Raw genomic sequence first — 287056 nt, forward strand, 5'->3', positions numbered from 1 at the left:
TCTATACTCTGAAGACCTAGTCTGATCTTTTTATTTGGTCTTTCTTTTGCCGTTTCATCAGATCTCTCTCCTTCAACTTCTAAAATACACCTCGACGTCGGCCTTTTTGTACCTCTCTTTCCTTCCGACCCGACGATTTCTATAAGTGGAAGATCAGGTCTGTGTTTTTGACGCAGCCTGTTATACTCCGCAATGGCTCGTCCATCTGCCGTAATTTTATTCGGGTCTAATTGCAAGAGATGGAGACCGGCCAAGGAAGTCACTCGCGATAAAGCGACGTATGCCATGCCAGTTCCAAATAAATTTGATCCCAAATCCATAATTGCGCATTTTAAACTCATTCCCTGGCTTTTGTGTATAGTAATGGCATATGCCAAGATTACCGGAAATTGCGTTCGTTTGACGTATAAATTGGTCATTAGCAAGAACTTGACGCTCATTTTCTCGACTAAAAAGTCGGGCTTATTGTTCTCGTCGCTTGGTTCCCGATCTACTCTGATACGGATACCAGTGATGTTCCCACTGTCGTTCTTTTGGAATCCCGTTATAATGGCCATGGTGCCGTTAATAACACCTTCTTCAAAATTGATGTTTCTCCTAACCATTATTCGAGATCCAACGCAGAGATACAGCTTGCTCTCTAGACCTCCAGTTTTTGACGGCTCATTGTCTAACATTTTCAATCTCCTGACAATGTTTTTGGTAATTTTTTTGTCGTAATCAACGAGTTTGTCTTCGCATTGAACGCATTCAACTTTCTGTCGGCTTTCCTCTAGCATTTTTATGTTGAATTTATCGCACATGGCCAATTTCGGCATCAAACAGATGGGATGAAATCCTTCTTTAACCAGCTTAAGGTAAAGATTCATAGCCACCTGAATTTTGTTCCCTCCCGTAACTAGTCTACTTTCTAAGGTTGAAACGTCATCTTTCGTAACAGTTCCGACTCTAATTCGGTTAAGAAGGTCGCCATAAACTCGGTCGTCCGCCTGACGAACGTTTTGCGTTAGTTCATCGTATCCGAAATACTTCCAAAGATCAGTGCCTCCAATGCTATTAAATCTTAGTCTAGCTTCCTGGGAAGTGACTTTTAAAAACGCAGGATTACCCTGTACAGGCGGCAATTGGAAGAAATCTCCAAAAACAAGAACGCAAACCACACCGCCGAAAGGCTTGTTCATTTCCCAAAATTCATTTAGCCTCAAATGAACGTAAGTTAGTAGTACCGAAGACACCATAGAAATCTCATCGACAATCAAGAGTTTCAAATTTCCCAGAGTTTGTTTCATAATGGAAATATTTTCGGAATTGAGGGAATGGTATTCCGCGGTACGCCCATGTTCTACTGGCAACATAAGTAATCTGTGCAACGTTACGCCGTTGACATTTAGGGCAGCCAAGCCCGTAGGAGCGGCTATCGCGACGCTACCGGCATTTTTAAAGTGACGTCTAACGGCGTTGGCGATAGTAGCAATAAGAAAGGACTTTCCAGTGCCGCCCGGACCAGATACAAAGTGGCAGAAATTCTCAAATTTTCCTCCCTCTTGAGTGAAGTGATCCATGACTTTGTCATAAACCCTTTTTTGATCATTGTTGAGTAACGCAACTTGGTCTAGTGCCGTGCCCTCGAAATCAATTTCCATAGCGGCTTCGACATCATGCATCGCATTTTCTGTTTCAACGACGATTTCTTTCCCTTGAAGGGCATTTTCATCGTCATAGCTTTCTGCATCCGAAATCGCGGCAATCTCTTTAGCCTTTTCGGAGGCTTTGCGCTTCTTTAGAACTTCTTTGGATACCGAGAATTTCTCGTGGTATTCTCTCATGGGTTTTAGCGTTGATAATGTGCTTTCGAAAGCTTCAGCGAAGGTTGCAAACTCGCCCAATAACTCAGTCTCGTTTCGCCATGGTTTGAACAGAATTAGTAGAGCGTGGCAGTACTTTTCTGGTTCCTCTATTGGGTCGTGAACGTAATGTTCTATTATGTAGGGCTTAATCCTCTTTCTCATCAAACCGAGATTATTTTTCAACTCGATTACATTTTCAGATTTTTTCGCTCCCTCCGAGTACTTTACGTAATCGTAAAACCGTCCGAACTCTCGCAAGCTTAAATCTTCCAAACTATCGGGTCTGTTGGGATACTTGTCGTCCACAAACCCTTTTAGGCAAATGTCTTCGCTGTCAGGATCAATTTCCCTCAAGCGTGCAAGATCCTTGTAACATTTCAAAACTTTGCATCGGTTTTCTTTCACGTTAGTGTTAATAAACTTGGTGCTGTCAGACTTTTGAAACAATTTCTGACCCAACATCATGTCCAAAGCTTCGTAAATTCCGACCGACTTATTTGTGAAAGATTTCAGTCCATAAGCGAACAATCTTTTTGACAAGCTTTCGTGTGCCAACTCAGCGAAACACTGATCCATTTCAGCCCGATCTCCCTTTGTCACGTACGACGTGACGTATATCGCCACTTGTTCCGAGGAATCGGCGACAAACTGCAAATCCATATTGGCTTTCAAAGCCAAAAGTAATGCCGGATTGTAGTCATTGATAAAAACTTCGTTTTCATTTCTGGGCAAATCGTACAAACGTTTTTGGCCTCGTTTCAATTTACGATGACGCGTAACTGATTCAACAGAGTTCAAAGTCGCAACGTTTGTTACGTTTCGAGGAAAACCGTAGCGACACACTTTCAGCTCCTTATTTCCTCTCTTAACCTTTCGGTAGCAACTGCTGCAACATTTATGTGTTTGAAATTTTTTTATTAGCCGGTAAAGTTCTGGACTTTCAGCAGCTTTTGGGATTGAACACGTGACATACTTCTGCACGTACTCCAAAATAGCTATTGCCGAACAGGAACCAATCATGGGAGCTTCCTCAGCCCACAACAAGCAATGATAATGCGCCAAGCCGCGAGATTGGTACTCGACGCGCACAAAATGATGCGCTATCGGTCCAAGAACCGGATTTTCTTTACATAGCACAAAGTTGTTTAGTAGCGACCTCACTTTGTTGTGAAAATGCAAACTGACGCTAAGTGGATCTAAATTTAATAGTTCAGCCACCGACATAGATTCGATCCCTGGCACGTCAGCATTCACCCGTCGTAGGTGGTCGTGAAGTTCAATGTCATCGTATTCGGCCGGATTAAAGGTTAAAAGCCAAGTAGGTGGGCCATACTCTCTAATCATGGCCAAAACACATTTGAGAACTTTATACCAATAATCCTTAGTTCCTCGAATGTGGCCCATGAAAGTCGCTAAATTACTCTCGAGCTCGGAGTCTCGAGATTCAACTTGATTCACGAGATTATTGACAGATACGTTCATGGGTTTTTTCACTCGTAGAACGTAATTCAAACTACTGTTAATGGATTTCATTTCGGCCTCTTGGTATAAATGGAACATGAACGCATAATCTCGTCTAAACATTGGATTCGCGTTCAAAAGACGAGAAAGTCGGTATTCAGTTTCCGTCATTTTCCCAAACGGTCTTTCGTCGTGCTTGCCATAGCGAGCCATTGGGAACAAGTGCACGAATGACATGTATTCTAGATTTTTGTCCCAATTACTGATAGGCTCGGCTTCGACACGCTTCATTTGGTAAGAAGCCAACAAATCTTTTGACGGCTGAACATTCACCGGGTGAATTGTATAGTGATCGTACAGCTCATTCACTTCATCTTTTGAGAGTTTTCGCAACAGTGCCTCAGGTTGAGTTAAAATTTTATAACGGTCGTCTTGCGAAAGATTTGATTCGATCACACCATCGTTGATAACATCGATATCGATTTGGTGCGATTCCGCTTGCGGATTTTTTTCAACTGTAGTGAAGCCGATTTTATTGACCTCGTCGAGGTTGTTTAACAGCGCCAGCGGATCCGTTTTTACCATTAATTCATCGGGAGTTAATGAATTTTCATGTTCAATAGTTCCGTTAATCTCTTCGGTGCCATAAATATAATCCTCATTGATCTGAGTAATATCTATGTCTTTGTACAGGGGATTAATTTTTTTCAGCTCAGTGACGGCCCTTTTCAAAGCATCAAGGCGAACAATTTTTTGCCAAACCTTTTTGTCACTAGTGGGCAGACCATTAACCAAGACGTGCAATTCGTGATCTTTAGGCAGTGCTGTTGGTATCATATCCAAATTTTTTTGGACTGGAATTGGCAAGTATATGATTCTACCTTTCAAAGCTTTCACCGCACCAAACTGCATATTGGAATTAGTTTTGGTACCTAACCGGACCACAGTGTGAAATGCTTTCACAAGCTGAATTAAGGCCTTTTCAAACATGTTCAAACTCGTGACTTCTGTCGGAGGGACGTCAACTCCCAAGCCGTTGAGGAAACATCTAATTGGAATTTTTCCCTTTCGCAACTCTTTAGAACAATAAGGGCATAAAAGCATGTCCATTTCTCTAAAGTCAGGATTTTTCAATAGCAAACCAGCTCTTAAAATGAGAAAGGCGTGGTTGTCAAAAACTGAAGTGCATCCCAGTTTTTCCACTGTCCTCAAATCTGAATTTTTTAATAATCTAGCGCAACAATCGCAAGATGTGTCGTGAAATTCATTAATATCACGCTCAGCTCTAGCAAATTGTTTATTGTAGAAAGCCAAGATTTCACTCTCATCGAGACAAGGCCTTATATCACTTTCATCGCCTTTCGCCGCCTCGTTTTCCGCATTCGACATTTTCAAGCCACGTGCCTCAACAATTTTTCTCATTTTGGGTATAACATTTTGAAGAGATTCGAAATCACCATGATCTATCTCATCAGTCAATGTTGATAAAGCGCTAAGCAACGCTCGAACAGAGTAGAGTTTACTCAAAATTGTTCTGATCCCCGAGTAATGCGAAGCCAATTCTCTGAAGGCTCTCAAGTAACTTTGGCATTCCTCGCTTTCAGAGCAATATAAGAAATGACCAAGATACGGAAGAACTTGCACTTCAAAATCTGAATCGTCCGATGGCAATTTGACAATGGATTTCTGGCAAAACTTATTTTTGTAGGAGCAAACGTCAAAATCAGAACTCAAAAGTTCATTTAAGACGCTATCACTGGCCTTTGCCGCCTGATTAATGAAAGCTATGACTTTAAAAATAGTCCGCTCTCTAACGTTGCAAATGTCACTGCATTCCCAATAAGAAGCTTTTTCTTTGGTTTCAATAAACCCAGATTCGTTAATTACGATATTCGCTTTGGGATTTTTGTCCTTTGAAACGTTTTCTACTGCATTGAATAGATTCGTGACAACACCGAAATCATTAACTTGCAAGCAGCGTTCAATGCCTCTGTTCAGTCTTTTCTGGTCAATAAAATTACCAGTTTCATCAACCCATAATTCATTAACATTTTCGCCGCTACGAGAGCTTTCTCGTAGCACCTTTATTAGAAGACCATTTTCGTCGAACTGCAAAATCTTTTCAAAACGTGTTTCGTGGTCCTCGTTTTTTAAAATTCTGCCATCATTCCCCAAAGTAAAATATGTTGTCTCGTGATAAAAAGCTTCTTCAAGACTATTGTGAAGCCTTTTTCCTCCAATGACTTTGATAAAATTGTCACTATCTACCAATCCAATTTCTTGCACTTTCTTGGCAAAACTTTTGAAATCTTCAATAAGTAACGAACGTCTTGCCTGGAAGGCCGAATATATTTGCCTTTTTAAGTGAAATGTTTTTCCAGATAGCAACTGGCATTGGAGTTTGTGGGATGTAAATTTGGAACTTTGCTTTTTACATGAATTTGCAGAAGTTTTTGTCGTCATCAACCGTTCCGTAAGTCGCGTGATCAAAAACCGCTTGAAACTTTCGGCAATCATCTTTTTATTTTTTGTTTTAAAAATTCCTTTGTTGAAGGAGATTTTTTTAACATAATAATTGGTAGGGTTCGTACCACCTTTTCTTTGTCGCGAAGCGCCACCTATTTTAGGGGCCTGCAAAACCTTTTGTATTTTTGTTGAACTTGTCAATAATGACTTGCGATTGAGGCCATCACTCGATTTTTTACTCTGAGAGAGGTGTTTTTTTTTTAAATAGTACCTTTTACACCTAACTCGGTTTGTTGCAGATTTTTCCAAAATCTTTTTCATCCTAGCCTGAGCTTGGTCTTTCAACGCCATTCGCTTTATATGTTTTAGGCGTTCTTTTTGTTTCTTAGCACGTTGAGAAACCATTTTAGTTCTCTTTCAAAGCCAGAAAAGCTTCTTTTAGAGCAAGAAAGGACCCCCTCTCTGTTGAGCCACGAAAAAAGGTCTCTCTGTTGAGCCACGAAAAAAGGCCTCTCTGTTGAGCCACGAAAAAAGGTCTCTCTGTTGAGCCACGAAAAAAGGTCTCTCTGTTGAGCCACGAAAAAAGGTCTCTCTGTTGAGCCACGAAAAAAGGTCTCTCTGTTGAGCCACGAAAAAAGGTCTCTTTGTTGAGCCACGAAAAAAGGTCTCTCTGTTGAGCCACGAAAAAAGGTCTCATAAAACACAAATTGAAACAATACACAGACAATGAAGTAAGAAAATTTTCCTTACCTTTAAAAAGACGCTAAGAAACAGCAATGTACAGCTTAGTCCGCTTTTAGAAAAGCGTCAAACCCAAGTGAACTGAAATGCTGCTTAGCAAATTCCACAACTGAAAAAATTAAAACTTAAACTCTTGAAAATGTAATTAGGCTTACCTATAACCTTTCACGAGTAAAGTGAATGTCTTTGCCTGAAGCGCTTCAACCAGCAGAACGTGACCGGACGAACTTAATATTCAGTTCAGTTTAGTTCACATGTAGATCAAAAAATCTATTTCTTGCAGTCACTGTCCCACTGGGCCTATTTAGCCAACTCGATCACGCGCTCAACGACGAAACCTGCAGCAGGCTTGGAAATAAGGTTTATTTCTGAACTAGTCATCCGGACCAGTGACCCCTATGTCTTAAATATGAAACTGGTCCCGGGACCAGTGACCCTTCCCCTATTTATTTTTCTACTGGTCCCAGGACTTCTAAAAAAATCTCTCTCGGCTTAGGGTTGTATACACAACTGGACTCATGGAGTCGAAATTTATGTTAAAATGAAAATAATTAAAGAGGTCCCCATATCAATTTTTAATAAAAGTAGGAATTAATAAACTAGTGATTGGGACCAGTGACCCTCACGTTTTGAATAAAAAAAGTGGTCCAAGCTATTAATAAACTGGTTTTTGACTTGTAAACCTGTCTTATTTCCTAGCCTGACCTGCAGAGCCTGCTCCTGTAAGTGTAAGCCCATCATCATTGCTCGATAGAAAGTTTCTACTGAAACTTCTCCAAGCTAGTATTTATACTCTATGGCAGGTCTAGGGAACATTTTGTATGCCATTTACAATGGTTTTTTCTATGGAGTAATTATCTTGGATTGAGATTTGAGAACGAAACCAAATTTCGAATTGCATTAAAGGGAGGGTGAAGAGGAAAATCAAGTGATTTTTTTATCGATTCTTCTACTAATTATAAGACCAGCCTGCATAGTGAAACATTCAGGAAATACTTCCGAATGATTTTAAAATTCAAATTAGGTTCAGATTTTGACTTAAATAAATAAATAAATTATTTCTTTGTTTTTCAATAGTTCTTTTATTGGTAAAAAAATAATAATAATACTTATAATAGTTAAAATGAAAAGAAATAAATTATAAAATTTTTTAACAGAAAAAAAAAGTTTTTGTTACAAAAAAAATAATAATAATAATGGGGAAAAAAATGACAATATGGAAAAAAAGTAATAATGAGAAAATGGTTTGTTTTCTTTAAAAAAAAAATATTATCAAAATTAAAAAAAGTTATCATTAAAAAAAAATTATTTATTGATTCCCACCCTGCAGTAAAATCAATATATATTATTAAAAATTGGCATAGTCTAAAGGAAAATTATCAAACAATTATGCGCAAGTTTCAAAATTAAGAAGACTAGCTGTTAAAAGATTGTTAAAGGGAGTATGAACTGGCCATAGAACAATTTTTTATCAAATTTATATTTTTAAAATAACATGAAAATCATTGATAAAATTTACAGCAAATTCTACTGTCAAATTACTTTTTAATTATTTTTCAAGGTATCAAAAGTCGATTCTCTAAGCCTAAGAATGGTCTAAGTAAATTGCATAATATAATTGTAATTTTCTTAACAAAATTTGAATATCTCTAATCTAACCTCTTATTTTAGAGAAAACATTACTGTATTGTTTTGAAAACCTATTTTCCCACGATTAAAAGTGCACGCTGTTGCTAAGCAAAGGCAAACTCTAAGCACCCCTTTTTGATTACTAATTGCTTTTCATAAAAGTACAGTTAGCGTTTCTCCAAAATTAGAATTATGCTTAGAGAGCACACTTTTGAAATTTTTAAAATGGCAATCAATTAATTGGTATAAGTCTTATCAATGATTTCAAAGTTATTTTTGGTTGTCTGACCATTGTATTCTCCCTTTTAAAGATGTAAAATCAATGTTTTGTCTACTAATGGAAAGCTTTCGTCTTTTAAAATCAGACACAGCAGAAAAAGTATTGATGAAATAAGCTTTTTGGTAAAATTTCCCTGTAGACCATTCCATTAAATATTTGCCGGGAAACCAACTCACAGGGGCGCTTGTGGTGCTTCTTATCGGGAGGGAAACTAGCCTAATATGGCGGGCTTGCCTATGTGCTGTTTACTTTCCTATGGCATTACAGGAATGGTCTATTGGTCATCTATCTCGAACCTTATATTTGTTTTGTGCCCAACACTTAATTTTTTAGGTTAATTTTATAATTTTAGATGTCCTTAGCTAATACTAGTCATAATAGTTTGATAGAATCCCTCTGGTAGAACCTGTAAAGCTACTTACGAATCCATCTGCTCCTTCAATTCCTGAAGGAGCTTTTCCACCGTAGCGGCGTCTTTAGGAGCGGCCGCCTCACCGACAGGCGCCACCTCTGACCCCGCCGCCTCCCCCAACTCCATCCCCACCTGGGACTCCTCCGCCCCCTCAGAATCCATCGGTAGGGGCACCTGGGTGCCCTCCGCCCCCGATGACACGGGCAACTGGGACCCCACTGCCCCCTCCGCCGGCTCCTGCGCCGCCCCCTCCACCGGCCCCTGCGCCGCCCCCTCCGCCGCGACTTGCGTGGCCACTTGTTGGCTTCGTGGGCCTGTTTTATTAATAATAAAATTTTAGAATACGTACAGCATTTTATATCGTTTAGCAATGAATGAATTACTATACCTTGTTGACCCCAGCAATCACGGCCTAGGTGGCCGTAGCGGTGACAATGATTGCATCGGCGTCTTCTACCGATGCCGCCGCTACGGCCAAAATTTTGTGCGCTGCCCGCGCCCGGCTGACCCCTTCCGGTTCCACGCCCTCTTCTGGGCCCACGCCCACGCCCACGCCCCCTTCCTCGCCCCCGCCCCGTATCACTGGCTAAGGCACCGTTAAAATTTACATTAACGGTGGAATGTGCACCACTCACGCTGAAGTATTTATCCATTTGAAACTAAATTTGGAAATAAATAGAGACTCTTGAAATGAGATTTCGTGGCAACTCTGGTGCGGAGGGAACAGAGGTTTTGCGCCAAACTACATGTTATAATTTTAGTGTGAAACACAACAACAGTTTATAAAACCAAGTACCATTTATTATACCATTTTTTGTATAATACCCTTTTCAGACGAGGATTAGAAACCCTGTATAATAAACCAAAGTTTGTTTCATAAATTATATAGTTATAGTGTCATATACCACTTAACCTTTTTCATGGAAAACACTTCTTACTGCGGTTTATGAAACAATCTTCGGTTTATTGTACCCGGTTTCTATTCCTCGTCTGAAGAGGGTATTATATAAAAACCCGGTGTAATAAAAGAAACTTTGTTTGACAATCTTTGATAAGTTCTAAATCACGCTTAATCTTTTCCGTGTGAAACACTGACCACGGTTTCATTATCCCACATTTTTTTTAATTATACCCGCTTCAGACGAAATGTAAAAACCTGGTAAAATAGACCGATGTTTGTTTCATAAACTGAGGTTAGCGCCAAATTAGTGTCAGACGCTAACCACAGTTTATGAAAATATCTTTGGTTGGTAACACACAAGGTTTTTACACATCATCCGACGAGGGCTTCACGTGGCATGATTCATGCACTCTTCAGATAGCTGCAATCGCGCAATTGAAACGAACAAAGTAAACAGCGCTCATTAGCCAAGGCTTAATATCTATATGGTCAAGAAAACGTTTTAAAATATTTATTAAACTATAGATATAAACTATGTGTCGCGGAGAGAGTGTAAAATAAGATATTCTAAGCTTAAAATTATATAATTTGTTACTAAATTTTGAGTTTAAGAACGTAAGGAAATAAAATTAGAAGCTCCGTATTAAAACCACTTACTTGTTTTTTCGCGTCTAAAAAGGAAATGACTGCGTTCAGCAACCAACATCAATGCACCGGTTTACTACGGCATCATTGTTCTCTTTATGGTACGGCTGACCAGCCATTTAACCACTTTTTTCGGTGGTTTAGCTGAACGCACTCAAATAAACCGCGAGAAACCTTTAAATGCTACAGATAATATTGTTTATTCACTATTAAAAGTTAGAGTCTGGTGTTTGAAGCACACACAAGGGAAAAAGTAGGCAACCGATATAATTTTATTGCTTTTCTTGAATTAGAATTTAGAAAAACCCACATAATGGTTTTAAAAGTGGCGGTATAACAGATTTGTCCGGTTTCAAGCGACTTCTCACGGGAAAAGTGATAAACATATATCATAATCTTTCACAGAACAAACAAAAATAAGATTTCTGCTGGATAATGGATTATAGTGTAAATTTTTTAAGTCAATTTTACCCTATGATTTCATTTACTGAATTGCAATTAAACGTTATTCGTGAACATAACTTAAAGGATATTTGGTGTCAGTATTTTCGCCTAAGGGAAATTATCATTTCTCAACAAAACCATATCACCAAGACCAACAGAAGGGGGCAATCCTCAGCTTGTAGATATAGTAAGCAGTATATAAAGCTAAAAACGTATCACCAAAGGTAAAGGTTTCCTAGATTATGTTACATTGACATATATCATAATCTTTCACAGAACAAACAAAAATAAGATTTCTGCTGGATAATGGATTATAGTGTAAATTTTTTAAGTCAATTTTACCCTATGATTTCATTTACTGAATTGCAATTAAACGTTATTCGTGAACATAACTTAAAGGATATTTGGTGTCAGTATTTTCGCCTAAGGGAAATTATCATTTCTCAACAAAACCATATCACCAAGACCAACAGAAGGGGGCAATCCTCAGCTTGTAGATATAGTAAGCAGTATATAAAGCTAAAAACGTATCACCAAAGGTAAAGGTTTCCTAGATTATGTTACATTGACTGGTAGAAGTGTTATCGTCACAAAGGATGCGGGGTTTCAACGGAATTAAGCTCTTTGGGAATTGTTGTCAGAAGCGAATATACTTGAGTCTGATCGGTGACGGACAATCTGAGTTGATGGTGTGACACCTTGGACTAATAATAGAAACTTCGCTTTACTTAGTCCAAGGTAACACGATTGGTGTTGAAGTTTAATCATATTCTGAAGACACTGGAGGGTTGCTGTGTATCGTATGGTCTTAGAAAAATGGAAAACGCTATTAGTGTTTGATAGGTAAGGAAGCTGGTTTTCACAGGGTTATAAGCCAGGGTATATTTGTACTAAATACCCCCAAGACAAAAGACCCTGGCCCCGGTCAAAATCCCTTCTCTCTCGAGACAAAATCTCCCAGTCTTTATTGGCTCATCCTAGGAAAGAATACAAAATCCCCCTACTGCCCTGTCATAATCCCCTGTCATAGTGGAAAAAAAAAGTCTGTAAAAAGTACAAAAACATCAAAATCCTTCACTTTCATTCATTTCTGGGTGAAAAATAGGTTGAGTTGTGAGCGTGAATAATGTCGAAAATTCGCCAATATGTAATCATTTTTGATTTGTAATTGTCAGATATTGGCGTCGCTGACATTCGCCGTTGCCTTACAGTATTTAAATTTTACTCTTGTTTAATTTAGGTTTCATTACGTTCAGTTACAGTTAGGAAAAGTTACAAATATTTGGAAACAGTGTTATGCCTTTTCCAAAATATTGTTTTATATCTTCATTTACAAATTACTTCCCAAAGAATATTATGACCTTTTCCAAAAAACTTATTGTTTACATTTATTAAGTTTGTCTAAAAATTTTATTTGAATAAAATATTACACCTTTTCCAAAATATGGTTCTTTATCTTCATCTACATAATAAATTAATAACATTACGTCTTTTTGCAAAATATTGTTTACTTTTAATCACTCCATAAAATTGGATCATTTTTAAATTATTTTCTATCCTGGTATGAAATTTGGAAATGTTTTAGTGGGTGTTTTTAAGTTTCATAACGTCATTTCCGTCATTGTTGTCAAGGTCCACAATTTCACGTTAATTATGGTTATTAAGTTCATTTACTATAGTTAATTTAGCTTATTAGACTGTGGCACCGGGTGAAAAATCTGGGAAGAAATCCTTCTGCGTAGAGTTCGCAAGTTCTCTCCCCGCTTGTTAAAGGAGTTTTCCTCCGCGGTCTAACCCGGTTTCTCCTTTCCATCAAAACTTGCAGAGGTTAACGGTAATAGTTAGTGTAGGGCGCTGTAGGTTAGCTGTGGCATAGGGGCTAGCCAATAAAAATTAGTGTGAAATAGAAAACATGGGGCTTCACCAATGCCGTAGGTAGTTTTAGTCTGAAGTAGTTTATTTAAAAGTTATGAGTTTTTACCCTACAACGAATAAACAATGTTGCAACCGATGTGTTTACAGCAGCTGTTGAGAGCTTTGGCGGGTCCCACCTAGTTGGCTTCAAGAGTAAAATCATACAGTGGTAACATTGAAGGTTGTTATGTGGTAGCCATTACTGGAGCTAACAACGTAACCCTCCGTTTCCAACGTGGTTACGTTGAGAGAATTTGTGCTGATGTAAACATGGAAATTCCTCTACATTGGTTTAGTTTAAGGAAATGTATCACACACCTTCACTGTTAGTAGCATTTTAGTGAGATTAACAAATAATGAAACCCTGTATACCTCATACGTAACCCTCCATTTCCAACGTGGTTACGTTGAGAGAATCTGTGCTGATGTAAACATGGAAATTCCTCTACATTGGTTGAGTTTCAGGAATTATATCACACACCTTCACAGTTAGTAGCATTTTAGTGAGATTAACAAATAATGAAACCCTGTATACCTCATACGTAACCCTCCGTTTCCAACGTGGTTACGTTGAGAGAATCTGTGCTGATGTAAACATGGAAATTCCTCTACATTGGTTTAGTTTAAGGAAATATATCACACACCTTCACAATTAGTAGCATTTTAGTGAGATTAACTAATAATGAAACCCTGTATACCTCATAGGCTCGTATATTTGTTTGTAGCAGGAAACGAAGCAGACTGCGTATTTTTGTAATAGAGCTGGAAATGAGCTTTTTTATCTTTAAAGGGGAAAGACAATATAAAGACTATATTACATAGACAAACTAAAATACAACTTAAGCCTTGGCCGTAAAGAACGTTCAAAAACTTACTTTAAATGATATAAAAACCTCTGTTAACTGTAATTATTTACCTGAATTACTTTTCTAGACGAAAATTCGACCTGATAACGAAGTATTTGTTATTAAGGGTGCTACAGTTAATTAGAAAAAACATATAAAGGTGTTTAAGCTCGGATGAAATAGTAAAGTAATTTGTCAGCGTCTACTGCTAGATAGTCTGCCAAAAGTAATTTTTTGACGTACTTTCAGAATTAACTAAAATTAACATACTTAGAGTTAATTGATTTAAATTAAACTAGCCGATAGCACACCTTGAATACTTAATTGTTAATTCAAGAGTATTCCGAAAAGTAACTTCGCTGTAGTTTTTCAGTTCGCGGTGGGGGTAAATCACGAAAAACCCCATGTTAATCTCCATAGGAAATGTAGTAAAAGCATGTGAATTTTGCTTTAACGTTACAAAAGGGTGTCAAGTCATATCTACAAGGGCCTACCGGCCCTGTAGAATTCGAATTTAAATTAAGTGAGACAAATTAACCTTCATCTTTTTCAAACAATAACAAAAAGAAAACCTGTTTGCTTTTTACATATCTATTAAAATTTAAAAGAGGAAAAAAAAGTGAAAAAGCCAACGGCACGCAGTGTTCCTAAGTGGTCTCCCTCCCAAGTAATGACTGCGCTCGACGCTGCTTAACTTCGGTTATCGGACGAGAACCGGTGTATTCAGCGTGATATGGCCGTTGCCGAGAGTGCTAGATAATAATTCGAATTTAAATTAAGTGAGACAAATTAACCTTCATCTTTTTCAAACAATAACAAAAAAGAAAATATGTTTGCTTTTTTCATATCTATTGGAATTTAAAAGAGGAAAAAAAAGTGAAAAAGTTAACGGCACGCAGTGTTCCTAAGTGGTCGCCCTCCCAAGTACTGACTGCGCTCGACGCGGCTTAACTTCGGTTATCGGACGAGAACCGGTGTATTCAGCGTGATATGGCCGTTGCCGAGAGTGCTAGTTAATAATTTGAATTTAATTAACTTTCATCTTTATAAAACAATAACAAAAAGAAGATATGTTTGCTTTTTTCATATCTGTTGGAATTTGAAAGAGGAAACAAAAGTGAAAAAGCAAACGGCACGCAGTATTCCCAAGTACTGACTGCGCTCGACGCTGCTAACGTCGGCGATCGGACGAGAACCGGTGTTCTCAGCGTGATATGGCCGTTGCCGAGAGTGCTATTTAATAATTCGGATTTAAATTAAGTGAGACAAATTAACCTTCATCATTTTAAAACAATAACAAAAAGAAAACCTGTTTGCTTTTTACATATCTATTAAAATTTAAAAGAGGAAAAAAAAGTTAAAAAGCCAACGGCACGCAGTGTTCCTAAGTGGTCTCCCTCCCAAGTAATGACTGCGCTGGACGCTTCTTAACTTCGGTTATCGGACGAGAACCGGTGTATTCAGCGTGATATGGCCGTTGCCGAGAGTGCTAGATAATAATTCGAATTTAAATTAAGTGAGACAAATTAACCTTCATCTTTTTCAAACAATAACAAAAAAGAAAATATATTTGCTTTTTTCATATCTATTAAAATTTAAAAGAGGAAAAAAAAGTGAAAAAGCCAACGGCACGCAGTGTTCCTAAGTGGTCTCCCTCCCAAGTAATGACTGCGCTCGACGCTGCTTAACTTCGGTTATCGGACGAGAACCGGTGTATTCAGCGTGATATGGCCGTTGCCGAGAGTGCTAGATAATAATTCGAATTTAAATTAAGTGAGACAAATTAACCTTCATCTTTTTCAAACAATAACAAAAAAGAAAATATGTTTGCTTTTTTCATATCTATTGGAATTTAAAAGAGGAAAAAAAAGTGAAAAAGTTAACGGCACGTAGTGTTCCTAAGTGGTCGCCCTCCCAAGTACTGACTGCGCTCGACGCGGCTTAACTTCGGTTATCGGACGAGAACCGGTGTATTCAGCGTGATATGGCCGTTGCCGAGAGAGCTAGTTAATAATTTGAATTTAATTAACCTTCATCTTTATAAAACAATAACAAAAAGAAGATATGTTTTTTTTTCATATCTGGTGGAATTTAAAAGAGGAAACAAAAGTGAAAAAGCAAACGGCACGCAGTATTCCCAAGTACTGTATGCGCTCGACGCTGCTTTATTTCGGTGATCGGACGTGAACCGGTGTTTTCAGCGTGATATGGCCGTTGCCGAGAGTGCTAGTTAATAATTCGAATTTAAATTAAGTGAGACAAATTAACCTTCATCATTTTAAAACAATAACAAAAAGAAAACGTGTTTGCTTTTTTCATATCTATTAAAATTTAAAAGAGGAAAAAAAGTGAAAAAAGCCAACGGCACGCAGTGTTCCTAAGTGGTCTCCCTCCCAAGTAATAACTGCGCTCGACGCTGCTTAACTTCGGTTATCGGACGAGAATCGGTGTATTCAGCGTGATATGGCCGTTGCCGAGAGTGCTAGTTAATAATTCGAATTTAAATTAAGTGAGACAAATTAACCTTCATCATTTTAAAACAATAACAAAAAGAAAACGTGTTTGCTTTTTTCATATCTATTAAAATTTAAAAGAGGAAAAAAAGTGAAAAAAGCCAACGGCACGCAGTGTTCCTAAGTGGTCTCCCTCCCAAGTAATAACTGCGCTCGACGCTGCTTAACTTCGGTTATCGGACGAGAATCGGTGTATTCAGCGTGATATGGCCGTTGCCGAGAGTGCTAGTTAATAATTGAATTTAATTAACTTTCATCTTTATAAAACAATAACAAAAAGAAGATATGTTTGCTTTTTTCATATCTGGTGGAATTTGAAAGAGGAAACAAAAGTGAAAAAGCAAACGGCACGCAGTATTCCCAAGTACTGACTGCGCTCGACGCTGCTAACGTCGGCGATCGGACGAGAACCGGTGTTCTCAGCGTGATATGGCCGTTGCCAAGAGTGCTAGATAATAATTCGAATTTAAATTAAGTGAGACAAATTAACCTTCATCTTTTTCAAACAATAATAAAAAGAAAATATGTTTGCTTTTTTCATATCTATAGGAATTTAAAAGAGAAAAAAAAAGTGAAAATGCTAACGGCACGCAGTGTTCCTAAATGGTAGCCCTCCCTAGTACTGACTGCGCTCGACGCTGCTTAACTTCGGTTATCGGACGAGAACCGGTGTATTCAGCGTGATATGGCCGTTGCCGAGAGTGCTAGTTAATAATTCGAATTTAAATTAAGTGAGACAAATTAACCTTCATCATTTTAAAACAATAACAAAAAGAAAACATGTTTGCTTTTTTCATATCTATTAAAATTTAAAAGAGGAAAAAAAAGTGAAAAAGCCAGCGGCACGCAGTGTTCCTAAGTGGTCTCCCTCCCAAGTAGTGACTGCGCTCGACGCTGCTTAACTTCGGTTATCTGACGAGAACCGGTGTATTCAGCGTGATATGGCCGTTGCCGAGAGTGCTAGTTAATAATTTGAATTTAATTAACTTTCATCTTTATAAAACAATAACTAAAAGAAGATTTGTTTGCTTTTTTCATATCTGGTGGAATTTGAAAGAGGAAACAAAAGTGAAAAAAGCAAACGGCACGCAGTATTCCCAAGTACTGACTGCGCTCGACGCTGCTAACGTCGGCGATCGGACGAGATCCGGTGTTCTCAGCGTGATATGGCCGTTGCCGAGAGTGCTAGATAATAATTCGAATTTAAATTAAGTGAGACAAATTAACCTTCATCTTTTTCAAACAATAACAAAAAGAAAATATGTTTGCTTTTTTCATATCTATTGGAATTTAAAAGAGGAAAAAAAAGTGAAAAAGCTAACGGCAAGCAGTGTTCCTAAGTGGTCACCCTCCCAAGTACTGACTGCGCTCGACGCTGCTTAACTTCGGTTATCGGACGAGAACCGGTGTATTTAGCGTGATATGGCCGTTGCCGAGAGTGTAAGTTAATAATTTGAATTTAATTAACCTTCATCTTTATAAAACAATAACAAAAAGAAGATAAGTTTGCTTTTTTCATATCTGGTGGAATTTTAAAGAGGAAACAAAAGTGAAAACGCCAACGGCACGCAGTATTCCCAAGTACTGTATGCGCTCGACGCTGCTTAACTTCGGTGATCGGACGTGAACCGGTGTTTTCAGCGTGATATGGCCGTTGCCGAGAGTGCTAGTTAATAATTCGAATTTAAATTAAGTGAGACAAATTAACCTTCATCATTTTAAAACAATAACAAAAAGAAAACCTGTTTGCTTTTTACATATCTATTAAAATTTAAAAGAGGAAAAAAAAGTGACAAAGCCATCGGCACGCAGTGTTCCTAAGTGGTCTCCCTCCCAAGTAATGACTGCGCTCGACGCTGCTTAACTTCGGTTATCGGACGAGAACCGGTGTATTCAACGTGATATGGCCGTTGTCGAGAGTGCTAGATAATAATTCGAATTTAAATTAAGTGAGACAAATTAACCTTCATCTTTTTCAAACAATAACAAAAAAGAAAATATATTTGCTTTTTTCATATCTATTAAAATTTAAAAGAGGAAAAAAAAGTGAAAAAGCCAACGGCACGCAGTGTTCCTAAATGGTCTCCCTCCCAAGTAATGACTGCGCTCGACGCTGCTTAACTTCGGTTATCGGACGAGAACCGGTGTATTCAGCGTGATATGGCCGTTGCCGAGAGTGCTAGATAATAATTCGAATTTAAATTAAGTGAGACAAATTAACCTTCATCTTTTTCAAACAATAACAAAAAAGAAAATATGTTTGCTTTTTTCATATCTATTGGAATTTAAAAGAGGAAAAAAAAGTGAAAAAGCCAACGGCACGCAGTGTTCCTAAGTGGTCGCCCTCCCAAGTACTGACTGCGCTCAACGCTGCTTAACTTCGGTTATCGGACGAGAACCGGTGTATTCAGCGTGATATGGCCGTTGCCGAGAGAGCTAGTTAATAATTTGAATTTAATTAACCTTCATCTTTATAAAACAATAACAAAAAGAAGATATGTTTGCTTTTTTCATATCTGGTGGAATTTAAAAGAGGAAACAAAAGTGAAAAAGCAAACGGCACGCAGTATTCCCAAGTACTGTATGCGCTCGACGCTGCTTTACTTCGGTGATCGGACGTAAACCGGTGTTTTCAGCGTGATATGGCCGTTGCCGAGAGTGCTAGTTAATAATTCGAATTTAAAGTAAGTGAGACAAATTAACCTTCATCATTTTAAAACAATAACAAAAAGAAAACGTGTTTGCTTTTTTCATATCTATTAAAATTTAAAAGAGGAAAAAAAGTGAAAAAGCCAACGGCACGCAATGTTCCTAAGTGGTCTCCCTCCCAAGTAATGACTGCGCTCGACGCTGCTTAACGTCGGTTATCGGACGAGAATCGGTGTATTCAGCGTGATATGGCCGTTGCCGAGAGTGCTAGTTAATAATTGAATTTAATTAACTTTCATCTTTATAAAACAATAACAAAAAGAAGATATGTTTGCTTTATTCATATCTGGTGGAATTTGAAAGAGGAAACAAAAGTGAAAAAGCAAACGGCACGCAGTATTCCCAAGTACTGACTGCGCTCGACGATGCTAACGTCGGCGATCGGACGAGAACCGGTGTTCTCAGCGTGATATGGCCGTTGCCGAGAGTGCTAGATAATAATTCGAATTTAAATTAAGTGAGACAAATTAACCTTCATCTTTTTCAAACAATAACAAAAAGAAAATATGTTTGCTTTTTTCATATCTATTGGAATTTAAAAGAAAAAAAAAGTGAAAAAGCTAACGGCACGCAGTGTTCCTAAGTGGTCGCCCTCCCAAGTACTGACTGCGCTCGACGCTGCTTAACTTCGGTTATCGGACGAGAACCGGTGTATTCAGCGTGATATGGCCGTTGCCGAGAGTGCTAGTTAATAATTCGAATTTAAATTAAGTGAGACAAATTAACCTTCATCATTTTAAAACAATAACAAAAAGAAAACATGTTTGCTTTTTTCATATCTATTAAAATTTAAAAGAGGAAAAAAAAGTGAAAAAGCCAACGGCACGCAGTGTTCCTAAGTGGTCGCCCTCCCAAGTAGTGACTGCGCTCGACGCTGCTTAACTTCGGTTATCTGACGAGAACCGGTGTATTCAGCGTGATATGGCCGTTGCCGAGAGTGCTAGTTAATAATTTGAATTTAATTAACTTTCATCTTTATAAAACAATAACTAAAAGAAGATTTGTTTGCTTTTTTCATATCTGGTGGAATTTGTAAGAGGAAACAAAAGTGAAAAAAGCAAACGGCACGCAGTATTCCCAAGTACTGACTGCGCTCGACGCTGCTAACGTCGGCGATCGGACGAGATCCGGTGTTCTCAGCGTGATATGGCCGTTGCCGAGAGTGCTAGATAATAATTCGAATTTAAATTAAGTGAGACAAATTAACCTTCATCATTTTAAAACAATAACAAAAAGAAAACATGTTTGCTTTTTTCATATCTATTAAAATTTAAAAGAGGAAAAAAAAGTGAAAAAGCCAACGGCACGCAGTGTTCCTAAGTGGTCGCCCTCCCAAGTAGTGACTGCGCTCGACGCTGCTTAACTTCGGTTATCTGACGAGAACCGGTGTATTCAGCGTGATATGGCCGTTGCCGAGAGTGCTAGTTAATAATTTGAATTTAATTAACTTTCATCTTTATAAAACAATAACTAAAAGAAGATTTGTTTGCTTTTTTCATATCTGGTGGAATTTGAAAGAGGAAACAAAAGTGAAAAAGCCAACGGCACGCAGTATTCCCAAGTACTCTATGCGCTCGACGCTGCTTAACTTCGGTGATCGGACGTGAACCGGTCTTTTCAGCGTGATATGGCCGTTGCCGAGAGTGCTAGTTAATAATTCGAATTTAAATTAAGTGAGACAAATTAACCTTCATCTTTTTCAAACAATAACAAAAAGAAAATATGTTTGCTTTTTTCATATCTATTGGAATTTAAAAGAGGAAAAAAAAGTGAAAAAGCTAACGGCAAGCAGTGTTCCTAAATGGTCGCCCTCCCAAGTACTGACTGCGCTCGACGCTGCTTAACTTCGGTTATCGGACGAGAACCGGTGTATTCAGCGTGATATGGCCGTTGCCGAGAGTGCTAGTTAATAATTTGAATTTAATTAACCTTCATCTTTATAAAACAATAACAAAAAGAAGATATGTTTGCTTTTTTCATATCTGGTGGAATTTAAAAGAGGAAACAAAAGTGAAAAAGCAAACGGCACGCAGTATTCCCAAGTACTGTATGCGCTCGACGCTGCTTTACTTCGGTGATCGGACGTGAACCGGTGTTTTCAGCGTTATATGGCCGTTGCCGAGAGTCCTAGTTAATAATTCGAATTTAAATTAAGTGAGACAAATTAACCTTCATCATTTTAAAACAATAACAAAAAGAAAACGTGTTTGCTTTTTTCATATCTATTAAAATTTAAAAGAGGAAAAAAAAGTGAAAAAGCCAACGGCACGCAGTGTTCCTAAGTGGTCTCCCTTCCAAGTAGTGACTGCGCTCGACGCTGCTTAACTTCGGTTTTCTGACGAGAACCGGTGTATTCAGCGTGATATGGCCGTTGCCGAGAGTGCTAGTTAATAATTTGAATTTAATTAACTTTCATCTTTATAAAACAATAAATAAAAGAAGATTTGTTTGCTTTTTTCATATCTGGTGGAATTTGAAAGAGGAAACAAAAGTGAAAAAGCCAACGGCACGCAGTATTCCCAAGTACTCTATGCGCTCGACGCTGCTTAACTTCGGTGATCGGACGTGAACCGGTCTTTTCAGCGTGATATGGCCGTTGCCGAGAGTGCTAGTTAATAATTCGAATTTAAATTAAGTGAGACAAATTAACCTTCATCATTTTAAAACAATAACAAAAAGAAAACGTGTTTGCTTTTTTCATATCTATTAAAATTTAAAAGAGGAAAAAAAAGTGAAAAAGCCAACGGCACGCAGTGTTCCTAAGTGGTCTCCCTTCCAAGTAGTGACTGCGCTCGACGCTGCTTAACTTCGGTTTTCTGACGAGAACCGGTGTATTCAGCATGATATGGCCGTTGCCGAGAGTGCTAGTTAATAATTTGAATTTAATTAACTTTCATCTTTATAAAACAATAACTAAAAGAAGATTTGTTTGCTTTTTTCATATCTGGTGGAATTTGAAAGAGGAAACAAAAGTGAAAAAGCCAACGGCACGCAGTATTCCCAAGTACTCTATGCGCTCGACGCTGCTTAACTTCGGTGATCGGACGTGAACCGGTCTTTTCAGCGTGATATGGCCGTTGCCGAGAGTGCTAGTTAATAATTCGAATTTAAATTAAGTGAGACAAATTAACCTTCATCATTTTAAAACAATAACAAAAAGAAAACATGTTTGCTTTTTTCTTATCTATTAAAATTTAAAAGAGGAAAAAAAAGTGAAAAAGCCAACGGCACGCAGTGTTCCTAAGTGGTCTCCCTCCCAAGTAGTGACTGCGCTCGACGCTGCTTAACTTCGGTATTCGGACGAGAATCGGTGTATACAGCGTGATATGGCCGTTGCCGAGAGTGCTAGTTAATAATTTGAATTTAATTAACTTTCATCTTTATAAAACAATTACAAAAAGAAGATATTTTTGCTCTTTTCATATCTGGTGGAATTTGAAAGAGGAAACAAAAGTGAAGAAGCAATCGGCACGCAGTATTCCCAAGTACTGACTGCGCTCGACGCTGCTAACGTCGGCGATCGTACGAGAACCGGTGTTCTCAGCGTGATATGGCCGTTGCCGAGAGTGCTAGATAATAATTCGAATTTAAATTAAGTGAGACAAAATAACCTTCATCTTTTTCAAACAATAACAAAAAGAAAATATGTTTGCTTTTTTCATATCTATTGGAATTTAAAAGAGGAAAAAAAGTGAAAAAGCTTACGGCACGCAGTGTTCCTAAGTGGTCGCCCTCCCAAGTACTGACTGCGCTCGACGCTGCTTAACTTCGGTTATCGGACGAGAAACGGTGTATTCAGCGTGATATGGCCGTTGCCGAGAGTGCTAGTTAATAATTTGAATTTAATTAACGTTCATCTTTATAAAACAATAACAAAAAGATGATATGTTTGCTTTTTTCATATCTGGTGGAATTTAAAAGAAGAAACAAAAGTGAAAAAACAAACGGCACGCAGTATTTCCAAGTACTGTATGCGCTCGACGCTGCTTATTTTCGGTGATCGGACGTGAACCGGTGTTTTCAGCGTGATATGGCCGTTGCCGAGAGTGCTAGTTAATAATTCGAATTTAAATTAAGTGAGACAAATTAACCTTCATCATTTTAAAACAATAACAAAAAGAAAACATGTTTGCTTTTTTCTTATCTATTAAAATTTAAAAGAGGAAAAAAAAGTGAAAAAGCCAACGGCACGCAGTGTTCCTAAGTGGTCTCCCTCCCAAGTAGTGACTGCGCTCGACGCTGCTTAACTTCGGTTATCGGACGAGAACCGGTGAATTCAGCGTGATATGGCCGTTGCCGAGAGTGCTAGTTAATAATTTGAATTTTATTAACCTTCATCTTTATAAAACAATAACAAAAAGAAGATATGTTTGCTTTTTTCATATCTGGTGGAATTTAAAAGAGGACACAAAAGTGAAAAAACAAACGGCACGCAGTATTCCCAAGTACTGTATGTGCTCGACGCTGCTTAACTTCGGTGATCGGACGTGAACCGGTGTTTTCAGCGTGATATGGCCGTTGCCGAGAGTGCTAGTTAATAATTCGAATTTAAATTAAGTGAGACAAATTAACCCTCATCATTTTAAAACAATATTAAAAAGAAAACATGTTTGCTTTTTTCATATCTATTAAAATTTAAATGGGGAAGAAAAATTGAAAAAGCCAACGGCACGCAGTGTTCCTAAGTGGTCTCCCTCCCAAGTAGTGACTGCGCTCGACGCTGCTTAACTTCGGTTATCGGACGAGAACCGGTGTATTCAGCGTGATATGGCCGTTGCCGAGAGTGCTAGTTAATAATTTGAATTTAATTAACTTTCATCATTATAAAACAATAACAAAAAGAAGATATGTTTGCTTTTTTCATATCTGGTAGAATTTGAAAGAGGAAACAAAAGTGAAAAAGCAAACGGCACGCAGTATTCCCAAGTACTGACTGCGCTCGACGCTGCTAACGTCGGCGATCGGACGAGAACCGGTGTTCTCAGCGTGATATGGCCGTTGCCGAGAGTGCTAGATAATAATTCGAATTTAAATTAAGTGAGACAAATTAACCTTCATCTTTTTCAAACAATAACAAAAAGAAAATATGTTTGCTTTTTTCATATCTATTGGAATTTAAAGGAGGAAAAAAAAGTGAAAAAGCTAACGGCACGCAGTGTTCCTAAGTGGTCGCCCTCCCAAGTACTGACTGCGCTCGACACTGCTTAACTTTGGTTATCGGACGAGAACTGGTGTATTCAGCGTGATATGGCCGTTGCCGAGAGTGCTAGTTAATAAGTTGAATTTAATTAACCTTCATCTTTATAAAACAATGACAAAAAGAAGATATGTTTGCTTTTTTCATATCTGGTGGAATTTAAAAGAGGAAACAAAAGTGAAAAAACAAACGGCACGCAGTATTCCCAAGTACTGTATGCGCTCGACGCTGCTTAACTTCGGTGATCGGACGTGAACCGGTCTTTTCAGCGTGATATGGCCGTTGCCGAGAGTGCTAGTTAATAATTCGAATTTAAATTAAATGAGACAAATTAACCTTCATCATTTTAAAACAATAACAAAAAGAAAACGTGTTTGCTTTTTTCATGTCTATTAAAATTTAAAAGAGGAAAAAAAAGTGAAAAAGCCAACGGCACGCAGTGTTCCTAAGTGGTCTCCCTCCCAAGTAGTGACCGCGCTCGACGCTGCTTAACTTCGGTTATCGGACGAGAACCGGTGAATTCAGCGTGATATGGCCGTTGCCGAGAGTGCTAGTTAATAATTTGAATTTTATTAACCTTCATCTTTATAAAACAATAACAAAAAGAAGATATGTTTGCTTTTTTCATATCTGGTGGAATTTAAAAGAGGACACAAAAGTGAAAAAACAAACGGCACGCAGTATTCCCAAGTACTGCATGTGCTCGACGCTGCTTAACTTCGGTGATCGGACGTGAACCGGTGTTTTCAGCGTGATATGGCCGTTGCCGAGAGTGCTAGTTAATAATTCGAATTTAAATTAAGTGAGACAAATTAACCTTCATCATTTTAAAACAATAACAAAAAGAAAACATGTTTGCTTTTTTCATATCTATTAAAATTTAAATGGGGAAGAAAAATTGAAAAAGCCAACGGCACGCAGTGTTCCTAAGTGGTCTCCCTCCCAAGTAGTGACTGCGCTCGACGCTGCTTAACTTCGGTTATCGGACGAGAACCGGTGTATTCAGCGTGATATGGCCGTTGCCGAGAGTGCTAGTTAATAATTTGAATTTAATTAACTTTCATCATTATAAAACAATAACAAAAAGAAGATATGTTTGCTTTTTTCATATCTGGTAGAATTTGAAAGAGGAAACAAAAGTGAAAAAGCAAACGGCACGCAGTATTCCCAAGTACTGACTGCGCTCGACGCTGCTAACGTCGGCGATCGGACGAGAACCGGTGTTCTCAGCGTGATATGGCCGTTGCCGAGAGTGCTAGATAATAATTCGAATTTAAATTAAGTGAGACAAATTAACCTTCATCTTTTTCAAACAATAACAAAAAGAAAATATGTTTGCTTTTTTCATATCTATTGGAATTTAAAGGAGGAAAAAAAAGTGAAAAAGCTAACGGCACGCAGTGTTCCTAAGTGGTCGCCCTCCCAAGTACTGACTGCGCTCGACGCTGCTTAACTTTGGTTATCGGACGAGAACTGGTGTATTCAGCGTGATATGGCCGTTGCCGAGAGTGCTAGTTAATAAGTTGAATTTAATTAACCTTCATCTTTATAAAACAATGACAAAAAGAAGATATGTTTGCTTTTTTCATATCTGGTGGAATTTAAAAGAGGAAACAAAAGTGAAAAAACAAACGGCACGCAGTATTCCCAAGTACTGACTGCGCTCGACGCTGCTTAACTTCGGTGATCGGACGTGAACCGGTCTTTTCAGCGTGATATGGCCGTTGCCGAGAGTGCTAGTTAATAATTCGAATTTAAATTAAGTGAGACAAATTAACCTTCATCATTTTAAAACAATAACAAAAAGAAAACATGTTTGGTTTTTTCATATCTATTAAAATTTAAAAGAGGAAAAAAAAGAGAAAAAGGCAACGGCACGCAGTGTTCCTAAGTGGTCTCCCTCCCAAGTAGTGACAGCGCTCGACGCTGCTTAACTTCGTTTATCGGACGAGAACCGGTGAATTCAGCGTGATATGGCCGTTGCCGAGAGTGCTAGTTAATAATTTGAATTTAAATTAAGTGAGACAAATTAACCTTCATCATTTTAAAACAATAACAAAAAGAAAACATGTTTGCTTTTTTCTTATCTATTAAAATTTAAATGGGGAAGAAAAATTAAAAAAGCCAACGGCACGCAGTGTTCCTAAGTGGTCTCCCTCCCAAGTAGTGACTGCGCTCGACGCTGCTTAACTTCGGTTATCGGACGAGAACCGGTGTATTCAGCGTGATATGGCCGTTGCCGAGAGTGCTAGTTAATAATTTGAATTTAATTAACTTTCATCATTATAAAACAATAACAAAAAGAAAATATGTTTGCTTTTTTCATATCTATTGGAATTTAAAGGAGGAAAAAAAAGTGAAAAAGCTAACGGCACGCAGTGTTCCTAAGTGGTCGCCCTCCCAAGTACTGACTGCGCTCGACGCTGCTTAACTTTGGTTATCGGACGAGAACTGGTGTATTCAGCGTGATATGGCCGTTGCCGATAGTGCTAGTTAATAATTTGAATTTAATTAACCTTCATCTTTATAAAACAACAAAAAGAAGATATGTTTGCTTTTTTCATATCTGGTGGAATTTAAAAGAGGAAACAAAAGTGAAAAAACAAACGGCACGCAGTATTCCCAAGTACTGTATGCGCTCGACGCTGCTTAACTTCGGTGATCGGACGTGAACCGGTCTTTTCAGCGTGATATGGCCGTTGCCGAGAGTGCTAGTTAATAATTCGAATTTAAATTAAATGAGACAAATTAACCTTCATCATTTTAAAACAATAACAAAAAGAAAACGTGTTTGCTTTTTTCATGTCTATTAAAATTTAAAAGAGGAAAAAAAAGTGAAAAAGCCAACGGCACGCAGTGTTCCTAAGTGGTCTCCCTCCCAAGTAGTGACTGCGCTCGACGCTGCTTAACTTCGGTTATCGGACGAGAACCGGTGTACTCAGCGTGATATGGCCGTTGCCGAGAGTGCTAGTTAATAATTTGAATTTAATTAACCTTCATCTTTATAAAACAATAACAAAAAGAAGATATGTTTGCTTTTTTCATATCTGGTGGAATTTAAAAGAGGAAACAAAAGTGAAAAAACAAACGGCACGCAGTATTCCCAAGTACTGTATGCGCTCGACGCTGCTTAACTTCGGTGATCGGACGTGAACCGGTGTTTTCTGCGTGATATGGCCGTTGTCGAGAGTGCTAGTTAATAATTCGAATTTAAATTAAGTGAGACAAATTAACCTTCATCATTTTAAAACAATAACAAAAAGAAAACATGTTTGCTTTTTTCTTATCTATTAAAATTTAAAAGAGGAAAAAAAAGTGAAAAAGCCAACGGCACGCAGTGTTCCTAAGTGGTCTCCCTCCCAAGTAGTGACTGCGCTCGACGCTGCTTAACTTCGGTTATCGGACGAGAACCGTTGTATTCAGCGTGATATGGCCGTTGCCGAGAGTGCTAGTTAATAATTTGAATTTAATTAACTTTCATCATTATAAAACAATAACAAAAAGAAGATATGTTTGCTTTTTTCATATCTGGTGGAATTTGAAAGAGGAAACAAAAGTGAAAAAGCAAACGGCACGCAGTATTCCCAAGTACTGACTGCGCTCGACGCTGCTAACGTCGGCGATCGGACGAGAACCGGTGTTCTCAGCGTGATATGGCCGTTGCCGAGAGTGCTAGTTAATAATTCGAATTTAAATTAAGTGAGACAAATTAACCTTCATCATTTTAAAACAATAACAAAAAGAAAACATGTTTGCTTTTTTCATATCTATTAAAATTTAAATGGGGAAGAAAAATTGAAAAAGCCAACGGCATGCAGTGTTCCTAAGTGGTCTCCCTCCCAAGTAGTGACTGCGCTCGACGCTGCTTAACTTCGGTTATCGGACGAGAACCGGTGTATTCAGCGTGATATGGCCGTTGCCGAGAGTGCTAGTTAATAATTTGAATTTAATTAACTTTCATCATTATAAAACAACACCGCTACCGAAAGGGCTCAAACCACCAGTCTTTTGAATAACAGCTGAACGCGCTAACCATTGCGCCCCGGAAGCCCAAAAATTAAATGGTCGTCAGGTATTGTGGAAAAACTTTGGCTTTGTACGTTACATTCGATATCCCACAACACCGCTCCCGGGTATGCTTGAAGCACCAACCTATTGGCTAACAGCCGAACGCGCTAACCATTGAGCCACGGAAGCTCAGAAATTAAATGGTTGTCAGGTATTGTGGAAAAACTTTGGCTTTCTACGTTACATTTGAGACCCCACAACCACCAACCTTTCGATTAACAGCTGAACGCGCTAACCATTGAGCCACGGAAGCTCAGAAATTAAATGGTCGTCAGGTATTGTGGAAAAACTTTGGCTTTCTACGTTACATTTGAGATCCCACAACACCGCTCCCGGGTGGGCTCGAACCACCAACCTATGGGTCAACAGCAGAACGCGCTAACCATTGCGCCACGGAAGCCCAAAAATTAAATGCTCGTCAGGTTTTGCGTAAAAACCTAGACTTTTTACGTCACATCTGAGACCTCACAACACCGCTCCCGGATGAGCTCGAACCACCAACCTATTGGTTAACAGCCGAACGCGCTAACCATTGAGCCACGGAAGCTCAGAAATTAAATGTTCGTCAGGTATTGTGAAAAACTCTGACATTTTACGTTACATCTGACACCTCACAACACCGCATCCCGGATGGGCTCGAACCACAAACCTATTGGTTAACAGCCGAACGCGATAACCATTGAGCCACGGAAGCTCGGAAATTAAATGGTTGTCAGGTATTGTGGATAAGTTATGACTTATTACGTTACATCTGATACCCTACAACACCTCTCCCGGTTGGGAACGAACCACCAACCTTTCGGTTAACAGCCGAACGCGCTAACCATTGCCCCAAGGAAGCCCAAAAATTAAATGTTCGTCAGGTATTGTGGAAAAACCTTGAATTTTTACGTTACATTTGAGATCCCACAACACCGCTCCCGGGTGGGCTCGAACCAACAACCTATTGGTTAACAGCCGAACGCGCTAATCATTGAGCCACGGAAGCCCAGAAATAAAATGGTTGTCACGTATTGTGGAAAAGTTTTGACTTTTTACGCTACATCTGAGACCCCACAACACCTCTCCCGGGTGGGCTCGTACCACCAACCTTTCGATTAACAGCTGAACGCGCTAACCATTGCGCCACGGAAGCCCAAAAATTCAATGTTCGACAGGTATTGTGGAAAAACTCTGACATTTTATGTTACATTTGAGACGTCACAACACCGCTCCCGGGAGACCTCAAACCACCAGTCTTTTGAATAGCAGCTGAACGCGCTAACCATTGCGCCACGGAAGCCCAAAAATTAAATGGTCGTCAGGTATTTTGGAAAAACCTTGACTTTTAACGTCACATTTGAGACGTCACAATACCGCTCCCGGATGGGCTCGAACCACCAACCTATTGGTTAACAGCCGAACGGGCTAACCATTGAGCCACGGAAGCCCAAAGTTAAATGCTCGTCAGGTATTGTGTAAAAACCTTGACTTTTTACGTCACATCTGAGACCTCACAACACCGCTCCCGGATGGGCTCGAACCACCAACCTATTGGTTAACAGCCGAACGCGCTAACCATTGAGCCACGGAAGCCCAAAGTTAATTGCTCGTCAGGTATTGTGTAAAAACCTTGACTTTTTACGTCACATCTGAGACCTCACAACACCGCTCCCGGATGGGCTCGAACCACCAACCTATTGGTTAACAGCCAAACGCGCTAACCATTGAGCCACGGAAGCTCAGAAATTAAATGGTTGTCACGTATTGTGGATAAGTTTTGACTTTTTACGCTACATCTGAGACCCCACAACACCTCTTCCGGGTGCGCTTGAACCACCAGCCTTTCGATTAACAGTTGAACGCGCTAATAATTGCGCCAAGGAAGCCCAAAAATTAAATGTTCGTCAGGTATTGTGGAAAAACTCTGACATTTTACGTTACATCTGAGACGTCACAACACCGCTCCCGGATGGGCTCGAACCACACACCTATTGGTTAACAGCCGAACGCGCTAACCTTTGAGCCACGGAAGCTCAGAAATTAAATGGTTGTCAGGTATTGTAGATAAGTTAAGACTTTTTACGTTACATCTGAGACCCTACAACACCTCTCCCGGGTGGGCTCGAACCTTCAACCTTTCGATTAACAGCTGAACGCGCTAATCATTGCGCCACGGAAGCCCAAAAATTAAATGTTCGTCAGGTATTGTGGAAAAACTCTGACATTTTACGTTACATCTGAGACCTCACAACACTGCTCCCGGATGGGCTCGAACCACCTACTTATTGGTTAACAGCCGAACGCGCTAACCATTGCGCCACGGAATCCCAAAATGTAAATGGTCGTCAGGTGTTGTGGAAAAAACCTTGACTTTTTACATCACATCTGAGACGTCACAACACCGCTCCCGGATGGGCTCGAACCACACACCTATTGGTTAACAGCCGAACGCGCTAACCTTTGAGCCACGGAAGCTCACAAATTAAATGGTTGTCAGGTATTGTAGATAAGTTATGACTTTTTACGTTACATCTGAGACCCTACAACACCTCTTCCGGTTGGGCACGAACCACCAACCTTTCGGTTAACAGCCGAACGCACTAATCATTGAGCCACGGAAGCCCAGAAATAAAATGGTTGTCACGTATTGTGGAAAAGTTTTGACTTTTTACGCTACATCTGAGACCCCACAACACCTCTCCCGGGTGGGCTCGTACCACCAACCTTTCGATTAACAGCTGAACGCGCTAACCATTGCGCCACGGAAGCCCAAAAATTCAATGTTCGACAGGTATTGTGGAAAAACTCTGACATTTTATGTTACATTTGAGACGTCACAACACCGCTCCCGGGAGAGCTCAAACCACCAGTCTTTTGAATAGCAGCTGAACGCGCTAACCATTGCGCCACGGAAGCCCAAAAATTAAATGGTCGTCAGGTATTTTGGAAAAACCTTGACTTTTAACGTCACATCTGAGACGTCACAATACCGCTCCCGGATGGGCTCGAACCACCAACCTATTGGTTAACAGCCGAACGCGCTAACCTTTGAGCCACGGAAGCTCACAAATTAAATGGTTGTCAGGTATTGTAGATAAGTTATGACTTTTTACGTTACATCTGAGACCCTACAACACCTCTTCCGGTTGGGCACGAACCACCAACCTTTCGGTTAACAGCCGAACGCACTAACAATTGCGCCAAGGAAGCCCAAAAATTTAATGGTCGTCAGGTATTGTGGCAAAACTTTGGCTTTCTACGTTACATTTGAGATCCCACACCACCGCTCCCGGGTGGGCTCGAACCACCAACCTATTGGTTAACAGCCGAACGCGCTAACCATTGAGCCACGGAATCTCAGAAATCAAATGGTTGTCACGTATTGTGGATAAGTTTTGACTTTTTACGCTACATCTGAGACCCCACAACACCTCTTCCGGGTGGGCTTGAACCACCAGCCTTTCGATTTCCAGTTGAACGCGCTAATAATTGCGCCAAGGAAGCCCAAAAATTAAATGTTCGTCAGGTATTGTGGAAAAACTCTGACATTTTACGTTACATCTGAGACGCCACAACACCGCTCCCGGATGGGCACGAACCACCAACCTTTAGGTTAAGAGCCGAACGCGCTAACCATTGAGCCACGGAAGCCCAAAAATTAAATGCTCGTCAGGTATTGTGTAAAAACCTTGACTTTTTGCGTCACATCTGAGACCTCACAACACCGCTCCCGGATGGGCTCGAACAACCAACCTATTGGTTAACAGCCGAACGCGCTAACCATTGCGCCACGGAAGCCCAAAAGTTAAATGCTCGTCAGGTATTGTGTAAAAACCTTGACTTTTTACGTCACATCTGAGACCTCACAACACCGCTCCCGGATGGGCTCGAACAACCAACCTATTGGTTAACAGCCGAACGCGCTAACCATTGCGCCACGGAAGCCCAAAAATTAAATGTTCGTCAGGTATTGTGGAAAAACTCTGACATTTTACGTTACATCTGAGACCTCACATCACCGCTCCCGGATGGGCTCGAACCACCAACCTATTGGTTAACAGCCGAACGCGCTAACCATTGAGCCACGGAAGCTCAGAGATTAAATTGTTGTCAGGTATTGTGGATAAGTTATGACTTATTACGTTACATCTGAGACCCTACAACACCTCTCACGGTTGGGCTCGAACCACCAACCTTTCGGTTAACAGCCGAACGCGCTAACCATTGCGCCAAGGAAGCCCAAAAAATAAATGGTCGTCAGGTATTGTGGAAAAACTTTGTCTTTCTACGTTACATTTGAGATCCCACAACACCGATCCCGGGTGGGCTCGAACCACCACCCTATTGGTTAAAAGCTGAACGCGCTAACCATTCAGCCACGGAAGCTCAGAAATTAAATGGTTGTCACGTATTGTGGAAAAGTTTTGACTTTTTACGCTACATCTGAGACCCCACAACACCGCTCCCGGATGGGCTCGAACCACCAACCTATTGGTTAACAGCCGAACGCGCTAACCATTGAGCCACGGAAGCTCAGAAATTAAATGGTCGTCACGTATTGTGGAAAAACTTTGGCTTTCTACGTTACATTTGAGATCCCACAACACCGCTCCCGGGTGGGCTCGAACCACAAACCTATTGGTTAACAGCCGAACGCGTTAACCATTGCGCCACGGAAGCCCAAAAATTAAATGGTCGTGAGGTATTGTGGAAAAACTTTGGCTTTCTACGTTACGTTTGAGATCCCACAACGCCGCTCCCGGGTGGGCTCGAACCACCAACCAATTGGTTAACAGCCGAACGCGCTAACCATTGAGCCACGGAAGCTCAGAGATTAAATGGTTGTCAGGTGTTGTGGATAAGTTATGACTTATTACGTTACATCTGAGACCCTACAACACCTCTCTCGGTTGGGCTCGAACCACCAACCTTTCGGTTAACAGCCGAACGCGCTAACCGTGGCGCCAAGGAAGCCCAAAAAATAAATGGTCGTCAGGTATTGTGGAAAAACTTTGTCTTTCTACGTTACATTTGAGATCCCACAACACCGCTCCCGGGTGGGCTCGAACCACCACCCTATTGGTTAAAAGCTGAACGCTCACCATTCAGCCACGGAAGCTCAGAAATTAAATGGTTGTCACGTATTGTGGAAAAACTTTGGCTTTCTACGTTACATTTGAGATCCCACAACACAGCTCCCGGGCGGGCTCGAACCACCAACCTATTTGTTAACACCCGAACGCGTTAACCATTGCGCCACGGAAGCCCAAAAATTAAATGGTCGTCAGGTATTGTGGAAAAACTTTGGCTTTCTACGTTACGTTTGAGATCCCACAACGCCGCTCCCGGGTGGGCTCGAACCACTAACCTATTTGTTAACTGCTGAACGCGCTAACCATTGCGCCACGGAAGCCCAAAAATTAAATGCTCGTCAGGTATTGTGTAAAAACCTTGACTTTTTACGTCACTTCTGAGACCTCACAACACCGCTCCCGGATGGGCTCGAACCACCAACCTATTGGTTAACAGCCGAACGCGCTAACCATTGCGCCACGGAAGCCCGAAAGTTCAATATTCGTCAGGTATTGTGGAAAAACTCTGACATTTTATGTTACATCTGAGACGTCACAACACCGCTCCCGGAAGGGCTCAAACCACCAGTCTTTTGAATAGCAGCTGAACGCGCTAACCATTGCGCCACGGAAGCCCAAAAATTAAATGGTCGTCCGGTATTGTGGAAAAACCTGGACTTTTTACGTAACATCTGAGACCTCATAGCACCGCTCCCGGGTGTGCTCGAACCACCAACCTTTCTGTTAACAGCCGAACGCGCTAACGATTGCGCCACGGAAGCCCCAAAATTAAATGGTCGTCCGGGTTTGGGGAAAAACCTGGACTTTTTACGTCACATCTGAGACGTCACAACACCGCTCCCGGATGGGCTCGAACCACCAACCTATTGGTTAACAGCCGAACGCGCTAACCATTGAGCCACGGAAGCTCAGAAATTAAATGGTTTTCACGTATTGCGGAAAGGTTTTGACTTTTTACGCTACATCTGAGACCCCACAACACCTCTCTCGGGTGGAATCGAACCTTCAACCTTTCGATTAACAGCTGAACGCGCTAATCATTGCGCCACGGAAGCCCAAAAATTAAATGGTCGTCAGGTATTGTGGAAAAACATTGGCTTTCTACGTTACGTTTGAGATCCCACAACACCGCGCCCGGGTGGGCTCGAACCACCAACCTTTTGGTTAACAGCCGAACGCCCTAACCATTGCGCCACGGAAGCCCAAAAATTAAATGATCGTCAGGTATTGTGGAAAAACTTTGGCTTTCTACGTTACATTTGAGATCCCACAACGCCGCTCCCGGGTGGGCTCGAACCACTAACCTATTGGTTAACAGCCGAACGCGCTAACCATTGAGCCACGGAGGCTCAGAAATTAAATGGTTGTCACGTATTGTGGAAACGTTTTGACTTTTAACGCTACATCGGAGACCCCACAACACCTCTCCCGGGTGGGCTCGAACCACCAACCTTTCGGTTAACAGCCGAACGCGCTAACGATTGCGCCACGGAAGCCCAAAAATTAAATGGTCGTCCGGTATTATGGAAAAACCTTGACTTTTTACGTCACATCTGAGACGTCACAACACCGCTCCCGGATGGGCTCGAACCACCAACTTATTGGTTAACAGGCGAACGCGCTAACCATTGAGCCACGGAAGCTCAGAATTTAAATGGTTGTCACGTATTGCGGAAAAGTTTTGACTTTTTACGCTACATCTGAGACCCCACAACACCTCTCTCGGGTGGGCTCGAACCTTCAACCTTTCGATTAACAGCTGAACGCGCTAATCATTGCGCCACGGAAGCCCAAAAATTGAATGGTCGTCAGGTGCTGTGGAAAAAACCTTGACTTTTTACGTCACATCTGAGACGTCACAACACCGCTCCCGGATGGGCTCGAACCACACACCTATTCGTTAACAGCCGAACGCGCTAACCTTTGAGCCAAGGAAGCCCAAAAATTTAATGGTCGTCAGGTATTGTGGCAAAACTTTGTCTTTCTACGTTACATTTGAGATCCCACACCACCGGTCCCGGGTGGGCTCGAACCACCAACCTATTGGTTAACAGCCGAACGCGCTAACCATTGAGCCACGGAAGCTCAGAAATTAAATGGTTGTCACGTATTGTGGATAAGTTTTGACTTTTTACGCTACATCTGAGACCCCACAACACCTCTTCCGGGTGCGCTTGAACCACCAGCCTTTCGATTAACAGTTGAACGCGCTAATAATTGCGCCAAGGAAGCCCAAAAATTAAATGTTCGTCAGGTATTGTGGAAAAACTCTGACATTTTACGTTACATCTGAGACGTCACAACACCGCTCCCGGATGGGCTCGAACCACACACCTATTGGTTAACAGCCGAACGCGCTAACCTTTGAGCCACGGAAGCTCAGAAATTAAATGGTTGTCAGGTATTGTAGATAAGTTAAGACTTTTTACGTTACATCTGAGACCCTACAACACCTCTCCCGGGTGGGCTCGAACCTTCAACCTTTCGATTAACAGCTGAACGCGCTAATCATTGCGCCACGGAAGCCCAAAAATTAAATGTTCGTCAGGTATTGTGGAAAAACTCTGACATTTTACGTTACATCTGAGACCTCACAACACTGCTCCCGGATGGGCTCGAACCACCTACTTATTGGTTAACAGCCGAACGCGCTAACCATTGCGCCACGGAATCCCAAAATTTAAATGGTCGTCAGGTGTTGTGGAAAAAACCTTGACTTTTTACATCACATCTGAGACGTCACAACACCGCTCCCGGATGGGCTCGAACCACACACCTATTGGTTAACAGCCGAACGCGCTAACCTTTGAGCCACGGAAGCTCACAAATTAAATGGTTGTCAGGTATTGTAGATAAGTTATGACTTTTTACGTTACATCTGAGACCCTACAACACCTCTTCCGGTTGGGCACGAACCACCAACCTTTCGGTTAACAGCCGAACGCACTAATCATTGAGCCACGGAAGCCCAGAAATAAAATGGTTGTCACGTATTGTGGAAAAGTTTTGACTTTTTACGCTACATCTGAGACCCCACAACACCTCTCCCGGGTGGGCTCGTACCACCAACCTTTCGATTAACAGCTGAACGCGCTAACCATTGCGCCACGGAAGCCCAAAAATTCACTGTTCGACAGGTATTGTGGAAAAACTCTGACATTTTATGTTACATTTGAGACGTCACAACACCGCTCCCGGGAGAGCTCAAACCACCAGTCTTTTGAATAGCAGCTGAACGCGCTAACCATTGCGCCACGGAAGCCCAAAAATTAAATGGTCGTCAGGTATTTTGGAAAAACCTTGACTTTTAACGTCACATCTGAGACGTCACAATACCGCTCCCGGGTGGGCTCGAACCACCAACCTATTGGTTAACAGCCGAACGCGCTAACCTTTGAGCCACGGAAGCTCACAAATTAAATGGTTGTCAGGTATTGTAGATAAGTTATGACTTTTTACGTTACATCTGAGACCCTACAACACCTCTTCCGGTTGGGCACGAACCACCAACCTTTCGGTTAACAGCCGAACGCACTAACAATTGCGCCAAGGAAGCCCAAAAATTTAATGGTCGTCAGGTATTGTGGCAAAACTTTGGCTTTCTACGTTACATTTGAGATCCCACACCACCGCTCCCGGGTGGGCTCGAACCACCAACCTATTGGTTAACAGCCGAACGCGCTAACCATTGAGCCACGGAATCTCAGAAATTAAATGGTTGTCACGTATTGTGGATAAGTTTTGACTTTTTACGCTACATCTGAGACCCCACAACACCTCTTCCGGGTGGGCTTGAACCACCAGCCTTTCGATTTCCAGTTGAACGCGCTAATAATTGCGCCAAGGAAGCCCAAAAATTAAATGTTCGTCAGGTATTGTGGAAAAACTCTGACATTTTACGTTACATCTGAGACGCCACAACACCGCTCCCGGATGGGCACGAACCACCAACCTTTAGGTTAAGAGCCGAACGCGCTAACCATTGAGCCACGGAAGCCCAAAAATTAAATGCTCGTCAGGTATTGTGTAAAAACCTTGACTTTTTGCGTCACATCTGAGACCTCACAACACCGCTCCCGGATGGGCTCGAACAACCAACCTATTGGTTAACAGCCGAACGCGCTAACCATTGCGCCACGGAAGCCCAAAAGTTAAATGCTCGTCAGGTATTGTGTAAAAACCTTGACTTTTTACGTCACATCTGAGACCTCACAACACCGCTCCCGGATGGGCTCGAACAACCAACCTATTGGTTAACAGCCGAACGCGCTAACCATTGCGCCACGGAAGCCCAAAAATTAAATGTTCGTCAGGTATTGTGGAAAAACTCTGACATTTTACGTTACATCTGAGACCTCACATCACCGCTCCCGGATGGGCTCGAACCACCAACCTATTGGTTAACAGCCGAACGCGCTAACCATTGAGCCACGGAAGCTCAGAGATTAAATTGTTGTCAGGTATTGTGGATAAGTTATGACTTATTACGTTACATCTGAGACCCTACAACACCTCTCACGGTTGGGCTCGAACCACCAACCTTTCGGTTAACAGCCGAACGCGCTAACCATTGCGCCAAGGAAGCCCAAAAAATAAATGGTCGTCAGGTATTGTGGAAAAACTTTGTCTTTCTACGTTACATTTGAGATCCCACAACACCGATCCCGGGTGGGCTCGAACCACCACCCTATTGGTTAAAAGCTGAACGCGCTAACCATTCAGCCACGGAAGCTCAGAAATTAAATGGTTGTCACGTATTGTGGAAAAGTTTTGACTTTTTACGCTACATCTGAGACCCCACAACACCTCTCCCGGTTGGGCTCGAACCACCAACCTTTTGGTTAACAGCCGAACGCGCTAACCATTGCGCCATGGAAGCCCAAAAATTAAATGTTCGTCAGGTATTGTGGAAAAACCTTGACTTTTTACGTCACTTCTGAGACCTCACAACACCGCTCCCGGATGGGCTCGAACCACCAACCTATTGGTTAACAGCCGAACGCGCTAACCATTGAGCCACGGAAGCTCAGAAATTAAATGGTCGTCACGTATTGTGGAAAAACTTTGGCTTTCTACGTTACATTTGAGATCCCACAACACCGCTCCCGGGTGGGCTCGAACCACCAACCTATTGGTTAACAGCCGAACGCGTTAACCATTGCGCCACGGAAGCCCAAAAATTAAATGGTCGTGAGGTATTGTGGAAAAACTTTGGCTTTCTACGTTACGTTTGAGATCCCACAACGCCGCTCCCGGGTGGGCTCGAACCACCAACCTATTGGTTAACAGCCGAACGCGCTAACCATTGAGCCACGGAAGCTCAGAGATTAAATGGTTGTCAGGTGTTGTGGATAAGTTATGACTTATTACGTTACATCTGAGACCCTACAACACCTCTCTCGGTTGGGCTCGAACCACCAACCTTTCGGTTAACAGCCGAACGCGCTAACCATGGCGCCAAGGAAGCCCAAAAAATAAATGGTCGTCAGGTATTGTGGAAAAACTTTGTCTTTCTACGTTACATTTGAGATCCCACAACACCGCTCCCGGGTGGGCTCGAACCACCACCCTATTGGTTAAAAGCTGAACGCTCACCATTCAGCCACGGAAGCTCAGAAATTAAATGGTTGTCACGTATTGTGGAAAAACTTTGGCTTTCTACGTTACATTTGAGATCCCACAACACAGCTCCCGGGCGGGCTCGAACCACCAACCTATTTGTTAACACCCGAACGCGTTAACCATTGCGCCACGGAAGCCCAAAAATTAAATGGTCGTCAGGTATTGTGGAAAAACTTTGGCTTTCTACGTTACGTTTGAGATCCCACAACGCCGCTCCCGGGTGGGCTCGAACCACTAACCTATTTGTTAACTGCTGAACGCGCTAACCATTGCGCCACGGAAGCCCAAAAATTAAATGCTCGTCACGTATTGTGTAAAAACCTTGACTTTTTACGTCACTTCTGAGACCTCACAACACCGCTCCCGGATGGGCTCGAACCACCAACCTATTGGTTAACAGCCGAACGCGCTAACCATTGCGCCACGGAAGCCCGAAAGTTCAATATTCGTCAGGTATTGTGGAAAAACTCTGACATTTTATGTTACATCTGAGACGTCACAACACCGCTCCCGGAAGGGCTCAAACCACCAGTCTTTTGAATAGCAGCTGAACGCGCTAACCATTGCGCCACGGAAGCCCAAAAATTAAATGGTCGTCCGGTATTGTGGAAAAACCTGGACTTTTTACGTAACATCTGAGACCTCATAGCACCGCTCCCGGGTGTGCTCGAACCACCAACCTTTCTGTTAACAGCCGAACGCGCTAACGATTGCGCCACGGAAGCCCCAAAATTAAATGGTCGTCCGGGTTTGGGGAAAAACCTGGACTTTTTACGTCACATCTGAGACGTCACAACACCGCTCCCGGATGGGCTCGAACCACCAACCTATTGGTTAACAGCCGAACGCGCTAACCATTGAGCCACGGAAGCTCAGAAATTAAATGGTTTTCACGTATTGCGGAAAGGTTTTGACTTTTTACGCTACATCTGAGACCCCACAACACCTCTCTCGGGTGGAATCGAACCTTCAACCTTTCGATTAACAGCTGAACGCGCTAATCATTGCGCCACGGAAGCCCAAAAATTAAATGGTCGTCAGGTATTGTGGAAAAACATTGGCTTTCTACGTTACGTTTGAGATCCCACAACACCGCGCCCGGGTGGGCTCGAACCACCAACCTATTGGTTAACAGCCGAACGCCCTAACCATTGCGCCACGGAAGCCCAAAAATTAAATGATCGTCAGGTATTGTGGAAAAACTTTGGCTTTCTACGTTACATTTGAGATCCCACAACGCCGCTCCCGGGTGGGCTCGAACCACTAACCTATTGGTTAACAGCCGAACGCGCTAACCATTGAGCCACGGAGGCTCAGAAATTAAATGGTTGTCACGTATTGTGGAAACGTTTTGACTTTTAACGCTACATCGGAGACCCCACAACACCTCTCCCGGGTGGGCTCGAACCACCAACCTTTCGGTTAACAGCCGAACGCGCTAACCATTGCGCCATGGAAGCCCAAAAATTAAATGGTTGTCAGGTGCTGTGGAAAAAACCTTGACTTTTTACGTCACATCTGAGACGTCACAACACCGCTCCCGGATGGGCTCGAACCACACACCTATTCGTTAACAGCCGAACGCGCTAACCTTTGAGCCAAGGAAGCCCAAAAATTTAATGGTCGTCAGGTATTGTGGCAAAACTTTGTCTTTCTACGTTACATTTGAGATCCCACACCACCGGTCCCGGGTGGGCTCGAACCACCAACCTATTGGTTAACAGCCGAACGCGCTAACCATTGAGCCACGGAAGCTCAGAAATTAAATGGTTGTCACGTATTGTGGATAGGTTTTGACTTTTTACACTACATCTGAGACCCCACAACACCTCTTCCGGGTGGGCTTGAACCACCAACCTTTCGATTAACAGTTGAACGCGCTAATAATTGCGCCACGGAAGCCCAAAAATTAAATGTTCGTCAGGTACTGTGGAAAAACTCTGACATTTTACGTTACATCTGAGACGTCACAACACCGCTCCCGGATGGGCTCGAACCACCAACCTTTCGGTTAACAGCTGAACGCGCTGACCATTGCGCCACGGAGGCCCAAAAATTAAATGGTAACCTCACAACACCGCTCCCGGATGGGCTCGAACCACCAACCTATTTGTTAACAGCCGAACGCGCTAACCATTGAGCCACGGAAGCTCAGAAATTAAATGGTCGTCACGTATTGTGGAAAAACTTTGGCTTTCTACGTTACGTTTGAGATCCCACAACGCCGCTCCCGGGTGGGCTCGAACCACTAACCAATTTGTTAACAGCCGAACGCGCTAACCATTGAGCCACGGAAGCCCAAAAATTAAATGGTCGTCAGGTATTTTGGAAAAACTTTGGCTTTCTACGTCACATCTGAGACGTAGAAAGCCAAAGTTTTTCCAAAATACCTGACGACCATTTAATTTTTGGGCTTCCGTGGCTCAATGGTTAGCGCGTTCGGCTGTTAACAAATTGGTTAGTGGTTCGAGCCCACCCGGGAGCGGCGTTGTGGGATCTCAAACGTAACGTAGAAAGCCAAAGTTTTTCCACAATACGTGACGACCATTTAATTTCTGAGCTTCCGTGGCTCAATGGTTAGCGCGTTCGGCTGTTAACAAATAGGTTGGTGGTTCGAGCCCATCCGGGAGCGGTGTTGTGAGGTCTCAGATGTGACGTAAAAAGTCAAGGTTTTTCCACAATACCTGACGAACATTTAATTTTTGGGCTTCCATGGCGCAATGGTTAGCGCGTTCGGCTGTTAACCGAAAGGTTGGTGGTTCGAGCCCACCCAGGAGAGGTGTTGTGGGGTCTCCGATGTAGCGTTAAAAGTCAAAACGTTTCCACAATAAGTGACAACCATTTAATTTCTGAGCCTCCGTGGCTCAATGGTTAGCGCGTTCGGCTGTTAACCAATAGGTTAGTGGTTCGAGCCCACCCGGGAGCGGCGTTGTGGGATCTCAAATGTAACGTAGAAAGCCAAAGTTTTTCCACAATACCTGACGATCATTTAATTTTTGGGCTTCCGTGGCGCAATGGTTAGGGCGTTCGGCTGTTAACCAATAGGTTGGTGGTTCGAGCCCACCCGGGCGCGGTGTTGTGGGATCTCAAACGTAACGTAGAAAGCCAATCTTTTTCCACAATACCTGACGACCATTTAATTTTTGGGCTTCCGTGGCGCAATGATTAGCGCGTTCAGCTGTTAATCGAAAGGTTGAAGGTTCGATTCCACCCGAGAGAGGTGTTGTGGGGTCTCAGATGTAGCGTAAAAAGTCAAAACCTTTCCGCAATACGTGAAAACCATTTAATTTCTGAGCTTCCGTGGCTCAATGGTTAGCGCGTTCGGCTGTTAACCAATAGGTTGGTGGTTCGAGCCCATCCGGGAGCGGTGTTGTGACGTCTCAGATGTGACGTAAAAAGTCCAGGTTTTTCCCCAAACCCGGACGACCATTTAATTTTGGGGCTTCCGTGGCGCAATCGTTAGCGCGTTCGGCTGTTAACAGAAAGGTTGGTGGTTTGTAATGACTGCGCTCGACGCTGCTTAACTTCGGTTATCGGACGAGAACCGGTGTATTCAGCGTGATATGGCCGTTGCCGAGAGTGCTAGATAATAATTCGAATATAAATTAAGTGAGACAAATTAACCTTCATCTTTTTCAAACAATAACAAAAAAGAAAATATGTTTGCTTTTTTCATATCTATTGGAATTTAAAAGAGGAAAAAAAAGTGAAAAAGTTAACGGCACGTAGTGTTCCTAAGTGGTCGCCCTCCCAAGTACTGACTGCGCTCGACGCGGCTTAACTTCGGTTATCGGACGAGAACCGGTGTATTCAGCGTGATATGGCCGTTGCCGAGAGAGCTAGTTAATAATTTGAATTTAATTAACCTTCATCTTTATAAAACAATAACAAAAAGAAGATATGTTTGCTTTTTTCATATCTGGTGGAATTTAAAAGAGGAAACAAAAGTGAAAAAGCAAACGGCACGCAGTATTCCCAAGTACTGTATGCGCTCGACGCTGCTTTACTTCGGTGATCGGACGTGAACCGGTGTTTTCAGCGTGATATGGCCGTTGCCGAGAGTGCTAGTTAATAATTCGAATTTAAATTAAGTGAGACAAATTAACCTTCATCATTTTAAAACAATAACAAAAAGAAAACGTGTTTGCTTTTTTCATATCTATTAAAATTTAAAAGAGGAAAAAAAGTGAAAAAAGCCAACGGCACGCAGTGTTCCTAAGTGGTCTCCCTCCCAAGTAATGACTGCGCTCGACGCTGCTTAACTTCGGTTATCGGACGAGAATCGGTGTATTCAGCGTGATATGGCCGTTGCCGAGAGTGCTAGTTAATAATTGAATTTAATTAACTTTCATCTTTATAAAACAATAACAAAAAGAAGATATGTTTGCTTTTTTCATATCTGGTGGAATTTGAAAGAGGAAACAAAAGTGAAAAAGCAAACGGCACGCAGTATTCCCAAGTACTGACTGCGCTCGACGCTGCTAACGTCGGCGATCGGACGAGAACCGGTGTTCTCAGCGTGATATGGCCGTTGCCGAGAGTGCTAGATAATAATTCGAATTTAAATTAAGTGAGACAAATTAACCTTCATCTTTTTCAAACAATAACAAAAAGAAAATATGTTTGCTTTTTTCATATCTATAGGAATTTAAAAGAGAAAAAAAAAGTGAAAATGCTAACGGCACGCAGTGTTCCTAAATGGTAGCCCTCCCTAGTACTGACTGCGCTCGACGCTGCTTAACTTCGGTTATCGGACGAGAACCGGTGTATTCAGCGTGATATGGCCGTTGCCGAGAGTGCTAGTTAATAATTCGAATTTAAATTAAGTGAGACAAATTAACCTTCATCATTTTAAAACAATAACAAAAAGAAAACATGTTTGCTTTTTTCATATCTATTAAAATTTAAAAGAGGAAAAAAAAGTGAAAAAGCCAGCGGCACGCAGTGTTCCTAAGTGGTCTCCCTCCCAAGTAGTGACTGCGCTCGACGCTGCTTAACTTCGGTTATCTGACGAGAACCGGTGTATTCAGCGTGATATGGCCGTTGCCGAGAGTGCTAGTTAATAATTTGAATTTAATTAACTTTCATCTTTATAAAACAATAACTAAAAGAAGATTTGTTTGCTTTTTTCATATCTGGTGGAATTTGAAAGAGGAAACAAAAGTGAAAAAAGCAAACGGCACGCAGTATTCCCAAGTACTGACTGCGCTCGACGCTGCTAACGTCGGCGATCGGACGAGATCCGGTGTTCTCAGCGTGATATGGCCGTTGCCGAGAGTGCTAGATAATAATTCGAATTTAAATTAAGTGAGACAAATTAACCTTCATCTTTTTCAAACAATAACAAAAAGAAAATATGTTTGCTTTTTTCATATCTATTGGAATTTAAAAGAGGAAAAAAAAGTGAAAAAGCTAACGGCAAGCAGTGTTCCTAAGTGGTCGCCCTCCCAAGTACTGACTGCGCTCGACGCTGCTTAACTTCGGTTATCGGACGAGAACCGGTGTATTTAGCGTGATATGGCCGTTGCCGAGAGTGTAAGTTAATAATTTGAATTTAATTAACCTTCATCTTTATAAAACAATAACAAAAAGAAGATAAGTTTGCTTTTTTCATATCTGGTGGAATTTGAAAGAGGAAACAAAAGTGAAAACGCCAACGGCACGCAGTATTCCCAAGTACTGTATGCGCTCGACGCTGCTTAACTTCGGTGATCGGACGTGAACCGGTGTTTTCAGCGTGATATGGCCGTTGCCGAGAGTGCTAGTTAATAATTCGAATTTAAATTAAGTGAGACAAATTAACCTTCATCATTTTAAAACAATAACAAAAAGAAAACCTGTTTGCTTTTTACATATCTATTAAAATTTAAAAGAGGAAAAAAAAGTGACAAAGCCATCGGCACGCAGTGTTCCTAAGTGGTCTCCCTCCCAAGTAATGACCGCGCTCGACGCTGCTTAACTTCGGTTATCGGACGAGAACCGGTGTATTCAGCGTGATATGGCCGTTGCCGAGAGTGCTAGTTAATAAATTGAATTTAATTAACTTTCATCTTTATAAAACAATAACAAAAAGAAGATATGTTTGCTTTTTCATATCTGGTGGAATTTGAAAGAGGAAACAAAAGTGAAAAAGCAAACGGCACGCAGTATTCCCAAGTACTGACTGCGCTCGACGCTGCTAACGTCGGCGATTGGACGAGAACCGGTGTTCTCAGCGTGATATGGCCGTTGCCGAGAGTGCTATTTAATAATTCGGATTTAAATTAAGTGAGACAAATTAACCTTCATCATTTTAAAACAATAACAAAAAGAAAACCTGTTTGCTTTTTACATATCTATTAAAATTTAAAAGAGCAAAAAAAAGTGAAAAAGCCAACGGCACGCAGTGTTCCTAAGTGGTCTCCCTCCCAAGTAATGACTGCGCTCGACGCTGCTTAACTTCGGTTATCGGACGAGAACCGGTGTATTCAACGTGATATGGCCGTTGTCGAGAGTGCTAGATAATAATTCGAATTTAAATTAAGTGAGACAAATTAACCTTCATCTTTTTCAAACAATAACAAAAAAGAAAATATATTTGCTTTTTTCATATCTATTAAAATTTAAAAGAGGAAAAAAAAGTGAAAAAGCCAACGGCACGCAGTGTTCCTAAGTGGTCTCCCTCCCAAGTAATGACTGCGCTCGACGCTGCTTAACTTCGGTTATCTGACGAGAACCGGTGTATTCAGCGTGATATGGCCGTTGCCGAGAGTGCTAGTTAATAATTGAATTTAATTAACTTTCATCTTTATAAAACAATAACAAAAAGAAGATATGTTTGCTTTATTCATATCTGGTGGAATTTGAAAGAGGAAACAAAAGTGAAAAAGCAAACGGCACGCAGTATTCCCAAGTACTGACTGCGCTCGACGCTGCTAACGTCGGCGATCGGACGAGAACCGGTGTTCTCAGCGTGATATGGCCGTTGCCGAGAGTGCTAGATAATAATTCGAATTTAAATTAAGTGAGACAAATTAACCTTCATCTTTTTCAAACAATAACAAAAAGAAAATATGTTTGCTTTTTTCATATCTATTGGAATTTAAAAGAAAAAAAAAGTGAAAAAGCTAACGGCACGCAGTGTTCCTAAGTGGTCGCCCTCCCAAGTACTGACTGCGCTCGACGCTGCTTAACTTCGGTTATCGGACGAGAACCGGTGTATTCAGCGTGATATGGCCGTTGCCGAGAGTGCTAGTTAATAATTCGAATTTAAATTAAGTGAGACAAACTAACCTTCATCATTTTAAAACAATAACAAAAAGAAAACATGTTTGCTTTTTTCATATCTATTAAAATTTAAAAGAGGAAAAAAAAGTGAAAAAGCCAACGGCACGCAGTGTTCCTAAGTGGTCGCCCTCCCAAGTAGTGACTGCGCTCGACGCTGCTTAACTTCGGTTATCTGACGAGAACCGGTGTATTCAGCGTGATATGGCCGTTGCCGAGGGTGCTAGTTAATAATTTGAATTTAATTAACTTTCATCTTTATAAAACAATAACTAAAAGAAGATTTGTTTGCTTTTTTCATATCTGGTGGAATTTGTAAGAGGAAACAAAAGTGAAAAAAGCAAACGGCACGCAGTATTCCCAAGTACTGACTGCGCTCGACGCTGCTAACGTCGGCGATCGGACGAGATCCGGTGTTCTCAGCGTGATATGGCCGTTGCCGAGAGTGCTAGATAATAATTCGAATTTAAATTAAGTGAGACAAATTAACCTTCATCATTTTAAAACAATAACAAAAAGAAAACATGTTTGCTTTTTTCATATCTATTAAAATTTAAAAGAGGAAAAAAAAGTGAAAAAGCCAACGGCACGCAGTGTTCCTAAGTGGTCGCCCTCCCAAGTAGTGACTGCGCTCGACGCTGCTTAACTTCGGTTATCTGACGAGAACCGGTGTATTCAGCGTGATATGGCCGTTGCCAAGAGTGCTAGTTAATAATTTGAATTTAATTAACTTTCATCTTTATAAAACAATAACTAAAAGAAGATTTGTTTGCTTTTTTCATATCTGGTGGAATTTGAAAGAGGAAACAAAATGAAAAAGCCAACGGCACGCAGTATTCCCAAGTACTCTATGCGCTCGACGCTGCTTAACTTCGGTGATCGGACGTGAACCGGTCTTTTCAGCGTGATATGGCCGTTGCCGAGAGTGCTAGTTAATAATTCGAATTTAAATTAAGTGAGACAAATTAACCTTCATCTTTTTCAAACAATAACAAAAAGAAAATATGTTTGCTTTTTTCATATCTATTGGAATTTAAAAGAGGAAAAAAAAGTGAAAAAGCTAACGGCAAGCAGTGTTCCTAAGTGGTCGCCCTCCCAAGTACTGACTGCGCTCGACGCTGCTTAACTTCGGTTATCGGACGAGAACCGATGTATTTAGCGTGATATGGCCGTTGCCGAGAGTGCAAGTGAATAATTTGAATTTAATTAACCTTCATCTTTATAAAACAATAACAAAAAGAAGATATGTTTGCTTTTTTCATATCTGGTGGAATTTAAAAAAGGCAACAAAAGTGAAAAAACAAACGGCGCGCAGTATTCCCAAGTACTGTATGCGCTCGACGCTGCTTAACTTCGGTGATCGGACGGGATCCGGTGTTTTCAGCGTGATATGGCCGTTGCCGAGAGTGCTAGTTAATAATTCGAATTTAAATTAAGTGAGACAAATTAACCTTCATCATTTTAAAACAATAACAAAAAGAAAACCAGTTGCTTTTTACATATCTATTAAAATTTAAAAGAGGAAAAAAAAGTGAAAAAGCCAACGGCACGCAGTGTTCCTAAGTGGTCTTCCTCCCAAGTAATGACTGCGCTCGACGCTGCTTAACTTCGGTTATCGGACGAGAATCGGTGTATTCAGCGTGATATGGCCGTTGCCGAGAGTGCTAGTTAATAATTTGAATTTAATTAACTTTCATCTTTATAAAACAATAACTAAAAGAAGATTTGTTTGCTTTTTTCATATCTGGTGGAATTTGAAAGAGGAAACAAAAGTGAAAAAGCCAACGGCACGCAGTATTCCCAAGTACTCTATGCGCTCGACGCTGCTTAACTTCGGTGATCGGACGTGAACCGGTCTTTTCAGCGTGATATGGCCGTTGCCGAGAGTGCTAGTTAATAATTCGAATTTAAATTAAGTGAGACAAATTAACCTTCATCTTTTTCAAACAATAACAAAAAGAAAATATGTTTGCTTTTTTCATATCTATTGGAATTTAAAAGAGGAAAAAAAAGTGAAAAAGCTAACGGCAAGCAGTGTTCCTAAGTGGTCGCCCTCCCAAGTACTGACTGCGCTCGACGCTGCTTAACTTCGGTTATCGGACGAGAACCGGTGTATTTAGCGTGATATGGCCGTTGCCGAGAGTGCAAGTGAATAATTTGAATTTAATTAACCTTCATCTTTATAAAACAATAACAAAAAGAAGATATGTTTGCTTTTTTCATATCTGGTGGAATTTAAAAAAGGCAACAAAAGTGAAAAAACAAACGGCGCGCAGTATTCCCAAGTACTGTATGCGCTCGACGCTGCTTAACTTCGGTGATCGGACGGGATCCGGTGTTTTCAGCGTGATATGGCCGTTGCCGAGAGTGCTAGTTAATAATTCGAATTTAAATTAAGTGAGACAAATTAACCTTCATCATTTTAAAACAATAACAAAAAGAAAACCAGTTGCTTTTTACATATCTATTAAAATTTAAAAGAGGAAAAAAAAGTGAAAAAGCCAACGGCACGCAGTGTTCCTAAGTGGTCTTCCTCCCAAGTAATGACTGCGCTCGACGCTGCTTAACTTCGGTTATCGGACGAGAATCGGTGTATTCAGCGTGATATGGCCGTTGCCGAGAGTGCTAGTTAATAATTTGAATTTAATTAACTTTCATCTTTATAAAACAATAACTAAAAGAAGATTTGTTTGCTTTTTTCATATCTGGTGGAATTTGAAAGAGGAAACTAAAGTGAAAAAAGCAAACGGCACGCAGTATTCCCAAGTACTGACTGCGCTCGACGCTGCTAACGTCGGCGATCGGACGAGAACCGGTGTTCTCAGCGTGATATGGCCGTTGCCGAGAGTGCTAGATAATAATTCGAATTTAAATTAAGTGAGACAAATTAACCTTCATCTTTTTCAAACAATAACAAAAAGAAAATATGTTTGCTTTTTTCATATCTATTGGAATTTAAAAGAGGAAAAAAAGTGAAAAAGCAAACGGCACGCAGTATTCCTAAGTACTGACTGCGCTCGACGCTGCTAACGTCGGCGATCGGACGAGAACCGGTGTTCTCAGCGTGATATGGCCGTTGCCGAGAGTGCTAGATAATAATTCGAATTTAAATTAAGTGAGACAAATTAACCTTCATCTTTTTCAAACAATAACAAAAAGAAAATGTTTGCTTTTTTCATATCTATTGGAATTTAAAAGAGAAAAAAAAAGTGAAAAAGCTAACGGCACGCAGTGTTCCTAAGTGGTCGCCCTCCCAAGTACTGACTGCGCTCGACGCTGCTAACGTCGGCGATCGGACGAGATCCGGTGTTCTCAGCGTGATATGGCCGTTGCCGAGAGTGCTAGATAATAATTCGAATTTAAATTAAGTGAGACAAATTAACCTTCATCTTTTTCAAACAATAACAAAAAGAAAATATGTTTTCTTTTTTCATATCTATTGGAATTTAAAAGAGGAAAAAAAAGTGAAAAAGTTAACGGCAAGCAGTGTTCCTAAGTGGTCGCCCTCCCAAGTACTGACTGCGCTCGACGCTGCTTAACTTCGGTTATCGGACGAGAACCGGTGTATTCAGCGTGATATGGCCGTTGCCGAGAGTGCTAGTTAATAATTTGAATTTAATTAACCTTCATCTTTATAAAACAATAACAAAAAGAAGATATGTTTGCTTTTTTCATATCTGGTGGAATTTAAAAGAGGAAACAAAAGTGAAAAAGCAAACGGCACGCAGTATTCCCAAGTACTGTATGCGCTCGACGCTGCTTTACTTCGGTGATCGGACGTGAACCGGTGTTTTCAGCGTTATATGGCCGTTGCCGAGAGTCCTAGTTAATAATCTGAGACCCCACAACACCTCTCCCGGGTGGGCTCGAACCACCAACCTTTCGATTAACAGAAGAACGCGCTAACCATTGCGCCACGGAAGCTCAAAAATTAAATGGTCGTCAGGTATTGTGGAAAAACCTTGACTTTTTACGTCACATCTGAGACCTCACAACACCGCTCCCGAAAGGGCTCAAACCACCAGTCTTTTGAATAACAGCTGAACGCGCTAACCATTGCGCCCCGGAAGCCCAAAAATTAAATGGTCGTCAGGTATTGTGGAAAAACTTTGGCTTTCTACGTTACATTCGAGATCCCACAACACCGCTCCCGGGTATGCTTGAAGCACCAACCTATTGGCTAACAGCCGAACGCGCTAACCATTGAGCCACGGAAGCTCAGAAATTAAATGGTTGTCAGGTATTGTGGAAAAACTTTGGCTTTCTACGTTACATTTGAGACCCCACAACCACCAACCTTTCGATTAACAGCTGAACGCGCTAACCATTGAGCCACGGAAGCTCAGAAATTAAATGGTCGTCAGGTATTGTGGAAAAACTTTGGCTTTCTACGTTACATTTGAGATCCCACAACACCGCTCCCGGGTGGGCTCGAACCACCAACCTATGGGTCAACAGCAGAACGCGCTAACCATTGCGCCACGGAAGCCCAAAAATTAAATGCTCGTCAGGTTTTGCGTAAAAACCTAGACTTTTTACGTCACATCTGAGACCTCACAACACCGCTCCCGGATGAGCTCGAACCACCAACCTATTGGTTAACAGCCGAACGCGCTAACCATTGAGCCACGGAAGCTCAGAAATTAAATGTTCGTCAGGTATTGTGAAAAACTCTGACATTTTACGTTACATCTGAGACCTCACAACACCGCATCCCGGATGGGCTCGAACCACAAACCTATTGGTTAACAGCCGAACGCGATAACCATTGAGCCACGGAAGCTCGGAAATTAAATGGTTGTCAGGTATTGTGGATAAGTTATGACTTATTACGTTACATCTGATACCCTACAACACCTCTCCCGGTTGGGAACGAACCACCAACCTTTCGGTTAACAGCCGAACGCGCTAACCATTGCCCCAAGGAAGCCCAAAAATTAAATGTTCGTCAGGTATTGTGGAAAAACCTTGAATTTTTACGTTACATTTGAGATCCCACAACACCGCTCCCGGGTGGGCTCGAACCACCAACCTATTGGTTAACAGCCGAACGCGCTAATCATTGAGCCACGGAAGCCCAGAAATAAAATGGTTGTCACGTATTGTGGAAAAGTTTTGACTTTTTACGCTACATCTGAGACCCCACAACACCTCTCCCGGGTGGGCTCGTACCACCAACCTTTCGATTAACAGCTGAACGCGCTAACCATTGCGCCACGGAAGCCCAAAAATTCAATGTTCGACAGGTATTGTGGAAAAACTCTGACATTTTATGTTACATTTGAGACGTCACAACACCGCTCCCGGGAGACCTCAAACCACCAGTCTTTTGAATAGCAGCTGAACGCGCTAACCATTGCGCCACGGAAGCTCAATAATTAAATGGTCGTCAGGTATTGTGGAAAAACCTTGACTTTTTACGTCACATCTGAGACCTCACAACACCGCTCCCGAAAGGGCTCAAACCACCAGTCTTTTGAATAACAGCTGAACGCGCTAACCATTGCGCCCCGGAAGCCCAAAAATTAAATGGTCGTCAGGTATTGTGGAAAAACTTTGGCTTTCTACGTTACATTTGAGATCCCACAACACCGCTCCCGGGTGGGCTCGAACCACCAACCTATTGGCTAACAGCCGAACGCGCTAACCTTTGAGCCACGAAAGCTCAGAAATTAAATGGTTGTCACGTATTGTGGAAAAGTTTTGACTTTTTACGCTACATCTGAGACCCCACAACACCTCTCTCGGGTGGGCTCGAACCACCAACCTATTGGTTAACAGCCGAACGCGCTAACCATTGAGCCACGGAAGCCCAAAAATTAAATGGTCGTCAGGTATTGTGGAAAAACCTTGACTTTTTACGTAACATCTGAGACGTCACAACACCGCTCCCGGATGGGCTTGAACCACCAACCTTTCGGTTAACAGCCGAACGCGCTAACCATTGCGCCACGGAAGCCCAAAAATTAAATGGTCGTCAGGTATTGTGGAAAAATTTGGCTTTCTACGTTACATTCGAGATCCCACAACACCGCTCCCGGGTATGCTTGAAGCACCAACCTATTGGCTAACAGCCGAACGCGCTAATCATTGAGCCACGGAAGCTCAGAAATTAAATGGTTGTCAGGTATTGTGGAAAAACTTTGTCTTTCTACGTTACATTTGAGACCCCACAACCACCAACCTTTCGATTAACAGCTGAACGCGCTAACCATTGAGCCACGGAAGCTCAGAAATTAAATGGTCGTCAGGTATTGTGGAAAAACTTTGGCTTTCTACGTTACATTTGAGATCCCACAACACCGCTCCCGGGTGGGCTCGAACAACCAACCTATGGGTCAACAGCAGAACGCGCTAACCATTGCGCCACGGAAGCCCAAAAATTAAATGCTCGTCAGGTTTTGCGTAAAAACCTAGACTTTTTACGTCACATCTGAGACCTCACAACACCGCTCCAGGATGAGCTCGAACCACCAACCTATTGGTTAACAGCCGAACGCGCTAACCATTGAGCCACGGAAGCTCAGAAATTAAATGATTGTCACGTATTGTGGATAAGTTTTGACTTTCTACGCTACATATGAGACCCCACAACACCTCTCCCGGGTGGGCTCGAACCTTCAACCTTTCGATTAACAGCTGAACGCGCTAATCATTGCGCCACGGAAGCCCAAAAATTAAATGGTCGTCAGGTATTGTGGAAAAACCTTGACTTTTTACGTCACATCTGAGACCTCACAACACCGCTCCCGGATGGGCTCGAACTACCAAACTATTGGTTAACAGCCGAACGCGCTAACCATTGCGCCCCGGAAGCCCAAAAATTAAATGGTCGTCAGGTATTGTGGAAAAACTTTGGCTTTCTACGTTACATTCGAGATCCCACAACACCGCTCCCGGGTATGCTTGAAGCACCAACCTATTGGCTAACAGCCGAACGCGCTAACCATTGAGCCACGGAAGCTCAGAAATTAAATGGTTGTCAGGTATTGTGGAAAAACTTTGGCTTTCTACGTTACATTTGAGACCCCACAACCACCAACCTTTCGATTAACAGCTGAACGCGCTAACCATTGAGCCACGGAAGCTCAGAAATTAAATGGTCGTCAGGTATTGTGGAAAAACTTTGGCTTTCTACGTTACATTTGAGATCCCACAACACCGCTCCCGGGTGGGTTCGAACCACCAACCTATTGGTTAACAGCCGAACGCGCTAACCTTTGAGCCACGGAAGCTCACAAATTAAATGGTTGTCAGGTATTGTAGATAAGTTTTGACTTTTTACGCTACATCTGAGACGCCACAACACCGCTCCCGGATGGGCACGAATCACCAACCTTTAGGTTAAGAGCCGAACGCGCTAACCATTGAGCCACGGAAGCCCAAAAATTAAATGCTCGTCAGGTATTGTGTAAAAACCTTGACTTTTTACGTCACATCTGAGACCTCACAACACCGCTCCCGGATGGGCTCGAACAACCAACCTATTGGTTAACAGCCGAACGCGCTAACCATTGCGCCACGGAAGCCCAAAAGTTAAATGCTCGTCAGGTATTGTGTAAAAACCTTGACTTTTTACGTCACATCTGAGACCTCACAACACCGCTCCCGGATGGGCTCGAACAACCAACCTATTGGTTAACAGCCGAACGCGCTAACCATTGCGCCCCGGAAGCTCAGAAATTAAATGTTCGTCAGGTATTGTGAAAAACTCTGACATTTTACGTTACATCTGAGACCTCACAACACCGCATCCCGGATGGGCTCGAACCACAAACCTATTGGTTAACAGCCGAACGCGATAACCATTGAGCCACGGAAGCTCGGAAATTAAATGGTTGTCAGGTATTGTGGATAAGTTATGACTTATTACGTTACATCTGATACCCTACAACACCTCTCCCGGTTGGGAACGAACCACCAACCTTTCGGTTAACAGCCGAACGCGCTAACCATTGCCCCAAGGAAGCCCAAAAATTAAATGTTCGTCAGGTATTGTGGAAAAACCTTGAATTTTTACGTTACATTTGAGATCCCACAACACCGCTCCCGGGTGGGCTCGAACCACCAACCTATTGGTTAACAGCCGAACGCGCTAATCATTGAGCCACGGAAGCCCAGAAATAAAATGGTTGTCACGTATTGTGGAAAAGTTTTGACTTTTTACGCTACATCTGAGACCCCACAACACCTCTCCCGGGTGGGCTCGTACCACCAACCTTTCGATTAACAGCTGAACGCGCTAACCATTGCGCCACGGAAGCCCAAAAATTCAATGTTCGACAGGTATTGTGGAAAAACTCTGACATTTTATGTTACATTTGAGACGTCACAACACCGCTCCCGGGAGACCTCAAACCACCAGTCTTTTGAATAGCAGCTGAACGCGCTAACCATTGCGCCACGGAAGCTCAATAATTAAATGGTCGTCAGGTATTGTGGAAAAACCTTGACTTTTTACGTCACATCTGAGACCTCACAACACCGCTCCCGAAAGGGCTCAAACCACCAGTCTTTTGAATAACAGCTGAACGCGCTAACCATTGCGCCCCGGAAGCCCAAAAATTAAATGGTCGTCAGGTATTGTGGAAAAACTTTGGCTTTCTACGTTACATTTGAGATCCCACAACACCGCTCCCGGGTGGGCTCGAACCACCAACCTATTGGCTAACAGCCGAACGCGCTAACCTTTGAGCCACGAAAGCTCAGAAATTAAATGGTTGTCACGTATTGTGGAAAAGTTTTGACTTTTTACGCTACATCTGAGACCCCACAACACCTCTCTCGGGTGGGCTCGAACCACCAACCTATTGGTTAACAGCCGAACGCGCTAACCATTGAGCCACGGAAGCCCAAAAATTAAATGGTCGTCAGGTATTGTGGAAAAACCTTGACTTTTTACGTAACATCTGAGACGTCACAACACCGCTCCCGGATGGGCTTGAACCACCAACCTTTCGGTTAACAGCCGAACGCGCTAACCATTGCGCCACGGAAGCCCAAAAATTAAATGGTCGTCAGGTATTGTGGAAAAATTTGGCTTTCTACGTTACATTCGAGATCCCACAACACCGCTCCCGGGTATGCTTGAAGCACCAACCTATTGGCTAACAGCCGAACGCGCTAATCATTGAGCCACGGAAGCTCAGAAATTAAATGGTTGTCAGGTATTGTGGAAAAACTTTGTCTTTCTACGTTACATTTGAGACCCCACAACCACCAACCTTTCGATTAACAGCTGAACGCGCTAACCATTGAGCCACGGAAGCTCAGAAATTAAATGGTCGTCAGGTATTGTGGAAAAACTTTGGCTTTCTACGTTACATTTGAGATCCCACAACACCGCTCCCGGGTGGGCTCGAACAACCAACCTATGGGTCAACAGCAGAACGCGCTAACCATTGCGCCACGGAAGCCCAAAAATTAAATGCTCGTCAGGTTTTGCGTAAAAACCTAGACTTTTTACGTCACATCTGAGACCTCACAACACCGCTCCAGGATGAGCTCGAACCACCAACCTATTGGTTAACAGCCGAACGCGCTAACCATTGAGCCACGGAAGCTCAGAAATTAAATGATTGTCACGTATTGTGGATAAGTTTTGACTTTCTACGCTACATATGAGACCCCACAACACCTCTCCCGGGTGGGCTCGAACCTTCAACCTTTCGATTAACAGCTGAACGCGCTAATCATTGCGCCACGGAAGCCCAAAAATTAAATGGTCGTCAGGTATTGTGGAAAAACCTTGACTTTTTACGTCACATCTGAGACCTCACAACACCGCTCCCGGATGGGCTCGAACTACCAAACTATTGGTTAACAGCCGAACGCGCTAACCATTGCGCCCCGGAAGCCCAAAAATTAAATGGTCGTCAGGTATTGTGGAAAAACTTTGGCTTTCTACGTTACATTCGAGATCCCACAACACCGCTCCCGGGTATGCTTGAAGCACCAACCTATTGGCTAACAGCCGAACGCGCTAACCATTGAGCCACGGAAGCTCAGAAATTAAATGGTTGTCAGGTATTGTGGAAAAACTTTGGCTTTCTACGTTACATTTGAGACCCCACAACCACCAACCTTTCGATTAACAGCTGAACGCGCTAACCATTGAGCCACGGAAGCTCAGAAATTAAATGGTCGTCAGGTATTGTGGAAAAACTTTGGCTTTCTACGTTACATTTGAGATCCCACAACACCGCTCCCGGGTGGGTTCGAACCACCAACCTATTGGTTAACAGCCGAACGCGCTAACCTTTGAGCCACGGAAGCTCACAAATTAAATGGTTGTCAGGTATTGTAGATAAGTTTTGACTTTTTACGCTACATCTGAGACGCCACAACACCGCTCCCGGATGGGCACGAATCACCAACCTTTAGGTTAAGAGCCGAACGCGCTAACCATTGAGCCACGGAAGCCCAAAAATTAAATGCTCGTCAGGTATTGTGTAAAAACCTTGACTTTTTACGTCACATCTGAGACCTCACAACACCGCTCCCGGATGGGCTCGAACAACCAACCTATTGGTTAACAGCCGAACGCGCTAACCATTGCGCCACGGAAGCCCAAAAGTTAAATGCTCGTCAGGTATTGTGTAAAAACCTTGACTTTTTACGTCACATCTGAGACCTCACAACACCGCTCCCGGATGGGCTCGAACAACCAACCTATTGGTTAACAGCCGAACGCGCTAACCATTGCGCCACGGAAGCCCAAAAATTAAATGTTCGTCAGGTATTGTGGAAAAACTCTGACATTTTACGTTACATCTGAGACCTCACATCACCGCTCCCGGATGGGCTCGAACCACCAACCTATTGGTTAACAGCCGAACGCGCTAACCATTGAGCCACGGAAGCTCAGAGATTAAATTGTTGTCAGGTATTGTGGATAAGTTATGACTTATTACGTTACATCTGAGACCCTACAACACCTCTCACGGTTGGGCTCGAACCACCAACCTTTCGGTTAACAGCCGAACGCGCTAACCATTGCGCCAAGGAAGCCCAAAAAATAAATGGTCGTCAGGTATTGTGGAAAAACTTTGTCTTTCTACGTTACATTTGAGATCCCACAACACCGATCCCGGGTGGGCTCGAACCACCACCCTATTGGTTAAAAGCTGAACGCGCTAACCATTGAGCCACGGAAGCTCAGAAATTAAATGGTCGTCACGTATTGTGGAAAAACTTTGGCTTTCTACGTTACATTTGAGATCCCACAACACCGCTCCCGGGTGGGCTCGAACCACCAACCTATTGGTTAACAGCCGAACGCGTTAACCATTGCGCCACGGAAGCCCAAAAATTAAATGGTCGTGAGGTATTGTGGAAAAACTTTGGCTTTCTACGTTACGTTTGAGATCCCACAACGCCGCTCCCGGGTGGGCTCGAACCACCAACCTATTGGTTAACAGCCGAACGCGCTAACCATTGAGCCACGGAAGCTCAGAGATTAAATGGTTGTCAGGTGTTGTGGATAAGTTATGACTTATTACGTTACATCTGAGACCCTACAACACCTCTCTCGGTTGGGCTCGAACCACCAACCTTTCGGTTAACAGCCGAACGCGCTAACCATGGCGCCAAGGAAGCCCAAAAAATAAATGGTCGTCAGGTATTGTGGAAAAACTTTGTCTTTCTACGTTACATTTGAGATCCCACAACACCGCTCCCGGGTGGGCTCGAACCACCACCCTATTGGTTAAAAGCTGAACGCTCACCATTCAGCCACGGAAGCTCAGAAATTAAATGGTTGTCACGTATTGTGGAAAAACTTTGGCTTTCTACGTTACATTTGAGATCCCACAACACAGCTCCCGGGCGGGCTCGAACCACCAACCTATTTGTTAACACCCGAACGCGTTAACCATTGCGCCACGGAAGCCCAAAAATTAAATGGTCGTCAGGTATTGTGGAAAAACTTTGGCTTTCTACGTTACGTTTGAGATCCCACAATGCCGCTCCCGGGTGGGCTCGAACCACTAACCTATTTGTTAACTGCTGAACGCGCTAACCATTGCGCCACGGAAGCCCAAAAATTAAATGCTCGTCAGGTATTGTGTAAAAACCTTGACTTTTTACGTCACTTCTGAGACCTCACAACACCGCTCCCGGATGGGCTCGAACCACCAACCTATTGGTTAACAGCCGAACGCGCTAACCATTGCGCCACGGAAGCCCGAAAGTTCAATATTCGTCAGCTATTGTGGAAAAACTCTGACATTTTATGTTACATCTGAGACGTCACAACACCGCTCCCGGAAGGGCTCAAACCACCAGTCTTTTGAATAGCAGCTGAACGCGCTAACCATTGCGCCACGGAAGCCCAAAAATTAAATGGTCGTCCGGTATTGTGGAAAAACCTGGACTTTTTACGTAACATCTGAGACCTCATAGCACCGCTCCCGGGTGTGCTCGAACCACCAACCTTTCTGTTAACAGCCGAACGCGCTAACGATTGCGCCACGGAAGCCCCAAAATTAAATGGTCGTCCGGGTTTGGGGAAAAACCTGGACTTTTTACGTCACATCTGAGACGTCACAACACCGCTCCCGGATGGGCTCGAACCACCAACCTATTGGTTAACAGCCGAACGCGCTAACCATTGAGCCACGGAAGCTCAGAAATTAAATGGTTTTCACGTATTGCGGAAAGGTTTTGACTTTTTACGCTACATCTGAGACCCCACAACACCTCTCTCGGGTGGAATCGAACCTTCAACCTTTCGATTAACAGCTGAACGCGCTAATCATTGCGCCACGGAAGCCCAAAAATTAAATGGTCGTCAGGTATTGTGGAAAAACATTGGCTTTCTACGTTACGTTTGAGATCCCACAACACCGCGCCCGGGTGGGCTCGAACCACCAACCTATTGGTTAACAGCCGAACGCCCTAACCATTGCGCCACGGAAGCCCAAAAATTAAATGATCGTCAGGTATTGTGGAAAAACTTTGGCTTTCTACGTTACATTTGAGATCCCACAACGCCGCTCCCGGGTGGGCTCGAACCACTAACCTATTGGTTAACAGCCGAACGCGCTAACCATTGAGCCACGGAGGCTCAGAAATTAAATGGTTGTCACGTATTGTGGAAACGTTTTGACTTTTAACGCTACATCGGAGACCCCACAACACCTCTCCCGGGTGGGCTCGAACCACCAACCTTTCGGTTAACAGCCGAACGCGCTAACCATTGCGCCATGGAAGCCCAAAAATTAAATGTTCGTCAGGTATTGTGGAAAAACCTTGACTTTTTACGTCACATCTGAGACCTCACAACACCGCTCCCGGATGGGCTCGAACCACCAACCTATTTGTTAACAGCCGAACGCGCTAACCATTGAGCCACGGAAGCTCAGAAATTAAATGGTCGTCACGTATTGTGGAAAAACTTTGGCTTTCTACGTTACGTTTGAGATCCCACAACGCCGCTCCCGGGTGGGCTCGAACCACTAACCAATTTGTTAACAGCCGAACGCGCTAACCATTGAGCCACGGAAGCCCAAAAATTAAATGGTCGTCAGGTATTTTGGAAAAACTTTGGCTTTCTACGTCACATCTGAGACCTCACAACACCGCTCCCGGATGAGCTCGAACCACCAACCTATTGGTTAACAGCCGAACGCGCTAACCATTGATCCACGGAAGCTCAGAAATTAAATGATTGTCACGTATTGTGGATAAGTTTTGACTTTTTACGCTACATCTGAGACCCCACAACACCTCTCCCGGGTGGGCTCGTACCACCAACCTCTCGATTAACAGCTGAACGCGCTAACCATTGCGCCACGGAAGCCCAAAAATTCAATGTTCGACAGGTATTGTGGAAAAACTTTGGCTTTCTACGTTACGTTTGAGATCCCACAATGCCGCTCCCGGGTGGGCTCGAACCACTAACCTATTTGTTAACTGCTGAACGCGCTAACCATTGCGCCACGGAAGCCCAAAAATTAAATGCTCGTCAGGTATTGTGTAAAAACCTTGACTTTTTACGTCACTTCTGAGACCTCACAACACCGCTCCCGGATGGGCTCGAACCACCAACCTATTGGTTAACAGCCGAACGCGCTAACCATTGCGCCACGGAAGCCCGAAAGTTCAATATTCGTCAGTTATTGTGGAAAAACTCTGACATTTTATGTTACATCTGAGACGTCACAACACCGCTCCCGGAAGGGCTCAAACCACCAGTCTTTTGAATAGCAGCTGAACGCGCTAACCATTGCGCCACGGAAGCCCAAAAATTAAATGGTCGTCCGGTATTGTGGAAAAACCTGGACTTTTTACGTAACATCTGAGACCTCATAGCACCGCTCCCGGGTGTGCTCGAACCACCAACCTTTCTGTTAACAGCCGAACGCGCTAACGATTGCGCCACGGAAGCCCCAAAATTAAATGGTCGTCCGGGTTTGGGGAAAAACCTGGACTTTTTACGTCACATCTGAGACGTCACAACACCGCTCCCGGATGGGCTCGAACCACCAACCTATTGGTTAACAGCCGAACGCGCTAACCATTGAGCCACGGAAGCTCAGAAATTAAATGGTTTTCACGTATTGCGGAAAGGTTTTGACTTTTTACGCTACATCTGAGACCCCACAACACCTCTCTCGGGTGGAATCGAACCTTCAACCTTTCGATTAACAGCTGAACGCGCTAATCATTGCGCCACGGAAGCCCAAAAATTAAATGGTCGTCAGGTATTGTGGAAAAACATTGGCTTTCTACGTTACGTTTGAGATCCCACAACACCGCGCCCGGGTGGGCTCGAACCACCAACCTATTGGTTAACAGCCGAACGCCCTAACCATTGCGCCACGGAAGCCCAAAAATTAAATGATCGTCAGGTATTGTGGAAAAACTTTGGCTTTCTACGTTACATTTGAGATCCCACAACGCCGCTCCCGGGTGGGCTCGAACCACTAACCTATTGGTTAACAGCCGAACGCGCTAACCATTGAGCCACGGAGGCTCAGAAATTAAATGGTTGTCACGTATTGTGGAAACGTTTTGACTTTTAACGCTACATCGGAGACCCCACAACACCTCTCCCGGGTGGGCTCGAACCACCAACCTTTCGGTTAACAGCCGAACGCGCTAACCATTGCGCCATGGAAGCCCAAAAATTAAATGTTCGTCAGGTATTGTGGAAAAACCTTGACTTTTTACGTCACATCTGAGACCTCACAACACCGCTCCCGGATGGGCTCGAACCACCAACCTATTTGTTAACAGCCGAACGCGCTAACCATTGAGCCACGGAAGCTCAGAAATTAAATGGTCGTCACGTATTGTGGAAAAACTTTGGCTTTCTACGTTACGTTTGAGATCCCACAACGCCGCTCCCGGGTGGGCTCGAACCACTAACCAATTTGTTAACAGCCGAACGCGCTAACCATTGAGCCACGGAAGCCCAAAAATTAAATGGTCGTCAGGTATTTTGGAAAAACTTTGGCTTTCTACGTCACATCTGAGACCTCACAACACCGCTCCCGGATGAGCTCGAACCACCAACCTATTGGTTAACAGCCGAACGCGCTAACCATTGATCCACGGAAGCTCAGAAATTAAATGATTGTCACGTATTGTGGATAAGTTTTGACTTTTTACGCTACATCTGAGACCCCACAACACCTCTCCCGGGTGGGCTCGTACCACCAACCTCTCGATTAACAGCTGAACGCGCTAACCATTGCGCCACGGAAGCCCAAAAATTCAATGTTCGACAGGTATTGTGGAAAAACTCTGACATTTTATGTTACATTTGAGACGTCACAACACCGCTCCCGGGAGAGCTCAAACCACCAGTCTTTTGAATAGCAGCTGAACGCGCTAACCATTGCGCCACGGAAGCCCAAAAGTTAAATGCTCGTCAGGTATTATGTAAAAACCTTGACTTTTTACGTCACATCTGAGACCTCACAACACCGCTCCCGGATGGGGTCGAACCACCAACCTATTGGTTAACAGCCGAACGCGCTAACCATTGCGCCACGGAAGCCCAAAAATTAAATGGTCGTCATTTATTGTGCAAAAACTTTGGCTTTCTACGTTACATTTCAGATCCCACAACACCGCTCCCGGGTGGGCTCGAACCACCAACCTTTCGATTAACAGCTGAACGCGCTAATCATTGCGCCACGGAAGCCCAAAAATTAAATGCTCGTCAGGTATTATGTAAAAACCTTGACTTTTTACGTCACATCTGAGACCTCACAACACCGCTCCCGGATGGGGTCGAACCACCAACCTATTGGTTAACAGCCGAACGCGCTAACCATTGCGCCACGGAAGCCCAAAAATTAAATGGTCGTCATTTATTGTGCAAAAACTTTGGCTTTCTACGTTACATTTCAGATCCCACAACACCGCTCCCGGGTGGGCTCGAACCACCAACCTATTGGTTAACAGCCGAACGCGCTAACCATTGAGCCACGGAAGCTCAGAAATTAAATGGTTGTCAGGTATTGTGGAAAACCTTGACTTTTTACGTCACATTTGAGACCTCACAACACCGCTCCCGGATGGGCTCGAACCACCAACCTATTGGTTAACAGCCGAACGTGCTAACCATTGCGCCACGGAAGCCCAAAAATTAAATGGTCGTCAGGTATTGTGGAAAAATTTTGGCTTTCTACGTTACATTTGAGATCACACAACACCGCTCCCGGGTGGGCTCGAACCACCAACCTATTGGTTAACAGCCGAACGCGCTAACCATTGCGCCAAGGAAGCCCAAAATTTAAATGCTCGTCAGGTATTGTGTAAAAACCTTGACTTTTTACGTCACATCTGAGACCTCACAACACCGCTCCCGGATGGGCTCGAACCACCAACCTATTGCATAACAGCCGAACGCGCTAACCATTGCGAAACGGAAGCCCAAAACCTAAATGCTCGTCAGGTATTGTGCAAAAAACTTGACTTTTTACGTCACATCTGAGACCTCACAACACCGCTCCCGGATGGGCTCGAACCACCAACCTATTGGTTAACAGCCGAACGCGCTAACCATTGCGCCACGGAAGCCCAAAAGTTAAATGCTCGACAGGTATTGTGTAAAAACCTTGACTTTTTACGTCACATCTGAGACCTCACAACACCGCTCCCGGATGGGCTCGAACAACCAACCTATTGGTTAACAGCCGAACGCGCTAACCATTGCGCCACGGAAGCCCAAAAGTTAAATGCTCGTCAGGTATTGTGTAAAAACCTTGACTTTTTACGTCACATCTGAGACCTCACAACACCGCTCCCGGATGGACTCGAACCACCAACCTATTGGTTAACAGCCGAACGCGCTAACCATTGAGCCACGGAAGCTCAGAAATTAAATGGTTGTCAGGTGTTGTGGAAAAACTTTGGCTTTCTACGTTACATTTGAGACACCCACAACACCTCTCCCGGGTGGGCTCGAACCACCAACCTTTCGATTAACAGCTGAACGCGCTAACCATTGCGCCACGGAAGCCCAAAAATTCAATGTTCGACAGGTATTGTGGAAAAACTCTGACATTTTATGTTACATTTGAGACGTCACAACACCGCTCCCGGGAGAGCTCAAACCACCAGTCTTTTGAATAGCAGCTGAACGCGCTAACCATTGCGCCACGGAAGCCCAAAAGTTAAATGCTCGTCAGGTATTATGTAAAAACCTTGACTTTTTACGTCACATCTGAGACCTCACAACACCGCTCCCGGATGGGGTCGAACCACCAACCTATTGGTTAACAGCCGAACGCGCTAACCATTGCGCCACGGAAGCCCAAAAATTAAATGGTCGTCATTTATTGTGCAAAAACTTTGGCTTTCTACGTTACATTTCAGATCCCACAACACCGCTCCCGGGTGGGCTCGAACCACCAACCTATTGGTTAACAGCCGAACGCGCTAACCATTGAGCCACGGAAGCTCAGAAATTAAATGGTTGTCAGGTATTGTGGAAAACCTTGACTTTTTACGTCACATCTGAGACCTCACAACACCGCTCCCGGATGGGCTCGAACCACCAACCTATTGGTTAACAGCCGAACGTGCTAACCATTGCGCCACGGAAGCCCAAAAATTAAATGGTCGTCAGGTATTGTGGAAAAATTTTGGCTTTCTACGTTACATTTGAGATCACACAACACCGCTCCCGGGTGGGCTCGAACCACCAACCTATTGGTTAACAGCCGAACGCGCTAACCATTGCGCCAAGGAAGCCCAAAATTTAAATGCTCGTCAGGTATTGTGTAAAAACCTTGACTTTTTACGTCACATCTGAGACCTCACAACACCGCTCCCGGATGGGCTCGAACCACCAACCTATTGCATAACAACCGAACGCGCTAACCATTGCGCCACGGAAGCCCAAAACCTAAATGCTCGTCAGGTATTGTGCAAAAAACTTGACTTTTTACGTCACATCTGAGACCTCACAACACCGCTCCCGGATGGGCTCGAACCACCAACCTATTAATTAACAGCCGAACGCGCTAACCATTGCGCCACGGACGCCCAAAAGTTAAATGCTCGACAGGTATTGTGTAAAAACCTTGACTTTTTACGTCACATCTGAGACCTCACAACACCGCTCCCGGATGGGCTCGAACAACCAACCTATTGGTTAACAGCCGAACGCGCTAACCATTGCGCCACGGAAGCCCAAAAGTTAAATGCTCGTCAGGTATTGTGTAAAAACCTTGACTTTTTACGTCACATCTGAGACCTCACAACACCGCTCCCGGATGGGCTCGAACCACCAACCTATTGGTTAACAGCCGAACGCGCTAACCATTGAGCCACGGAAGCTCAGAAATTAAATGGTTGTCAGGTGTTGTGGAAAAACTTTGGCTTTCTACGTTACATTTGAGACACCCACAACACCTCTCCCGGGTGGGCTCGAACCACCAACCTTTCGATTAACAGCTGAACGCGCTAACCATTGCGCCACGGAATCCCAAAAATTAAATGCTCGTCAGGTACTGTGTAAAAACCTTGACTTTTTACGTCACATCTGAGACCTCACAACACCGCTCCCGGATGGGCTCGAACCACCAACCTATTGGTTAACAGCCGAACGCGCTAACCATTGCGCCACGGAAGCCCAGAAGTTAAATACTCGTCAGGTATTGTGTAAAAACCTTGACTTCTTACGCCACATCTGAGACCTCACAACACCGCTCCCGGATGGGCTCGAACCACCAACCTATTGGTTAACAGCCGAACGCGCTAACCATTGCGCCACGGAAGCCCAAAAATTAAATGGTCGTCATTTATTGTGCAAAAACTTTGGCTTTCTACGTTACATTTCAGATCCCACAACACCGCTCCCGGGTGGGCTCGAACCACCAACCTATTGGTTAACAGCCGAACGCGCTAACCATTGAGCCACGGAAGCTCAGAAATTAAATGGTTGTCAGGTATTGTGGAAAACCTTGACTTTTTACGTCACATCTGAGACCTCACAACACCGCTCCCGGATGGGCTCGAACCACCAACCTATTGGTTAACAGCCGAACGTGCTAACCATTGCGCCACGGAAGCCCAAAAATTAAATGGTCGTCAGGTATTGTGGAAAAATTTTGGCTTTCTACGTTACATTTGAGATCACACAACACCGCTCCCGGGTGGGCTCGAACCACCAACCTATTGGTTAACAGCCGAACGCGCTAACCATTGCGCCAAGGAAGCCCAAAATTTAAATGCTCGTCAGGTATTGTGTAAAAACCTTGACTTTTTACGTCACATCTGAGACCTCACAACACCGCTCCCGGATGGGCTCGAACCACCAACCTATTGCGTAACAGCCGAACGCGCTAACCATTGCGCCACGGAAGCCCAAAAATTAAATGTTCGTCAGGTATTGTGGAAAAACTCCGACATTTTACGTTACATCTGAGACGTCACAACACTTCTCCCGAATGGGCTCGAACCACCAACCTATTGGTTAACAGCCGAACGCGCTAACCATTGAGCCACGGAAGCTCAGAAAATAAATGGTTATCACGTATTATGGAAAAAGTTTGACTTTTCACGCTACATCTGAGACCTCACAATACCGCTCCCGGATGGGCTCGAACCACCAACCTTTCGATTAACAGCCGAACGCGCTAACCATTGAGCCACGGAAGCTCAGAAATTAAATGGTTGTCACGTATTGTGGAAAAGTTTTGACTTTTTACGCTACATCTGAGACCACACAATACCTCTTCCGGGCGGGCTCGAACCACCAACCTTTCGATTAACAGCTGAACGCGCTAACCATTGCGCCACGGAAGCCCAAAAGTTAAATGTTCGTCAGGTGTTTTGGAAAAACTCTGACATTTTACGTTACATCTGAGACGTCACAACACCGCTCCCGGGAGGGCTCGAACCACCAACCTTTCGGTTAACAGCTGAACGCGCTGACCATTGCGCCACTGTATCCCAAAAATTAAATTTTCGTCAGGTATTGAGGTAAAACCTTGACTTTTTACTTACCATCTGAGACCTCACAACACCGCTCCCGGATGGGCTCGAACCACCAACCTTTCGGTTAACAGCCGAACGCGCTAACCATTCGCCACTGAGGCCCAAAAATTAAATGGTCGTCAGGTATTGTGGAAAAACTTTGGCTATTTACGTTACATTTGAGATCCAAAAACACCGCTCCCGGGTGGGCTCGAACCACCAACCTATTGGTTAACAGCCGAACGCGCTAACCATTGAGCCACGGAAGATCAGAAATTAAATGGTTGTCACGCATTGTGGAAAAGTTTTGACTTTTAACGCTACATCTGAGACCCCACAACACCTCTTCCGGGTGGGCTCGAACCACCAACCTTTCGATTAAGAGCTGGACGCGCTAATTACTGCGCCACGGAAGCCCAAAAATTAAATGTTCGTCAGGTATTGTGGAAAAACTCTGACATTTTACGTAACATCTGAGACGTCACAACACCGCTCCCGGATGGGCTCGAACCACCAACCTTTCGGTTAACAGCCGAACGCGCTAGCCATTGCGCCACGGACACCCAAAAATTAAATGGTTGTCAGGTATTGTTGAAACACTGCCTTCTCTAATACTAGGCCTTGAAATGTACATCAGAAGCATTTTTTATGTGACATTTTGAATTTGCGCTTAGTAACCGTTAGATGGCTCTTTTCTGAGGCGAATTTTCGCGATGACGAAAGTAAATTCGTACTGCGCAGTCTCGCATGACGACACGTCTTTCGATTATGGCGGACCAGGAAGGGAAATAAGGATTTTTTTAAACTGGACCTAATAACCTGGTCCATGACCATTGACCAGGGTACATCGTCTGCTAAATTAGAGAAGTGGATGATTAAAATATTGGAGATAACGTCTGTGTCCGAATTCAGCTGCCAAAGAAATCTCCTCCTACCTCTCCTAAGCTCGCTCATTGGGCAATCCAAATCATACTTAAGGCATTTCATTGGCAGTGGCAGTTTTTGGGAAAATTGTAAGGGCTGTGATGGGTTGAAATTTCCATGCAGACGCCATTGACACGAGTCAAAACATACACCAAATTTAAACTAGTATTTTTCAAACTCGGAAACCGTTCAGCATTATGAACCGGTTTATTGACCGGTTTTTTGCTTTCTTTTTCGAGACGAACTTAGCAGATTATACTTCGACGTTGCTAACAATTTCCCATAGTTTTGAATTTGCCGCCAGTTTAAAACCTCAGAAAAGCGACATCTAGCGTCATTTGTGAAATCCTAACTGCCACCCCCCTTTTATTCCTATCGCAAGGCCTAGTATTAGAGAAGGCAGTGGTTGAAAAGTTACGAATTTTCACGCTACATCTGAGACCCCACAAAACCTCTCTCGTTTGGGCTCGAACCACCAACCTTTCGGTTAACAGCTGAACGCGCTGACCATTGCGCCACTGAAGCCCAAAAATTAAATGTTCGTCAGGTATTGTGGAAAAACTCCGACATTTTACGTTACATCTGAGACGTCACAACACTTCTCCCGAATGGGCTCGAACCACCAACCTATTGGTTAATAGCCGAACGCGCTAACCATTGCGCCACTGAAGCCCAAAAATTAAATTTTCGTCAGGTATTGAGGTAAAACTTTGACTTTTTACTTCACATCTGAGGCCTCACAACACCGCTCCCGGATGGGCTCGAACCACCAACCTTTCGGTTAACAGCCGAACGCGCTAACCATTGCGCCACGGACGCCCAAAAAAAATGGTCGTCAGGTATGGCGGAAAAACTTTGGCTATTTACGTTACATTTGAGATCCAAAAACACCGCTCCCGGGTGGGCTCGAACCACCAAGCTATGGGTTAACAGCCGAACGCGCTAACCATTGAGCCACGAAAGATCAGAAAATAAATGGTTATCACGTATTATGGAAAAAGTTTGACTTTTCACGCTACATCTGAGACCTCACAACACCTCTCTCGGGTGGGCTCGAACCACCAACCTTTCGATTAACAGCTGAACGCGCTAACCATTGCGCCACGGAAGCCCAAAAATTAAATGCTCGTCAGGTATTGTGGAAAAACTCTGACATTTTACGTTACATCTGAGACGTCACAACACCGCTCCCGGGAGGGCTCGAACCACCAACCTTTCGGTTAACAGCTGAAAGCGCTGATCATTGCGCCACTGAAGCTCAGAAATTAAATGGTTGTCACGTATTGTGGAAAAGTTTTGACTTTTTACGCTACATCTGAGACCCCACATCACCTCTTCCGGGTGGGCTCGAACCACCAATTAAAAATCGAGGTACATTTTTATTTATTGTTCAATCGAGATGAAATCACTTTCAATGAGTGTTTTATAGGGAATTAAGCTGAATTCGGTCAAAAATTTCTCCAGAAAAAAATGCATTCAAAAAAGTACCGCAAAAAATCGCATGTTTTTCTTCTTCAAGATACAAAATCCGTGACAACGATTTCTTATTGAAAAATTGAATTTTAACAGTTTTTTGAATGAATATCGTTACATTTGCTTGAATTAAAGCAAAAAGTATAAAAATAATGGTTTCAGTGAATATATTTGTAAATAGTGAAGAAATACTCAAAATATGCTTCGTTGGCGGTGAAACGTCGATTTTTAAAATGTTATTAAAAATCGAGGTACATTTTTAATTATTGTTCAATCGAGATGAAATCACTTTTAATGAGTGTTTTATAGGGAATTAAGCTGAATTCGGTCAAACATTTCTCCAGAAAAAAATGCATTTAAAAGTGTACCGAAAAAATCGCATGTTTTTTTTCTTCAAGATACAAAATCCGTGACAACGATTTCTTACTTAAAATTGAATTTTAACAGTTTGTTGAATGAATATCGTTACATTTGCTTGAATTAACGCAAAAATTACAAAAATAATGGTTTCAGTGGTTATATTTGAAAACAGTGAATAAATACTCATAATGTTTTTCTTAGGCCGAGTTACGTCGATTTTGAAAATGTAATTAAAAATCGAGGTACATTTTTATTTATTGTTCAATCGAGATGAAATCACTTTTATTGAGTGTTTTATAGGGAATTAAGCTGAATTCGGTCAAAAATTTCTCCAGAAAAAAATGCATTCAAAAAAGTACCGAAAAAATCGCATGTTTTTCTTCTTCAAGATACAAAATCCGTGACAACGATTTCTTATTGAAAAATTTAATTTTAACAGTTTTTTGATTGAATATCGTTACATTTGCTTGAATTAAAGCAAAAAGTATAAAAATAATGGTTTCAGTGAACATATTTGAAAATAGTGAAGAAATACTCAAAGTAAGCTTCTTTGGCCGTGAAACGTCGATTTTGAAAATGTTATTAAAAATCGAGGTAAATTTTTAATTATTGTTCAATCGAGATGAAATCACTTTCAATGAGTGTTTTATAGGGAATTAAGCTGAATTCGGTCAAACATTTCTCCAGAAAAAAATGCATTCAAAAGTGTACCGAAAAAATCGCATGTTTTTTTTCTTCAAGATTCAAAATCCGTGACAACGATTTCTTATTTAAAATTGAATTTTAACAGTTTGTTGAATGAATATCGTTACATTTGCTTGAATTAACGCAAAAATTACAAGAATAATGGTTTCAGTGGTTATATTTGAAAATAGTGAAAAAATACTCAAAATGTTTTTCTTAGGCCGAGTTACGTCGATTTTGAAAATGTTATTAAAAATCGAGGTAAATTTTTAATTATTGATCAATCAAGATGAAATCACTTTCAAAGAGTGTTTTATAGGGAATTAAGCTGAATTCGGTCAAACATTTCTCCAAAAAAAAATGCATTCTAAAGTGTACCGAAAAAATCGCATGTTTTTTTTCTTCAAGATACAATATCCGTGACAACGATTTCTTATTGAAAATTGAATTTTAACAGTTTTTTGAATGAATATCGTTACATTGCTTGAATTAAAGCAAAAAGTATAAAAATAATGGTTTCAGTGGTTATATTTGAAAATAGTGAAGAAATACTCAAAATATGCTTCTTTGGCCGTGAAACGTCGATTTTGAAAATGTTATTAAAAATCGAGGTACATTTTTATTTATTGTTCAATCGAGATGAAATCACTTTTAATGAGTGTTTTATAGGGAATTAGGCTGAATTCGGTCAAACATTTCTCCAGAAAAAAATGCATTCAAAAGTGTACCGAAAAAATCGCATGTTTTTTTTCTTCAAGATTCAAAATCCGTGACAACGATTTCTTATTTAAAATTGAATTTTAACAGTTTGTTGAATGAATATCGTTACATTTGCTTGAATTAACGCAAAAATTACAAGAATAATGGTTTCAGTGGTTATATTTGAAAATAGTGAAAAAATACTCAAAATGTTTTTCTTAGGCCGAGTTACGTCGATTTTGAAAATGTTATTAAAAATCGAGGTAAATTTTTAATTATTGTTCAATCGAGATGAAATCACTTTTAATGAGTGTTTTATAGGGAATTAAGCTGAATTCGGTCAAACATTTCTCCAGAATAAAATGCATTTAAAAGTGTACCGAAAAAATCGCATGTTTTTTTTCTTCATGATACAAAATCCGTGACAACGATTTCTTATTTAAAATTGAATTTTAACAGTTTGTTGAATGAATATCGTTACATTTGCTTGAATTAAAGCAAAAAGTATAAAAATAATGGTTTCAGTGAATATATTTGAAAACAGTGAACAAATACTCAAAATGTTTTTCTTAGGCCGAGTTACGTCGATTTTGAAAATGTTATTAAAAATCGAGGTAAATTTTTAATTATTGTTCAATCAAGATGAAATCACTTTCAAAGAGTGTTTTATAGGGAATTAAGCTGAATTCGGTCAAACATTTGTCCAAAAAAAAATGCATTCAAAAGTGTACCGAAAAAATCGCATGTTTTTTTTCTTCAAGATACAATATCCGTGACAACGATTTCTTATTTAAAATTGAATTTTAACAGTTTTTTGAATGAATATCGTTACATTGCTTGAATTAAAGCAAAAAGTATAAAAATAATGGTTTCAGTGGTTATATTTGAAAATAGTGAAGAAATACTCAAAATATGCTTCTTTGGCCGTGAAACGTCGATTTTGAAAATGTTATTAAAAATCGAGGTACATTTTTATTTATTGTTCAATCGAGATGAAATCACTTTTAATGAGTGTTTTATAGGGAATTAGGCTGAATTCGGTCAAACATTTCTCCAGAAAAAAATGCATTTAAAAGTGTACCGAAAAAATCGCATGATTTTTTTCTTCAAGATACAAAATCCGTGACAACGATTTCTTATTTAAAATTGAATTTTAAGTTTGTTGAATGAATATCGTTACATTTGCTTGAATTAACGCAAAAATTACAAAAATAATGGTTTCAGTGGTTATATTTGAAAATAGTGAACAAATACTAAAAATGTTTTTCTTAGGCCGAGTTACGTCGATTTTGAAAATGTAATTAAAAATCGAGGTACATTTTTATTTATTGTTCAATCGAGATGAAATCATTTTTATTGAGTGTTTTATAGGGAATTAAGCTGAATTCGGTCAAAAATTTCTCCAGAAAAAAATGCATTCAAAAAAGTACCGAAAAAATCGCATGTTTTTCTTCTTCAAGATACAAAATCCGTGACAACGATTTCTTATTGAAAAATTGAATTTTAACAGTTTTTTGAATGAATATCGTTACATTTGCTTGAATTAAAGCAAAAAGTATAAAAATAATGGTTTCAGTGAATATAATTGTAAATAGTGAAGAAATACTCAAAATATGCTTCGTTGGCGGTGAAACGTCGATTTTGAAAATGTTATTAAAAATCGAGGTAAATTTTTAATTATTGTTCAATCGAGATGAAATCACTTTTAATGAGTGTTTTATAGGGAATTAAGCTGAATTCGGTCAAACATTTCTCCAGAAAAAAATGCATTCAAAAAAGTACCGAAAAAATCGCATGTTTTTCTTCTTCAAGATACAAAATCCGTGACAACGATTTCTTATTTAAAATTGAATTTTAACAGTTTGTTGAATGAATATCGTTACATTTGCTTGAATTAGCGCAAAAATTACAAAAATAATGGTTTCAGTGGTTATATTTGAAAACAGTGAACAAATACTCAAAATGTTTTTCTTAGGCCGAGTTACGTCGATTTTGAAAATGTTATTAAAAATCGAGGTACATTTTTATTTATTGTTCAATCGAGATGAAATCACTTTTATTGAGTGTTTTATAGGGAATTAAGCTGAATTCGGTCAAAAATTTCTCCAGAAAAAAATGCATTCAAAAAAGTACCGAAAAAATCGCATGTTTTCTTCTTCAAGATACAAAATCCGTGACAACGATTTCTTATTGAAAATTGAATTTTAACAGTTTTTTGAATGAATATCGTTGCATTGCTTGAATTAAAGCAAAAAGTATAAAAATAATGGTTTCAATGAATATATTTGAAAATAGTGAAGAAATACTCAAAGTATGCTTCTTTGGCCGTGAAACGTCGATTTTGAAAATGTTATTAAAAATCGAGGTAAATTTTTAATTATTGTTCAATCGAGGTGAAATCACTTTCAATGAGTGTTTTATAGGGAACTAAGCTGAATTCGGTCAAAAATTTCTCCAGAAAAAAATGCATTCAAAAAAGTACCGAAAAAATCGCATGTTTTTCTTCTTCAAGATACAAAATCAGTGACAACGATTTCTTATTGAAAAATTTAATTTTAACAGTTTTTTGATTGAATATCGTTACATTTGCTTGAATTAAAGCAAAAAGTATAAAAATAATGGTTTCAGTGAATATATTTGTAAATAGTGAAGAAATACTCAAAATATGCTTCGTTGGCGGTTAAACGTCGATTTTTAAAATGTTATTAAAAATCGAGGTACATTTATAATTATTGTTCAATCGAGTTGAAATCACTTTTAATGAGTGTTTTGTAGGGAACTAAGCTGAATTCGGTCAAAAATTTCTCCAGAAAAAAATGCATTCAAAAAAGTCCCGAATAAATCGCATGTTTTTTTTCTTCAAGATACAAAATCCGTGACAACGATTTCTTATTTAAAATTGAATTTTAACAGTTTGTTGAATGAATATCGTTACATTTGCTTGAATTAACGCAAAAATTACAAAAATAATGGTTTCAGTGGTTATATTTGAAAATAGTGAACAAATACTCAAAATATTTTTCTTAGGCCGAGTTACGTCGATTTTGAAAATGTAATTAAAAATCGAGGTACATTTTTATTTATTGTTCAATCGAGATGAAATCACTTTTAATGAGTGTTTTATAGGGAATTAAGCTGAATTCGGTCAAAAATTTCTCCAGAAAAAAATTCATTCAAAAAAGTACCGAAAAAATCGCAGGTTTTTCTTCTTCAAGACACAAAATCCGTGAATACGATATCTTATTGAAAATTGAATTTTAACAGTTTTTTGAATGAATATCGTTACATTGCTTGAATTAAAGCAAAAAGTATAAAAATAATGGTTTCAGTGAACATATTTGAAAATAGTGAAGAAATACTCAAAGTATGCTTCTTTGGCCGTGAAACGTCGATTTTGAAAATGTTATTAAAAATCGAGGTAAATTTTTAATTATTGTTCAATCAAGATGAAATCACTTTCAAAGAGTGTTTTATAGGGAAATAAGCTGAATTCGGTCAAACATTTCTCCAAAAAAAAATGCATTCAAAAGTGTACCGAAAAAATCGCATGTTTTTTTTCTTCAAGATACAATATCCGTGACAACGATTTCTTATTGAAAATTGAATTTTAACAGTTTTTTGAATGAATATCGTTACATTGCTTGAATTAAAGCAAAAAGTATAAAAATAATGGTTTCAGTGGTTATATTTGAAAATAGTGAAGAAATACTCAAAATATGCTTCTTTGGCCGTGAAACGTCGATTTTGAAAATGTTATTAAAAATCGAGGTACATTTTTATTTATTGTTCAATCGAGATGAAATCACTTTTAATGAGTGTTTTATAGGGAATTAGGCTGAATTCGGTCAAACATTTCTCCAGAAAAAAATGCATTTAAAAGTGTACCGAAAAAATCGCATGATTTTTTTCTTCAAGATACAAAATCCGTGACAACGATTTCTTATTTAAAATTGAATTTTAACAGTTTGTTGAATGAATATCGTTACATTTGCTTGAATTAGCGCAAAAATTACAAAAATAATGGTTTCAGTGGTTATATTTGAAAACAGTGAACAAATACTCAAAATGTTTTTCTTAGGCCGAGTTACGTCGATTTTGAAAATGTTATTAAAAATCGAGGTACATTTTTATTTATTGTTCAATCGAGATGAAATCACTTTTATTGAGTGTTTTATAGGGAATTAAGCTGAATTCGGTCAAAAATTTCTCCAGAAAAAAATGCATTCAAAAAAGTACCGAAAAAATCGCATGTTTTCTTCTTCAAGATACAAAATCCGTGACAACGATTTCTTATTGAAAATTGAATTTTAACAGTTTTTTGAATGAATATCGTTGCATTGCTTGAATTAAAGCAAAAAGTATAAAAATAATGGTTTCAATGAATATATTTGAAAATAGTGAAGAAATACTCAAAGTATGCTTCTTTGGCCGTGAAACGTCGATTTTGAAAATCGATCGCCGACGATAGCAGCGTCGAGCGCAGTCAGTACTTGGGATGGAGACCACTTAGGAACACTGCGTGCCGTTGGCTTTTTCACTTTTTTTTCCTCTTTTAAATTTTAATAGATATGAAAAAAGCAAACATATCTTCTTTTTTGTTATTGTTTTATAAAGATGAAAGTTAATTAAATTCAAATTATTAACTAGCACTCTCGGCAACGGCCATATCACGCTGAATACACCGGTTCTCGTCCGATCACCGAAGTTAAGCAGCGTCGAGCGCAGTCAGTACTTGGGAGGGCGACCACTTAGGAACACTGCGTGCCGTTAGCTTTTTCACTTTTTTTTCCTCTTTTAAATTCCAATAGATATGAAAAAAGCAAACATATTTTCTTTTTGTTATTGTTTTAAAAAGATGAAGGTTAATTTGTCTCACTTAATTTAAATTCGAATTATTATCTAGCACTCTCGGCAACGGCCATATCACGCTGAGAACACCGGTTCTCGTCCGATCGCCGACGTTAGCAGCGTCGAGCGCAGTCAGTACTTGGGAATACTGCGTGCCGTTGGCTTTTTCACTTTTGTTTCCTCTTTTAAATTCCACCCGATATGAAAAAAGCAAACATATCTTCTTTTTGTTATTGTTTTATAAAGATGAAGGTTAATTTGTCTAACTTAATTTAAATTCGAATTTTTAACTAGCACTCTCGGCAACGGCCATATCACGCTGAGAACACCGGTTCTCGTCCGATCACCGACGTTAGCAGCGTCGAGCGCAGTCAGTACTTGGGAATACTGCGTGCCGTTGGCTTTTTCACTTTTGTTTCCTCTTTTAAATTCCACCCGATATGAAAAAAGCAAACATATCTTCTTTTTGTTATTGTTTTATAAAGATGAAGGTTAATTTGTCTCACTTAATTTAAATTCGAATTTTTAACTAGCACTCTCGGCAACGGCCAAATCACGCTGAGAACACCGGTTCTCGTCCGATCGCCGACGATAGCAGCGTCGAGCGCAGTCAGTACTTGGGAATACTGCGTGCCGTTGGTTTTTCACTTTTGTTTCCTCTTTTAAATTCCACCCGATTTGAAAAAAGCACACATATCTTCTTTTTGTTATTTTTTTATAAAGATGAAAGTTAATTAAATTCAAATTATTAACTAGCACTCTCGGCAACGGCCCTATCACGCTGAATACACCGGGTTTCGTCCGAAAACCGAAGTTAAGCAGCGTCGAGCGCAGTCACTACTTGGGAGGGAGACCACTTAGGTACACTGCGTGCCGTTGGCTTTTTCACTTTTTTTTCCTCTTTTAAATTCCAATAGATTTGAAAAAAGCAAACTTATTTTCTTTTTGTTTTTGTTTTAAAAAGATGATGGTTAATTTGTCTCACTTAATTTAAATTCGAATTATTACCTAGCACTCTTGGCAACGGCCATATCACGCTGAATACACCGGTTCTCGTCCGATAACCGAAGTTAAGCAGCGTCGAGCGCATACAGTACTTGGGAATACTGCGTGCCGTTTGCTTTTTCACTTTTGTTTCCTCTTTCAAATTCCACCAAATATGAAAAAAGCAAACATATCTTCTTTTTGTTATTGTTTTATAAAGATGAAAGTTAATTAAATTAAGATTATTAACTAGCACTCTCGGCAACGGCCATATCACGCTGAATACACCGGTTCTCGTCCGATAACTGAAGTTAAGCAGCGTCGAGCGCAGTCAGTACTTGGGAGGGCGACCACTTAGGAACACTGCGTGCCGTTAGCTTTTTCACTTTTTTTTTCCTCTTTTAAATTCCAATAGATATGAAAAAAGCAAACATATTTTCTTTTTGTTATTGTTTTAAAAAGATGAAGGTTAATTTGTCTCACTTAATTTAAATTCGAATTATTATCTAGCACTCTCGGCAACGGCCATATCACGCTGAGAACACCGGTTCTCGTCCGATCGCCGACGTTAGCAGCGTCGAGCGCAGTCAGTACTTGGGAATACTGCGTGCCGTTGGCTTTTTCACTTTTGTTTCCTCTTTTAAATTCCACCCGATATGAAAAAAGCAAACATATCTTCTTTTTGTTATTGTTTTATAAAGATGAAGGTTAATTTGTCTAACTTAATTTAAATTGGAATTTTTAACTAGCACTCTCGGCAACGGCCATATCACGCTGAGAACACCGGTTCTCGTCCGATCGCCGACGTTAGCAGCGTCGAGCGCAGTCAGTACTTGGGAATACTGCGTGCCGTTGGCTTTTTCACTTTTGTTTCCTCTTTTAAATTCCACCCGATATGAAAAAAGCAAACATATCTTCTTTTTGTTATTGTTTTATAAAGATGAAGGTTAATTTGTCTCACTTAAATTAAATTCGAATTTTTAACTAGCACTCTCGGCAACGGGCAAATCACGCTGAGAACACCGGTTCTCGTCCGATCGCCGACGATAGCAGCGTCGAGCGCAGTCAGTACTTGGGAATACTGCGTGCCGTTGGTTTTTCACTTTTGTTTCCTCTTTTAAATTCCACCCGATTTGAAAAAAGCACACATATCTTCTTTTTGTTATTGTTTTATAAAGATGAAAGTTAATTAAATTCAAATTATTAACTAGCACTCTCGGCAACGGCCATATCACGCTGAATACACCGGTTTTCGTCCGAAAACCGAAGTTAAGCAGCGTCGAGCGCAGTCACTTCTTGGGAGGGAGACCACTTAGGTACACTGCGTGCCGTTGGCTTTTTCACTTTTTTTTCCTCTTTTAAATTCCAATAGATTTGAAAAAGGCAAACTTATTTTCTTTTTGTTTTTGTTTTAAAAAGATGATGGTTAATTTGTCTCACTTAATTTAAATTCGAATTATTACCTAGCACTCTTGGCAACGGCCATATCACGCTGAATACACCGGTTCTCGTCCGATAACCGAAGTTAAGCAGCGTCGAGCGCATACAGTACTTGGGAATACTGCGTGCCGTTTGCTTTTTCACTTTTGTTTCCTCTTTCAAATTCCACCAAATATGAAAAAAGCAAACATATCTTCTTTTTGTTATTGTTTTATAAAGATGAAAGTTAATTAAATTAAGATTATTAACTAGCACTCTCGGCAACGGCCATATCACGCTGAATACACCGGTTCTCGTCCGATAACTGAAGTTAAGCAGCGTCGAGCGCAGTCAGTACTTGGGAGGGCGACCACTTAGGAACACTGCGTGCCGTTAGCTTTTTCACTTTTTTTTTCCTCTTTTAAATTCCAATAGATATGAAAAAAGCAAACATATTTTCTTTTTGTTATTGTTTTAAAAAGATGAAGGTTAATTTGTCTCACTTAATTTAAATTCAAATTATTATCTAGCACTCTCGGCAACGGCCATATCACGCTGAGAACACCGGTTCTCGTCCGATCGCCGACGTTAGCAGCGTCGAGCGCAGTCAGTACTTGGGAATACTGCGTGCCGTTGGCTTTTTCACTTTTGTTTCCTCTTTTAAATTCCACCCGATATGAAAAAAGCAAACATATCTTCTTTTTGTTATTGTTTTATAAAGATGAAGGTTAATTTGTCTAACTTAATTTAAATTGGAATTTTTAACTAGCACTCTCGGCAACGGCCATATCACGCTGAGAACACCGGTTCTCGTCCGATCGCCGACGTTAGCAGCGTCGAGCGCAGTCAGTACTTGGGAATACTGCGTGCCGTTGGCTTTTTCACTTTTGTTTCCTCTTTTAAATTCCACCCGATATGAAAAAAGCAAACATATCTTCTTTTTGTTATTGTTTTATAAAGATGAAGGTTAATTTGTCTCACTTAATTTAAATTCGAATTTTTAACTAGCACTCTCGGCAACGGGCAAATCACGCTGAGAACACCGGTTCTCGTCCGATCGCCGACGATAGCAGCGTCGAGCGCAGTCAGTACTTGGGAATACTGCGTGCCGTTGGTTTTTCACTTTTGTTTCCTCTTTTAAATTCCACCCGATTTGAAAAAAGCACACATATCTTCTTTTTGTTATTGTTTTATAAAGATGAAAGTTAATTAAATTCAAATTATTAACTAGCACTCTCGGCAACGGCCATATCACGCTGAATACACCGGTTTTCGTCCGAAAACCGAAGTTAAGCAGCGTCGAGCGCAGTCACTTCTTGGGAGGGAGACCACTTAGGTACACTGCGTGCCGTTGGCTTTTTCACTTTTTTTTCCTCTTTTAAATTCCAATAGATTTGAAAAAGGCAAACTTATTTTCTTTTTGTTTTTGTTTTAAAAAGATGATGGTTAATTTGTCTCACTTAATTTAAATTCGAATTATTACCTAGCACTCTTGGCAACGGCCATATCACGCTGAATACACCGGTTCTCGTCCGATAACCGAAGTTAAGCAGCGTCGAGCGCATACAGTACTTGGGAATACTGCGTGCCGTTTGCTTTTTCACTTTTGTTTCCTCTTTCAAATTCCACCAAATATGAAAAAAGCAAACATATCTTCTTTTTGTTATTGTTTTATAAAGATGAAAGTTAATTAAATTAAGATTATTAACTAGCACTCTCGGCAACGGCCATATCACGCTGAATACACCGGTTCTCGTCCGATAACTGAAGTTAAGCAGCGTCGAGCGCAGTCACTATATGGGAGGGAGACCACTTAGGAACACTGCGTGCCGTTTTTTCACTTTTTTTCCCTCTTTTAAATTTTAATAGATATGAAAAAAGCAAACATGTTTTCATTTTGTTATTGTTTTAAAATGATGAAGGTTAATTTGTCTCACTTAATTTAAATTCGAATTATTAACTAGCACTCTCGGCAACGACCATATCACGCTGAATACAGCGGTTCTCGTCCGATCACCGAAGTTAAGCAGCGTCGAGCGCAGTCAGTACTTGGGATGGAGACCACTTAGGAACACTGCGTGCCGTTGGCTTTTTCACTTTTTTTTCCTCTTTTAAATTTTAATAGATATGAAAAAAGCAAACATATCTTCTTTTTTGTTATTGTTTTATAAAGATGAAAGTTAATTAAATTCAAATTATTAACTAGCACTCTCCGCAACGGCCATATCACGCTGAATACACCGGTTCTCGTCCGATAACCGAAGTTAAGCAGCGTTGAGCGCAGTCAGTACTTGGGAGGGAGACCACTTAGGAACACTGCGTGCCGTTTTTTCACTTTTTACCTCTCCGAGTGACGTATGTCACGGAGAGGCTCTAATTTCGACGTGTCTGTGTGTGTGTGTGTGGGGGTGTGTGTGTGTGTGTGTCTGTCTGTTGTTATACCCACGTGACCGCGTTCGCAGTTTGCAAATCGGAGCAAACGTGTTCTCAATTTCCGGAAATTTCGAAAATTGTATTACACTTACAGGCTATTACTCCATTGCCTGTCTAACATCACCAGCCTCTGGTCTTTGTCCATCCCACATGGACACCAGTCTGTACACACTGGCTTCTAATCACAATCGTCTGCTGCTCTTTGTCCATCCCACATGGACAACAGTCTGTACACACTGGCTTCTAATCCCCACCCTCTTGTGGTCTTTGTCCATCCCACATGGACACCAGTCTGTACACACTGGCTTCTAATCACCACCGTCATCTGCTCTTTGTCCATCCCACATGGACACCAGTCTGTAAACCTGGCTTCTAACACCACCATCTTCTGGTCTTTGTTTTTGTCCATCCCACATGGACACCAGTCTGTACACTTGGCTTCTAACACCACCATCTTCTGGTCTTTGTTTTTGTCCATCCCACATGGACACCAGTCTGTACACCTGGCTTCTACTCCATCATCATCGTTAAGGTTAAGACATACGCGGCGATCGGCCAGGGCTACGAGAAACGTCCGGCCTTCCTAAGGTGGGGCTTCCACCAAAGGTTCACGCAATTGCGCTGTTCTTATCCATAGCTGCGATTCGACACCCTTATATACTACCTATTTGAGTAAGGCGACGCAACCGGCGTATGCTTCATTTCAAACGCCAATATTAGTCAAGTCTCTCAAGAATGTTTAATTATTCTTTTTCAAAACGATGTAACGCTCAATAAGGCGAACAACTATCGAAGAAAATATTTAATATTAATTATATTTATTTTAATATTTAAGATAATCATGTCTCTAAACTCAAAATTAATACGGAAAGGGTAAAACAGTAGTCTATGTGTTTGTCTATATGTGTCCGTCCGTTGTTACCCTAGTGCGCTGCGTTAGAAGTTCGTTTTTGTTTTGATGTGTAAAGAAATCCTTCAGAACCTTAATATTCCCGTTTTCCATAATATAAAATGAATATGTGGAAATATTTTTCGTAATTATGATGCATTTAGTACTTTTGTAGCTTTAAAGCTCTATTTCATTTTGATATTCCAAAGATTTTTTTTAATATTATTATTTAAAATGGATGTTTATATATTACTTAAGCTATACTACATCTGTTTATAGCATAATCCTTCCTAAAGTGAATAAAGCGCAACGCTACAATGTTGGTCAAATGAACTTATATTTGTTAATAGGCCTAGTGAACCAAAAAGTAAACGCTTGGGTTTGGTTTTCGTTTCTGTAATGCAGAGACAATAACGGTTCAGAGTGAGCCGAAAGTTAAATACACTATTAAATAATTAGGCTTAGATTATATAATCATGGTGGAAATCTGGGCCGCGTTCAGCAGAGCCCAGCGCTGTTAGCAGTGTCCTACATAACGGGATTTTGTTTTTGAATTTTGACGTCACGGTGCTTAGCGCTGAGCTAGCGCGGTCTTCAAAGAAAATAGTCGGCTTTTTGGATAACGTGACGTAAAACGTGTAGTTCTCAGCTTGGCGAAAAAACCATGGATGAATCAATACAAATAGCTCTATGGGACTATAGCTATTTAATTGGCGTGAAACCAGTTGATCACGCGAGAATTTTAAGAGATATGTTAGTTTCTAATTTTAATTATAAAAGTTGTTATCTATCTCTATAAATATGTTATCATACAATTTTTGTTAAGCCTTGGTACCTTGCACGCTTTATTGTGCTAGCGTCATTTATAAAACGCCGATGACCGGAGAAAAGCTATGACGACAGAGCTCACCGGTAAACATTTCCAAAATCCGCTGTCTTTTTTGGTGAGCTCTGCTGAACGCAGCCCAGACCAGTGAAAGGTCTGATCGTAATCGGATAATAGCTTCGTGTTTTCATGCTTTTCATGGTACGCATTTACTTTCAGTGTGTGTAGCCACAAATAAGCTTTGGTGTTATGTAACGTTAACAGTCATGTTGACAAACTAAGAAAATCGTTGAGGTTAAACGAGAGGATAGTGTTTATATGGCAACCCTGTTGTGAATATGGCTTTGAACATAGAGGTAGAGGGTATACAGTTGAGGAGTAGAAAATTGGGCCTTTACAAACACGTAAAGGTAGTATCCCTCCAAAGTTGTATCTCTTCATTTCCCGTTTCTCCCCCATCGGATGATTTTATTGTGTACAAGTATATCATTATTGGATGTAAAATGTCGTCTGATTTACAGTATATTTGCTATGCTTTGTATACTGCTTTAATATTTCATAAATTTTAACTTAAGAAACATTTCCATATCTGGGTAAATAAGTTTGTAAGTAGTCGTCTTGACTCGGAGAATTAATATTTTGGTTTTCCCAACTTGTTTTCCCTCTTATTAATTTTAATAGATATGAAAAAGCAAACATATCTTCTTTTTTGTTATTGTTTTATAAAGATGAAAGTTAATTAAATTCAAATTATTAACTAGCACTCTCGGCAACGGCCATATCACGCTGAATACACCGGTTCTCGTCCGATCACCGAAGTTAAGCAGCGTCGAGCGCAGTCAGTACTTGGGAGGGAGACCACTTAGGAACACTGCGTGCCGTTGGATTTTTCACTTTTTTTCCTCATTTAAATTTTAATAGATATGAAAAAAGCAAACATGTTTTTTTTTGTTATTGTTTTAAAATTATGAAGGTTAATTTGTCTCACTTAATTTAAATTCGAATTATTAACTAGCACTCTCGGCAACGGCCATATCACGCTGAAAACACCGGTTCTCGTCCGATCACCGAAGTTAAGCAGCGTCGAGCGCATACAGTACTTGGGAATACTGCGTGCCGTTGGCTTTTTCACTTTTGTTTCCTCTTTCAAATTCCACCAGATATGAAAAAAAGCAAACATATCTTCTTTCTGTTATTGTTTTATAAAGATGAAAGTTAATTTAAATCAAATTATTAACTAGCACTATCGGCAACGGCCATAACACGCTGAATACACCGGTTCTCGTACGATAACCGTAGTTAAGCAGCGTCGTGCGCAGTCAGTATTTGGGAGGGCGACCACTTAGGAACACTGCGTGCCGTTAGCTTTTTCACTTTTTTTTCCTCTTTTAAATTCCAATAGATATGAAAAAAGCAAACATATTTTCTTTTTGTTATTGTTTTAAAAAGATGAAGGTTAATTTGTCTCACTTAATTTAAATTCGAATTATTATCTAGCACTCTCGGCAACGGCCATATCACGCTGAGAACAACGGTTCTCGTCCGATCGCCGACGTTAGCAGCGTCGAGCGCAGTCAGTACTTGGGAATACTGCGTGCCGTTGGCTTTTTCACTTTTGTTTCCTCTTTTAAATTCCACCCGATATGAAAAAAGCAAACATTTCTTCTTTTTGTTATTGTTTTATAAAGATGAAAGTTAATTAAATTAAAATTATTAACCAGCACTCTCGGCAACGGCCATATCACGCTGAATACACCGGTTCTCGTCCGATAACTGATGTTAAGCAGCGTTGAGCGCAGTCACTACTTGGGAGGGAGACCACTTAGGAACACTGCGTGCCGTTGGCTTTTTCACTTTTTTTTCCTCTTTTAAATTTTAATAGATATGAAAAAAGCAAACATGTTTTCATTTTGTTATTGTTTTAAAATGATGAAGGTTAATTTGTCTCACTTAATTTAAATTCGAATTATTAACTAGCACTCTCGGCAACGACCATATCACGCTGAATACAGCGGTTCTCGTCCGATCACCGAAGTTAAGCAGCGTCGAGCGCAGTCAGTACTTGGGAGGGAGAACACTTAGGAACACTGCGTGCCGTTGGCTTTTTCACTTTTTTTTCCTCTTTTAAATTTTAATAGATATGAAAAAAGCAAACATATCTTCATTTTTGTTATTGTTTTATAAAGATGAAAGTTAATTAAATTCAAATTATTAACTTGCACTCTCGGCAACGGCCATATCACGCTGAATACACCGGTTCTCGTCCGATAACCGAAGTTAAGCAGCGTCGAGCGCAGTCAGTACTTGGGAGGGAGACCACTTAGGAACACTGCGTGCCGTTTTTTCACTTTTTTTCCCTCTTATAAATTTTAATAGATATGAAAAAGCAAACATATCTTCTTTTTTGTTATTGTTTTATAAAGATGAAAGTTAATTAAATTCAAATTATTAACTAGCACTCTCGGCAACGGCCATATCACGCTGAATACACCGGTTCTCGTCCGATAACCGAAGTTAAGCAGCGTCGAGCGCATACAGTACTTGGGAATACTGCGTTCCGTTGGTTTTTCACTTTTGTTTCCTCTTTTAAATTCCACCCGATATGAAAGAAGCAAACATATCTTCTTTTTGTTATTGTTTTATAAAGATGAAAGTTAATTAAATTCAAATTATTAACTTGCACTCTCGGCAACGGCCATATCACGCTGAATACACCGGTTCTCGTCCGATAACCGAAGTTAAGCAGCGTCGAGCGCAGTCAGTACTTGGGAGGGAGACCACTTAGGAACACTGCGTGCCGTTTTTTCACTTTTTTTCCCTCTTATAAATTTTAATAGATATGAATAAGCAAACATATCTACTTTTTTGTTATTGTTTTATAAAGATGAAAGTTAATTAAATTCAAATTATTAACTAGCACTCTCGGCAACGGCCATATCACGCTGAATACACCGGTTCTCGTCCGATAACCGAAGTTAAGCAGCGTCGAGCGCATACAGTACTTGGGAATACTGCGTTCCGTTGGTTTTTCACTTTTGTTTCCTCTTTTAAATTCCACCCGATATGAAAGAAGCAAACATATCTTCTTTTTGTTATTGTTTTATAAAGATGAAAGTTAATTAAATTCAAATTATTAACTAGCACTCTCGGCAACGGCCATATCACGCTGAATACACCGGTTCTCGTCCGATCACCGAAGTTAAGAAGCGTCGAGCGCAGTCAGTACTTGGGAGGGCGACCACTTAGGAACACTGCGTGCCGTTAGCTTTTTCCCTTTTTTTTCCTCTTTTAAATTCCAATAGATATAAAAAAGCAAACATATTTTCTTTTTGTTATTGTTTTAAAAAGATGAAGGTTAATTTGTCTCACTTAATTTAAGTTCGAATTATTATCTAGCACTCTCGGCAACGGTCATATCACGCTGAATACACCGGTTCTCGTCCGATCAGCGAAGTTAAGCAGCGTCGAGCGCAGTCAGTACTTGGGAGGGAGACCACTTAGGAACACTGCGTGCCGTTGGGTTTTTCACTTTTTTTCCTCTTTTAAATTTTAATAGATATGAAAAAAGCAAACATGTTTTTTTTGTTATTGTTTTAAAATTATGAAGGTTAATTTGTCTCACTTAATTTAAATTCGAATTATTAACTAGCACTCTCGGCAACGGCCATATCACGCTGAAAACACCGGTTCTCGTCCGATCACCGAAGTTAAGCAGCGTCGAGCGCAGTCAGTACTTGGGATGGAGACCACTTAGGAACACTGCGTGCCGTTGGCTTTTTCACTTTTTTTTCCTCTTTTAAATTTTAATAGATATGAAAAAAGCAAACACATCTTCTTTTTTGTTATTGTTTTATAAAGATGAAAGTTAATTAAATTCAAATTATTAACTAGCACTCTCGGCAACGGCCATATCACGCTGAATACATCGGTTCTCGTCCGATAACCGAATTAAGCAGCGTTGAGCGCAGTCAGTACTTGGGAGGGAGACCACTTAGGAACACTGCGTGCCGTTTTTCCACTTTTTTCCCTCTTATAAATTTTAATAGATATGAAAAAGCAAACATATCTTCTTTTTTGTTATTGTTTTATAAAGATGAAAGTTAATTAAATTCAAATTATTAACTAGCACTCTCGGCAACGGCCATATCACGCTGAATACACCGGTTCTCGTCCGATCACCGAAGTTAAGCAGCGTCGAGCGCAGTCAGTACTTGGGAGGGAGACCACTTAGGAACACTGCGTGCCGTTGGATTTTTCACTTTTTTTCCTCATTTAAATTTTAATAGATATGAAAAAAGCAAACATGTTTTTTTTTGTTATTGTTTTAAAATTATGAAGGTTAATTTGTCTCACTTAATTGAAATTCGAATTATTAACTAGCACTCTCGGCAACGGCCATATCACGCTGAAAACACCGGTTCTCGTCCGATCACCGAAGTTAAGCAGCGTCGAGCGCATACAGTACTTGGGAATACTGCGTGCCGTTGGCTTTTTCACTTTTGTTTCCTCTTTCAAATTCCACCAGATATGAAAAAAAGCAAACATATCTTCTTTCTGTTATTGTTTTATAAAGATGAAAGTTAATTTAAATCAAATTATTAACTAGCACTATCGGCAACGGCCATAACACGCTGAATACACCGGTTCTCGTACGATAACCGAAGTTAAGCAGCGTCGTGCGCAGTCAGTATTTGCGAGGGCGACCACTTAGGAACACTGCGTGCCGTTAGCTTTTTCACTTTTTTTTCCTCTTTTAAATTCCAATAGATATGAAAAAAGCAAACATATTTTCTTTTTGTTATTGTTTTAAAAAGATGAAGGTTAATTTGTCTCACTTAATTTAAATTCGAATTATTATCTAGCACTCTCGGTAACGGCCATATCACGCTGAGAACAACGGTTCTCGTCCGATCGCCGACGTTAGCAGCGTCGAGCGCAGTCAGTACTTGGGAATACTGCGTGTCGTTGGCTTTTTTACTTTTGTTTCCTCTTTTAAATTCCACCCGATATGAAAAAAGCAAACATATCTTATTTTTGTTATTGTTTTATAAAGATGAAAGTTAATTAAATTAAAATTATTAACCAGCACTCTCAGCAACGGCCATATCACGCTGAATACACCGGTTCTCGTCCGATAACCGATGTTAAGCAGCGTCGAGCGCAGTCACTACTTGGGAGGGAGACCACTTAGGAACACTGCGTGCCGTTGGCTTTTTCACTTTTTTTTCCTCTTTTAAATTTTAATAGATATGAAAAAAGCAAACATGTTTTCATTTTGTTATTGTTTTAAAATGATGAAGGTTAATTTGTCTCACTTAATTTAAATTCGAATTATTAACTAGCACTCTCGGCAACGACCAAATCACGCTGAATACAGCGGTTCTCGTCCGATCACCGAAGTTAAGCAGCGTCGAGCGCAGTCAGTACTTGGGAGGGAGAACACTTAGGAACACTGCGTGCCGTTGGCTTTTTCACTTTTTTTTCATCTTTTAAATTTTAATAGATATGAAAAAAGCAAACATGTTTTTTTGTTATTGTTTTAAAATGATGAAGGTTAATTTGTCTCACTTAATTTAAATTCGAATTATTAACTAGCACTCTCGGCAACGGCCATATCACGCTGAAAACACCGGTTCTCGTCCGATCATCGAAGTTAAGCAGCGTCGAGCGCATACAGTACTTGGGAATACTGCGTGCCGTTGGCTTTTTCACTTTTATTTCCTCTTTCAAATTCCACCAGATATGAAAAAAGCAAACATATCTTCTTTTTGTTATTGTTTTATAAAGATGAAAGTTAATTTAATTCAAATTATTAACTAGCACTCTCGGCAACGGCCATATCACGCTGAGAACACCGGTTCTCGTCCGATCGCCGACGTTAGCAGCGTCGAGCGCAGTCAGTACTTGGGAATACTGCGTGCCGTTGGCTTTTTCACTTTTGTTTCCTCTTTTAAATTCCACCCGAATTGAAAAAAGCACACATATCTTCTTTTTGTTATTGTTTTATAAAGATGAAAGTTAATTTAATTCAAATTATTAACTAGCACTATCGGCAACGGCCATAACACGCTGAATACACCGGTTCTCGTACGATAACCGAAGTTAAGCAGCGTCGAGCGCAGTCAGTATTTGGGAGGGCGACCACTTAGGAACACTGCGTGCCGTTAGCTTTTTCACTTTTTTTCCTCTTTTAAATTCCAATAGATATGAAAAAAACAAACATATTTTCTTTTTGTTATTGTTTTAAAAAGATGAAGGTTAATTTGTCTCACTTAATTTAAATTCGAATTATTATCTAGCACTCTCGGCAACGGCCATATCACGCTGAGAACACCGGTTCTCGTCCGATCGCCGACGTTAGCAGCGTCGAGCGCAGTCAGTACTTGGGAATACTGCGAGCCGTTGGCTTTTTCACTTTTGTTTCCTCTTTTAAATTCCACCCGATATGAAAAAAGCAAACATATCTTCTTTTTGTTATTGTTTTAGAAAGATGAAGGTTAATTTGTCTCACTTAATTTAAATTCGAATTTTTAACTAGCACTCTCGGCAACGGCCATATCACGCTGAGAACACCGGTTCTCGTCCGATCGCCGACGTTAGCAGCGTCGAGCGCAGTCAGTACTTGGGAATATTGCGTGCCGTTGGTTTTTCACTTTTGTTTCCTCTTTTAAATTCCACCCGATTTGAAAAAAGCACACATATCTTCATTTTGTTATTGTTTTATAAAGATGAAAGTTAATTAAATTCAAATTATTAACTAGCACTCTCGGCAACGGCCATATCACTCTGAATACACCGGTTCTCGTCCGATAACCGAAGTTAAGCAGCGTCGAGCGCAGTCACTACTTGGGAGGGAGACCACTTAGGAACACTGCGTGCCGTTGGCTTTTTCACTTTTTTTTCCTCTTTTAAATTCCAATAGATTTGAAAAAAGCAAACTTATTTTCTTTTTGTTATTGTTTTAAAAAGATGATGGTTAATTTGTCTCACTTAATTTAAATTCGAATTATTACCTAGCACTCTCGGCAACGGACATATCACGCTGAATACACCGGTTCTCGTCCGATAACCGAAGTTAAGCAGCGTCGAGCGCATACAGTACTTGGGAATACTGCGTGCCGTCGGTTTTTTCACTTTTGCTTCCTCTTTCAAATTCCACCAAATATGAAAAAAGCAAACATATCTTCTTTTTGTTATTGTTTTATAAAGATGAAAGTTAATTTAATTCAAATTATTAACTAGCACTCTCGAGAAACGGCCATAACACGCTGAATACACCGGTTCTCGTCCGATAACCGAAGTTAAGAAGCGTCGAGCGCAGTCAGTACTTGGGAGGGAGACCACTTTGAGTATTTCTTCACTATTTTCAAATATGATCACTGAAACCACTATTTTTATACTTTTTGCTTTAATTCAAGCAAATGTAACGATATTCAATCAAAAAACTGTTAAAATTAAATTTTTCAATAAGAAATCGTTGTCACGGATTTTGTATCTTGAAGAAGAAAAACATGCGATTTTTTCGGTACTTTTTTGAATGCATTTTTTCTGGAGAAATTTTTGACCGAATTCAGCTTAATTCCCTATGAAACACTCATTTAAAGTGATTTCATCTCGATTGAACAATAAATAAAAACGTACCTCGATTTTTAATAACATTTTCAAAATCGACGTTTCACGGCCAAAGAAGCATATTTTGAGTATTTCTTCACTATTTTCAAATATAACCACTGAAACCATTATTTTTATACTTTTTGCTTTAATTCAAGCAAATGTAACGATATTCATTCAAAAAACTGTTAAAATTCAATTTTTCAATAAGAAATCGTTGTCACGGAATTTGTATCTTGAAGAAGAAAAACAAGCGATTTTTTCGGTACACTTTTGAATGCATTTTTTTCTGGAGAAATGTTTGACCGAATTCAGCTTAATTCCCTATAAAACACTCATTGAAAGTGATTTCATCTCGATTGAACAATAATTTAAAATTTACCTCTATTTTTAATAACATTTTCAAAATCGACGTTTCACGGCCAAAGAAGCATATTTTGAGTATTTCTTCACTATTTTCAAATATGATCACTGAAACCATTATTTTTATACTTTTATAAAAAACTGTTAAAATTCAATTTTTCAATAAGAAATCGTTGTCACGGATTTTGTATCTTGAAGAAGAAAAACAAGCGATTTTTTCGGTACACTTTTGAATGCATTTTTTTCTGGAGAAATGTTTGACCGAATTCAGCTTAATTCCCTATAAAACACTCATTGAAAGTGATTTCATCTCGATTGAACAATAATTAAAAATTTACCTCGATTTTTAATAACATTTTCAAAATCGACGTTTCACGGCCAAAGAAGCATACTTTGAGTATTTCTTCACTATTTTCAAATATAATCACTGAAACCATTATTTTTATACTTTTATAAAAAACTGTTAAAATTCAATTTTTCAATAAGAAATCGTTGTCACGGATTTTGTATCTTGAAGAAGAAAAACATGCGATTTTTTTGGTACGCTTTTGAATGCATTTTTTTCTGGAGAAATGTTTGACCGAATTCAGCTTAATTCCCCATAAAACACTCATTGAAAGTGATTTCATCTCGATTGAACAATAATTAAAAATTTACCTCGATTTTTAATAACATTTTCAAAATCGACGTTTCATGGCCAAAGAAGCATACTTTGAGTATTTCTTCACTATTTTCAAATATGATCACTGAAACCATTATTTTTATACTTTTTGCTTTAATTCAAGCAAATGTAACGATATTCAATCAAAAAACTGTTAAAATTAAATTTTTCAATAAGAAATCGTTGTCACGGATTTTGTATCTTGAAGAAGAAAAACATGCGATTTTTTCGGTACTTTTTTGAATGCATTTTTTTCTGGAGAAATTTTTGACCGAATTCAGCTTAATTCCCAATAAAACACTCATTAAAAGTGATTTCATCTCGATTGAACAATAAATAAAAATGTACCTCGATTTTTAATAACATTTTCAAAATCGACGTTTCACGGCCAAAGAAGCATATTTTGAGTATTTCTTCACTATTTTCAAATATAACCACTGAAACCATTATTTTTATACCTTTTGCTTTAATTCAAGCAAATGTAACGATATTCATTTAAAAAACTGTTAAAATTAAATTTTTCAATAAGAAATCGTTGTCACGGATTTTGTATCTTGAAGATGAAAAACATGCGATTTTTTCGGTACACTTTTGCTAGCATTTTTTTCTGGAGAAATGTTTGACCGAATTCAGCTTAATTCCCTATAAAACACCCATAAAAAGTGATTTCATCTCGATTGAACATAATTAAAAATTTACCTCGATTTTTAGTAACATTTTCAAAATCGGCGTTTCACGGCCAAAGAAGCATATTTTGAGTAGTTCTTCTCTATTTTCAAATATAACCACTGAAACCATTATTTTTGTAATTTTTTGCGTTAATTCAAGCAAATGTAACGATATTCATTCAACAACCTGTTAAAATTCAATTTTAAATAAGAAATCGTTGTCACGGATTTTGTATCTTGAAGAGAAAAAACATGCGATTTTTTCGGTACACTTTTAAATGCATTTTTTTCTGGAGAAATGTTTGACCGAATTCAGCTTAATTCCCTATAAAACACTCATTAAAAGTGATTTCATCTCGATTGAACAATAATTAAAAATGTACCTCGATTTTTAATAACATTTTCAAAATCGACGTTTCACCGCCAACGAAGCACATTTTGAGTATTTCTTCACTATTTACAAATATATTCACTGAAACCATTATTTTTATACTTTTTGCTTTAATTCAAGCAAATGTAACGATATTCAATCAAAAAACTGTTAAAATTAAATTTTTCAATAAGAAATCGTTGTCACGGATTTTGTATCTTGAAGAAGAAAAACATGCGATTTTTTCGGTACTTTTTTGAATGCATTTTTTTCTGGAGAAATTTTTGACCGAATTCTGTTTAATTCCCTATAAAACACTCATTGAAAGTGATTTCATCTCGATTGAACAATAATTAAAAATTTACCTCGATTTTTAATAACATTTTCAAAATCGACGTTTCACGGCCAAAGAAGCATACTTTGAGTATTTCTTCACTATTTTCAAATATGTTCACTGAAACCATTATTTTTATACTTTTTGCTTTAATTCAAGCAAATATAACGATATTCAATCAAAAAACTGTTAAAATTAAATTTTTCAATAAGAAATCGTTGTCACGGATTTTGTATCTTGAAGAAGAAAAACATGCGATTTTTTCGGTACTTTTTTGAATGCATTTTTTTCTGGAGAAATGTTTGACCGAATTCAGCTTAATTCCCTATAAAACACTCATTAAAAGTGATTTCATCTCGATTGAACAATAAATAAAAATGTACCTCGATTTTTAATAACATTTTCAAAATCGACGTTTCACGGCCAAAGAAGCATATTTTGAGTATTTCTTCACTATTTTCAAATATAACCACTGAAACCATTATTTTTATACTTTTTGCTTTAATTCAAGCAAATGTAACGATATTCATTCAAAAAACTGTTAAAATTCAATTTTTCAATAAGAAATCGTTGTCACGGATTTTGTATCTTGAAGAAGAAAACATGCGATTTTTTCGGTACACTTTTGAATGCATTTTTTTCTGGAGCAATGTTTGACCGAATTCAGCTTAATCCCCTATAAAACACTCATTGAAAGTGATTTCATCTCGATTGAACAATAATTAAAAATGTACCTCGATTTTTAATAACATTTTCAAAATCGTTGAGCCCTCCCGGGAGCGGTGTTGTGACGTCTCAGATGTAACGTAAAATATCAGAGTTTTTCCACAATACCTGACGAACATTTAATTTTTGGGCTTCCGTGGCGCAATGGTTAGCGCGTTCAGCTGTTAATCGAAAGATTGGTGGTTCGAGCACACCCGGGAGAGGTGTTGTGTGGTCTCAGATGTAGCGTAAAAAGTCAAAACTTTTCCACAATACGTGACAACCATTTAATTTCTGAGCTTCCGTGGCTCAATGGTTAGCGCGTTCGGCTGTTAACAAATAGGTTGGTGGTTCGAGCCCATCCGGGAGCGGTGTTGTGACGTCTCAAGATGACGTCAAAAGTCAAGGTTTTTCCACAATACCTGACGACCAATTAATTTTTGGGCTTCCGTGGCGCAATGGTTAGCGCGTTCAGCTGCTATTCAAAAGACTGGTGGTTTGAGCCCTCCCGGGAGCGTTGTTGTGACGTCTCAGATGTAACGTAAAATGTCAGAGTTTTTCCACAATCCCTGACGAACATTTAATTTTTTGGCTTCCGGGGCGCAATGGTTAGCGCGTTCAGCTGTTAATCGAAAGGTTGGTGGTTCGAGCCCACCCGGGAGAGGTGTTGTACGGTCTCAGATGTAGCGGAAAAAGCAAAACATTTCCACAATACGTGACAACCATTTAATTTCAGAGCTTCCGTGGCTCAATGGTTAGCGCGTTCGGCTGTTAACAAATAGGTTGGTGGTTCGAGCCCATCCGGGAGCGGTGTTGTGACGTCTCAAGATGACGTCAAAAGTCAAGGTTTTTCCACAATACCTGACGACCAATTAATTTTTGGGCTTCCGTGGCGCAATGGTTAGCGCGTTCAGCTGCTATTCAAAAGACTGGTGGTTTGAGCCCACCCGGGAGCGGTGTTGTGACGTCTCAGATGTAACGTAAAATGTTAGAGTTTTTCCAAAATACCTGACGAACATTTAATTTTTGGGCGTCCGTGGCGCAATTGGTTAGCGCGTTCAGCTGTTAATCGAAAGGTTGGTGGTTCGAGCCCATCCGGGAGAGGTGTTGTGTGGTCTCAGATGTAGCGTAAAAAGTCAAAACTTTTCCACAATACTTGACAACCATTTAATTTCAGAGATTCTGTGGCTCAATGGTTAGCGCGTTCGGCTGTTAACAAATAGGTTGGTGGTTCGAGACCATCCGGGAGCGGTGTTGTGACGTCTCAAGACGACGTCAAAAGTCAAGGTTTTTCCACAATACCTGACGACCATTTAATTTTTGGGCTTCCGTGGCGCAATGGTTAGCAAGTTCAGCTGCTATTCAAAAGACTGGTGGTTTGAGCCCACCCGGGAGCGGTGTTGTGACGTCTCAGATGTAACGTAAAATGTTAGAGTTTTTCCAAAATACCTGACGAACATTTAATTTTTGGGCGTCCGTGGCTCAATGGTTAGCGCGTTCGGCTGTTAACCGAAAGATTGGTGGTTCGAGCCCATCCGGGAGAGGTGTTGTGACGTCTCAAGATGACGTCAAAAGTCAAGGTTTTTCCACAATACCTGACGACCAATTAATTTTTGGGCTTCCGTGGCGCAATGGTTAGCGCGTTCAGCTGCTATCTGGGTGCACGGCAGTGCACCCGCCAAGTTGTCGTGCACTACCAGCAATCCTTTACCCGAAACATTTCAGCCTCATTTTGACCCCCTCTTAACTCGGTACTGGGGAATAGTACACCACTCATATTTGCACCTCAAGGGCACAGTGTTAATCCTAGGAAGTCCTCCAACTTCCAGTTTTCTAACTCATTTGGGTTCTGTGATAATCCTATGTGAAAATGACACATTATGAGACTGACTGACTGACTGACACATCATCAAAACCTCTAGGGCATTTCCGGTGGTGCTAGAATGATGAAATTTGGCATACCTGTACCACTAAGCATACAAGCAAAGGGAAAAGTCCCAAAAGCGGGAGTTTCCCCCTTTTAGCCCCTGAAATGGGGGTTTAAAATTAGATTCATCATCTAAACCTCTAGGGCATTTCCGGTGGTGCTAGAATGATGAAATTTGGCATACTTTTACCACTAAGCATACAAGCAAAGGGAAAAGTCCCAAAAGCGGGAGTTTCCCCCTTTTAGCCCCTGAAATGGGGGTTTAAAATTAGAGTCATCATCTAAACCTCTAGGGCATTTCCGGTGGTGCTAGAATGATGAAATTTGGCATACTTGTACCACTAAGCATACAAGCAAAGGGAAAAGTCCCAAAAGCGGGAGTTTCCCCCTTTTAGCCCCTGAAATGGGGGTTTAAAATTAGAGTCATCATCTAAACCTCTACGGCATTTCCGGTGGTGCTAGAATGATGAAATTTGGCATACTTGTACCACTAAGCATACAAGCAAGGGGAAAAGTCCCAAAAGCGGGAGTTTCCCCCTTTTAGCCCCTGAAATGGGGGTTTAAAATTAGAGTCATCATCTAAACCTCTAGGGCATTTCCGGTGGTGCTAGAATGATGAAATTTGGCATACTTGTACCACTAAGCATACAAGCAAAGGGAAAAGTCCCAAAAGCGGGAGTTTCCCCCTTTTAGCCCCTGAAATGGGGGTTTAAAATTAGAGTCATCATCTAAACCTCTAGGGCATTTCCGGTGGTGCTAGAATGATGAAATTTGGCATACTTGTACCACTAAGCATACAAGCAAAGGGAAAAGTCCCAAAAGCGGGAGTTTCCCCCTTTTAGCCCCTGAAATGGGGGATTAAATTTAGAGTCATCATCTAAACCTCTAGGGCACTTCCGGTGTTGCGGGAATGATAAAATTTGGCATACAAGTAGGACTTAGCATACAAAGAAAGGAAAAAGTCCCAAAAGCGGGAATTTTCCCCTGTTAGCCCCTGAAATGGGGGTTTTATAATTTATATCCCCTCGTAATAGGACATTATAATTTAATTTTTTCGTCTTTTAATATTAATATTTTTTACTAATATGATTCTTTCGTATTATTGCAAAATTTATGTTTTTTACATAATGTTTTAGTAATTAAATTTTTTACTCACTTCCTTTTCATTTCGTCTGAAATGGTTCTAAGCGTGTTTTGATTCATTTAGTTTTTCTTAAATCTATTCTGTTGATTAAAAGTGTTACTTGCCACAATATTGTGTTCTTCGAATAGAAATACGGTTAACAATTATCACAGCTTGAGAAAAAAAAAGAAAGTTGAATGCAAAAAAGTTGAAAAAGGCAAAGCCAAGTAAAACTCTTGGAAAGAACAAATAAAAATCTAAAAGTACAAATGTTTATTTCACTTCATAATCCTACTTCTATAAATCTACAAGAACATGCACGTACAAAAAGGAGTGAAATCTCACCAAAAACATCGTACGAGAACCGGTGTATTCAGCGTGTTATGGCCGTTGCCGAGAGTGCTAGTTAATAATCTTAATTTAATTAACTTTCATCTTTATAAAACAATAACAAAAAGAAGATATGTTTGCTTTTTTCATATTTGGTGGAATTTGAAAGAGGAAACAAAAGTGAAAAAGCAAACGGCACGCAGTATTCCCAAGTACTGTATGCGCTCGACGCTGCTTAACTTCGGTTATCGGACGAGAACCGGTGTTCTCAGCGTGATATGGCCGTTGCCGAGAGTGCTAGATAATAATTCGAACTTAAATTAAGTGAGACAAATTAACCTTCATCTTTTTAAAACAATAACAAAAAGAAAATATGTTTGCTTTTTTATATCTATTGGAATTTAAAAGAGGAAAAAAAAGTGAAAAAGCTAACGGCACGCAGTGTTCCTAAGTGTTCGCCCTCCCAAGTACTGACTGCGCTCGACGCTTCTTAACTTCGGTGATCGGACGAGAACCGGTGTATTCAGCGTGATATGGCCGTTGCCGAGAGTGCTAGTTAATAATTTGAATTTAATTAACTTTCATCTTTATAAAACAATAACAAAAAGAAGATATGTTTGCTTCTTTCATATCGAGTGGAATTTAAAAGAGGAAACAAAAGTGAAAAACCAACGGAACGCACTATTCCCAAGTACTGTATGCGCTCGACGCTGCTTAACTTCGGTTATCGGACGAGAACCGGTGTATTCAGCGTGATATGGCCGTTGCCGAGAGTGCTAGGTAATAATTCGAATTTAAATTAAGTGAGACAAATTAACCATCATCTTTTTAAAACAAAAACAAAAAGAAAATAAGTTTGCCTTTTTCAAATCTATTGGAATTTAAAAGAGGAAAAAAAAGTGAAAAAGCCAACGGCACGCAGTGTACCTAAGTGGTCTCCCTCCCAAGTAGTGACTGCGCTCGACGCTGCTTAACTTCGGTTTTCGGACGAAAACCGGTGTATTCAGCGTGATATGGCCGTTGCCGAGAGTGCTAGTTAATAATTTGAATTTAATTAACTTTCATCTTTATAAAACAATAACAAAAAGAAGATATGTGTGCTTTTTTCAAATCGGGTGGAATTTAAAAGAGGAAACAAAAGTGAAAAACCAACGGCACGCAGTATTCCCAAGTACTGACTGCGCTCGACGCTGCTATCGTCGGCGATCGGACGAGAACCGGTGTTCTCAGCGTGATTTGCCCGTTGCCGAGAGTGCTAGTTAAAAATTCGAATTTAAATTAAGTGAGACAAATTAACCTTCATCTTTATAAAACAATAACAAAAAGAAGATATGTTTGCTTTTTTCATATCGGGTGGAATTTAAAAGAGGAAACAAAAGTGAAAAAGCCAACGGCACGCAGTATTCCCAAGTACTGACTGCGCTCGACGCTGCTAACGTCGGCGATCGGACGAGAACCGGTGTTCTCAGCGTGATATGGCCGTTGCCGAGAGTGCTAGTTAAAAATTCGAATTTAAATTAAGTTAGACAAATTAACCTTCATCTTTATAAAACAATAACAAAAAGAAGATATGTTTGCTTTTTTCATATCGGGTGGAATTTAAAAGAGGAAACAAAAGTGAAAAAGCCAACGGCACGCAGTATTCCCAAGTACTGACTGCGCTCGACGCTGCTAACGTCGGCGATCGGACGAGAACCGGTGTTCTCAGCGTGATATGGCCGTTGCCGAGAGTGCTAGATAATAATTCGAATTTAAATTAAGTGAGACAAATTAACCTTCATCTTTTTAAAACAATAACAAAAAGAAAATATGTTTGCTTTTTTATATCTATTGGAATTTAAAAGAGGAAAAAAAAGTGAAAAAGCTAACGGCACGCAGTGTTCCTAAGTGTTCGCCCTCCCAAGTACTGACTGCGCTCGACGCTTCTTAACTTCGGTGATCGGACGAGAACCGGTGTATTCAGCGTGATATGGCCGTTGCCGAGAGTGCTAGTTAATAATTTGAATTTAATTAACTTTCATCTTTATAAAACAATAACAAAAAGAAGATATGTTTGCTTCTTTCATATCGAGTGGAATTTAAAAGAGGAAACAAAAGTGAAAAACCAACGGAACGCACTATTCCCAAGTACTGTATGCGCTCGACGCTGCTTAACTTCGGTTATCGGACGAGAACCGGTGTATTCAGCGTGATATGGCCGTTGCCGAGAGTGCTAGTTAATAATTTGAATTTAATTAACTTTCATCTTTATAAAACAATAACAAAAAAGAAGATATGTTTGCTTTTTCATATCTATTAAAATTTATAAGAGGGAAAAAAAGTGAAAAAACGGCACGCAGTGTTCCTAAGTGGTCTCCCTCCCAAGTACTGACTGCGCTCGACGCTGCTTAACTTCGGTTATCGGACGAGAACCGGTGTATTCAGCGTGATATGGCCGTTGCCGAGAGTGCAAGTTAATAATTTGAATTTAATTAACTTTCATCTTTATAAAACAATAACAAAAATGAAGATATGTTTGCTTTTTTCATATCTATTAAAATTTAAAAGAGGAAAAAAAAGTGAAAAAGCCAACGGCACGCAGTGTTCCTAAGTGGTCTCCATCCCAAGTACTGACTGCGCTCGACGCTGCTTAACTTCGGTGATCGGACGAGAACCGCTGTATTCAGCGTGATATGGTCGTTGCCGAGAGTGCTAGTTAATAATTCGAATTTAAATTAAGTGAGACAAATTAACCTTCATCATTTTAAAACAATAACAAAATGAAAACATGTTTGCTTTTTTCATATCTATTAAAATTTAAAAGAGGAAAAAAAAGTGAAAAAGCCATCGGCACGCAGTGTTCCTAAGTGGTCTCCCTCCCAAGTAGTGACTGCGCTCGACGCTGCTTAACTTCAGTTATCGGACGAGAACCGGTGTATTCAGCGTGATATGGCCGTTGCCGAGAGTGCTAGTTAATAATCTTAATTTAATTAACTTTCATCTTTATAAAACAATAACAAAAAGAAGATATGTTTGCTTTTTTCATATTTGGTGGAATTTGAAAGAGGAAACAAAAGTGAAAAAGCAAACGGCACGCAGTATTCCCAAGTACTGTATGCGCTCGACGCTGCTTAACTTCGGTTATCGGACGAGAACCGGTGTATTCAGCGTGATATGGCCGTTGCCAAGAGTGCTAGGTAATAATTCGAATTTAAATTAAGTGAGACAAATTAACCATCATCTTTTTAAAACAAAAACAAAAAGAAAATAAGTTTGCTTTTTTCAAATCTATTGGAATTTAAAAGAGGAAAAAAAAGTGAAAAAGCCAACGGCACGCAGTGTACCTAAGTGGTCTCCCTCCCAAGTAGTGACTGCGCTCGACGCTGCTTAACTTCGGTTTTCGGACGAAACCCGGTGTATTCAGCGTGATATGGCCGTTGCCGAGAGTGCTAGTTAATAATTTGAATTTAATTAACTTTCATCTTTATAAAACAATAACAAAAAGAAGATATGTGTGCTTTTTTCAAATCGGGTGGAATTTAAAAGAGGAAACAAAAGTGAAAAACCAACGGCACGCAGTATTCCCAAGTACTGACTGCGCTCGACGCTGCTATCGTCGGCGATCGGACGAGAACCGGTGTTCTCAGCGTGATTTGGCCGTTGCCGAGAGTGCTAGTTAAAAATTCGAATTTAAATTAAGTGAGACAAATTAACCTTCATCTTTATAAAACAATAACAAAAAGAAGATATGTTTGCTTTTTTCATATCGGGTGGAATTTAAAAGAGGAAACAAAAGTGAAAAAGCCAACGGCACGCAGTATTCCCAAGTACTGACTGCGCTCGACGCTGCTAACGTCGGTGATCGGACGAGAACCGGTGTTCTCAGCGTGATATGGCCGTTGCCGAGAGTGCTAGTTAAAAATTCGAATTTAAATTAAGTTAGACAAATTAACCTTCATCTTTATAAAACAATAACAAAAAGAAGATATGTTTGCTTTTTTCATATCGGGTGGAATTTAAAAGAGGAAGCAAAAGTGAAAAAGCCAACGGCACGCAGTATTCCCAAGTACTGACTGCGCTCGACGCTGCTAACGTCGGCGATCGGACGAGAACCGGTGTTCTCAGCGTGATATGGCCGTTGCCGAGAGTGCTAGATAATAATTCGAATTTAAATTAAGTGAGACAAATTAACCTTCATCTTTTTAAAACAATAACAAAAAGAAAATATGTTTGCTTTTTTCATATCTATTGGAATTTAAAAGAGGAAAAAAAAAGTGAAAAAGCTAACGGCACGCAGTGTTCCTAAGTGGTCGCCCTCCCAAGTACTGACTGCGCTCGACGCTGCTTAACTTCGGTGATCGGACGAGAACCGGTGTATTCAGCGTGATATGGCCGTTGCCGAGAGTGCTAGTTAATAATTTGAATTTAATTAACTTTCATCTTTATAAAACAATAACAAAAAAGAAGATATGTTTCCTTTTTTCATATCTATTAAAATTTAAAAGAGGAAAAAAAAGTGAAAAAGCCAACGGCACGCAGTGTTCCTAAGTGGTCTCCATCCCAAGTACTGACTGCGCTCGACGCTGCTTAACTTCGGTGATCGGACGAGAACCGCTGTATTCAGCGTGATATGCTCGTTGCCGAGAGTGCTAGTTAATAATTCGAATTTAAATTAAGTGAGACAATTTAACCTTCATCATTTTAAAACAATAACAAAATGAAAACATGTTTGCTTTTTTCATATCTATTAAAATTTAAAAGAGGAAAAAAAAGTGAAAAAGCCAACGGCACGCAGTGTTCCTAAGTGGTCTCCCTCCCAAGTAGTGACTGCGCTCGACGCTGCTTAACTTCAGTTATCGGACGAGAACCGGTGTATTCAGCGTGATATGGCCGTTGCCGAGAGTGCTAGTTAATAATTTTAATTTAATTAACTTTCATCTTTATAAAACAATAACAAAAAGAAGATATCTGTGCTTTTTCAAATCGGGTGGAATTTAAAAGAGGAAACAAAAGTGAAAAACAAACGGCACGCAGTATTCCCAAGTACTGACTGCGCTCGACGCTGCTAACGTCGGCGATCGGACGAGAACCGGTGTTCTCAGCGTGATATGGCCGTTGCCGAGAGTGCTAGTTAAAAATTCGAATTTAAATTAAGTGAGACAAATTAACCTTCATCTTTATAAAACAATAACAAAAAGAAGATATGTTTGCTTTTTTCATATCGGGTGGAATTTAAAAGAGGAAACAAAAGTGAAAAAGCCAACGGCACGCAGTATTCCCAAGTACTGACTGCGCTCGACGCTGCTAACGTCGGCGATCGGACGAGAACCGGTGTTCTCAGCGTGATATGGCCGTTGCCGAGAGTGCTAGTTAATAATTCGAATTTAAATTAAGTGAGACAAATTAACCTTCATCATTTTAAAACAATAACAAAATGAAAACATGTTTGCTTTTTTCATATATATTAAAATTTAAAAGAGGAAAAAAAAGTGAAAAAGCCAACGGCACGCAGTGTTCCTAAGTGGTCTCCCTCCCAAGTAGTGACTGCGCTCGACGCTGCTTAACTTCGGTGATCGGACGAAAACCGGTGTGTTCAGCGTGATATGGCCGTTGCCGAGAGTGCTAGATAATAATTCGAATTTAAATTAAGTGAGACAAATTAACCTTCATAATTTTAAAACAATAACAAAAAAAAACATGTTTGCTTTTTTCATATCTATTAAAATTTAAATGAGGAAAAAAAGTGAAAAACCCAACGGCACGCAGTGTTCCTAAGTGGTCTCCCTCCCAAGTACTGACTGTGCTCGACGCTGCTTAACTTCGGTGATCGGACGAGAACCGGTGTATTCAGCGTGTTATGGCCGTTGCCGAGAATGCTAGTTAATAATTTGAACTAAATCAACTTTCATCTTTATAAAACAATAACAAAAAGAAGATATGTTTGCTTTTTTCATATCGGGTGGAATTTAAAAGAGGAAACAAAAGTGAAAAAGCCAACGGCACGCAGTATTCCCAAGTACTGACTGCGCTCGACGCTGCCAACTTCGGCGATCGGACGAGAACCGGTGTTCTCAGCGTGATATGGCCGTTGCCGAGAGTGCTAGATAATAATTCGAACTTAAATTAAGTGAGACAAATTAACCTTCATCTTTTTAAAACAATAACAAAAAGAAAATATGTTTGCTTTTTTATATCTATTGGAATTTAAAAGAGGAAAAAAAAGTGAAAAAGCTAACGGCACGCAGTGTTCCTAAGTGGTCGCCCTCATAAGTACTGACTGCGCTCGACGCTTCTTAACTTCGGTGATCGGACGAGAACCGGTGTATTCAGCGTGATATGGCCGTTGCCGAGAGTGCTATTAATAATTTGAATTTAATTAACTTTCATCTTTATAAAACAATAACAAAAAGAAGATATGTTTGCTTCTTTCATATCGGGTGGAATTTAAAAGAGGAAACAAAAGTGAAAAACCAACGGAACGCACTATTCCCAAGTACTGTATGCGCTCGACGCTGCTTAACTTCGGTTATCGGACGAGAACCGGTGTATTCAGCGTGATATGGCCGTTGCCGAGAGTGCTAGTTAATAATTTGAATTTAATTAACTTTCATCTTTATAAAACAATAACAAAAAAGAAGATATGTTTGCTTTTTCATATCTATTAAAACTTATAAGAGGGAAAAAAAGTGAAAAAACGGCACGCAGTGTTCCTAAGTGGTCTCCCTCCCAAGTACTGACTGCGCTCGACGCTGCTTAACTTCGGTGATCGGACGAGAACCGGTGTATTCAGCGTGATATGGCCGTTGCCGAGAGTGCTATTAATAATTTGAATTTAATTAACTTTCATCTTTATAAAACAATAACAAAAAGAAGATATGTTTGCTTCTTTCATATCGGGTGGAATTTAAAAGAGGAAACAAAAGTGAAAAACCAACGGAACGCACTATTCCCAAGTACTGTATGCGCTCGACGCTGCTTAACTTCGGTTATCGGACGAGAACCGGTGTATTCAGCGTGATATGGCCGTTGCCGAGAGTGCAAGTTAATAATTTGAATTTAATTAACTTTCATCTTTATAAAACAATAACAAAAATGAAGATATGTTTGCTTTTTTCATATCTATTAAAATTTAAAAGAGGAAAAAAAAGTGAAAAAGCCAACGGCACGCAGTATTCCCAAGTACTGTATGCGCTCGACGCTGCTTAACTTCGGTGATCGGACGAGAACCGGTGTTTTCAGCGTGATATGGCCGTTGTCGAGAGTGCTAGTTAATAATTCGAATTTAAATTAAGTTAGACAAATTAACCTTCATAATTTTAAAACAATAACAAAAAAAACATGTTTGCTTTTTCATATCTATTAAAATTTAAAAGAGGAAAAAAAGTGAAAAACCCAACGGCACGCAGTGTTCCTAAGTGGTCTCCCTCCCAAGTACTGACTGCGCTCGACGCTGCTTAACTTCGGTGATCGGAAGAGAACCGGTGTATTCAGCGTGTTATGGCCGTTGCCGAGAATGCTAGTTAATAATTTGAACTAAATCAACTTTCATCTTTATAAAACAATAACAAAAAGAAGATATGTTTGCTTTTTTCATATCGGGTGGAATTTAAAAGAGGAAACAAAAGTGAAAAAGCCAACGGCACGCAGTATTCCCAAGTACTGACTGCGCTCGACGCTGCTAACGTCGGCGATCGGACGAGAACCGGTGTTCTCAGCGTGATATGGCCGTTGCCGAGAGTGCTAGATAATAATTCGAACTTAAATTAAGTGAGACTAATTAACCTTCATCTTTTTAAAACAATAACAAAAAGAAAATATGTTTGCTTTTTTATATCTATTGGAATTTAAAAGAGGAAAAAAAAGTGAAAAAGCTAACGGCACGCAGTGTTCCTAAGTGGTCGCCCTCCCAAGTACTGACTGCGCTCGACGCTTCTTAACTTCGGTGATCGGACGAGAACCGGTGTATTCAGCGTGATATGGCCGTTGCCGAGAGTGCTAGTTAATAATTTGAATTTAATTAACTTTCATCTTTATAAAACAATAACAAAAAGAAGATATGTTTGCTTCTTTCATATCGGGTGGAATTTAAAAGAGGAAACAAAAGTGAAAAACCAACGGAACGCAGTATTCCCAAGTACTGTATGCGCTCGACGCTGCTTAACTTCGGTTATCGGACGAGAACCGGTGTATTCAGCGTGATATGGCCGTTGCCGAGAGTGCTAGTTAATAATTTGAATTTAATTAACTTTCATCTTTATAAAACAATAACAAAAAAGAAGATATGTTTGCTTTTTCATATCTATTAAAATTTATAAGAGGGAAAAAAAGTGAAAAAACGGCACGCAGTGTTCCTAATTGGTCTCCCTCCCAAGTACTGACTGCGCTCGACGCTGCTTAACTTCGGTTATCGGACGAGAACCGGTGTATTCAGCGTGATATGGCCGTTGCCGAGAGTGCAAGTTAATAATTTGAATTTAATTAACTTTCATCTTTATAAAACAATAACAAAAATGAAGATATGTTTGCTTTTTTCATATCTATTAAAATTTAAAAGAGGAAAAAAAAGTGAAAAAGCCAACGGCACGCAGTGTTCCTAAGTGGTCTCCATCCCAAGTACTGACTGCGCTCGACGCTGCTTAACTTCGGTGATCGGACGAGAACCGCTGTATTCAGCGTGATATGGTCGTTGCCGAGAGTGCTAGTTAATAATTCGAATTTAAATTAAGTGAGACAAATTAACCTTCATCATTTTAAAACAATAACAAAATGAAAACATGTTTGCTTTTTTCATATCTATTAAAATTTAAAAGAGGAAAAAAAAGTGAAAAATCCAACGGCACGCAGTGTTCCTAAGTGGTCTCCCTCCCAAGTAGTGACTGCGCTCGACGCTGCTTAACTTCAGTTATCGGACGAGAACCGGTGCATTCAGCGTGATATGGCCGTTGCCGAGAGTGCTAGTTAATAATCTTAATTTAATTAACTTTCATCTTTATAAAACAATAACAAAAAGAAGATATGTTTGCTTTTTTCATATTTGGTGGAATTTGAAAGAGGAAACAAAAGTGAAAAAGCAAACGGCACGCAGTATTCCCAAGTACTGTATGCGCTCGACGCTGCTTAACTTCGGTTATCGGACGAGAACCGGTGTATTCAGCGTGATATGGCCGTTGCCAAGAGTGCTAGGTAATAATTCGAATTTAAATTAAGTGAGACAAATTAACCATCATCTTTTTAAAACAAAAACAAAAAGAAAATAAGTTTGCTTTTTTCAAATCTATTGGAATTTAAAAGAGGAAAAAAAGTGAAAAAGCCAACGGCACGCAGTGTACCTAAGTGGTCTCCCTCCCAAGTAGTGACTGCGCTCGACGCTTCTTAACTTCGGTGATCGGACGAGAACCGGTGTATTCAGCGTGATATGGCCGTTGCCGAGAGTGCTAGTTAATAATTTGAATTCAATTAACTTTCATCTTTATAAAACAATAACAAAAAAGAAGATATGTTTGCTTTTTTCATATCTATTAAAATTTAAAAGAGGAAAAAAAAGTGAAAAAGCCAACGGCACGCAGTGTTCCTAAGTGGTCTCCATCCCAAGTACTGACTGCGCTCGACGCTGCTTAACTTCGGTGATCGGACGGAACCGCTGTATTCAGCGTGATATGCTCGTTGCCGAGAGTGCTAGTTAATAATTCGAATTTAAATTAAGTGAGACAAATTAACCTTCATCATTTTAAAACAATAACAAAATGAAAACATGTTTGCTTTTTTCATATCTATTAAAATTTAAAAGAGGAAAAAAAAGTGAAAAATCCAACGGCACGCAGTGTTCCTAAGTGGTCTCCCTCCCAAGTAGTGACTGCGCTCGACGCTGCTTAACTTCAGTTATCGGACGAGAACCGGTGCATTCAGCGTGATATGGCCGTTGCCGAGAGTGCTAGTTAATAATCTTAATTTAATTAACTTTCATCTTTATAAAACAATAACAAAAAGAAGATATGTTTGCTTTTTTCATATTTGGTGGAATTTGAAAGAGGAAACAAAAGTGAAAAAGCAAACGGCACGCAGTATTCCCAAGTACTGTATGCGCTCGACGCTGCTTAACTTCGGTTATCGGACGAGAACCGGTGTATTCAGCGTGATATGGCCGTTGCCAAGAGTGCTAGGTAATAATTCGAATTTAAATTAAGTGAGACAAATTAACCATCATCTTTTTAAAACAAAAACAAAAAGAAAATAAGTTTGCTTTTTTCAAATCTATTGGAATTTAAAAGAGGAAAAAAAGTGAAAAAGCCAACGGCACGCAGTGTACCTAAGTGGTCTCCCTCCCAAGTAGTGACTGCGCTCGACGCTGCTTAACTTCGGTGATCGGACGAGAACCGGTGTATTCAGCGTGATATGGCCGTTGCCGAGAGTGCTAGTTAATAATTTGAATTTAATTAACTTTCATCTTTATAAAACAATAACAAAAAAGAAGATATGTTTGCTTTTTTCATATCTATTAAAATTTAAAAGAGGAAAAAAAAGTGAAAAAGCCAACGGCACGCAGTGTTCCTAAGTGGTCTCCATCCCAAGTACTGACTGCGCTCGACGCTGCTTAACTTCGGTGATCGGACGAGAACCGCTGTATTCAGCGTGATATGCTCGTTGCCGAGAGTGCTAGTTAATAATTCGAATTTAAATTAAGTGAGACAAATTAACCTTCATCATTTTAAAACAATAACAAAATGAAAACATGTTTGCTTTTTTCATATCTATTAAAATTTAAAAGAGGAAAAAAAAGTGAAAAAGCCAACGGCACGCAGTGTTCCTAAGTGGTCTCCCTCCCAAGTAGTGACTGCGCTCGACGCTGCTTAACTTCAGTTATCGGACGAGAACCGGTGTATTCAGCGTGATATGGCCGTTGCCGAGAGTGCTAGTTAATAATTTTAATTTAATTAACTTTCATCTTTATAAAACAATAACAAAAAGAAGATATCTGTGCTTTTTCAAATCGGGTGGAATTTAAAAGAGGAAACAAAAGTGAAAAACCAACGGCACGCAGTATTCCCAAGTACTGACTGCGCTCGACGCTGCTAACGTCGGCGATCGGACGAGAACCGGTGTTCTCAGCGTGATATGGCCGTTGCCGAGAGTGCTAGTTAAAAATTCGAATTTAAATTAAGTGAGACAAATTAACCTTCATCTTTATAAAACAATAACAAAAAGAAGATATGTTTGCTTTTTTCATATCGGGTGGAATTTAAAAGAGGAAACAAAAGTGAAAAAGCCAACGGCACGCAGTATTCCCAAGTACTGACTGCGCTCGACGCTGCTAACGTCGGCGATCGGACGAGAACCGGTGTTCTCAGCGTGATATGGCCGTTGCCGAGAGTGCTAGTTAATAATTCGAATTTAAATTAAGTGAGACAAATTAACCTTCATCATTTTAAAACAATAACAAAATGAAAACATGTTTGCTTTTTTCATATCTATTAAAATTTAAAAGAGGAAAAAAAAGTGAAAAAGCCAACGGCACGCAGTGTTCCTAAGTGGTCTCCCTCCCAAGTAGTGACTGCGCTCGACGCTGCTTAACTTCAGTTATCGGACGAGAACCGGTGTATTCAGCGTGATATGGCCGTTGCCGAGAGTGCTAGTTAATAATTTTAGTTTAATTAACTTTCATCTTTATAAAACAATAACAAAAAGAAGATATCTGTGCTTTTTCAAATCGGGTGGAATTTAAAAGAGGAAACAAAAGTGAAAAACCAACGGCACGCAGTATTCCCAAGTACTGACTGCGCTCGACGCTGCTAACGTCGGCGATCGGACGAGAACCGGTGTTCTCAGCGTGATATGGCCGTTGCCGAGAGTGCTAGTTAAAAATTCGAATTTAAATTAAGTGAGACAAATTAACCTTCATCTTTATAAAACAATAAAAAAAAGAAGATATATTTGCTTTTTTCATATCGGGTGGAATTTAAAAGAGGAAACAAAAGTGAAAAAGCCAACGGCACGCAGTATTCCCAAGTACTGACTGCGCTCGACGCTGCTAACGTCGGCGATCGGACGAGAACCGGTGTTCTCAGCGTGATATGGCCGTTTCCGAGAGTGCTAGATAATAATTCGAATTTAAATTAAGTGAGACAAATTAACCTTCATCTTTTTAAAACAATAAAAACAAGAAAATATGTTTGCTTTTTTCATATCTATTGGAATTTAAAAGAGGAAAAAAAAGTGAAAAAGCTAACGGCACGCAGTGTTCCTAAGTTGTCGCCCTCCCAAGTAGTGACTGCGCTCGACGCTGCTTAACTTCAGTTATCGGACGAGAACCGGTGTATTCAGCGTGATATGGCCGTTGCCGAGAGTGCTAGTTAATAATTTGAACTTAATTAACCTTCATCTTTATAAAAAATAACAATAAGAAGATATGTTTGTTTTTTCATATCTGGTGGAATTTAAGAGGAAACAAAAGTGAAAAAGCCATCGGCATGCAGTGTTCCCAAGTACTGACTGCGCTCGACGCTGCTTAACTTCGGTTATCGGACGAGAACCGGTGTATTCAGCGTGATACGGCCGTTGCCGAGAGTGCTAGTTAATAATTTGAATTTAATTAACTTTCATCTTTATAAAACAATAACAAAAAGAAGATATGTTTGCTTCTTTCATATCGGGTGGAATTTAAAAGAGGAAACAAAAGTGAAAAACCAACGGAACCCAGTATTCCCAAGTACTGTATGCGCTCGACGCTGCTTAACTTCGGTGATCGGACGAAAACCGGTGTTTTCAGCGTGATATGGCCGTTGCCGAGAGTGCTTGTTAATAATTCGAATTTAAATTAAGTGAGACAAATTAACCTTCATCATTTTAAAACAATAACAAAAAAAACATGTTTGCTTTTTTCATATCTATTAAAATTTATAAGAGGAAAAAAAAAGTGAAAAAATCAACGGCACGCAGTGTTCCTAAGTGGTCTCCCTCCCAAGTACTGACTGCGCTCGACGCTGCTTAACTTCGGTTATCGGACGAGAACCGGTGTATTTAGCGTGATGTGGCCGTTGCCGAGAGTGCTAGTTAATAATTTGAATTTAATTAACTTTCATCTTTATAAAACAATAACAAAAAAGAAGATATGTTTGCTTTTTTCATATCTATTAAAATTTAAAAGAGGAAAAAAAAGTGAAAAAGCCAACGGCTCGCAGTGTTCCTAAGTGGTCTCCATCCCAAGTACTGACTGCGCTCGACGCTGCTTAACTTCGGTGATCGGACGAGAACCGCTTTTTTCAGCGTGATATGGTCGTTGCCGAGAGTGCTAGTTAATAATTCGAATTTAAATTAAGTGAGACAAATTAACCATCATCTTTTTAAAACAATAACAAAAAGAAAATAAGTTTGCTCTTTTCAAATCGATTGGAATTTAAAAGAGGAAAAAAAAGTGAAAAACCAACGGAACCCAGTATTCCCAAGTACTGTATGCGCTCGACGCTGCTTAACTTCGGTGATCGGACGAAAACCGGTGTTTTCAGCGTGATATGGCCGTTGCCGAGAGTGCTTGTTAATAATTCGAATTTAAATTAAGTGAGACAAATTAACCTTCATCATTTTAAAACAATAACAAAAAAAACATGTTTGCTTTTTTCATATCTATTAAAATTTATAAGAGGAAAAAAAAAGTGAAAAAATCAACGGCACGCAGTGTTCCTAAGTGGTCTCCCTCCCAAGTACTGACTGCGCTCGACGCTGCTTAACTTCGGTTATCGGACGAGAACCGGTGTATTCAGCGTGATGTGGCCGTTGCCGAGAGTGCTAGTTAATAATTTGAATTTAATTAACTTTCATCTTTATAAAACAATAACAAAAAAGAAGATATGTTTGCTTTTTTCATATCTATTAAAATTTAAAAGAGGAAAAAAAAGTGAAAAAGCCAACGGCTCGCAGTGTTCCTAAGTGGTCTCCATCCCAAGTACTGACTGCGCTCGACGCTGCTTAACTTCGGTGATCGGACGAGAACCGCTTTTTTCAGCGTGATATGGTCGTTGCCGAGAGTGCTAGTTAATAATTCGAATTTAAATTAAGTGAGACAAATTAACCATCATCTTTTTAAAACAATAACAAAAAGAAAATAAGTTTGCTCTTTTCAAATCGATTGGAATTTAAAAGAGGAAAAAAAAGTGAAAAAGCCAACGGCACGCAGTGTACCTAAGTGGTCTCCCTCCCAAGTAGTGACTACGCTCGACGCTGCTTAACTTCGGTTTTCGGACGAACACCGGTGTATTCAGCGTGATATGGCCGTTGCCGAGAGTGCTAGTTAATAATTTGAATTTAATTAACTTTCATCTTTATAAAACAATAACAAAAAGAAGATATGTGTGCTTTTTTCAAATCGGGTGGAATTTAATAGAGGAAACAAAAGTGAAAAGCCAACGGCACGCAGTATTCCCAAGTACTGACTGCGCTCGACGCTGCTAACGTCGGCGATCGGACGAGAACCGGTGTTCTCAGCGTGATATGGCCGTTGCCGAGAGTGCTAGTTAAAAATTCGAATTTAAATTAAGTGAGACAAATTAACCTTCATCTTTATAACCTTGACTTTTTACGTCACATCTAAGACCTCACAACACCGCTCCCGGATGGGGTCGAACCACCAACCTATTGGTTAACAGCCGAACGCGCTAACCATTGCGCCACGGAAGCCCAAAAATTAAATGGTCGTCATTTATTGTGCAAAAACTTTGGCTTTCTACGTTACATTTCAGATCCCACAACACCGCTCCCGGGTGGGCTCGAACCACCAACCTATTGGTTAACAGCCGAACGCGCTAACCATTGCGCCAAGGAAGCCCAAAATTTAAATGCTCGTCAGGTATTGTGTATAAACCTTGACTTTTTACGTCACATCTGAGACCTCACAACATCGCTCCCGGATGGGCTCGAACCACCAACCTATTGCTTAACAGCCGAACGCGCTAACCATTGCGCCACGGAAGCCCAAAAGCTAAATGCTCGTCAGGTATTGTGCAAAAAACTTGACTTTTTACGTCACATCTGAGACCTCACAACACCGCTCCCGGATGGGCTCGAACCACCAACCTAATGGTTAACCGCCGAACGCGCTAACCATTGCGCCACGGAAGCCCAAAAGTTAAATGCTCGTCAGGTATTGTGTAAAAACCTTGACTTTTTACGTCACATCTGAGACCTCACAACACCGCTCCCGGATGGGCTCGAACCACCAACCTATTGGTTAACAGCCGAACGCGCTAACCATTGAGCCACGGAAGCTCAGAAATTAAATGGTTGTCAGGTGTTGTGGAAAAACTTTGGCTTTCTACGTTACATTTGAGACCCCACAACACCTCTCCCGCGTGGGCTCGAACCACTAACCTTTCGATTAACAGCTGAACGCGCTAACCATTGCGCCACGGAATCCAAAAAATTAAATGCTCGTCAGGTATAGTGTAAAAACCTTGACTTTTTACGTCACATCTGAGACCTCACAACACCGCTCCCGGATGGGCTCGAACCACCAACCTATTGATTAACAGCCGAACGCGCTAACCATTGCGCCACGGAAGCCCAAAAGTTAAATACTCGTCAGGTATTGTGTAAAAACCTTGACTTCTTACGTCACATCTGAGACCTCACAACACCGCTCCCGGATGGGCTCGAACCACCAACCTATTGGTTAACAGCCGAACGCGCTTACCATTGCGCCACGGAAGCCCAAAAGTTAAATGCTCGTCAGGTATTGTGTAAAAACCTTGACTTTTTACGTCACATCTGAGACCTCACAACACCGCTCCCGGATGGGCTCGAACCACCAACCTATTGGTTAACAGCCGAACGCGCTAACCATTGCGCCACGGAAGCCCAAAAGTTAAATGCTCGTTAGGTATTGTGTTAAAACCTTGACTTTTTACGTCACATCTGAGATCTCACAACACCGCTCCCGGATGGGCTCGAACCACCAACCTATTGGTTAACAGCCGAACGCGCTAACCATTGCGACACGGAAGCCCAAAAGTTAAATGCTCGTCAGGTATTATGTAAAAACCTTGACTTTTTACGTCACATCTGAGACCTCACAACACCGCTCCCGGATGGGGTCGAACCACCAACCTATTGGTTAACAGCCGAACGCGCTAACAATTGAGCCACGGAAGCTCAGAAATTAAATTGTTGTCAGGTATTGTGGAAAAACTTTGGCTTTCTACGTTACATTTGAGACCCCACAACACCTCTCCCGGGTGGGCTCGAAAAACCAACCTTTCGATTAACAGCTGAACGCGCTAACCATTGTGCCACGGAAGCCCAAAAATCAAATGCTCGTCAGGTATTGTGTAAAAACCTTGACTTTTTACGTCACATCTGAGACCTCACAACACCGCTCCCGGATGGGCTCGAACCACCAACCTATTGGTTAACAGCCGAACGCGCTAACCATTGCGCCACGGAAGCCCAAAAGTTAAATGCTCGTTAGGTATTGTGTAAAAACCTTGACTTTTTACGTCACATCTGAGACCTCACAACACCGCTCCCGGATGGACTCGAACCACCAACCTATTGGTTAACAGCCGAACGCGCTAACCATTGCGACACGGAAGCCCAAAAGTTAAATGCTCGTCAGGTATTATGTAAAAACCTTGACTTTTTACGTCACATCTGAGACCTCACAACACCGCTCTCGGATGGGGTCGAACCACCAACCTATTGGTTAACAGCCGAACGCGCTAACCATTGAGCCACGGAAGCTCAGAAATTAAATTGTTGTCAGGTATTGTGGAAAAACTTTGGCTTTCTACGTTACTATTGAGACCCCACAACACCTCTCCCGGGTGGGCTCGAACCACCAACCTTTCGATTAACAGCTGAACGCGCTAACCATTGTGCCACGGAAGCCCAAAAATTAAATGCTCGTCAGGTATTGTGTAAAAACCTTGACTTTTTACGTCACATCTGAGACCTCACAACACCGCTCCCGGATGGGCTCGAACCACCAAGTTATTGGTTAACAGCCGAACGCGCTAACCATTGCGCCACGGAAGCCCAAAAATTACATGGTCGTCAGGTATTGTGTAAAAACTTTGGCTTTCTACGTTACATTTGAGATCACACAACACCGCTCCCGGGTGGGCTCGAACCACCAACCTATTGGTTAACAGCTGAACGCGCTAACCATTGAGCCACGGAAGCTCAGAAATTAAACGGTTGTCAGGTATTGTGGAAAAACTTTGGCTTTCTACGTTACATTTGAGACCCCACAACACCTCTCCCGGGTGGGCTCGAACCACCAACCTTTCGATTAACAGCTGAACGCGCTAACCATTGCGCCACGGAAGCCCAAAAATTCGATGCTCGTCAGATATTGTGTAAAAACCTTGACTTTTTACGTCACATCTGAGACCTCACAACACCGCTCCCGGATGGGCTCGAACCACCAACCTATTGGTTAACAGCCGAACGCGCAAACCATTGCGCCACGGAAGCCCAAAAGTTAAATGCTCGTTAGGTATTGTGTAAAAACCTTGACTTTTTACGTCACATCCGAGACCTCACAACACCGCTCCCGGATGGGCTCGAACCACCAACCTATTGGTTAACAGCCGAACGCGCTAACCATTGCGACACGGAAGCCCAAAAGTTAAATGCTCGTCAGGTATTATGTAAAAACCTTGACTTTTTACGTCACATCTGAGACCTCACAACACCGCTCCCGGATGGGGTCGAACCACCAACCTATTGGTTAACAGCCGAACGCGCTAACCATTGAGCCACAGAAGCCCAAAAATTAAATGGTCGTCATTTATTGTGCAAAAACTTTGGCTTTCTACGTTACATTTCAGATCCCACAACACCGCTCCCGGGTGGGCTCGAACCACCAGCCTATTGGTTAACAGCCGAACGCGCTAACCATTGAGCCACAGAAGCTCAGAAATTAAATGGTTGTCAGGTATTGTGGAAAACCTTGACTTTTTACGTCACATCTGAGACCTCACAACACCGCTCCCGGATGGGCTCGAACCACCAACCTATTGGTTAACAGCCGAACGCGCTATCCATTGCGCCACGGAAGCCCAAAATTTAAATGGTCGTCAGGTATTGTGGAAAAACTTTGGCTTTCTACGTTACATTTGAGATCACACAACACCGCTCCCGGGTGGGCTCGAACCACCAACCCATTGGTTAACAGCTGAACGCGCTAACCATTGAGCCACGGAAGCTCAGAAATTAAACGGTTGTCAGGTATTGTGGAAAAACTTTGGCTTTCTACGTTACATTTGAGAACCCACAACACCTCTCCCGGGTGGGCTCGAACCACCAACCTTTCGATTAACAGCTGAACGCGCTAACCATTGCGCCACGGAAGCCCAAAAATTAGATGCTCGTCAGATATTGTGTAAAAACCTTGACTTTTTACGTCACATCTGAGACCTCACAACACCGCTCCCGGATGGGCTCGAACCACTAACCTATTGGTTAACAGCCGAACGCGCTAACCATTGCGCCACGGAAGCCCAAAAGTTAAATGCTCGTCAGGTATCGTGTAAAAACCTTGACTTTTTACGTCACATCTGAGACGTCACAACACCGCTCCTGGATGGGCTCGAACCACCAACCTTTCGGTTAACAGCCGAACGCGCTAACCATTGCGCCACGGACGCCCAAAAATTAAATGGTTGTCAGGTATTGTTGAAAAGTTACGACTTTTCACGCTACTTCTGAGACCCCACAAATCCTCTCTCGTTTGGGCTCGAACCACCAACCTTTCGGTTAACAGCTGAACGCGCTAACCATTGCGCCACTGAGGCCCAAAAATTAAATGGTCGTCAGGTATTGTGGAAAAACTTTGGCCATTTACGTTACATTTGAGATCCCAAAACACCGCTCCCGGGTGGGCTCGAACCACCAACCTATTGGATAACAGCCGAACGCGCTAACCATTGAGCCACGGAAGCTCAGAAAATAAATGGTTATCACGTATTATGGAAAAAGTTTGACTTTTCACGCTACATCTGAGACCTCACAACACCGCTCCCGGATGGGCTCGAACCACCAACCTTTCGGTTAACAGCCGAACGCGCTAACCATTGCGCCACGGACGCCCAGAAATTAAATGGTTGTCAGGTATTGTTGAAAAGTTACGACTTTTCTCGCTACATCTGAGACCCCACAAATCCTCTCTCGTTTGGGCTCGAACCACCAACCTTTCGGTTAACAGCTGATTGCACTAACCATTGTGCCACGGAAGCCCAAAAATTAAATGCTCGTCAGGTATTGTGTAAAAACCTTGACTTTTTACGTCACATCTGAGACCTCACAACACCGCTCCCGGATGGGCTCGAACCACCAACCTATTGGTTAACAGCCGAACGCGCTAACCATTGCGCCACGGAAGCCCAAAAATTAAATGGTCGTCAGGTATTGTGTAAAAACTTTGGCTTTCTACGTTACATTTGAGATCACACAACACCGCTCCCGGGTGGGCTCGAACCACCAACCTATTGGTTAACAGCTGAACGCGCTAACCATTGAGAAACGGAAGCTCAGAAATTAAACGGTTGTCAGGTATTGTGGAAAAACTTTGGCTTTCTACGTTACATTTGAGACCCCACAACACCTCTCCCGGGTGGGCTCGAACCACCAACCTTTCGATTAACAGCTGAACGCGCTAACCATTGCACCACGGAAGCCCAAAAATTAGATGCTCGTCAGATATTGTGTAAAAACCTTGACTTTTTACGTCACATCTGAGACCTCACAACACCGCTCCCGGATGGGCTCGAACCACCAACCTATTGGTTAACAGCCGAACGCGCAAACCATTGCGCCACGGAAGCCCAAAAGTTAAATGCTCGTTAGGTATTGTGTAAAAACCCTGACTTTTTACGTCACATCCGAGACCTCACAACACCGCTCCCGGATGGGCTCGAACCACCAACCTATTGGTTAACAGCCGAACGCGCTAACCATTGCGACACGGAAGCCCAAAAGTTAAATGCTCGTCAGGTATTATGTAAAAACCTTGACTTTTTACGTCACATCTGAGACCTCACAACACCGCTCCCGGATGGGGTCGAACCACCAACCTATTGGTTAACAGCCGAACGCGCTAACCATTGCGCCACGGAAGCCCAAAAATTAAATGGTCGTCATTTATTGTGCAAAAACTTTGGCTTTCTACGTTACATTTCAGATCCCACAACACCGCTCCCGGGTGGGCTCGAACCACCAACCTATTGGTTAACAGCCGAACGCGCTAACCATTGAGCCAAGGAAGCTCAGAAATTAAACGGTTGTCAGGTATTGTGGAAAAACTTTGGCTTTTTACGCTACATCTGAGACCTCACAACACCGCTCCCAGATGGGCTCGAACCACCAACCTTTCGATTAACAGCCGAACGCGCTAACCATTGAGCCACGGAAGCTCAGAAATTAAATGGTTGTCACGTATTGTGGAAAAGTTTTGACTTTTTACGCTACATCTGAGACCACACAATACCTCTTCCGGGCGGGCTCGAACCACCATACTTTCGATTAACAGCTGAACGCGCTAACCATTGCGCTACGGAAGCCCAAAAGTTAAATGTTCGTCAGGTGTTGTGGAAAAACTCTGACATTTTACATTACATCTGAGACGTCACAACACCGCTCCCGGGAGGGCTCGAACCACCAACCTTTCGGTTAACAGCTGAACGCGCTGACCATTGCGCCACTGAAGCCCAAAAATTAAATTTTCGTCAGGTATTGTGGAAAAACTTTGGCTATTTACGTTACATTTGAGATCCAAAAACACCGCTCCCGGGTGGGCACGAACCACCAACCTATTGGTTAACAGCCGAACGCGCTAACCATTGAGCCAAGGAAGATCAGAAATTAAATGGTTGTCACGTATTGTGGAAAAGTTTTGACTCTTAACGCAACATCTGAGACCCCACAACACCTCTTCCGGGTGGGCTCGAACCACCAACCTTTCGATTAAGAGCTGGACGCGCTAATTACTGCGCCACGGAAGCCCAAAAATTAAATGTTCGTCAGGTATTGTGGAAAAACTCTGACATTTTACGTAACATCTGAGACGTCACAACACCGCTCCCGGATGGGCTCGAACCACCAACCTTTCGGTTAACAGACGAACGCGCTAGCCATTGCGCCACGGACGCCCAGAAATTAAATGGTTGTCAGGTATTGTTGAAAAGTTACGACTTTTCTCGCTACATCTGAGACCCCACAAATCCTCTCTCGTTTGGGCTCGATCCACCAACCTTTCGGTTAACAGCTGATTGCACTAACCATTGCGCCACGGAAGCCCAAAAATTAAATGGTCGTCAGGTATTGTAGAAAAACTTTGGCTATTTACGTTTTATTTGAGATCCAAAAACACCGCTCCCGGGTGGGCTCGAACCACCAAGCTATTGGTTAACAGCCGAACGCGCTAACCATTGAGCCACGAAAGATAAGAAAATAAAAGGTTATCACGTATTATGGAAAAAGTTTGACTTTTCACGCTACATCTGAGACCTCACAACACCTCTCCCGGGTGGGCTCGAACCACCAACCTTTCGATTAACAGCTGAACGCGCTAACCATTGCGCCACGGAAGCCCAAAAATTAAATGCTCGTCAGGTATTGTGGAAAAACTCTGACATTTTACGTTACATCTGAGACGACACAACACCGCTCCCGGGAGGGCTCGAACCACCAACCTTTCGGTTAACAGCTGAACGCGCTGACCATTGCGCCACTGAAGCCCAAAAATTAAATTTTCGTCAGGTATTGTGGAAAACCTTTGGCTATTTACGTTACATTTGAGATCCAAAAACACCGCTCCCGGGGGGGCACGAACCACCAACCTATTGGTTAACAGCCGAACGTGCTAACCATTGAGCCAAGGAAGATCAGAAATTAAATGGTTGTCACGTATTGTGGAAAAGTTTTGACTTTTAACGCAACATCTGAGACCCCACAACACCTCTTCCGGGTGGGCTCGAACCACCAACCTTTCGATTAAGAGCTGGACGCGCTAATTACTGCGCCACGGAAGCCCAAAAATTACATGTTCGTCAGGTATTGTGGAAAAACTCTGACATTTTACGTAACATCTGAGACGTCACAACACCGCTCCCGGATGGGCTTGAACCACCAACCTTTCGGTTAACAGCCGAACGCGCTAGCCATTGCGCCACGGACGCCCAGAAATTAAATGGTTGTCAGGTATTGTTGAAAAGTTACGACTTTTCTCGCTACATCTGAGACCCCACAAATCCTCTCTCGTTTGGGCTCGATCCACCAACCTTTCGGTTAACAGCTGATTGCACTAACCATTGCGCCACGGAAGCCCAAAAATTAAATGGTCGTCAGGTATTGTAGAAAAACTTTGGCTATTTACGTTTTATTTGAGATCCAAAAACACCGCTCCCGGGTGGGCTCGAACCACCAAGCTATTGGTTAACAGCCGAACGCGCTAACCATTGAGCCACGAAAGATAAGAAAATAAAAGGTTATCACGTATTATGGAAAAAGTTTGACTTTTCACGCTACATCTGAGACCTCACAACACCTCTCCCGGGTGGGCTCGAACCACCAACCTTTCGATTAACAGCTGAACGCGCTAACCATTGCGCCACGGAAGCCCAAAAATTAAATGCTCGTCAGGTATTGTGGAAAAACTCTGACATTTTACGTTACATCTGAGACGACACAACACCGCTCCCGGGAGGGCTCGAACCACCAACCTTTCGGTTAACAGCTGAACGCGCTGACCATTGCGCCACTGAAGCCCAAAAATTAAATTTTCGTCAGGTATTGTGGAAAACCTTTGGCTATTTACGTTACATTTGAGATCCAAAAACACCGCTCCCGGGGGGGCACGAACCACCAACCTATTGGTTAACAGCCGAACGCGCTAACCATTGAGCCAAGGAAGATCAGAAATTAAATGGTTGTCACGTATTGTGGAAAAGTTTTGACTTTTAACGCAACATCTGAGACCCCACAACACCTCTTCCGGGTGGGCTCGAACCACCAACCTTTCGATTAAGAGCTGGACGCGCTAATTACTGCGCCACGGAAGCCCAAAAATTACATGTTCGTCAGGTATTGTGGAAAAACTCTGACATTTTACGTAACATCTGAGACGTCACAACACCGCTCCCGGATGGGCTTGAACCACCAACCTTTCGGTTAACAGCCGAACGCGCTAGCCATTGCGCCACGGACGCCCAGAAATTAAATGGTTGTCAGGTATTGTTGAAAAGTTACGACTTTTCTCGCTACATCTGAGACCCCACAAATCCTCTCTCGTTTGGGCTCGATCCACCAACCTTTCGGTTAACAGCTGATTGCACTAACCATTGCGCCACGGAAGCCCAAAAATTAAATGGTCGTCAGGTATTGTAGAAAAACTTTGGCTATTTACGTTTTATTTGAGATCCAAAAACACCGCTCCCGGGTGGGCTCGAACCACCAAGCTATTGGTTAACAGCCGAACGCGCTAACCATTGAGCCACGAAAGATAAGAAAATAAATGGTTATCACGTATTATGGAAAAAGTATGACTTTTCACGCTACATCTGAGACCTCACAACACCTCTCCCGGGTGGGCTCGAACCACCAACCTTTCGATTAACAGCTGAACGCGCTAACCATTGCGCCACGGAAGCCCAAAAATTAAATGCTCGTCAGGTATTGTGGAAAAACTCTGACATTTTACGTTACATCTGAGACGACACAACACCGCTCCCGGGAGGGCTCGAACCACCAACCTTTCGGTTAACAGCTGAACGCGCTGACCATTGCGCCACTGAAGCCCAAAAATTAAATTTTCGTCAGGTATTGAGGTAAAACTTTGACTTTTTACTTCACATCCGAGACCTCACAACACCGCTCCCGGATGGGCTCGAACCACCAACCTTTCGATTAACAGCCGAACGCGCTAACCATTGAGCCACGGAAGCTCAGAAATTAAATGGTTGTCACGTATTGTGGAAAAGTTTTGACTTTTTACGCTACATCTGAGACCCCACAACACCTCTTCCGGGTGGGCTCGAACCACCAACCTTTCGATTAACAGCTGAACGCGCTAACCATTGCGCCACGGAAGCCCAAAAATTAAATGCTCGTCAGGTATTTTGGAAAAACTCTGACATTTTACGTTACATCTGAGACGTCACAACACCGCTCCCGGGAGGGCTCGAACCACCAACCTTTCGGTTAACAGCTGAACGCGCTGACCATTGCGCCACTGAAGCCCAAAAATTAAATTTTCGTCAGGTATTGAGGTAAAACTTTGACTTTTTACATCACATCTGAGGCCTCACAACACCGCTCACGGATGGGCTCGAACCACCAACCTTTCGGTTAACAGCCGAACGCGCTAACCATTGCGCCACGGACGCCCAAAAAAAATGGTCGTCAGGTATTGCGGAAAAACTTTGGCTATTTACGTTACATTTGAGATCCAAAAACACCGCTCCCGGGTGGGCTCGAACCACCAAGCTATTGGTTAACAGCCGAACGCGCTAACCATTGAGCCACGAAAGATCAGAAAATAAATGGTTATCACGTATTATGGAAAAAGTTTGACTTTTCACGCTACATCTGAGACCTCACAACACCTCTCCCGGGTGGGCTCGAACCACCAACCTTTCGATGAACAGCCGAACGCGCTAACCATTGAGCCACGGAAGCTCAGAAATTAAATGGTTGTCACGTATTGTGGAAACGTTTTGACTTTTTACGCTACATCTGAGACCCCACATCACCTCTTCCGGGTGGGCTCGAACCACCAACCTTTCGATTAACAGCTGAACGCGCTAACCATTGCGCCACGGAAGCCCAAAAATTAAATGCTCGTCAGGTATTTTGGAAAAACTCTGACATTTTACGTTACATCTGAGACGTCACAACACCGCTCCCGGGAGGGCTCGAACCACCAACCTTTCGGTTAACAGCTGAACGCGCTGACCATTGCGCAACTGAAGCCCAAAAATTAAATTTTCGTCAGGTATTGAGGTAAAACTTTGACTTTTTACTTCACATCTGAGGCCTCACAACACCGCTCCCGGATGGGCTCGAACCACCAACCTTTCGGTTAACAGCCGAACGCGCTAACCATTGCGCCACGGACGCCCAAAAAAAATGGTCGTCAGGTATTGCGGAAAAACTTTGGCTATTTACGTTACATTTGAGATCCAAAAACACCGCTCCCGGGTGGGCTCGAACCACCAAGCTATTGGTTAACAGCCGAACGCGCTAACCATTGAGCCACGAAAGATCAGAAAATAAATGGTTATCACGTATTATGGAAAAGGTTTGACTTTTCACGCTACATCTGAGACCTCACAACACCTCTTCCGGGTGGGCTCGAACCACCAACCTTTCGATTAACAGCTGAACGCGCTAACCATTGCGCCACGGAAGCCCAAATATTAAATGCTCGTCAGGTATTGTGGAAAAACTCTGACATTTTACGTTACATCTGAGACGTCACAACACCGCTCCCGGGAGGGCTCGAACCACCAACCTTTCGGTTAACAGCCGAACGCGCTAACCATTCGCCACGGACGCCCAAAATTTAAATGTTCGTCAGGTATTGTGGAAAAACTCTGACATTTTACGTTACATCTGAGACGTCACAACACTTCTCCCGGATGGGCTCGAACCACCAACCTATTGGTTAATAGCTGAACGCGCTAACCATTGCGCCACTGAAGCCCAAAAGTTAAATGCTCGTCAGGTATTATGTAAAAACCTTGACTTTTTACGTCACATCTGAGACCTCACAACACCGCTCCCGGATGGGGTCGAACCACCAACCTATTGGTTAACAGCCGAACGCGCTAACCATTGCGCCACGGAAGCCCAAAAATTAAATGGTCGTCATTTATTGTGCAAAAACTTTGGCTTTCTACGTTACATTTCAGATCCCACAACACCGCTCCCGGGTGGGCTCGAACCACCAACCTATTGGTTAACAGCCGAACGCGCTAACCATTGAGCCAAGGAAGCTCAGAAATTAAACGGTTGTCAGGTATTGTGGAAAAACTTTGGCTTTTTACGCTACATCTGAGACCTCACAACACCGCTCCCAGATGGGCTCGAACCACCAACCTTTCGATTAACAGCCGAACGCGCTAACCATTGAGCCACGGAAGCTCAGAAATTAAATGGTTGTCACGTATTGTGGAAAAGTTTTGACTTTTTACGCTACATCTGAGACCACACAATACCTCTTCCGGGCGGGCTCGAACCACCATACTTTCGATTAACAGCTGAACGCGCTAACCATTGCGCTACGGAAGCCCAAAAGTTAAATGTTCGTCAGGTGTTGTGGAAAAACTCTGACATTTTACGTTACATCTGAGACGTCACAACACCGCTCCCGGGAGGGCTCGAACCACCAACCTTTCGGTTAACAGCTGAACGCGCTGACCATTGCGCCACTGAAGCCCAAAAATTAAATTTTCGTCAGGTATTGTGGAAAAACTTTGGCTATTTACGTTACATTTGAGATCCAAAAACACCGCTCCCGGGTGGGCACGAACCACCAACCTATTGGTTAACAGCCGAACGCGCTAACCATTGAGCCAAGGAAGATCAGAAATTAAATGGTTGTCACGTATTGTGGAAAAGTTTTGACTTTTAACGCAACATCTGAGACCCCACAACACCTCTTCCGGGTGGGCTCGAACCACCAACCTTTCGATTAAGAGCTGGACGCGCTAATTACTGCGCCACGGAAGCCCAAAAATTAAATGTTCGTCAGGTATTGTGGAAAAACTCTGACATTTTACGTAACATCTGAGACGTCACAACACCGCTCCCGGATGGGCTCGAACCACCAACCTTTCGGTTAACAGACGAACGCGCTAGCCATTGCGCCACGGACGCCCAGAAATTAAATGGTTGTCAGGTATTGTTGAAAAGTTACGACTTTTCTCGCTACATCTGAGACCCCACAAATCCTCTCTCGTTTGGGCTCGATCCACCAACCTTTCGGTTAACAGCTGATTGCACTAACCATTGCGCCACGGAAGCCCAAAAATTAAATGGTCGTCAGGTATTGTAGAAAAACTTTGGCTATTTACGTTTTATTTGAGATCCAAAAACACCGCTCCCGGGTGGGCTCGAACCACCAAGCTATTGGTTAACAGCCGAACGCGCTAACCATTGAGCCACGAAAGATAAGAAAATAAATGGTTATCACGTATTATGGAAAAAGTTTGACTTTTCACGCTACATCTGAGACCTCACAACACCTCTCCCGGGTGGGCTCGAACCACCAACCTTTCGATTAACAGCTGAACGCGCTAACCATTGCGCCACGGAAGCCCAAAAATTAAATGCTCGTCAGGTATTGTGGAAAAACTCTGACATTTTACGTTACATCTGAGACGACACAACACCGCTCCCGGGAGGGCTCGAACCACCAACCTTTCGGTTAACAGCTGAACGCGCTGACCATTGCGAAACTGAAGCCCAAAAATTAAATTTTCGTCAGGTATTGTGGAAAAACTTTGGCTATTTACGTTACATTTGAGATCCAAAAACACCGCTCCCGGGTGGGCACGAACCACCAACCTATTGGTTAACAGCCGAACGCGCTAACCATTGAGCCAAGTAAGATCAGAAATTAAATGGTTGTCACGTATTGTGGAAAAGTTTTGACTTTTAACGCAACATCTGAGACCCCACAACACCTCTTCCGGGTGGGCTCGAACCACCAACCTTTCGATTAAGAGCTGGACGCGCTAATTACTGCGCCACGGAAGCCCAAAAATTACATGTTCGTCAGGTATTGTGGAAAAACTCTGACATTTTACGTAACATCTGAGACGTCACAACACCGCTCCCGGATGGGCTTGAACCACCAACCTTTCGGTTAACAGCCGAACGCGCTAGCCATTGCGCCACGGACGCCCAGAAATTAAATGGTTGTCAGGTATTGTTGAAAAGTTACGACTTTTCTCGCTACATCTGAGACCCCACAAATCCTCTCTCGTTTGGGCTCGATCCACCAGCCTTTCGGTTAACAGCTGATTGCACTAACCATTGCGCCACGGAAGCCCAAAAATTAAATGGTCGTCAGGTATTGTAGAAAAACTTTGGCTATTTACGTTTTATTTGAGATCCAAAAACACCGCTCCCGGGTGGGCTCGAACCACCAAGCTATTGGTTAACAGCCGAACGCGCTAACCATTGAGCCACGAAAGATAAGAAAATAAATGGTTATCACGTATTATGGAAAAAGTTTGACTTTTCACGCTACATCTGAGACCTCACAACACCTCTCCCGGATGGGCTCGAACCACCAACCTTTCGATTAACAGCTGAACGCGCTAACCATTGCGCCACGGAAGCCCAAAAATTAAATGCTCGTCAGGTATTGTGGAAAAACTCTGACATTTTACGTTACATCTGAGACGACACAACACCGCTCCCGGGAGGGCTCGAACCACCAACCTTTCGGTTAACAGCTGAACGCGCTGACCATTGCGCCACTGAAGCCCAAAAATTAAATTTTCGTCAGGTATTGAGGTAAAACTTTGACTTTTTACTTCACATCCGAGACCTCACAACACCGCTCCCGGATGGGCTCGAACCACCAACCTTTCGATTAACAGCCGAACGCGCTAACCATTGAGCCACGGAAGCTCAGAAATTAAATGGTTGTCACGTATTGTGGAAAAGTTTTGACTTTTTACGCTACATCTGAGACCCCACAACACCTCTTCCGGGTGGGCTCGAACCACCAACCTTTCGATTAACAGCTGAACGCGCTAACCATTGCGCCACGGAAGCCCAAAAATTAAATGCTCGTCAGGTATTTTGGAAAAACTCTGACATTTTACGTTACATCTGAGACGTCACAACACCGCTCCCGGGAGGGCTCGAACCACCAACCTTTCGGTTAACAGCTGAACGCGCTGACCATTGCGCCACTGAAGCCCAAAAATTAAATTTTCGTCAGGTATTGAGGTAAAACTTTGACTTTTTACATCACATCTGAGGCCTCACAACACCGCTCACGGATGGGCTCGAACCACCAACCTTTCGGTTTTCAGCCGAACGCGCTAACCATTGCGCCACGGACGCCCAAAAAAAATGGTCGTCAGGTATTGCGGAAAAACTTTGGCTATTTACGTTACATTTGAGATCCAAAAACACCGCTCCCGGGTGGGCTCGAACCACCAAGCTATTGGTTAACAGCCGAACGCGCTAACCATTGAGCCACGAAAGATCAGAAAATAAATGGTTATCACGTATTATGGAAAAAGTTTGACTTTTCACGCTACATCTGAGACCTCACAACACCTCTCCCGGGTGGGCTCGAACCACCAACCTTTCGATGAACAGCCGAACGCGCTAACCATTGAGCCACGGAAGCTCAGAAATTAAATGGTTGTCACGTATTGTGGAAACGTTTTGACTTTTTACGCTACATCTGAGACCCCACATCACCTCTTCCGGGTGGGCTCGAACCACCAACCTTTCGATTAACAGCTGAACGCGCTAACCATTGCTCCACGGAAGCCCAAAAATTAAATGCTCGTCAGGTATTTTGGAAAAACTCTGACATTTTACGTTACATCTGAGACGTCACAACACCGCTCCCGGGAGGGCTCGAACCACCAACCTTTCGGTTAACAGCTGAACGCGCTGACCATTGCGCAACTGAAGCCCAAAAATTAAATTTTCGTCAGGTATTGAGGTAAATCTTTGACTTTTTACTTCACATCTGAGGCCTCACAACACCGCTCCCGGATGGGCTCGAACCACCAACCTTTCGGTTAACAGCCGAACGCGCTAACCATTGCGCCACGGACGCCCAAAAAAAATGGTCGTCAGGTATTGCGGAAAAACTTTGGCTATTTACGTTACATTTGAGATCCAAAAACACCGCTCCCGGGTGGGCTCGAACCACCAAGCTATTGGTTAACAGCCGAACGCGCTAACCATTGAGCCACGAAAGATCAGAAAATAAATGGTTATCACGTATTATGGAAAAGGTTTGACTTTTCACGCTACATCTGAGACCTCACAACACCTCTTCCGGGTGGGCTCGAACCACCAACCTTTCGATTAACAGCTGAACGCGCTAACCATTGCGCCACGGAAGCCCAAATATTAAATGCTCGTCAGGTATTGTGGAAAAACTCTGACATTTTACGTTACATCTGAGACGTCACAACACCGCTCCCGGGAGGGCTCGAACCACCAACCTTTCGGTTAACAGCCGAACGCGCTAACCATTCGCCACGGACGCCCAAAATTTAAATGTTCGTCAGGTATTGTGGAAAAACTCTGACATTTTACGTTACATCTGAGACGTCACAACACTTCTCCCGGATGGGCTCGAACCACCAACCTATTGGTTAATAGCCGAACGCGCTAACCATTGCGCCACTGAAGCCCAAAAATTAAATTTTCGTCAGGTATTGAGGTAAAACTTTGACTTTTTACTTCACATCTGAGACGACACAACACCGCTCCCGGGAGGGCTCGAACCACCAACCTTTCGGTTAACAGCTGAACGCGCTGACCATTGCGCCACTGAAGCCCAAAAATTAAATTTTCGTCAGGTATTGTGGAAAAACTTTGGCTATTTACGTTACATTTGAGATCCAAAAACACCGCTCCCGGGTGGGCACGAACCACCAACCTATTGGTTAACAGCCGAACGCGCTAACCATTGAGCCAAGTAAGATCAGAAATTAAATGGTTGTCACGTATTGTGGAAAAGTTTTGACTTTTAACGCAACATCTGAGACCCCACAACACCTCTTCCGGGTGGGTTCGAACCACCAACCTTTCGATTAAGAGCTGGACGCGCTAATTACTGCGCCACGGAAGCCCAAAAATTACATGTTCGTCAGGTATTGTGGAAAAACTCTGACATTTTACGTAACATCTGAGACGTCACAACACCGCTCCCGGATGGGCTTGAACCACCAACCTTTCGGTTAACAGCCGAACGCGCTAGCCATTGCGCCACGGACGCCCAGAAATTAAATGGTTGTCAGGTATTGTTGAAAAGTTACGACTTTTCTCGCTACATCTGAGACCCCACAAATCCTCTCTCGTTTGGGCTCGATCCACCAACCTTTCGGTTAACAGCTGATTGCACTAACCATTGCGCCACGGAAGCCCAAAAATTAAATGGTCGTCAGGTATTGTAGAAAAACTTTGGCTATTTACGTTTTATTTGAGATCCAAAAACACCGCTCCCGGGTGGGCTCGAACCACCAAGCTATTGGTTAACAGCCGAACGCGCTAACCATTGAGCCACGAAAGATAAGAAAATAAATGGTTATCACGTATTATGGAAAAAGTTTGACTTTTCACGCTACATCTGAGACCTCACAACACCTCTCCCGGGTGGGCTCGAACCACCAACCTTTCGATTAACAGCTGAACGCGCTAACCATTGCGCCACGGAAGCCCAAAAATTAAATGCTCGTCAGGTATTGTGGAAAAACTCTGACATTTTACGTTACATCTGAGACGACACAACACCGCTCCCGGGAGGGCTCGAACCACCAACCTTTCGGTTAACAGCTGAACGCGCTGACCATTGCGCCACTGAAGCCCAAAAATTAAATTTTCGTCAGGTATTGAGGTAAAACTTTGACTTTTTACTTCACATCCGAGACCTCACAACACCGCTCCCGGATGGGCTCGAACCACCAACCTTTCGATTAACAGCCGAACGCGCTAACCATTGAGCCACGGAAGCTCAGAAATTAAATGGTTGTCACGTATTGTGGAAAAGTTTTGACTTTTTACGCTACATCTGAGACCCCACAACACCTCTTCCGGGTGGGCTCGAACCACCAACCTTTCGATTAACAGCTGAACGCGCTAACCATTGCGCCACGGAAGCCCAAAAATTAAATGCTCGTCAGGTATTTTGGAAAAACTCTGACATTTTACGTTACATCTGAGACGTCACAACACCGCTCCCGGGAGGGCTCGAACCACCAACCTTTCGGTTAACAGCTGAACGCGCTGACCATTGCGCCACTGAAGCCCAAAAATTAAATTTTCGTCAGGTATTGAGGTAAAACTTTGACTTTTTACATCACATCTGAGGCCTCACAACACCGCTCACGGATGGGCTCGAACCACCAACCTTTCGGTTAACAGCCGAACGCGCTAACCATTGCGCCACGGACGCCCAAAAAAAATGGTCGTCAGGTATTGCGGAAAAACTTTGGCTATTTACGTTACATTTGAGATCCAAAAACACCGCTCCCGGGTGGGCTCGAACCACCAAGCTATTGGTTAACAGCCGAACGCGCTAACCATTGAGCCACGAAAGATCAGAAAATAAATGGTTATCACGTATTATGGAAAAAGTTTGACTTTTCACGCTACATCTGAGACCTCACAACACCTCTCCCGGGTGGGCTCGAACCACCAACCTTTCGATGAACAGCCGAACGCGCTAACCATTGAGCCACGGAAGCTCAGAAATTAAATGGTTGTCACGTATTGTGGAAACGTTTTGACTTTTTACGCTACATCTGAGACCCCACATCACCTCTTCCGGGTGGGCTCGAACCACCAACCTTTCGATTAACAGCTGAACGCGATAACCATTGCTCCACGGAAGCCCAAAAATTAAATGCTCGTCAGGTATTTTGGAAAAACTCTGACATTTTACGTTACATCTGAGACGTCACAACACCGCTCCCGGGAGGGCTCGAACCACCAACCTTTCGGTTAACAGCTGAACGCGCTGACCATTGCGCAACTGAAGCCCAAAAATTAAATTTTCGTCAGGTATTGAGGTAAATCTTTGACTTTTTACTTCACATCTGAGGCCTCACAACACCGCTCCCGGATGGGCTCGAACCACCAACCTTTCGGTTAACAGCCGAACGCGCTAACCATTGCGCCACGGACGCCCAAAAAAAATGGTCGTCAGGTATTGCGGAAAAACTTTGGCTATTTACGTTACATTTGAGATCCAAAAACACCGCTCCCGGGTGGGCTCGAACCACCAAGCTATTGGTTAACAGCCGAACGCGCTAACCATTGAGCCACGAAAGATCAGAAAATAAATGGTTATCACGTATTATGGAAAAGGTTTGACTTTTCACGCTACATCTGAGACCTCACAACACCTCTTCCGGGTGGGCTCGAACCACCAACCTTTCGATTAACAGCTGAACGCGCTAACCATTGCGCCACGGAAGCCAAAATATTAAATGCTCGTCAGGTATTGTGGAAAAACTCTGACATTTTACGTTACATCTGAGACGTCACAACACCGCTCCCGGGAGGGCTCGAACCACCAACCTTTCGGTTAACAGCCGAACGCGCTAACCATTCGCCACGGACGCCCAAAATTTAAATGTTCGTCAGGTATTGTGGAAAAACTCTGACATTTTACGTTACATCTGAGACGTCACAACACTTCTCCCGGATGGGCTCGAACCACCAACCTATTGGTTAATAGCCGAACGCGCTAACCATTGCGCCACTGAAGCCCAAAAATTAAATTTTCGTCAGGTATTGAGGTAAAACTTTGACTTTTTACTTCACATCTGAGGCCTCACAACACCGCTCCCGGATGGGCTCGAACCACCAACCTTTCGGTTAACAGCCGAACGCGCTAACCATTCGCCACGGACGCCCAAAAATTAAATGGTCGTCAGGTATTGTGGAAAAACTTTGGCTATTTATGTTACATTTGAGATCCAAAAACACCGCTCCCGGGTGGGCTCGAACCACCAACCTATTGGTTAACAGCCGAACGCGCTAACCATTGAGCCACGAAAGCTCAGAAAATAAATGGTTGTCACGTATTGTGGAAAAGTTTTGTCTCTTTACGCTACATATGAGACCCAACAACACCTCTCCCGGGTGGGCTCGAACCATCAACCTTTCGATTAACAGCTGATCGCGCTAACCATTGCGCCACGCAAGCCCAAAAATTAAATGTTCGTCAGGTATTGTGGAAAAACTCTGACATTTTACGTTACATCTGAGACGTCACAACACTTCTCCCGGATAGGCTCGAACCACCAACCAATTGGTTAACAGCCGAACGCGCTAACCATTCGCCACGGACGCCCAAAAATTAAATGGTCGTCAGGTATTGTGGAAAAACTTTGGCTATTTACGTTACATTTGAGATCCAAAAACACCGCTCCCGGGTGGGCTCGAACCACCAACCTATTGGTTAACAGCCGAACGCGCTAACCATTGAGCCACGGAAGATCAGAAATTAAATGGTTGTCACGTATTGTGGAAAAGTTTTGACTTTAAACGCTACATCTGAGACCCCACAACACCTCTTCCGGTGGGCTCGAACCACCAACCTTTCGATTAAGTGCTCGACGCGCTAATTATTGCAATGTAACGATATTCATTCAAAAAACTGTTAAAATTCAATTTTCTTAAAGAAATCGTTGTCACGGATTTTGTATCTTGAAGAAGAAAAACATGCGATTTTTTCGGTACTTTTTTGAATTCATTTTTTTCTGGAGAACTTTTTGACCGAATTCAGCTTAATACCTATAAAACACTCATTGAAAGTGATTTCATCTCGATTGAACAATAAATAAAAATGTACCTCGATTTTTAATAACATTTTCAAAATCGACGTAACTCGGCCTAAGAAAAACATTTTGAGTATTTGTTCACTGTTTTCAAATATAACCACTGAAACCATTATTTTTGTAATTTTTGCGTTAATTCAAGCAAATGCAACGATATTCATTCAACAAACTGTTAAAATTCAATTTTAAATAAGAAATCGTTGTCACGGATTTTGTGTCTTGAAGAAGAAAAACCTGCGATTTTTTCGGTACTTTTTTGAATGCATTTTTTTCTGGAGAAATTTTTGACCGAATTCAGCTTAATTCCCTATAAAACACTCATTAAAAGTGATTTCATCTCGATTGAACAATAAATAAAAATGTACCTCGATTTTTAATAACATTTTCAAAATCGACGTAACTCGGCCTAAGAAAAACATTTTGAGTATTTGTTCACTATTTTCAAATATAACCACTGAAACCATTATTTTTGTAATTTTTGCGTTAATTCAAGCAAATGTAACGATATTCATTCAACAAACTGTTAAAATTCAATTTTAAATAAGAAATCGTTGTCACGGATTTTGTATCTTGAAGAAAAAAAACATGCGATTTTTTCGGTACACTTTTGAATGCATTTTTTTCTGGAGAAATGTTTGACCGAATTCAGCTAAATTCCCTATAAAACACTCATTAAAAGTGATTTCATCTCGATTGAACAATAATTAAAAATGTACCTCGATTTTTAATAACATTTTAAAAATCGACGTTTCACCGCCAAAGAAGCATACTTTGAGTATTTCTTCACTGTTTTCAAATATAACCACTGAAACCATTATTTTTGTAATTTTTGCGTTAATTCAAGCAAATGTAACGATATTCATTCAACAAACTGTTAAAATTCAATTTTCAATAAGAAATCGTTGTCACGGATTTTGTATCTTGAAGAAGAAAAACATGCGATTTTTCGGTACTTATTTGAATGCTTTTTTTTCTGGAGAAAATTTTGACCGAATTCAGCTTAATTCCCTATAAAACACTCATTGAAAGTGATTTCATCTCGATTGAACAATAATTAAAAATTTACCTCGATTTTTAATAACATTTTCAAAATCGACGTTTCACGGCCAAAGAAGCATACTTTGAGTATTTCTTCACAATTTTCAAATATGTTCACTGAAACCATTATTTTTATACTTTTTGCTTTAATTCAAGCAAATGTAACGATATTCAATCAAAAAACTGTTAAAATTAAATTTTTCAATAAGAAATCGTTGTCACGGATTTTGTATCTTGAAGAAGAAAAACATGCGATTTTTTCGGTACTTTTTTGAATGCATTTTTTTCTGGAGAAATTTTTGACCGAATTCAGCTTAATTCCCTATAAAACACTCATTAAAAGTGATTTCATCTCGATTGAACAATAAATAAAAATGTACCTCGATTTTTAATAGCATTTCCAAAATCGACGTTTCACGGCCAAAGAAGCATACTTTGAGTATTTCTTCACTATTTTCAAATATGTTCACTGAAACCATTATTTTTATACTTTTTGCTTTAATTCAAGCAAATGTAACGATATTCAATCAAAAAACTGTTAAAATTAAATTTTTCAATAAGAAATCGTTGTCACGGATTTTGTGTCTTGAAGAAGAAAAACCTGCGATTTTTTCGGTACTTTTTTGAATGCATTTTTTTCTGGAGAAATTTTTGACCGAATTCAGCTTAATTCCCTATAAAACACTCATTAAAAGTGATTTCATCTCGATTGAACAATAAATAAAAATGTACCTCGATTTTTAATAACATTTTCAAAATCGACGTAACTCGGCCTAAGAAAAACATTTTGAGTATTTGTTCACTATTTTCAAATATAACCACTGAAACCATTATTTTTGTAATTTTTGCGTTAATTCAAGCAAATGTAACGATATTCATTCAACAAACTGTTAAAATTCAATTTTAAATAAGAAATCGTTGTCACGGATTTTGTATCTTGAAGAAAAAAAACATGCGATTTTTTCGGTACACTTTTGAATGCATTTTTTTCTGGAGAAATGTTTGACCGAATTCAGCTAAATTCCCTATAAAACACTCATTAAAAGTGATTTCATCTCGATTGAACAATAATTAAAAATGTACCTCGATTTTTAATAACATTTTAAAAATCGACGTTTCACCGCCAACGAGGCATATTTTGAGTATTTCTTCACTATTTACAAATATATTCACTGAAACCATTATTTTTATACTTTTTGCTTTAATTCAAGCAAATGTAACGATATTCAATCAAAAAACTGTTAAAATTAAATTTTTCAATAAGAAATCGTTGTCACGGATTTTGTATCTTGAAGAAGAAAAACATGCGATTTTTTCGGTACTTATTTGAATGCTTTTTTTTCTGGAGAAAATTTTGACCGAATTCAGCTTAATTCCCTATAAAACACTCATTGAAAGTGATTTCATCTTGATTGAACAATAATTAAAAATTTACCTCGATTTTTAATAACATTTTCAAAATCGACGTTTCACGGCCAAAGAAGCATACTTTGAGTATTTCTTCACAATTTTCAAATATGTTCACTGAAACCATTATTTTTATACTTTTTGCTTTAATTCAAGCAAATGTAACGATATTCAATCAAAAAACTGTTAAAATTAAATTTTTCAATAAGAAATCGTTGTCACGGATTTTGTATCTTGAAGAAGAAAAACATGCGATTTTTTCGGTACTTTTTTGAATGCATTTTTTTCTGGAGAAATTTTTGACCAAATTCAGCTTAATTCCCTATAAAACACTCATTAAAAGTGATTTCATCTCGATTGAACAATAAATAAAAATGTACCTCGATTTTTAATAACATTTCCAAAATCGACGTTTCACGGCCAAAGAAGCATACTTTGAGTATTTCTTCACTATTTTCAAATATGTTCACTGAAACCATTATTTTTATACTTTTTGCTTTAATTCAAGCAAATGTAACGATATTCAATCAAAAAACTGTTAAAATTAAATTTTTCAATAAGAAATCGTTGTCACGGATTTTGTGTCTTGAAGAAGAAAAACCTGCGATTTTTTCGGTACTTTTTGAATGCATTTTTTTCTGGAAAAATTTTTGACCGAATTCAGCTTAATTCCCTATAAAACACTCATTGAAAGTGATTTCATCTTGATTGAACAATAATTAAAAATTTACCTCGATTTTTAATAACATTTTCAAAATCGACGTTTCACGGCCAAAGAAGCATACTTTGAGTATTTCTTCACTATTTTCAAATATGTTCACTGAAACCATTATTTTTATACATTTTGCTTTAATTCAAGCAATGTAACGATATTCATTCAAAAAACTGTTAAAATTCAATTTTCAATAAGATATCGTATTCACGGATTTTGTGTCTTGAAGAAGAAAAACCTGCGATTTTTTCGGTACTTTTTTGAATGCATTTTTTTCTGGAGAAATTTTTGACCGAATTCAGCTTAATTCCCTATAAAACACTCATTAAAAGTGATTTCATCTCGATTGAACAATAAATAAAAATGTACCTCGATTTTTAATAACATTTTCAAAATCGACGTAACTCGGCCTAAGAAAAACATTTTGAGTATTTGTTCACTATTTTCAAATATAACCACTGAAACCATTATTTTTGTAATTTTTGCGTTAATTCAAGCAAATGTAACGATATTCATTCAACAAACTGTTAAAATTCAATTTTAAATAAGAAATCGTTGTCACGGATTTTGTATCTTGAAGAAAAAAAACATGCGATTTTTTCGGTACACTTTTGAATGCATTTTTTTCTGGAGAAATGTTTGACCGAATTCAGCTAAATTCCCTATAAAACACTCATTAAAAGTGATTTCATCTCGATTGAACAATAATTAAAAATGTACCTCGATTTTTAATAACATTTTAAAAATCGACGTTTCACCGCCAAAGAAGCATACTTTGAGTATTTCTTCACTGTTTTCAAATATAACCACTGAAACCATTATTTTTGTAATTTTTGCGTTAATTCAAGCAAATGTAACGATATTCATTCAACAAACTGTTAAAATTCAATTTTCAATAAGAAATCGTTGTCACGGATTTTGTATCTTGAAGAAGAAAAACATGCGATTTTTCGGTACTTATTTGAATGCTTTTTTTTCTGGAGAAAATTTTGACCGAATTCAGCTTAATTCCCTATAAAACACTCATTGAAAGTGATTTCATCTCGATTGAACAATAATTAAAAATTTACCTCGATTTTTAATAACATTTTCAAAATCGACGTTTCACGGCCAAAGAAGCATACTTTGAGTATTTCTTCACAATTTTCAAATATGTTCACTGAAACCATTATTTTTATACTTTTTGCTTTAATTCAAGCAAATGTAACGATATTCAATCAAAAAACTGTTAAAATTAAATTTTTCAATAAGAAATCGTTGTCACGGATTTTGTATCTTGAAGAAGAAAAACATGCGATTTTTTCGGTACTTTTTTGAATGCATTTTTTTCTGGAGAAATTTTTGACCGAATTCAGCTTAATTCCCTATAAAACACTCATTAAAAGTGATTTCATCTCGATTGAACAATAAATAAAAATGTACCTCGATTTTTAATAGCATTTCCAAAATCGACGTTTCACGGCCAAAGAAGCATACTTTGAGTATTTCTTCACTATTTTCAAATATGTTCACTGAAACCATTATTTTTATACTTTTTGCTTTAATTCAAGCAAATGTAACGATATTCAATCAAAAAACTGTTAAAATTAAATTTTTCAATAAGAAATCGTTGTCACGGATTTTGTGTCTTGAAGAAGAAAAACCTGCGATTTTTTCGGTACTTTTTTGAATGCATTTTTTTCTGGAGAAATTTTTGACCGAATTCAGCTTAATTCCCTATAAAACACTCATTAAAAGTGATTTCATCTCGATTGAACAATAAATAAAAATGTACCTCGATTTTTAATAACATTTTCAAAATCGACGTAACTCGGCCTAAGAAAAACATTTTGAGTATTTGTTCACTATTTTCAAATATAACCACTGAAACCATTATTTTTGTAATTTTTGCGTTAATTCAAGCAAATGTAACGATATTCATTCAACAAACTGTTAAAATTCAATTTTAAATAAGAAATCGTTGTCACGGATTTTGTATCTTGAAGAAAAAAAACATGCGATTTTTTCGGTACACTTTTGAATGCATTTTTTTCTGGAGAAATGTTTGACCGAATTCAGCTAAATTCCCTATAAAACACTCATTAAAAGTGATTTCATCTCGATTGAACAATAATTAAAAATGTACCTCGATTTTTAATAACATTTTAAAAATCGACGTTTCACCGCCAACGAGGCATATTTTGAGTATTTCTTCACTATTTACAAATATATTCACTGAAACCATTATTTTTATACTTTTTGCTTTAATTCAAGCAAATGTAACGATATTCAATCAAAAAACTGTTAAAATTAAATTTTTCAATAAGAAATCGTTGTCACGGATTTTGTATCTTGAAGAAGAAAAACATGCGATTTTTTCGGTACTTATTTGAATGCTTTTTTTTCTGGAGAAAATTTTGACCGAATTCAGCTTAATTCCCTATAAAACACTCATTGAAAGTGATTTCATCTTGATTGAACAATAATTAAAAATTTACCTCGATTTTTAATAACATTTTCAAAATCGACGTTTCACGGCCAAAGAAGCATACTTTGAGTATTTCTTCACAATTTTCAAATATGTTCACTGAAACCATTATTTTTATACTTTTTGCTTTAATTCAAGCAAATGTAACGATATTCAATCAAAAAACTGTTAAAATTAAATTTTTCAATAAGAAATCGTTGTCACGGATTTTGTATCTTGAAGAAGAAAAACATGCGATTTTTTCGGTACTTTTTTGAATGCATTTTTTTCTGGAGAAATTTTTGACCAAATTCAGCTTAATTCCCTATAAAACACTCATTAAAAGTGATTTCATCTCGATTGAACAATAAATAAAAATGTACCTCGATTTTTAATAACATTTCCAAAATCGACGTTTCACGGCCAAAGAAGCATACTTTGAGTATTTCTTCACTATTTTCAAATATGTTCACTGAAACCATTATTTTTATACTTTTTGCTTTAATTCAAGCAAATGTAACGATATTCAATCAAAAAACTGTTAAAATTAAATTTTTCAATAAGAAATCGTTGTCACGGATTTTGTGTCTTGAAGAAGAAAAACCTGCGATTTTTTCGGTACTTTTTGAATGCATTTTTTTCTGGAAAAATTTTTGACCGAATTCAGCTTAATTCCCTATAAAACACTCATTGAAAGTGATTTCATCTTGATTGAACAATAATTAAAAATTTACCTCGATTTTTAATAACATTTTCAAAATCGACGTTTCACGGCCAAAGAAGCATACTTTGAGTATTTCTTCACTATTTTCAAATATGTTCACTGAAACCATTATTTTTATACATTTTGCTTTAATTCAAGCAATGTAACGATATTCATTCAAAAAACTGTTAAAATTCAATTTTCAATAAGATATCGTATTCACGGATTTTGTGTCTTGAAGAAGAAAAACCTGCGATTTTTTCGGTACTTTTTTGAATGCATTTTTTTCTGGAGAAATTTTTGACCGAATTCAGCTTAATTCCCTATAAAACACTCATTAAAAGTGATTTCATCTCGATTGAACAATAAATAAAAATGTACCTCGATTTTTAATAACATTTTCAAAATCGACGTAACTCGGCCTAAGAAAAACATTTCGAGTATTTGTTCACTGTTTTCAAATATAACCACTGAAACCATTATTTTTGTAATTTTTGCGTTAATTCAAGCAAATGTAACGATATTCATTCAACAAACTGTTAAAATTCAATTTTAAATAAGAAATCGTTGTCACGGATTTTGTATCTTGAAGAAAAAAAACATGCGATTTTTTCGGTACACTTTTGAAAGCATTTTTTTCTGGAGAAATGTTTGACCGAATTCAGCTAAATTCCCTATAAAAACACTCATTGAAAGTGATTTCATCTTGATTGAACAATAATTAAAAATTTACCTCGATTTTTAATAACATTTTCAAAATCGACGTTTCACGGCCAAAGAAGCATACTTTGAGTATTTCTTCACTATTTTCAAATATGTTCACTGAAACCATTATTTTTATACTTTTTGCTTTAATTCAAGCAATGTAACGATATTCATTCAAAAAACTGTTAAAATTCAATTTTCAATAAGAAATCGTATTTACGGATTTTGTGTCTTGAAGAAGAAAAACCTGCGATTTTTTCGGTACTTTTTTGAATGCATTTTTTTCTGGAGAAATTTTTGACCGAATTCAGCTTAATTTCCTATAAAACACTCATTAAAAGTGATTTCATCTCGATTGAACAATAAATAAAAATGTACCTCGATTTTTAATAACATTTTCAAAATCGACGTAACTCGGCCTAAGAAAAACATTTTGAGTATTTGTTCTTTGTTTTCAAATATAACCACTGAAACCATTATTTTTGTAATTTTTGCGTTAATTCAAGCAAATGTAACGATATTCATTCAACAAACTGTTAAAATTCAATTTTAAATAAGAAATCGTTGTCACGGATTTTGTATCTTGAAGAAAAAAACATGCGATTTTTTCGGTACACTTTTGAATGCATTTTTTTCTGGAGAAATGTTTGACCGAATTCAGCTTAATTCCCTATAAAACACTCATTGAAAGTGATTTCATCTTGATTGAACAATAATTAAAAATTTACCTCGATTTTTAATAACATTTTCAAAATCGACGTTTCACGGCCAAAGAAGCATACTTTGAGTATTTCTTCACTATTTTCAAATATGTTCACTGAAACCATTATTTTTATACTTTTTGCTTTAACCCCAGTAGCACAAGCCTTCCGCATAACAGTCGGTTAAAGGTCAAATAGTCGGTTTACGGTCCAGTCAGCTGTACCATGCTTATTCCTACACTTTTCCGACTCATGAAGCCGACTACTTCTTTTAGTTGGCAATGCCGACATCTATCTGATAGTTCGAACAGAGATGGTTTAAAGTAGGCTTGCCTACCGTCTAGAAAATTCCAACTTATTTTTTGCCAATTGATTACCGACTCTCTCGCGCTAGTCGGTATTGAGACGTTTAAGAAGAGTAAAATTAAAAGCAAAGTTATGCTTAGGCCGTTTAGTAACCGACATTTATCCGACAGTTGGAACTGTGGTGGTTTGAAGTAGGCTTGCCTACCGTCCAAAACATGTAACCCATTTTTGCCAATTGATTACCAACTCCTTCCCGCTAGTCGGTATGGTTACGTTTTAAAAGAGTAAAATGAAACCATGCACGTCATCACCGAAGAGGGCGCTGCTAGGGCGAAAGCAAGTTAGCCTTTCCAGTATCTCTGACGCGGCTGGGTCGTTAGAATGTTTAAACGAGATTTTTGTGGTCGAAAATGATTAGTTATAGGCTTGCTAACTTTTAATTTCATCGCTAAGGTTCTTTGTCACACTATATAAACTAGAAACGTCTTCGTTTGTCACGTAAGGTTTGAATTCTGTTATTGAATTATCAATTTATCTACCTCTTAGAGCCAGTTTTATGCATAAGCCTTTGCTTTTTTACCTAGCTTCTCATCTGCTGGGAACCACACCCATAGAAAGTGAAACCAAAACTTAAACGTTTATGTATACCTTCAGTTTCTTTGATTGAATATAAAAGAAGCAAGTGTTTTGGGGCGCTTGGAGTTCAAAAACCTTATATATTAAGTATTTTAAAGATTTTTGGTTGTGAAAATAATGCTTAATTCCAAAATAGATCTCAATTTGTTTTAATTTGAGAATTTTTATGCGGTTTCAAACCTTTTAAGAGAAAAATGTGTCAAGTAATACCCTTTAGAATTGTATGTTTTTCTTTTTCCTTAAAAAATCTGTTAGTGTATATTTTTCAGTAAGATTTTTGTAATTTAAGAGATAGTAATTGGCCAAATCGAAGATATTAACAATGAATATTAATAAATGCTTTAATTGATGTAAATATTATACTCGCCCTGAAAAATTTAACTTTTTGTTAAAACCAATTAGCTAGGCAGCTAATATTTTCATTCGACTTGTCGTGTCAAATAGAATACATTGTTTAATATTTGAAATTGTTATAATTGACCTGCATGTTACTTGAAATATAAAAAGTACAAATTCTTAAGTGTTGTTCATTGAAAATGTATTAAAGAAATTTCAATACTAGGTATCAGTATCCTTTACTATAAGCGAATGAAGCCTCGAATTAAGGCTTGATCGTCGCAAAACCATCGGGCCTCGAGTTAAGGTTTGATCGTCGCAAAAGCGTCGGACCTCTTGCTGACAGGCGGTTAAGTCGACTCTCAAACGTGTTGGATGAGGGTCGTATTTCATTCGTGTCGTAACAGTCGGTAAACCAGTGGGCCGTAGTCCCACCGGGCGGACATTTCGATTTTCAAACCCTTACTCTACCAGCCCTTTACCGACGATTTACCGTTCCTATACTAAAAAGCCGCGAAATCGTCGGACTGAGCGCGGCTTTAGGTAGGCATAATGACGCCGACCTGTAGTCGGCCAACAGTCGATTTATAGTCGCCTCATAACAGTCGGAAAACCGGCGGGTCGTCGTCCCGCCGGGCGGACATTTCGACTCTCAAACCCTTACTCTACCAGCCCTTTACCGACGATTTACCGTTCCTATATTAAAAAGCCGTGAAATCGTCGGATTGAGCGCGGCTTTAGGTAGACATAATGACGCCGACATATAGTCGGCCAACAGTCGTTTTATAGTAGCCTCAAAACAGTAGGAAAACCGGCGGGCCATCGTCCCTCCAGGCGGACATTTCGACTTTCAAACCATTAGTCTCCCGACTTATTAGTGACTTTTTACCAACTCGTCGGTAACACACAAAGCCGACCATGTAGGCCCTACGTCGGCAGTGCTACTGGGGAATTCAAGCAAATGTAACGATATTCAATCAAAAAACTGTTAAAATTAAATTTTTCAATAAGAAATCGTTGTCACGGATTTTGTATCTTGAAGAAGAAAAACATGCGATTTTTTCGGTACTTTTTTGAATGCATTTTTTTCAGGAGAAATTTTTGACCGAATTCAGCTTAATTCCCTATAAAACACTCATTAAAAGTGATTTCATCTCGATTGAACAATAAATAAAAATGTACCTCGATTTTTAATAACATTTTCAAAATCGACGTTTCACGGCCAAAGAAGCATATTTTGAGTATTTATTCACTATTTTCAAATATAACCACTGAAACCATTATTTTTATACTTTTTGCTTTAGTTCAAGCAATGTAACGATATTCATTCAAAAAACTGTTAAAATTCAATTTTCAATAAGAAATCGTATTCACGGATTTTGTGTCTTGAAGAAGAAAAACCTGCGATTTTTTCGGTACTTTTTTGAATGCATTTTTTTCTGGAGAAATTTTTGACCGAATTCAGCTTAATTCCCTATAAAACACTCATTAAAAGTGATTTCATCTCGATTGAACAATAAATAAAAATGTACCTCGATTTTTAATAACATTTTCAAAATCGACGTAACTCGGCCTAAGAAAAACATTTTGAGTATTTGTTCACTATTTTCAAATATAACCACTGAAACCATTATTTTTGTAATTTTTGCGTTAATTCAAGCAAATGTAACGATATTCATTCAACAAACTGTTAAAATTCAATTTTAAATAAGAAATCGTTGTCACGGATTTTGTATCTTGAAGAAAAAAAACATGCGATTTTTTCGGTACACTTTTGAATGCATTTTTTTCTGGAGAAATGTTTGACCGAATTCAGCTAAATTCCCTATAAAACACTCATTAAAAGTGATTTCATCTCGATTGAACAATAATTAAAAATGTACCTCGATTTTTAATAACATTTTAAAAATCGACGTTTCACCGCCAACGAGGCATATTTTGAGTATTTCTTCACTATTTACAAATATATTCACTGAAACCATTATTTTTATACTTTTTGCTTTAATTCAAGCAAATGTAACGATATTCAATCAAAAAACTGTTAAAATTAAATTTTTCAATAAGAAATCGTTGTCACGGATTTTGTATCTTGAAGAAGAAAAACATGCGATTTTTTCGGTACTTATTTGAATGCTTTTTTTTCTGGAGAAAATTTTGACCGAATTCAGCTTAATTCCCTATAAAACACTCATTGAAAGTGATTTCATCTTGATTGAACAATAATTAAAAATTTACCTCGATTTTTAATAACATTTTCAAAATCGACGTTTCACGGCCAAAGAAGCATACTTTGAGTATTTCTTCACAATTTTCAAATATGTTCACTGAAACCATTATTTTTATACTTTTTGCTTTAATTCAAGCAAATGTAACGATATTCAATCAAAAAACTGTTAAAATTAAATTTTTCAATAAGAAATCGTTGTCACGGATTTTGTATCTTGAAGAAGAAAAACATGCGATTTTTTCGGTACTTTTTTGAATGCATTTTTTTCTGGAGAAATTTTTGACCAAATTCAGCTTAATTCCCTATAAAACACTCATTAAAAGTGATTTCATCTCGATTGAACAATAAATAAAAATGTACCTCGATTTTTAATAACATTTCCAAAATCGACGTTTCACGGCCAAAGAAGCATACTTTGAGTATTTCTTCACTATTTTCAAATATGTTCACTGAAACCATTATTTTTATACTTTTTGCTTTAATTCAAGCAAATGTAACGATATTCAATCAAAAAACTGTTAAAATTAAATTTTTCAATAAGAAATCGTTGTCACGGATTTTGTGTCTTGAAGAAGAAAAACCTGCGATTTTTTCGGTACTTTTTGAATGCATTTTTTTCTGGAAAAATTTTTGACCGAATTCAGCTTAATTCCCTATAAAACACTCATTGAAAGTGATTTCATCTTGATAGAACAATAATTAAAAATTTACCTCGATTTTTAATAACATTTTCAAAATCGACGTTTCACGGCCAAAGAAGCATACTTTGAGTATTTCTTCACTATTTTCAAATATGTTCACTGAAACCATTATTTTTATACATTTTGCTTTAATTCAAGCAATGTAACGATATTCATTCAAAAAACTGTTAAAATTCAATTTTCAATAAGATATCGTATTCACGGATTTTGTGTCTTGAAGAAGAAAAACCTGCGATTTTTTCGGTACTTTTTTGAATGCATTTTTTTCTGGAGAAATTTTTGACCGAATTCAGCTTAATTCCCTATAAAACACTCATTAAAAGTGATTTCATCTCGATTGAACAATAAATAAAAATGTACCTCGATTTTTAATAACATTTTCAAAATCGACGTAACTCGGCCTAAGAAAAACATTTCGAGTATTTGTTCACTGTTTTCAAATATAACCACTGAAACCATTATTTTTGTAATTTTTGCGTTAATTCAAGCAAATGTAACGATATTCATTCAACAAACTGTTAAAATTCAATTTTAAATAAGAAATCGTTGTCACGGATTTTGTATCTTGAAGAAAAAAAACATGCGATTTTTTCGGTACACTTTTGAAAGCATTTTTTTCTGGAGAAATGTTTGACCGAATTCAGCTAAATTCCCTATAAAAACACTCATTGAAAGTGATTTCATCTTGATTGAACAATAATTAAAAATTTACCTCGATTTTTAATAACATTTTCAAAATCGACGTTTCACGGCCAAAGAAGCATACTTTGAGTATTTCTTCACTATTTTCAAATATGTTCACTGAAACCATTATTTTTATACTTTTTGCTTTAATTCAAGCAATGTAACGATATTCATTCAAAAAACTGTTAAAATTCAATTTTCAATAAGAAATCGTATTTACGGATTTTGTGTCTTGAAGAAGAAAAACCTGCGATTTTTTCGGTACTTTTTTGAATGCATTTTTTTCTGGAGAAATTTTTGACCGAATTCAGCTTAATTTCCTATAAAACACTCATTAAAAGTGATTTCATCTCGATTGAACAATAAATAAAAATGTACCTCGATTTTTAATAACATTTTCAAAATCGACGTAACTCGGCCTAAGAAAAACATTTTGAGTATTTGTTCTTTGTTTTCAAATATAACCACTGAAACCATTATTTTTGTAATTTTTGCGTTAATTCAAGCAAATGTAACGATATTCATTCAACAAACTGTTAAAATTCAATTTTAAATAAGAAATCGTTGTCACGGATTTTGTATCTTGAAGAAAAAAACATGCGATTTTTTCGGTACACTTTTGAATGCATTTTTTTCTGGAGAAATGTTTGACCGAATTCAGCTTAATTCCCTATAAAACACTCATTGAAAGTGATTTCATCTTGATTGAACAATAATTAAAAATTTACCTCGATTTTTAATAACATTTTCAAAATCGACGTTTCACGGCCAAAGAAGCATACTTTGAGTATTTCTTCACTATTTTCAAATATGTTCACTGAAACCATTATTTTTATACTTTTTGCTTTAACCCCAGTAGCACAAGCCTTCCGCATAACAGTCGGTTAAAGGTCAAATAGTCGGTTTACGGTCCAGTCAGCTGTACCATGCTTATTCCTACACTTTTCCGACTCATGAAGCCGACTACTTCTTTTAGTTGGCAATGCCGACATCTATCTGATAGTTCGAACAGAGATGGTTTAAAGTAGGCTTGCCTACCGTCTAGAAAATTCCAACTTATTTTTTGCCAATTGATTACCGACTCTCTCGCGCTAGTCGGTATTGAGACGTTTAAGAAGAGTAAAATTAAAAGCAAAGTTATGCTTAGGCCGTTTAGTAACCGACATTTATCCGACAGTTGGAACTGTGGTGGTTTGAAGTAGGCTTGCCTACCGTCCAAAACATGTAACCCATTTTTGCCAATTGATTACCAACTCCTTCCCGCTAGTCGGTATGGTTACGTTTTAAAAGAGTAAAATGAAACCATGCACGTCATCACCGAAGAGGGCGCTGCTAGGGCGAAAGCAAGTTAGCCTTTCCAGTATCTCTGACGCGGCTGGGTCGTTAGAATGTTTAAACGAGATTTTTGTGGTCGAAAATGATTAGTTATAGGCTTGCTAACTTTTAATTTCATCGCTAAGGTTCTTTGTCACACTATATAAACTAGAAACGTCTTCGTTTGTCACGTAAGGTTTGAATTCTGTTATTGAATTATCAATTTATCTACCTCTTAGAGCCAGTTTTATGCATAAGCCTTTGCTTTTTTACCTAGCTTCTCATCTGCTGGGAACCACACCCATAGAAAGTGAAACCAAAACTTAAACGTTTATGTATACCTTCAGTTTCTTTGATTGAATATAAAAGAAGCAAGTGTTTTGGGGCGCTTGGAGTTCAAAAACCTTATATATTAAGTATTTTAAAGATTTTTGGTTGTGAAAATAATGCTTAATTCCAAAATAGATCTCAATTTGTTTTAATTTGAGAATTTTTATGCGGTTTCAAACCTTTTAAGAGAAAAATGTGTCAAGTAATACCCTTTAGAATTGTATGTTTTTCTTTTTCCTTAAAAAATCTGTTAGTGTATATTTTTCAGTAAGATTTTTGTAATTTAAGAGATAGTAATTGGCCAAATCGAAGATATTAACAATGAATATTAATAAATGCTTTAATTGATGTAAATATTATACTCGCCCTGAAAAATTTAACTTTTTGTTAAAACCAATTAGCTAGGCAGCTAATATTTTCATTCGACTTGTCGTGTCAAATAGAATACATTGTTTAATATTTGAAATTGTTATAATTGACCTGCATGTTACTTGAAATATAAAAAGTACAAATTCTTAAGTGTTGTTCATTGAAAATGTATTAAAGAAATTTCAATACTAGGTATCAGTATCCTTTACTATAAGCGAATGAAGCCTCGAATTAAGGCTTGATCGTCGCAAAACCATCGGGCCTCGAGTTAAGGTTTGATCGTCGCAAAAGCGTCGGACCTCTTGCTGACAGGCGGTTAAGTCGACTCTCAAACGTGTTGGATGAGGGTCGTATTTCATTCGTGTCGTAACAGTCGGTAAACCAGTGGGCCGTAGTCCCACCGGGCGGACATTTCGATTTTCAAACCCTTACTCTACCAGCCCTTTACCGACGATTTACCGTTCCTATACTAAAAAGCCGCGAAATCGTCGGACTGAGCGCGGCTTTAGGTAGGCATAATGACGCCGACCTGTAGTCGGCCAACAGTCGATTTATAGTCGCCTCATAACAGTCGGAAAACCGGCGGGTCGTCGTCCCGCCGGGCGGACATTTCGACTCTCAAACCCTTACTCTACCAGCCCTTTACCGACGATTTACCGTTCCTATATTAAAAAGCCGTGAAATCGTCGGATTGAGCGCGGCTTTAGGTAGACATAATGACGCCGACATATAGTCGGCCAACAGTCGTTTTATAGTAGCCTCAAAACAGTAGGAAAACCGGCGGGCCATCGTCCTCCAGGCGGACATTTCGACTTTCAAACCATTAGTCTCCCGACTTATTAGTGACTTTTTACCAACTCGTCGGTAACACACAAAGCCGACCATGTAGGCCCTACGTCGGCAGTGCTACTGGGGAATTCAAGCAAATGTAACGATATTCAATCAAAAAACTGTTAAAATTAAATTTTTCAATAAGAAATCGTTGTCACGGATTTTGTATCTTGAAGAAGAAAAACATGCGATTTTTTCGGTACTTTTTTGAATGCATTTTTTTCAGGAGAAATTTTTGACCGAATTCAGCTTAATTCCCTATAAAACACTCATTAATAGTGATTTCATCTCGATTGAACAATAAATAAAAATGTACCTCGATTTTTAATAACATTTTCAAAATCGACGTTTCACGGCCAAAGAAGCATATTTTGAGTATTTCTTCACTATTTTCAAATATAACCACTGAAACCATTATTTTTATACTTTTTGCTTTAGTTCAAGCAATGTAACGATATTCATTCAAAAAACTGTTAAAATTCAATTTTCAATAAGAAATCGTATTCACGGATTTTGTGTCTTGAAGAAGAAAAACCTGCGATTTTTTCGGTACTTTTTTGAATGCATTTTTTTCTGGAGAAATTTTTGACCGAATTCAGCTTAATTCCCTATAAAACACTCATTAAAAGTGATTTCATCTCGATTGAACAATAAATGAAAATGTACCTCGATTTTTAATAACATTTTCAAAATCGACGTTTCACGGCCAAAGAAGCATACTTTGAGTATTTCTTCACTATTTTCAAATATGTTCACTGAAACCATTATTTTTATACTTTTTGCTTTAATTCAAGCAAATGTAACGATATTCAATCAAAAAACTGTTAAAGTTAAATTTTTCAATAAGAAATCGTTGTCACGGATTTTGTATCTTGAAGAAGAAAAACATGCGATTTTTTCGGTACTTTTTTGAATGCATTTTTTTCTGGAGAAATTTTTGACCGAATTCAGCTTAATTCCCTATAAAACACTCATTAAAAGTGATTCATCTCGATTGAACAATAAATGAAAATGTACCTCGATTTTTAATAACATTTTCAAAATCGACGTAACTCGGCCTAAGAAAAACATTTTGAGTATTTGTTCACTGTTTTCAAATATAACCACTGAAACCATTATTTTTGTAATTTTTGCGTTAATTCAAGCAAATGTAACGATATTCATTCAAAAAACTGTTAAAATTAAATTTTTCAATAAGAAATCGTTGTCACGGATTTTGTATCTTGAAGAAGAAAAACATGCGATTTTTTCGGTACTTTTTTGAATGCATTTTTTTCAGGAGAAATTTTTGACCGAATTCAGCTTAATTCCCTATAAAACACTCATTAAAAGTGATTTCATCTCGATTGAACAATAAATAAAAATGTACCTCGATTTTTAATAACATTTTCAAAATCGACGTTTCACGGCCAAAGAAGCATATTTTGAGTATTTCTTCACTATTTTCAAATATAACCACTGAAACCATTATTTTTATACTTTTTGGTTTAGTTCAAGCAATGTAACGATATTCATTCAAAAAACTGTTAAAATTCAATTTTCAATAAGAAATCGTATTCACGGATTTTGTGCCTTGAAGAAGAAAAACCTGCGATTTTTACGGTACTTTTTTGAATGCATTTTTTTCTGGAGAAATTTTTGACCGAATTCAGCTTAATTCCCTATAAAACACTCATTAAAAGTGATTTCATCTCGATTGAACAATAAATGAAAATGTACCTCGATTTTTAATAACATTTTCAAAATCGACGTAACTCGGCCTAAGAAAAACATTTTGAGTATTTGTTCACTGTTTTCAAATATAACCACTGAAACCATTATTTTTGTAATTTTTGCGTTAATTCAAGCAAATGTAACGATATTCATTCAAAAAACTGTTAAAATTCAATTTTTCAATAAGAAATCGTTGTCACGGATTTTGTATCTTGAAGAAGAAAAACATGCGATTTTTTCGGTACACTTTTGAATGCCTTTTTTTTCTGGAGAAATGTTTGACCGAATTCAGCTTAATTCCCTATAAAACACTCATTGAAAGTGATTTCATCTCGATTGAACAATAATTAAAAATTTACCTCGATTTTAAATAACATTTTCAAAATCGACGTTTCACGGCCAAAGAAGCATACTTTGAGTATTTCTTCACTATTTTCAAATATGTTCACTGAAACCATTATTTTTATACTTTTTGCTTTAATTCAAGCAAATGTAACGATATTCAATCAAAAAACTGTTAAAGTTAAATTTTTCAATAAGAAATCGTTGTCACGGATTTTGTATCTTGAAGAAGAAAAACATGCGATTTTTTCGGTACTTTTTTGAATGCATTTTTTTCTGGAGAAATTTTTGACCGAATTCAGCTTAATTCCCTATAAAACACTCAATAAAAGTGATTTCATCTCGATTGAACAAAAAATAAAAATGTACCTCGATTTTTAATAACATTTTCAAAATCGACGTTTCACGGCCAAAGAAGCATATTTTGAGTATTTCTTCACTTATTTCAAATATAACCACTGAAACCATTATTTTTATACTTTTTGCTTTAGTTCAAGCAATGTAACGATATTCATTCAAAAAACTGTTAAAATTCAATTTTCAATAAGAAATCGTATTCACGGATTTTGTGTCTTGAAGAAGAAAAACCTGCGATTTTTTCGGTACTTTTTTGAATGCATTTTTTTCTGGAGAAATTTTTGACCGAATTCAGCTTAATTCCCTATAAAACACTCATTAAAAGTGATTCATCTCGATTGAACAATAAATGAAAATGTACCTCGATTTTTAATAACATTTTCAAAATCGACGTAACTCGGCCTAAGAAAAACATTTTGAGTATTTGTTCACTGTTTTCAAATATAACCACTGAAACCATTATTTTTGTAATTTTTGCGTTAATTCAAGCAAATGTAACGATATTCATTCAAAAAACTGTTAAAATTCAATTTTTCAATAAGAAATCGTTGTCACGGATTTTGTATCTTGAAGAAGAAAAACATGCGATTTTTTCGGTACTTTTTTGAATGCATTTTTTTCTGGAGAAATTTTTGACCGAATTCAGCTTAATTCCCTATAAAACACTCAATAAAAGTGATTTCATCTCGATTGAACAAAAAATAAAAATGTACCTCGATTTTTAATAACATTTTCAAAATCGACGTTTCACGGCCAAAGAAGCATATTTTGAGTATTTCTTCACTATTTTCAAATATAACCACTGAAACCATTATTTTTATACTTTTTGGTTTAGTTCAAGCAATGTAACGATATTCATTCAAAAAACTGTTAAAATTCAATTTTCAATAAGAAATCGTATTTACGGATTTTGTGTCTTGAAGAAGAAAAACCTGCGATTTTTTCGGTACTTTTTTGAATGCATTTTTTTCTGGAGAAATTTTTGACCGAATTCAGCTTAATTTCCTATAAAACACTCATTAAAAGTGATTTCATCTCGATTGAACAATAAATAAAAATGTACCTCGATTTTTAATAACATTTTCAAAATCGACGTAACTCGGCCTAAGAAAAACATTTTGAGTATTTGTTCTTTGTTTTCAAATATAACCACTGAAACCATTATTTTTGTAATTTTTGCGTTAATTCAAGCAAATGTAACGATATTCATTCAACAAACTGTTAAAATTCAATTTTAAATAAGAAATCGTTGTCACGGATTTTGTATCTTGAAGAAAAAAACATGCGATTTTTTCGGTACACTTTTGAATGCATTTTTTTCTGGAGAAATGTTTGACCGAATTCAGCTTAATTCCCTATAAAACACTCATTGAAAGTGATTTCATCTTGATTGAACAATAATTAAAAATTTACCTCGATTTTTAATAACATTTTCAAAATCGACGTTTCACGGCCAAAGAAGCATACTTTGAGTATTTCTTCACTATTTTCAAATATGTTCACTGAAACCATTATTTTTATACTTTTTGCTTTAACCCCAGTAGCACAAGCCTTCCGCATAACAGTCGGTTAAAGGTCAAATAGTCGGTTTACGGTCCAGTCAGCTGTACCATGCTTATTCCTACACTTTTCCGACTCATGAAGCCGACTACTTCTTTTAGTTGGCAATGCCGACATCTATCTGATAGTTCGAACAGAGATGGTTTAAAGTAGGCTTGCCTACCGTCTAGAAAATTCCAACTTATTTTTTGCCAATTGATTACCGACTCTCTCGCGCTAGTCGGTATTGAGACGTTTAAGAAGAGTAAAATTAAAAGCAAAGTTATGCTTAGGCCGTTTAGTAACCGACATTTATCCGACAGTTGGAACTGTGGTGGTTTGAAGTAGGCTTGCCTACCGTCCAAAACATGTAACCCATTTTTGCCAATTGATTACCAACTCCTTCCCGCTAGTCGGTATGGTTACGTTTTAAAAGAGTAAAATGAAACCATGCACGTCATCACCGAAGAGGGCGCTGCTAGGGCGAAAGCAAGTTAGCCTTTCCAGTATCTCTGACGCGGCTGGGTCGTTAGAATGTTTAAACGAGATTTTTGTGGTCGAAAATGATTAGTTATAGGCTTGCTAACTTTTAATTTCATCGCTAAGGTTCTTTGTCACACTATATAAACTAGAAACGTCTTCGTTTGTCACGTAAGGTTTGAATTCTGTTATTGAATTATCAATTTATCTACCTCTTAGAGCCAGTTTTATGCATAAGCCTTTGCTTTTTTACCTAGCTTCTCATCTGCTGGGAACCACACCCATAGAAAGTGAAACCAAAACTTAAACGTTTATGTATACCTTCAGTTTCTTTGATTGAATATAAAAGAAGCAAGTGTTTTGGGGCGCTTGGAGTTCAAAAACCTTATATATTAAGTATTTTAAAGATTTTTGGTTGTGAAAATAATGCTTAATTCCAAAATAGATCTCAATTTGTTTTAATTTGAGAATTTTTATGCGGTTTCAAACCTTTTAAGAGAAAAATGTGTCAAGTAATACCCTTTAGAATTGTATGTTTTTCTTTTTCCTTAAAAAATCTGTTAGTGTATATTTTTCAGTAAGATTTTTGTAATTTAAGAGATAGTAATTGGCCAAATCGAAGATATTAACAATGAATATTAATAAATGCTTTAATTGATGTAAATATTATACTCGCCCTGAAAAATTTAACTTTTTGTTAAAACCAATTAGCTAGGCAGCTAATATTTTCATTCGACTTGTCGTGTCAAATAGAATACATTGTTTAATATTTGAAATTGTTATAATTGACCTGCATGTTACTTGAAATATAAAAAGTACAAATTCTTAAGTGTTGTTCATTGAAAATGTATTAAAGAAATTTCAATACTAGGTATCAGTATCCTTTACTATAAGCGAATGAAGCCTCGAATTAAGGCTTGATCGTCGCAAAACCATCGGGCCTCGAGTTAAGGTTTGATCGTCGCAAAAGCGTCGGACCTCTTGCTGACAGGCGGTTAAGTCGACTCTCAAACGTGTTGGATGAGGGTCGTATTTCATTCGTGTCGTAACAGTCGGTAAACCAGTGGGCCGTAGTCCCACCGGGCGGACATTTCGATTTTCAAACCCTTACTCTACCAGCCCTTTACCGACGATTTACCGTTCCTATACTAAAAAGCCGCGAAATCGTCGGACTGAGCGCGGCTTTAGGTAGGCATAATGACGCCGACCTGTAGTCGGCCAACAGTCGATTTATAGTCGCCTCATAACAGTCGGAAAACCGGCGGGTCGTCGTCCCGCCGGGCGGACATTTCGACTCTCAAACCCTTACTCTACCAGCCCTTTACCGACGATTTACCGTTCCTATATTAAAAAGCCGTGAAATCGTCGGATTGAGCGCGGCTTTAGGTAGACATAATGACGCCGACATATAGTCGGCCAACAGTCGTTTTATAGTAGCCTCAAAACAGTAGGAAAACCGGCGGGCCATCGTCCCTCCAGGCGGACATTTCGACTTTCAAACCATTAGTCTCCCGACTTATTAGTGACTTTTTACCAACTCGTCGGTAACACACAAAGCCGACCATGTAGGCCCTACGTCGGCAGTGCTACTGGGGAATTCAAGCAAATGTAACGATATTCAATCAAAAAACTGTTAAAATTAAATTTTTCAATAAGAAATCGTTGTCACGGATTTTGTATCTTGAAGAAGAAAAACATGCGATTTTTTCGGTACTTTTTTGAATGCATTTTTTTCAGGAGAAATTTTTGACCGAATTCAGCTTAATTCCCTATAAAACACTCATTAAAAGTGATTTCATCTCGATTGAACAATAAATAAAAATGTACCTCGATTTTTAATAACATTTTCAAAATCGACGTTTCACGGCCAAAGAAGCATATTTTGAGTATTTCTTCACTATTTTCAAATATAACCACTGAAACCATTATTTTTATACTTTTTGCTTTAGTTCAAGCAATGTAACGATATTCATTCAAAAAACTGTTAAAATTCAATTTTCAATAAGAAATCGTATTCACGGATTTTGTGTCTTGAAGAAGAAAAACCTGCGATTTTTTCGGTACTTTTTTGAATGCATTTTTTTCTGGAGAAATTTTTGACCGAATTCAGCTTAATTCCCTATAAAACACTCATTAAAAGTGATTTCATCTCGATTGAACAATAAATGAAAATGTACCTCGATTTTTAATAACATTTTCAAAATCGACGTTTCACGGCCAAAGAAGCATACTTTGAGTATTTCTTCACTATTTTCAAATATGTTCACTGAAACCATTATTTTTATACTTTTTGCTTTAATTCAAGCAAATGTAACGATATTCAATCAAAAAAATGTTAAAGTTAAATTTTTCAATAAGAAATCGTTGTCACGGATTTTGTATCTTGAAGAAGAAAAACATGCGATTTTTTCGGTACTTTTTTGAATGCATTTTTTTCTGGAGAAATTTTTGACCGAATTCAGCTTAATTCCCTATAAAACACTCATTAAAAGTGATTCATCTCGATTGAACAATAAATGAAAATGTACCTCGATTTTTAATAACATTTTCAAAATCGACGTAACTCGGCCTAAGAAAAACATTTTGAGTATTTGTTCACTGTTTTCAAATATAACCACTGAAACCATTATTTTTGTAATTTTTGCGTTAATTCAAGCAAATGTAACGATATTCATTCAAAAAACTGTTAAAATTAAATTTTTCAATAAGAAATCGTTGTCACGGATTTTGTATCTTGAAGAAGAAAAACATGCGATTTTTTCGGTACTTTTTTGAATGCATTTTTTTCAGGAGAAATTTTTGACCGAATTCAGCTTAATTCCCTATAAAACACTCATTAAAAGTGATTTCATCTCGATTGAACAATAAATAAAAATGTACCTCGATTTTTAATAACATTTTCAAAATCGACGTTTCACGGCCAAAGAAGCATATTTTGAGTATTTCTTCACTATTTTCAAATATAACCACTGAAACCATTATTTTTATACTTTTTGGTTTAGTTCAAGCAATGTAACGATATTCATTCAAAAAACTGTTAAAATTCAATTTTCAATAAGAAATCGTATTCACGGATTTTGTGTCTTGAAGAAGAAAAACCTGCGATTTTTTCGGTACTTTTTTGAATGCATTTTTTTCTGGAGAAATTTTTGACCGAATTCAGCTTAATTCCCTATAAAACACTCATTAAAAGTGATTTCATCTCGATTGAACAATAAATGAAAATGTACCTCGATTTTTAATAACATTTTCAAAATCGACGTAACTCGGCCTAAGAAAAACATTTTGAGTATTTGTTCACTGTTTTCAAATATAACCACTGAAACCATTATTTTTGTAATTTTTGCGTTAATTCAAGCAAATGTAACGATATTCATTCAAAAAACTGTTAAAATTCAATTTTTCAATAAGAAATCGTTGTCACGGATTTTGTATCTTGAAGAAGAAAAACATGCGATTTTTTCGGTACACTTTTGAATGCCTTTTTTTTCTGGAGAAATGTTTGACCGAATTCAGCTTAATTCCCTATAAAACACTCATTGAAAGTGATTTCATCTCGATTGAACAATAATTAAAAATTTACCTCGATTTTAAATAACATTTTCAAAATCGACGTTTCACGGCCAAAGAAGCATACTTTGAGTATTTCTTCACTATTTTCAAATATGTTCACTGAAACCATTATTTTTATACTTTTTGCTTTAATTCAAGCAAATGTAACGATATTCAATCAAAAAACTGTTAAAGTTAAATTTTTCAATAAGAAATCGTTGTCACGGATTTTGTATCTTGAAGAAGAAAAACATGCGATTTTTTCGGTACTTTTTTGAATGCATTTTTTTCTGGAGAAATTTTTGACCGAATTCAGCTTAATTCCCTATAAAACACTCAATAAAAGTGATTTCATCTCGATTGAACAAAAAATAAAAATGTACCTCGATTTTTAATAACATTTTCAAAATCGACGTTTCACGGCCAAAGAAGCATATTTTGAGTATTTCTTCACTTATTTCAAATATAACCACTGAAACCATTATTTTTATACTTTTTGCTTTAGTTCAAGCAATGTAACGATATTCATTCAAAAAACTGTTAAAATTCAATTTTCAATAAGAAATCGTATTCACGGATTTTGTGTCTTGAAGAAGAAAAACCTGCGATTTTTTCGGTACTTTTTTGAATGCATTTTTTTCTGGAGAAATTTTTGACCGAATTCAGCTTAATTCCCTATAAAACACTCATTAAAAGTGATTCATCTCGATTGAACAATAAATGAAAATGTACCTCGATTTTTAATAACATTTTCAAAATCGACGTAACTCGGCCTAAGAAAAACATTTTGAGTATTTGTTCACTGTTTTCAAATATAACCACTGAAACCATTATTTTTGTAATTTTTGCGTTAATTCAAGCAAATGTAACGATATTCATTCAAAAAACTGTTAAAATTCAATTTTTCAATAAGAAATCGTTGTCACGGATTTTGTATCTTGAAGAAGAAAAACATGCGATTTTTTCGGTACTTTTTTGAATGCATTTTTTTCTGGAGAAATTTTTGACCGAATTCAGCTTAATTCCCTATAAAACACTCAATAAAAGTGATTTCATCTCGATTGAACAAAAAATAAAAATGTACCTCGATTTTTAATAACATTTTCAAAATCGACGTTTCACGGCCAAAGAAGCATATTTTGAGTATTTCTTCACTATTTTCAAATATAACCACTGAAACCATTATTTTTATACTTTTTGGTTTAGTTCAAGCAATGTAACGATATTCATTCAAAAAACTGTTAAAATTCAATTTTCAATAAGAAATCGTATTCACGGATTTTGTGTCTTGAAGAAGAAAAACCTGCGATTTTTTCGGTACTTTTTTGAATGCCTTTTTTTCTGGAGAAATTTTTGACCGAATTCAGCTTAATTCCCTATAAAACACTCATTAAAAGTGATTTCATCTCGATTGAACAATAAATGAAAATGTACCTCGATTTTTAATAACATTTTCAAAATCGACGTAACTCGGCCTAAGAAAAACATTTTGAGTATTTGTTCTTTGTTTTCAAATATAACCACTGAAACCATTATTTTTGTAATTTTTGCGTTAATTCAAGCAAATGTAACGATATTCATTCAACAAACTGTTAAAATTCAATTTTAAATAAGAAATCGTTGTCACGGATTTTGTATCTTGAAGAAAAAAAAACATGCGATTCTTTCGGTACACTTTTGAATGCATTTTTTTCTGGAGAAATGTTTGACCGAATTCAGCTTAATTCCCTATAAAACACTCATTGAAAGTGATTTCATCTCGATTGAACAATAATTAAAAATTTACCTCGATTTTTAATAACATTTTCAAAATCGACGTTTCACGGCCAAAGAAGCATACTTTGAGTATTTCTTCACTATTTTCAAATATGTTCACTGAAACCATTATTTTTATACTTTTTGCTTTAATTCAAGCAAATGTAACGATATTCAATCAAAAAACTGTTAAAATTAAATTTTTCAATAAGAAATCGTTGTCACGGATTTTGTATCTTGAAGAAGAAAAACATGCGATTTTTTCGGTACTTTTTTGAATGCATTTGTTTTCAGGAGAAATTTTTGACCGAATTCAGCTTAATTCCCTATAAAACACTCATTAAAAGTGATTTCATCTCGATTGAACAATAAATAAAAATGTACCTCGATTTTTAATAACATTTTCAAAATCGACGTTTCACGGCCAAAGAAGCATATTTTGAGTATTTCTTCACTATTTTCAAATATAACCATTGAAACCATTATTTTTGTAATTTTTGCGTTAATTCAAGCAAATGTAACGATATTCATTCAACAAACTGTTAAAATTCAATTTTAAATAAGAAATCGTTGTCACGGATTTTGTATCTTGAAGAAAAAAAACATGCGATTTTTTCGGTACACTTTTGAATGCATTTTTTCTGGAGAAATGTTTGACCGAATTCAGCTAAATTCCCTATAAAACACTCATTGAAAGTGATTTCATCTCGATTGAACAATAATTAAAAATTTACCTCGATTTTTAATAACATTTTCAAAATCGACGTTTCACGGCCAAAGAAGCATACTTTGAGTATTTCTTCACTATTTTCAAATATAATCACTGAAACCATTATTTTTATACTTTTATAAAAAACTGTTAAAATTCAATTTTTCAATAAGAAATCGTTGTCACGGATTTTGTATCTTGAAGAAGAAAAACATGCGATTTTTTCGGTACTTTTTTGAATGCATTTTTTTTAAATAAATTTTTAATAAATAGGGAATTAAGCTGAATTCGGTCAAACATTTCTCCAGAAAAAAATGCATTCAAAAAAGTACCGAAAAAATCGCAAGTTTTTCTCATCAAGATACAAAATCCGTGACAACGATTTCTTATTGAAAAATTTAATTTTAACAGTTTTTTGATTGAATATCGTTACATTTGCTTGAATTAAAGCAAAAAGTATAAAAATAATGGTTTCAGTGAATATATTTGTAAATAGTGAAGAAATACTCAAAGTATGCTTCGTTGGCGGTGAAACGTCGAATTTGAAAATGTTATTAAAAATCGAGGTAAATTTTTAATTATTGTTCAATTGAGATGAAATCACTTTCAATGAGTGTTTTATAGGGAATTAAGCTGAATTCGGTCAAAACTTTCTCTAGAAAAAAAAGCATTCAAAAAAGTACCGAAAAAAATCGCAGGTTTTTCTTCTTCAAGACACAAAATCCGTGAATACGATTTCTTATTGAAAATTGAATTTTAACAGTTTTTTGAATGAATATCGTTACATTGCTTGAATTAAGCAAAAAGTATAAAAATAATGGTTTCAGTGGTTATATTTGAAAATAGTGAAGAAATACTCAAAATATGCTTCTTTGGCCGTGAAACGTCGATTTTGAAAATGTTATTAAAAATCGAGGTACATTTTTATTTATTGTCCTGACGAACATTTAATTTTTGGGCTTCCGTGGCTCAATGTTAGCGCGTTCGGCTGTTAATCGAAAGGTTGGTGTTTCGAGCCCATCCGGGAGCGGTGTTGTGAGGTCTCAGATGTAGCGTGAAAAGTCAAACTTTTTCCATAATACGTGATAACCATTTATTTTCTGAGCTTCCGTGGCTCAATGGTTAGCGCGATCGGCTGTTAAGCAATAGGGTGGTGGTTCGAGCCCACCCGGGAGCGGTGTTTTGGGATCTCAAATGTAACGTAAATAGCCAAAGTTTTTCCACAATACCTGACGACCATTTCATTATTGGGCTTCCTTGGCGCAATGGTTAGCGCGTTCGGCTGTTAACCGAAAGGATGGTGGTTCGAGCCCACCTGGGAGAGGTGTTGTAGGGTCTCAGATGTAACGTAAAAAGTCATAACTTATCCACAAAACCTAACAACAATTTAATTTCTGAGCTTCTGTGGCTCAATGGTTAGCGCGTTCGGCTGTTAACCAATTGGTTGGTTTTTCGAGCCTATCCGGGAGAAGTGTTGTGACGTCTCAGATGTAACGTAAAATGTCAGAGTTTTTCCACAATATCTGACGAACATTTAATTTTTGGGCTTGCGTGGCGCAATGGTTAGCGCGTTCAGCTGTTAATCGAAAGGTTGGTGGTTCGAGCCCACCCGGGAGAGGTGTTGTTGGGTCTCATATGTAGCGTAAAAAGACAAAACTTTTCCACAATACCTGACGACCATTTAATTTTTGGGCGTCCGTGGCGAATGGTTAGCGCGTTCGGCTGTTAACCGAAAGGTTTTGGTTCGAGCCCATCCGGGAGCGGTGTTGTGAGGCCTCAGATGTGAAGTAAAAAGTCAAAGTTTTACATCAATACCTGACGAAAATTTAATTTTTGGGCTTCAGTGGCGCAATGGTTAGCGCGTTCGGCTATTAACCAATAGGTTGGTGGTTCGAGCCCATCCGGGAGAAGTGTTGTGACGTCTCAGATGTAACGTAAAATGTCAGAGTTTTTCCACAATACCTGACGAACATTTAATTTTTCGGCTTCCGTGGCACAATGGTTAGCGCGTTCAGCTGTTAATCGAAAGGTTGGTGTTTCGAGCCCACCCGAGAGAGGTGTTGTGAGGTCTCAGATGTAGCGTGAAAAGTCAAACTTTTTCCATAATACGTGATAACCATTTATTTTCTGATCTTTCGTGGGTCAATGGTTAGCGCGTTCGGCTGTTAACCGAAAGGTTGGTGGTTCGAGCCCATCCGGGAGCGGTGTTGTGAGGCCTCAGATGTGAAGTAAAAAGTCAAAGTTTTACCTCAATACCTGACGAAAATTTAATTTTTCTGCTTCAGTGGCGCAATGGTTAGCGCGTTCGGCTATTAACCAATAGGTTGGTGGTTCTAGCCCATTCGGGAGCGGTGTTGTGAGGTCTCAGATGTAACGTAAAATGTCAGAGTTTTTCCACAATACCTGACGAACATTTAATTTTTGGGCTTCCGTGGCACAATGGTTAGCGCGTTCAGCTGTTAATCGAAAGGTTGGTGTTTCGAGCCCACCCGAGAGAGGTGTTGTGAGGTCTCAGATGTAGCGTGAAAAGTCAAACTTTTTCCATAATACGTGATAACCATTTATTTTCTGATCTTTCGTGGGTCAATGGTTAGCGCGTTCGGCTGTTAACCGAAAGGTTGGTGGTTCGCGCCCATCCGGGAGCTGTGTTGTGAGGCCTCAGATGTGAAGTAAAAAGTCAAAGTTTTACCTCAATACCTGACAAAAATTTAATTTTTCTGCTTCAGTGGCGCAATGGTTAGCGCGTTCGGCTATTAACCAATAGGTTGGTGGTTCTAGCCCATTCGGGAGAAGTGTTGTGACGTCTCAGATGTAACGTAAAATGTCGGAGTTTTTCCACAATACCTGACGAACATTTAATTTTTGAGCTTCAGTGGCGCAATGGTCAGCGCGTTCAGCTGTTAACCGAAAGGTTGGTGGTTCGAGCCCAAACGAGAGAGGTTTTGTGGGGTCTCAGATGTAGCGTGAAAATTCGTAACTTTTCAACAATACCTGACAACCATTTAATTTTTGGGGGTCCGTGGCGCAATGGCTAGCGCGTTCGGCTGTTAACCGAAAGGTTGGTGGTTCGAGCCCATCCGGGAGCGGTGTTGTGACGTCTCAGATGTTACGTAAAATGTCAGAGTTTTTCCACAATACCTGACGAACATTTAATTTTTGGGCTTCCGTGGCGCAGTAATTAGCGCGTCCAGCTCTTAATCGAAAGGTTGGTGGTTCGAGCCCACCCGGAAGAGGTGTTGTGGGGTCTCAGAGACAGCCTTAAAAGTCAAAACTTTTCCACAATACGTGACAATCATTTAATTTCTGATCTTCCGAGGCTCAATGGTTAGCGCGTTCGGCTGTTAACCAATAGGTTGGTGGTTCGAGCCCACCCGGGAGCGGTGTTTTTGGAACTCAAATGTAACGTAAATAGCCAAAGTTTTTCCACAATACCTGACGACCATTTAATTTTTGGGCCTCAGTGGCGAATGGTTAGCGCGTTCGGCTGTTAACCGAAAGGTTGGTGGTTCGAGCCCATCCGGGAGCGGTGTTGTGAGGTCTCAGATGTGAAGTAAAAAGTCAAGGTTTTACCTCAATACCTGACGAAAATTTAATTCTTGGGCTACAGTGGCGCAATGGTCAGCGCGTTCAGCTGTTAACCGAAAGGTTGGTGGTTTGAGCGCTCCCGGGAACGGTGTTGTGACGTCTCAGATGTAACGTAAATTGTCAGAGTTTTTCCAAAACACCTGACGAACATTTAACTTTCGGGCTTCCGTGGCGCAATGGTTAGCGCGTTCAGCTGTTTATCGAAAGGTTGGTGGTTCGAGCCCGCCCGGAAGAGGTATTGTGTGGTCTCAGATGTAGCGTAAAAAGTCAAAACTTTTCCACAATACGTGACAACCCTTTAATTTCTGAGCTTCCGTGGCTCAATGGTTAGCGCGTTCGGCTGTTAATCGAAAGGTTGGTGGTTCGAGCCCATCCGGGAGCGGTGTTGTGAGGTCTCAGATGTAGCGTGAAAAGTCAAACTTTTTCCATAATACGTGATAACCATTTATTTTCTGAGCTTCCGTGGCTCAATGGTTAGCGCGTTCGGCTGTTAACCAATAGGTTGGTGGTTCGAGCCCACCCGGGAGCGGTGTTTTGGGATCTCAAATGTAACGTAAATAGCCAAAGTTTTTCCACAATACCTGACGACCATTTAATTTTTGGGCCTCAGTTTCGCAATGGTTAGCGCGTTCAGCTGTTAACCGAAAGGTTGGTTGTTCGAGCCCAAACGAGAGAGGATTTGTGGGGTCTCAGAAGTAGCGTGAAAAGTAACTTTTCAACAATACCTGACAACCATTTAATTATTGGGCGTCCGTGGCGCAATGGTTACCGCGTTCGGCTGTTAACCAATAGGTTGGTGGTTCGAGCCCATCCGGGAGCGGTGTTGTGAGGTCTTAGATGTGACGTAAAAAGTCAAGGTTTTTACACAATATCTGACGAGCATCTAATTTTTGGGCTTCCGTGGCGCAATGGTTAGCGCGTTCAGCTGTTAATCGAAAGGTTGGTGGTTCGAGCCCACCCGGGAGAGGTGTTGTGGGGTCTCAAATGTAACGTAGAAAGCCAAAGTTTTTCCACAATACCTGACAACCGTTTAATTTCTGAGCTTCCGTCGCTCAGTGGTTAGCGCGTTCAGCTGTTAACCAATAGGTTGGTGGTTCGAGCCCACCCGGGAGCGGTGTTGTGTGATCTCAAATGTAACGTAGAAAGCCAAAGTTTTTCCACAATACCTGACGACCATTTAATTTTTGGGCTTCCGTGGCGCAATGGTTAGCGCGTTCGGCTGTTAACCGAAAGGTTGGTGGTTCGAGCCCATCCGGGAGCGGTGTTGTGAGGCCTCAGATGTGAAGTAAGAAGTCAAAGTTTTACCTCAATACCTGACGAAAATTTAATTTTTGGGCTTCAGTGGCGCAATGGTTAGCGCGTTCGGCTATTAACCAATAGGTTGGTGGTTCGAGCCCATCCGGGAGAAGTGTTGTGACGTCTCAGATGTAACGTAAAATGTCAGAGTTTTTCCACAATACCTGACGAACATTTAATTTTTGGGCTTCAGTGGCGCAATGGTCAGCGCGTTCAGCTGTTAACCGAAAGGTTGGTGGTTCGAGCCCTCCCGGGAGCGGTGTTGTGACGTCTCAGATGTAACGTAAAATGTCAGAGTTTTTCCACAATACCTGACGAGCATTTAATTTTTGGGCTTCCGTGGCGCAATGGTTAGCGCGTCAGCTGTTAATCGAAAGGTTGGTGGTTCAAGCCCACCCGGGAGAGGTGTTGTGAGGTCTCAGATGTAGCGTGAAAAGTCAAACTTTTTCCATAATACGTGATAACCATTTATTTTCTGATCTTTCGTGGCTCAATGGTTAGCCCGTTCGGCTGTTAACCAATAGCTTGGTGGTTCGAGCCCACCCGGGAGCGGTGTTTTTGGATCTCAAATGTAACGTAAATAGCCAAAGTTTTTCCGCAATACCTGACGACCATTTTTTTTTGGGCGTCCGTGGCTCAATGGTTAGCGCGTTCGGCTGTTAACCAATAGGTTGGTGGTTCGAGCCCATCCGGGAGCGGTGTTGTGAGGTCTCAGATGTGACGTAAAAAGTCAAGGTTTTTACACAATACCTGACGAGCATTTAACTTTTGGGCTTCCGTGGCGCAATGGTTAGCGCGATCGGCTGTTAACCAATAGGTTGGTGGTTCGAGCCCATCCGGGAGCGGTGTTGTGAGGTCTCAGATGTGACGTAAAAAGTCAAGTTTTTTGCACAATACCTGACGAGCATTTAGCTTTTGGGCTTCCGTGGCGCAATGGTTAGCGCGTTCGGCTGTTAACCAATAGGTTGGTGGTTCGAGCCCACCCGGGAGAGGTGTTGTGGGGTCTCAAATGTAACGTAGAAAGCCAAAGTTTTTCCACAATACCTGACAACCGTTTAATTTCTGAGCTTCCGTGGCTCAATGGTTAGCGCGTTCAGCTGTTAACCAATAGGTTGGTGGTTCGAGCCCACCCGGGAGCGGTGTTGTGTGATCTCAAGTGTAACGTAGAAAGCCAAAGTTTTTCCACAATACCTGACGACCATTTAATTTTTGGGCTTCCGTGGCGCAATGGTTATCGCGTTCGGCTGTTAACCAATAGGTTGATGGTTCGAGCCCATCCGGGAGCGGTGTTGTGAGGGCTCAGATGTGACGTAAAAAGTCAAGGTTTTTACACAATACCTGACGAGCATTTAACTTTTGGGCTTCCGTGGCGCAATGGTTAGCGCGATCGGCTGTTAACCAATAGGTTGGTGGTTCGAGCCCATCCTGGAGCGGTGTTGTGAGGTCTCAGATGTGACGTAGAGAGCCAAAGTTTTTCCACAATACCTGACAACCATTTAATTTCTGAGCTTCCGTGGCTCAATGGTTAGCGCGTTCGGCTGTTAACTAATAGGTTGGTGGTTCGAGCCCACCCGGGAGCGGTGTTGTGTGATCTCAAATGTAACGTAGAAAGCCAAAGTTTTTGCACAATAAATGACGACCATTTAATTTTTGGGCTTCCGTGGCGCAATGGTTAGCGCGTTCGGCTGTTAACCAATAGGTTGGTGGTTCGACCCCATCCGGGAGCGGTGTTTTGAGGTCTCAGATTTGACGTAAAAAGTCAAGGTTTTTACACAATACCTGACGAGCATTTAACTTTTGGGCTTCCGTGGCGCAATGGTTAGCGCGTTCGGCTGTTAACCAATAGGTTGGTGGTTCGAGCCCATCCGGGAGCGGTGTTGTGAGGTCTCAGATGTGATGTAAAAAGTCAAGGTTTTTACACAATACCTGACGAGCATTTAACTTTTGGGCTTCCGTGGCGCAATGGTTAGCGCGATCGGCTGTTAACCAATAGGTTGGTGGTTCGAGCCCATCCGGGAGCGGTGTTGTGAGGTCTCAGATGTGACGTAAAAAGTCAAGTTTTTTGCACAATACCTGACGAGCATTTAGCTTTTGGGCTTCCGTGGCGCAATGGTTAGCGCGTTCGGCTGTTAACTAATAGGTTGGTGGTTCGAGCCCACCCGGGAGCGGTGTTGTGTGATCTCAAATGTAACGTAGAAAGCCAAAGTTTTTCCACAATACCTGACAACCATTTAATTTCTGAGCTTCCGTGGCTCAATGGTAAGCGCGTTCGGCTGTTAACCAATAGGTTGGTGGTTCGAGCCCTCCCGGGAGCGGTGTTGTGACGTCTCAGATGTAACGAAAAAAGTCAAGGTTTTTACACAATATCTGACGAGCATCTAATTTTTGGGCTTCCGTGGCGCAATGTTTAGCGCGTTCAGCTGGTAATCGAAAGGTTGGTGGTTCGAGCCCACCCGGGAGAGGTGTTGTGGGGTCTCAAATGTAACGTAGAAAGCCAAAGTTTTTCCACAATACCTGACAACCGTTTAATTTCTGAGCTTCCGTGGCTCAATGGTTAGCGCGTTCAGCTGTTAACCAATAGGTTGGTGGTTCGAGCCCACCCGGGAGCGGTGTTGTGTGATCTCAAGTGTAACGTAGAAAGCCAAAGTTTTTCCACAATACCTGACGACCATTTAATTTTTGGGCTTCCGTGGCGCAATGGTTATCGCGTTCGGCTGTTAACCAATAGGTTGATGGTTCGAGCCCATCCGGGAGCGGTGTTGTGAGGGCTCAGATGTGACGTAAAAAGTCAGAGTTTTTCCACAATACTTGACGAGCATTTAATTTTTGGGCTTCCGTGGCGCAATGGTTAGCGCGTTCAGCTGTTAATCGAAAAGTTGGTGGTTCGAGCCCATCCGGGAGCGGTGTTGTGAGGTCTCAGATGTGAAGTAAAAAGTCAAAGTTTTACCTCAATACCTGACGAAAATTTAATTTTTGGGCTTCAGTGGCGCAATGGTCAGCGCGTTCAGCTGTTAACCGAAAGGTTGGTGGTTCGAGCCCACCCGGGAGCGGTGTTTTTGGATCTCAAATGTAACGTAAATAGCCAAAGTTTTTCCACAATACCTGACGACCATTTAATTTTTGGGCGTCCGTGGCGAATGGTTAGCGCGTTCGGCTGTTAACCGAAAGGTTGGTGGTTCGAGCCCATCCGGGAGAAGTGTTGTGACGTCTCAGATGTAACGTAAAATGTCAGAGTTTTTCCACAATACCTGACGAACATTTAATTTTTGGGCTTCCGTGGCTCAATGGTTAGAGCGTTCGGCTGTTAACCAATAGGTTGGTGGTTCGAGCCCTCCCGGGAGCGGTGTTGTGACGTCTCAGATGTAACGTAAAATGTCAGAGTTTTTCCACAATACTTGACGAGCATTTAATTTTTGGGCTTCAGTGGCGCAATGGTCAGCGCGTTCAGCTGTTAACCGAAAGGTTGGTGGTTCGAGCCCATCCGTGAGCGGTGTTGTGAGGTCTCAGATGTGAAGTAAAAAGTCAAAGATTTACCTCAATACCTGACGAAAATTTAATTTTTGGGCTTCAGTGGCGCAATGGTCAGCGCGTTCAGCTGTTAACCGAAAGGTTGGTGGTTCGAGCCCACCCGGGAGAGGTGTTGTGGGGTCTCAAATGTAACGTAGAAAGCCAAAGTTTTTCCACAATACCAGACAACAATTTTATTTCTGAGCTTCCGTGGCTCAATGGTTAGCGCGTTCGGCTGTTAACCAATAGGTTGGTGGTTCGAGCCCATCCGGGAGCGGTGTTGTGAGGTCTCAGATGTGACGTAGAAAGCCAAAGTTTTTCCACAATACCTGACAACCGTTTAATTTCTGAGCTTCCGTGGCTCAATGGTTAGCGCGTTCAGCTGTTAACCAATAGGTTGGTGGTTCGAGCCCACCCGGGAGCGGTGTTGTGTGATCTCAAATGTAACGTAGAAAGCCAAAGTTTTTGCACAATAAATGACGACCATTTAATTTTTGGGCTTCCGTGGCGCAATGGTTAGCGCGTTCGGCTGTTAACCAATAGGTTGGTGGTTCGACCCCATCCGGGAGCGGTGTTTTGAGGTCTCAGATTTGACGTAAAAAGTCAAGGTTTTTACACAATACCTGACGAGCATTTAACTTTTGGGCTTCCGTGGCGCAATGGTTAGCGCGTTCGGCTGTTAACCAATAGGTTGGTGGTTCGAGCCCATCCGGGAGCGGTGTTGTGAGGTCTCAGATGTGATGTAAAAAGTCAAGGTTTTTACACAATACCTGACGAGCATTTAACTTTTGGGCTTCCGTGGCGCAATGGTTAGCGCGATCGGCTGTTAACCAATAGGTTGGTGGTTCGAGCCCATCCGGGAGCGGTGTTGTGAGGTCTCAGATGTGACGTAAAAAGTCAAGTTTTTTGCACAATACCTGACGAGCATTTAGCTTTTGGGCTTCCGTGGCGCAATGGTTAGCGCGTTCGGCTGTTAACTAATAGGTTGGTGGTTCGAGCCCACCCGGGAGCGGTGTTGTGTGATCTCAAATGTAACGTAGAAAGCCAAAGTTTTTCCACAATACCTGACAACCATTTAATTTCTGAGCTTCCGTGGCTCAATGGTAAGCGCGTTCGGCTGTTAACCAATAGGTTGGTGGTTCGAGCCCTCCCGGGAGCGGTGTTGTGACGTCTCAGATGTAACGAAAAAAGTCAAGGTTTTTACACAATATCTGACGAGCATCTAATTTTTGGGCTTCCGTGGCGCAATGTTTAGCGCGTTCAGCTGGTAATCGAAAGGTTGGTGGTTCGAGCCCACCCGGGAGAGGTGTTGTGGGGTCTCAAATGTAACGTAGAAAGCCAAAGTTTTTCCACAATACCTGACAACCGTTTAATTTCTGAGCTTCCGTGGCTCAATGGTTAGCGCGTTCAGCTGTTAACCAATAGGTTGGTGGTTCGAGCCCACCCGGGAGCGGTGTTGTGTGATCTCAAGTGTAACGTAGAAAGCCAAAGTTTTTCCACAATACCTGACGACCATTTAATTTTTGGGCTTCCGTGGCGCAATGGTTATCGCGTTCGGCTGTTAACCAATAGGTTGGTGGTTCGAGCCCATCCGGGAGCGGTGTTGTGAGGTCTCAGATGTGAAGTAAAAAGTCAAAGTTTTACCTCAATACCTGACGAAAATTTAATTTTTGGGCTTCAGTGGCGCAATGGTCAGCGCGTTCAGCTGTTAACCGAAAGGTTGGTGGTTCGAGCCCACCCGGGAGCGGTGTTTTTGGATCTCAAATGTAACGTAAATAGCCAAAGTTTTTCCACAATACCTGACGACCATTTAATTTTTGGGCGTCCGTGGCGAATGGTTAGCGCGTTCGGCTGTTAACCGAAAGGTTGGTGGTTCGAGCCCATCCGGGAGAAGTGTTGTGACGTCTCAGATGTAACGTAAAATGTCAGAGTTTTTCCACAATACCTGACGAACATTTAATTTTTGGGCTTCCGTGGCTCAATGGTTAGAGCGTTCGGCTGTTAACCAATAGGTTGGTGGTTCGAGCCCTCCCGGGAGCGGTGTTGTGACGTCTCAGATGTAACGTAAAATGTCAGAGTTTTTCCACAATACTTGACGAGCATTTAATTTTTGGGCTTCAGTGGCGCAATGGTCAGCGCGTTCAGCTGTTAACCGAAAGGTTGGTGGTTCGAGCCCATCCGGGAGCGGTGTTGTGAGGTCTCAGATGTGAAGTAAAAAGTCAAAGATTTACCTCAATACCTGACGAAAATTTAATTTTTGGGCTTCAGTGGCGCAATGGTCAGCGCGTTCAGCTGTTAACCGAAAGGTTGGTGGTTCGAGCCCACCCGGGAGAGGTGTTGTGGGGTCTCAAATGTAACGTAGAAAGCCAAAGTTTTTCCACAATACCAGACAACAATTTTATTTCTGAGCTTCCGTGGCTCAATGGTTAGCGCGTTCGGCTGTTAACCAATAGGTTGGTGGTTCGAGCCCATCCGGGAGCGGTGTTGTGAGGTCTCAGATGTGACGTAAAAAGTCAAGGTTTAACAGCTGAACGCGCTAACCATTGCGCCACGGGAGCCCAAAAATTAAATGCTCGTCAGGTATTGTGTAAAAACCTTGACTTTTTACGTCACATCTGAGACCTCACAACACCGCTCCCGGATGGGCTCGAACCACCAACCTATTGGTTAACAGCCGAACGCGCTAAACATAGCGCCACGGAAGCCCAAAAGTTAAATGCTCGTCAGGTATTGTGTAAAAACCTTGACTTTTTACGTCACATCTGAGACCTCACAACACCGCTCCCGGATGGGCTCGAACCACCAACCTATTGGTTAACAGCCGAACGCGCTAACCATTGCGCCACGGAAGCCCAAAAGTTAAATGCTCGTCAGGTATTGTGTAAAAACCTTGACTTTTTACGTCAAATCTGAGACCTCAAAACACCGCTCCCGGATGGGGTCGAACCACCAACCTATTGGTTAACAGCCCAACGCGCTAACCATTGCGCCACGGAAGCCCAAAAATTAAATGGTCGTCATTTATTGTGCAAAAACTTTGGCTTTCTACGTTACATTTGAGATCCCACAACACCGCTCCCGGGTGGGCTCGAACCACCAACCTATTGGTTAACAGCCGAACGCGCTTACCATTGAGCCACGGAAGCTCAGAAATTAAATGGTTGTCAGGTATTGTGGAAAAACTTTGGCTTTCTACGTTACATTTGAGATCACACAACACCGCTCCCGGGTGGGCTCGAACCACCAACCTATTAGTTAACAGCCGAACGCGCTAACCATTGCGCCACGGAAGCCCAAAAGCTAAATGCTCGTCAGGTATTGTGCAAAAAACTTGACTTTTTACGTCACATCTGAGACCTCACAACACCGCTCCCGGATGGGCTCGAACCACCAACCTATTGGTTAACAGCCGATCGCGCTAACCATTGCGCCACGGAAGCCCAAAAGTTAAATGCTCGTCAGGTATTGTGTAAAAACCTTGACTTTTTACATCACATCTGAGACCTCACAACACCGCTCCCGGATGGGCTCGAACCACCAACCTATTGGTTAACAGCCGAACGCGCTAACCATTGCGCCACGGAAGCCCAAAAGTTAAATGCTCGTCAGGTATTGTGTAAAAACCTTGACTTTTTACGTCAAATCTGAGACCTCAAAACACCGCTCCCGGATGGGGTCGAACCACCAACCTATTGGTTAACAGCCGAACGCGCTAACCATTGCGCCACGGAAGCCCAAAAATTAAATGGTCGTCAGGTATTGTGGAAAAACTTTGGCTTTCTACGTTACACTTGAGATCACACAACACCGCTCCCGGGTGGGCTCGAACCACCAACCTATTGGTTAACAGCTGAACGCGCTAACCATTGAGCCACGGAAGCTCAGAAATTAAACGGTTGTCAGGTATTGTGGAAAACCTTGACTTTTTACGTCACATCTGAGACCTCACAACACGGCTCCCGGATGGGCTCGAACCACCAACCTATTGGTTAACAGCCGAACGCGCTAACCATTGCGCCACGGAAGCCCAAAAGTTAAATGCTCGTTAGGTATTGTGTAAAAACCTTGACTTTTTACGTCACATCTGAGACCTAACAACACCGCTCCCGGATGTGCTCGAACCACCAACCTATTGGTTAACAGCCGAACGCGCTAACCATTGCGCCACGGAAGCCCAAAAGTTAAATGCTCGTCAGGTATTATGTAAAAACCTTGACTTTTTACGTCACATCTGAGACCTCACAACACCGCTCCCGGATGGGGTCGAACGACCAACCTATTGGTTAACAGCCGAACGCGCTAACCATTGCGCCACGGAAGCCCAAAAATTAAATGGTCGTCATTTATTGTGCAAAAACTTTGGCTTTCTACGTTACATTTCAGATCCCACAACACCGCTCCCGGATGGGCTCGAACCACCAACCTATTTGTTAACAGCCGAACGCGCTAACCATTGCGCCACGGAAGCCCAAAAGTTAAATGCTCGTTAGGTATTGTGTAAAAACCTTGACTTTTTACGTCACATCTGAGACCTCACAACACCGCTCCCGGATGGGGTCGAACCACCAACCTATTGGTTAACAGCCGAACGCGCTAACCATTGCGCCACGGAAGCCCAAAAATTAAATGGTCGTCATTTATTGTGCAAAAACTTTGGCTTTCTACGTTACATTTCAGATCCCACAACACCGCTCCCGGGTGGGCTCCAACCACCAACCTATTGGTTAACAGCCGAAGCGCTAACCATTGAGCCACGGAAGCTCCGAAATTAAATGGTTGTCAGGTATTGTGGAAAACCTTGACTTTTTACGTCACATCTGAGACCTCACAACACGGCTCCCGGATGGGCTCGAACCACCAACCTATTGGTTAACAGCCGAACGCGCTAACCATTGAGCCAAGGAAGCTCAGAAATTAAATGGTTGTCAGCTATTGTGGAAAAACTTTAGCTTTCTACGTTACATTTGAGACCGCACAACACCTTTCCCGGGTGGGCTCGAACCACCAACCTTTCGATTAACAGCTGAACGCGCTAACCATTGCGCCACGGGAGCCCAAAAATTAAATGCTCGTCAGGTATTGTGTAAAAACCTTGACTTTTTACGTCACATCTGAGACCTCACAACACCGCTCCCGGATGGGCTCGAACCACCAACCTATTGGTTAACAGCCGAACGCGCTAAACATAGCGCCACGGAAGCCCAAAAGTTAAATGCTCGTCAGGTATTGTGTAAAAACCTTGACTTTTTACGTCACATCTGAGACCTCACAACACCGCTCCCGGATGGGCTCGAACCACCAACCTATTGGTTAACAGCCGAACGCGCTAACCATTGCGCCACGGAAGCCCAAAAGTTAAATGCTCGTCAGGTATTGTGTAAAAACCTTGACTTTTTACGTCAAATCTGAGACCTCAAAACACCGCTCCCGGATGGGGTCGAACCACCAACCTATTGGTTAACAGCCCAACGCGCTAACCATTGCGCCACGGAAGCCCAAAAATTAAATGGTCGTCATTTATTGTGCAAAAACTTTGGCTTTCTACGTTACATTTGAGATCCCACAACACCGCTCCCGGGTGGGCTCGAACCACCAACCTATTGGTTAACAGCCGAACGCGCTTACCATTGAGCCACGGAAGCTCAGAAATTAAATGGTTGTCAGGTATTGTGGAAAAAGTTTGGCTTTCTACGTTACATTTGAGATCACACAACACCGCTCCCGGGTGGGCTCGAACCACCAACCTATTAGTTAACAGCCGAACGCGCTAACCATTGCGCCACGGAAGCCCAAAAGCTAAATGCTCGTCAGGTATTGTGCAAAAAACTTGACTTTTTACGTCACATCTGAGACCTCACAACACCGCTCCCGGATGGGCTCGAACCACCAACCTATTGGTTAACAGCCGATCGCGCTAACCATTGCGCCACGGAAGCCCAAAAGTTAAATGCTCGTCAGGTATTGTGTAAAAACCTTGACTTTTTACATCACATCTGAGACCTCACAACACCGCTCCCGGATGGGCTCGAACCACCAACCTATTGGTTAACAGCCGAACGCGCTAACCATTGCGCCACGGAAGCCCAAAAGTTAAATGCTCGTCAGGTATTGTGTAAAAACCTTGACTTTTTACGTCAAATCTGAGACCTCAAAACACCGCTCCCGGATGGGGTCGAACCACCAACCTATTGGTTAACAGCCGAACGCGCTAACCATTGCGCCACGGAAGCCCAAAAATTAAATGGTCGTCATTTATTGTGCAAAAACTTTGGCTTTCTACGTTACATTTGAGATCACACAACACCGCTCCCGGGTGGGCTCGAACCACCAACCTATTAGTTAACAGCCGAACGCGCTAACCATTGAGCCACGGAAGCTCAGAAATTAAATGGTTGTCAGGTATTGTGGAAAAACTTTGGCTTTCTACGTCACATCTGAGACCTCACAACACCGCTCCAGGATGGGCTCGAACCACCAACCTATTGGTTAACAGCCGATCGCGCTAACCATTGCGCCACGGAAGCCCAAAAGTTAAATGCTCGTCAGGTATTGTGTAAAAACCTTGACTTTTTACGTCACATCTGAGCCCTCACAACACCGCTCCCGGATGGGCTCGAACCATCAACCTATTGGTTAACAGCCGAACGCGATAACCATTGCGCCACGGAAGCCCAAAAATTAAATGGTCGTCAGGTATTGTGGAAAAACTTTGGCTTTCTACGTTACACTTGAGATCACACAACACCGCTCCCGGGTGGGCTCGAACCACCAACCTATTGGTTAACAGCTGAACGCGCTAACCATTGAGCCACGGAAGCTCAGAAATTAAACGGTTGTCAGGTATTGTGGAAAACCTTGACTTTTTACGTCACATCTGAGACCTCACAACACGGCTCCCGGATGGGCTCGAACCACCAACCTATTGGTTAACAGCCGAACGCGCTAACCATTGCGCCACGGAAGCCCAAAAGTTAAATGCTCGTTAGGTATTGTGTAAAAACCTTGACTTTTTACGTCACATCTGAGACCTAACAACACCGCTCCCGGATGTGCTCGAACCACCAACCTATTGGTTAACAGCCGAACGCGCTAACCATTGCGCCACGGAAGCCCAAAAGTTAAATGCTCGTCAGGTATTATGTAAAAACCTTGACTTTTTACGTCACATCTGAGACCTCACAACACCGCTCCCGGATGGGGTCGAACGACCAACCTATTGGTTAACAGCCGAACGCGCTAACCATTGCGCCACGGAAGCCCAAAAATTAAATGGTCGTCATTTATTGTGCAAAAACTTTGGCTTTCTACGTTACATTTCAGATCCCACAACACCGCTCCCGGATGGGCTCGAACCACCAACCTATTTGTTAACAGCCGAACGCGCTAACCATTGCGCCACGGAAGCCCAAAAGTTAAATGCTCGTTAGGTATTGTGTAAAAACCTTGACTTTTTACGTCACATCTGAGACCTCACAACACCGCTCCCGGATGGGGTCGAACCACCAACCTATTGGTTAACAGCCGAACGCGCTAACCATTGCGCCACGGAAGCCCAAAAATTAAATGGTCGTCATTTATTGTGCAAAAACTTTGGCTTTCTACGTTACATTTCAGATCCCACAACACCGCTCCCGGGTGGGCTCCAACCACCAACCTATTGGTTAACAGCCGAAGCGCTAACCATTGAGCCACGGAAGCTCCGAAATTAAATGGTTGTCAGGTATTGTGGAAAACCTTGACTTTTTACGTCACATCTGAGACCTCACAACACGGCTCCCGGATGGGCTCGAACCACCAACCTATTGGTTAACAGCCGAACGCGCTAACCATTGAGCCAAGGAAGCTCAGAAATTAAATGGTTGTCAGCTATTGTGGAAAAACTTTAGCTTTCTACGTTACATTTGAGACCGCACAACACCTTTCCCGGGTGGGCTCGAACCACCAACCTTTCGATTAACAGCTGAACGCGCTAACCATTGCGCCACGGGAGCCCAAAAATTAAATGCTCGTCAGGTATTGTGTAAAAACCTTGACTTTTTACGTCACATCTGAGACCTCACAACACCGCTCCCGGATGGGCTCGAACCACCAACCTATTGGTTAACAGCCGAACGCGCTAAACATAGCGCCACGGAAGCCCAAAAGTTAAATGCTCGTCAGGTATTGTGTAAAAACCTTGACTTTTTACGTCACATCTGAGACCTCACAACACCGCTCCCGGATGGGCTCGAACCACCAACCTATTGGTTAACAGCCGAACGCGCTAACCATTGCGCCACGGAAGCCCAAAAGTTAAATGCTCGTCAGGTATTGTGTAAAAACCTTGACTTTTTACGTCAAATCTGAGACCTCAAAACACCGCTCCCGGATGGGGTCGAACCACCAACCTATTGGTTAACAGCCCAACGCGCTAACCATTGCGCCACGGAAGCCCAAAAATTAAATGGTCGTCATTTATTGTGCAAAAACTTTGGCTTTCTACGTTACATTTGAGATCCCACAACACCGCTCCCGGGTGGGCTCGAACCACCAACCTATTGGTTAACAGCCGAACGCGCTTACCATTGAGCCACGGAAGCTCAGAAATTAAATGGTTGTCAGGTATTGTGGAAAAAGTTTGGCTTTCTACGTTACATTTGAGATCACACAACACCGCTCCCGGGTGGGCTCGAACCACCAACCTATTAGTTAACAGCCGAACGCGCTAACCATTGCGCCACGGAAGCCCAAAAGCTAAATGCTCGTCAGGTATTGTGCAAAAAACTTGACTTTTTACGTCACATCTGAGACCTCACAACACCGCTCCCGGATGGGCTCGAACCACCAACCTATTGGTTAACAGCCGATCGCGCTAACCATTGCGCCACGGAAGCCCAAAAGTTAAATGCTCGTCAGGTATTGTGTAAAAACCTTGACTTTTTACATCACATCTGAGACCTCACAACACCGCTCCCGGATGGGCTCGAACCACCAACCTATTGGTTAACAGCCGAACGCGCTAACCATTGCGCCACGGAAGCCCAAAAGTTAAATGCTCGTCAGGTATTGTGTAAAAACCTTGACTTTTTACGTCAAATCTGAGACCTCAAAACACCGCTCCCGGATGGGGTCGAACCACCAACCTATTGGTTAACAGCCGAACGCGCTAACCATTGCGCCACGGAAGCCCAAAAATTAAATGGTCGTCATTTATTGTGCAAAAACTTTGGCTTTCTACGTTACATTTGAGATCACACAACACCGCTCCCGGGTGGGCTCGAACCACCAACCTATTAGTTAACAGCCGAACGCGCTAACCATTGAGCCACGGAAGCTCAGAAATTAAATGGTTGTCAGGTATTGTGGAAAAACTTTGGCTTTCTACGTCACATCTGAGACCTCACAACACCGCTCCAGGATGGGCTCGAACCACCAACCTATTGGTTAACAGCCGATCGCGCTAACCATTGCGCCACGGAAGCCCAAAAGTTAAATGCTCGTCAGGTATTGTGTAAAAACCTTGACTTTTTACGTCACATCTGAGCCCTCACAACACCGCTCCCGGATGGGCTCGAACCATCAACCTATTGGTTAACAGCCGAACGCGATAACCATTGCGCCACGGAAGCCCAAAAATTAAATGGTCGTCAGGTATTGTGGAAAAACTTTGGCTTTCTACGTTACACTTGAGATCACACAACACCGCTCCCGGGTGGGCTCGAACCACCAACCTATTGGTTAACAGCTGAACGCGCTAACCATTGAGCCACGGAAGCTCAGAAATTAAACGGTTGTCAGGTATTGTGGAAAACCTTGACTTTTTACGTCACATCTGAGACCTCACAACACGGCTCCCGGATGGGCTCGAACCACCAACCTATTGGTTAACAGCCGAACGCGCTAACCATTGCGCCACGGAAGCCCAAAAGTTAAATGCTCGTTAGGTATTGTGTAAAAACCTTGACTTTTTACGTCACATCTGAGACCTAACAACACCGCTCCCGGATGTGCTCGAACCACCAACCTATTGGTGAACAGCCGAACGCGCTAACCATTGCGCCACGGAAGCCCAAAAGTTAAATGCTCGTCAGGTATTATGTAAAAACCTTGACTTTTTACGTCACATCTGAGACCTCACAACACCGCTCCCGGATGGGGTCGAACGACCAACCTATTGGTTAACAGCCGAACGCGCTAACCATTGCGCCACGGAAGCCCAAAAATTAAATGGTCGTCATTTATTGTGCAAAAACTTTGGCTTTCTACGTTACATTTCAGATCCCACAACACCGCTCCCGGATGGGCTCGAACCACCAACCTATTTGTTAACAGCCGAACGCGCTAACCATTGCGCCACGGAAGCCCAAAAGTTAAATGCTCGTTAGGTATTGTGTAAAAACCTTGACTTTTTACGTCACATCTGAGACCTCACAACACCGCTCCCGGATGGGGTCGAACCACCAACCTATTGGTTAACAGCCGAACGCGCTAACCATTGCGCCACGGAAGCCCAAAAATTAAATGGTCGTCATTTATTGTGCAAAAACTTTGGCTTTCTACGTTACATTTCAGATCCCACAACACCGCTCCCGGGTGGGCTCCAACCACCAACCTATTGGTTAACAGCCGAAGCGCTAACCATTGAGCCACGGAAGCTCCGAAATTAAATGGTTGTCAGGTATTGTGGAAAACCTTGACTTTTTACGTCACATCTGAGACCTCACAACACGGCTCCCGGATGGGCTCGAACCACCAACCTATTGGTTAACAGCCGAACGCGCTAACCATTGAGCCAAGGAAGCTCAGAAATTAAATGGTTGTCAGCTATTGTGGAAAAACTTTAGCTTTCTACGTTACATTTGAGACCGCACAACACCTTTCCCGGGTGGGCTCGAACCACCAACCTTTCGATTAACAGCTGAACGCGCTAACCATTGCGCCACGGGAGCCCAAAAATTAAATGCTCGTCAGGTATTGTGTAAAAACCTTGACTTTTTACGTCACATCTGAGACCTCACAACACCGCTCCCGGATGGGCTCGAACCACCAACCTATTGGTTAACAGCCGAACGCGCTAAACATAGCGCCACGGAAGCCCAAAAGTTAAATGCTCGTCAGGTATTGTGTAAAAACCTTGACTTTTTACGTCACATCTGAGACCTCACAACACCGCTCCCGGATGGGCTCGAACCACCAACCTATTGGTTAACAGCCGAACGCGCTAACCATTGCGCCACGGAAGCCCAAAAGTTAAATGCTCGTCAGGTATTGTGTAAAAACCTTGACTTTTTACGTCAAATCTGAGACCTCAAAACACCGCTCCCGGATGGGGTCGAACCACCAACCTATTGGTTAACAGCCCAACGCGCTAACCATTGCGCCACGGAAGCCCAAAAATTAAATGGTCGTCATTTATTGTGCAAAAACTTTGGCTTTCTACGTTACATTTGAGATCCCACAACACCGCTCCCGGGTGGGCTCGAACCACCAACCTATTGGTTAACAGCCGAACGCGCTTACCATTGAGCCACGGAAGCTCAGAAATTAAATGGTTGTCAGGTATTGTGGAAAAAGTTTGGCTTTCTACGTTACATTTGAGATCACACAACACCGCTCCCGGGTGGGCTCGAACCACCAACCTATTAGTTAACAGCCGAACGCGCTAACCATTGCGCCACGGAAGCCCAAAAGCTAAATGCTCGTCAGGTATTGTGCAAAAAACTTGACTTTTTACGTCACATCTGAGACCTCACAACACCGCTCCCGGATGGGCTCGAACCACCAACCTATTGGTTAACAGCCGATCGCGCTAACCATTGCGCCACGGAAGCCCAAAAGTTAAATGCTCGTCAGGTATTGTGTAAAAACCTTGACTTTTTACATCACATCTGAGACCTCACAACACCGCTCCCGGATGGGCTCGAACCACCAACCTATTGGTTAACAGCCGAACGCGCTAACCATTGCGCCACGGAAGCCCAAAAGTTAAATGCTCGTCAGGTATTGTGTAAAAACCTTGACTTTTTACGTCAAATCTGAGACCTCAAAACACCGCTCCCGGATGGGGTCGAACCACCAACCTATTGGTTAACAGCCGAACGCGCTAACCATTGCGCCACGGAAGCCCAAAAATTAAATGGTCGTCATTTATTGTGCAAAAACTTTGGCTTTCTACGTTACATTTGAGATCACACAACACCGCTCCCGGGTGGGCTCGAACCACCAACCTATTAGTTAACAGCCGAACGCGCTAACCATTGAGCCACGGAAGCTCAGAAATTAAATGGTTGTCAGGTATTGTGGAAAAACTTTGGCTTTCTACGTCACATCTGAGACCTCACAACACCGCTCCAGGATGGGCTCGAACCACCAACCTATTGGTTAACAGCCGATCGCGCTAACCATTGCGCCACGGAAGCCCAAAAGTTAAATGCTCGTCAGGTATTGTGTAAAAACCTTGACTTTTTACGTCACATCTGAGCCCTCACAACACCGCTCCCGGATGGGCTCGAACCATCAACCTATTGGTTAACAGCCGAACGCGATAACCATTGCGCCACGGAAGCCCAAAAATTAAATGGTCGTCAGGTATTGTGGAAAAACTTTGGCTTTCTACGTTACACTTGAGATCACACAACACCGCTCCCGGGTGGGCTCGAACCACCAACCTATTGGTTAACAGCTGAACGCGCTAACCATTGAGCCACGGAAGCTCAGAAATTAAACGGTTGTCAGGTATTGTGGAAAAACTTTGGCTTTCTACGTTACATTTGAGACCCCACAACACCTCTCCCGGGTGGGCTCGAACCACCAACCTTTCGATTACCAGCTGAACGCGCTAAACATTGCGCCACGGAAGCCCAAAAATTAGATGCTCGTCAGATATTGTGTAAAAACCTTGACTTTTTTCGTTACATCTGAGACGTCACAACACCGCTCCCGGGAGGGCTCGAACCACCAACCTATTGGTTAACAGCCGAACGCGCTTACCATTGAGCCACGGAAGCTCAGAAATTAAATGGTTGTCAGGTATTGTGGAAAAACTTTGGCTTTCTACGTTACATTTGAGATCACACAACACCGCTCCCGGGTGGGCTCGAACCACCAACCTATTAGTTAACAGCCGAACGCGCTAACCATTGCGCCACGGAAGCCCAAAAGCTAAATGCTCGTCAGGTATTGTGCAAAAAACTTGACTTTTTACGTCACATCTGAGACCTCACAACACCGCTCCCGGATGGGCTCGAACCACCAACCTATTGGTTAACAGCCGATCGCGCTAACCATTGCGCCACGGAAGCCCAAAAGTTAAATGCTCGTCAGGTATTGTGTAAAAACCTTGACTTTTTACATCACATCTGAGACCTCACAACACCGCTCCCGGATGGGCTCGAACCACCAACCTATTGGTTAACAGCCGAACGCGCTAACCATTGCGCCACGGAAGCCCAAAAGTTAAATGCTCGTCAGGTATTGTGTAAAAACCTTGACTTTTACGTCAAATCTGAGACCTCAAAACACCGCTCCCGGATGGGGTCGAACCACCAACCTATTGGTTAACAGCCGAACGCGCTAACCATTGCGCCACGGAAGCCCAAAAATTAAATGGTCGTCATTTATTGTGCAAAAACTTTGGCTTTCTACGTTACATTTGAGATCACACAACACCGCTCCCGGGTGGGCTCGAACCACCAACCTATTAGTTAACAGCCGAACGCGCTAACCATTGAGCCACGGAAGCTCAGAAATTAAATGGTTGTCAGGTATTGTGGAAAAACTTTGGCTTTCTACGTCACATCTGAGACCTCACAACACCGCTCCAGGATGGGCTCGAACCACCAACCTATTGGTTAACAGCCGATCGCGCTAACCATTGCGCCACGGAAGCCCAAAAGTTAAATGCTCGTCAGGTATTGTGTAAAAACCTTGACTTTTTACGTCACATCTGAGCCCTCACAACACCGCTCCCGGATGGGCTCGAACCATCAACCTATTGGTTAACAGCCGAACGCGATAACCATTGCGCCACGGAAGCCCAAAAATTAAATGGTCGTCAGGTATTGTGGAAAAACTTTGGCTTTCTACGTTACACTTGAGATCACACAACACCGCTCCCGGGTGGGCTCGAACCACCAACCTATTGGTTAACAGCTGAACGCGCTAACCATTGAGCCACGGAAGCTCAGAAATTAAACGGTTGTCAGGTATTGTGGAAAAACTTTGGCTTTCTACGTTACATTTGAGACCCCACAACACCTCTCCCGGGTGGGCTCGAACCACCAACCTATTGGTTAACAGCCGAACGCGCTAACCATTGCGCCACGGAAGCCCAAAAGCTAAATGCTCGTCAGGTATTGTGCAAAAAACTTGACTTTTTACGTCACATCTGAGACCTCACAACACCGCTCCCGGATGGGCTCGAACCACCAACCTATTGGTTAACAGCCGATCGCGCTAACCATTGCGCCACGGAAGCCCAAAAGTTAAATGCTCGTCAGGTATTGTGTAAAAACCTTGACTTTTTACGTCACATCTGAGACCTCACAACACCGCTCCCGGATGGGCTCGAACCACCAACCTATTGGTTAACAGCCGAACGCGCTAACCATTGAGCCACGGACGCCCAAAAAAAAATGGTCGTCAGGTATTGCGGAAAAACTTTGGCTATTTACGTTACATTTGAGATCCAAAAACACCGCTCCCGGGTGGGCTCGAACCACCAAGCTATTGGTTAACAGCCGAACGGGCTAACCATTGAGCCACGAAAGATCAGAAAATAAATGGTTATCACGTATTATGGAAAAAGTTTGACTTTTCACGCTACATCTGAGACCTCACAACACCTCTCCCGGGTGGGCTTGAACCACCAACCTTTCGATTAACAGCTGAACGCGCTAACCATTGCGCCACGGAAGCCCAAAAATTAAATGCTCGTCAGGTATTGTGGAAAAACTCTGACATTTTACGTTACATCTGAGACGTCACAACACCGCTCCCGGGAGGGCTCGAACCACCAACCTTTCGGTTAACAGCTGAACGCGCTGACCATTGCGCCACTGAAGCCCAAAAATTAAATGTTCGTCAGGTATTGTGGAAAAACTCTGACATTTTACGTTACATCTGAGACGTCACAACACTTCTCCCGGATGGGCTCGAACCACCAACCTATTGGTTAATAGCCGAACGCGCTAACCATTGCGCCACTGAAGCCCAAAAATTAAATTTTCGTCAGGTATTGAGGTAAAACTTTGACTTCTTACTTCACATCTGAGGCCTCACAACACCGCTCCCGGATGGGCTCGAACCACCAACCTTTCGGTTAACAGCCGAACGCGCTAACCATTGCGCCACGGAAGCCCAAAAATTAAATGGTCGTCAGGTATTGTGGAAAAACTTTGGCTTTCTACGTTACATTTGAGATCACACAACACCGCTCCCGGGTGGGCTCGAACCACCAACCTATTGGTTAACAGCTGAACGCGCTAACCACTGAGCCACGGAAGCTCAGAAATTAAACGGTTGTCAGGTATTGTGGAAAAACTTTGGCTTTCTACGTTACATTTGAGACCCCACAACACCTCTCCCGGGTGGGCTCGAACCACCAACCTTTCGATTAACAGCTGAACGCGCTAACCATTGCGCCACGGAAGCCCAAAAATTAGATGCTCGTCAGATATTGTGTAAAAACCTTGACTTTTTACGTCACATCTAAGACCTCACAACACCGCTCCCGGATGGGCTCGAACCACCAACCTATTGGTTAACAGCCGAACGCGGTAACCATTGCGCCACGGACGCCCAATAATTAAATGGTTGTCAGGTATTGTTGAAAAGTTACTTTTCACGCTACTTCTGAGACCCCACAAATCCTCTCTCGTTTGGGCTCGAACAACCAACCTTTCGGTTAACAGCTGAACGCGCTAACCATTGCGAAACTGAGGCCCAAAAATTAAATGGTCGTCAGGTATTGTGGAAAAACTTTGGCTATTTACGTTACATTTGAGATCCCAAAACACCGCTCCCGGGTGGGCTCGAACCACCAACCTATTGGTTAACAGCCGAACGCGCTAACCATTGAGCCACGGAAGCTCAGAAAATAAATGGTTATCACGTATTATGGAAAAAGTTTGACTTTTCACGCTACATCTGAGACCTCACAACACCGCTCCCGGATGGGCTCGAACCACCAACCTTTCGATTAACAGCCGAACGCGCTAACCATTGAGCCACGGAAGCTCAGAAATTAAAGGGTTGTCACGTATTGTGGAAAAGTTTTGACTTTTTACGCTACATCTGAGACCACACAATACCTCTTCCGGGCGGGCTCGAACCACCAACCTTTCGATTAACAGCTGAACGCGCTAACCATTGCGCCACGGAAGCCCGAAAGTTAAATGTTCGTCAGGTGTTTTGGAAAAACTCTGACAATTTACGTTACATCTGAGACGTCACAACACCGTTCCCGGGAGCGCTCAAACCACCAACCTTTCGGTTAACAGCTGAACGCGCTGACCATTGCGCCACTGTAGCCCAAAAATTAAATTTTCGTCAGGTATTGAGGTAAAACCTTGACTTTTTACTTCACATCTGAGACCTCACAACACCGCTCCCGGATGGGCTCGAACCACCAACCTTTCGGTTAACAGCCGAACGCGCTAACCATTCGCCACTGAGGCCCAAAAATTAAATGGTCGTCAGGTATTGTGGAAAAACTTTGGCTATTTACGTTACATTTGAGTTCCAAAAACACCGCTCCCAGGTGGGCTCGAACCACCAACCTATTGGTTAACAGCCGAACGCGCTAACCATTGAGCCTCGGAAGATCAGAAATTAAATGATTGTCACGTATTGTGGAAAAGTTTTGACTTTTAAGGCTGTCTCTGAGACCCCACAACACCTCTTCCGGGTGGGCTCGAACCACCAACCTTTCGATTAAGAGCTGGACGCGCTAATTACTGCGCCACGGAAGCCCAAAAATTAAATGTTCGTCAGGTATTGTGGAAAAACTCTGACATTTTACGTAACATCTGAGACGTCACAACACCGCTCCCGGATGGGCTCGAACCACCAACCTTTCGGTTAACAGCCGAACGCGCTAGCCATTGCGCCACGGACACCCAAAAATTAAATGGTTGTCAGGTATTGTTGAAAAGTTACGAATTTTCACGCTACATCTGAGACCCCACAAAACCTCTCTCGTTTGGGCTCGAACCACCAACCTTTCGGTTAACAGCCGAACGCGCTAACCATTGCGCCACGGAAGCCCAAAAATTAAATGGTCGTCAGGTATTGTGGAAAAACTTTGGCCTTCTACGTTACATTTGAGATCACACAACACCGCTCCCGGGTGGGCTCGAACCACCAACCTATTGGTTAACAGCTGAACGCGCTAACCACTGAGCCACGGAAGCTCAGAAATTAAACGGTTGTCAGGTATTGTGGAAAAACTTTGGCTTTCTACGTTACATTTGAGACCCCACAACACCTCTCCCGGGTGGGCTCGAACCACCAACCTTTCGATTAACAGCTGAACGCGCTAACCATTGCGCCACGGAAGCCCAAAAATTAGATGCTCGTCAGATATTGTGTAAAAACCTTGACTTTTTACGTCACATCTAAGACCTCACAACACCGCTCCCGGATGGGCTCGAACCACCAACCTATTGGTTAACAGCCGAACGCGGTAACCATTGCGCCACGGACGCCCAATAATTAAATGGTTGTCAGGTATTGTTGAAAAGTTACTTTTCACGCTACTTCTGAGACCCCACAAATCCTCTCTCGTTTGGGCTCGAACAACCAACCTTTCGGTTAACAGCTGAACGCGCTAACCATTGCGAAACTGAGGCCCAAAAATTAAATGGTCGTCAGGTATTGTGGAAAAACTTTGGCTATTTACGTTACATTTGAGATCCCAAAACACCGCTCCCGGGTGGGCTCGAACCACCAACCTATTGGTTAACAGCCGAACGCGCTAACCATTGAGCCACGGAAGCTCAGAAAATAAATGGTTATCACGTATTATGGAAAAAGTTTGACTTTTCACGCTACATCTGAGACCTCACAACACCGCTCCCGGATGGGCTCGAACCACCAACCTTTCGATTAACAGCCGAACGCGCTAACCATTGAGCCACGGAAGCTCAGAAATTAAAGGGTTGTCACGTATTGTGGAAAAGTTTTGACTTTTTACGCTACATCTGAGACCACACAATACCTCTTCCGGGCGGGCTCGAACCACCAACCTTTCGATTAACAGCTGAACGCGCTAACCATTGCGCCACGGAAGCCCGAAAGTTAAATGTTCGTCAGGTGTTTTGGAAAAACTCTGACAATTTACGTTACATCTGAGACGTCACAACACCGTTCCCGGGAGCGCTCAAACCACCAACCTTTCGGTTAACAGCTGAACGCGCTGACCATTGCGCCACTGTAGCCCAAAAATTAAATTTTCGTCAGGTATTGAGGTAAAACCTTGACTTTTTACTTCACATCTGAGACCTCACAACACCGCTCCCGGATGGGCTCGAACCACCAACCTTTCGGTTAACAGCCGAACGCGCTAACCATTCGCCACTGAGGCCCAAAAATTAAATGGTCGTCAGGTATTGTGGAAAAACTTTGGCTATTTACGTTACATTTGAGTTCCAAAAACACCGCTCCCAGGTGGGCTCGAACCACCAACCTATTGGTTAACAGCCGAACGCGCTAACCATTGAGCCTCGGAAGATCAGAAATTAAATGATTGTCACGTATTGTGGAAAAGTTTTGACTTTTAAGGCTGTCTCTGAGACCCCACAACACCTCTTCCGGGTGGGCTCGAACCACCAACCTTTCGATTAAGAGCTGGACGCGCTAATTACTGCGCCACGGAAGCCCAAAAATTAAATGTTCGTCAGGTATTGTGGAAAAACTCTGACATTTTACGTAACATCTGAGACGTCACAACACCGCTCCCGGATGGGCTCGAACCACCAACCTTTCGGTTAACAGCCGAACGCGCTAGCCATTGCGCCACGGACACCCAAAAATTAAATGGTTGTCAGGTATTGTTGAAAAGTTACGAATTTTCACGCTACATCTGAGACCCCACAAAACCTCTCTCGTTTGGGCTCGAACCACCAACCTTTCGGTTAACAGCTGAACGCGCTGACCATTGCGCCACTGAAGCTCAAAAATTAAATGTTCGTCAGGTATTGTGGAAAAACTCCGACATTTTACGTTACATCTGAGACGTCACAACACTTCTCCCGAATGGGCTAGAACCACCAACCTATTGGTTAATAGCCGAACGCGCTAACCATTGCGCCACTGAAGCAGAAAAATTAAATTTTCGTCAGGTATTGAGGTAAAACTTTGACTTTTTACTTCACATCTGAGGCCTCACAACACCGCTCCCGGATGGGCGCGAACCACCAACCTTTCGGTTAACAGCCGAACGCGCTAACCATTGACCCACGAAAGATCAGAAAATAAATGGTTATCACGTATTATGGAAAAAGTTTGACTTTTCACGCTACATCTGAGACCTCACAACACCTCTCTCGGGTGGGCTCGAAACACCAACCTTTCGATTAACAGCTGAACGCGCTAACCATTGTGCCACGGAAGCCCAAAAATTAAATGTTCGTCAGGTATTGTGGAAAAACTCTGACATTTTACGTTACATCTGAGACCTCACAACACCGCTCCCGAATGGGCTAGAACCACCAACCTATTGGTTAATAGCCGAACGCGCTAACCATTGCGCCACTGAAGCAGAAAAATTAAATTTTCGTCAGGTATTGAGGTAAAACTTTGACTTTTTACTTCACATCTGAGGCCTCACAACACCGCTCCCGGATGGGCTCGAACCACCAACCTTTCGGTTAACAGCCGAACGCGCTAACCATTGACCCACGAAAGATCAGAAAATAAATGGTTATCACGTATTATGGAAAAAGTTTGTCTTTTCACGCTACATCTGAGACCTCACAACACCTCTCTCGGGTGGGCTCGAAACACCAACCTTTCGATTAACAGCTGAACGCGCTAACCATTGTGCCACGGAAGCCGAAAAATTAAATGTTCGTCAGGTATTGTGGAAAAACTCTGACATTTTACGTTACATCTGAGACGTCACAACACTTCTCCCGGATGGGCTCGAACCACCAACCTATTGGTTAATAGCCGAACGCGCTAACCATTGCGCCACTGAAGCCCAAAAATTAAATTTTCGTCAGGTATTGATGTAAAACTTTGACTTTTTACTTCACATCTGAGGCCTCACAACACCGCTCCCGGATGGGCTCGAACCAAAACCTTTCGGTTAACAGCCGAACGCGCTAACCATTCGCCACGGACGCCCAAAAATTAAATGGTCGTCAGGTATTGTGGAAAAGTTTTGTCTTTTTACGCTACATATGAGACCCAACAACACCTCTCCCGGGTGGGCTCGAACCACCAACCTTTCGATTAACAGCTGAACGCGCTAACCATTGCGCCACGCAAGCCCAAAAATTAAATGTTCGTCAGATATTGTGGAAAAACTCTGACATTTTACGTTACATCTGAGACGTCACAACACTTCTCCCGGATAGGCTCGAAAAACCAACCAATTGGTTAACAGCCGAACGCGCTAACCATTGAGCCACAGAAGCTCAGAAATTAAATGGTTGTTAGGTTTTGTGGATAAGTTATGACTTTTTACGTTACATCTGAGACCCTACAACACCTCTCCCAGGTGGGCTCGAACCACCATCCTTTCGGTTAACAGCCGAACGCGCTAACCATTGCGCCAAGGAAGCCCAAAAATGAAATGGTCGTCAGGTATTGTGGAAAAACTTTGGCTATTTACGTTACATTTGAGATCCCAAAACACCGCTCCCGGGTGGGCTCGAACCACCACCCTATTGCTTAACAGCCGAACGCGCTAACCATTGAGCCACGGAAGCTCAGAAAATAAATGGTTATCACGTATTATGGAAAAAGTTTGACTTTTCACGCTACATCTGAGACCTCACAACACCGCTCCCGGATGGGCTCGAAACACCAACCTTTCGATTAACAGCCGAACGCGCTAACATTGAGCCACGGAAGCCCAAAAATTAAATGTTCGTCAGGACAATAAATAAAAATGTACCTCGATTTTTAATAACATTTTCAAAATCGACGTTTCACGGCCAAAGAAGCATATTTTGAGTATTTCTTCACTATTTTCAAATATAACCACTGAAACCATTATTTTTATACTTTTTGCTTAATTCAAGCAATGTAACGATATTCATTCAAAAAACTGTTAAAATTCAATTTTCAATAAGAAATCGTATTCACGGATTTTGTGTCTTGAAGAAGAAAAACCTGCGATTTTTTTCGGTACTTTTTTGAATGCTTTTTTTTCTAGAGAAAGTTTTGACCGAATTCAGCTTAATTCCCTATAAAACACTCATTGAAAGTGATTTCATCTCAATTGAACAATAATTAAAAATTTACCTCGATTTTTAATAACATTTTCAAATTCGACGTTTCACCGCCAACGAAGCATACTTTGAGTATTTCTTCACTATTTACAAATATATTCACTGAAACCATTATTTTTATACTTTTTGCTTTAATTCAAGCAAATGTAACGATATTCAATCAAAAAACTGTTAAAATTAAATTTTTCAATAAGAAATCGTTGTCACGGATTTTGTATCTTGATGAGAAAAACTTGCGATTTTTTCGGTACTTTTTTGAATGCATTTTTTTCTGGAGAAATGTTTGACCGAATTCAGCTTAATTCCCTATTTATTAAAAATTTATTTAAAAAAAATGCATTCAAAAAAGTACCGAAAAAATCGCATGTTTTTCTTCTTCAAGATACAAAATCCGTGACAACGATTTCTTATTGAAAAATTGAATTTTAACAGTTTTTTATAAAAGTATAAAAATAATGGTTTCAGTGATTATATTTGAAAATAGTGAAGAAATACTCAAAGTATGCTTCTTTGGCCGTGAAACGTCGATTTTGAAAATGTTATTAAAAATCGAGGTAGATTTTTAATTATTGTTCAATCGAGATGAAATCACTTTCAATGAGTGTTTTATAGGGAATTTAGCTGAATTCGGTCAAACATTTCTCCAGAAAAAATGCATTCAAAAGTGTACCGAAAAAATCGCATGTTTTTTTTCTTCAAGATACAAAATCCGTGACAACGATTTCTTATTTAAAATTGAATTTTAACAGTTTGTTGAATGAATATCGTTACATTTGCTTGAATTAACGCAAAAATTACAAAAATAATGGTTTCAATGGTTATATTTGAAAATAGTGAAGAAATACTCAAAATATGCTTCTTTGGCCGTGAAACGTCGATTTTGAAAATGTTATTAAAAATCGAGGTACATTTTTATTTATTGTTCAATCGAGATGAAATCACTTTTAATGAGTGTTTTATAGGGAATTAAGCTGAATTCGGTCAAAAATTTCTCCTGAAAACAAATGCATTCAAAAAAGTACCGAAAAAATCGCATGTTTTTCTTCTTCAAGATACAAAATCCGTGACAACGATTTCTTATTGAAAAATTTAATTTTAACAGTTTTTTGATTGAATATCGTTACATTTGCTTGAATTAAAGCAAAAAGTATAAAAATAATGGTTTCAGTGAACATATTTGAAAATAGTGAAGAAATACTCAAAGTATGCTTCTTTGGCCGTGAAACGTCGATTTTGAAAATGTTATTAAAAATCGAGGTAAATTTTTAATTATTGTTCAATCGAGATGAAATCACTTTCAATGAGTGTTTTATAGGGAATTAAGCTGAATTCGGTCAAACATTTCTCCAGAAAAAAATGCATTCAAAAGTGTACCGAAAGAATCGCATGTTTTTTTTTCTTCAAGATACAAAATCCGTGACAACGATTTCTTATTTAAAATTGAATTTTAACAGTTTGTTGAATGAATATCGTTACATTTGCTTGAATTAACGCAAAAATTACAAAAATAATGGTTTCAGTGGTTATATTTGAAAACAAAGAACAAATACTCAAAATGTTTTTCTTAGGCCGAGTTACGTCGATTTTGAAAATGTTATTAAAAATCGAGGTACATTTTCATTTATTGTTCAATCGAGATGAAATCACTTTTAATCAGTGTTTTATAGGGAATTAAGCTGAATTCGGTCAAAAATTTCTCCAGAAAAAAAGGCATTCAAAAAAGTACCGAAAAAATCGCAGGTTTTTCTTCTTCAAGACACAAAATCCGTGAATACGATTTCTTATTGAAAATTGAATTTTAACAGTTTTTTGAATGAATATCGTTACATTGCTTGAACTAAACCAAAAAGTATAAAAATAATGGTTTCAGTGGTTATATTTGAAAATAGTGAAGAAATACTCAAAATATGCTTCTTTGGCCGTGAAACGTCGATTTTGAAAATGTTATTAAAAATCGAGGTACATTTTTATTTTTTGTTCAATCGAGATGAAATCACTTTTATTGAGTGTTTTATAGGGAATTAAGCTGAATTCGGTCAAAAATTTCTCCAGAAAAAAATGCATTCAAAAAAGTACCGAAAAAATCGCATGTTTTTCTTCTTCAAGATACAAAATCCGTGACAACGATTTCTTATTGAAAAATTGAATTTTAACAGTTTTTTGAATGAATATCGTTACATTTGCTTGAATTAACGCAAAAATTACAAAAATAATGGTTTCAGTGGTTATATTTGAAAACAGTGAACAAATACTCAAAATGTTTTTCTTAGGCCGAGTTACGTCGATTTTGAAAATGTTATTAAAAATCGAGGTACATTTTCATTTATTGTTCAATCGAGATGAATCACTTTTAATGAGTGTTTTATAGGGAATTAAGCTGAATTCGGTCAAAAATTTCTCCAGAAAAAAATGCATTCAAAAAAGTACCGAAAAAATCGCAGGTTTTTCTTCTTCAAGACACAAAATCCGTGAATACGATTTCTTATTGAAAATTGAATTTTAACAGTTTTTTGAATGAATATCGTTACATTGCTTGAACTAAAGCAAAAAGTATAAAAATAATGGTTTCAGTGGTTATATTTGAAATAAGTGAAGAAATACTCAAAATATGCTTCTTTGGCCGTGAAACGTCGATTTTGAAAATGTTATTAAAAATCGAGGTACATTTTTATTTTTTGTTCAATCGAGATGAAATCACTTTTATTGAGTGTTTTATAGGGAATTAAGCTGAATTCGGTCAAAAATTTCTCCAGAAAAAAATGCATTCAAAAAAGTACCGAAAAAATCGCATGTTTTTCTTCTTCAAGATACAAAATCCGTGACAACGATTTCTTATTGAAAAATTTAACTTTAACAGTTTTTTGATTGAATATCGTTACATTTGCTTGAATTAAAGCAAAAAGTATAAAAATAATGGTTTCAGTGAACATATTTGAAAATAGTGAAGAAATACTCAAAGTATGCTTCTTTGGCCGTGAAACGTCGATTTTGAAAATGTTATTTAAAATCGAGGTAAATTTTTAATTATTGTTCAATCGAGATGAAATCACTTTCAATGAGTGTTTTATAGGGAATTAAGCTGAATTCGGTCAAACATTTCTCCAGAAAAAAAAGGCATTCAAAAGTGTACCGAAAAAATCGCATGTTTTTCTTCTTCAAGATACAAAATCCGTGACAACGATTTCTTATTGAAAAATTGAATTTTAACAGTTTTTTGAATGAATATCGTTACATTTGCTTGAATTAACGCAAAAATTACAAAAATAATGGTTTCAGTGGTTATATTTGAAAACAGTGAACAAATACTCAAAATGTTTTTCTTAGGCCGAGTTACGTCGATTTTGAAAATGTTATTAAAAATCGAGGTACATTTTCATTTATTGTTCAATCGAGATGAAATCACTTTTAATGAGTGTTTTATAGGGAATTAAGCTGAATTCGGTCAAAAATTTCTCCAGAAAAAAATGCATTCAAAAAAGTACCGAAAAAATCGCAGGTTTTTCTTCTTCAAGACACAAAATCCGTGAATACGATTTCTTATTGAAAATTGAATTTTAACAGTTTTTTGAATGAATATCGTTACATTGCTTGAACTAAACCAAAAAGTATAAAAATAATGGTTTCAGTGGTTATATTTGAAAATAGTGAAGAAATACTCAAAATATGCTTCTTTGGCCGTGAAACGTCGATTTTGAAAATGTTATTAAAAATCGAGGTACATTTTTATTTATTGTTCAATCGAGATGAAATCACTTTTAATGAGTGTTTTATAGGGAATTAAGCTGAATTCGGTCAAAAATTTCTCCTGAAAAAAATGCATTCAAAAAAGTACCGAAAAAATCGCATGTTTTTCTTCTTCAAGATACAAAATCCGTGACAACGATTTCTTATTGAAAAATTTAATTTTAACAGTTTTTTGAATGAATATCGTTACATTTGCTTGAATTAACGCAAAAATTACAAAAATAATGGTTTCAGTGGTTATATTTGAAAACAGTGAACAAATACTCAAAATGTTTTTCTTAGGCCGAGTTACGTCGATTTTGAAAATGTTATTAAAAATCGAGGTACATTTTCATTTATTGTTCAATCGAGATGAATCACTTTTAATGAGTGTTTTATAGGGAATTAAGCTGAATTCGGTCAAAAATTTCTCCAGAAAAAAATGCATTCAAAAAAGTACCGAAAAAATCGCATGTTTTTCTTCTTCAAGATACAAAATCCGTGACAACGATTTCTTATTGAAAAATTTAACTTTAACAGTTTTTTGATTGAATATCGTTACATTTGCTTGAATTAAAGCAAAAAGTATAAAAATAATGGTTTCAGTGAACATATTTGAAAATAGTGAAGAAATACTCAAAGTATGCTTCTTTGGCCGTGAAACGTCGATTTTGAAAATGTTATTAAAAATCGAGGTACATTTTCATTTATTGTTCAATCGAGATGAAATCACTTTTAATGAGTGTTTTATAGGGAATTAAGCTGAATTCGGTCAAAAATTTCTCCAGAAAAAAATGCATTCAAAAAAGTACCGAAAAAATCGCATGTTTTTCTTCTTCAAGATACAAAATCCGTGACAACGATTTCTTATTGAAAAATTTAATTTTAACAGTTTTTTGATTGAATATCGTTACATTTGCTTGAATTCCCCAGTAGCACTGCCGACGTAGGGCCTACATGGTCGGCTTTGTGTGTTACCGACGAGTTGGTAAAAAGTCACTAATTAGTCGGGAGACTAATGGTTTGAAAGTCGAAATGTCCGCCTGGAGGGACGATGGCCCGCCGGTTTTCCTACTGTTTTGAGGCTACTATAAAACGACTGTTGGCCGACTATATGTCGGCGTCATTATGTCTACCTAAAGCCGCGCTCAATCCGACGATTTCACGGCTTTTTAATATAGGAACGGTAAATCGTCGGTAAAGGGCTGGTAGAGTAAGGGTTTGAGAGTCGAAATGTCCGCCCGGCGGGACGACGACCCGCCGGTTTTCCGACTGTTATGAGGCGACTATAAATCGACTGTTGGCCGACTACAGGTCGGCGTCATTATGCCTACCTAAAGCCGCGCTCAGTCCGACGATTTCGCGGCTTTTTAGTATAGGAACGGTAAATCGTCGGTAAAGGGCTGGTAGAGTAAGGGTTTGAAAATCGAAATGTCCGCCCGGTGGGACTACGGCCCACTGGTTTACCGACTGTTACGACACGAATGAAATACGACCCTCATCCAACACGTTTGAGAGTCGACTTAACCGCCTGTCAGCAAGAGGTCCGACGCTTTTGCGACGATCAAACCTTAACTCGAGGCCCGATGGTTTTGCGACGATCAAGCCTTAATTCGAGGCTTCATTCGCTTATAGTAAAGGATACTGATACCTAGTATTGAAATTTCTTTAATACATTTTCAATGAACAACACTTAAGAATTTGTACTTTTTATATTTCAAGTAACATGCAGGTCAATTATAACAATTTCAAATATTAAACAATGTATTCTATTTGACACGACAAGTCGAATGAAAATATTAGCTGCCTAGCTAATTGGTTTTAACAAAAAGTTAAATTTTTCAGGGCGAGTATAATATTTACATCAATTAAAGCATTTATTAATATTCATTGTTAATATCTTCGATTTGGCCAATTACTATCTCTTAAATTACAAAAATCTTACTGAAAAATATACACTAACAGATTTTTTAAGGAAAAAGAAAAACATACAATTCTAAAGGGTATTACTTGACACATTTTTCTCTTAAAAGGTTTGAAACCGCATAAAAATTCTCAAATTAAAACAAATTGAGATCTATTTTGGAATTAAGCATTATTTTCACAACCAAAAATCTTTAAAATACTTAATATATAAGGTTTTTGAACTCCAAGCGCCCCAAAACACTTGCTTCTTTTATATTCAATCAAAGAAACTGAAGGTATACATAAACGTTTAAGTTTTGGTTTCACTTTCTATGGGTGTGGTTCCCAGCAGATGAGAAGCTAGGTAAAAAAGCAAAGGCTTATGCATAAAACTGGCTCTAAGAGGTAGATAAATTGATAATTCAATAACAGAATTCAAACCTTACGTGACAAACGAAGACGTTTCTAGTTTATATAGTGTGACAAAGAACCTTAGCGATGAAATTAAAAGTTAGCAAGCCTATAACTAATCATTTTCGACCACAAAAATCTCGTTTAAACATTCTAACGACCCAGCCGCGTCAGAGATACTGGAAAGGCTAACTTGCTTTCGCCCTAGCAGCGCCCTCTTCGGTGATGACGTGCATGGTTTCATTTTACTCTTTTAAAACGTAACCATACCGACTAGCGGGAAGGAGTTGGTAATCAATTGGCAAAAATGGGTTACATGTTTTGGACGGTAGGCAAGCCTACTTCAAACCACCACAGTTCCAACTGTCGGATAAATGTCGGTTACTAAACGGCCTAAGCATAACTTTGCTTTTAATTTTACTCTTCTTAAACGTCTCAATACCGACTAGCGCGAGAGAGTCGGTAATCAATTGGCAAAAAATAAGTTGGAATTTTCTAGACGGTAGGCAAGCCTACTTTAAACCATCTCTGTTCGAACTATCAGATAGATGTCGGCATTGCCAACTAAAAGAAGTAGTCGGCTTCATGAGTCGGAAAAGTGTAGGAATAAGCATGGTACAGCTGACTGGACCGTAAACCGACTATTTGACCTTTAACCGACTGTTATGCGGAAGGCTTGTGCTACTGGGGTTAAAGCAAAAAGTATAAAAATAATGGTTTCAGTGAACATATTTGAAAATAGTGAAGAAATACTCAAAGTATGCTTCTTTGGCCGTGAAACGTCGATTTTGAAAATGTTATTAAAAATCGAGGTAAATTTTTAATTATTGTTCAATCAAGATGAAATCACTTTCAATGAGTGTTTTATAGGGAATTAAGCTGAATTCGGTCAAACATTTCTCCAGAAAAAAATGCATTCAAAAGTGTACCGAAAAAATCGCATGTTTTTTTCTTCAAGATACAAAATCCGTGACAACGATTTCTTATTTAAAATTGAATTTTAACAGTTTGTTGAATGAATATCGTTACATTTGCTTGAATTAACGCAAAAATTACAAAAATAATGGTTTCAGTGGTTATATTTGAAAACAAAGAACAAATACTCAAAATGTTTTTCTTAGGCCGAGTTACGTCGATTTTGAAAATGTTATTAAAAATCGAGGTACATTTTTATTTATTGTTCAATCGAGATGAAATCACTTTTAATGAGTGTTTTATAGGAAATTAAGCTGAATTCGGTCAAAAATTTCTCCAGAAAAAAATGCATTCAAAAAAGTACCGAAAAAATCGCAGGTTTTTCTTCTTCAAGACACAAAATCCGTAAATACGATTTCTTATTGAAAATTGAATTTTAACAGTTTTTTGAATGAATATCGTTACATTGCTTGAATTAAAGCAAAAAGTATAAAAATAATGGTTTCAGTGAACATATTTGAAAATAGTGAAGAAATACTCAAAGTATGCTTCTTTGGCCGTGAAACGTCGATTTTGAAAATGTTATTAAAAATCGAGGTAAATTTTTAATTATTGTTCAATCAAGATGAAATCACTTTCAATGAGTGTTTTATAGGGAATTTAGCTGAATTCGGTCAAAAATTTCTCCAGAAAAAAATGCTTTCAAAAGTGTACCGAAAAAATCGCATGTTTTTTTTCTTCAAGATACAAAATCCGTGACAACGATTTCTTATTTAAAATTGAATTTTAACAGTTTGTTGAATGAATATCGTTACATTTGCTTGAATTAACGCAAAAATTACAAAAATAATGGTTTCAGTGGTTATATTTGAAAACAGTGAACAAATACTCGAAATGTTTTTCTTAGGCCGAGTTACGTCGATTTTGAAAATGTTATTAAAAATCGAGGTACATTTTTATTTATTGTTCAATCGAGATGAAATCACTTTTAATGAGTGTTTTATAGGGAATTAAGCTGAATTCGGTCAAAAATTTCTCCAGAAAAAAATGCATTCAAAAAAGTACCGAAAAAATCGCAGGTTTTTCTTCTTCAAGACACAAAATCCGTGAATACGATATCTTATTGAAAATTGAATTTTAACAGTTTTTTGAATGAATATCGTTACATTGCTTGAATTAAAGCAAAATGTATAAAAATAATGGTTTCAGTGAACATATTTGAAAATAGTGAAGAAATACTCAAAGTATGCTTCTTTGGCCGTGAAACGTCGATTTTGAAAATGTTATTAAAAATCGAGGTAAATTTTTAATTATTGTTCAATCAAGATGAAATCACTTTCAATGAGTGTTTTATAGGGAATTAAGCTGAATTCGGTCAAAAATTTTTCCAGAAAAAAATGCATTCAAAAAGTACCGAAAAAATCGCAGGTTTTTCTTCTTCAAGACACAAAATCCGTGACAACGATTTCTTATTGAAAAATTTAATTTTAACAGTTTTTTGATTGAATATCGTTACATTTGCTTGAATTAAAGCAAAAAGTATAAAAATAATGGTTTCAGTGAACATATTTGAAAATAGTGAAGAAATACTCAAAGTATGCTTCTTTGGCCGTGAAACGTCGATTTTGGAAATGTTATTAAAAATCGAGGTACATTTTTATTTATTGTTCAATCGAGATGAAATCACTTTTAATGAGTGTTTTATAGGGAATTAAGCTGAATTTGGTCAAAAATTTCTCCAGAAAAAAATGCATTCAAAAAAGTACCGAAAAAATCGCATGTTTTTCTTCTTCAAGATACAAAATCCGTGACAACGATTTCTTATTGAAAAATTTAATTTTAACAGTTTTTTGATTGAATATCGTTACATTTGCTTGAATTAAAGCAAAAAGTATAAAAATAATGGTTTCAGTGAACATATTTGAAAATTGTGAAGAAATACTCAAAGTATGCTTCTTTGGCCGTGAAACGTCGATTTTGAAAATGTTATTAAAAATCGAGGTAAATTTTTAATTATTGTTCAATCAAGATGAAATCACTTTCAATGAGTGTTTTATAGGGAATTAAGCTGAATTCGGTCAAAATTTTCTCCAGAAAAAAAAGCATTCAAATAAGTACCGAAAAAATCGCATGTTTTTCTTCTTCAAGATACAAAATCCGTGACAACGATTTCTTATTGAAAAATTTAATTTTAACAGTTTTTTGATTGAATATCGTTACATTTGCTTGAATTAAAGCAAAAAGTATAAAAATAATGGTTTCAGTGAATATATTTGTAAATAGTGAAGAAATACTCAAAATATGCCTCGTTGGCGGTGAAACGTCGATTTTTAAAATGTTATTAAAAATCGAGGTACATTTTTAATTATTGTTCAATCGAGATGAAATCACTTTTAATGAGTGTTTTATAGGGAATTTAGCTGAATTCGGTCAAACATTTCTCCAGAAAAAAATGCATTCAAAAGTGTACCGAAAAAATCGCATGTTTTTTTTCTTCAAGATACAAAATCCGTGACAACGATTTCTTATTTAAAATTGAATTTTAACAGTTTGTTGAATGAATATCGTTACATTTGCTTGAATTAACGCAAAAATTACAAAAATAATGGTTTCAGTGGTTATATTTGAAAATAGTGAACAAATACTCAAAATGTTTTTCTTAGGCCGAGTTACGTCGATTTTGAAAATGTTATTAAAAATCGAGGTACATTTTTATTTATTGTTCAATCGAGATGAAATCACTTTTAATGAGTGTTTTATAGGGAATTAAGCTGAATTCGGTCAAAAATTTCTCCAGAAAAAAATGCATTCAAAAAAGTACCGAAAAAATCGCAGGTTTTTCTTCTTCAAGACACAAAATCCGTGACAACGATTTCTTATTGAAAAATTTAATTTTAACAGTTTTTTGATTGAATATCGTTACATTTGCTTGAATTAAAGCAAAAAGTATAAAAATAATGGTTTCAGTGAACATATTTGAAAATAGTGAAGAAATACTCAAAGTATGCTTCTTTGGCCGTGAAACGTCGATTTTGGAAATGTTATTAAAAATCGAGGTACATTTTTATTTATTGTTCAATCGAGATGAAATCACTTTTAATGAGTGTTTTATAGGGAATTAAGCTGAATTCGGTCAAAAATTTCTCCAGAAAAAAATGCATTCAAAAAAGTACCGAAAAAATCGCATGTTTTTCTTCTTCAAGATACAAAATCCGTGACAACGATTTCTTATTGAAAAATTTAATTTTAACAGTTTTTTGATTGAATATCGTTACATTTGCTTGAATTAAAGCAAAAAGTATAAAAATAATGGTTTCAGTGAACATATTTGAAAATAGTGAAGAAATACTCAAAGTATGCTTCTTTGGCCGTGAAACGTCGATTTTGGAAATGTTATTAAAAATCGAGGTACATTTTTATTTATTGTTCAATCGAGATGAAATCACTTTTAATGAGTGTTTTATAGGGAATTAAGCTGAATTTGGTCAAAAATTTCTCCAGAAAAAAATGCATTCAAAAAAGTACCGAAAAAATCGCATGTTTTTCTTCTTCAAGATACAAAATCCGTGACAACGATTTCTTATTGAAAAATTTAATTTTAACAGTTTTTTGATTGAATATCGTTACATTTGCTTGAATTAAAGCAAAAAGTATAAAAATAATGGTTTCAGTGAACATATTTGAAAATTGTGAAGAAATACTCAAAGTATGCTTCTTTGGCCGTGAAACGTCGATTTTGAAAATGTTATTAAAAATCGAGGTAAATTTTTAATTATTGTTCAATCAAGATGAAATCACTTTCAATGAGTGTTTTATAGGGAATTAAGCTGAATTCGGTCAAAATTTTCTCCAGAAAAAAAAGCATTCAAATAAGTACCGAAAAAATCGCATGTTTTTCTTCTTCAAGATACAAAATCCGTGACAACGATTTCTTATTGAAAAATTTAATTTTAACAGTTTTTTGATTGAATATCGTTACATTTGCTTGAATTAAAGCAAAAAGTATAAAAATAATGGTTTCAGTGAATATATTTGTAAATAGTGAAGAAATACTCAAAATATGCCTCGTTGGCGGTGAAACGTCGATTTTTAAAATGTTATTAAAAATCGAGGTACATTTTTAATTATTGTTCAATCGAGATGAAATCACTTTTAATGAGTGTTTTATAGGGAATTTAGCTGAATTCGGTCAAACATTTCTCCAGAAAAAAATGCATTCAAAAGTGTACCGAAAAAATCGCATGTTTTTTTTCTTCAAGATACAAAATCCGTGACAACGATTTCTTATTTAAAATTGAATTTTAACAGTTTGTTGAATGAATATCGTTACATTTGCTTGAATTAACGCAAAAATTACAAAAATAATGGTTTCAGTGGTTATATTTGAAAATAGTGAACAAATACTCAAAATGTTTTTCTTAGGCCGAGTTACGTCGATTTTGAAAACGTTATTAAAAATCGAGGTACATTTTTATTTATTGTTCAATCGAGATGAAATCACTTTTAATGAGTGTTTTATAGGGAATTAAGCTGAATTCGGTCAAAAATTTCTCCAGAAAAAAATGCATTCAAAAAAGTACCGAAAAAATCGCAGGTTTTTCTTCTTCAAGACACAAAATCCGTGACAACGATTTCTTATTGAAAAATTTAATTTTAACAGTTTTTTGATTGAATATCGTTACATTTGCTTGAATTAAAGCAAAAAGTATAAAAATAATGGTTTCAGTGAACATATTTGAAAATAGTGAAGAAATACTCAAAGTATGCTTCTTTGGCCGTGAAACGTCGATTTTGGAAATGTTATTAAAAATCGAGGTACATTTTTATTTATTGTTCAATCGAGATGAAATCACTTTTAATGAGTGTTTTATAGGGAATTAAGCTGAATTCGGTCAAAAATTTCTCCAGAAAAAAATGCATTCAAAAAAGTACCGAAAAAATCGCATGTTTTTCTTCTTCAAGATACAAAATCCGTGACAACGATTTCTTATTGAAAAATTTAATTTTAACAGTTTTTTGATTGAATATCGTTACATTTGCTTGAATTAAAGCAAAAAGTATAAAAATAATGGTTTCAGTGAACATATTTGAAAATTGTGAAGAAATACTCAAAGTATGCTTCTTTGGCCGTGAAACGTCGATTTTGAAAATGTTATTAAAAATCGAGGTAAATTTTTAATTATTGTTCAATCGAGATGAAATCACTTTCAATGAGTGTTTTATAGGGAATTAAGCTGAATTCGGTCAAAATTTTCTTTAGAAAAAAAAGCATTCAAATAAGTACCGAAAAAATCGCATGTTTTTCTTCTTCAAGATACAAAATCCGTGACAACGATTTCTTATTGAAAATTGAATTTTAACAGTTTGTTGAATGAATATCGTTACATTTGCTTGAATTAACGCAAAAATTACAAAAATAATGGTTTCAGTGGTTATATTTGAAAACAGTGAAGAAATACTCAAAGTATGCTTCTTTGGCGGTGAAACGTCGATTTTTAAAATGTTATTAAAAATCGAGGTACATTTTTAATTATTGTTCAATCGAGATGAAATCACTTTTAATGAGTGTTTTATAGGGAATTTAGCTGAATTCGGTCAAACATTTCTCCAGAAAAAAATGCATTCAAAAGTGTACCGAAAAAATCGCATGTTTTTTTTCTTCAAGATACAAAATCCGTGACAACGATTTCTTATTTAAAATTGAATTTTAACAGTTTGTTGAATGAATATCGTTACATTTGCTTGAATTAACGCAAAAATTACAAAAATAATGGTTTCAGTGGTTATATTTGAAAATAGTGAACAAATACTCAAAATGTTTTTCTTAGGCCGAGTTACGTCGATTTTGAAAATGTTATTAAAAATCGAGGTACATTTTTATTTATTGTTCAATCGAGATGAAATCACTTTTAATGAGTGTTTTATAGGGAATTAAGCTGAATTCGGTCAAAAATTTCTCCAGAAAAAAATGCATTCAAAAAAGTACCGAAAAAATCGCAGGTTTTTCTTCTTCAAGACACAAAATCCGTGACAACGATTTCTTATTTAAAATTGAATTTTAACAGTTTGTTGAATGAATATCGTTGCATTTGCTTGAATTAACGCAAAAATTACAAAAATAATGGTTTCAGTGGTTATATTTGAAAACAGTGAACAAATACTCAAAATGTTTTTCTTAGGCCGAGTTACGTCGATTTTGAAAATGTTATTAAAAATCGAGGTACATTTTTATTTATTGTTCAATCGAGATGAAATCACTTTCAATGAGTGTTTTATAGGTATTAAGCTGAATTCGGTCAAAAATTTCTCCAGAAAAAAATGCATTCAAAAAAGTACCGAAAAAATCGCAGGTTTTTCTTCTTCAAGACACAAAATCCGTGAATACGATTTCTTATTGAAAATTGAATTTTAACAGTTTTTTGAATGAATATCGTTACATTGCTTGAATTAAAGCAAAAAGTATAAAAATAATGGTTTCAATGAATATATTTGAAAATAGTGAAGAAATACTCAAAGTATGCTTCTTTGGCCGTGAAACGTCGATTTTGAAAATGTTATTAAAAATCGAGGTAAATTTTTAATTATTGTTCAATCGAGATGAAATCACTTTCAATGAGTGTTTTATAGAGAATTAAGCTGAATTCGGTCAAAAATTTCTCCAGAAAAAAATGCATTCAAAAAAGTACCGAAAAAATCGCAGGTTTTTCTTCTTCAAGACACAAAATCCGTGAATACGATTTCTTATTGAAAATTGAATTTTAACAGTTTGTTGAATGAATATCGTTACATTTGCTTGAATTAACGCAAAAATTACAAAAATAATGGTTTCAGTGGTTATATTTGAAAACAGTGAAGAAATACTCAAAGTATGCTTCTTTGGCCGTGAAACGTCGATTTTGAAAATGTTATTAAAAATCGAGGTAAATTTTTAATTATTGTTCAATCGAGATGAAATCACTTTCAATGAGTGTTTTATAGGGAATTAAGCTGAATTCGGTCAAAATTTTCTCCAGAAAAAAATGCATTCAAAAAAGTACCGAAAAAATCGCATGTTTTTCTTCTTCAAGATACAAAATCCGTGACAACGATTTCTTATTGAAAAATTGAATTTTAACAGTTTTTTGATTGAATATCGTTACATTTGCTTGAATTAAAGCAAAAAGTATAAAAATAATGGTTTCAGTGTGGAAAAACTTTGGGTTTTTACGTTACATTAGAGATCTCACAACACCGCTCCCGGGTGGGCTCCAACCACCAACCTATTGGTTAACAGCCGAAGCGCTAACCATTGAGCCACGGAAGCTCCGAAATTAAATGGTTGTCAGGTATTGTGGAAAACCTTGACTTTTTACGTCACATCTGAGACCTCACAACACGGCTCCCGGATGGGCTCGAACCACCAACCTATTGGTTAACAGCCGAACGCGCTAACCATTGAGCCAAGGAAGCTCAGAAATTAAATGGTTGTCAGCTATTGTGGAAAAACTTTAGCTTTCTACGTTACATTTGAGACCGCACAACTCCTTTCCCGGGTGGGCTCGAACCACCAACCTTTCGATTAACAGCTGAACGCGCTAACCATTGCGCCACGGGAGCCCAAAAATTAAATGCTCGTCAGGTATTGTGTAAAAACCTTGACTTTTTACGTCACATCTGAGACCTCACAACACCGCTCCCGGATGGGCTCGAACCACCAACCTATTGGTTAACAGCCGAACGCGCTAAACATAGCGCCACGGAAGCCCAAAAGTTAAATGCTCGTCAGGTATTGTGTAAAAACCTTGACTTTTTACGTCACATCTGAGACCTCACAACACCGCTCCCGGATGGGCTCGAACCACCAACCTATTGGTTAACAGCCGAACGCGCTAACCATTGCGCCACGGAAGCCCAAAAGTTAAATGCTCGTCAGGTATTGTGTAAAAACCTTGACTTTTTACGTCAAATCTGAGACCTCAAAACACCGCTCCCGGATGGGGTCGAACCACCAACCTATTGGTTAACAGCCCAACGCGCTAACCATTGCGCCACGGAAGCCCAAAAATTAAATGGTCGTCATTTATTGTGCAAAAACTTTGGCTTTCTACGTTACATTTGAGATCCCACAACACCGCTCCCGGGTGGGCTCGAACCACCAACCTATTGGTTAACAGCCGAACGCGCTTACCATTGAGCCACGGAAGCTCAGAAATTAAATGGTTGTCAGGTATTGTGGAAAAACTTTGGCTTTCTACGTTACATTTGAGATCACACAACACCGCTCCCGGGTGGGCTCGAACCACCAACCTATTAGTTAACAGCCGAACGCGCTAACCATTGCGCCACGGAAGCCCAAAAGCTAAATGCTCGTCAGGTATTGTGCAAAAAACTTGACTTTTTACGTCACATCTGAGACCTCACAACACCGCTCCCGGATGGGCTCGAACCACCAACCTATTGGTTAACAGCCGATCGCGCTAACCATTGCGCCACGGAAGCCCAAAAGTTAAATGCTCGTCAGGTATTGTGTAAAAACCTTGACTTTTTACGTCACATCTGAGACCTCACAACACCGCTCCCGGATGGGCTCGAACCACCAACCTATTGGTTAACAGCCGAACGCGCTAACCATTGCGCCACGGAAGCCCAAAAGTTAAATGCTCGTCAGGTATTGTGTAAAAACCTTGACTTTTTACGTCAAATCTGAGACCTCAAAACACCGCTCCCGGATGGGGTCGAACCACCAACCTATTGGTTAACAGCCGAACGCGCTAACCATTGCGCCACGGAAGCCCAAAAATTAAATGGTCGTCATTTATTGTGCAAAAACTTTGGCTTTCTACGTTACATTTGAGATCCCACAACACCGCTCCCGGGTGGGCTCGAACCACCAACCTATTGGTTAACAGCCGAACGCGCTAACCATTGAGCCACGGAAGCTCAGAAATTAAATGGTTGTCAGGTATTGTGGAAAAACTTTGGCTTTCTACGTTACATTTGAGATCACACAACACCGCTCCCGGGTGGGCTCGAACCACCAACCTATTGGTTAACAGCCGAACGCGCTAACCATTGCGCCACGGAAGCCCAAAAGCTAAATGCTCGTCAGGTATTGTGCAAAAAACTTGACTTTTTACGTCACATCTGAGACCTCACAACACCGCTCCCGGATGGGCTCGAACCACCAACCTATTGGTTAACAGCCGATCGCGCTAACCATTGCGCCACGGAAGCCCAAAACTTAAATGCTCGTCAGGTATTGTGTAAAAACCTTGACTTTTTACGTCACATCTGAGACCTCACAACACCGCTCCCGGATGGGCTCGAACCACCAACCTATTGGTTAACAGCCGAACGCGCTAACCATTGAGCCACGGAAGCTCAGAAATAAAATTGTTGTCTGGTATTGTGGAAAAACTTTGGCTTTCTACGTTACATTTGAGACCCCACAACACCTCTCCCGGGTGGGCTCGAACTACCAACCTTTCGATTAACAGCTGAACGCGGTAACCATTGTGCCACGGAAGCCCAAAAATTAAATGCTCGTCAGGTATTGTGTAAAAACCTTGACTTTTTACGTCACATCTGAGACCTCACAACACCGCTCCCGGATGGGCTCGAACCATCAACCTATTGGTTAACAGCCGAACGCGCTAACCATTGCGCCACGGAAGCCCAAAAATTAAATGGTCGTCAGATATTGTGGAAAAACTTTGGCTTTCTACGTTACACTTGAGATCACACAACACCGCTCCCGGGTGGGCTCGAACCACCAACCTATTGGTTAACAGCTGAACGCGCTAACCATTGAGCCACGGAAGCTCAGAAATTAAACGGTTGTCAGGTATTGTGGAAAAAATTTGGCTTTCTACGTTACATTTGAGACCCCACAACACCTCTCCCGGGTGGGCTCGAACCACCAACCTTTCGATTAACAGCTGAACGCGCTAACCATTGCGCCACGGAAGCCCAAAAATTAGATGCTCGTCAGATATTGTGTAAAAACCTTGACTTTTTTCGTTACATCTGAGACGTCACAACACCGCTCCCGGGAGGGCTCGAACCACCAACCTTTCGGTTAACAGCTGAACGCGCTGACCATTGCGCCACTGTAGCCCAAAAATTAAATTTTCGTCAGGTATTGAGGTAAAACCTTGACTTTTTACTTCACATCTGAGACCTCACAACACCACTCCCGGATGGGCTCGAACCACCAACCTTTCGGTTAACAGCCGAACGCGCTAACCATTGCGCCACGGACGCCCAAAAAAAATGGTCGTCAGGTATTGCGGAAAAACTTTGGCTATTTACGTTACATTTGAGATCCAAAAACACCGCTCCCGGGTGGGCTCGAACCACCAAGCTATTGGTTAACAGCCGAACGGGCTAACCATTGAGCCACGAAAGATCAGAAAATAAATGGTTATCACGTATTATGGAAAAAGTTTGACTTTTCACGCTACATCTGAGACCTCACAACACCTCTCCCGGGTGGGCTTGAACCACCAACCTTTCGATTAACAGCTGAACGCGCTAACCATTGCGCCACGGAAGCCCAAAAATTAAATGCTCGTCAGGTATTGTGGAAAAACTCTGACATTTTACGTTACATCTGAGACGTCACAACACCGCTCCCGGGAGGGCTCGAACCACCAACCTTTCGGTTAACAGCTGAACGCGCTGACCATTGCGCCACTGAAGCTCAGAAATTAAATGGTTGTCACGTATTGTGGAAAAGTTTTGACTTTTTACGCTACATCTGTGACCCCACATCACCTCTTCCGGGTGGACTCGAACCACCAACCTTTCGATTAACAGCTGAACGCGCTAACCATTGCGCCACGGAAGCCCAAAAATTAAATGTTCGTCAGGTATTGTGGAAAAACTCTGACATTTTACGTTACATCTGAGACATCACAACACCGCTCCCGGATGGGCTAGAACCACCAACCTATTGGTTAACAGCCGAACGCGCTAACCATTGAGCCACGGAAGCTCAGAAATTAAATGGTTGTCAGGTATTGTTGAAAAGTTTCGACTTTTCACGCTACATCTGAGACCCCACAAAACCTCTCTCGTTTGGGCTCGAACCACCAACCTTTCGGTTAACAGCTGAACGCGCTGACCATTGCGCCACTGAAGCCCAAAAATTAAATGTTCGTCAGGTATTGTGGAAAAACTCTGACAATTTACGTTACATCTGAGACGTCACAACACTTCTCCCGGATGGGCTCGAACCACCAACCTATTGGTTAATAGCCGAACGCGCTAACCATTGCGCCACTGAAGCCCAAAAATTAAATTTTCGTCAGGTATTGAGGTAAAACTTTGACTTCTTACTTCACATCTGAGGCCTCACAACACCGCTCCCGGATGGGCTCGAACCACCAACCTTTCGGATAACAGCCGAACGCGCTAACCATTGCGCCACGGAAGCCCAAAAATTAAATGGTCGTCAGGTATTGTGGAAAAACTTTGGCTTTCTACGTTACATTTGAGATCACACAACACCGCTCCCGGGTGGGCTCGAACCAACAACCTATTGGTTAACAGCTGAACGCGCTAACCATTGAGCCACGGAAGCTCAGAAATTAAACGGTTGTCAGGTATTGTGGAAAAACTTTGGCATTCTACGTTACATTTGAGACCCCACAACGCCTCTCCCGGGTGGGCTCGAACCACCAACCTTTCGATTAACAGCTGAACGCGCTAACCATTGCGCCACGGAAGCCCAAAAATTAGATGCTCGTCAGATATTGTGTAAAAACCTTGACTTTTTACGTCACATCTAAGACCTCACAACACCGCTCCCGGATGGGCTCGAACCATCAACCTATTGGTTAACAGCCGAACGCGCTAACCATTGCGCCACGGACGCCCAATAATTAAATGGTTGTCAGGTATTGTTGAAAAGTTACGACTTTTCACGCTACTTCTGAGACCCCAAAATCCTCTCTCGTTTGGGCTCGAACCACCAACCTATTGGTTAACAGCTGAACGCGCTAACCATTGAACCACGGAAGCTCAGAAATTAAACGGTTTTCAGGTATTGTGGAAAAACTTTGGCTTTCTACGTTACATTTGAGACCCCACAACACCTCTCCCGGGTGGGCTCGAACCACCAACCTTTCGGTTAACAGCTGAACGCGCTAACCATTGCGCCACTGAGGCCCAAAAATTAAATGGTCGTCAGGTATTGTGGAAAAACTTTGGCTATTTACGTTACATTTGAGATCCCAAAACACCGCTCCCGGGTGGGCTCGAACCACCAACCTATTGGTTAACAGCCGAACGCGCTAACCATTGAGCCACGCAAGCTCAGAAAATAAATGGTTATCACGTATTATGGAAAAAGTTTGACTTTTCACGCTACATCTGAGACCTCACAACACCGCTCCCGGATGGGCTCGAACCACCAACCTTTCGATTAACAGCCAAACGCGCTAACCATTGAGCCACGGAAGCTCAGAAATTAAATGGTTGTCAGGTATTGTTGAAAACTTACGACTTTTCACGCTACATCTGAGACCCCACAAAACCTCTCTCGTTTGGGCTCGAACCACCAACCTTTCGGTTAACAGCTGAACGCGCTGACCATTGCGAAACTGAAGCCCAAAAAATAAATGTTCGTCAGGTATTGTGGAAAAACTCTGACATTTTACGTTACATCTGAGAGGTCACAACACTTCTCCCGGATGGGCTCGAACCACCAACCTATTGGTTAATAGCCGAACGCGCTAACCATTGCGCCACTGAAGCCCAAAAATTAAATTTTCGTCAGGTATTGAGGTAAAACTTTGACTTTTTACTTCACATCTGAGGCCTCACAACACCGCTCCCGGATGGGCTCGAACCACCAACCTTTCGGTTAACAGCCGAACGCGCTCACCATTGCGCCACGGAAGCCCAAAAATTAAATGGTCGTCAGGTATTGTGGAAAAACTTTGGCTTTCTACGTTACATTTGAGATCACACAACACCGCTCCCGGGTGGGCTCGAACCACCAACCTATTGGTTAACAGCTGAACGCGCTAACCACTGAGCCACGGAAGCTCAGAAATTAAACGGTTGTCAGGTATTGTGGAAAAACTTTGGCTTTCTACGTTACATTTGAGACCCCACAACACCTCTCCCGGGTGGGTTGAACCACCAACCTTTCGATTAACAGCTGAACGCGCTAACCATTGAGCCACGGAAGCTCAGAAAATAAATGGTTATCACGTATTATGGAAAAAGTTTGACTTTTCACGCTACATCTGAGACCTCACAACACCGCTCCCGGATGGGCTCGAAACACCAACCTTTCGATTAACAGCCGAACGCGCTAACATTGAGCCACGGAAGCCCAAAAATTAAATGTTCGTCAGGACAATAAATAAAAATGTACCTCGATTTTTAATAACATTTTCAAAATCGACGTTTCACGGCCAAAGAAGCATATTTTGAGTATTTCTTCACTATTTTCAAATATAACCACTGAAACCATTATTTTTATACTTTTTGCTTAATTCAAGCAATGTAACGATATTCATTCAAAAAACTGTTAAAATTCAATTTTCAATAAGAAATCGTATTCACGGATTTTGTGTCTTGAAGAAGAAAAACCTGCGATTTTTTTCGGTACTTTTTTGAATGCTTTTTTTCTAGAGAAAGTTTTGACCGAATTCAGCTTAATTCCCTATAAAACACTCATTGAAAGTGATTTCATCTCAATTGAACAATAATTAAAAATTTACCTCGATTTTTAATAACATTTTCAAATTCGACGTTTCACCGCCAACGAAGCATACTTTGAATATTTCTTCACTATTTACAAATATATTCACTGAAACCACTATTTTTATACTTTTTGCTTTAATTCAAGCAAATGTAACGATATTCAATCAAAAAACTGTTAAAATTAAATTTTTCAATAAGAAATCGTTGTCACGGATTTTGTATCTTGATGAGAAAAACTTGCGATTTTTTCGGTACTTTTTTGAATGCATTTTTTTCTGGAGAAATGTTTGACCGAATTCAGCTTAATTCCCTATTTATTAAAAATTTATTTAAAAAAAATGCATTCAAAAAAGTACCGAAAAAATCGCATGTTTTTCTTCTTCAAGATACAAAATCCGTGACAACGATTTCTTATTGAAAAATTTAATTTTAACAGTTTTTTGATTGAATATCGTTACATTTGCTTGAATTAAAGCAAAAAGTATAAAAATAATGGTTTCAGTGAACATATTTGAAAATAGTGAAGAAATACTCAAAGTATACTTCTTTGGCCGTGAAACGTCGATTTTGAAAATGTTATTAAAAATCGAGGTAAATTTTTAATTATTGTTCAATCGAGATGAAATCACTTTCAATGAGTGTTTTATAGGGAATTTAGCTGAATTCGGTCAAACATTTCTCCAGAAAAAAATGCATTCAAAAGTGTACCGAAAAAATCGCATGTTTTTTTTCTTCAAGATACAAAATCCGTGACAACGATTTCTTATTTAAAATTGAATTTTAACAGTTTGTTGAATGAATATCGTTACATTTGCTTGAATTAACGCAAAAATTACAAAAATAATGGTTTCAGTGGTTATATTTGAAAATAGTGAACAAATACTCAAAATGTTTTTCTTAGGCCGAGTTACGTCGATTTTGAAAATGTTATTAAAAATCGAGGTACATTTTTATTTATTGTTCAATCGAGATGAAATCACTTTTAATGAGTGTTTTATAGGGAATTAAGCTGAATTCGGTCAAAAATTTATCCAGAAAAAAATGCATTCAAAAAAGTACCGAAAAAATCGCAGGTTTTTCTTCTTCAAGACACAAAATCCGTGAATACGATTTCTTATTGAAAATTGAATTTTAACAGTTTTTTGAATGAATATCGTTACATTGCTTGAATTAAAGTAAAAAGTATAAAAATAATGGTTTCAATGGTTATATTTGAAAATAGTGAAGAAATACTCAAAATATGCTTCTTTGGCCGTGAAACGTCGATTTTGAAAATGTTATTAAAAATCGAGGTACATTTTTATTTATTGTTCAATCGAGATGAAATCACTTTTAATGAGTGTTTTATAGGGAATTAAGCTGAATTCGGTCAAAAATTTCTCCTGAAAACAAATGCATTCAAAAAAGTACCGAAAAAATCGCATGTTTTTCTTCTTCAAGATACAAAATCCGTGACAACGATTTCTTATTGAAAAATTTAATTTTAACAGTTTTTTGATTGAATATCGTTACATTTGCTTGAATTAAAGCAAAAAGTATAAAAATAATGGTTTCAGTGAACATATTTGAAAATAGTGAAGAAATACTCAAAGTATGCTTCTTTGGCCGTGAAACGTCGATTTTGAAAATGTTATTAAAAATCGAGGTAAATTTTTAATTATTGTTCAATCGAGATGAAATCACTTTCAATGAGTGTTTTATAGGAAATTAAGCTGAATTCGGTCAAACATTTCTCCAGAAAAAAATGCATTCAAAAGTGTACCGAAAGAATCGCATGTTTTTTTTCTTCAAGATACAAAATCCGTGACAACGATTTCTTATTTAAAATTGAATTTTAACAGTTTGTTGAATGAATATCGTTACATTTGCTTGAATTAACGCAAAAATTACAAAAATAATGGTTTCAGTGGTTATATTTGAAAACAAAGAACAAATACTCAAAATGTTTTTCTTAGGCCGAGTTACGTCGATTTTGAAAATGTTATTAAAAATCGAGGTACATTTTCATTTATTGTTCAATCGAGATGAAATCACTTTTAATGAGTGTTTTATAGGGAAGTAAGCTGAATTCGGTCAAAAATTTCTCCAGAAAAAAAGGCATTCAAAAAAGTACCGAAAAAATCGCAGGTTTTTCTTCTTCAAGACACAAAATCCGTGAATACGATTTCTTATTGAAAATTGAATTTTAACAGTTTTTTGAATGAATATCGTTACATTGCTTGAACTAAACCAAAAAGTATAAAAATAATGGTTTCAGTGGTTATATTTGAAAATAGTGAAGAAATACTCAAAATATGCTTCTTTGGCCGTGAAACGTCGATTTTGAAAATGTTATTAAAAATCGAGGTACATTTTTATTTTTTGTTCAATCGAGATGAAATCACTTTTATTGAGTGTTTTATAGGGAATTAAGCTGAATTCGGTCAAAATTTTCTCCAGAAAAAAATGCATTCAAAAAAGTACCGAAAAAATCGCATGTTTTTCTTCTTCAAGATACAAAATCCGTGACAACGATTTCTTATTGAAAAATTTAATTTTAACAGTTTTTTGATTGAATATCGTTACATTTGCTTGAATTAAAGCAAAAAGTATAAAAATAATGGTTTCAGTGAACATATTTGAAAATAGTGAAGAAATACTCAAAGTATACTTCTTTGGCCGTGAAACGTCGATTTTGAAAATGTTATTAAAAATCGAGGTAAATTTTTAATTATTGTTCAATCGAGATGAAATCACTTTCAATGAGTGTTTTATAGGGAATTTAGCTGAATTCGGTCAAACATTTCTCCAGAAAAAAATGCATTCAAAAGTGTACCGAAAAAATCGCATGTTTTTTTTCTTCAAGATACAAAATCCGTGACAACGATTTCTTATTTAAAATTGAATTTTAACAGTTTGTTGAATGAATATCGTTACATTTGCTTGAATTAACGCAAAAATTACAAAAATAATGGTTTCAGTGGTTATATTTGAAAACAAAGAACAAATACTCAAAATGTTTTTCTTAGGCCGAGTTACGTCGATTTTGAAAATGTTATTAAAAATCGAGGTACATTTTCATTTATTGTTCAATCGAGATGAAATCACTTTTAATGAGTGTTTTATAGGGAATTAAGCTGAATTCGGTCGAAAATTTCTCCAGAAAAAAAGGCATTCAAAAAAGTACCGAAAAAATCGCAGGTTTTTCTTCTTCAAGACACAAAATCCGTGAATACGATTTCTTATTGAAAATTGAATTTTAACAGTTTGTTGAATGAATATCGTTACATTTGCTTGAAATAACGCAAAAATTACAAAAATAATGGTTTCAGTGGTTATATTTGAAAACAGTGAAGAAATACTCAAAGTATGCTTCTTTGGCCGTGAAACGTCGATTTTGAAAATGTTATTAAAAATCGAGGTAAATTTTTAATTATTGTTCAATCGAGATGAAATCACTTTCAATGAGTGTTTTATAGGGAATTAAGCTGAATTCGGTCAAAATTTTCTCCAGAAAAAAATGCATTCAAAAAAGTACCGAAAAAATCGCATGTTTTTCTTCTTCAAGATACAAAATCCGTGACAACGATTTCTTATTGAAAAATTGAATTTTAACAGTTTGTTGAATGAATATCGTTACATTTGCTTGAATTAACGCAAAAATTACAAAAATAATGGTTTCAGTGGTTATATTTGAAAATAGTGAACAAATACTCAAAATGTTTTTCTTAGGCCGAGTTACGTCGATTTTGAAAATGTTATTAAAAATCGAGGTACATTTTTATTTATTGTTCAATCGAGATGAAATCACTTTTAATGAGTGTTTTATAGGGAATTAAGCTGAATTCGGTCAAAAATTTATCCAGAAAAAAATGCATTCAAAAAAGTACCGAAAAAATCGCAGGTTTTTCTTCTTCAAGACACAAAATCCGTGAATACGATTTCTTATTGAAAATTGAATTTTAACAGTTTTTTGAATGAATATCGTTACATTGCTTGAATTAAAGTAAAAAGTATAAAAATAATGGTTTCAGTGGTTATATTTGAAAATAGTGAAGAAATACTCAAAATATGCTTCTTTGGCCGTGAAACGTCGATTTTGAAAATGTTATTAAAAATCGAGGTACATTTTTATTTATTGTTCAATCGAGATGAAATCACTTTTAATGAGTGTTTTATAGGGAATTAAGCTGAATTCGGTCAAACATTTCTCCTGAAAACAAATGCATTCAAAAAAGTACCGAAAAAATCGCATGTTTTTCTTCTTCAAGATACAAAATCCGTGACAACGATTTCTTATTGAAAAATTTAATTTTAACAGTTTTTTGATTGAATATCGTTACATTTGCTTGAATTAAACCAAAAAGTATAAAAATAATGGTTTCAGTGAACATATTTGAAAATAGTGAAGAAATACTCAAAGTATGCTTCTTTGGCCGTGAAACGTCGATTTTGAAAATGTTATTAAAAATCGAGGTAAATTTTTAATTATTGTTCAATCGAGATGAAATCACTTTCAATGAGTGTTTTATAGGGAATTAAGCTGAATTCGGTCAAACATTTCTCCAGAAAAAAATGCATTCAAAAGTGTACCGAAAGAATCGCATGTTTTTTTTCTTCAAGATACAAAATCCGTGACAACGATTTCTTATTTAAAATTGAATTTTAACAGTTTGTTGAATGAATATCGTTACATTTGCTTGAATTAACGCAAAAATTACAAAAATAATGGTTTCAGTGGTTATATTTGAAAACAAAGAACAAATACTCAAAATGTTTTTCTTAGGCCGAGTTACGTCGATTTTGAAAATGTTATTAAAAATCGAGGTACATTTTCATTTATTGTTCAATCGAGATGAAATCACTTTTAATGAGTGTTTTATAGGGAATTAAGCTGAATTCGGTCAAAAATTTCTCCAGAAAAAAAGGCATTCAAAAAAGTACCGAAAAAATCGCAGGTTTTTCTTCTTCAAGACACAAAATCCGTGAATACGATTTCTTATTGAAAATTGAATTTTAACAGTTTTTTGAATGAATATCGTTACATTGCTTGAACTAAACCAAAAAGTATAAAAATAATGGTTTCAGTGGTTATATTTGAAAATAGTGAAGAAATACTCAAAATATGCTTCTTTGGCCGTGAAACGTCGATTTTGAAAATGTTATTAAAAATCGAGGTACATTTTTATTTTTTGTTCAATCGAGATGAAATCACTTTTATTGAGTGTTTTATAGGGAATTAAGCTGAATTCGGTCAAAAATTTCTCCAGAAAAAAATGCATTCAAAAAAGTACCGAAAAAATCGCATGTTTTTCTTCTTCAAGATACAAAATCCGTGACAACGATTTCTTATTGAAAAATTGAATTTTAACAGTTTTTTGAATGAATATCGTTACATTTGCTTGAATTAACGCAAAAATTACAAAAATAATGGTTTCAGTGGTTATATTTGAAAACAGTGAACAAATACTCAAAATGTTTTTCTTAGGCCGAGTTACGTCGATTTTGAAAATGTTATTAAAAATCGAGGTACATTTTCATTTATTGTTCAATCGAGATGAATCACTTTTAATGAGTGTTTTATAGGGAATTAAGCTGAATTCGGTCAAAAATTTCTCCAGAAAAAAATGCATTCAAAAAAGTACCGAAAAAATCGCAGGTTTTTCTTCTTCAAGACACAAAATCCGTGAATACGATTTCTTATTGAAAATTGAATTTTAACAGTTTTTTGAATGAATATCGTTACATTGCTTGAACTAAAGCAAAAAGTATAAAAATAATGGTTTCAGTGGTTATATTTGAAAATAGTGAAGAAATACTCAAAATATGCTTCTTTGGCCGTGAAACGTCGATTTTGAAAATGTTATTAAAAATCGAGGTACATTTTTATTTTTTGCTCAATCGAGATGAAATCACTTTTATTGAGTGTTTTATAGGGAATTAAGCTGAATTCGGTCAAAAATTTCTCCAGAAAAAAATGCATTCAAAAAAGTACCGAAAAAATCGCATGTTTTTCTTCTTCAAGATACAAAATCCGTGACAACGATTTCTTATTGAAAAATTTAACTTTAACAGTTTTTTGATTGAATATCGTTACATTTGCTTGAATTAAAGCAAAAAGTATAAAAATAATGGTTTCAGTGAACATATTTGAAAACAGTGAAGAAATACTCAAAGTATGCTTCTTTGGCCGTGAAACGTCGATTTTGAAAATGTTATTTAAAATCGAGGTAAATTTTTAATTATTGTTCAATCGAGATGAAATCACTTTCAATGAGTGTTTTATAGGGAATTAAGCTGAATTCGGTCAAACATTTCTCCAGAAAAAAATGCATTCAAAAGTGTACCGAAAAAATCGCATGTTTTTCTTCTTCAAGATACAAAATCCGTGACAACGATTTCTTATTGAAAAATTGAATTTTAACAGTTTTTTGAATGAATATCGTTACATTTGCTTGAATTAACGCAAAAATTACAAAAATAATGGTTTCAGTGGTTATATTTGAAAACAGTGAACAAATACTCAAAATGTTTTTCTTAGGCCGAGTTACGTCGATTTTGAAAATGTTATTAAAAATCGAGGTACATTTTCATTTATTGTTCAATCGAGATGAAATCACTTTTAATGAGTGTTTTATAGGGAATTAAGCTGAATTCGGTCAAAAATTTCTCCAGAAAAAAATGCATTCAAAAAAGTACCGAAAAAATCGCAGGTTTTTCTTCTTCAAGACACAAAATCCGTGAATACGATTTCTTATTGAAAATTGAATTTTAACAGTTTTTTGAATGAATATCGTTACATTGCTTGAACTAAAGCAAAAAGTATAAAAATAATGGTTTCAGTGGTCATATTTGAAAATAGTGAAGAAATACTCAAAATATGCTTCTTTGGCCGTGAAACGTCGATTTTGAAAATGTTATTAAAAATCGAGGTACATTTTTATTTATTGTTCAATCGAGATGAAATCACTTTTAATGAGTGTTTTATAGGGAATTAAGCTGAATTCGGTCAAAAATTTCTCCTGAAAAAAATGCATTCAAAAAAGTACCGAAAAAATCGCATGTTTTTCTTCTTCAAGATACAAAATCCGTGACAACGATTTCTTATTGAAAAATTTAATTTTAACAGTTTTTTGATTGAATATCGTTACATTTGCTTGAATTCCCCAGTAGCACTGCCGACGTAGGGCCTACATGGTCGGCTTTGTGTGTTACCGACGAGTTGGTAAAAAGTCACTAATAAGTCGGGAGACTAATGGTTTGAAAGTCGAAATGTCCGCCTGGAGGGACGATGGCCCGCCGGTTTTCCTACTGTTTTGAGGCTACTATAAAACGACTGTTGGCCGACTATATGTCGGCGTCATTATGTCTACCTAAAGCCGCGCTCAATCCGACGATTTCACGGCTTTTTAATATAGGAACGGTAAATCGTCGGTAAAGGGCTGGTAGAGTAAGGGTTTGAGAGTCGAAATGTCCGCCCGGCGGGACGACGACCCGCCGGTTTTCCGACTGTTATGAGGCGACTATAAAACGACTGTTGGCCGACTACAGGTCGGCGTCATTATGCCTACCTAAAGCCGCGCTCAGTCCGACGATTTCGCGGCTTTTTAGTATAGGAACGGTAAATCGTCGGTAAAGGGCTGGTAGAGTAAGGGTTTGAAAATCGAAATGTCCGCCCGGTGGGACTACGGCCCACTGGTTTACCGACTGTTACGACACGAATGAAATACGACCCTCATCCAACACGTTTGAGAGTCGACTTAACCGCCTGTCAGCAAGAGGTCCGACGCTTTTGCGACGATCAAACCTTAACTCGAGGCCCGATGGTTTTGCGACGATCAAGCCTTAATTCGAGGCTTCATTCGCTTATAGTAAAGGATACTGATACCTAGTATTGAAATTTCTTTAATACATTTTCAATGAACAACACTTAAGAATTTGTACTTTTTATATTTCAAGTAACATGCAGGTCAATTATAACAATTTCAAATATTAAACAATGTATTCTATTTGACACGACAAGTCGAATGAAAATATTAGCTGCCTAGCTAATTGGTTTTAACAAAAAGTTAAATTTTTCAGGGCGAGTATAATATTTACATCAATTAAAGCATTTATTAATATTCATTGTTAATATCTTCGATTTGGCCAATTACTATCTCTTAAATTACAAAAATCTTACTGAAAAATATACACTAACAGATTTTTTAAGGAAAAAGAAAAACATACAATTCTAAAGGGTATTACTTGACACATTTTTCTCTTAAAAGGTTTGAAACCGCATAAAAATTCTCAAATTAAAACAAAATGAGATCTATTTTGGAATTAAGCATTATTTTCACAACCAAAAATCTTTAAAATACTTAATATATAAGGTTTTTGAACTCCAAGCGCCCCAAAACACTTGCTTCTTTTATATTCAATCAAAGAAACTGAAGGTATACATAAACGTTTAAGTTTTGGTTTCACTTTCTATGGGTGTGGTTCCCAGCAGATGAGAAGCTAGGTAAAAAAGCAAAGGCTTATGCATAAAACTGGCTCTAAGAGGTAGATCAATTGATAATTCAATAACAGAATTCAAACCTTACGTGACAAACGAAGACGTTTCTAGTTTATATAGTGTGACAAAGAACCTTAGCGATGAAATTAAAAGTTAGCAAGCCTATAACTAATCATTTTCGACCACAAAAATCTCGTTTAAACATTCTAACGACCCAGCCGCGTCAGAGATACTGGAAAGGCTAACTTGCTTTCGCACTAGCAGCGCCCTCTTCGGTGATGACGTGCATGGTTTCATTTTACTCTTTTAAAACGTAACCATACCGACTAGCGGGAAGGAGTTGGTAATCAATTGGCAAAAATGGGTTACATGTTTTGGACGGTAGGCAAGCCTACTTCAAACCACCACAGTTCCAACTGTCGGATAAATGTCGGTTACTAAACGGCCTAAGCATAACTTTGCTTTTAATTTTACTCTTCTTAAACGTCTCAATACCGACTAGCGCGAGAGAGTCGGTAATCAATTGGCAAAAAATAAGTTGGAATTTTCTAGACGGTAGGCAAGCCTACTTTAAACCATCTCTGTTCCAACTATCAGATAGATGTCGGCATTGCCAACTAAAAGAAGTAGTCGGCTTCATGAGTCGGAAAAGTGTAGGAATAAGCATGGTACAGCTGACTGGACCGTAAACCGACTATTTGACCATTAACCGACTGTTATGCGGAAGGCTTGTGCTACTGGGGTTAAAGCAAAAATTATAAAAATAATGGTTTCATTGAACATATTTGAAAATAGTGAAGAAATACTCAAAGTATGCTTCTTTGGCCGTGAAACGTCGATTTTGAAAATGTTATTAAAAATCGAGGTAAATTTTTAATTATTGTTCAATCAAGATGAAATCACTTTCAATGAGTGTTTTATAGGGAATTAAGCTGAATTCGGTCAAACATTTCTCCAGAAAAAAATGCATTCAAAAGTGTACCGAAAAAATCGCATGTTTTTTTCTTCAAGATACAAAATCCGTGACAACGATTTCTTATTTAAAATTGAATTTTAACAGTTTGTTGAATGAATATCGTTACATTTGCTTGAATTAACGCAAAAATTACAAAAATAATGGTTTCAGTGGTTATATTTGAAAACAGTGAACAAATACTCAAAATGTTTTTCTTAGGCCGAGTTACGTCGATTTTGAAAATGTTATTAAAAATCGAGGTACATTTTTATTTATTGTTCAATCGAGATGAAATCACTTTTAATGAGTGTTTTATAGGAAATTAAGCTGAATTCGGTCAAAAATTTCTCCAGAAAAAAATGCATTCAAAAAAGTACCGAAAAAATCGCAGGTTTTTCTTCTTCAAGACACAAAATCCGTGAATACGATTTCTTATTGAAAATTGAATTTTAACAGTTTTTTGAATGAATATCGTTACATTGCTTGAATTAAAGCAAAAAGTATAAAAATAATGGTTTCAGTGAACATATTTGAAAATAGTGAAGAAATACTCAAAGTATGCTTCTTTGGCCGTGAAACGTCGATTTTGAAAATGTTATTAAAAATCGAGGTAAATTTTTAATTATTGTTCAATCAAGATGAAATCACTTTCAATGAGTGTTTTATAGGGAATTAAGCTGAATTCGGTCAAACATTTCTCCAGAAAAAAATGCATTCAAAAGTGTACCGAAAAAATCGCATGTTTTTTTCTTCAAGATACAAAATCCGTGACAACGATTTCTTATTTAAAATTGAATTTTAACAGTTTGTTGAATGAATATCGTTACATTTGCTTGAATTAACGCAAAAATTACAAAAATAATGGTTTCAGTGGTTATATTTGAAAACAGTGAACAAATACTCAAAATGTTTTTCTTAGGCCGAGTTACGTCGATTTTGAAAATGTTATTAAAAATCGAGGTACATTTTTATTTATTGTTCAATCGAGATGAAATCACTTTTAATGAGTGTTTTATAGGAAATTAAGCTGAATTCGGTCAAAAATTTCTCCAGAAAAAAATGCATTCAAAAAAGTACCGAAAAAATCGCAGGTTTTTCTTCTTCAAGACACAAAATCCGTGAATACGATTTCTTATTGAAAATTGAATTTTAACAGTTTTTTGAATGAATATCGTTACATTGCTTGAATTAAAGCAAAAAGTATAAAAATAATGGTTTCAGTGAACATATTTGAAAATAGTGAAGAAATACTCAAAGTATGCTTCTTTGGCCGTGAAACGTCGATTTTGAAAATGTTATTAAAAATCGAGGTAAATTTTTAATTATTGTTCAATCAAGATGAAATCACTTTCAATGAGTGTTTTATAGGGAATTAAGCTTAATTCGGTCAAAAATTTCTCCAGAAAAAAATGCATTCAAAAAGTACCGAAAAAATCGCAGGTTTTTCTTCTTCAAGACACAAAATCCGTGACAACGATTTCTTATTGAAAAATTTAATTTTAACAGTTTTTTGATTGAATATCGTTACATTTGCTTGAATTAAAGCAAAAAGTATAAAAATAATGGTTTCAGTGAACATATTTGAAAATAGTGAAGAAATACTCAAAGTATGCTTCTTTGGCCGTGAAACGTCGATTTTGGAAATGTTATTAAAAATCGAGGTACATTTTTATTTATTGTTCAATCGAGATGAAATCACTTTTAATGAGTGTTTTATAGGGAATTAAGCTGAATTCGGTCAAAAATTTCTCCAGAAAAAAATGCATTCAAAAAAGTACCGAAAAAATCGCATGTTTTTCTTCTTCAAGATACAAAATCCGTGACAACGATTTCTTATTGAAAAATTTAATTTTAACAGTTTTTTGATTGAATATCGTTACATTTGCTTGAATTAAAGCAAAAAGTATAAAAATAATGGTTTCAGTGAATATATTTGTAAATAACGAAGAAATACTCAAAATATGCCTCGTTGGCGGTGAAACGTCGATTTTTAAAATGTTATTAAAAATCGAGGTACATTTTTAATTATTGTTCAATCGAGATGAAATCACTTTTAATGAGTGTTTTATAGGGAATTTAGCTGAATTCGGTCAAACATTTCTCCAGAAAAAAATGCATTCAAAAGTGTACCGAAAAAATCGCATGTTTTTTTTCTTCAAGATACAAAATCCGTGACAACGATTTCTTATTTAAAATTGAATTTTAACAGTTTGTTGAATGAATATCGTTACATTTGCTTGAATTAACGCAAAAATTACAAAAATAATGGTTTCAGTGGTTATATTTGAAAACAGTGAACAAATACTCAAAATGTTTTTCTTAGGCCGAGTTACGTCGATTTTGAAAATGTTATTAAAAATCGAGGTACATTTTTATTTATTGTTCAATCGAGATGAAATCACTTTCAATGAGTGTTTTATAGGAAATTAAGCTGAATTCGGTCAAAAATTTCTCCAGAAAAAAATGCATTCAAAAAAGTACCGAAAAAATCGCAGGTTTTTCTTCTTCAAGACACAAAATCCGTGAATACGATTTCTTATTGAAAATTGAATTTTAACAGTTTTTTGAATGAATATCGTTACATTGCTTGAATTAAAGCAAAAAGTATAAAAATAATGGTTTCAATGAATATATTTGAAAATAGTGAAGAAATACTCAAAGTATGCTTCTTTGGCCGTGAAACGTCGATTTTGAAAATGTTATTAAAAATCGAGGTAAATTTTTAATTATTGTTCAATCGAGATGAAATCACTTTCAATGAGTGTTTTATAGAGAATTAAGCTGAATTCGGTCAAAAATTTCTCCAGAAAAAAATGCATTCAAAAAAGTACCGAAAAAATCGCAGGTTTTTCTTCTTCAAGACACAAAATCCGTGACAACGATTTCTTATTTAAAATTGAATTTTAACAGTTTGTTGAATGAATATCGTTGCATTTGCTTGAATTAACGCAAAAATTACAAAAATAATGGTTTCAGTGGTTATATTTGAAAACAGTGAACAAATACTCAAAATGTTTTTCTTAGGCCGAGTTACGTCGATTTTGAAAATGTTATTAAAAATCGAGGTACATTTTTATTTATTGTTCAATCGAGATGAAATCACTTTCAATGAGTGTTTTATAGGGAATTAAGCTGAATTCGGTCAAAAATTTCTCCAGAAAAAAATGCATTCAAAAAAGTACCGAAAAAATCGCAGGTTTTTCTTCTTCAAGACACAAAATCCGTGAATACGATTTCTTATTGAAAATTGAATTTTAACAGTTTTTTGAATGAATATCGTTACATTGCTTGAATTAAAGCAAAAAGTATAAAAATAATGGTTTCAATGAATATATTTGAAAATAGTGAAGAAATACTCAAAGTATGCTTCTTTGGCCGTGAAACGTCGATTTTGAAAATGTTATTAAAAATCGAGGTAAATTTTTAATTATTGTTCAATCGAGATGAAATCACTTTCAATGAGTGTTTTATAGAGAATTAAGCTGAATTCGGTCAAAAATTTCTCCAGAAAAAAATGCATTCAAAAAAGTACCGAAAAAATCGCAGGTTTTTCTTCTTCAAGACACAAAATCCGTGACAACGATTTCTTATTTAAAATTGAATTTTAACAGTTTGTTGAATGAATATCGTTGCATTTGCTTGAATTAACGCAAAAATTACAAAAATAATGGTTTCAGTGGTTATATTTGAAAACAGTGAACAAATACTCAAAATGTTTTTCTTAGGCCGAGTTACGTCGATTTTGAAAATGTTATTAAAAATCGAGGTACATTTTTATTTATTGTTCAATCGAGATGAAATCACTTTCAATGAGTGTTTTATAGGGAATTAAGCTGAATTCGGTCAAAAATTTCTCCAGAAAAAAATGCATTCAAAAAAGTACCGAAAAAATCGCAGGTTTTTCTTCTTCAAGACACAAAATCCGTGAATACGATTTCTTATTGAAAATTGAATTTTAACAGTTTTTTGAATGAATATCGTTACATTGTTTGAATTAAAGCAAAAAGTATAAAACTAATGGTTTCAATGAATATATTTGAAAATAGTGAAGAAATACTCAAAGTATGCTTCTTTGGCCGTGAAACGTCGATTTTGAAAATGTTATTAAAAATCGAGGTAAATTTTTAATTATTGTTCAATCGAGATGAAATCACTTTCAATGAGTGTTTTATAGAGAATTAAGCTGAATTCGGTCAAAAATTTCTCCAGAAAAAAATGCATTCAAAAAAGTACCGAAAAAATCGCAGGTTTTTCTTCTTCAAGACACAAAATCCGTGAATACGATTTCTTATTGAAAATTGAATTTTAACAGTTTGTTGAATGAATATCGTTACATTTGCTTGAAATAACGCAAAAATTACAAAAATAATGGTTTCAGTGGTTATATTTGAAAACAGTGAAGAAATACTCAAAGTATGCTTCTTTGGCCGTGAAACGTCGATTTTGAAAATGTTATTAAAAATCGAGGTAAATTTTTAATTATTGTTCAATCGAGATGAAATCACTTTCAATGAGTGTTTTATAGGGAATTAAGCTGAATTCGGTCAAAATTTTCTCCAGAAAAAAATGCATTCAAAAAAGTACCGAAAAAATCGCATGTTTTTCTTCTTCAAGATACAAAATCCGTGACAACGATTTCTTATTGAAAAATTGAATTTTAACAGTTTTTTGATTGAATATCGTTACATTTGCTTGAATTAAAGCAAAAAGTATAAAAATAATGGTTTCAGTGTGGAAAAACTTTGGGTTTTTACGTTACATTAGAGGTCCCACAACACCGCTCCCGGGTGGGCTCGAACCACCAACCTTTCGGTTAACAGCCGAACGCGCTAACCATTGCGCAACGGAAGCGCAAATATTAAATGGTCGTCAGGTATTGTGGAAAAACTCTGACATTTTACGTAACATCTGAGACGTCACAACACCGCTCCCGGATGGGCTCGAACCACCAACCTTTCGGTTAACAGCCGAACGCGCTAACCATTGCGCCACGGACGCCCAAAAATTAAATGGTCGTCAGGTATTGTGGGAAAATTTGGGTTTTTACGTTACATTAGAGATCCCACAACACCGCTCCCGGGTGGGCTCGAACCACCAACCTTTCGGTTAACAGCCGAACGCGCTAACCATAGCGCAACGGAAGCCCAAATATTAAATGGTCGTCAGGTATTGAGGTAAAACTTTGACTTTTTACTTCACATCTGAGACCTCACAGCACCGCTCCCGGATGGGCTCGAACCACCAACCTTTCGGTTAACAGCCGAACGCGCTAACCACTGAGCCACGGAAGCCCAAAAATTAAATGGTCGTCAGGTATTGTGGAAAAACTTTGGCTATTTACGTTACATTTGAGATCCCAAAACACCGCTCCCGGGTGAGCTCGAACCACCAACCTATTGGTTAACAGCCGAACGCGCTAACAATTGAGCCACGGAAGCTCAGAAAATAAATGGTTATCACGTATTATGGAAAAAGTTTGACTTTTCACGCTACATCTGAGACCTCACAACACCGCTCCCGGATGGGCTCGAACCACCAACCTTTCGATTAACAGCCGAACGCGCTAACCACTGAGCCACGGAAGCCCAAAAATTAAATGTTCGTCAGGTATTGTGGAAAAACTCTGACATTTTACGTTACATCTGAGACGTCACAACACCGCTCCCGGGAGGGCCCGAACCACCAACCTATTGGTTAACAGCCGAACGCGCTAACCAGTGAGCCACAGAAGCTCATAAATTAAATGGTTGTTTGGTATTGTGGATAAGTTATGACTTTTTACGTTACATCTGAGACCCTACAACACCTCTCCCAGGTGGGCTCGAACCACCAACCTTTCGGTTAACAGCCGAACGAGCTAACCATTGCGCCACGGACGCCCAAATATTAAATGGTCGTCAGGTATTGTGGAAAAACTTTGGCTATTTACGTTACATTTGAGATCCCAAAACACCGCTCCCGGGTGGGCTCGAACCACCAACATATTGGTTTACAGCCGAACGCGCTAACAATTGAGCCACGGAAGCTCAGAAAATAAATGGTTATCACGTATTATGGAAAAAGTTTGACTTTTCACGCTACATCTGAGACCTCACAACACCGCTCCCGGATGGGCTCGAACCACAAACCTATTGGTTAACATCCGAACGCGCTAACCATTGCGCCACTGAAGCCCAAAAATTAAATTTTCGTCAGGTATTGAGGTAAAACTTTGACTTTTTACTTCACACCTGAGACCTCACAACACCGCTCCCGGATGGGCTCGAACCACCAACCTTTCGGTTAACAGCCGAACGCGCTAACCATTCGCCACGGACGCCCAAAAATTAAATGGTCGTCAGGTATTGTGGAAAAACTTTGGCTATTTACGTTACATTTGAGATCCAAAAACACCGCTCCCGGGTGGGCTCGAACCACCAACCTTTCGGTTAACAGCTGAACGCGCTGACCATTGCGCCACTGAAGCCCAAAAATTAAATTTTCGTCAGGTATTGAGGTAAAACTTTGACTTTTTACTTCACATCTGAGACCTCACAACACCGCTCCCGGATGGGCTCGAACCACCAACCTTTCGGTTAACAGCCGAACGCGCTAACCATTCGCCACGGACGCCCAAAAATTAAATGCTCGTCAGGTATTGTGGAAAAACTCTGACATTTTACGTTACATCTGAGACGTCACAACACCGCTCCCGGGAGGGCTCGAACCACCAACCTATTGGTTAACAGCCGAACGCTCTAACCATTGAGACACGGAAGCCCAAAAATTAATTTATTTACTTATATGTGATACCAAATCCTTCGCTTTAGTTAAAAAAAAACTTAAAATTCATATACTTAATGGCAGTGTGTAGCCATCTTTGATCTATTTATTTATTTATTTTTTATTTATATATTTATTTATTCCTGATTTTGATTGTTTTATTTAAAGACAAGTTGGGAAAACCAAAATATTACCTCTCCGAGTCAAGTGGTCTACTACTACAAAGTTATTTACCTAGATATGGAATTATTTCACTTTTTTGAAGTAAAAATTTACGAAATATTGAAGCAGTATTCCAAGCATAGCGAATATACAGTAAAGCAGACGACATTTTGCATCCAATAAGGATAAATCTTGGACACATGGAAATCAGTCAATGGCAAAAAGAACAGGAAATGAAGTCTACGCTTCAGCTGACAGCTACATTCACAACTGGTTAGCAGTGTAAACACTACCGTCTCGTCTCACCTCAACAATATTCTTAGTTTGCCAACATGAGCGTCAACGTTAAATAATACCAAAGCTAAATTGTAGCTAGACGCAATGATAGTCTATGCGCACCATAAAGAGAATAAAAACTCTGTAGTTTAGCCCTACTAATCTAATTGCCACCATGATCTTTTCTTCTATTATAAAATCTTAACCTGATTATTTAAGAGTGTATTTAACTTTCGGCTCACTCTGAACCGTTGATGTCTCTTCATTTCAGACAGGAAAATCAAAACCCAAAGTTTACTTCACCTCAGGCCTCAATTATTTACTCTTTATTTCACTAAGCCTATTGCGGTTCATACTAGATATACCCGCCGGAGTTTAGATCTTAGCTTTCTTCATGAAATCACTGAACCAAGGATTATTCTATATACAGATGTAGTATAGCTTAAGTAATATGTAAACAGCCATTTCAAATAATAATATTAAAAAGAATCTTTGGAATATCAAAATGAAACAGAGCTTTAAAGCTACAAAAGTACTAAATGCATCATAATTACGAAATATATTTCCACATATTCACTTTATATTAAGGATAAAGGGAATATTATGGTTCTGTAGGATTTCTTTACACATCAAAACAAAACGAACTTCTAACGCAGCGCACTAGAGTAACAACGGACGGACACACACAGACAAAAACATAGACTGCTTTTTAACTCTTTGCGTATTAATTTTGAATTGAGAAACAAGATTATCTTAAATATTAAAATAAATATAATTAATATTTAATATTTTCTTCGTTAGTTATTCGCCTTATTGAACGTTACATCGTTTTAAAAAAGAACAATTAAATATTCTTCAGTGACTTGACTAATATTGGTGTTTGAAATGAAGCATACGCCGGTTGCTTCGCCCTACTCAAATAGGTAGTATATAAGGGTTTCGAATCGCAGCTATGGATAAGAACATCGCAATTGCGTGAACCTTGGCGGAAGACCCCGTCAATGGAAGGCTAGACGTTTCTCGTAACCCTAGCCGATCGCCGCGTATGTCTTAACCTTAAGGATGATGGTGGTGTTAGAAGCCAGGTGCACAGACTGGTGTCCATGTGGGATGGACAAAGAATAGAAGATGGTGGTGTTTAGAAGCCAGTAAGTACAGACTGGTGTCCATGTGGAATGGACAAAGACGAGAAGGTAGTGGTGTTTAGAAGCCAGTAAGTACAGACTGGTGTCCATGTGGAATGGGCGAAAGACTACAAGATGGTGGTGTTTAGAAGCTAGTAAGTTCAGACTGGTGTCCATGTGGGGTGGACAAATGAACAGAGTTGTTAGACAGGCAATGGAGTAATAGCCTGTAAGTGGAATACAATTTCCGGGACTGTAAATGCGGTCTGGAAATTGAATACACGTTTGCTCCGATTTGCAAACTGCGAACGCGGTCACGTGGGTGTAACAACGGACAGACAGACAGACAGAAACGTCGAAATTAGAACCTCTCCGTGACATACGTCACTCGGAGAGGTAAAAAACATAACTCGTTTATATTTTATATCAAACGAAGTAAAAAAGTCATGCTTTACAAAAGATATTAAACTATATTCATGTATTTGCAAAACTTTATTTAAATTTTAATTTATATTATTTTTTTATGGTTATTCTCTTTTAATATTCTTTATATCATTTTGTTGTACAATTGACGTTAATCTTAAGAAATTTAAGGAGGGCAATAAGTCGCTTGAAGACTTGGTCCCTCCTCATGAGCTTTTGTATTAACTATGCCAAAATAAACTTTGAAACTTTGAATTAAATGCTCGTCAGGTATTGTGGAAAAACTCTGACATTTTACGTTACATCTGAGACGTCACAACACTTCTCCCGGATGGGCTCGAACCACCAACCTATTGGTTAACAGCCGAACGCGCTAACCAGTGAGCCACAGAAGCTCAGAAATTAAATGGTTGTTAGGTATTGTGGATAAGTTATGACTTTTTACGTTACATCTGAGACCCTACAACACCTCTCCCAGGTGGGCTCGAACCACCAACCTTTCGGTCAACAGCCGAACGCGCTAACCATAGCGCCAAGGAAGCCCAAAAATTAAATGGTAGTCAGGTATTGTGGAAAAACTTTGGCTTTCTACGTTACATTTGAGATCCCACAACACCGCTCCCGGGTGGGCTCGAACCACCAACCTTTCGATTAATAGCTGGACGCGCTAATTATTGCGCCACGGAAGCCCAAAAATTAAATGTTCGTCAGGTATTGTAGAAAAACTCTGACATTTTACGTAACATTTGAGACGTCACAACACGGCTCCCGGATGGGCTCGAACCACCAACCTTTCGGTTAACAGCCGAACGCGCTAACCATTGCGCCACGGACGCCCAAAAATTAAATGGTCGTCAGGTATTGTGGAAGAACTTTGGCTTTTTACGTTACATTAGAGATCCAACAACAACGCTCCCGGGTGGGCTCGAACCACCAACCTTTCGGTTAACAGCCGAACGCGCTAACCATTGCGCAACGGAAGCCCAAATATTAAAAGGTCGTCAGTTATTGTGGAAAATCCTTGACTTTTTACGTCACATCTGCGACCTCACAACACCGCTCCCGGGTGGGCTCGAACCATCAACCTCTTGGTTAACAACCGAACGCGCTAACCAATGCGCAACGGAAGCCCAAATATTAAATGGTCGTCAGGTATTGTGGAAAATCCTTGACTTTTTACGTCACATTTGAGATCCCACAACACCGCTCCCGGGTGGGCTCGAACCACCAACCTATTGGTTAACTGCTGAACGCGCTAACCATTGCGCCACGGAAGCCCAAAAATTAAATGTTCGTCAGTTATTGTGGAAAAACTCTGACATTTTACGTTACATCTGAGACCTCACAGCACCGCTCCCGGGAGGGCTCAAACCACCAGTCTTTTGAATAACAGCTGAACGCGCTAACCATTGCGCCACGGAAGCCCAAAATTTAAATGGTCGTCAGGTGCTGTGGAAAAACTATGACATTTTACGATACATCTGAGACCTCACAACACCGCTCCCGGATGGGCTCGAACCACCAACCTATTGGTTAACAGCCGAACGCGCTAACCATTGAGCCACGGAAGCTCAGAAAATAAATGGTTATCACGTATTATGGAAAAAGTTTGACTTTTCACGCTACATCTGAGACCTCACAACACCGCTCCCGGATGGGCTCGAACCACCAACCTTTCGGTAACAGCCGAACGCGCTAACCATTCGCCACGGACGCCCAAAAATTAAATGGTCGTCAGGTATTGTGGAAAAACTTTGGCTATTTACGTTACATTTGAGATCCCAAAACACCGCTCCCGGGTGGGGTCGAACCACCAACCTTTCGATTAACAGCTGGACGCGCTAATTATTGCGCCACGGAAGCCCAAAAATGAAATGTTCGTCAGGTATTGTGGAAAAACTCTGACATTTTACGTAACATCTGAGACGTCACAACACCGCTCCCGGATGGGCTCGAACCACCAACCTCTAGGTTAACAGCCGAACGTGCTAACCATTGCGCCACGGACGCCCAAAAATAAAATGTTCGTCAGGTATTGAGGTAAAACTCTGACATTTTACGTAACATCTGAGACGTCACAACACCGCTCCCGGGTGGGCTCGAACCACCATCCTATTGGTTAAAAGCCGAACGCGCTAACCATTCGCCAAGGACGCCCAAAAATTAAATGGTCGTCAGGTATTGTGGAAAAACTTTGGCTATTTATGTTACATTTGAGATCCCAAAACACCGCTCCCGGGTGGGCTCGAACCACCAACCTTTCGATTAACAGCTGGACGCGCTAATTATTGCGCCACGGAAGCCCAAAAATGAAATGTTCGTCAGGTATTGTGGAAAAACTCTGACATTTTACGTAACGTCTGAGACGTCACAACACCGCTCCCGGATGGGCTCGAACCACCAACCTCTAGGTTAACAGCCGAACGTGCTAACCATTGCGCCACGGACGCCCAAAAATGAAATGTTCGTCAGGTATTGAGGTAAAACTCTGAAATTTTACTTCACATCTGAGACCTCACAACACCGCTCCCGGATGGGCTCGAACCACCAACCTTTCGGTTAACAGCCGAACGCGCTAACCATTCGCCACGGACGCCCAAAAATTAAATGGTCGTCAGGTATTGTGGAAAAACTTTGGCTATTTACGTTACATTTGAGATCCAAAAACACCGCTCCCGGGTGGGCTCGAACCACCAACCTTTCGGTTAACAGCTGAACGCGCTGACCATTGCGCCACTGAAGCCCAAAAATTAAATCTTCGTCAGGTATTGAGGTAAAACTTTGACTTTTTACTTCACATCTGAGACCTCACAACACCGCTCCCGGATGGGCTCGAACCACCAACTTTTCGATTAACAGCTGAACGCGCTAACCATTGCCCCACGGAAGCCCAAAAATTAAATGCTCGTCAAGTATTGTGGAAAAACTCTGACATTTTACGTTACATCTGAGACGTCACAACACCGCTCCCGGGAGGGCTCGAACCACCAACCTATTGGTTAACAGCCGAACGCTCTAACCATTGAGCCACGGAAGCCCAAAAATTTAATGTTCGTCAGGTATTGTGGAAAAACTCTGACATTTTACGTTACATCTGAGACGTCACAACACCGCTCCCGGATGGGCTCGAACCACCAACCTTTCGGTTAACAGCCGAACGCGCTAACCATTCGCCACGGACGCCCAAAAATTAAATGGTCGTCAGGTATTGTGGAAAAACTTTGACTTTTTACTTCACATCTGAGACCTCACAACACCGCTCCCGCATGGGCTCGAACCACCATCCTATTGGTTAAAAGCCGAACGCGCTAACAATTGAGCCACGGAAGCTCAGAAAATAAATGGTTATCACGTATTATGGAAAAAGTTTGACTTTTCACGCTACATCTGAGACGTCACAACACCTCTCCCGGATGGGCTCGAACCACCAACCTATTGGTTAACAGCCGAACGCGCTAACCATTGCGCCACTGAAGCCCAAAAATTAAATTTTCGTCAGGTATTGAGGTAAAACTTTGACTTTTTACTTCACATCTGAGACCTCACAACACCGCTCCCGGATGGGCTCGAACCACCAACCTTTCGGTTAACAGCTGAACGCGCTAACCATTGCGCCACGGAAGCCCAAAAATTAAATGCTCGTCAAGTATTGTGGAAAAACTCTGACATTTTACGTTACATCTGAGACGTCACAACACCGCTCCCGGGAGGGCTCGAACCACCAACCTATTGGTTAACAGCCGAACGCTCTAACCATTGAGCCACGGAAGCCCAAAAATTTAATGTTCGTCAGGTATTGTGGAAAAACTCTGATATTTTACGTTACATCTGAGACGTCACAACACTTCTCCCGGATGGGCTCGAACCACCAACCTATTGGTTAACAGCCGAACGCGCTAACCATTGAGCCACGGAAGCCCAAAAATTAAATGTTCGTCAGGTATTGTGGAAAAACTCTGACATTTTACGTTACATCTGAGACGTCACAACACTTCTCCCGGATGGGCTCGAACCACCAACCTATTGGTTAACAGCCGAACGCGCTAACCATTGAGCCACGGAAGCTCAGAAAATAAATGGTTATCATGTATTATGGAAAAAGTTTGACTTTTCACGCTACATCTGAGACCTCACAACACCGCTCCCGGATGGGCTCGAACCACCAACCTTTCGGTTAACAGCTGAACGCGCTGACCATTGCGCCACTGAAGCCCAAAAATTAAATTTTCGTCAGGTATTGAGGTAAATCTTTGACTTTTTACTTCACATCTGAGACCTCACAACACCGCTCCCGGATGGGCTCGAACCACCAACCTATTGGTTAACAGCCGAACGCGCTAACCAGTGAGCCACAGAAGCTCAGAAATTAAATGGTTGTTAGGTATTGTGGATAAGTTATGACTTTTTACGTTACATCTGAGACCCTACAACACCTCTCCCAGGTGGGCTCGAACCACCAACCTTTCGATTAATAGCTGGACGCGCTAATTATTGCGCCACGGAAGCCCAAAAATTAAATGTTCGTCAGGTATTGTGGAAAAACTCTGACATTTTACGTAACATTTGAGACGTCACAACACGGCTCCCGGATGGGCTCGAACCACCAACCTTTCGGTTAACAGCCGAACGCGCTAACCATTGCGCCACGGACGCCCAAAAATTAAATGGTCGTCAGGTATTGTGGAAGAACTTTGGCTTTTTACGTTACATTAGAGATCCAACAACAACGCTCCCGGGTGGGCTCGAACCTCCAACCTTTCGGTTAACAGCCGAACGCGCTAACCATTGCGCAACGGAAGCCCAAATATTAAAAGGTCGTCAGTTATTGTGGAAAATCCTTGACTTTTTACGTCACATCTGCGACCTCACAACACCGCTCCCGGGTGGGCTCGAACCATCAACCTCTTGGTTAACAACCGAACGCGCTAACCATTGCGCAACGGAAGCCCAAATATTAAATGGTCGTCAGGTATTGTGGAAAATCCTTGACTTTTTACGTCACATTTGAGATCCCACAACACCGCTCCCGGGTGGGCTCGAACCACCAACCTATTGGTTAACTGCTGAACGCGCTAACCATTGCGCCACGGAAGCCCAAAAATTAAATGTTCGTCAGTTATTGTGGAAAAACTCTGACATTTTACGTTACATCTGAGACCTCACAGCACCGCTCCCGGGAGGGCTCAAACCACCAGTCTTTTGAATAACAGCTGAACGCGCTAACCATTGCGCCACGGAAGCCCAAAATTTAAATGGTCGTCAGGTGCTGTGGAAAAACTATGACATTTTACGATACATCTGAGACCTCACAACACCGCTCCCGGATGGGCTCGAACCACCAACCTATTGGTTAACAGCCGAACGCGCTAACCATTGAGCCACGGAAGCTCAGAAAATAAATGGTTATCACGTATTATGGAAAAAGTTTGACTTTTCACGCTACATCTGAGACCTCACAACACCGCTCCCGGATGGGCTCGAACCACCAACCTTTCGATTAACAGCTGGACGCGCTAATTATTGCGCCACGGAAGCCCAAAAATGAAATGTTCGTCAGGTATTGTGGAAAAACTCTGACATTTTACGTAACATCTGAGACGTCACAACACCGCTCCCGGATGGGCTCGAACCACCAACCTCTAGGTTAACAGCCGAACGTGCTAACCATTGCGCCACGGACGCCCAAAAATGAAATGTTCGTCAGGTATTGAGGTAAAACTCTGACATTTTACGTAACATCTGAGACGTCACAACACCGCTCCCGGGTGGGCTCGAACCACCATCCTATTGGTTAAAAGCCGAACGCGCTAACAATTGAGCCACGGAAGCTCAGAAAATAAATGGTTATCACGTATTATGGAAAAAGTTTGACTTTTCACGCTACATCTGAGACGTCACAACACTTCTCCCGGATGGGCTCGAACCACCAACCTATTGGTTAACAGCCGAACGCGCTAACCATTGAGCCACGGAAGCCCAAAAATTAAATGTTCGTCAGGTATTGTGGAAAAACTCTGACATTTTACGTTACATCTGAGACGTCACAACACTTCTCCCGGATGGGCTCGAACCACCAACCTATTGGTTAACAGCCGAACGCGCTAACCATTGAGCCACGGAAGCTCAGAAAATAAATGGTTATCATGTATTATGGAAAAAGTTTGACTTTTCACGCTACATCTGAGACCTCACAACACCGCTCCCGGATGGGCTCGAACCACCAACCTTTCGGTTAACAGCTGAACGCGCTGACCATTGCGCCACTGAAGCCCAAAAATTAAATTTTCGTCAGGTATTGAGGTAAATCTTTGACTTTTTACTTCACATCTGAGACCTCACAACACCGCTCCCGGATGGGCTCGAACCACCAACCTATTGGTTAACAGCCGAACGCGCTAACCAGTGAGCCACAGAAGCTCAGAAATTAAATGGTTGTTAGGTATTGTGGATAAGTTATGACTTTTTACGTTACATCTGAGACCCTACAACACCTCTCCCAGGTGGGCTCGAACCACCAACCTTTCGGTCAACGCGCTAACCATTGCGCCAAGGAAGCCCAAAAATTAAATGGTAGTCAGGTATTGTGGAAAAACTTTGGCTTTCTACGTTACATTTGAGATCCCACAACACCGCTCCCGGGTGGGCTCGAACCACCAACCTTTCGATTAATAGCTGGACGCGCTAATTATTGCGCCACGGAAGCCCAAAAATTAAATGTTCGTCAGGTATTGTGGAAAAACTCTGACATTTTACGTAACATTTGAGACGTCACAACACGGCTCCCGGATGGGCTCGAACCACCAACCTTTCGGTTAACAGCCGAACGCGCTAACCATTGCGCCACGGACGCCCAAAAATTAAATGGTCGTCAGGTATTGTGGAAGAACTTTGGCTTTTTACGTTACATTAGAGATCCAACAACAACGCTCCCGGGTGGGCTCGAACCTCCAACCTTTCGGTTAACAGCCGAACGCGCTAACCATTGCGCAACGGAAGCCCAAATATTAAAAGGTCGTCAGTTATTGTGGAAAATCCTTGACTTTTTACGTCACATCTGCGACCTCACAACACCGCTCCCGGGTGGGCTCGAACCATCAACCTCTTGGTTAACAACCGAACGCGCTAACCATTGCGCAACGGAAGCCCAAATATTAAATGGTCGTCAGGTATTGTGGAAAATCCTTGACTTTTTACGTCACATTTGAGATCCCACAACACCGCTCCCGGGTGGGCTCGAACCACCAACCTATTGGTTAACTGCTGAACGCGCTAACCATTGCGCCACGGAAGCCCAAAAATTAAATGTTCGTCAGTTATTGTGGAAAAACTCTGACATTTTACGTTACATCTGAGACCTCACAGCACCGCTCCCGGGAGGGCTCAAACCACCAGTCTTTTGAATAACAGCTGAACGCGCTAACCATTGCGCCACGGAAGCCCAAAATTTAAATGGTCGTCAGGTGCTGTGGAAAAACTATGACATTTTACGATACATCTGAGACCTCACAACACCGCTCCCGGATGGGCTCGAACCACCAACCTATTGGTTAACAGCCGAACGCGCTAACCATTGAGCCACGGAAGCTCAGAAAATAAATGGTTATCACGTATTATGGAAAAAGTTTGACTTTTCACGCTACATCTGAGACCTCACAACACCGCTCCCGGATGGGCTCGAACCACCAACCTTTCGATTAACAGCTGGACGCGCTAATTATTGCGCCACGGAAGCCCAAAAATGAAATGTTCGTCAGGTATTGTGGAAAAACTCTGACATTTTACGTAACATCTGAGACGTCACAACACCGCTCCCGGATGGGCTCGAACCACCAACCTCTAGGTTAACAGCCGAACGTGCTAACCATTGCGCCACGGACGCCCAAAAATGAAATGTTCGTCAGGTATTGAGGTAAAACTCTGACATTTTACGTAACATCTGAGACGTCACAACACCGCTCCCGGGTGGGCTCGAACCACCATCCTATTGGTTAAAAGCCGAACGCGCTAACAATTGAGCCACGGAAGCTCAGAAAATAAATGGTTTTCACGTATTATGGAAAAAGTTTGACTTTTCACGCTACATCTGAGACGTCACAACACCTCTCCCGGATGGGCTCGAACCACCAACCTATTGGTTAACAGCCGAACGCGCTAACCATTGCGCCACTGAAGCCCAAAAATTAAATTTACGTCAGGTATTGAGGTAAAACTTTGAATTTTACTTCACATCTGAGACCTCACAACACCGCTCCCGGATGGGCTCGAACCACCAACCTTTCGGTTAACAGCCGAACGCGCTAACCATTCGCCACGGACGCCCAAAAATTAAATGGTCGTCAGGTATTGTGGAAAAACTTTGGCTATTTACGTTACATTTGAGATCCAAAAACACCGCTCCCGGGTGGGCTCGAACCACCAACCTTTCGGTTAACAGCTGAACGCGCTGACCATTGCGCCACTGAAGCCCAAAAATTAAATTTTCGTCAGGTATTGAGGTAAAACTTTGACTTTTTACTTCACATCTGAGACCTCACAACACCGCTCCCGGATGGGCTCGAACCACCAACTTTTCGATTAACAGCTGAACGCGCTAACCATTGCGCCACGGAAGCCCAAAAAATGCTCGTCAAGTATTGTGGAAAAACTCTGACATTTTACGTTACATCTGAGACGTCACAACACCGCTCCCGGGAGGGCTCGAACCACCAACCTATTGGTTAACAGCCGAACGCTCTAACCATTGAGCCACGGACGCCCAAAAATTAAATGGTCGTCAGGTATTGTGGAAAAACTTTGACTTTTTACTTCACATCTGAGACCTCACAACACCGCTCCCGGATGGGCTCGAACCACCAACTTTTCGATTAACAGCTGAACGCGCTAACCATTGCGCCACGGAAGCCCAAAAATTAAATGCTCGTCAAGTATTGTGGAAAAACTCTGACATTTTACGTTACATCTGAGACGTCACAACACCGCTCCCGGGAGGGCTCGAACCACCAACCTATTGGTTAACAGCCGAACGCTCTAACCATTGAGCCACGGAAGCCCAAAAATTTAATGTTCGTCAGGTATTGTGGAAAAACTCTGATATTTTACGTTACATCTGAGACGTCACAACACTTCTCCCGGATGGGCTCGAACCACCAACCTATTGGTTAACAGCCGAACGCGCTAACCATTGAGCCACGGAAGCCCAAAAATTAAATGTTCGTCAGGTATTGTGGAAAAACTCTGACATTTTACGTTACATCTGAGACGTCACAACACTTCTCCCGGATGGGCTCGAACCACCAACCTATTGGTTAACAGCCGAACGCGCTAACCATTGAGCCACGGAAGCTCAGAAAATAAATGGTTATCATGTATTATGGAAAAAGTTTGACTTTTCACGCTACATCTGAGACCTCACAACACCGCTCCCGGATGGGCTCGAACCACCAACCTTTCGGTTAACAGCTGAACGCGCTGACCATTGCGCCACTGAAGCCCAAAAATTAAATTTTCGTCAGGTATTGAGGTAAATCTTTGACTTTTTACTTCACATCTGAGACCTCACAACACCGCTCCCGGATGGGCTCGAACCACCAACCTATTGGTTAACAGCCGAACGCGCTAACCAGTGAGCCACAGAAGCTCAGAAATTAAATGGTTGTTAGGTATTGTGGATAAGTTATGACTTTTTACGTTACATCTGAGACCCTACAACACCTCTCCCAGGTGGGCTCGAACCACCAACCTTTCGGTCAACGCGCTAACCATTGCGCCAAGGAAGCCCAAAAATTAAATGGTAGTCAGGTATTGTGGAAAAACTTTGGCTTTCTACGTTACATTTGAGATCCCACAACACCGCTCCCGGGTGGGCTCGAACCACCAACCTTTCGATTAATAGCTGGACGCGCTAATTATTGCGCCACGGAAGCCAAAAATTAAATGTTCGTCAGGTATTGTGGAAAAACTCTGACATTTTACGTAACATTTGAGACGTCACAACACGGCTCCCGGATGGGCTCGAACCACCAACCTTTCGGTTAACAGCCGAACGCGCTAACCATTGCGCCACGGACGCCCAAAAATTAAATGGTCGTCAGGTATTGTGGAAGAACTTTGGCTTTTTACGTTACATTAGAGATCCAACAACAACGCTCCCGGGTGGGCTCGAACCTCCAACCTTTCGGTTAACAGCCGAACGCGCTAACCATTGCGCAACGGAAGCCCAAATATTAAAAGGTCGTCAGTTATTGTGGAAAATCCTTGACTTTTTACGTCACATCTGCGACCTCACAACACCGCTCCCGGGTGGGCTCGAACCATCAACCTCTTGGTTAACAACCGAACGCGCTAACCATTGCGCAACGGAAGCCCAAATATTAAATGGTCGTCAGGTATTGTGGAAAATCCTTGACTTTTTACGTCACATTTGAGATCCCACAACACCGCTCCCGGGTGGGCTCGAACCACCAACCTATTGGTTAACTGCTGAACGCGCTAACCATTGCGCCACGGAAGCCCAAAAATTAAATGTTCGTCAGTTATTGTGGAAAAACTCTGACATTTTACGTTACATCTGAGACCTCACAGCACCGCTCCCGGGAGGGCTCAAACCACCAGTCTTTTGAATAACAGCTGAACGCGCTAACCATTGCGCCACGGAAGCCCAAAATTTAAATGGTCGTCAGGTGCTGTGGAAAAACTATGACATTTTACGATACATCTGAGACCTCACAACACCGCTCCCGGATGGGCTCGAACCACCAACCTATTGGTTAACAGCCGAACGCGCTAACCATTGAGCCACGGAAGCTCAGAAAATAAATGGTTATCACGTATTATGGAAAAAGTTTGACTTTTCACGCTACATCTGAGACCTCACAACACCGCTCCCGGATGGGCTCGAACCACCAACCTTTCGATTAACAGCTGGACGCGCTAATTATTGCGCCACGGAAGCCCAAAAATGAAATGTTCGTCAGGTATTGTGGAAAAACTCTGACATTTTACGTAACATCTGAGACGTCACAACACCGCTCCCGGATGGGCTCGAACCACCAACCTCTAGGTTAACAGCCGAACGTGCTAACCATTGCGCCACGGACGCCCAAAAATGAAATGTTCGTCAGGTATTGAGGTAAAACTCTGACATTTTACGTAACATCTGAGACGTCACAACACCGCTCCCGGGTGGGCTCGAACCACCATCCTATTGGTTAAAAGCCGAACGCGCTAACAATTGAGCCACGGAAGCTCAGAAAATAAATGGTTATCACGTATTATGGAAAAAGTTTGACTTTTCACGCTACATCTGAGACGTCACAACACCTCTCCCGGATGGGCTCGAACCACCAACCTATTGGTTAACAGCCGAACGCGCTAACCATTGCGCCACTGAAGCCCAAAAATTAAATTTTCGTCAGGTATTGAGGTAAAACTTTGAATTTTACTTCACATCTGAGACCTCACAACACCGCTCCCGGATGGGCTCGAACCACCAACCTTTCGGTTAACAGCCGAACGCGCTAACCATTCGCCACGGACGCCCAAAAATTAAATGGTCGTCAGGTATTGTGGAAAAACTTTGGCTATTTACGTTACATTTGAGATCCAAAAACACCGCTCCCGGGTGGGCTCGAACCACCAACCTTTCGGTTAACAGCTGAACGCGCTGACCATTGCGCCACTGAAGCCCAAAAATTAAATTTTCGTCAGGTATTGAGGTAAAACTTTGACTTTTTACTTCACATCTGAGACCTCACAACACCGCTCCCGGATGGGCTAGAACCACCAACTTTTCGATTAACAGCTGAACGCGCTAACCATTGCGCCACGGAAGCCCAAAAAATGCTCGTCAAGTATTGTGGAAAAACTCTGACATTTTACGTTACATCTGAGACGTCACAACACCGCTCCCGGGAGGGCTCGAACCACCAACCTATTGGTTAACAGCCGAACGCTCTAACCATTGAGCCACGGAAGCCCAAAAATTTAATGTTCGTCAGGTATTGTGGAAAAACTCTGACATTTTACGTAACATCTGAGACGTCACAACACCGCTCCCGGATGGGCTCGAACCACCAACCTCTAGGTTAACAGCCGAACGTGCTATCCATTGCGCCACGGACGCCCAAAAATGAAATGTTCGTCAGGTATTGAGGTAAAACTCTGACATTTTACGTAACATCTGAGACGTCACAACACTTCTCCCGGATGGGCTCGAACCACCAACCTATTGGTTAACAGCCGAACGCGCTAACCATTCGCCACGGACGCCCAAAAATTAAATGGTCGTCAGGTATTGTGGAAAAACTTTGGCTATTTACGTTACATTTGAGATCCAAAAACACCGCTCCCGGGTGGGCTCGAACCACCAACCTTTCGGTTAACAGCTGAACGCGCTGACCATTGCGCCACTGAAGCCCAAAAATTTAATGTTCGTCAGGTATTGTGGAAAAACTCTGACATTTTACGTTACATCTGAGACGTCACAACACTTCTCCCGGATGGGCTCGAACCACCAACCTATTGGTTAACAGCCGAACGCGCTAACCATTGAGCCACGGAAGCCCAAAAATTAAATGTTCGTCAGGTATTGTGGAAAAACTCTGACATTTTACGTTACATCTGAGACGTCACAACACTTCTCCCGGATGGGCTCGAACCACCAACCTATTGGTTAACAGCCAAACGCGCTAACCATTGAGCCACGGAAGCTCAGAAAATAAATGGTTATCATGTATTATGGAAAAAGTTTGACTTTTCACGCTACATCTGAGACCTCACAACACCGCTCCCGGATGGGCTCGAACCACCAACCTTTCGGTTAACAGCTGAACGCGCTGACCATTGCGCCACTGAAGCCCAAAAATTAAATTTTCGTCAGGTATTGAGGTAAATCTTTGACTTTTTACTTCACATCTGAGACCTCACAACACCGCTCCCGGATGGGCTCGAACCACCAACCTTTCGGTTAACAGCCGAACGCGCTAACCATTCGCCACGGACGCCCAAAAATTAAATGGTCGTCAGGTATTGTGGAAAAACTCTGACATTTTACGTTACATCTGAGACGTCACAACACCTCTCCCGGATGGGCTCGAACCACCAACCTATTGGTTAACAGCCGAACGCGCTAATCATTGCGCCACTGAAGCCCAAAAATTAAATTTTCGTCAGGTATTGAGGTAAAACTTTGACTTTTTACTTCACATCTAAGACCTCACAACACCGCTCCCGGATGGGCTCGAACCACCAACCTTTCGGTTAACAGCCGAACGCGCTAACCATTCGCCACGGACGCCCAAAAATTAAATGGTCGTCAGGTATTGTGGAAAAACTCTGACATTTTACGTTACATCTGAGACGTCACAACACCTCTCCCGGATGGGCTCGAACCACCAACCTATTGGTTAACAGCCGAACGCGCTAATCATTGCGCCACTGAAGCCCAAAAATTAAATTTTCGTCAGGTATTGAGGTAAAACTTTGACTTTTTACTTCACATCTGAGACCTCACAACACCGCTCCCAGATGGGCTCGAACCACCAACCTTTCGGTTAACAGCCGAACGCGCTAACCATTCGCCACGGACGCCCAAAAATTAAATGGTCGTCAGGTATTGTGGAAAAACTTTGGCTATTTACGTTACATTTGAGATCCAAAAACACCGCTCCCGGGTGGGCTCGAACCACCAACCTTTCGGTTAACAGCTGAACGCGCTGACCATTGCGCCACTGAAGCCCAAAAATTTAATGTTCGTCAGGTATTGTGGAAAAACTCTGACATTTTACGTTACATCTGAGACGTCACAACACTTCTCCCGGATGGGCTCGAACCACCAACCTATTGGTTAACAGCCGAACGCGCTAACCATTGAGCCACGGAGGCCCAAAAATTAAATGTTCGTCAGGTATTGTGGAAAAACTCTGACATTTTACGTTACATCTGAGACGTCACAACACTTCTCCCGGATGGGCTCGAACCACCAACCTATTGGTTAACAGCCGAACGCGCTAACCATTGAGCCACGGAAGCTCAGAAAATAAATGGTTATCATGTATTATGGAAAAAGTTTGACTTTTCACGCTACATCTGGGACCTCACAACACCGCTCCCGGATGGGCTCGAACCACCAACCTTTCGGTTAACAGCTGAACGCGCTGACCATTGCGCCACTGAAGCCCAAAAATTAAATTTTCGTCAGGTATTGAGGTAAATCTTTGACTTTTTACTTCACATCTGAGACCTCACAACACCGCTCCCGGATGGGCTCGAACCACCAACCTTTCGGTTAACAGCCGAACGCGCTAACCATTCGCCACGGACGCCCAAAAATTAAATGGTCGTCAGGTATTGTGGAAAAACTCTGACATTTTACGTTACATCTGAGACGTCACAACACCTCTCCCGGATGGGCTCGAACCACCAACCTATTGGTTAACAGCCGAACGCGCTAACCATTGCGCCACTGAAGCCCAAAAATTAAATTTTCGTCAGGTATTGAGGAAAAACTTTGACTTTTTACTTCACATCTGAGACCTCACAACACCGCTCTCGGATGGGCTCGAACCACCAACCTTTCGGTTAACAGCCGAACGCGCTAACCATTGCGCCACTGAAGCCCAAAAATTAAATTTTCGTCAGGTATTGAGGTAAAACTTTGACTTTTTACTTCACATCTGAGACCTCACAACACCGCTCCCGGATGGGCTCGAACCACCAACCTTCCGGTTAACAGCCGAACGCGCTAACCATTCGCCACGGACGCCCAAAAATTAAATGGTCGTCAGGTATTGTGGAAAAACTTTGGCTATTTACGTTACATTTGAGATCCAAAATCACCGCTCCCGGGTGGGCTCGAACAACCAACCTTTCGGTTAACACCTGAACGCGCTGACCATTGCGCCACTGAAGCCCAAAAATTAAATGCTCGTCAAGTATTGTGGAAAAACTTTGACATTTTACGTTACATCTGAGACGTCACAACACCGCTCTCGGGAGGGCTCGAACCACCAACCTATTGGTTAACAGCCGAACGCTCTAACCATTGAGCCACGGAAGCCCAAAAATTAAATGTTCGTCAGGTATTGTGGAAAAACTCTGACATTTTACGTTACATCTGAGACGTCACAACACTTCTCCCGGATGGGCTCGAACCACCAACCTTTCGGTTAACAGCCGAACGCGCTAACCATTCGCCACGGACGCCCAAAAATTAAATGGTCGTCAGGTATTGTGGAAAAACTTTGGCTATTTACGTTACATTTGAGATCCAAAAACACCGCTCCCGGGTGGGCTCGAACCACCAACCTTTCGGTTAACAGCTGAACGCGCTGACCATTGCGCCACTGAAGCCCAAAAATTAAATTTTCGTCAGGTATTGAGGTAAATCTTTGACTTTTTACTTCACATCTGAGACCTCACAACACCGCTCCCGGATGGGCTCGAACCACCAACCTTTCGGTTAACAGCCGAACGCGCTAACCATTCGCCACGGACGCCCAAAAATTAAATGGTCGTCAGGTATTGTGGAAAAACTCTGACATTTTACGTTACATCTGAGACGTCACAACACCTCTCCCGGATGGGCTCGAACCACCAACCTATTGGTTAACAGCCGAACGCGCTAACCATTGCGCCACTGAAGCCCAAAAATTAAATTTTCGTCAGGTATTGAGGTAAAACTTTGACTTTTTACTTCACATCTGAGACCTCACAACACCGCTCCCGGATGGGCTCGAACCACCAACCTTTCGGTTAACAGCCGAACGCGCTAACCATTCGCCACGGACGCCCAAAAATTAAATGGTCGTCAGGTATTGTGGAAAAACTTTGGCTATTTACATTACATGTGAGATCCAAAAACACCGCTCCCGGGTGGGCTCGAACCACCAACCTTTCGGTTAACAGCTGAACGCGCTGACCATTGCGCCACTGAAGCCCAAAAATTAAATTTTCGTCAGGTATTGAGGTAAAACTTTGAATTTTACTTCACATCTGAGACCTCACAACACCGCTCCCGGATGGGCTCGAACCACCAACCTATTGGTTAACAGCCGAACGCTCTAAACATTGAGCCACGGAAGCCCAAAAATTAAATGTTCGTCAGGTATTGTGGAAAAACTCTGACATTTTACGTTACATCTGAGACGTCACAACACTTCTCCCGGATGGGCTCGAACCACCAACTTATTGGTTAACAGCCGAACGCGCTAACCATTGAGCCACGGAAGCCCAAAAATTAAATATTCGTCAGGTATTGTGGAAAAACTCTGACATTTTACGTTACATCTGAGACGTCACAACACTTCTCCCGGATGGGCTCGAACCACTAACCTATTGGTTAACAGCCGAACGCGCTAACCATTGAGCCACGGAAGCTCAGAAAATAAATGGTTATCATGTATTATGGAAAAAGTTTGACTTTTCACGCTACATCTGAGACCTCACAACACCGCTCCCGGATGGGCTCGAACCACCAACCTTTCGGTTAACAGCTGAACGCGCTGACCATTGCGCCACTGAAGCCCAAAAATTAAATTTTCGTCAGGTATTGAGGTAAATCTTTGACTTTTTACTTCACATCTGAGACCTCACAACACCGCTCCCGGATGGGCTCGAACCACCAACCTTTCGGTTAACAGCCGAACGCGCTAACCATTCGCCACGGACGCCCAAAAATTAAATGGTCGTCAGGTATTGTGGAAAAACTCTGACATTTTATGTTACATCTGAGACGTCACAACACCTCTCCCGGATGGGCTCGAACCACCAACCTATTGGTTAACAGCCGAACGCGCTAACCATTGCGCCACTGAAGCCCAAAAATTAAATTTTCGTCAGGTATTGAGGTAAAACTTTGACTTTTTACTTCACATCTGAGACCTCACAACACCGCTCCCGGATGGGCTCGAACCACCAACCTTTCGGTTAACAGCCGAACGCGCTAACCATTCGCCACGGACGCCCAAAAATTAAATGGTCGTCAGGTATTGTGGAAAAACTTTGGCTATTTACGTTACATTTGAGATCCAAAAACACCGCTCCCGGGTAGGCTCGAACCACCAACCTTTCGGTTAACAGCTGAACGCGCTGACCATTGCACCACTGAAGCCCAAAAATTAAATGCTCGTCAAGTATTGTGGAAAAACTCTGACATTTTACGTTAAATCTGAGACGTCACAACACCGCTCCCGGGAGGGCTCGAACCACCAACCTATTGGTTAACAGCCGAACGCTCTAACCATTGAGCCACGGAAGCCCAAAAATTAAATGTTCGTCAGGTATTGTGGAAAAACTCTGACATTTTACGTTACATCTGAGACGTCACAACACTTCTCCCGGATGGGCTCGAACCACCAACCTTTCGGTTAACAGCCGAACGCGCTAACCATTCGCCACGGACGCCCAAAAATTAAATGGTCGTCAGGTATTGTGGAAAAACTTTGGCTATTTACGTTACATTTGAGATCCAAAAACACCGCTCCCGGGTGGGCTCGAACCACCAACCTTTCGGTTAACAGCTGAACGCGCTGACCATTGCGCCACTGAAGCCCAAAAATTAAATTTTCGTCAGGTATTGAGGTAAAACTTTGACTTTTTACTTCACATCTGAGACCTCACAACACCGCTCCCGGATGGGCTCGAACCACCAACTTTTCGATTAACAGCTGAACGCGCTAACCATTGCGCCACGGAAGCCCAAAAATTAAATGCTCGTCAAGTATTGTGGAAAAACTCTGACATTTTACGTTACATCTGAGACGTCACAACACCGCTCCCGGGATTGCTCGAACCACCAACCTATTGGTTAACAGCCGAACGCTCTAACCATTGAGCCACGGAAGCCCAAAAATTAAATGTTCGTCAGGTATTGTGGAAAAACTCTGACATTTTACGTTACATCTGAGACGTCACAACACTTCTCCCGGATGGGCTCGAACCACCAACCTATTGGTTAACAGCCGAACGCGCAAACCATTGAGCCACGGAAGCCCAAAAATTAAATGTTCGTCAGGTATTGTGGAAAAACTCTGACATTTTACGTTACATCTGAGACGTCACAACACTTCTCCCGGATGGGCTCGAACCACCAACCTATTGGTTAACAGCCGAACGCGCTAACCATTGAGCCACGGAAGCTCAGAAAATAAATGGTTATCATGTATTATGGAAAAAGTTTGACTTTTCACGCTACATCTGAGACCTCACAACACCGCTCCCGGATGGGCTCGAACCACCAACCTTTCGGTTAACAGCTGAACGCGCTGACCATTGCGCCACTGAAGCCCAAAAATTAAATTTTCGTCAGGTATTGAGGTAAATCTTTGACTTTTTACTTCACATCTGAGACCTCACAACACCGCTCCCGGATGGGCTCGAACCACCAACCTTTCGGTTAACAGCCGAACGCGCTAACCATTCGCCACGGACGCCCAAAAATTAAATGGTCGTCAGGTATTGTGGAAAAACTCTGACATTTTACGTTACATCTGAGACGTCACAACACCTCTCCCGGATGGGCTCGAACCACCAACCTATTGGTTAACAGCCGAACGCGCTAACCATTGCGCCACTGAAGCCCAAAAATTAAATTTTCGTCAGGTATTGAGGTAAAACTTTGACTTTTTACTTCACATCTGAGACCTCACAACACCGCTCCCGGATGGGCTCGAACCACCAACCTTTCGGTTAACAGCCGAACGCGCTAACCATTCGCCACGGACGCCCAAAAATTAAATGGTCGTCAGGTATTGTGGAAAAACTTTGGCTATTTACATTACATGTGAGATCCAAAAACACCGCTCCCGGGTGGGCTCGAACCACCAACCTTTCGGTTAACAGCTGAACGCGCTGACCATTGCGCCACTGAAGCCCAAAAATTAAATTTTCGTCAGGTATTGAGGTAAAACTTTGAATTTTACTTCACATCTGAGACCTCACAACACCGCTCCCGGATGGGCTCGAACCACCAACCTATTGGTTAACAGCCGAACGCTCTAAACATTGAGCCACGGAAGCCCAAAAATTAAATGTTCGTCAGGTATTGTGGAAAAACTCTGACATTTTACGTTACATCTGAGACGTCACAACACTTCTCCCGGATGGGCTCGAACCACCAACTTATTGGTTAACAGCCGAACGCGCTAACCATTGAGCCACGGAAGCCCAAAAATTAAATATTCGTCAGGTATTGTGGAAAAACTCTGACATTTTACGTTACATCTGAGACGTCACAACACTTCTCCCGGATGGGCTCGAACCACCAACCTTTCGGTTAACAGCCGAACGCGCTAACCATTCGCCACGGACGCCCAAAAATTAAATGGTCGTCAGGTATTGTGGAAAAACTTTGGCTATTTACGTTACATTTGAGATCCAAAAACACCGCTCCCGGGTGGGCTCGAACCACCAACCTTTCGGTTAACAGCTGAACGCGCTGACCATTGCGCCACTGAAGCCCAAAAATTAAATTTTCGTCAGGTATTGAGGTAAAACTTTGACTTTTTACTTCACATCTGAGACCTCACAACACCGCTCCCGGATGGGCTCGAACCACCAACTTTTCGATTAACAGCTGAACGCGCTAACCATTGCGCCACGGAAGCCCAAAAATTAAATGCTCGTCAAGTATTGTGGAAAAACTCTGACATTTTACGTTACATCTGAGACGTCACAACACCGCTCCCGGGATTGCTCGAACCACCAACCTATTGGTTAACAGCCGAACGCTCTAACCATTGAGCCACGGAAGCCCAAAAATTAAATGTTCGTCAGGTATTGTGGAAAAACTCTGACATTTTACGTTACATCTGAGACGTCACAACACTTCTCCCGGATGGGCTCGAACCACCAACCTATTGGTTAACAGCCGAACGCGCAAACCATTGAGCCACGGAAGCCCAAAAATTAAATGTTCGTCAGGTATTGTGGAAAAACTCTGACATTTTACGTTACATCTGAGACGTCACAACACTTCTCCCGGATGGGCTCGAACCACCAACCTATTGGTTAACAGCCGAACGCGCTAACCATTGAGCCACGGAAGCTCAGAAAATAAATGGTTATCATGTATTATGGAAAAAGTTTGACTTTTTACTTCACATCTGAGACCTCACAACACCGCTCCCGGATGGGCTCGAACCACCAACCTTTCGGTTAACAGCCGAACACGCTAACCATTCGCCACGGACGCCCAAAAATTAAATGGTCGTCAGGTATTGTGGAAAAACTCTGACATTTTACGTTACATCTGAGACGTCACAACACCTCTCCCGGATGGGCTCGGACCACCAACCTATTGGTTAACAGCCGAACGCTCTAACCATTGAGCCACGGAAGCCCAAAAATTAAATGTTCGTCAGGTATTGTGGAAAAACTCTGACATTTTACGTTACATCTGAGACGTCACAACACTTCTCCCGGATGGGCTCGAACCACCAACCTATTGGTTAACAGCCGAACGCGCAAACCATTGAGCCACGGAAGCCCAAAAATTAAATTTTCGTCAGGTATTGAGGTAAATCTTTGACTTTTTACTTCACATCTGAGACCTCACAACACCGCTCCCGGATGGGCTCGAACCACCAACCTTTCGGTTAACAGCCGAACGCGCTAACCATTCGCCACGGACGCCCAAAAATTAAATGGTCGTCAGGTATTGTGGAAAAACTCTGACATTTTATGTTACATCTGAGACGTCACAACACCTCTCCCGGATGGGCTCGAACCACCAACCTATTGGTTAACAGCCGAACGCGCTAACCATTGCGCCACTGAAGCCCAAAAATTAAATTTTCGTCAGGTATTGAGGTAAAACTTTGACTTTTTACTTCACATCTGAGACCTCACAACACCGCTCCCGGATGGGCTCGAACCACCAACCTTTCGGTTAACAGCCGAACGCGCTAACCATTCGCCACGGACGCCCAAAAATTAAATGGTCGTCAGGTATTGTGGAAAAACTTTGGCTATTTACGTTACATTTGAGATCCAAAAACACCGCTCCCGGGTAGGCTCGAACCACCAACCTTTCGGTTAACAGCTGAACGCGCTGACCATTGCACCACTGAAGCCCAAAAATTAAATGCTCGTCAAGTATTGTGGAAAAACTCTGACATTTTACGTTAAATCTGAAACGTCACAACACCGCTCCCGGGAGGGCTCGAACCACCAACCTATTGGTTAACAGCCGAACGCTCTAACCATTGAGCCACGGAAGCCCAAAAATTAAATGTTCGTCAGGTATTGTGGAAAAACTCTGACATTTTACGTTACATCTGAGACGTCACAACACTTCTCCCGGATGGGCTCGAACCACCAACCTTTCGGTTAACAGCCGAACGCGCTAACCATTCGCCACGGACGCCCAAAAATTAAATGGTCGTCAGGTATTGTGGAAAAACTTTGGCTATTTACGTTACATTTGAGATCCAAAAACACCGCTCCCGGGTGGGCTCGAACCACCAACCTTTCGGTTAACAGCTGAACGCGCTGACCATTGCGCCACTGAAGCCCAAAAATTAAATTTTCGTCAGGTATTGAGGTAAAACTTTGACTTTTTACTTCACATCTGAGACCTCACAACACCGCTCCCGGATGGGCTCGAACCACCAACTTTTCGATTAACAGCTGAACGCGCTAACCATTGCGCCACGGAAGCCCAAAAATTAAATGCTCGTCAAGTATTGTGGAAAAACTCTGACATTTTACGTTACATCTGAGACGTCACAACACCGCTCCCGGGATTGCTCGAACCACCAACCTATTGGTTAACAGCCGAACGCTCTAACCATTGAGCCACGGAAGCCCAAAAATTAAATGTTCGTCAGGTATTGTGGAAAAACTCTGACATTTTACGTTACATCTGAGACGTCACAACACTTCTCCCGGATGGGCTCGAACCACCAACCTATTGGTTAACAGCCGAACGCGCAAACCATTGAGCCACGGAAGCCCAAAAATTAAATGTTCGTCAGGTATTGTGGAAAAACTCTGACATTTTACGTTACATCTGAGACGTCACAACACTTCTCCCGGATGGGCTCGAACCACCACCCTATTGGTTAACAGCCGAACGCGCTAACCATTGAGCCACGGAAGCTCAGAAAATAAATGGTTATCATGTATTATGGAAAAAGTTTGACTTTTCACGCTACATCTGAGACCTCACAACACCGCTCCCGGATGGGCTCGAACCACCAACCTTTCGGTTAACAGCTGAACGCGCTGACCATTGCGCCACTGAAGCCCAAAAATTAAATTTTCGTCAGGTATTGAGGTAAATCTTTGACTTTTTACTTCACATCTGAGACCTCACAACACCGCTCCCGGATGGGCTCGAACCACCAACCTTTCGGTTAACAGCCGAACGCGCTAACCATTCGCCACGGACGCCCAAAAATTAAATGGTCGTCAGGTATTGTGGAAAAACTCTGACATTTTACGTTACATCTGAGACGTCACAACACCTCTCCCGGATGGGCTCGAACCACCAACCTATTGGTTAACAGCCGAACGCGCTAACCATTGCGCCACTGAAGCCCAAAAATTAAATTTTCGTCAGGTATTGAGGTAAAACTTTGACTTTTTACTTCACATCTGAGACCTCACAACACCGCTCCCGGATGGGCTCGAACCACCAACCTTTCGGTTAACAGCCGAACGCGCTAACCATTCGCCACGGACGCCCAAAAATTAAATGGTCGTCAGGTATTGTGGAAAAACTTTGGCTATTTACATTACATGTGAGATCCAAAAACACCGCTCCCGGGTGGGCTCGAACCACCAACCTTTCGGTTAACAGCTGAACGCGCTGACCATTGCGCCACTGAAGCCCAAAAATTAAATTTTCGTCAGGTATTGAGGTAAAACTTTGAATTTTACTTCACATCTGAGACCTCACAACACCGCTCCCGGATGGGCTCGAACCACCAACCTATTGGTTAACAGCCGAACGCTCTAAACATTGAGCCACGGAAGCCCAAAAATTAAATGTTCGTCAGGTATTGTGGAAAAACTCTGACATTTTACGTTACATCTGAGACGTCACAACACTTCTCCCGGATGGGCTCGAACCACCAACTTATTGGTTAACAGCCGAACGCGCTAACCATTGAGCCACGGAAGCCCAAAAATTAAATATTCGTCAGGTATTGTGGAAAAACTCTGACATTTTACGTTACATCTGAGACGTCACAACACTTCTCCCGGATGGGCTCGAACCACCAACCTTTCGGTTAACAGCCGAACGCGCTAACCATTCGCCACGGACGCCCAAAAATTAAATGGTCGTCAGGTATTGTGGAAAAACTTTGGCTATTTACGTTACATTTGAGATCCAAAAACACCGCTCCCGGGTGGGCTCGAACCACCAACCTTTCGGTTAACAGCTGAACGCGCTGACCATTGCGCCACTGAAGCCCAAAAATTAAATTTTCGTCAGGTATTGAGGTAAAACTTTGACTTTTTACTTCACATCTGAGACCTCACAACACCGCTCCCGGATGGGCTCGAACCACCAACTTTTCGATTAACAGCTGAACGCGCTAACCATTGCGCCACGGAAGCCCAAAAATTAAATGCTCGTCAAGTATTGTGGAAAAACTCTGACATTTTACGTTACATCTGAGACGTCACAACACCGCTCCCGGGATTGCTCGAACCACCAACCTATTGGTTAACAGCCGAACGCTCTAACCATTGAGCCACGGAAGCCCAAAAATTAAATGTTCGTCAGGTATTGTGGAAAAACTCTGACATTTTACGTTACATCTGAGACGTCACAACACTTCTCCCGGATGGGCTCGAACCACCAACCTATTGGTTAACAGCCGAACGCGCAAACCATTGAGCCACGGAAGCCCAAAAATTAAATGTTCGTCAGGTATTGTGGAAAAACTCTGACATTTTACGTTACATCTGAGACGTCACAACACTTCTCCCGGATGGGCTCGAACCACCAACCTATTGGTTAACAGCCGAACGCGCTAACCATTGAGCCACGGAAGCTCAGAAAATAAATGGTTATCATGTATTATGGAAAAAGTTTGACTTTTTACTTCACATCTGAGACCTCACAACACCGCTCCCGGATGGGCTCGAACCACCAACCTTTCGGTTAACAGCCGAACACGCTAACCATTCGCCACGGACGCCCAAAAATTAAATGGTCGTCAGGTATTGTGGAAAAACTCTGACATTTTACGTTACATCTGAGACGTCACAACACCTCTCCCGGATGGGCTCGGACCACCAACCTATTGGTTAACAGCCGAACGCGCTAACCATTGCGCCACTGAAGCCCAAAAATTAAATTTTCGTCAGGTATTGAGGTAAAACTTTGACTTTTTACTTCACATCTGAGACCTCACAACACCGCTCCCGGATGGGCTCGAACCACCAACCTTTCGGTTAACAGCCGACCGCGCTAACCATTCGCCACGGACGCCCAAAAATTAAATGGTCGTCAGGTATTGTGGAAAAACTTTGGCTATTTACATTACATGTGAGATCCAAAAACACCGCTCCCGGGTGGGCTCGAACCACCAACCTTTCGGTTAACAGCTGAACGCGCTGACCATTGCGCCACTGAAGCCCAAAAATTAAATTTTCGTCAGGTATTGAGGTAAAACTTTGACTTTTTACTTCACATCTGAGACCTCACAACACCGCTCCCGGATGGGCTCGAACCACCAACCTATTGGTTAACAGAAAACGCTCTAAACATTGAGCCACGGAAGCCCAAAAATTAAATGTTCGTCAGGTATTGTGGAAAAACTCTGACATTTTACGTTACATCTGAGACGTCACAACACTTCTCCCGGATGGGCTCGAACCACCAACTTATTGGTTAACAGCCGAACGCGCTAACCATTGAGCCACGGAAGCCCAAAAATTAAATGTTCGTCAGGTATTGTGGAAAAACTCTGACATTTTACGTTACATCTGAGACGTCACAACACTTCTCCCGGATGGGCTCGAACCACCAACCTTTCGGTTAACAGCCGAACGCGCTAACCATTGCGCCACGGAAGCCCAAAAATTAAATGCTCGTCAGGTATTGTGGAAAACTCTGACATTTTACGTTACATCTGAGACGTCACAACTCTTCTCCCGGATGGGCTCGAACCACCAACCTATTGGTTAACAGCCGAACGCGCTAACCAGTGAGCCACAGAAGCTCAGAAATTAAATGGTTGTTAGGTATTGTGGATAAGTTATGACTTATTACGTTACATCTGAGACCCAACAACACCTCTCCCAGGTGGGCTCGAACCACCAACCTTTCGGTCAACAGCCGATCGTGCTAACCATTGCGCCAAGGAAGCCCAAAAATTAAATGGTAGTCAGGTATTGTGGAAAAACTTTGGCTTTCTACGTTACATTTGAGATCCTACAACACCGCTCCCGGGTGGGCTCGAACCACCAACCTTAGGGTTAACAGCCGAACGCGCTAACCATTGCGCAACGGAAGCCCAAATATTAAAAGGTCGTCAGTTATTGTGGAAAATCCTTGACTTTTTACGTCACATCTGCGACCTCACAACACCGCTCCCGGATGGGCTCGAACCATCAACCTATTGGTTAACAGCCGAACGCGCTAACCATTGCGCAACGGAAGCCCAAATATTAAATGGTCGTCAGGTATTGTGGAAAATCCTTTACTTTTTACGTCACATCTGAGACCTCACAACACCGCTCCCGGGTGGGCTCGAACCCCCAACCTATTGGTTAACAGCCGAACGCGCTAACCATTGCGCAGCGGAAGCCCAAATATTAAATGGTCGTCAGGTATTGTGGAAAATCCTTGACTTTTTACGTCACATCTGCGACCTCACAACACCGCTCCCGGGTGGGCTCGAACCACCAACCTATTGGTTAACAGCCGAACGCGCTAACCATTGCGCAACGGAAGCCCAAGAATTAAATGGTCGTCAGGTATTGTGGAAAAACTTTGGCTTTTTACGTTACATTTGAGATCCCACAACACCGCTCCCGGGTGGGCTCGAACCACCAACCTTTCGGTTAACAGCTGAACGCGCTGACCATTGCGCCACTGAAGCCCAAAAATTAAATTTTCGTCAGGTATTGAGGTAAAACTTTGACTTTTTACTTCACATCTGAGACCTCACAACACCGCTCCCGGATGGGCTCGAACCACCAACCTTTCGATTAACAGCTGAACGCGCTAACCATTGCGCCACGGAAGCCCAAAAATTAAATGCTCGTCAGGTATTGTGGAAAACTCTGACATTTTACGTTACATCTGAGACGTCACAACTCTTCTCCCGGATGGGCTCGAACCACCAACCTATTGGTTAACAGCCGAACGCGCTAACCAGTGAGCCACAGAAGCTCAGAAATTAAATGGTTGTTAGGTATTGTGGATAAGTTATGACTTTTTACGTTACATCTGAGACCCAACAACACCTCTCCCAGGTGGGCTCGAACCACCAACCTTTCGGTCAACAGCCGAACGCGCTAACCATTGCGCCAAGGAAGCCCAAAAATTAAATGGTAGTCAGGTATTGTGGAAAAACTTTGGCTTTCTACGTTACATTTGAGATCCCACAACACCGCTCCCGGGTGGGCTCGAACCACCAACCTTTCGGTTAACAGCCGAACGCGCTAACCATTGCGCAACGGAAGCCCAAATATTAAAAGGTCGTCAGTTATTGTGGAAAATCCTTGACTTTTTAGTCACATCTGCGACCTCACAACACCGCTCCCGGATGGGCTCGAACCATCAACCTATTGGTTAACAGCCGAACGCGCTAACCATTGCGCAACGGAAGCCCAAATATTAAATGGTCGTCAGGTATTGTGGAAAATCCTTTACTTTTTACGTCACATCTGAGACCTCACAACACCGCTCCCGGGTGGGCTCGAACCCCCAACCTATTGGTTAACAGCCGAACGCGCTAACCATTGCGCAGCGGAAGCCCAAATATTAAATGGTCGTCAGGTATTGTGGAAAATCCTTGACTTTTTACGTCACATCTGCGACCTCACAACACCGCTCCCGGATGGGCTCGAACCATCAACCTATTGGTTAACAGCCGAACGCGCTAACCATTGCGCAACGGAAGCCCAAATATTAAATGGTCGTCAGGTATTGTGGAAAACTCTGACATTTTACGTTACATCTGAGACGTCACAACTCTTCTCCCGGATGGGCTCGAACCACCAACCTATTGGTTAACAGCCGAACGCGCTAACCAGTGAGCCACAGAAGCTCAGAAATTAAATGGTTGTTAGGTATTGTGGATAAGTTATGACTTTTTACGTTACATCTGAGACCCAACAACACCTCTCCCAGGTGGGCTCGAACCACCAACCTTTCGGTCAACAGCCGATCGCGCTAACCATTGCGCCAAGGAAGCCCAAAAATTAAATGGTAGTCAGGTATTGTGGAAAAACTTTGGCTTTCTACGTTACATTTGAGATCCCACAACACCGCTCCCGGGTGGGCTCGAACCACCAACCTTAGGGTTAACAGCCGAACGCGCTAACCATTGCGCAACGGAAGCCCAAATATTAAAAGGTCGTCAGTTATTGTGGAAAATCCTTGACTTTTTACGTCACATCTGCGACCTCACAACACCGCTCCCGGATGGGCTCGAACCATCAACCTATTGGTTAACAGCCGAACGCGCTAACCATTGCGCAACGGAAGCCCAAATATTAAATGGTCGTCAGGTATTGTGGAAAATCCTTTACTTTTTACGTCACATCTGAGACCTCACAACACCGCTCCCGGGTGGGCTCGAACCCCCAGCCTATTGGTTAACAGCCGAACGCGCTAACCATTGCGCAGCGGAAGCCCAAATATTAAATGGTCGTCAGGTATTGTGGAAAATCCTTGACTTTTTACGTCACATCTGCGACCTCACAACACCGCTCCCGGATGGGCTCGAACCATCAACCTATTGGTTAACAGCCGAACGCGCTAACCATTGCGCAACGGAAGCCCAAATATTAAATGGTCGTCAGGTATTGTGGAAAACTCTGACATTTTACGTTACATCTGAGACGTCACAACTCTTCTCCCGGATGGGCTCGAACCACCAACCTATTGGTTAACAGCCGAACGCGCTAACCAGTGAGCCACAGAAGCTCAGAAATTAAATGGTTGTTAGGTATTGTGGATAAGTTATGACTTTTTACGTTACATCTGAGACCCAACAACACCTCTCCCAGGTGGGCTCGAACCACCAACCTTTCGGTCAACAGCCGATCGCGCTAACCATTGCGCCAAGGAAGCCCAAAAATTAAATGGTAGTCAGGTATTGTGGAAAAACTTTGGCTTTCTACGTTACATTTGAGATCCCACAACACCGCTCCCGGGTGGGCTCGAACCACCAACCTTAGGGTTAACAGCCGAACGCGCTAACCATTGCGCAACGGAAGCCCAAATATTAAAAGGTCGTCAGTTATTGTGGAAAATCCTTGACTTTTTACGTCACATCTGCGACCTCACAACACCGCTCCCGGATGGGCTCGAACCATCAACCTATTGGTTAACAGCCGAACGCGCTAACCATTGCGCAACGGAAGCCCAAATATTAAATGGTCGTCAGGTATTGTGGAAAATCCTTTACTTTTTACGTCACATCTGAGACCTCACAACACCGCTCCCGGGTGGGCTCGAACCCCCAGCCTATTGGTTAACAGCCGAACGCGCTAACCATTGCGCAGCGGAAGCCCAAATATTAAATGGTCGTCAGGTATTGTGGAAAATCCTTGACTTTTTACGTCACATCTGCGACCTCACAACACCGCTCCCGGATGGGCTCGAACCATCAACCTATTGGTTAACAGCCGAACGCGCTAACCATTGCGCAACGGAAGCCCAAATATTAAATGGTCGTCAGGTATTGTGGAAAACTCTGACATTTTACGTTACATCTGAGACGTCACAACTCTTCTCCCGGATGGGCTCGAACCACCAACCTATTGGTTAACAGCCGAACGCGCTAACCAGTGAGCCACAGAAGCTCAGAAATTAAATGGTTGTTAGGTATTGTGGATAAGTTATGACTTTTTACGTTACATCTGAGACCCAACAACACCTCTCCCAGGTGGGCTCGAACCACCAACCTTTCGGTCAACAGCCGATCGCGCTAACCATTGCGCCAAGGAAGCCCAAAAATTAAATGGTAGTCAGGTATTGTGGAAAAACTTTGGCTTTCTACGTTACATTTGAGATCCCACAACACCGCTCCCGGGTGGGCTCGAACCACCAACCTTAGGGTTAACAGCCGAACGCGCTAACCATTGCGCAACGGAAGCCCAAATATTAAAAGGTCGTCAGTTATTGTGGAAAATCCTTGACTTTTTACGTCACATCTGCGACCTCACAACACCGCTCCCGGATGGGCTCGAACCATCAACCTATTGGTTAACAGCCGAACGCGCTAACCATTGCGCAACGGAAGCCCAAATATTAAATGGTCGTCAGGTATTGTGGAAAATCCTTTACTTTTTACGTCACATCTGAGACCTCACAACACCGCTCCCGGGTGGGCTCGAACCCCCAGCCTATTGGTTAACAGCCGAACGCGCTAACCATTGCTCAGCGGAAGCCCAAATATTAAATGGTCGTCAGGTATTGTGGAAAATCCTTGACTTTTTACGTCACATCTGCGACCTCACAACACCGCTCCCGGATGGGCTCGAACCATCAACCTATTGGTTAACAGCCGAACGCGCTAACCATTGCGCAACGGAAGCCCAAATATTAAATGGTCGTCAGGTATTGTGGAAAACTCTGACATTTTACGTTACATCTGAGACGTCACAACTCTTCTCCCGGATGGGCTCGAACCACCAACCTATTGGTTAACAGCCGAACGCGCTAACCAGTGAGCCACAGAAGCTCAGAAATTAAATGGTTGTTAGGTATTGTGGATAAGTTATGACTTTTTACGTTACATCTGAGACCCAACAACACCTCTCCCAGGTGGGCTCGAACCACCAACCTTTCGGTCAACAGCCGATCGCGCTAACCATTGCGCCAAGGAAGCCCAAAAATTAAATGGTAGTCAGGTATTGTGGAAAAACTTTGGCTTTCTACGTTACATTTGAGATCCCACAACACCGCTCCCGGGTGGGCTCGAACCACCAACCTTAGGGTTAACAGCCGAACGCGCTAACCATTGCGCAACGGAAGCCCAAATATTAAAAGGTCGTCAGTTATTGTGGAAAATCCTTGACTTTTTACGTCACATCTGCGACCTCACAACACCGCTCCCGGATGGGCTCGAACCATCAACCTATTGGTTAACAGCCGAACGCGCTAACCATTGCGCAACGGAAGCCCAAATATTAAATGGTCGTCAGGTATTGTGGAAAATCCTTTACTTTTTACGTCACATCTGAGACCTCACAACACCGCTCCCGGGTGGGCTCGAACCCCCAACCTATTGGTTAACAGCCGAACGCGCTAACCATTTCGCAGCGGAAGCCCAAATATTAAATGGTCGTCAGGTATTGTGGAAAATCCTTGACTTTTTACGTCACATCTGCGACCTCACAACACCGCTCCCGGATGGGCTCGAACCACCAACCTATTGGTTAACAGCCGAACGCGCTAACCATTGCGCAACGGAAGCCCAAGAATTAAATGGTCGTCAGGTATTGTGGAAAAACTTTGGCTTTTTACGTTACATTTGAGATCCCACAACACCGCTCCCGGGTGGGCTCGAACCACCAACCTTTCGGTTAACAGCTGAACGCGCTGACCATTGCGCCACTGAAGCCCAAAAATTAAATTTTCGTCAGGTATTGAGGTAAAACTTTGACTTTTTACTTCACATCTGAGACCTCACAACACCGCTCCCGGATGGGCTCGAACCACCAACCTTTCGATTAACAGCTGAACGCGCTAACCATTGCGCCACTTAAGCCCAAAAATTAAATGCTCGTCAGGTATTGTGGAAAACTCTGACATTTTACGTTACATCTGAGACGTCACAACTCTTCTCCCGGATGGGCTCGAACCACCAACCTATTGGTTAACAGCCGAACGCGCTAACCAGTGAGCCACAGAAGCTCAGAAATTAAATGGTTGTTAGGTATTGTGGATAAGTTATGACTTTTTACGTTACATCTGAGACCCAACAACACCTCTCCCAGGTGGGCTCGAACCACCAACCTTTCGGTCAACAGCCGAACGCGCTAACCATTGCGCCAAGGAAGCCCAAAAATTAAATGGTAGTCAGGTATTGTGGAAAAACTTTGGCTTTCTACGTTACATTTGAGATCCCACAACACCGCTCCCGGGTGGGCTCGAACCACCAACATTTCGGTTAACAGCCGAACGCGCTAACCATTGCGCAACGGAAGCCCAAATATTAAAAGGTCGTCAGTTATTGTGGAAAATCCTTGACTTTTTACGTCACATCTGCGACCTCACAACACCGCTCCCGGATGGGCTCGAACCATCAACCTATTGGTTAACAGCCGAACGCGCTAACCATTGCGCAACGGAAGCCCAAATATTAAATGGTCGTCAGGTATTGTGGAAAATCCTTTACTTTTTACGTCACATCTGAGACCTCACAACACCGCTCCCGGGTGGGCTCGAACCCCCAACCTATTGGTTAACAGCCGAACGCGCTAACCATTGCGCAGCGGAAGCCCAAATATTAAATGGTCGTCAGGTATTGTGGAAAATCCTTGACTTTTTACGTCACATCTGCGACCTCACAACACCGCTCCCGGATGGGCTCGAACCATCAACCTATTGGTTAACAGCCGAACGCGCTAACCATTGCGCAACGGAAGCCCAAATTTTAAATGGTCGTCAGGTATTGTGGAAAATCCTTGACTTTTTACGTCACATCTGAGACCTCACAACACCGCTCCCGGGTGGGCTCGAACCACCAACCTATTGGTTAACAGCCGAACGCGCTAACCATTGCGCAACGGAAGCCCAAGAATTAAATGGTCGTCAGGTATTGTGGAAAAACTTTGGCTTTTTACGTTACATTAGAGATCCCACAACAACGCTCCCGGGTGGGCTCGAACCACCAACCTTTCGGTTAACAGCCGAACGCGCTAAACATTGCGCAACGGAAGCCCAAATATTAAAAGGTCGTCAGTTATTGTGGAAAATCCTTGACTTTTTACGTCACATCTGCGACCTCACAACACCGCTCCCGGGTGGGCTCGAACCATCAACCTATTGGTTAACAGCCGAACGCGCTAACCATTGCGCAGCGGAAGCCCAAATATTAAATGGTCATCAGGTATTGTGGAAGAACTTTGGCTTTTTACGTTACATTAGAGATCCCACAACAACGCTCCCGGGTGGGCTCGAACCACCAACCTTTCGGTTAACAGCCGAACGCGCTAACCATTGCGCAACGGAAGCCCAAATATTAAATGGTCGTCAGGTATTGTGGAAAATCCTTGACTTTTTACATCACATCTGAGACCTCACAACACCGCTCCCGGGTGGGCTCGAACCATCAACCTATTGGTTAACAGCCGAACGCGCTAACCATTTCGCAGCGGAAGCCCAAATATTAAATGGTCGTCAGGTATTGCGGAAAATCATTGACTTTTTACGTCACATCTGAGACCTCACAACACCGTTCCCGGGTGGGCTCGAACCACCAACCTATTGGTTAACAGCCGAACGCGCTAACCATTGCGCAGCGGAAGCCCAAATATTAAATGGTCGTCAGGTATTGTGGAAGAACTTTGGCTTTTTACGTTACATTAGAGATCCCACAACAACGCTCCCGGGTGGGCTCGAACCACCAACCTTTCGGTTAACAGCCGAACGCGCTAACCATTGCGCAACGGAAGCCCAAATATTAAAAGGTCGTCAGTTATTGTGGAAAATCCTTGACTTTTTACGTCACATCTGCGACCTCACAACACCGCTCCCGGGTGGGCTCGAACCATCAACCTATTGGTTAACAGCCGAACGCGCTAACCATTGCGCAGCGGATGCCCAAATATTAAATGGTCGTCAGGTATTGTGGAAAATCCTTGACTTTTTACGTCACATCTGCGACCTCACAACACCGCTCCCGGATAGGCTCGAACCATCAACCTATTGGTTAACAGCCGAACGCGCTAACCATTGCGCAACGGAAGCCCAAATATTAAATGGTCGTCAGGTATTGTGGAAAATCCTTGACTTTTTACGTCACATCTGAGACCTCACTACACCGCTCCCGGGTGGGCTCGAACCACCAACCTATTGGTTAACAGCCGAACGCGCTAACCATTGCGCAACGGAAGCCCAAGAATTAAATGGTCGTCAGGTATTGTGGAAAAACTTTGGCTTTTTACGTTACATTTGAGATCCCACAACACCGCTCCCGGGTGGGCTCGAACCACCAACCTCTTGGTTAACAGCCGAACGCGCTAACCATTGCGCCACTGAAGCCCAAAAATTAAATTTTCGTCAGGTATTGAGGTAAAACTTTGACTTTTTACTTCACATCTGAAACCTCACAACACCGCTCCCGGATGGGCTCGAACCACCAACCTTTCGGTTAACAGCCGAACGCGCTAACCATTCGCCACGGAAGGTTGGTGGTTCGAGCGTACCCGGGAGCGGTGTTGTGAGGTCTCAGATGTGAAGTAAAAAGTCAAAGTTTTACCTCAATACCTGACGACCATTTAATATTTGGGCTTCCGTTGCGCTATGGTTAGCGCGTTCGGCTGTTAACCGAAAGGTTGGTGGTTCGAGCCCACCCGGGAGCGGTGTTGTGGGATCTCTAATGTAACGTAAAAACCCAAAGTTTTTCCACAATACCTGACGACCATTTAATTTTTGGGCGTCCGTCGCGCAATGGTTAGCGCGTTCGGCTGTTAACCGAGAGGTTGGTGGTTCGAGCCCATCCGGGAGCGGTGTTTTGGGATCTCAAATGTAACGTAAATAGCCAAAGTTTTTCCACAATACCTGACGACCATTTAATTTTTGGGCGTCCGTGGCGAATGGTTAGCGCGTTCGGCTGTTAACCGAAAGGTTGGTGGTTCGAGCCCATCCGGGAGCAGTGTTGTGAGGTCTCAGATTTGACGTAAAAATTCAAACGTTTTCCACAATAACTGACGAACCGACAGTTTGGTGGTTCGAGCCCATCCGGGAGCGTTTCGTGGTGCCTCAGATTTAACGTGAAAAGTCAGAGTTTTTCCACAATACCTGACGAACATCTAATTTTTGGGCTTCCGTGGCGCAATGGTTAGTGCGCTCAGCTGTTATTCAAAAGGTTGGTGGTTCGAGCCCCTCCGGCAGCGTTTTGTGGGGTCTCAGATGTAACGTAAAAAGTCAGAGTTTCTCCACGATACCTGACAACCGTTTAATTACTGAGCTTCCGTGGCTCAATGGCTAGCGCGTTCGGCTGTTAACCAATAGGTTGGTGGTTCGAGCCCATGCGGGAGCGGTGTTGTGAGGTCTCAGATGTAACGTAAAATGTCATAGTTCTTCCTCAGCACCTGACGACCATTTAAATTTTGGGCTTCCGTGGCGCAATGGTTAGCGCGTTCAGCTGTTATTCAAAAGACTGGTGGTTTGAGCCCTCCCGGGAGCGGTACTGTGAGGTCTCAGATGTAACGTAAAATGTCAGAGTTTTTCCACAATAACTGACGAACATTTAATTTTTGGGCTTCCGTGGCGCAATGGTTAGCGCGTTCAGCAGTTAACCAATAGGTTGGTGGGTCGAGCCCACCCGGGAGCGGTGTTGTGGGATCTCAAATGTAACGTAAAAAGCCAAAGTTTTTCCACAATACCTGACGACCATTTAATTCTTGGGCTTCCGTTGCGCAATGGTTAGCGCGTTCGGCTGTTAACCAATAGGTTGGTGGTTCGAGCCCACCCGGGAGCGGTGTAGTGAGGTCTCAGATGTGACGTAAAAAGTCAAGGATTTTCCACAATACCTGACGACCATTTAATATTTGGGCTTCCGTTGCGCAATGGTTAGCGCGTTCGGCTGTTAACCAATAGGTTGATGGTTCGAGCCTATCCGGGAGCGGTGTTGTGAGGTCGCAGATGTGACGTAAAAAGTCAAGGATTTTCCACAATACCTGACAACCATTTAATATTTGGGCATCCGCTGCGCAATGGTTAGCGCGTTCGGCTGTTAACCAATAGGTTGATGGTTCGAGCCCACCCGGGAGCGGTGTTGTGAGGTCGCAGATGTGACGTAAAAAGTCAAGGATTTTCCACAATAACTGACGACCTTTTAATATTTGGGCTTCCGTTGCGCAATGGTTAGCGCGTTCGGCTGTTAACCGAAAGGTTGGTGGTTCGAGCCCACCCGGGAGCGTTGTTGTGGGATCTCTAATGTAACGTAAAAAGCCAAAGTTCTTCCACAATACCTGACGACCATTTAATAACTCTTTTTCTACAAGAGATACTGGGATCTCCTTTGGATATGTTATAGTACTCTTTGCTCCCCATACAAGGATACTTTAAACTTGAGGCTACCGCAATATCGTCGTCACCTTATTTTTTGTCTCACTTATTGTTAGAAGGTTACTTTTGATTTTTGAAAATAAACTTTGCAGGCTCGTAACTCTGTTTCTACTGGAGATACGGGGATGTCCTTTGAGTATGTTATAGACCAATTTGTCCTTCATCTAGCCATACCAAGAATTAGGGCTACGACAAACAGTAGTCGAGTAATTAAGCTAATCGTAAACAAACAAACCCCCTCCATAGGAAATACATTAGACTAAATTCTGGAGGCTCGTAACTCTGGTTCTACCAGAGATACGGGGATGTAAATAATGTGACCTTGACACAAATGTTCGGATAATTATAAAAAAAAACTTCGCGGTTTCGAACCTGTGGAATCCCGGGAGTGAGGCGGATGCGATAACCGCTACACTAAAGATATGTTATTATTTTTAATCGAAAGAACAGGGTCAAGTAATTAAGCAATACGTGAAAAAACAAACCCCTCCATAGAAAATGCATTAGACTATACTTTGCAGGCTCCTAACTCTGTTTCTACTGGAGATACGGGGATGTCCTTTGAGTATGTTATAGTCCAATTTGTCCCCCATCTAACCATACTAAAAACATTGAGCTACGACCAACAGGGGCCGAGTAATTAAGCTAAACGTAAACAAACAACCCGTCCATAGGAAATGCAGTAGACTATATTTTGTAGGCCCATAACTCTGTGTCTACTAGAGATACGGGGATGTCCTTAGGATATGTTATAGTCCAAATTGTCCCCCATCTAACCATACTAAAAACTTTGGGCTACGACAAACAGGGGCCGAGTACTTAAGCAAAACGTAACGAAACAAACCCCCTCCATAGGAAATGCATTAGACTATAGTTTGCAGGCTCGTAACTCTGTTTCTATTGGAGATACGGGGATGTCCTTTGAGTATGTTATAGTCCAATTTGTTCCCCATCTAACCATACTAAAAACATTGAGCTACGACAAACAGGGGCCGAGTAATTAAGCTAAACGTAAACAAACAACCCGTCCATAGCAAATGCATTAGACTATACTTTGCAGGCCCATAACTCTGTGTCTACTAGAGATACGGGGATGTCCTTAGGATATGTTATAGACCAAATTGTCCCCCATCTAACCATACTAAAAACATTGAGCTAGGACAAACAGGGTCCGAGATATTAAGCAAAATGTTCGTCAACTTTTGTATCGTCTCACTTATTTTTATTATGTTACTTATGATTTTTGCACTAAACTTTGGAGGCTCATAACTCTTGTTCTACAAGAGATACTGGGATCTCCTTTGGATATGTTATAGTACTCTTTGCTCCCCATACAAGGATACTTTAAACTTGAGGCTACCGCAATATCGTCGTCAACTTATTTTTTGTCTCACTTATTGTTAGAAGGTTACTTTTGATTTTTGAAAATAAACTTTGCAGGCTCGTAACTCTGTTTCTACTGGAGATACGGGGATGTCCTTTGAGTATGTTATAGACCAATTTGTCCTTCATCTAGCCATACCAAGAATTAGGGCTACGACAAACAGTAGTCGAGTAATTAAGCTAATCGTAAACAAACAAACCCCCTCCATAGGAAATACATTAGACTAAATTCTGGAGGCTCGTAACTCTGGTTCTACCAGAGATACGGGGATGTAAATAATGTGACCTTGACACAAATGTTCGGATAATTATAAAAAAAAACTTCGCGGTTTCGAACCTGTGGCCTTCCGGGAGTGAGGCGGATGCGATAACCGCTACACTAAAGATATGTTATTATTTTTAATCGAAAGAACAGGGTCAAGTAATTAAGCAATACGTGAAAAAACAAACCCCTCCATAGAAAATGCATTAGACTATACTTTGCAGGCTCCTAACTCTGTTTCTACTGGAGATACGGGGATGTCCTTTGAGTATGTTATAGTCCAATTTGTCCCCCATCTAACCATACTAAAAACATTGAGCTACGACCAACAGGGGCCGAGTAATTAAGCTAAACGTAAACAAACAACCCGTCCATAGGAAATGCAGTAGACTATATTTTGCAGGCCCATAACTCTGTGTCTACTAGAGATACGGGGATGTCCTTAGGATATGTTATAGTCCAAATTGTCCCCCATCTAACCATACTAAAAACTTTGGGCTACGACAAACAGGGGCCGAGTACTTAAGCAAAACGTAACGAAACAAACCCCCTCCATAGGAAATGCATTAGACTATAGTTTGCAGGCTCGTAACTCTGTTTCTATTGGAGATACGGGGATGTCCTTTGAGTATGTTATAGTCCAATTTGTTCCCCATCTAACCATACTAAAAACATTGAGCTACGACAAACAGGGGCCGAGTAATTAAGCTAAACGTAAACAAACAACCCGTCCATAGCAAATGCATTAGACTATACTTTGCAGGCCCATAACTCTGTGTCTACTAGAGATACGGGGATGTCCTTAGGATATGTTATAGACCAAATTGTCCCCCATCTAACCATACTAAAAACATTGAGCTAGGACAAACAGGGTCCGAGATATTAAGCAAAATGTTCGTCAACTTTTGTATCGTCTCACTTATTTTTATTATGTTACTTATGATTTTTGCACTAAACTTTGGAGGCTCATAACTCTTGTTCTACAAGAGATACTGGGATCTCCTTTGGATATGTTATAGTACTCTTTGCTCCCCATACAAGGATACTTTAAACTTGAGGCTACCGCAATATCGTCGTCAACTTATTTTTTGTCTCACTTATTGTTAGAAGGTTACTTTTGATTTTTGAAAATAAACTTTGCAGGCTCGTAACTCTGTTTCTACTGGAGATACGGGGATGTCCTTTGAGTATGTTATAGACCAATTTGTCCTTCATCTAGCCATACCAAGAATTAGGGCTACGACAAACAGTAGTCGAGTAATTAAGCTAATCGTAAACAAACAAACCCCCTCCATAGGAAATACATTAGACTAAATTCTGGAGGCTCGTAACTCTGGTTCTACCAGAGATACGGGGATGTAAATAATGTGACCTTGACACAAATGTTCGGATAATTATACAAAAAAACTTCGCGGTTTCGAACCTGTGGCCTTCCGGGAGTGAGGCGGATGCGATAACCGCTACACTAAAGATATGTTATTATTTTTAATCGAAAGAACAGGGTCAAGTAATTAAGCAATACGTGAAAAAACAAACCCCTCCATAGAAAATGCATTAGACTATACTTTGCAGGCTCCTAACTCTGTTTCTACTGGAGATACGGGGATGGCCTTTGAGTATGTTATAGTCCAATTTGTCCCCCATCTAACCATACTAAAAACATTGAGCTACGACCAACAGGGGCCGAGTAATTAAGCTAAACGTAAACAAACAACCCGTCCATAGCAAATGCATTAGACTATACTTTGCAGGCCCATAACTCTGTGTCTACTAGAGGTACGGGGATGTCCTTAGGATATGTTATAGACCAAATTGTCCCCCATCTAACCATACTAAAAACATTGAGCTAGGACAAACAGGGTCCGAGATATTAAGCAAAATGTTCGTCAACTTTTGTATCGTCTCACTTATTTTTATTATGTTACTTATGATTTTTGCACTAAACTTTGGAGGCTCATAACTCTTGTTCTACAAGAGATACTGGGATCTCCTTTGGATATGTTATAGTACTCTTTGCTCCCCATACAAGGATACTTTAAACTTGAGGCTACCTCAATATCGTCGTCAACTTATTTTTTGTCTCACTTATTGTTAGAAGGTTACTTTTGGATTTGAAAATAAACTTTGCAGGCTCGTAACTCTGGTTCTACCAGAGATACGGGGATGTAAATAATGTGACCTTGACACAAATGTTCGGATAATTATAAAGGTCTTTGCTCACTCCCGGAAGGCCACAGGTTCGAAACCGCGAAGTTTTTTTTTATAATTATCCGAACATTTGTGTCAAGGTCACATTATTTACATCCCCGTATCTCTGGTAGAACCAGAGTTACGAGCCTCCAGAATTTAGTCTAATGTATTTCCTATGGAGGGGGTTTGTTTGTTTACGATTAGCTTAATTACTCGACTACTGTTTGTCGTAGCCCTAATTCTTGGTATGGCTAGATGAAGGACAAATTGGTCTATAACATACTCAAAGGACATCCCCGTATCTCCAGTAGAAACAGAGTTACGAGCCTGCAAAGTTTATTTTCAAAAATCAAAAGTAACCTTCTAACAATAAGTGAGACAAAAAATAAGGTGACGACGATATTGCGGTAGCCTCAAGTTTAAAGTATCCTTGTATGGGGAGCAAAGAGTACTATAACATATCCAAAGGAGATCCCAGTATCTCTTGTAGAACAAGAGTTATGAGCCTCCAAAGTTTAAAGCAAAAATCATAAGTAACATAATAAAAATAAGTGAGACGATACAAAAGTTGACGAACATTTTGCTTAATATCTCGGACCCTGTTTGTCCTAGCTCAATGTTTTTAGTATGGTTAGATGGGGGACAATTTGGTCTATAACATATCCTAAGGACATCCCCGTATCTCTAGTAGACACAGAGTTATGGGCCTGCAAAGTATAGTCTAATGCATTTGCTATGGACGGGTTGTTTGTTTACGTTTAGCTTAATTACTCGGCCCCTGTTTGTCGTAGCTCAATGTTTTTAGTATGGTTAGATGGGGAACAAATTGGACTATAACATACTCAAAGGACATCCCCGTATCTCCAATAGAAACAGAGTTACGAGCCTGCAAACTATAGTCTAATGCATTTCCTATGGAGGGGGTTTGTTTCGTTACGTTTTGCTTAAGTACTCGGCCCCTGTTTGTCGTAGCTCAATGTTTTTAGTATGGTTAGATGGGGGACAATTTGGACTATAACATATCCTAAGGACATCCCCGTATCTCTAGTAGACACAGAGTTATGGGCCTGCAAAATATAGTCTACTGCATTTCCTATGGACGGGTTGTTTGTTTACGTTTAGCTTAATTACTCGGCCCCTGTTAGTCGTAGCTCAATGTTTTTAGTATGGTTAGATGGGGGACAAATTGAACTATAACATACTCAAAGGCCATCCCCGTATCTCCAGTAGAAACAGAGTTAGGAGCCTGCAAAGTATAGTCTAATGCATTTTCTATGGAGGGGTTTGTTTTTTCACGTATTGCTTAATTACTTGACCCTGTTCTTTCGATTAAAAATAATAACATATCTTTAGTGTAGCGGTTATCGCATCCGCCTCACTCCCGGAAGGCCACAGGTTCGAAACCGCGAAGTTTTTTTTTATAATTATCCGAACATTTGTGTCAAGGTCACATTATTTACATCCCCGTATCTCTGGTAGAACCAGAGTTACGAGCCTCCAGAATTTAGTCTAATGTATTTCCTATGGAGGGGGTTTGTTTGTTTACGATTAGCTTAATTACTCGACTACTGTTTGTCGTAGCCCTAATTCTTGGTATGGCTAGATGAAGGACAAATTGGTCTATAACATACTCAAAGGACATCCCCGTATCTCCAGTAGAAACAGAGTTACGAGCCTGCAAAGTTTATTTTCAAAAATCAAAAGTAACCTTCTAACAATAAGTGAGACAAAAAATAAGGTGACGACGATATTGCGGTAGCCTCAAGTTTAAAGTATCCTTGTATGGGGAGCAAAGAGTACTATAACATATCCAAAGGAGATCCCAGTATCTCTTGTAGAACAAGAGTTATGAGCCTCCAAAGTTTAGTGCAAAAATCATAAGTAACATAATAAAAATAAGTGAGACGATACAAAAGTTGACGAACATTTTGCTTAATATCTCGGACCCTGTTTGTCCTAGCTCAATGTTTTTAGTATGGTTAGATGGGGGACAATTTGGTCTATAACATATCCTAAGGACATCCCCGTATCTCTAGTAGACACAGAGTTATGGGCCTGCAAAGTATAGTCTAATGCATTTGCTATGGACGGGTTGTTTGTTTACGTTTAGCTTAATTACTCGGCCCCTGTTTGTCGTAGCTCAATGTTTTTAGTATGGTTAGATGGGGAACAAATTGGACTATAACATACTCAAAGGACATCCCCGTATCTCCAATAGAAACAGAGTTACGAGCCTGCAAACTATAGTCTAATGCATTTCCTATGGAGGGGGTTTGTTTCGTTACGTTTTGCTTAAGTACTCGGCCCCTGTTTGTCGTAGCCCAAAGTTTTTAGTATGGTTAGATGGGGGACAATTTGGACTATAACATATCCTAAGGACATCCCCGTATCTCTAGTAGACACAGAGTTATGGGCCTGCAAAATATAGTCTACTGCATTTCCTATGGACGGGTTGTTTGTTTACGTTTAGCTTAATTACTCGGCCCCTGTTGGTCGTAGCTCAATGTTTTTAGTATGGTTAGATGGGGGACAAATTGGACTATAACATACTCAAAGGCCATCCCCGTATCTCCAGTAGAAACAGAGTTAGGAGCCTGCAAAGTATAGTCTAATGCATTTTCTATGGAGGGGTTTGTTTTTTCACGTATTGCTTAATAACTTGACCCTGTTCTTTCGATTAAAAATAATAACATATCTTTAGTGTAGCGGTTATCGCATCCGCCTCACTCCCGGAAGGCCACAGGTTCGAAACCGCGAAGTTTTTTTTTATAATTATCCGAACATTTGTGTCAAGGTCACATTATTTACATCCCCGTATCTCTGGTAGAACCAGAGTTACGAGCCTCCAGAATTTAGTCTAATGTATTTCCAATGGAGGGGGTTTGTTTGTTTACGATTAGCTTAATTACTCGACTACTGTTTGTCGTAGCCCTAATTCTTGGTATGGCTAGATGAAGGACAAATTGGTCTATAACATACTCAAAGGACATCCCCGTATCTCCAGTAGAAACAGAGTTACGAGCCTGCAAAGTTTATTTTCAAAAATCAAAAGTAACCTTCTAACAATAAGTGAGACAAAAAATAAGGTGACGACGATATTGCGGTAGCCTCAAGTTTAAAGTATCCTTGTATGGGGAGCAAAGAGTACTATAACATATCCAAAGGAGATCCCAGTATCTCTTGTAGAACAAGAGTTATGAGCCTCCAAAGTTTAGTGCAAAAATCATAAGTAACATAATAAAAATAAGTGAGACGATACAAAAGTTGACGAACATTTTGCTTAATATCTCGGACCCTGTTTGTCCTAGCTCAATGTTTTTAGTATGGTTAGATGGGGGACAATTTGGTCTATAACATATCCTAAGGACATCCCCGTATCTCTAGTAGACACAGAGTTATGGGCCTGCAAAGTATAGTCTAATGCATTTGCTATGGACGGGTTGTTTGTTTACGTTTAGCTTAATTACTCGGCCCCTGTTTGTCGTAGCTCAATGTTTTTAGTATGGTTAGATGGGGAACAAATTGGACTATAACATACTCAAAGGACATCCCCGTATCTCCAATAGAAACAGAGTTACGAGCCTGCAAACTATAGTCTAATGCATTTCCTATGGAGGGGGTTTGTTTCGTTACGTTTTGCTTAAGTACTCGGCCCCTGTTTGTCGTAGCCCAAAGTTTTTAGTATGGTTAGATGGGGGACAATTTGGACTATAACATATCCTAAGGACATCCCCGTATCTCTAGTAGACACAGAGTTATGGGCCTGCAAAATATAGTCTACTGCATTTCCTATGGACGGGTTGTTTGTTTACGTTTAGCTTAATTACTCGGCCCCTGTTGGTCGTAGCTCAATGTTTTTAGTATGGTTAGATGGGGGACAAATTGGACTATAACATACTCAAAGGCCATCCCCGTATCTCCAGTAGAAACAGAGTTAGGAGCCTGCAAAGTATAGTCTAATGCATTTTCTATGGAGGGGTTTGTTTTTTCACGTATTGCTTAATTACTTGACCCTGTTCTTTCGATTAAAAATAATAACATATCTTTAGTGTAGCGGTTATCGCATCCGCCTCACTCCCGGAAGGCCACAGGTTCGAAACCGCGAAGTTTTTTTTTATAATTATCCGAACATTTGTGTCAAGGTCACATTATTTACATCCCCGTATCTCTGGTAGAACCAGAGTTACGAGCCTCCAGAATTTAGTCTAATGTATTTCCAATGGAGGGTGTTTGTTTGTTTACGATTAGCTTAATTACTCGACTACTGTTTGTCGTAGCCCTAATTCTTGGTATGGCTAGATGAAGGACAAATTGGTCTATAACATACTCAAAGGACATCCCCGTATCTCCAGTAGAAACAGAGTTACGAGCCTGCAAAGTTTATTTTCAAAAATCAAAAGTAACCTTCTAACAATAAGTGAGACAAAAAATAAGGTGACGACGATATTGCGGTAGCCTCAAGTTTAAAGTATCCTTGTATGGGGAGCAAAGAGTACTATAACATATCCAAAGGAGATCCCAGTATCTCTTGTAGAACAAGAGTTATGAGCCTCCAAAGTTTAGTGCAAAAATCATAAGTAACATAATAAAAATAAGTGAGACGATACAAAAGTTGACGAACATTTTGCTTAATATCTCGGACCCTGTTTGTCCTAGCTCAATGTTTTTAGTATGGTTAGATGGGGGACAATTTGGTCTATAACATATCCTAAGGACATCCCCGTATCTCTAGTAGACACAGAGTTATGGGCCTGCAAAGTATAGTCTAATGCATTTGCTATGGACGGGTTGTTTGTTTACGTTTAGCTTAATTACTCGGCCCCTGTTTGTCGTAGCTCAATGTTTTTAGTATGGTTAGATGGGGAACAAATTGGACTATAACATACTCAAAGGACATCCCCGTATCTCCAATAGAAACAGAGTTACGAGCCTGCAAACTATAGTCTAATGCATTTCCTATGGAGGGGGTTTGTTTCGTTACGTTTTGCTTAAGTACTCGGCCCCTGTTTGTCGTAGCCCAAAGTTTTTAGTATGGTTAGATGGGGGACAATTTGGACTATAACATATCCTAAGGACATCCCCGTATCTCTAGTAGACACAGAGTTATGGGCCTGCAAAATATAGTCTACTGCATTTCCTATGGACGGGTTGTTTGTTTACGTTTAGCTTAATTACTCGGCCCCTGTTGGTCGTAGCTCAATGTTTTTAGTATGGTTAGATGGGGGACAAATTGGACTATAACATACTCAAAGGCCATCCCCGTATCTCCAGTAGAAACAGAGTTAGGAGCCTGCAAAGTATAGTCTAATGCATTTTCTATGGAGGGGTTTGTTTTTTCACGTATTGCTTAATTACTTGACCCTGTTCTTTCGATTAAAAGTAATAACATATCTTTAGTGTAGCGGTTATCGCATCCGCCTCACTCCCGGAAGGCCACAGGTTCGAAACCGCGAAGTTTTTTTTTATAATTATCCGAACATTTGTGTCAAGGTCACATTATTTACATCCCCGTATCTCTGGTAGAACCAGAGTTACGAGCCTCCAGAATTTAGTCTAATGTATTTCCTATGGAGGGGGTTTGTTTGTTTACGATTAGCTTAATTACTCGACTACTGTTTGTCGTAGCCCTAATTCTTGGTATGGCTAGATGAAGGACAAATTGGTCTATAACATACTCAAAGGACATCCCCGTATCTCCAGTAGAAACAGAGTTACGAGCCTGCAAAGTTTATTTTCAAAAATCAAAAGTAACCTTCTAACAATAAGTGAGACAAAAAATAAGGTGACGACGATATTGCGGTAGCCTCAAGTTTAAAGTATCCTTGTATGGGGAGCAAAGAGTACTATAACATATCCAAAGGAGATCCCAGTATCTCTTGTAGAACAAGAGTTATGAGCCTCCAAAGTTTAGTGCAAAAATCATAAGTAACATAATAAAAATAAGTGAGACGATACAAAAGTTGACGAACATTTTGCTTAATATCTCGGACCCTGTTTGTCCTAGCTCAATGTTTTTAGTATGGTTAGATGGGGGACAATTTGGTCTATAACATATCCTAAGGACATCCCCGTATCTCTAGTAGACACAGAGTTATGGGCCTGCAAAGTATAGTCTAATGCATTTGCTATGGACGGGTTGTTTGTTTACGTTTAGCTTAATTACTCGGCCCCTGTTTGTCGTAGCTCAATGTTTTTAGTATGGTTAGATGGGGAACAAATTGGACTATAACATACTCAAAGGACATCCCCGTATCTCCAATAGAAACAGAGTTACGAGCCTGCAAACTATAGTCTAATGCATTTCCTATGGAGGGGGTTTGTTTCGTTACGTTTTGCTTAAGTACTCGGCCCCTGTTTGTCGTAGCTCAATGTTTTTAGTATGGTTAGATGGGGGACAATTTGGACTATAACATATCCTAAGGACATCCCCGTATCTCTAGTAGACACAGAGTTATGGGCCTGCAAAATATAGTCTACTGCATTTCCTATGGACGGGTTGTTTGTTTACGTTTAGCTTAATTACTCGGCCCCTGTTAGTCGTAGCTCAATGTTTTTAGTATGGTTAGATGGGGGACAAATTGAACTATAACATACTCAAAGGCCATCCCCGTATCTCCAGTAGAAACAGAGTTAGGAGCCTGCAAAGTATAGTCTAATGCATTTTCTATGGAGGGGTTTGTTTTTTCACGTATTGCTTAATTACTTGACCCTGTTCTTTCGATTAAAAATAATAACATATCTTTAGTGTAGCGGTTATCGCATCCGCCTCACTCCCGGAAGGCCACAGGTTCGAAACCGCGAAGTTTTTTTTTATAATTATCCGAACATTTGTGTCAAGGTCACATTATTTACATCCCCGTATCTCTGGTAGAACCAGAGTTACGAGCCTCCAGAATTTAGTCTAATGTATTTCCTATGGAGGGGGTTTGTTTGTTTACGATTAGCTTAATTACTCGACTACTGTTTGTCGTAGCCCTAATTCTTGGTATGGCTAGATGAAGGACAAATTGGTCTATAACATACTCAAAGGACATCCCCGTATCTCCAGTAGAAACAGAGTTACGAGCCTGCAAAGTTTATTTTCAAAAATCAAAAGTAACCTTCTAACAATAAGTGAGACAAAAAATAAGGTGACGACGATATTGCGGTAGCCTCAAGTTTAAAGTATCCTTGTATGGGGAGCAAAGAGTACTATAACATATCCAAAGGAGATCCCAGTATCTCTTGTAGAACAAGAGTTATGAGCCTCCAAAGTTTAGTGCAAAAATCATAAGTAACATAATAAAAATAAGTGAGACGATACAAAAGTTGACGAACATTTTGCTTAATATCTCGGACCCTGTTTGTCCTAGCTCAATGTTTTTAGTATGGTTAGATGGGGGACAATTTGGTCTATAACATATCCTAAGGACATCCCCGTATCTCTAGTAGACACAGAGTTATGGGCCTGCAAAGTATAGTCTAATGCATTTGCTATGGACGGGTTGTTTGTTTACGTTTAGCTTAATTACTCGGCCCCTGTTTGTCGTAGCTCAATGTTTTTAGTATGGTTAGATGGGGAACAAATTGGACTATAACATACTCAAAGGACATCCCCGTATCTCCAATAGAAACAGAGTTACGAGCCTGCAAACTATAGTCTAATGCATTTTCTATGGAGGGGTTTGTTTGTTCACGTATTGCTTAATTACTTGACCACAAACCTATTGGTTAACAGCCGAACGCGATAACCATTGAGCCACGGAAGCTCGGAAATTAAATGGTTGTCAGGTATTGTGTTTAATTTATGACTTATTACGTTACATTTGAGATCCCACACCACCGCTCCCGGGTGGGCTCGAACCACCAGCCTTTCGATTAACAGTTGAACGCGCTAATAATTGCGCCACGGAAGCCCAAAAATTAAATGTTCGTCAGGTATTGTGGAAAAACTCTGACATTTTACGTTCCATCTGAGACCTCACAACACCGCTCCCGGATGTGCTCTAACCACCAACCTATTGGTTAACAGCCGAACGCGCTAACCATTCAGCCACGGAAGCTCAGAAATTAAATGGTTGTCACGTATTGTGGAAAAGTTTTGACTTTTTACGCTACATCTGAGACCCCACAACACCTCTCCCGGTTGGGCTCGAACCACCAACCTTTCGATTAACAGCTGAACGCGCTAACCATTGCGCCACGGAAGCCCAAAAATTCAATGTTCGTCAGGAATTGTGGAAAAACCTTGACTTTTTACGTCACATCTGAGACGTCACAACACCTATTCCGGTTGGGCTCGAACCACCAACCTTTCGGTTAACAGCCGAACGCGCTAACCATTGCGCCAAGGAAGCCCAAAAATTTAATGGTCGTCAGGTATTGTGGATAAGTTATGACTTATTACGTTACATCTGAGACCCTACAACACCTCTCTCGGTTGGGCTCGAACCACCAACCTTTCGGTTAACAGCCGAACGCGCTAACCATTGCGCCAAGGAAGCCCAAAAAATAAATGGTCGTCAGATATTGTGGAAAAACTTTGGCTTTCTACGTTACATTTGAGATCCCACAACATTGCTCCCGGGTGGGCTCGAACCACCAACCTATTGGCTAACAGCCGAACGCGCTAAGCATTGAGCCACGGAAGCTCAGAAATTAAATGGTTGTTACGTATTGTGGAAAAGTTTTGACATTTTACGCTACATCTGAGACCCGACAAAACCTCTCCCGGGTGGGTTCGAACCACCAACCTTTCGATTAACAGCTGAACGCGCTAATCATTGCGCCACGGAAGCCCAAAAATTAAATGGTCGTCAGGTATTGTGGAAAAACTTTGGCTTTCCGCGTTACGTTTGAGATCCCACAACACCGCGCCCGGGTGGGCTCGAACCACCAACCTATTGGTTAACAGCCGAACGCCCTAACCATTGCGCCACGGAAGCCCAAAAATTAAATGATCGTCAGGTATTGTGGAAAAACTTTGGCTTTCTACGTTACATTTGAGATCCCACAACGCCGCTCCCGGGTGGGCTCGAACCACTAACCTATTAGTTAACAGCCGAACGCGCTAACCATTGAGCCACGGAAGCTCAGAAATAAAATGGTTGTCACGAATTGTGGAAAAGTTTTGACTTTTTACGCTACATCTGAGACCCCACAACACCTCTCCCGGGTGGGCTCGAGCCACCAACCTTTCGATTAACAGCTGAACGCGCTAGTCATTGCGGCACGGAAGCCCAAAAATTAAATGTTCGTCAGGTATTGTGGAAAAACTCTGACATTTTACGTTACATCTGAGACCTCACTACACCGCTCCCGGATGGGCTCGAACCACCAACCTATTGGTTAAAAGCCGAACGCGCTAACCATTGCGCCACGGAAGCCCAAAAATTAAATGGTCGTCAGGTGTTGTGGAAAAAACCTTGGCTTTTTACGTCACATCTGAGACGTCACAACACCTATTCCGGTTGGGCTCGAACCACCAACCTATTGGTTAACAGCCGAACACGCTAAACATTGAGCCACGGAAGCTCAAAAATTAAATCGTTGTCACGTATTGTGGAAAAACTTTGACTTTTTACGTAACATCTGAGACCTCATAGCACCGCTCCCGGGTGTGCTCGAACCACCAACCTTTCTGTTAACAGCCAAACGCGCTAACCATTCCGCCAAGGAAGCCCAAATATTAAATATTCGTCAGGTATTGTGGAAAAACCTAGACTTTTTACGTCACATCTGAGACCTCACAACACCGCTCCCGAAAGGGCTCAAACCACCAGTCTTTTCAATAACAGCTGAACGCGCTAACCATTGCGCCCCGGAAGCCCAAAAATTAAATGGTCGTCAGGTATTGTGGAAAAACTTTGGCTTTCTACGTTACATTTGAGATCCCACAACACCGCTCCCGGGTGGGCTCGAACCACCAACCTATTGGCTAACAGCCGAACGCGCTAACCATTGAGCCACGAAAGCTCAGAAATTAAATGGTTGTCACGTATTGTGGAAAAGTTTTGACTTTTTACGCTACATCTGAGACCCCACAACACCTCTCTCGGGTGGGCTCGAACCACCAACCTTAGGATTAACAGCTGAACGCGCTAATTATTGCGCCACGGAAGCCCAAAAATTAAATGGTCGTCAGGTATTCTGGAAAAACTTTGGCTTTCTACGTTACATTCGTGATCCCACAACACCGCTCACGGGTGGGCTTGAACCACCAACCTTTCGGTTACCAGCCGAACGCGCTAACCATTGCGCCACGGAAGCCCAAAAATTAAATGGTCGTCAGGTATTGTGGAAAAACTTTGGCTTTCTACGTTACATGTGAGATCCCACAACACCGCTCCCGGGTGGCCTCGAACCACCAACCTATTGGTTAACAGCCGAACGCGCTAACCATTGCGCCACGGAAGCCCAAAAATTAAATGGTCGTCAGGTATTGTGGAAAAACTTTGGCTTTCTACGTTACATTCGAGATCCCACAACACCGCTCCCGGGTATGCTTGAAGCACCAACCTATTGGCTAACAGCCGAACGCGCTAACCATTGAGCCACGGAAGCTCAGAAATTAAATGGTTGTCAGGTATTGTGGAAAAACTTTGGCTTTCTACGTTACATTTGAGACCCCACAACCACCAACCTTTCGATTAACAGCTGAACGCGCTAACCATTGACCCACGGAAGCTCAGAAATTAAATGGTCGTCAGGTATTGTGGAAAAACTTTGGCTTTCTACGTTACATTTGAGATCCCACAACACCGCTCCCGGGTGGGCTCGAACCACCAACCTATGGGTCAACAGCAGAACGCGCTAACCATTGCGCCACGGAAGCCCAAAAATTAAATGCTCGTCAGGTTTTGCGTAAAAACCTAGACTTTTTACGTCACATCTGAGACCTCACAACACCGCTCCCGGATGAGCTCGAACCACCAACCTATTGGTTAACAGCCGAACGCGCTAACCATTGAGCCACGGAAGCTCAGAAATTAAATGATTGTCACGTATTGTGGATAAGTTTTGACTTTTTACGCTACATATGAGACCCCACAACACCTCTCCCGGGTGGGCTCGAACCTTCAACCTTTCGATTAACAGCTGAACGCGCTAATCATTGCGCCACGGAAGCCCAAAAATTAAATGGTCGTCAGGTATTGTGGAAAAACCTTGACTTTTTACGTCACATCTGAGACCTCACAACACCGCTCCCGGATGGGCTCGAACTACCAAACTATTGGTTAACAGCCGAACGCGCTAAACATTGAGCCACGGAAGCTCAGAAATTAAATGGTCGTCAGGTATTGTGGAAAAACTTTGGCTTTCTACGTTACATTTGAGATCCCACAACACCGCTCCCGGGTGGGCTCGAACCACCAACCTATTGGCTAACAGCCGAACGCGCTAAACATTGAGCCACGGAAGCTCAGAAATTAAATCGTTGTCACGTATTGTGGATAAGTTTTGACTTTTTACGCTACATCTGAGACCCCACAATACCTCTCCCGGGTGGGCTCGAACCACCAACCTTTCGATTAACAGAAGAACGCGCTAACCATTGCGCCACGGAAGCTCAAAAATTAAATGGTCGTCAGGTATTGTGGAAAAACCTTGACTTTTTACGTCACATCTGAGACCTCACAACACCGCTCCCGAAAGGGCTCAAACCACCAGTCTTTTGAATAACAGCTGAACGCGCTAACCATTGCGCCCCGGAAGCCCAAAAATTAAATGGTCGTCAGGTATTGTGGAAAAACTTTGGCTTTCTACGTTACATTTGAGATCCCACAACACCGCTCCCGGGTGGGCTCGAACCACCAACCTATTGGCTAACAGCCGAACGCGCTAACCATTGAGCCACGAAAGCTCAGAAATTAAATGGTTGTAACGTATTGTGGAAAAGTTTTGACTTTTTACGCTACATCTGAGACCCCACAACACCTCTCTCGGGTGGGCTCGAACCACCAACCTTTCGATTAACAGCTGAACGCGCTAATTATTGCGCCACGGAAGCCTAAAAATTAAATGGTCGTCAGGTATTCTGGAAAAACTTTGGCTTTCTACGTTACATTCGTGATCCCACAACACCGCTCTCGGGTGGGCTTGAACCACCAACCTTTCGGTTAACAGCCGAACGCGCTAACCATTGCGCCACGGAAGCCCAAAAATTAAATGGTCGTCAGGTATTGTGGAAAAACTTTGGCTTTCTACGTTACATGTGAGATCCCACAACACCGCTCCCGGGTGGCCTCGAACCACCAACCTATTGGTTAACAGCCGAACGTGCTAACCATTGAGCCACGGAAGCCCAAAAATTAAATGGTCGTCTGGTATTGTGGAAAAACCTTGACTTTTTACGTAACATCTGAGACGTCACAACACCGCTCCCGGATGGGCTTGAACCACCAACCTTTCGGTTAACAGCCGAACGCGCTAACCATTGCGCCACGGAAGCCCAAAAATTAAATGGTCGTCAGGTATTGTGGAAAAACTTTGGCTTTCTACGTTACATTCGAGATCCCACAACACCGCTCCCGGGTATGCTTGAAGCACCAACCTATTGGCTAACAGCCGAACGCGCTAACCATTGAGCCACGGAAGCTCAGAAATTAAATGGTTGTCAGGTATTGTGGAAAAACTTTGGCTTTCTACGTTACATTTGAGACCCCACAACCACCAACCTTTCGATTAACAGCTGAACGCGCTAACCATTGAGCCACGGAAGCTCAGAAATTAAATGGTCGTCAGGTATTGTGGAAAAACTTTGGCTTTCTACGTTACATTTGAGATCCCACAACACCGCTCCCGGATGGGCTCGAACTACCAAACTATTGGTTAACAGCCGAACGCGCTAAACATTGAGCCACGGAAGCTCAGAAATTAAATGGTCGTCAGGTATTGTGGAAAAACTTTGGCTTTCTACGTTACATTTGAGATCCCACAACACCGCTCCCGGGTGGGCTCGAACCACCAACCTATTGGCTAACAGCCGAACGCGCTAAACATTGAGCCACGGAAGCTCAGAAATTAAATCGTTGTCACGTATTGTGGATAAGTTTTGACTTTTTACGCTACATCTGAGACCCCACAATACCTCTCCCGGGTGGGCTCGAACCACCAACCTTTCGATTAACAGAAGAACGCGCTAACCATTGCGCCACGGAAGCTCAAAAATTAAATGGTCGTCAGGTATTGTGGAAAAACCTTGACTTTTTACGTCACATCTGAGACCTCACAACACCGCTCCCGAAAGGGCTCAAACCACCAGTCTTTTGAATAACAGCTGAACGCGCTAACCATTGCGCCCCGGAAGCCCAAAAATTAAATGGTCGTCAGGTATTGTGGAAAAACTTTGGCTTTCTACGTTACATTTGAGATCCCACAACACCGCTCCCGGGTGGGCTCGAACCACCAACCTATTGGCTAACAGCCGAACGCGCTAACCATTGAGCCACGAAAGCTCAGAAATTAAATGGTTGTAACGTATTGTGGAAAAGTTTTGACTTTTTACGCTACATCTGAGACCCCACAACACCTCTCTCGGGTGGGCTCGAACCACCAACCTTTCGATTAACAGCTGAACGCGCTAATTATTGCGCCACGGAAGCCTAAAAATTAAATGGTCGTCAGGTATTCTGGAAAAACTTTGGCTTTCTACGTTACATTCGTGATCCCACAACACCGCTCTCGGGTGGGCTTGAACCACCAACCTTTCGGTTAACAGCCGAACGCGCTAACCATTGCGCCACGGAAGCCCAAAAATTAAATGGTCGTCAGGTATTGTGGAAAAACTTTGGCTTTCTACGTTACATGTGAGATCCCACAACACCGCTCCCGGGTGGCCTCGAACCACCAACCTATTGGTTAACAGCCGAACGTGCTAACCATTGAGCCACGGAAGCCCAAAAATTAAATGGTCGTCTGGTATTGTGGAAAAACCTTGACTTTTTACGTAACATCTGAGACGTCACAACACCGCTCCCGGATGGGCTTGAACCACCAACCTTTCGGTTAACAGCCGAACGCGCTAACCATTGCGCCACGGAAGCCCAAAAATTAAATGGTCGTCAGGTATTGTGGAAAAACTTTGGCTTTCTACGTTACATTCGAGATCCCACAACACCGCTCCCGGGTATGCTTGAAGCACCAACCTATTGGCTAACAGCCGAACGCGCTAACCATTGAGCCACGGAAGCTCAGAAATTAAATGGTTGTCAGGTATTGTGGAAAAACTTTGGCTTTCTACGTTACATTTGAGACCCCACAACCACCAACCTTTCGATTAACAGCTGAACGCGCTAACCATTGAGCCACGGAAGCTCAGAAATTAAATGGTCGTCAGGTATTGTGGAAAAACTTTGGCTTTCTACGTTACATTTGAGATCCCACAACACCGCTCCCGGGTGGGCTCGAACCACCAACCTATGGGTCAACAGCAGAACGCGCTAACCATTGCGTCACGGAAGCCCAAAAATTAAATGCTCGTCAGGTTTTGCGTAAAAACCTTGACTTTTTACGTCACATCTGAGACTTCACAACACCGCTCCCGGATGAGCTCGAACCACCAACCTATTGGTTAACAGCCGAACGCGCTAACCATTGAGCCACGGAAGCTCAGAAATTAAATGGTTGTCAGGTATTGTGGATAAGTTGTGACTTATTACGTTACATCTGATACCCTACAACACCTCTCCCGGTTGGGATCGAACCACCAACCTTTCGGTTAACAGCCAAACGCGCTAACCATTGCCCCAAGGAAGCCCAAAAATTAAATGTTCGTCAGGTATTGTGGAAAAACCTTGAATTTTTACGTTACATTTGAGATCCCACAACACCGCTCCCGGGTGGGCTCGAACCACCAACCTATTGGTTAACAGCCGAACGCGCTAATCATTGAGCCACGGAAGCCCAGAAATTAAACGGTTGTCACGTATTGTGGAAAAGTTTTGACTTTTTACGCTACATCTGAGACCCCACAACACCTCTCCCGGGTGGGCTCGTACCATCAACCTTTCGATTAACAGCTGAACGCGCTAACCATTGCGCCACGGAAGCCCAAAAATTCAATGTTCGACAGGTATTGTGGAAAAACTCTGACATTTTATGTTACATTTGAGAAGTCACAACACCGCTCCCGGGAGAGCTCAAACCACCAGTCTTTTGAATAGCAGCTGAACGCGCTAACCATTGCGCCACGGAAGCCCAAAAATTAAATGGTCGTCAGGTATTTTGGAAAAACCTTGACTTTTAACGTCACATCTGAGACGTCACAATACCGCTCCCGGATGGGCTCGAACCACCAACCTATTGGTTAACAGCCGAACGCGCTAACCATTGAGCCACGGAAGCCCAAAGTTATTGCTCGTCAGGTATTGTGTAAAAACCTTGACTTTTTACGTCACATCTGAGACCTCACAACACCGCTCCCGGATGGGCTCGAACCACCAACCTATTGGTTAACAGCCGAACGCGCTAACCATTGAGCCACGGAAGCCCAAAGTTAAATGCTCGTCAGGTATTGTGTAAAAACCTTGACTTTTTACGTCACATCTGAGACCTCACAACACCGCTCCCGGATGGGCTCGAACCACCAACCTATTGGTTAACAGCCAAACGCGCTAACCATTGAGCCACGGAAGCTCAGAAATTAAATGGTTGTCACGTATTGTGGAAATGTTTTGACTTTTTACGCTACATCTGAGACCCCACAACAGCTCTCCCGGGTGGGCTCGAACCTTCCACCTTTCGATTAACAGCTGAACGCGCTAATCATTGCGCCACGGAAGCCCAAAAATTAAATGTTCGTCAGGTATTGTGAAAAACTCTGACATTTTACGTTACATCTGAGACCTCACAACACCGCATCCCGGATGGGCTCGAACCACAAACCTATTGGTTAACAGCCGAACGCGATAACCATTGAGCCACGGAAGCTCGGAACTTAAATGGTTGTCAGGTATTGTGGATAAGTTATGACTTATTACGTTACATCTGATACCCTCAAACACCTCTCCCGGTTGGGATCGAACCACCAACCTTTCGGTTAACAGCCGAACGCGCTAACCATTGCCCCAAGGAAGCCCAAAAATTAAATGTTCGTCAGGTATTGTGGAAAAACCTTGAATTTTTACGTTACATTTGAGATCCCACAACACCGCTCCCGGGTGGGCTCGAACCACCAACCTATTGGTTAACAGCCGAACGCGCTAATCATTGAGCCACGGAAGCCCAGAAATTAAATGGTTGTCACGTATTGTGGAAAAGTTTTGACTTTTTACGCTACATCTGAGACCCCACAACACCTCTCCCGGGTGGGCTCGTACCACCAACCTTTCGATTAACAGCTGAACGCGCTAACCATTGCGCCACGGAAGCCCAAAAATTCAATGTTCGACAGGTATTGTGGAAAAACTCTGACATTTTATGTTACATTTGAGAAGTCACAACACCGCTCCCGGGAGAGCTCAAACCACCAGTCTTTTGAATAGCAGCTGAACGCGCTAACCATTGCGCCACGGAAGCCCAAAAATTAAATGGTCGTCAGGTATTTTGGAAAAACCTTGACTTTTAACGTCACATCTGAGACGTCACAATACCGCTCCCGGATGGGCTCGAACCACCAACCTATTGGTTAACAGCCGAACGCGCTAACCATTGAGCCACGGAAGCCCAAAGTTACATGCTCGTCAGGTATTGTGTAAAAACCTTGACTTTTTACGTCACATCTGTGACCTCACAACACCGCTTCCGGATGGGCTCGAACCACCAACCTATGGGTTAACAGCCGAACGCGCTAACCATTGAGCCACGGAAGCCCAAAGTTAAATGCTCGTCAGGTATTGTGTAAAAACCTTGACTTTTTACGTTACATCTGAGACGTCACAACACCGCTCCCGGATGGGCTCGAACATTAACCTTTCGGTTAACAGCTGAACGCGCTGACCATTGCGCCACGGAAGCCCAAAAATTAAATGGTCGTCAGGTATTGTGGAAAAATTTTGGCTTTCAACGTTACATTTGAGATCCCAAAACACCGCTCCCGGGTGGGCTCGAACCACCAACCTATTTGTTAACAGCCGAATTCGCTAACCATTGAGCCACGGAAGTTCAGAATTTAAATGGTCGTCAGGTGTTGTGGAAAAAACCTTGACTTTTTACTTCACATCTGATACGTCACAAAACCGCTCCCGGATGGGCTCGAACTACACACCTATTGGTTAACAGCCGAACGCGCTAACCTTTGAGCCACGGAAGCTCAGAAATTAAATGGTTGTCAGGTATTGTAGATAAGTTAAGACTTTTTACGTTACATCTGAGACCCTACAACACCTCTCCCGGGTGGGCTCGAACCTTCAACCTTTCGATTAACAGCTGAACGCGCTAATCATTGCGCCACGGAAGCCCAAAAATTAAATGTTCGTCAGGTATTGTGGAAAAACTCTGACATTTTACGTTACATCTGAGACCTCACAACACCTCTTCCGGTTGGGCACGAACCACCAACCTTATACCATTTTCAAAATCGACGTTTCTCGACCAAAGATGCACATTTTGAGAATTTTTTCACTATTTTCAAATATAACCACTGAAACCATTATTTTTGTATTTTTTGCTTTAATTCAAGCAAATGTAACGATATTCATTCAAAAAACTGTTCAAATTCAATTTTCAGTAAGAAATCGTGTTCACGGATTTTGTATCTAGAAAAAAAACATGCGATTTTTTCGGTACACTTTTGAGTGCATTTTTTTCTGGACAAATTTTTGACCGAATTCAGCTTAATAACCTATAAAATACTCCTTAAAAGTGATTTCATCTTGATTGATCAATAAATAAAAATATACCTCGATTTTTAATACCATTTTCAAAATCGACGTTTCTCGACCAGAGAAGCTTATTTTGAGAATTTTTTCATTATTTTCAAATATAACCACTGAAACCATTATTTTTGTATTTTTTGCTTTAATTCAAGCAAATGTAACGATATTCATTCAAAAAACTGTTCAAATTCAATTTTCAGTAAGAAATCGTGTTCACGGATTTTGTATCTAGAAGAAAAAAAACATGCGATTTTTTCGGTACACTTTTGAATGCATTTTTTTCCGGACAAATTTTTGACCGAATTCAGCTTAATAACCTATAAAATACTCCTTAAAAGTGATTTCATCTTGATTGATCAATAAATAAACATATACCTCGATTTTTAATACCATTTTCAAAATCGACGTTTCTCGACCAGAATAGCTTATTTTGAGAATTTTTTCATTATTTTCAAATATAACCACTGAAACCATTATTTTTGTATTTTTTGCTTTAATTCAAGCAAATGTAACGATATTCATTCAAAAAACTATTCAAATTCAATTTTCAGTAAGAAATCGTGTTCACGGATTTTGTATCTAGAAGAAAAAAAACATGCGATTTTTTCGGTACACTTTTGAATGCATTTTTTCTGGACAAATTTTTGACCGAATTCAGCTTAATAACCTATAAAATACTCCTTAAAAGTGATTTCATCTTGATTGATCAACAAATAAAAATATACCTCGACTTTTAATACCATTTTCAAAATCGACGTTTCTCGACCAGAGAAGCTTATTTTGAGAATTTTTTCATTATTTTCAAATATAACCACTGAAACCATTATTTTTGTATTTTTTGCTTTAATTCAAGCAAATGTAACTATATTCATTCAAAAAACTGTTCAAATTCAATCTTCAGTAAGAAATCGTGTTCACGGATTTTTTATCTAGAAGAAAAAAAACATGCGATTTTTTCGGTACACTTTTGAATGCATTTTTTCCTGACAAATTTTTGAACGAATTCAGCTTAATTACCTATAAAATACTCCTTAAAGTGATTTCATCTTGATTGATCAATAAATAAAATTATACCTCGATTTGTAATACCATTTTCAAAATCGACGTTTCTCGACCAGAGAAGCTTATTTTGAGAATTTTATCATTATTTTCAAATATACCCACTGAAACCATTATTTTTGTATTTTTTGCTTTAATTCAAGCAAATGTAACGATATTCATTCAAAAAACTGTTCAAATTCAATTTTCAGTAAGAAATCGTGTTCACGGATTTTGTATCTAGAAAAAAAAAAACATGCGATTTTTTCGGTACACTTTTGAATGCATTTTTTTCTGGACAAATTTTAGACCGAATTCAGCTTAATTACCTATAAAATACTCCTTTAAAGTGATTTCATCTTGATTGATCAATAAATAAAAATATACCTCAATTTTTAATACCATTTTCAAAATCGACGTTTCTCGACCAGAGAAGCTTATTTTGAGAATTTTTTCATTATTTTCAAATATAACCACTGAAACCATTATTTTTGTATTTTTTGCTTTAATTCAAGCAAATGTAACGATATTCATTCAAAAAACTGTTCAAATTCAATTTTCAGTAAGAAATCGTGTTCACGGATTTTGTATCTAGAAGAAAAAAAACATGCGATTTTTTCGGTACACTTTTGAATGCATTTTTTTCCGGACAAATTTTTGACCGAATTCAGCTTAATAACCTATAAAATACTCCTTAAAAGTGATTTCATCTTGATTGATCAATAAATAAAAATATACCTCGATTTTTAATACCAACTTCAAAATCGACGTTTCTCGACCAGAAAAGCTTATTTTGAGAATTTTTTCATTATTTTCAAATATAACCACTGAAACCATTATTTTTGTATTTTTTGCTTTAATTCAAGCAAATGTAACGATATTCATTCAAAAAACTGTTCAAATTCAATTTTCAGTAAGAAATCGTGTTCACGGATTTTGTATCTAGAAGAAAAAAAACATGCGATTTTTTCGGTACACTTTTGAATGCATTTTTTTCCGGAAAAATTTTTGACCGAATTCAGCTTAATAACCTATAAAATACTCCTTAAAAGTGATTTCATCTTGATTGATCAACAAATAAAAATATACCTCGACTTTTAATACCATTTTCAAAATCGACGTTTCTCGACCAGGGAAGCTTATTTTGAGAATTTTTTCATTATTTTCAAATATAACCACTGAAACCATTATTTTTGTATTTTTTGCTTTAATTCAAGCAAATGTAACTATATTCATTCAAAAAACTGTTCAAATTCAATCTTCAGTAAGAAATCGTGTTCACGGATTTTTTATCTAGAAGAAAAAAAACATGCGATTTTTTCGGTACACTTTTGAATGCATTTTTTCCTGACAAATTTTTGAACGAATTCAGCTTAATTATCTATAAAATACTCTTTAAAGTGATTTCATCTTGATTGATCAATAAATAAAATTATACCTCGATTCGTAATACCATTTTCAAAATCGACGTTTCTCGACCAGAGAAGCTTATTTTGAGAATTTTATCATTATTTTCAAATATACCCACTGAAACCATTATTTTTGTATTTTTTGCTTTAATTCAAGCAAATGTAACGATATTCATTCAAAAAACTGTTCAAATTCAATTTTCAGTAAGAAATCGTGTTCACGGATTTTGTATCTAGAAGAAAAAAAAACATGCGATTTTTTCGGTACACTTTTGAATGCATTTTTTTCTGAACAAATTTTTGACCGAATTCAGCTTAATTACCTATAAAATACTCATTAAAAGTTATTTCATCTCGATTGATCAATAAATAAAAATGTACCTCGATTTTAAATACCATTTTCAAAATCGACGTTTCTCGACCAAAGAAGCACATTTTGAGAATTTTTTCACTATTTTCAAATATAACCACTGAAACCATTATTTTTGTATTTTTTGCTTTAATTCAAGCAAATGTAACGATATTCATTCAAAAAACTGTTCAAATTCAATTTTCAGTAAGAAATCGTGTTCACGGATTTTGTATCTAGAAGAAAAAAAACATGCGATTTTTTCGGTACACTTTTGAATGCATTTTTTTCTGAACAAATTTTTGACCGAATTCAGCTTAATTACCTATAAAATACTCATTAAAAGTTATTTCATCTCGATTGATCAATAAATAAAAATGTACCTCGATTTTAAATACCATTTTCAAAATCGACGTTTCTCGACCAAAGAAGCACATTTTGAGAATTTTTTCACTATTTTCAAATATAACCACTGAAACCATTATTTTTGTATTTTTTGCTTTAATTCAAGCAAATTTAACGATATTCATTCAAAAAACTGTTCAAATTCAATTTTCAGTAAGAAATCGTGTTCACGGATTTTGTATCTAGAAGAAAAAAAACATGCGATTTTTTCGGTACACTTTTGAAGGCATTTTTTCAGGACAAATTTTTGACCGAATTCAGCTTAATAATCTATAAAATACTCCTTAAAAGTGATTTCATCTTGATTGATCAATAAATAAAAATATACCTCGACTTTTAATACCATTTTCAAAATCGACGTTTCTCGACCAGAGAAGCTTATTTTGAGAATTTTTTCATTATTTTCAAATATAACCACTGAAACCATTATTTTTGTATTTTTTGCTTTAATTCAAGCAAATGTAACGATATTCATTCAAAAAACTGTTCAAATTCAATTTTCAGTAAGAAATCGTGTTCACGGATTTTGTATCTAGAAGAAAAAAAACATGCGATTTTTTCGGTACACTTTTGAATGCATTTTTTTCTGAACAAATTTTTGACCGAATTCAGCTTAATTACCTATAAAATACTCATTAAAAGTTATTTCATCTCGATTGATCAATAAATAAAAATGTACCTCGATTTTAAATACCATTTTCAAAATCGACGTTTCTCGACCAAAGAAGCACATTTTGAGAATTTTTTCACTATTTTCAAATATAACCACTGAAACCATTATTTTTGTATTTTTTGCTTTAATTCAAGCAAATGTAACGATATTCATTCAAAAAACTATTCAAATTCAATTTTCAGTAAGAAATCGTGTTCACGGATTTTGTATCTAGAAGAAAAAAACCATGCGATTTTTTCGGTACACTTTTGAATGCATTTTTTCTGGACAAATTTTTGACCGAATTCAGCTTAATAACCTATAAAATACTCCTTAAAAGTGATTTCATCTTGATTGATCAATAAATAAAAATATACCTCGACTTTTAATACCATTTTCAAAATCGACGTTTCTCGACCAGAGAAGCTTATTTTGAGAATTTTTTCATTATTTTCAAATATAACCACTGAAACCATTATTTTTGTATTTTTTGCTTTAATTCAAGCAAATGTAACTATATTCATTCAAAAAACTGTTCAAATTCAATCTTCAGTAAGAAATCGTGTTCACGGATTTTTTATCTAGAAGAAAAAAAACATGCGATTTTTTCGGTACACTTTTGAATGCATTTTTTCCTGATAAATTTTTGAACGAATTCAGCTTAATTACCTATAAAATACTCCTTAAAAGTGATTTCATCTTGATTGATCAATAAATAAAATTATACCTCGATTTGTAATACCATTTTCAAAATCGACGTTTCTCGACCAGAGAAGCTTATTTTGAGAATTTTATCATTATTTTCAAATATACCCACTGAAACCATTATTTTTGTATTTTTTGCTTTAATTCAAGCAAATGTAACGATATTCATTCAAAAAACTGTTCAAATTCAATTTTCAGTAAGAAATCGTGTTCACGGATTTTTTATCTAGAAGAAAAAAAACATGCGATTTTTTCGGTACACTT

At 40.6% G+C, this 287056-nt stretch overlaps 5 long non-coding RNA genes, 6 other non-coding genes and 114 pseudogenes across 15 annotated transcripts; 31 read left to right on the forward strand and 94 right to left on the reverse strand.

The window, feature by feature from the left end:
- Positions 1-12189: 12189 nt before the first annotated feature.
- LOC149716559 (uncharacterized) lies at positions 12190-14088 on the reverse strand. 5 transcript variants are annotated; one of them, XR_016365650.1, is made up of 4 exons: positions 13897-14088; positions 13113-13716; positions 12808-13022; positions 12190-12705 (listed from the first exon to the last, which is right to left on the reverse strand). It is a non-coding gene; the product is annotated as an uncharacterized LOC149716559 (long non-coding RNA). The 5 variants fall into 5 exon arrangements; XR_016365656.1 differs by having other exon boundaries at positions 13113-13522; positions 13657-14088; XR_016365644.1 differs by having other exon boundaries at positions 13113-13522; positions 13616-14088.
- A 123-nt stretch (positions 14089-14211) lies between these two features.
- LOC149716560 (5S ribosomal RNA) lies at positions 14212-14330 on the reverse strand (annotated as a pseudogene).
- Positions 14331-14468: 138 nt separating this feature from the next.
- LOC149716561 (5S ribosomal RNA) lies at positions 14469-14587 on the reverse strand (annotated as a pseudogene).
- A 361-nt stretch (positions 14588-14948) lies between these two features.
- Positions 14949-15067, reverse strand: LOC149716562 (5S ribosomal RNA; annotated as a pseudogene).
- A 138-nt stretch (positions 15068-15205) lies between these two features.
- On the reverse strand, positions 15206-15324 carry LOC149716563 (5S ribosomal RNA; annotated as a pseudogene).
- A 138-nt stretch (positions 15325-15462) lies between these two features.
- Positions 15463-15581, reverse strand: LOC149716564 (5S ribosomal RNA; annotated as a pseudogene).
- A 360-nt stretch (positions 15582-15941) lies between these two features.
- LOC149716565 (5S ribosomal RNA) lies at positions 15942-16060 on the reverse strand (annotated as a pseudogene).
- A 137-nt stretch (positions 16061-16197) lies between these two features.
- LOC149716566 (5S ribosomal RNA) lies at positions 16198-16316 on the reverse strand (annotated as a pseudogene).
- A 360-nt stretch (positions 16317-16676) lies between these two features.
- On the reverse strand, positions 16677-16795 carry LOC149716567 (5S ribosomal RNA; annotated as a pseudogene).
- Positions 16796-16932: 137 nt separating this feature from the next.
- LOC149716568 (5S ribosomal RNA) lies at positions 16933-17051 on the reverse strand (annotated as a pseudogene).
- Positions 17052-17413: 362 nt separating this feature from the next.
- LOC149716569 (5S ribosomal RNA) lies at positions 17414-17532 on the reverse strand (annotated as a pseudogene).
- A 122-nt stretch (positions 17533-17654) lies between these two features.
- On the reverse strand, positions 17655-17757 carry LOC149716570 (5S ribosomal RNA; annotated as a pseudogene).
- A 137-nt stretch (positions 17758-17894) lies between these two features.
- Positions 17895-18013, reverse strand: LOC149716571 (5S ribosomal RNA; annotated as a pseudogene).
- Positions 18014-18151: 138 nt separating this feature from the next.
- Positions 18152-18270, reverse strand: LOC149716572 (5S ribosomal RNA; annotated as a pseudogene).
- A 138-nt stretch (positions 18271-18408) lies between these two features.
- LOC149716573 (5S ribosomal RNA) lies at positions 18409-18527 on the reverse strand (annotated as a pseudogene).
- Positions 18528-18888: 361 nt separating this feature from the next.
- LOC149716574 (5S ribosomal RNA) lies at positions 18889-19007 on the reverse strand (annotated as a pseudogene).
- A 358-nt stretch (positions 19008-19365) lies between these two features.
- On the reverse strand, positions 19366-19484 carry LOC149716575 (5S ribosomal RNA; annotated as a pseudogene).
- A 137-nt stretch (positions 19485-19621) lies between these two features.
- Positions 19622-19740, reverse strand: LOC149716576 (5S ribosomal RNA; annotated as a pseudogene).
- Positions 19741-20102: 362 nt separating this feature from the next.
- On the reverse strand, positions 20103-20221 carry LOC149716577 (5S ribosomal RNA; annotated as a pseudogene).
- A 122-nt stretch (positions 20222-20343) lies between these two features.
- On the reverse strand, positions 20344-20446 carry LOC149716578 (5S ribosomal RNA; annotated as a pseudogene).
- A 137-nt stretch (positions 20447-20583) lies between these two features.
- Positions 20584-20702, reverse strand: LOC149716579 (5S ribosomal RNA; annotated as a pseudogene).
- A 362-nt stretch (positions 20703-21064) lies between these two features.
- LOC149716580 (5S ribosomal RNA) lies at positions 21065-21183 on the reverse strand (annotated as a pseudogene).
- Positions 21184-21305: 122 nt separating this feature from the next.
- On the reverse strand, positions 21306-21408 carry LOC149716581 (5S ribosomal RNA; annotated as a pseudogene).
- A 137-nt stretch (positions 21409-21545) lies between these two features.
- LOC149716582 (5S ribosomal RNA) lies at positions 21546-21664 on the reverse strand (annotated as a pseudogene).
- Positions 21665-21786: 122 nt separating this feature from the next.
- On the reverse strand, positions 21787-21889 carry LOC149716583 (5S ribosomal RNA; annotated as a pseudogene).
- A 137-nt stretch (positions 21890-22026) lies between these two features.
- Positions 22027-22145, reverse strand: LOC149716584 (5S ribosomal RNA; annotated as a pseudogene).
- A 360-nt stretch (positions 22146-22505) lies between these two features.
- On the reverse strand, positions 22506-22624 carry LOC149716585 (5S ribosomal RNA; annotated as a pseudogene).
- Positions 22625-22986: 362 nt separating this feature from the next.
- On the reverse strand, positions 22987-23105 carry LOC149716586 (5S ribosomal RNA; annotated as a pseudogene).
- A 362-nt stretch (positions 23106-23467) lies between these two features.
- LOC149716587 (5S ribosomal RNA) lies at positions 23468-23586 on the reverse strand (annotated as a pseudogene).
- A 361-nt stretch (positions 23587-23947) lies between these two features.
- Positions 23948-24066, reverse strand: LOC149716588 (5S ribosomal RNA; annotated as a pseudogene).
- Positions 24067-24428: 362 nt separating this feature from the next.
- LOC149716589 (5S ribosomal RNA) lies at positions 24429-24547 on the reverse strand (annotated as a pseudogene).
- Positions 24548-24909: 362 nt separating this feature from the next.
- Positions 24910-25028, reverse strand: LOC149716590 (5S ribosomal RNA; annotated as a pseudogene).
- A 361-nt stretch (positions 25029-25389) lies between these two features.
- Positions 25390-25508, reverse strand: LOC149716591 (5S ribosomal RNA; annotated as a pseudogene).
- Positions 25509-25870: 362 nt separating this feature from the next.
- On the reverse strand, positions 25871-25989 carry LOC149716592 (5S ribosomal RNA; annotated as a pseudogene).
- Positions 25990-26126: 137 nt separating this feature from the next.
- On the reverse strand, positions 26127-26245 carry LOC149716593 (5S ribosomal RNA; annotated as a pseudogene).
- A 122-nt stretch (positions 26246-26367) lies between these two features.
- Positions 26368-26486, reverse strand: LOC149716594 (5S ribosomal RNA; annotated as a pseudogene).
- A 359-nt stretch (positions 26487-26845) lies between these two features.
- LOC149716595 (5S ribosomal RNA) lies at positions 26846-26964 on the reverse strand (annotated as a pseudogene).
- Positions 26965-27326: 362 nt separating this feature from the next.
- Positions 27327-27445, reverse strand: LOC149716596 (5S ribosomal RNA; annotated as a pseudogene).
- A 361-nt stretch (positions 27446-27806) lies between these two features.
- Positions 27807-27925, reverse strand: LOC149716597 (5S ribosomal RNA; annotated as a pseudogene).
- A 14557-nt stretch (positions 27926-42482) lies between these two features.
- Positions 42483-42601, reverse strand: LOC149716598 (5S ribosomal RNA; annotated as a pseudogene).
- A 362-nt stretch (positions 42602-42963) lies between these two features.
- Positions 42964-43082, reverse strand: LOC149716599 (5S ribosomal RNA; annotated as a pseudogene).
- Positions 43083-43442: 360 nt separating this feature from the next.
- LOC149716600 (5S ribosomal RNA) lies at positions 43443-43561 on the reverse strand (annotated as a pseudogene).
- A 137-nt stretch (positions 43562-43698) lies between these two features.
- Positions 43699-43817, reverse strand: LOC149716601 (5S ribosomal RNA; annotated as a pseudogene).
- Positions 43818-44179: 362 nt separating this feature from the next.
- LOC149716602 (5S ribosomal RNA) lies at positions 44180-44298 on the reverse strand (annotated as a pseudogene).
- A 122-nt stretch (positions 44299-44420) lies between these two features.
- Positions 44421-44523, reverse strand: LOC149716603 (5S ribosomal RNA; annotated as a pseudogene).
- A 137-nt stretch (positions 44524-44660) lies between these two features.
- Positions 44661-44779, reverse strand: LOC149716604 (5S ribosomal RNA; annotated as a pseudogene).
- Positions 44780-45139: 360 nt separating this feature from the next.
- On the reverse strand, positions 45140-45258 carry LOC149716605 (5S ribosomal RNA; annotated as a pseudogene).
- A 138-nt stretch (positions 45259-45396) lies between these two features.
- Positions 45397-45515, reverse strand: LOC149716606 (5S ribosomal RNA; annotated as a pseudogene).
- A 358-nt stretch (positions 45516-45873) lies between these two features.
- LOC149716607 (5S ribosomal RNA) lies at positions 45874-45992 on the reverse strand (annotated as a pseudogene).
- Positions 45993-46129: 137 nt separating this feature from the next.
- LOC149716608 (5S ribosomal RNA) lies at positions 46130-46248 on the reverse strand (annotated as a pseudogene).
- A 362-nt stretch (positions 46249-46610) lies between these two features.
- Positions 46611-46729, reverse strand: LOC149716609 (5S ribosomal RNA; annotated as a pseudogene).
- A 121-nt stretch (positions 46730-46850) lies between these two features.
- LOC149716610 (5S ribosomal RNA) lies at positions 46851-46953 on the reverse strand (annotated as a pseudogene).
- Positions 46954-47090: 137 nt separating this feature from the next.
- Positions 47091-47209, reverse strand: LOC149716611 (5S ribosomal RNA; annotated as a pseudogene).
- A 361-nt stretch (positions 47210-47570) lies between these two features.
- Positions 47571-47689, reverse strand: LOC149716612 (5S ribosomal RNA; annotated as a pseudogene).
- A 122-nt stretch (positions 47690-47811) lies between these two features.
- Positions 47812-47914, reverse strand: LOC149716613 (5S ribosomal RNA; annotated as a pseudogene).
- Positions 47915-48051: 137 nt separating this feature from the next.
- LOC149716614 (5S ribosomal RNA) lies at positions 48052-48170 on the reverse strand (annotated as a pseudogene).
- A 361-nt stretch (positions 48171-48531) lies between these two features.
- LOC149716615 (5S ribosomal RNA) lies at positions 48532-48650 on the reverse strand (annotated as a pseudogene).
- Positions 48651-49248: 598 nt separating this feature from the next.
- On the reverse strand, positions 49249-49366 carry LOC149716616 (5S ribosomal RNA; annotated as a pseudogene).
- Positions 49367-49503: 137 nt separating this feature from the next.
- LOC149716617 (5S ribosomal RNA) lies at positions 49504-49622 on the reverse strand (annotated as a pseudogene).
- A 25643-nt stretch (positions 49623-75265) lies between these two features.
- Positions 75266-75384, forward strand: LOC149716618 (5S ribosomal RNA). The gene has a single exon (XR_016368502.1). It is a non-coding gene; the product is annotated as a 5S ribosomal RNA (ribosomal RNA).
- Positions 75385-76222: 838 nt separating this feature from the next.
- Positions 76223-76341, forward strand: LOC149716619 (5S ribosomal RNA; annotated as a pseudogene).
- Positions 76342-76703: 362 nt separating this feature from the next.
- On the forward strand, positions 76704-76822 carry LOC149716620 (5S ribosomal RNA; annotated as a pseudogene).
- An 839-nt stretch (positions 76823-77661) lies between these two features.
- On the forward strand, positions 77662-77780 carry LOC149716621 (5S ribosomal RNA; annotated as a pseudogene).
- A 362-nt stretch (positions 77781-78142) lies between these two features.
- Positions 78143-78261, forward strand: LOC149716622 (5S ribosomal RNA; annotated as a pseudogene).
- An 839-nt stretch (positions 78262-79100) lies between these two features.
- LOC149716623 (5S ribosomal RNA) lies at positions 79101-79219 on the forward strand (annotated as a pseudogene).
- A 362-nt stretch (positions 79220-79581) lies between these two features.
- LOC149716624 (5S ribosomal RNA) lies at positions 79582-79700 on the forward strand (annotated as a pseudogene).
- A 133-nt stretch (positions 79701-79833) lies between these two features.
- On the forward strand, positions 79834-79952 carry LOC149716625 (5S ribosomal RNA; annotated as a pseudogene).
- A 123-nt stretch (positions 79953-80075) lies between these two features.
- On the forward strand, positions 80076-80194 carry LOC149716626 (5S ribosomal RNA; annotated as a pseudogene).
- A 2584-nt stretch (positions 80195-82778) lies between these two features.
- Positions 82779-82897, forward strand: LOC149716627 (5S ribosomal RNA). The gene has a single exon (XR_016368478.1). It is a non-coding gene; the product is annotated as a 5S ribosomal RNA (ribosomal RNA).
- A 135-nt stretch (positions 82898-83032) lies between these two features.
- On the forward strand, positions 83033-83135 carry LOC149716628 (5S ribosomal RNA; annotated as a pseudogene).
- A 123-nt stretch (positions 83136-83258) lies between these two features.
- On the forward strand, positions 83259-83377 carry LOC149716629 (5S ribosomal RNA; annotated as a pseudogene).
- A 361-nt stretch (positions 83378-83738) lies between these two features.
- LOC149716630 (5S ribosomal RNA) lies at positions 83739-83857 on the forward strand (annotated as a pseudogene).
- Positions 83858-83994: 137 nt separating this feature from the next.
- Positions 83995-84113, forward strand: LOC149716631 (5S ribosomal RNA; annotated as a pseudogene).
- Positions 84114-84236: 123 nt separating this feature from the next.
- Positions 84237-84355, forward strand: LOC149716632 (5S ribosomal RNA; annotated as a pseudogene).
- A 342-nt stretch (positions 84356-84697) lies between these two features.
- LOC149716633 (5S ribosomal RNA) lies at positions 84698-84816 on the forward strand (annotated as a pseudogene).
- A 342-nt stretch (positions 84817-85158) lies between these two features.
- On the forward strand, positions 85159-85277 carry LOC149716634 (5S ribosomal RNA; annotated as a pseudogene).
- A 136-nt stretch (positions 85278-85413) lies between these two features.
- On the forward strand, positions 85414-85532 carry LOC149716635 (5S ribosomal RNA; annotated as a pseudogene).
- A 134-nt stretch (positions 85533-85666) lies between these two features.
- On the forward strand, positions 85667-85785 carry LOC149716636 (5S ribosomal RNA; annotated as a pseudogene).
- A 123-nt stretch (positions 85786-85908) lies between these two features.
- LOC149716637 (5S ribosomal RNA) lies at positions 85909-86026 on the forward strand (annotated as a pseudogene).
- Positions 86027-86143: 117 nt separating this feature from the next.
- LOC149716638 (5S ribosomal RNA) lies at positions 86144-86262 on the forward strand. Its single transcript, XR_016368491.1, has one exon. It is a non-coding gene; the product is annotated as a 5S ribosomal RNA (ribosomal RNA).
- A 135-nt stretch (positions 86263-86397) lies between these two features.
- On the forward strand, positions 86398-86500 carry LOC149716639 (5S ribosomal RNA; annotated as a pseudogene).
- A 123-nt stretch (positions 86501-86623) lies between these two features.
- On the forward strand, positions 86624-86742 carry LOC149716640 (5S ribosomal RNA; annotated as a pseudogene).
- A 361-nt stretch (positions 86743-87103) lies between these two features.
- Positions 87104-87222, forward strand: LOC149716641 (5S ribosomal RNA; annotated as a pseudogene).
- A 137-nt stretch (positions 87223-87359) lies between these two features.
- LOC149716642 (5S ribosomal RNA) lies at positions 87360-87478 on the forward strand (annotated as a pseudogene).
- A 134-nt stretch (positions 87479-87612) lies between these two features.
- Positions 87613-87715, forward strand: LOC149716643 (5S ribosomal RNA; annotated as a pseudogene).
- Positions 87716-88061: 346 nt separating this feature from the next.
- Positions 88062-88180, forward strand: LOC149716644 (5S ribosomal RNA; annotated as a pseudogene).
- Positions 88181-88778: 598 nt separating this feature from the next.
- On the forward strand, positions 88779-88897 carry LOC149716645 (5S ribosomal RNA; annotated as a pseudogene).
- A 7631-nt stretch (positions 88898-96528) lies between these two features.
- LOC149716646 (5S ribosomal RNA) lies at positions 96529-96647 on the reverse strand (annotated as a pseudogene).
- A 361-nt stretch (positions 96648-97008) lies between these two features.
- Positions 97009-97127, reverse strand: LOC149716647 (5S ribosomal RNA; annotated as a pseudogene).
- An 837-nt stretch (positions 97128-97964) lies between these two features.
- Positions 97965-98083, reverse strand: LOC149716648 (5S ribosomal RNA; annotated as a pseudogene).
- Positions 98084-98425: 342 nt separating this feature from the next.
- Positions 98426-98544, reverse strand: LOC149716649 (5S ribosomal RNA; annotated as a pseudogene).
- Positions 98545-98667: 123 nt separating this feature from the next.
- Positions 98668-98786, reverse strand: LOC149716650 (5S ribosomal RNA; annotated as a pseudogene).
- Positions 98787-98923: 137 nt separating this feature from the next.
- On the reverse strand, positions 98924-99042 carry LOC149716651 (5S ribosomal RNA; annotated as a pseudogene).
- A 362-nt stretch (positions 99043-99404) lies between these two features.
- Positions 99405-99523, reverse strand: LOC149716652 (5S ribosomal RNA; annotated as a pseudogene).
- Positions 99524-100362: 839 nt separating this feature from the next.
- On the reverse strand, positions 100363-100481 carry LOC149716653 (5S ribosomal RNA). The gene has a single exon (XR_016368503.1). It is a non-coding gene; the product is annotated as a 5S ribosomal RNA (ribosomal RNA).
- A 123-nt stretch (positions 100482-100604) lies between these two features.
- On the reverse strand, positions 100605-100723 carry LOC149716654 (5S ribosomal RNA; annotated as a pseudogene).
- Positions 100724-100860: 137 nt separating this feature from the next.
- On the reverse strand, positions 100861-100979 carry LOC149716655 (5S ribosomal RNA; annotated as a pseudogene).
- A 598-nt stretch (positions 100980-101577) lies between these two features.
- On the reverse strand, positions 101578-101696 carry LOC149716656 (5S ribosomal RNA; annotated as a pseudogene).
- Positions 101697-101831: 135 nt separating this feature from the next.
- LOC149716657 (5S ribosomal RNA) lies at positions 101832-101950 on the reverse strand (annotated as a pseudogene).
- A 360-nt stretch (positions 101951-102310) lies between these two features.
- LOC149716658 (5S ribosomal RNA) lies at positions 102311-102429 on the reverse strand (annotated as a pseudogene).
- A 341-nt stretch (positions 102430-102770) lies between these two features.
- LOC149716659 (5S ribosomal RNA) lies at positions 102771-102889 on the reverse strand. Its single transcript, XR_016368501.1, has one exon. It is a non-coding gene; the product is annotated as a 5S ribosomal RNA (ribosomal RNA).
- A 346-nt stretch (positions 102890-103235) lies between these two features.
- LOC149716660 (5S ribosomal RNA) lies at positions 103236-103338 on the reverse strand (annotated as a pseudogene).
- A 133-nt stretch (positions 103339-103471) lies between these two features.
- LOC149716661 (5S ribosomal RNA) lies at positions 103472-103590 on the reverse strand (annotated as a pseudogene).
- A 360-nt stretch (positions 103591-103950) lies between these two features.
- On the reverse strand, positions 103951-104069 carry LOC149716662 (5S ribosomal RNA; annotated as a pseudogene).
- A 342-nt stretch (positions 104070-104411) lies between these two features.
- LOC149716663 (5S ribosomal RNA) lies at positions 104412-104530 on the reverse strand (annotated as a pseudogene).
- Positions 104531-104653: 123 nt separating this feature from the next.
- Positions 104654-104772, reverse strand: LOC149716664 (5S ribosomal RNA; annotated as a pseudogene).
- A 137-nt stretch (positions 104773-104909) lies between these two features.
- On the reverse strand, positions 104910-105028 carry LOC149716665 (5S ribosomal RNA; annotated as a pseudogene).
- A 361-nt stretch (positions 105029-105389) lies between these two features.
- LOC149716666 (5S ribosomal RNA) lies at positions 105390-105508 on the reverse strand (annotated as a pseudogene).
- A 123-nt stretch (positions 105509-105631) lies between these two features.
- On the reverse strand, positions 105632-105749 carry LOC149716667 (5S ribosomal RNA; annotated as a pseudogene).
- A 137-nt stretch (positions 105750-105886) lies between these two features.
- On the reverse strand, positions 105887-106005 carry LOC149716668 (5S ribosomal RNA; annotated as a pseudogene).
- Positions 106006-106366: 361 nt separating this feature from the next.
- On the reverse strand, positions 106367-106485 carry LOC149716669 (5S ribosomal RNA; annotated as a pseudogene).
- Positions 106486-106608: 123 nt separating this feature from the next.
- On the reverse strand, positions 106609-106727 carry LOC149716670 (5S ribosomal RNA; annotated as a pseudogene).
- Positions 106728-106864: 137 nt separating this feature from the next.
- LOC149716671 (5S ribosomal RNA) lies at positions 106865-106983 on the reverse strand (annotated as a pseudogene).
- A 598-nt stretch (positions 106984-107581) lies between these two features.
- On the reverse strand, positions 107582-107700 carry LOC149716672 (5S ribosomal RNA; annotated as a pseudogene).
- Positions 107701-108298: 598 nt separating this feature from the next.
- Positions 108299-108417, reverse strand: LOC149716673 (5S ribosomal RNA; annotated as a pseudogene).
- A 581-nt stretch (positions 108418-108998) lies between these two features.
- Positions 108999-109117, reverse strand: LOC149716674 (5S ribosomal RNA; annotated as a pseudogene).
- A 123-nt stretch (positions 109118-109240) lies between these two features.
- On the reverse strand, positions 109241-109359 carry LOC149716675 (5S ribosomal RNA; annotated as a pseudogene).
- Positions 109360-109734: 375 nt separating this feature from the next.
- LOC149716676 (5S ribosomal RNA) lies at positions 109735-109853 on the reverse strand (annotated as a pseudogene).
- A 123-nt stretch (positions 109854-109976) lies between these two features.
- Positions 109977-110095, reverse strand: LOC149716677 (5S ribosomal RNA; annotated as a pseudogene).
- A 137-nt stretch (positions 110096-110232) lies between these two features.
- Positions 110233-110351, reverse strand: LOC149716678 (5S ribosomal RNA; annotated as a pseudogene).
- A 28417-nt stretch (positions 110352-138768) lies between these two features.
- On the forward strand, positions 138769-139837 carry LOC149716679 (uncharacterized). The gene is made up of 2 exons (XR_016365548.1): positions 138769-139138; positions 139225-139837. It is a non-coding gene; the product is annotated as an uncharacterized LOC149716679 (long non-coding RNA).
- Positions 139838-144344: 4507 nt separating this feature from the next.
- On the forward strand, positions 144345-145428 carry LOC149716680 (uncharacterized). The gene is made up of 2 exons (XR_016365549.1): positions 144345-144729; positions 144816-145428. It is a non-coding gene; the product is annotated as an uncharacterized LOC149716680 (long non-coding RNA).
- A 4872-nt stretch (positions 145429-150300) lies between these two features.
- LOC149716681 (uncharacterized) lies at positions 150301-151369 on the forward strand. Its single transcript, XR_016365550.1, has 2 exons — positions 150301-150670; positions 150757-151369. It is a non-coding gene; the product is annotated as an uncharacterized LOC149716681 (long non-coding RNA).
- A 40346-nt stretch (positions 151370-191715) lies between these two features.
- Positions 191716-192784, reverse strand: LOC149716682 (uncharacterized). Its single transcript, XR_016365551.1, has 2 exons — positions 192415-192784; positions 191716-192328 (listed from the first exon to the last, which is right to left on the reverse strand). It is a non-coding gene; the product is annotated as an uncharacterized LOC149716682 (long non-coding RNA).
- Positions 192785-274614: 81830 nt separating this feature from the next.
- Positions 274615-274687, reverse strand: TRNAT-GGU (transfer RNA threonine (anticodon GGU)). Its single transcript has one exon. It is a non-coding gene; the product is annotated as a tRNA-Thr (tRNA).
- Positions 274688-287056: the final 12369 nt, after the last annotated feature.

The sequence above is a fragment of the Phalangium opilio genome, unplaced genomic scaffold, assembly GCF_054372755.1.
Source record: "Phalangium opilio isolate 3A_F unplaced genomic scaffold, DU_Popi_V2 ptg000003l_1, whole genome shotgun sequence".
Lineage (NCBI taxonomy): Eukaryota > Metazoa > Arthropoda > Arachnida > Opiliones > Phalangiidae > Phalangium > Phalangium opilio.